The sequence below is a fragment of the Ornithorhynchus anatinus genome, chromosome 5, assembly GCF_004115215.2.
Source record: "Ornithorhynchus anatinus isolate Pmale09 chromosome 5, mOrnAna1.pri.v4, whole genome shotgun sequence".
In the NCBI taxonomy this organism is placed as follows: Eukaryota; Metazoa; Chordata; class Mammalia; order Monotremata; family Ornithorhynchidae; genus Ornithorhynchus; species Ornithorhynchus anatinus.
Genome location: NC_041732.1, coordinates 59,641,665 through 59,921,286, shown reverse-complemented (window position 1 = coordinate 59,921,286; position 279,622 = coordinate 59,641,665). Strand labels below are relative to the sequence as shown.

The following is a 279,622-nucleotide window of genomic DNA, read 5'->3' as shown; positions in this document are numbered from 1 at the left end:
CCCCTTCATATATGACAGAACTCTACTCTCCCCAACTTTAAAGCCATATTAAAATTATATCTCCAAGAAGCCTTCCCTGACAAAACCCTCATTTTCCCTACTCCCTCTCCCTTTCTGCATCACTCTTGCCTTTGGATCTGTACCCTTTTTTCACCCCACCCTCAGCCCCACAGCACTTATATACATAGGTGTAATTTATTTTACTGTCTTTCTTCCCCTCTAGACTGTGAGCTCCTTGTGGGCAGGGAACATGCCTACCAACTCTACTGTACTATGCTCTGCACACAGTAAATAATTGATTGACAGGGTATTTTCTCTCCTGCACTCTTCCCTTTGTCCTTGACTTCGGGTATCCTTTATCAACCCTCTTGAGAATCACCATGGGCTACTGGAAAGAGTACGGGCCCGGGAGTCAGAGGACCTGGGTTCTAATTTCATCTCCTCTACTTGTCTGTTATGTGACCTTGGGCAAGTCTCTTAATTTCTCTGTGCCTCAGTTCCCTCATCCGTAAAATGAGGATTAAGACTGTGAGCTCTATGTGGAACAGGGATGGAGTCCAAACTAACTAGCTTGAATCTACCTAGGGCTTAGTACAATGCCTGGCATCTAGTAAGCGCTTGACAAATACCATAAAAAAGCCCCTTCCTTAAATAGAAGGCTGGTCCTATGTTTTCCTTCAGGAAAAAAAAAGCCCTCTGATTCTATATAACCCTAGGCAGCCTAAGTTATTGAAATAGTTAGGACTATGGTGTTTTTCCGTGTTATTTCCACTCAAGGTTGTCTGCTTCTTGAGGACAGGGACTTTTTGACCTAAATTCCACAGTGCCTCCTGTCACCTTTTTCTTGTCTTCTCTTTGACATCTTCTTTCTTGGGTGCTCTCTCTCTCTGAGAGACAAGGAAGAGGGCAATTAATCAATCAATCAATCAATTATCCATATTTATTGAGCACCTATCGAGTTCTAGACACTGTAATAAACTCTTAACAGTGTACAACATTTGTAAGACTCACAGGCCTTACTCTCAAGCGGTTTACGATCTAAAGGAGGGGACAGGCACAAATGACTTACAGAGAGTGAAAAGAGGAGGAAGAACAAGAACAAAGAGAGAAGTAGTGCAAATTTATCTGGAAACCCAATGCTAAACATATAATGGGCTGTACAGATAAATATTGTTGTTCTTGTTGTTGTCTTATGCTGTAGAGTCGTGTCTGACCCATAGCGACGCCATGGACACATCTCTCCCGGAACGTCCCACTTCCATCTGCAATCATTCTGGCAGTGTATCCATAGAGTTCTCTTGGCAAAAATCTGGGAGTGTTTTACCACTGCCTCCTTCCGCGCAGTAAACGAGTCTCGGCCCTCGACTCTCTCCCATGTCGCTGCTGCCCAGCACAGGGGAGTTTTGACTTGTAGCAGATGGCCTTCCACTCGCTAGCCACTGTCCAAGCTAGGAATGGAATGCGTAGGCCTCTGCTAGATCTCCCTCCTGTAGTCAGGACTGGTAGAGTACTGGAAACTCTCCAGGTGTGACCCTGAGAGGGCCAGATAAATATTCTATATCTAAATCTACCTATCTATATGTAGGTACACAATTCACAATATACAAATATATACAATATTACAAATATACACACACGAGCTTTAAGGTACGGAGTAAAGAACACAAGGATTAAGGGTGATTGTTTGGCTGACACTAGTAGTTGGCCAGACCCAACTACTTTTCTTCTACTAGACTGTAAGCTTCTCTGCTACAGATCCTTCAGGGCAGGGATTCTGTCTAGCTAAGCTATCATATTCTCCCAACCGTTTAGCAGAACGATCTGCACCCAGAAAGCACTCAGTAAATTCCTGTGATTGATTTTACGTCAGTTTCCTCAACTGCCCAGTAAGAAGGCTGGTATCTGAAGAATGAGGAGTTGAGCCGACTTTCTCGGAAATACCCAAAGCCTTTCCTTTTCAAGGGAGTCACTCTGTTGCAAGGCGCCAAACTGTCGTGCACCTGTATTTGGTATGAATAATGCTTAAAAAATTGTATGGAAAATTAGATCCAGTGACTAATCAGGAGGAAGGGGGTGTCCCTCGTTCCCTCCCACACCCAAAGCCACCGTCTTACGGCTGTTTCTCCAATCTCAGTGCTGATATTTGGCAAAGTGGAGGAGGAAGATTGGTCTGTCCCCATGTGACAGCTCACACTCCTCTCGGGGTCCATTCTAGGAACTCTGCTACCTGCAGGAAAGGGTCGGTGCCCGTGATAACCATTATGAATGATCCTTTTATCCTTTCTAGTTGTTCGCTCAGGAGGAAATGCAGTCGGTCAGCAATGACAGAGGAGCAATCCCACTTTTCAGGGCACTTTTTCTGAGAACTAATGAGATATTAGCCACGGTGCCTTTAGAGTATGAGTTTACTGAGGACAGAGGCTGGGTCTTTTTCATACTATTCCCTTGTTTTTATGGTATTCGTTAAGCGTTTAGCATGTGCCAGACACTGTACTCAGCTCTGGAGTAGATAGAAGCTAATCAGGTTGGACACAGCCCCTGGTCCACATGGGGCTCACAGTCTTAATCCCCACTTTACAGATGAGGTAACTGAGGCACCGAGGAATTAAGTTACTTGGCCAAGGTCACATAGATAAGTGACAGAGCTGGATTTGCATCCTGGTCCTTTGGATTCTCCATCCGGTGCTCTATCCCCTAGACCATGCTGGACCTACTATTTCAATGCCCCTGTAGAGTAGGAGCTTAATAAATGTTGAATGACTCAATCTGTCAATTCCATAGTTTCCCACACAGGCTGAGGAAAGGTTGTGGAGACTCCAATTGCTGATCTCAAAGGAACTGCTACAGGATCAGAGTGAATCGGGCCCCTCCATTACCAAGGCACCCTCACCCAGCCTCCACCCCCACCTCTACCTCATAAACTTTAAGAACTGATGGCCAGCTGAGAGGATGACTCCAAGAAACTTGTTTGGTGATGGTGCTACCCACAAAGAGACCAAAATCCCTAGCCAGGCCTAGGTGAGCCCAAAGAGAGCCTCAGAAGTGCAGACCCAGTGTCCAGCTCCAGTACCCGGACTTGTCTTTCAGCAATAATAATAATTGTAGCATTTGTTAAGTGCTTACAATGTACCAAGTACTGTTCTAAACGCAGGGGTAGTTACGAGGTTGGACACCATCCCTGTCCCACATGGAGCCTTAATCCCCATTTTATAGATGAGAAAACGGAGGCACGGAGAAGTGAAGCGATATGCCCAAGGCCATGCAGCAGACAAGATTAGATTAGAACCCAGAGCTTTCTCACTCCCAGGCTCATCCTTTACTAAGCCATACTGCCTCTCCAGCAGGGGACGGGTCTTGCCCACCTAGGGTGGCACGTGTGGATGATTTTCCCCTTGTGCTGCAAGGGCAGGACACTAACTGCCATGCTCACTGGAAGTCACTACCCCTTGGCTGAAGGTAGCCTGCCCGGGGAGTTGGGAGCCTCCATGGAGTGCCAGGTTGCTGAACTAAGCAGGCTGGGAAGTCAGGACCAGCCAAGCCCAAGGGAGATCCTGGAATTCTGGCCCTCACCCTGAACCGGGCCCCTTTTGGGCTCACCAGTAAGCTGACCTGCAGGATTTTATTTTATCTTTTTTTGTGGGGCAGGGAGAAGAGGGAAGGGGGAGCCAGGTGTGATGAGGGGCTCAGGGTGGTTCCCTACAAAACTTTAAGTACCTTGAGGGCAGGAATCATCCCCACCAACTCTATTGTAGCGTGCTCTCCCAAGCCTTTAGTACAGTGCTCTGCACTGAGTAAGCGCTCAGTAAATACCAGTGGTTGACTGATTGGGTGGCAGGAACCTCGGAGAGGCCACGGGACGAAACTTCTGGAGGGCCACAACTCTGGAAAATGGTTCCTGGCTCAGTAAACTACACCGTGACTTAGCCCAGGCCATTATTTAGAAAATGGCGCTGGTTCCCCTAACCCAACTTGTTTCTCTTTTTGAACCCAGGTCCTACCGCTCCAGCCGAGGGAGCACCTGGCCAAGTGACTCCAAGTGGGACACAGTTTCCTAGGACTGAGGGCCCACCTGACTGGAGCCCGGCCCAGGCTGAAGGCGCTTGAGGAGGAGCCGGGGAACCAGTGGGAACATGGTAGTCCGGGCAAGAACGTGCATGTCTGAGAACAGAGCCAGGGGGTGAGCTCATCCCTGACTCAGCCTCCCAAACACGAAGGGTGGAGCTGAGGAGGGGCGGGGTGGGAAGGTGTGTGTTGGGGAGGATGGAGGGGTGGGGGAAACTCCTCCCAGAGAGAGGCGGCTCTTGCTTCTTTACGAGCCACCTTACCAGGCAAGGTGCGTGCTGCGGGCGAGAAAGGGAGGCGGGTGAGTCAGTCGCAGGGAGACGCCTTTCCCTTAAAAGGGGAATAGCTTCGCTTTTTCCACAGTCCCCTGCCGATCCCATCACCCAGCTAAAAAAAAAACAAAAAACCACAGGCCAAAAGCCCACAGTTGGCACTTTTACTGAGGTAATTATTGCTGATAATTTGGAAAGAACAAATGACAGCACCCTCCTGGTGTTCCAGCGATGTAAGCAAAGGAACGGCAGCCCCAGGTGTGTCCAGGGCGGAGAGAACAGAGTCCTTTCTTCCAGAAAGGATTGTTTTTCCCAAGTTGCTGATCCCACCCTCTGCCATCTCTCTCTGTCTTCCAGCTCACTACCACCCCGCGGTCCCACCAACACACACACCCATAACACACCACCCCCAACTACGTTCCGTTGCAATCATTTCTGTCCCGGGAAATAGATCTCCTTCAAGGCTGAGGAAGATATGAAAAAGTCATCCCTGAGCCACCACCTTTGGCTCTGTGGGGCTGCACAGGACTCAGCCAAAGTAGCCTCTTCCCTGACTTCTCTGCTTCCTAAATCTAGGCCTCCAGGTGGACCAGCAGGATGGTTTGGACAACATAGATTGATCCATTCCTCCTGCAGGTCCAGGGGGATCTCTGTGGGAACGGGGATGTCACCGCTTTCAACACCAACCGTATCCCCTCATTGAGCTGCCATCGAGCTCATGATTTGGGGTCTCTCGCTAAGCCTTTACCGTTCCCTTGAGCTGTGCTTCAAGACCAAGAGAACTAATTGAGCACTTGCTGGGAGATGAATCATATTTGGGACACTTGGGGAAGAGAGCTTCTCCCCCCACTCCTCTGATTCCTGAGTCGAGGCTTCAGGGTGGACCAGCAGGACGGTTTGGACACCGCAGCCTGATCCATTTCTCTCACAGGTCCAGAGGGATCCTTGTGGGAACGGGAATGTCATTGCTTTCAACACTAACTGTGTCCATCTGTTGACTGCACAGGGACCTGCCAACGAGCTCATGATCTGGGGTCACTCCATACCAGAATTGTAGGGTCCAGATCTTTACTGTACCCTTGGCCCGCTCTTCAAGATCAAGAACATTTATTGAGCACCTGCTGGGAGCGAAGCACAGTCATTTGGGACACTTAGCAAAGAAGTAAAGGGACTGAGCCCTGCTTTCAAGGAGCATTCAATCTCACAGAGAGGCAGTACCCACAAATTGACCAATATACTACAGATAGAGTGAGGGAAATGATATGGATGATAAAACCAAGAGAATAAATCAATAATGAATAATTAAATTGGAGTGCTGATCTCTGCCCTCAAGGACCATTCAATCTCACCGGGGAGGTGGTAATCTCAAATCGACCGACATACTATAGTTGGCGTGAGGGAACAGATATGAATGATAAACACAAGGGAATAAATCAATCACAAAAAATTAAATGCGTGTGCTGAGGTGGAGCATTGAACAGAGAGGACTTCTGGGAGGAGGGAACTCTTTAGAAAGGCTTTGAAGGAAGAGAGAGAGTTCATTGGCAGAGCAGAATACCATCCCTAGTGGGACAGTGATGGGCGGGGGTGGAAGGAAGCAAGGAAGGAAGGAAGAAGGAAATGTCTGGAACTGAGCACCTGGTAAAATGGCGAGTGCTAGATTATCCATTAATAATAGTGATTAATAATCTCTAGACTGTAAGGTCATTATGGGCAGGGAAGATGTCTGCTAATTCCACTGTATTGTACTCTCCCAAGTACTTAGTACATAGTAAGTGCTCAATAAATACCATTAGTTGTTGTTAATAATAATAATAATGATATTTTATTATGATTGTAACTGTTTTTCAGCACCAAACCTCCTAGACCAGAGTCCCCACAGTGGTGCAGGGGGTGGGCTACCCCTCACCCACACCTCCTCTCCTCTTCTCCCATTCCCTTCTGCCATCATCTTGACTTGCTCCCTTGATTCATCTCCTCTTCCAGCCCCACAGCACTTATGTACATATCTGTCATTTTATTTATTTATAATAATGTCCATCTGACCCTCTAGACAGTAAGCTTACCGTGGGCAGGGAGTGTGTCTGTTATATTGTTACATTGTACTCTCCCAATCGCTTAGTACAGTGCTCTGCACACTGTAAGTGCTCGATAAATACAATGGACTGACAGGTACGGAGGAACAAACTTAGCCATGGCTCCTAGCAGGTCCCGGGGCAGCCCTTGAGGGATGGAGACCGGAGGCCCTCGGCCCGCACTCCTGCTGTTCCTAGTCTTTGGGCTAAAGGATGTGGACTCTGCCCAGGTCCCGGCCCAGAGACCTGGGGGCCTCCTGTCCTCCTCCAGCGGCCAGTAGCTGAGCCGGAGTCTCGCCGCCACCTCCGCTGCAGGTTGAAATGCCTCGTTTCACCCCTTCCTGCCCCCCACCATGCTGCCCAATGCCCAGTCCTGTGGAAACAGTGGGGCATTTTTCAAACTGACTCGGCACCACCCCCCGTTCCATCATGAATTGAGGTTTTGGGGGTTTTTAATGGCATTGGTTAAGCACTTATTGTATGCCAAGCACTGTTCTAATAATAATAATAATGATGGCATTTGTTAAGCACTTACTATGTGCAGAGCACTGTTCTAAACGCTGGGGGGATGCAAGGTCATCAGGTTGTCCCACGTGGGGCTCACAGTCTTCAGCCCCATTTTACAGATGAGGTAACTGAGGCACAGAGAAGTTAAGTGACTTGCCCAAAGTCACACAGCTGTCAAGCAGCGGAGCCGGGATTTGCATCGGTCAGTCAGTCAGTCGTATTTATTGAGTGCTTACTGTATGGAGAACACTGTACCAAGTCCTTGGGAGAGTACGATATATCAATAAACAGACACATTCCTTGCCCACAGTGAGCTTACAGTCTAAAGGGGTAGATACAGTGCTTGGCACATAGTAAGCGCTTAATAAGAACCACAGTAATTAGTAGTATTGTATACAAAGTAATTAGTTTGGACACAGTCCAAGTCCCACCTGAGGTTCATGGTAGTAATCCCCATTTTAAATGAAATAACTGAGGCACAGAGAAGTGAGGTGAGTTGCCCAAGGTCATACTGCAGACAAGTGGCGGAGCCAGGATTAGAACCCAGATCCTTCTGACTCCCAGGCTCATGCTCTATCCACTAGGCCACGCTGCTTCTCCACTTTCACCCCTGAGGGCGGAGAGTTGAGATAGGTGGACAGCACTGTCTCTCTAGAGACCAGCCCCTTGCTCAGGAGAAATGAGTCAAGAGACAGAGAGGTTAAGGCCCTAGAAAGGAGTCAGAATGCCTGGATTATATTGCCACCTCGGGATACTCAGCACTTAGAACAGTGCTTGACACGTAGTAAGCGCTTAACAAATACGATCATTATTATTACTATTATTATACGCAGTGGTGGACAGGGGTAGCATGGATTATTGAAATCCATAGATAATCCAGCCAATTACTTCTCTCCGCCAGACCTTGATCACGGCTTCTCACAAGTAGCATAATGGACCTCCTCGTCTCCAGTTGTACATTTCAAGCACTTAGTACAGTGCTCTGTACGTAGTAAGTGCTCAATAAAAACAACTGAATGCTTTCATTTTCCTCTTTCCTTCTCCCTCCTCGGCTCCCCCACTCCTCACCTTCCCAGTCCAGTGCCGGTGCTGAAAAGCAGTGGTCAAGAGGTAGACAGCAGAAGGCAGAAGAGGAGAGATGGAGGGAGCCTGAATAATCCACTAACTGGACAAATAGCCCCCGAAGAGTTGAGCGTTAGCTGCATTTCCGCCATTCCTCAGTTTCCACGCCTGTAAAACCAGGTGGATATTCCCCATGTCTCCCCCGCCTCTTCTACCTCTAGAAGAGTGAATGAACGAGGGATGAGGCAAGGAAGCACTGGGAGAGAAACGAACTACCGCATGTAAACCCGAATTACCATTAATATTATTAGAGCACAAATTGTGAATGTCATTAAGGTTATCCTTGGCCAGACGGTCACCAGATGACTTTCGCTTGCGCAGTAGCCCGGCTCTGGTGAGATCCAAGGATTGGGCACGGCCGACGCCAGATCAGCCAGTCCCCCACGGCCCGGCGGTGGAGGCTGCCTCCTGCCACGTCCTCCCCAGATTTTCCCGCCGATCTCAGCAACCGGGCCTTCCACGGAGGCTCCCAGCCCCCGGGCGGTCTCCCTACCATTCCACGTGTGCGATGCTGTAATCGGGCTGGTATCTGGTACATTTTTACAAGGTTGACAGAACAGCTTGAACCTGCAGAGCATGAGCAGGAAAATAATAACAGTAATGGTTGTGGCATTTGTTAAGTGCTTACTCGGTGCCAAGCATTGTATTAAGCACTGGGGTAAATACAAGATAATCAGCTTGGACACAGTCGCTGTCCCACATGGGGCAAAGAGTCTAAGGCAGAGGGGGAAAAGGTATTGAATTTCCATTTTACAGCTGAGGAAACGGAGCCACAGAGAATTCAAGTGACTTTGCCCTGTCACACAGCAGGCAAATAGTGGAGCCGGGATTAGGACCCAAGTCCTCTGACCAGCAGGCCTGTGCTCTTTCCATGAGGCCCCATGGAGAAGCAGCGTGGCTCAGTGGAAAGAGCCCGGGCTTGGGTCATGGGTTCGACTCCCGGCTCCGCCACTTGTCAGCTGTGTGACTGTGGGCAGGTCACTTAACTTCTCGGTGCCTCGGTTCCCTCATCTGTAAAATGGGGATTAACTGTGAGCCTCACGTGGGGCAACCTGATTACCCTGTATCTACCCCAGCGCTTAGAACAGTGCTCTGCACATGGTAAACCTTAAATACCAACATTATTATTATTATTAATATTATTCTCTGGATCCTCCCTGGATTCTTTTAAGGGTGACAATGATCCCGCAACCTCCAGATAAGCCACTCTTGAGTAACCCTTCCCACTTACATCTAGCTCCTTTTTAAACATTTGCGTATTTCTGCTTTTCTACTATTCATTCAGATGTGTCTCACCTTTGCCGTATCCGTCTTATCTGGGATGGATGTGATTTGGCCTAGTAGCAAGAGCACAGGCTTGGGAATCAGAGGAGGAGGTTCTAACCCTGGCTCTGCCACTTGTCTGCTGTGTGACCTTGGACAAGTCACTATGCCTGTTACCTCATGTGGAAAATGGGGATTAAGACTGTGAGTCCCATGTGGGATAGGGACTGTGTCCAACCTGACTGGCATGCATCTACCCCAGTTCCTAGAACAGTGCTTGGCGCATAGTAAGCTCTTAAGAAGTACCATAATTTTCATTATTATTTTGCGGGATAGGCACGGTGTCCAACCCGATCACCTTGTATCTACTCCAGCACTTAGAACAGTGTTCGGCACATTGTAAGCGCTTAACAAATACCGTAATTATTATATTATTACCCATTCTGACTGCCTACCCCACTTCAAAAGTGGCTGCAACTTGGTATGGGGTATGACCTCCTGGCATTATGGCATCACGCACTCGGAACGGAATAAAACTCGCCCTCGGCTCCCTGTGGCCGCCACCTTTAAAGATGGTTTTAGCCGGGATCGGGGGTCCTGCCGGGAAGTACCGCTGCCCTGGGCTTGGGGGGATCCCGCCACCTGCTCCTGCCATGGCTGCCTTGCTCCCCGGGTCGTGGGCCAGCACTGCCCCTCGGCGGGAGCTCCACCTAAGCCGGACTAGTTGGCATGGGCAAAAGGGCAGTGGTCCTGGGCTGGCATCATGGGGAGATGGGGAGGTTCGGTGCTGTGACCTCAGTCAGTGGGAGAACCTCATGGTGGGCAGGGAATGAGTCTGTTATATTGTTGCCTTGTACTCTCTCAAGCGCTTAGTACAGAACCCCGTCACCCCTACTCCATTCCTCGGCTCTACCCCCTTCCCTGCCCCACAGCACTTGTGTATATCTGTACATATTATTCTATTTTATTCATGTGTATATCTATAATTCTATTTATCTATTTGGACGCTTATTGATGCCTGTCTCCTTGTTTTGTTTTGTTGTCTGTCTCCCCCTTCTAGACTATGAGCCCGTTGTTGGGTAGGGATTGTCTCTATCTGTTGCCCAGTTGTTCTTTCCAAGTGCTTAGTACAGTGCTCTGCAGACAGTAAGCGCTCAATAAATACGACTGAATGAATGAATGAAAGTTCTGCACACAGTAAGCGCTCAATAAATACCACTGACTGACCTACTGACTGATTGACTGAAATCGGGCTCCTGTGACCCTAATCTGCTCCCATTATACTAGGAGCTTCTCAAAACCGGGTACTTATCTTCTCCTATTCTTTGTAACCCCCATACTGTGGAATCCTCACCGTTATCATCAATTTATTTAGCACCCGCTAGGTGCTAAGCCCTGTGTTAAGCCCTGGGGCGGACACAAGATGATTCATACAGATGCGGTTCTCATCTCACACAGCGTCCCCCATCAAAGAGGAGGGGAAAGCAGCCATTTTATCCTCATTTTACAGGACTGTAAGCGTCCCCCTCTAGGTTGTAAACTGCTTGTGGGCAGAGAACGCGTTTACCAACTCTGTTATATTGGACTCTCCCAAATGCTTAGTCCAGTGCTCTGCACACAGGAAGTGCCCAATAAACACCAGAGGAGAGTTTAAGTGACTTGTCCAGGGTCTCACGGCGGGCCAGTGGCAGAATTGGGATCAGAATCCCATTCCCCTGAGGTCCACTCCCATTCTCCAGCCCCTCGGCTTCACTGCCTAGCTTGGGCCTTGGCCAGCAGCAGGCGCTCAGTAAGTACCGTTGACCGATGGGAGGATGAGGACTGTAAGCGCTTAGTACAGTGCTTTGCCCACAGTAAGTGCTCAATAGATACGATCGAATGAATTGAATGAATGAATGACTGTAAGCTCATTATGGGTAGGGAGCTTATCTGCTAATTCTGTTGCATCCTACTCTCCCAAGTGCTTAGTACAGTGCTCTCCACATAGTAAGCGCTCAGTAAAGGCCACTGATTGATTGACAGCGGCTTCAGAGAGAGCTACGGGAAAAAATGGGCCCAATAAGGGTCGCCCATCTCAAACTGGTTCTGGAGAGGAAGGGTCCCTCTCCCATAGGGTCCCAAGGGAAGAATTTGGCATTCAGGATGGGTAGAGGGAGGAAGACCATCCCTGACTGGAATGTGGGGGAGGGACAGAGCAGCCAGGCTCGGCTACCGTGTCACTGGCTTCTGCTCCTCCGTCACACCCTGCTTCCTCCTCCATCCAGGAGGCAGAGACTCATTTCCTCCTCGTTTGCATGAGGAACGCTGACTCAGAACCCTGGTATTTCTCCCCCCTGCTCCATCACTCAGCAGTGGATAGAGGTGGCTGCTAAAACATTTGAAATGGAGAAAGAAAAAAAGAAAAACCACCCATGGGTTCTTGGAGCCAGCTTTCCCCAGAGAGTCACAGCTTCTGGCAGACGCTGAGGTGGTCATCCGCGCTTCTCTCACTGAGGGAGATGCTCTCGGGGAGCGACTACTTCTGGGACCAAGTTAAATGCAGTCGATGTTTCTCTCACCTCTGGGGCAAGGCATGATGAGATGACCCCAGTCTCAGTGCTCTGAGGTGTCCCAACAAGCCCGAGAAGACTAGGAACAGAAAAGCCTGGGGTGACTCCTCCCTTTCCATGAAAGATAGTGATAATAATAATAATAACTGTGGTATCTGTTAAGCACTTACTAGGTGCCAGGCACTGCACTAAGGGCTGGAGGGGAATACAAGCAAATCAGGTTGGACACAGTCGCTGTGCCACATGGGACTCACAGCCTTAATATCCATTTTACAGGTGAGGTAAGTGAGGCCCAGAGAAGCCAAGTGACTCGCTCAAGGTCACACAGCAGACAAGTGGCAGAGCTAGGATTAGATCCCATGACCTTCTGACTCCCAAGCCTGCGCTCTATCCATTAGGCCATGCTGTGGTGAGCCTTCTGAGAGACGGTTGAGATGGGGCAGAGATCACCCAGGGGCATTGGAATCCTACCCCGTTGGGTCATCTCTTGGAGTCTCGGTTTCTCCAGGTCTCACGACCATGGAAACACAAACCGGAGATCCTCTCGCAATTTCTGAGAGCGCTCGTTGGCCCTAGACTCTGCACAGAACATCCTGCCCTGACCCCCAGTTCCACCTCTCCCCTCTAAGAGTTTCTCCTGGCATACATCACGGCACACACGTCCCAGTCAACACCCTACGTATAAATGAACCAACATTGTAAAAATATAAATAGATCACTTATTACGGTTACCTTTATATCTTAGTTTCTGTTTCCCCTTTGGGATACTTGGGATGAAAGCAGTTTGAATTTGATGGATTTGAGGAGGGGACCTTGACAAAGAGTGACTGCTAGAGATATAAGGAAATCATCCCTCTTTTTTTACTCTCCGTGGATAATTGTTAAGCTCTTACTATAAATCGAGCATTGTGCCAGACACTAGGGGAGATACAGACTTTCAGGCCAGACGTATCCTGTCCCACATGAGGCTCACAAGTCAAATTACTTGTTCCAGGTCACACTGCAGGAAAGCAGTGTGGTCTGATGCATAGAGCATGGGCCTGGGAGTCAGAAGGAGCTGGGTTCTAATCCCCACACTGCCTCTTGTCTATTGTGTGACCTTGGGCAAGTCACTTAACTTCTCTGTGCCTCAGTTACCTCATCTGAAAAATGGGGATTAAGACTATGAGCCCCATGTGGGAAGGGGACTGTGTCCAACCTGATTAGCTTGTATCCAGCACCGAACTTAGTACAGTGCCTAGCACATAGTAAACACTTAACAAATGCCATTATCATCATCATCATTATTATTATTATTATTATGTGGAAGAGGCAGAATTAGAATCCAGATGTCCTGACTCCCATGCCTGTGCACTTTCGACTAGGCCACATTGCTTCTCGTCGCCTCGGAACCTGGGGAGTCCTAGCATTTTTTAGAGTCTTGTCAAGAGCTCCTTTTTTTTCCTTCCCCTCAGTCAGTGAGCGACATTTATTAAGTGCTTCTTGATCATGAAGCAGAGTACTAAGTGCTGGGGAGAATAATGCACAACATAATCAAGACCGATCTTCTCTGCCTGCAAGGAGCAGGGAAGCAGCGGGGGTCTAGTGGATAGAACCCGGGCCTGGGCGTTCTAATTCTGGCTCCGCCACTTGTCTGATGTGTGACCTTGGCCAAGTCGCTTCACTTCTTCATGCCTCAATTACAACATCTGTATAATGGGAACAAGGACAAGGAGTCCCATGTGGGACGTGGACTGTGTCCAACCTGATTAGTTGCTTTCTACTACAGTGCCTGACACATTCCCGCCGGTAACCCCTTGATCCCTCAACAAGACAGGTTGGTCCCAAGAGCCAGCCGGTGCTTCACCTGCCTTCCAGTTGAGCCTTTTTCTGGTCCAGGCCCAGACTCAGTTTCTGGATCATTCATCCAGGAAGTGTTCTTCCCTGTAGGCCTCTCCAACCTGGCACTTGAACAGGTCCTGACCTACCCTGAAGTGGTTTCATTAGAGTAGGGATGCAGTAAGCCAGTGGAAAGAGAGCAGGACTGGTGGGAGTCAGGGGGCTTGGGTTCTAACCCTGGCTCCATCACTTGTCTGCTGAATGCCCTTGGGAAAATCACTTAACTTCTCTGTTTCCTCATCTGTACAATGGGGATTCAATACGTGTTCTCTCTCCCCTGTAAACTGTGCAGTTCACATGGGACGGAGACTATGTCTGACCCGATTGGATTGTATCTAGCACAGTGCCTTGACACTGTAAGCTTGATAAAAATAATAATAATGTTGGTACTTGTTAAGCTCTTCCTATGTGCAGAGCACTGTTCTAAGCGCTGGGAGGAGATACAGGGTAATCAGGTTGTCCTACTTGAGGCTCACAATCTTAATCTCCATTTTAATAATAATAATAATAATGTTGGTATTTGTTAAGTGCTTACTGTGTGCCGAGCACTGTTCTAAGCGCTGGGGTAGACACAGGGGAATCAGGTTGTCCCACATGGGGCTCACAGTCTTCATCCCCATTTTACAGATGAGGTAACTGAGGCACAGAGAAGTTAAGTGACTTGCCCACAGTCACACAGCTGACAAGTGGGAGAGGCGGGATTCGAACCCATGACCTCTGACTCCCAAGCCCGGGCTCTTTCCCACTGAGCCACGCTGATGTGGGCAGGGGTTGTGTCTACCAACTCTGTTCTATTGTGCTCTCTCAAGTGTTTATTAGAGTGCTCCACGCAGAGTAAGCACTCAATAAATGCCATTGATGATGATTGACTGATGATCCTTGACACAGAATAAGCAATTAACAAACACCCCCTTAAAAAAAAAATCACAGACCACTAAGCTACGTCTCCAGGCTACCTTTGACGTAAGCTTTTAGTTGTTGGGGCCTTAGTTCCAGAATCAGGAACGACCTCTAGATTCCATTTAAGAAATAAAAGAGCAAATCTTACAGTAATTAGATTTTAGATAAAATATTTATCCACGATGTCGTCTTCTATCAGTCGATCCTCGGTCCCTCAAGACCAAGAGCACGCGTGCTGAAATCGATGACCATTCCGACGGTTTCGCGGAGCTACCGTTTCCCCGAGTTGTGTTCCCGCTGGGTCGGGGTATAACCAGCGAGTAGGCAGCCAGGCGTGCAGCACAGGGCAGAGCACCCCCGAAAGGTTTTTCCCTTCAGATTCCCGTCCGTAGTCAAAGTGACAACAGCCGGTGGTGGTTCTGGGCCAGGATAACCCAGCAGCGCCCTACCCCATTGGGTGGCTTATCTATCAGTAACAGTGAATTCACCAGAAAATGCCTGGTGCTAATGGAGCAGAGCTCCACAAGCTCCTTTATGGTCAGGTCCTCAATCGCACCCGCGTTTCTAGAAATGCCCCAGCTCTGTCTTGAAAAGAAAATCGAGATGTCAGACCTCGCTCTTCCTCAGATACGAGGGAAGCCTGCCATTCTCACTGAGTGAACACTGGCTGGGAGACCGGGAACTTGGCTCCTGTCGTGGCTTCTCCATTGGCTCACCCCTCTGCGGCCTTGAGCCGGTAACTCCCCCCTCGCTTACCTCAGTTTTTCCCCTTTCAGATGGGAAGAAAGAGCTCAGCCTCCTCCCTGTCTCCCAGGCACACTGGGTGGGACGCAGGCCACAGATCGGTGATAAGGAACCTTTTTTTTTTTTTGGCATCTGTTAAGCGCTCACTATGTGCCACGCACTGTACTAAGAGCTGGTAAATACAGACAGTCAGGTTGGACACGGTCCCAGTTCCACAGAGGGCTCACAGTCTTAATCCCCATTTTAGAGATTAAGTAACTGAGGCAAAGAGGAAGTGAAGTAACTTGCCCAGGTCACACAGCAGACAAGTAGCAGAGCCGGGATTAGAACTCAGGTCCTTCTGACTCCAAGGTCCGTGCTCTATCCACTAGGCTATGCTCCCACACTACTTCTCCTATCGTTTTGCTGCTAGGAGCCCAGAAGAAGACAAGGATTCATATCCCATCAGTACGAATCTCCCTTGGAGAACTCTTACGGGGAGGAGACAGAGGTGCCTGTTTCTCCCTCTGAGAGAGCCCAGTTGGCATCCATTACAGAGTTTCCCAGAGTCCCCGGCCCCGATCAGTTGACCGAGGTTCGGAACTATGGGACGTCGACAAGGATCTGTCCAAGGTCAGAGCAGGAGGAAATACATTTCAAGGTGCAGCATGAGGGATTTAGGTTAGTAATGAAGCAGAATTACCTGATCATCAGGGCTGTTAAGCTTAAGAGTGGATAGCCATTAGAGGCTTTGGGGAATCCCCTGGGAGATCTTTGAAAATGGGAAATAATCCATCAGGAATGCTTTAAGTATAATCCGGCCCAGGGGCAGGAGGATGGACCAGATAACCACCCCAGGGCCCACCCTACCCTCTGATTCTTTTATTAAAATGGTATTCGTTAAGCGCTTGCTATGTTCCGGGCACTGTGCTAAGTACTGGGGTAGATACGATGTAATCCGGTTGGACACAGTCCTTGTCCCACATGGGGCTCACGATCTTAAGTTCCATTTTTTACAGATGAGGGAACCGAGGCCCGGAGAAGTGAAGCAAAGTGACTTGCAAGCCGGTGGCCGAGCTGGGACTAGAACCCAAGTCCTTCTGCCTCTCGGGTCCATGCATGGGCTTCGGTTCTAGTCCATTAACCACACTGCCTCTCGAAAGGTATGCCATAAGAGGCAGCATGGCCTAGTGGATTGAGCATGGACCTGGGAGTCAAAAGGACCTGGGTTCCAATAATAATAATAATAATGATATTGGTATTTGTTAAGCGCTTCCAATCCCAGCTCCACCACTTCTCTGCCTTGTGACCTTGGTCAAGTCACTTAACTCTAAATTACCTCATCTGTTAAATGGGGATTAAAACTGTGAGTCCCATATGGGAACTAGACTGTGTCCAATCTGATTAGCTTCTAACAATAATAATAATAATGTTGGTATTTGTTAAGCACTTACTATGTGCAGAGCACTGTTCTAAGCACTGGGGAAGATACAGGGTAATCAGGTTGTCCCACGTGAGGCTCACAGTCTTCATCCCCATTTTACAGATGAGGTCACTGAGGCACAGAGAAGTGAAGTGACTTGCCCCGCAGTCACACAGCTGACAAGTGGCAGAGTGGGATTCGAACCCATGACTTCTGACTTCCAAGCACGGGTTCTTTCCACTGAGCCATGCTCCTTCTCTGCAGTGCTTAATACAGTGCCCGGCTTATAGTAAATGTTTAACAAATACCATAAACCAAAAAGCCAGGGTGTCCAGGCTCAAAGATCCTGGCCCCAACCCCTAAATTAAAACCCCTGGAATAATACCTATCCCAGAGCTCTTTGCCATGATTCACTTCTCACCAACCAATAAGCAGGGCTGGCATTGGCTATTTGACCAGCTTGAGGCAGGAAAAAATATCCCAGCCACCGTTCCGTATGATGTCATCATGTCACACTCCATGCACACGCAACATTCCCTGTGATGTCACACTTTGGGGCATGTACATATCTTTAAATTATATATTATAAATTACCTATTTATTCACATAAATATCCGTCTCCCCCTCTAATAAGCTTATTAGGGGCGGGGAACGTGTCTGCTGATTCTGTTGTCCTCTCCCAAGTGCTTAGTACTCTGCACATAGTATGCGCTCGGTAAATACCACTGACTGATGTTGTATGGAAGACCAATCGAACTCTAGAACCAAGAGTGTTTTCCCGGGGGGGGAGCACTGAGCAGCTTCCCCTTGCTCTAGCGTCATGGGTCTTCCCACTCTCCCCTCAGCTCCCTCTGATTGATGTCACGTGGAAAACCATTCCAGCTCCTGAACCGAGAGTGTTTCTCCAAGGGGTTGAGGTGGAGGAGAAATGACTCCTAAGCAGCTTTCCCTTGCTCTAGAGTCATTGTTCTCCCCACTCCTTTTCATTCTTCTAGACTGTAAGTTCTTCATCTAGACTGTAACCTGATTGTGGGCAGGGAATGTGTCTATCTATCGTTATATTGTACTCTCCCAACCTTCTGCACAGAGTACGGGGTCAATAAATACAACTGAATGAATGAAAGGTCCCTGGGAAGGCAGGAGTTGCTTCCAGCTGGGGCTGGGTAGTTGCCATCCTTCCCTCCCACCCCCTCTGAGGTGGCAATTCAGGAGATCGCCTAGGCCTGCTCACCCACTGAATCCCGCCCTGCCATTAAGCCTCTCTGCTGGACCCCACTCACAGAAAATAAAGTGGGAGAAAAAAAAGGTCGGGTTAACTAGCCCAACGAGAGGATCAATCTATCAGTGGTACTTACTGAGCACTTTCTGGGTGCAGAGCACTGTACTAAGCACTTGAAAGAGTACAGTATAATAGAGTCGGTAGACACGTTCCCTGCCCTGCCCACAACGAATTTCTAGTCTAGAGAGAAACTATTAAACACCAGCTCTTCACCTCACACAGATCAGCTAACGTGGGCTAAGAGAAGGTGGATGTGGAAAGGAGGTAAGTAAACAGCTAACGTCATCGACAATGTCTGGCGGAGCCGAGCTGATGTGGGGTGACAGGCCATAGTTTGTATAGGCCCCGTGCCACGACGAATCTGATATTTCCCTGTACCGCATATATCTATTTCCACACACCTACAGCGCTAATCCGCAACCCCAGCTGTGGGAAAGTGATAACCATCAGCTCTGTGGTTTTTGACTCCACGGGACAGAGCCTTCCGATTGTTTACGCCGTCCTCGTCCTCGGGAGGAAGGCAGGCGTTTCTCCCTCCGCGGTGGCAGGCTCCCAGGACGCTTTCGCAGCTGGGCGCGGGAGCCGTGGGCAGACAGGACGAGAAGGTGTCGCCGCGTGAAATCGTCTTCCGAGCAGCGGCCCGCCCTGGGATCCAGCCAGGAGGGAGTCCGTTGAGAACCAGGCTTTCACAGCCCGGTCAGGGTGGCCCGGCCACTTTCCCTGGGCTACCCATCACCTTGGGCTGATGGTTTTGCGGGGGAGTCCAGGCCCAAAGCCAAACCAAAGGGGCAAACCAAAGAGAAGCATTGTGGCCTACTGCTTAGAACACGGGCCTGGGAGTCAGAAGGTCTTGGGTTCTAATCCCAGCTCCGCCGCTTGTCTGCTGTGACCTGAGCACTTCTCTGGGTGTCAGTTACCTTATTTGTAAAATGAGGATTAAAACTGTGAGCCTCATGTGGGACGTGGACTGTATCTACCAGAGAAGCAGCGTGGCTCAGTGGCAAGAGCCAGGGCTTGGGAGTCAGAGGTCATGGGTTTGAATCCCGGCTCCGCACTTGTCAGCTGTGTGACTGTGGGCAAGTCACTTGACTTCTCTGGGCCTCAGTTCCCTCATCTGTAAAATGGGGATGAAGACCGTGAGCCTCACGTGGGACAAGCTGATGACCCTGTATCTCCCCCAGCGCTTAGAACAGTGCTCTGCACATAGTAAGCGCTTAACAAATACCAACATTATTATCTATCCCAGTGTTTAGTACAGTGCCTGGTAAGTAAGCTTTAGTAAGAGCTTAAAAAATACCATAAAAAAAAATCCATGCCTGAGTGCTGGTCATTAATGATGACTGTCTGCCTCAATTTCCTCTGCCCCAAGCAGGGGACTCCTTAACATCCTCCTCTTCCTCCTTGACCCCCTCTACAGTTTCCTTCATTCTCTCCAGGTCCCCCTTCACCCCCACCCCTGCTACATCAATTCCGTCCACATCTTGAAAATCTGTTGCTTTTCCCTACCTGAACTTTATTTTAGGTTCTATCCCCTCCACTAGATTGTAAGTTTCTTGAGACCAGGGATCACGTCTACTTCATCTATTATAGTCTTCCAAGCACTCTGCTCTGCAGAGTAAGCACTCAGCAAATGGTTTTGAGTAATCTATCAGTTGGTTGGCCCTCTCAGAAGTTTGCCTCATTCTCTTCCTCACCCTCCACCCTGTCACTGCCCCCACTCACCCGCCAGCCCCCGTGCCTTGTCTTATGCCGTCGAGTCGTTTCCGACCCATAGCGACACCACGGACACATCTGTCCCAGAACGCCCCGCTCTCCGTCTGCAATCGTTCCGGTAGTGGATCCATAGAGTTTTCTTGGTAAAAATCCAGAAGTGGTTTACCGCTGCCTCCTTCCATGCAGTCAACTTGAGTCTCCGCCCTCGACTCTCTCCCGTGCCGCCGCTGCCCGGCACGGGTGAGTTTTGACTTGTAGCAGATTGCCTTCCATTCGCTAGCCACTGGCCAAGCTAGGAACGGAACGGGTAGGCCTCTGCTTGACTCTCTTTTCCGTAGCCGAGACTGGTTGAGTACTGCAAACTTTCCAGGTGTGACCCAGGAGCCCTTAGGTACATAACTTTAAACTCCACTTCCTCCCCCTGCCTGTAATTCATTTTAATGCCTGTCTCTCCTACTAGAATCCAAGTTCCTCGAGGGCAAGGATCTCCCGACCATTCCAGATTACTCTCCTGACCATTTAGTGCAGTCCTCTGCCCAGCATAAGCCCTCAATAAATACTATTAATGGATCGATTCATTCTCTCTCCCCGCCCCTCCATCTCCGCAGAGGCTTCCGGTGGCCCTCACCTGCAAACTAGAGCTTTAAAGTTTCCTTCCAGTTTCCCAGCAGTGCAGAATCATCTGCACAGAGTCAGAGGTTGTTGAAGATGTGGGTCGGGAGTGTTTGGAGCAGGGGAACGGAGCAGATGGCTGTTTAAAGTCTCCTCCAGCCTGAGGGTTTTATATTCCTTGATCCAGGGAGCGACAGCGGAGGAGCCGAGGTTAAACGGAAAGAAACTGATTTGCAGTCCCTGACCACTGGACATCCTGGTCTCTAAATTTCACTGTAGTGGGTATCTCCAGCGTCTCTCTGCCCTTTCTCCGGCCCACACAGGTTTCTGGTGGAACAGGTCGTGCACAGGTGCTTCTTCTGGGCTTCCTAGAGGGGGATCTAGTTGATATTTAACTCCCACCCTGAGAGAGTTTGAAAGGATAAAGGGATGAGGAAGGCAGCTCTGGAATTACTCAAACTCAGGGAAGGACAAGGAAAACATCAGAGAAAGGTACACTCATTGGAAAATTTCTGAAAGCAACAAGTTTATACTGTACCTGTCCCAGGCAACGTGGTTGATCCTGTTCAGAGACACACAGCCTTCACCAGTCTCTTAGTTTATTTACATATCTGTAAATCATATCTTAAAAATTATCCGCGTTATTGTCTGTCTCCCCCTCTCTCCCCCTCTGGACTGTAAGCTTGTTGTGGGCGGGGAATGTGTCTACCAACTCTGTTGTACTGTACCCTCCCAAGGACTTAGTACAGTGTTCTGCACGCAGTAGCATTCGATAAATACCATTGATTGATCAGTCATTTGTATTAATGTCTGTCTCCCCCTTTTGAAAGGTTGTTATGAGCAGGGAACATATCTACCAACTTTGTCATATTTTCTTCTCCCAAGGGCTTAGTACAGTGCTCTGCCCACAGGAAATGCTCAGTAAACCCCACTGATTGATTGATTATCCAATAGCTAATAGCTCCAGGGGGTTGTAGTCTAGTGACTGATGACACAGTGATTTCTAGGTCCCAACGTGGTCACGGGCTTCTAGGGTGTTCTGGGCAGCCATTCCTCCACTCTGGGCCTCAATTTCTCCTTCTGCGAAAAGGAACAAATCCTGCTCCACCGTGCTGGGAAGTGGGGCACCCAGGAATAACTTTAGTAATGAAAAACCTTGGTGTCAGTAATAGCAATAGTGGTATTTATTAAATGCCTACCTCTGAGTGATGGATTAGATATGAGGAAATCTGATGGACATACACAGGGTTCATAGTCTAAGAGAAGAGGAGAACGGGTATCGTATCCCCATCTGACAGAAGAGAAAACTGAGAAACAAGATAATAAGGGGCTTGCGGTCACCCAGCAGGAAGGTGGCGGAGCCGGGTCTAGAATGCAGGCCTCCCGCCTGCCCATCACGCAGCTCTTTAAAAGCCTCTTCCCATCGTGTACACCTTTTTCTAGCCTACGTGTCCGCTTTCCCGGCTGGAGGTTGGAACACCTCCAAGTACATTTCACCTCCCCTGAGACGAGAGCCGGCGGTGCTCCTAACCTTCCCATGGATGAGAAGCAGTGTGGCCCAGTGAGTAGAGCACGGGCCTGGGTTCTAATCCTGGCTCTGCCGCTTCTCTGCTGTGCGACCTTGGGAAAGTCACTTAACTTTTCTGGACTTCAGTTACCTCATCTGTAAAATGGGAATTAAGAATGTGAGCCCCATGTGGGACGGGGACTGGGTCCGATCTGATTAGCCTGTGATATTAACATTAATAATAATAATTGTGGTATTTGTTAAGCGTTTACTGTGCGCCAGGCACTGTACTAAGTGTTGTGGTGGAGACAAGCAAATCGGGTTGGACACAGTCCCTGTCCCACAGGGGACTCACATTCTCAATCCTCAATTTACAAATGACAATTTACAATTACAATTTACAAATTAAACAAATACCAACATTAAATGAAGTAACTGAGGCACGGAGAAGTCAAGTGACTTGCCCAAGGTCACACCAGCAGATGCGTGGTGGAGCCGGTATTAGAACCCACGGCCTTCTGACTCCTAGGCCCGTGTTCTATCCACCGTGCCATTGTTATCTACCCCAGTGCTAAGGACAGTGCTTGACACATAGTAAGCACTTAACGAATTGACGGGAAGCAGCGTGGCTCAGTGGAAAGAGCCCGGGCTTTGGAGCCAGAGGTCATGGATCCGAATCCCGGCTCCGCCACTTGTCAGCTGTGTGACCGTGGGCAAGTCACTTCACTTCTCTGTGCCTCAGTTCCCTCATCTGTAAAATGGGGATTAAGACTGTGAGCCCCAAGAGGGACAACCTGATTCCCTTGTTTCTACCCCAGCGCTTAGAACAGTGCTCTGCACATAGTAAGCGCTTAACAAATACCAACATTAACAAATTCCATTATTAATCATTATTAAGATGAGCCAGGATGAGAATCCAGCACATGGGTTCCCGCCCTCCGGAGGAAACCGACGTATCCAGGCGGGCGCTGGAAAGAGTGAGCCGCGCTGGGTTCCCTCCAGCCCCGAGAAAGGTTTTGTTCTGCCCAAACCGGATCTGCCCCGATCAGGATCGGGCCTGCTCAGGTGCCCCTGAGCCCGTGGGTGAGTAGGCTGCCAAGCCACCTCGGGGGAGGTCCCGGGGGAGGTCCAGACAGGACCTGGGTCCGCTGTCTTCCCCGCTCCAAGAACCTGGGGAGGCCAGGTGGATTCCAAACCTGTAAGCCCGTCAAAGGCCAGGGACTGTCTCTATCTGTTGCCGATTTGTACATTCCAAGCGCTTAGTACGGTGCTCTGCACATAGTAAGCGCTCAATGAATACTATTGAATGAATTAATGAAGCCCTTCTGCTGCTCCCTGAAAGGCCCCCACAAAACTCTGGGGTCAGGAGTCGGAACTGTCGTGGGGCCCTGGGAGCCACGGGAAAGGGAAGGGCTTCCCGGGGTGCTGCCAGTGGGCGTGCCTTCCTCCTCACCCCCCGCGGGTGAGCCTGACCCTAAAACCCCATGGGTCCCAGTGGGATTGGACCAACACTGGGACTGGGCAGTCGCTCACAACCAGACCTCTCTGCTGCCTCTGATCTTTCTCAGATGATCCAGTCCTCCCTGGGGGTGGAGGGCATGTGGCCTTATGTCCTCTAGACTGTAAGCTCGTCGTGGGCAGGGACTGTGTCTGTTATATTGTACTCTCCCGACTCTTAGTACCGTGATCTGCACACAGTGAGCGCTCAGTGAATACGATTGACTGACTCTATGAGCTTGTCTACGCTGATGTCACCTGATGGTGTCATTTTGGGGTGTCATCCCCATTAGACTGCAAGCTCCTGGAGGTCAGGGAAAAGGCACCTAGCTTACGCCATCCTCTCCTAGATACTTCGTACAGTGCGCCGTACTTCTGGAGTTGAGCGATGAATTCCAGTGAATGATCGGAGAGCTCTTCGGACTGGGAGGGGCAAGAGAACAGGGGTGGTGACTGAGCCATCGGCTCGTGACTGGACCACCAGCCCAGAGCCCGGGGACCACTACTCGGGAACATTTGAGGTTCAGTCCCCCCGACCCCCAAGTGGGCCGATGTGGGCCGGGCAGACCAACAGTCGGCCAAGAAACCTTCTCTCCCTGGAAACCACAGGGCAGCAACAGCAGCAACATGCCAGGGTGATGAAAGAGGCACAAATTACCGAGAGGGCGGGATGCTTAAAATGCTGCATTGTTCTCAGGGAAGCTGCTAATTGCCCTGACGACTGTCTGCCCGTCCAACCGTCCTGCCGTCTGGCACGCAGGCCGGGAGAAGGATGAGCCTGTGGTGGCATTCCTGCTCTGGCCACTCTCCCGGCCCTTCTTGGGCTCCGACTCCGGCTTAGGCTTCGGCTTCAGCAAGCCCGGGCCTCTGGGAAACCAATAAAAGCCTAAATTAAAGGGTTTCCACTTATTCTGCCTATTGGCTGGAGGTGAAGTATTTTTTGCTGAGTTTTTTTGTGTTTTTTAATGATATTTGTTAAGTGTTTAATAATAATGATAATTGTGGTATTTGTTAAGCACTTACTATATGCCAAGCACTGTACTAGGTGCAGGGGGGCGGGGGGAATACAAGCAAATCGGGATGGACACAGTTCCTGTCCCATGTGGGGCTCACACTCTCAAACCCCATTATACCGATGAGGTAACTGAGGCCCAGAGAAGTGAAGTGACTTGCTGAAGGACACACAGCAGACAAGTGGCAGAGCTGGGATTAGAACCCATGACTTTCTGACTCCCAGGACCGTGCTCTGTCCACCAGGTCACGCAGCTTCTCCAGCGCTTACTCCGTGCCGGGCACCGTACTTGAGCGCTGGTGTAAATACAAGCTAATCGAGCTGATAAATCCATGTCCCACAGGTAGACTCACAATCTTAATCCCCATTTTATAGAAGAGGTAGCCGAGGCACAGGGAAGTTAAGTGACTTGCCCAAGGTCACACAGCAATCAAGGGGCAGACCTGGGATGAGAACCAAGGTTCTTCTGACTCCCAGGTCCAAGCTCTAACCACTAGGTCACGCTGCTTCTCCAGCAGTTCACCTAACAGTACGTTTGTGGCTGAAAAGCCCCAAACAGGATCCACAGTCCCGGCCACCTTGAACAAAATGAAAAAAAGTTCATCCCTTGTTGTGTTGTAGTGCTTAATGTTTGCAGCGCCTGGAGCTGCTTTCTCTTTTCCCTCCTTGTCTCCTTCCAAGCGAAGCTTTTGCGCAAAGAAAGCCACTCCCTACTTAACGGCAGAGGGCCATGCGGGTCTGCCCTCAGCCGCTGACTCCCAGTTTGCGGCTGGGATGATAATAATAATAATGGCATTTGTTAAGCGCTTACTATGTGCCGAGCACTGTTCTGCACAAGGGATGCATAAGGGATGCAGCATGTCTGAGGTTTTGCTTTACCAGGCTCTTCCAACGCTTCCTCTGCCCTCCTCGATTTCAGTGTTCAGTTGCTTCATCTGTAAAGTAAAGATTAAGACTGAGAGCCCCATGCTGGACAGGGATTTGTCCATTCCGCAGCTTAGTACAGTGCCTGGCACACAGTAAGTGCTTAACAAATACCACAATTATCATCATTATTACAACAAACTACAGATCTGGACGTAAGTGGTGTGGGGCCGAGGGCGGGGTGACTATCTAGTGCTTAAAGGGTCCAGATCCCAGGGCATAGGCGACAGAAGGGAGAAGGAGTAGGGTAGATGAGAGCTTAGTTGGGGAAACCTTCTTGGAGATGTGATTTAAGACTTTGAAAGTGGAAAGAGCGGCGGTCTGTCTCACTTAAAGGGGGAGGGCACTCTAGACCAGAGGTGGGACGTGGACCGGGGGTGAGCGGTGAGATAGATGAGATCGAGATACAGTGAGTAGGTTGATGGTAGAGGAGCAAAGCGTGTGGGCTGGGTCGTAGTAGGAAATCAGTGAGGTCAAGTGGGAGGGGGCATGGTGATGGAGTGCTTTAAAGCCGACGGGGAGGAGTTTCTTTTTGATGTGAAGGTGGATGGAGGTTCTTGAGGAGTGGGGAAACATGGATTGAAGAAAAATGATCCGAGCAGCAGAGCGAAATATGGACTGGAGTGGGGAAAGACTGGAGACGGGGAGGTCGGCAGGGAGGCCGACGCAGTAGTCAAGGCTTAGATCAGCACGGCAGCAGTTGGGATGGAAAGGAAAGGGTGGCGTTTAGCAATATCGTGAAGGTAGAACTGACAGGATTTGGTGACAGATTGACTGTGTGGGTTGAACGAGAGAGATGAGTTGAGGAAAATACCAAGATTATGGGCTGGTGCGTCAGGGACACAGTAAGTACTCAATAAATGCCATTGATTGATAACTAAAGGGCACAGAGCCCTGTTATGTGTCTCAGTGCTGACGAAGCCCACATGGTCAGATGGTGCTTGGAGAGGCTCCCCAAGGTGGGGGGCTACGGCAGGCTCAGGGGTCCAGCGGGCTAGGGTCGGAGGGGTCTGCAGGGTCAGCGACAGGATGGCTTCTAGGTAGGGGTCTTCCGCTAAGTCTGAGCCGAGCCCAGGGCTACGCAGCTTTCCGGGCCCTCCAGGGGACACTGGTGTGTGAAGAACTCTGTTCACGCAGTGCTGCCCAAACCCTTCTTTTTATGGTATCTGTTAAGTGCTTACTATGGGTCCAACACTGTTCTAAGCACTGGGGTAGACACAGTACCTGTCTCACATGGAGAAGCAGCATGGTGAAGTGGACAGAACACAGGCCTGGGATTCAGGACATGGGTTTTAACGCTGGCTCTGTCACCTGTCTGCTGTGTGACCACGGGCAAGTCACTTCACTTCTCTATTCTTCAGTGACTCCATCTGTAAAATGGGGGTTGAGACTGTGAGCCCCACCTAGGCCGGAGACTGTGTCTAGCCCGATTTGCTTGTATCCACCCCAGTGCTTAGGACAGCGCTTGGCTCCTAGTAAACACTTAACAAATACCACAATTATCATGGGACTCAGAGTTCAAGTGGAAGGGAGAACGGGCATTTAATCCCCATTTTACAGCTGAGGAAACTGAGGCGCTGAGAATAATAATAGTAATAATAATTATAGCATTTGTTAAGTGCTTACTATGTGCCAAGCACTGTTCTAAGAACAAGGTAATCAGCGTGCCCCACCTGGGGCTCACAGTCTTAATCCCCATTTTACAGATGAGGTAACTGAAGTGCAGGGAAGGGAAGTGACTTGACCAAGGTCACACAGCAGCCCGCAATTGGCAAAGCCAGAATGAAAACCTAGGTCCTCTGACTCCCAGGCCCATGCTCTTTCCATTAGGTCACACTGCTTCCCTCTGGTTGGGTGGAAGGTCCCGGTGCCTGGAATGTATCTCCCAAGGTTGCTCCTGCCTGACCCCCGGGATGATCCCAGCTGACAAAGTGGCGGTAGGATCTCCTGGCGGATAATAATAATAATGTTGGCATCTGTTAAGCGCTTACTATGTGCAGAGCACTGTTCTAAGCGCTGGGGGAGATACAGGGTCATCAATTTGTCCCACGTGAGGCTCCCAGTCTTAATCCCCATTTTACAGATGACGGAACTGAGGCACAGAGAAGTGAAGTGACTTGCCCACAGTCACACAGCTGACAGGTGGCAGAGCCGGGATTCAAACCCATGACCTCTGGCTCCCAAGCCCGGGAAACTCCGGCTGTAACGTAGATTGGACAATGAGCAACAGGCTGCCGACCGCCCAACGCCTCCCATCCTTCAGTCGGTCCCACCTCCAAACCAGGTCCTGGACTACATTCAGCGGATGGAGAACGGAAGCCACGAGAGCAAGGCATAGGGACAGGGGCCATTCGAGTAGGGGGGTGGGTAAGGAAGGGAAGGCATGAGAGGCAATCGATCAGTGGTATTTATTAAGCACCTACTGTATGCAGGGTAATAATAATAATCATAATAATGTTGGTATTTGTTAAGCGCTTACTATGAGCAGAGCACTGTTCTAAGCGCTGGGGGAGATACAAGGTAATCAGATTGTCCCACGTGAGGCTCACGGTCTTAATCCCCATTTTTCAGATGAGGGAATTGAGGCACAGAGAAGTGAAGTGACTTGCCCACAGTCACACCGCTGACAAGTGGCAGAGCCGGGATTTGAACCCATGACCTCTGACTCCAAAGCCCGGGCTCTTTCCACTGAGCTGTACTGTACTAGTACTTGGGAGAGTACCATAGAACAGAATAACCAGGCAGTGCGGCGGAGCCAGGAGTTGACAGTTGGAGGTCCCTGAGGGGAGCATCTAACTTCTCTGTGCCTCAGTTCCCTCATCTGTAAAATGGGGATTAAGACTGTGAGCCCCACGTGGGACAACCTGATTCCCCTATGTCTACCCCAGCGCTTAGAACAGTGCTCGGCACATAGTAAGCGCTTAACAGATACCAACATTATTATTCTCACTCTTCCCTCCGCAAACCTCATCCCCCCACCCACACTGGCAAAACCCCCCCTCCCACACTAATCCACCACACCACCGCTGTCCTGTCTTCGAAGCTCTCCTGCAATCCCACTTTCTCCAACAAGCCCTCCCCAATTAGTTCCCAACGTGACATACCCACCACACAGCCTCTTTGAGAATCTCCAGATTTATTTAAACTCTACCTCAACGCCTGTGCACCTACAGGTAAATCTAGATAATCAATGGTACAGTTAATTATTAATTCTGATTACAATAGCAATACTATTTATTAAGCGCTATGTGCCAAGCACCACACTAAGCACTGGGGTAGATACAAGATTATCAGGTTGGACCCAATCCGAGAGGAGGACAACTCTGTTTGTGAATATTTTTAGTCTGTCTTCTCTACTAGAGGGTAATTTCCCCGCACGTGGGGTACCGTGCTTCTGTCGTACTTCCGAAGAGCACAGCATAATGATGTCACCCATTGGACAGTCAATAAAAATGACTGCTCCTACTATCACCCCAGTCGGACGCACTTCCCTCCTCCTCACTCACAGTTCCCCAGGAGTATCCAGGAGGGCATGTTCTGAGGAGTCACCTCACAGCTGAGCTAAAGGGGACAAGCAGGGCACGGCCAAGAGCCCGTGTGGCTTAGCGGAAAGAGCCCAGGAGATCGGGAGTCAAGAGACCTGGATTCTAATCCAGCCTCTGCTTGCTGAGTGACCTCGGGGAAGTCACTTCACTTCTCTGGGCCTCAGTTTCCTCACTTGTCAAATGGGGATTAAATGACTGTTCTCCTTCTCCCTTAGAACTCCGACCGGGGCAAGGACTGTGTCGGAGCGGCTTATGTTGTAATTACCCTGATGTTCAGCACAGAGTAAACACTTAACATTATTATTATCACTTATCATCACTGGCTAGGACTTGAACCTCTTCCTCCTCCATCAATCCCACAAGCCACCTTCTCTCAAAGCAGCAGCGGTAACCTTGGGGTGCTGCAGCCAGTTCTATAAGCTCTCTCCGAGAGGGTATCACTGCCTAGTGCTACATGCATCCCGCCTTTGGCTGGGCCTTTCCGTAAGCGCTTTCTACGTGCCAGGCACTGTTCTAAGCGCTTGAGTGGATACCGGCTAATCAGGTCCCGGTCACAGCTCACAGTCTTCACCCCCATTTTATAGACGAGGTAACCTGGGCCCAGAGTTGATAAGCGACTTGCTCTAGGTCACGCAGCAGGCAAGTGGTGGAGCTGGGATTAGAAGTCAGGTCCTTCTGACTCCCGGGCCTGCGCTCTAGCCATTTGGCCACGCTGCTTCTCTAGGCCTTGTCCAATCTGTGCTCCCAAGAGGCTGCCCGTCGGATCTAGAAGATGGGGCCGGCCGGATGGTTTGGGGGGCCTCTCTGCCCTTTTCCTGGGGGGTGGGAGGGAGCCGGTCTGGCTCTGCTGCCCCGCTGACCGGACACCGACGCTGGGCCCCACGCCTGGAGAGGCGATCGCGTCTTTCTGCCTGCTGAGGTGGCACCCAGGGCCCCGGCCTGGGGCGAGCAAGAGGCCAGCAAATGGCTCAACTCAGTCCCGCCGGTCTGGGAGGCTGCTTCCCAACCCCGGCTTGTTTCTCAGCTCCGGCGTCGCTAGGCGGAGGGCGACCCCGCCCACGCTCCCGAGCCGGGCAGCCGACGGGCTGGGCGGCCCCGGTGGGCAGCCAGCTCTGCGCTGGGGGTTGGAACTAACCCCGGGGCGGCCAGGACGGGGGGCCCAGGACCCCGCTGGGCATTCTCCCCTGGACCCCAAGAAGATAAGAGCAACAACAAAATTAATAAAATAATACTATTTGTTAAGTGCTTGCTATGGGCAAGAACTGTGCAAGGTACAAGATAATCCTTAATGCGCTATTTGTTAAGCATTGACTATGTGCCAGGCACTGTTCTAAGCACTGGGGTAGATACAAGGTAATCCGGTTGGACACAGTACCTGTCCCACAAGGTGTTTGCAGTTTTAATTCCTATTTTACAGATGAGGGAGCTTTCTGGCCCAAGGTCACGCAGCAGACAAGTGGTGGAGCCAGGATTAGAACCCAGATCTTTCTGACTCCCTGGGCCGTGTTCTGTCCACTAGGCTAGGCTATTTCCATCTCAGATGAAACGAGTCCCTTTCCAAAATGAGGTTGGGGAAGCAGGCCTAGCCGGAAGAGTCTGGGCCACTCCGCCACTTGCCTGCTTTGTAGCCTTGGGCAAGTCATTTTGACCTGACTTGCCTTGACTTAGACTGTGAGCCCCATGTGGGAAAGGGGGCGCTGGATTAAGGCTCCAATCTTTTCGGGGCCGTGAGTTTGAATCCTACCACCGCCAATAGAGTTTGCCACCGTAAGCTCCTTGTGGGCAGAGAATGTGTCGGTTACACTGCTATATTGTCTTCTCCCAACTGTTTGATAAAGCGCTCTGCTCACAGTAAGTGCTCAATAACCACGATTGGCTGACTGACTTCTATCCCAGTGCCTAGTACGGTGCTTGGCACACAATAAGTACTTAACAAAACCCAGTTATTATCTGTGCCTCAGTTTCCTCATCTGTAAAAGGAAACTGTTCTCCTTCCCATTTGCTCTTCCGTGAAATGGGGATTAAATTCCTCTGCTCCCTCCCTCTTAGACTGTGAGTCCCATGAAGGGCAGCGAGGTTGTACGATCTGACTGACCCTATTGTACTTAACCCACCACTTTGACAGGGTATTTCTACACACTCTGGCAAGAGAGGGGCCCACTAGGCCTGGCTCCACTTGCCCTGGCCCCAGCTGTCGCCCAGCTCTAGGCCACACTGTCCAAACCCAGGCCAGATCTGAACCGGGTTTGGGGAAGTGGATATTTAAGGAGCCAGAGCCAGTTTGCGGGGGGAGGGTGGCTGAAGGAACCAGGGCTGGGTTTTCTGATCTGGTCACGGCTGCCTGCAAAGCTAATGGCCCTCACCTGGAAAGGCAGCGTGATACAGGGGCCGGAGCTCCAGGACTGGGTGTCAGGAGACCTGGGTTCATCCATTCAATCATCCGATCGTATTTATTGAGCGCGTACTGTGTGCAAAGCTCCACCATCTGCCATTTGGGTGACATTGGCAAAGTCGCTCAAGTTCTTTGGGCCTCCGTTTTCTCTTCTGTAAAACAGGGATGAAATATTTGTTCTCCCTCTTAGGCTGCTAGCCCCATATGGAATAGGGACTGTGTCTGATCTAGAATAGTAATAATAACGACAACTGTGGTATTTGTTAAGCTCTTACTATGTACCAGGCACAGTACTGAGATGTGGGGTGATTACACACGCATCGGATCGGACATAGTCCTTGTCCCACATGGGGCTCACGGTCTTAATCCCCTTTTTACAGACGAGGGAACTGAGGCACAGAGAAGTGTTGTGATTTGCCCAAGGTCACACGGCAGACAAGTGGTGGAACCGGCATCTGAACCCAGGTTCTCTGACTCCCAGGCCCATGCTCTTTCCACTGGGCTATGCTGCTTCCATGTTCAAAATCACTCTGAAGAGAAGGCGGCTTTGGGAAGAGAAATTCCTCCCCCTGGCAAGAAGCTTGGTGTCCCTGAGTTCAAACCCACCTTAGGGGCACTGGAAAGGAGAGGGGTCCTGGTCCCTCTGCCTCTCCCTTCCCCCCCGCCCGCCTCTGATGATGCCCAGTGCTCCCGGATGGCCGGCACGGTCCATGGGCCGGGCCAACAGGGGACTGCGTGTGGGAGCGGTTTGGGGAAATCTTGGGTGATATCTGTAACACCCACGACGGTGTCCTGCCCACGAGGGAGCCGCTGCCGGGGACGGGGAGAGGGAGCAAAGGGGAACTATTGAGCCGGGGACAGGGCCCAGCTCTAAGGCAGGCGAGGCCTGGGCTGTGCTGGAGAAGCCCCAGACAGCACAACCCTACCCTCCTACAGCATCGCCTCCAGCCCTTCCCCGCTCCCCGACACCCACCCCCGGGTGGTGCAGACCCTTGCCTTGGAGGGGAATCCCCCACCTCCCTCCCGGAGCCACACCTGGATCTCTGCATTGCACTCCTTTCCCCACGCCCCTCTATATTCATCCATTCATTCATTCAATAGTATTTATTGAATGCTTACTATGTGCAGAGCGCCGTACTAAGCGCTTGGAATGGACAATTCAGCAACAGATAGAGACAATCCCTGCCCAGTGACGGGCTCACAGTCTAATCGGGGGAGACGGACAGCAGAGCAAAACAGAATGAAACAAAAACAACATTATCACGATAAATAGAATCAAGGGGATGTACACCTGATTGACAAAATAAATAGGGTAATAAATAATATATACAAATGAGCACAGTGCTGAGGGGAGGGGGAGGAGCAGAAGGTGGGGTGGGGAGGGGGAGCAGAGGGAAAGGGGGCTCAGCTGGGGGGAGGGGAAGGGGGAAGGGGGAGGAGCAGAGGGAAAAGGGAGGACCTCAGTCTGGGAAGGCCTCTTGGAGGAAGTGAGCTCTCAGTAGGGCTTTATATTCCCTCCCCAGCGGGCCGTTGTAAGGTCTGGTCCCGCCACCGTGAAGCGAGGCTGGGTGCTTCCAGAGACGTCCTTCGGGAATACCCATTCCAGCTCTCGCTTGTGATCAGATCCCCATGCCAGCGGGTGCCATCCACTCCCACACTGGTCAGACTGCCACACAATGGCCAGAGCCCCGCATGCTCTCGGGGCTCTCCTCAGCTCCCCCCCAAGCAAGCGGCACTTCGCGCTTCCCGGCCCCGGTGCTTCCTCCCCACCCCGCCGGGTCTCCGCTCCAGGGCCCTCCTTGCAGGCGGGGAGGCTGCAAGATGGAGGCAGCCAGAGGCAAACCCAACTTCCTCAAGTTGAGGGAAAAGCAAATGAACGCTGAGCTACCGGACACTCCCCCGGCCCTCCAGGGGAGGGTGCGCGGGCCCAGCCGGAAGCAGAGAGGAGCCCTTCGGGGTGGGTGGCTGGGACCTCTCGGGTAATACTGTATTTGGATTTCATCCCCTTTATTCACCCCACCCTCAGCCCCTCAGCACTTGCCTCCAGATCCATGATTTATTTTAACACCTTCTCCCTCCTCTAGATTGTAAACTCCTTGGGGGCAGGGAACCTACTTTACAGATGAGGACACTGAGGCACCGAGAAATTAGGTGACGGTCCCAAGATCACACAGCAGGCAGCGGAAGAGCCGGGATTAGAACCCTCCAGTCTACCGGGGTCGGGACTTTTCCCACTAGGCCCCGGCAGCCCTAGGCAGTCTGCAGGGTTCCAGGCCTGGTCCATCCCAGCCAGTGCTGCTGCCCCGCTCCCCAGGGGGCTTCGGGCTCATCCATTCCGTTCCGAATTCCATCCTATCCGTTACCGAGACCTGCCGGTTTCACCTCTACAATATCGCCAAGATCCGCCCTTTCCTCTCCACCCAAACGGCTACCTTACTATTACGGGCTCTCGTTATATCCCGGCTAGACTACCGTGTCGGCCTTCTCTCCGACCTCCCTTCCTCCTCTCTCGCCCCGCTCCGGTCTATCCTTCACTCCGCCGCCCGGCTCATCTTCCCGCAGAAACGATCTGGGCACGTCACTCCCCTTCTTAAACAACTCCAGTGGTTGCCTGTCGACCTCCGCTCCAAACAAAAACTCCTCACTCTAGGCTTCGAGGCTCTCCATCACCTCGCCCCTTCCTACCTCTCCTCCCTTCTCTCTTTCTACCGCCCACCCCGCACGCTCCGCTCCTCCGCCGCCCGCCTCCTCGCCGTCCCTCGGTCTCGCCCGTCCCGCCGTCGACCCCCGGGTCGCGTCCTCCCGCGGTCCCGGAACGCCCTCCCTCCTCACCTCCGCCAAACTGATCCTCTTTCCCTCTTCAAAACCTTACTTAAAAATCACCTCCTCCAAGAGGCGTTCCCAGACTGAGCTCCTCTTCCCCCTCTACTCCCTCCGCCATCCCCCCTTTACCTCTCCGCAGCTAAAGCCTCATTTTCCCCTTTTCCCTCCGCTCCTCCACCTCTCCCTTCCCATCCCCACGGCACCGTACTCGTCCGCTCGACTGTCTATATTTTCGTTACCCTATTTATTTTGTTAATGAATTGTACGTCGCCTCGATTCTATTTAGTCGCCATCGGTTTTTACGAGATGTTCTTCCCCTCGACGCTGTTTAGTGCCATCGTTCTCGTCTGTCCGTCTCCCCCGATCAGACCGTAAGCCCGTCAGACGGCAGGGACCGTCTCTATCTGTTGCCGACTTGTTCATCCCAAGCGCTTAGTACAGTGCTCTGCACATAGTAAGCGCTCAATAAATACTATTGAATGAATGAATGAATGAATGGAGCGGAGGGCCGGCCTTGGTCAAGGCCCCCCCCCCCCCCCCCCCCCCCCCCCCCCGTCTACACCGAGGGAAGGGCTCATCAAGGCCCCAGAGACAGCAAATGGACGGCCGCTGCTGCCTCAGCAGAGAGGACTATTATCATCAAAGCCTCCCGGCCTCCTCAGATGAAAGGAGCTGTATCATTAGGCCAACAATGAGGACAGGGAAAGGCTCCAGGAGAAACACCTCAATGACTGCCCCAGCAAATCCCTGGCTCGCTCCAGGGCGGTTCGGGGAAGAGGGTTATGTCACGGTGCTCAGAGCCTGTTTCCTCCTGCCCCCGCCTGCTAAGCCTTCCTTCCCCAGCCCCTGAGCTCCTGTTGGCCCCAGACTCCCCAGAGCTGCTTCCGGGCGGCTGGAAGGCTCCGGCCTAGTGGAGACGGCCCGCCGGGCACCGCGGAGCAACATCCGCGTGAGAAGCGACGTGGTCTCGTGGAAAGAGCAGGGGGCTGGGAGTCAGAGGACCTCGTTTCAAACCCCGGCTCCATCGCTCGCCTTCCTCGTGGCCTTCGGCAACTCACTTGCCTTCATAGGGCCTCGGTTTCCTCATCCGTAAAAGGGGGATAATGTGCCTTTCTCCCTCCCCTTTAAACTGTGAGCCCTTGAAGGGACGGAGATGGCGTCTCAACCCACGATCTCAAACACCCGATGCTTAGCACAGTGCCCAACACCTAGTAAGCGCTTAACAGAAATCATTATCACCCGGGTCACCTTCCAGCTTCACCCATCAATCCATGTTACTTATGGGGCCCTTACTGTGTGCGGGGCACTGTACTAAGCACTCGGGAGAGTACCACGCGAGAGTCAGTAGATACAAATCTTCCTGCTGCCGAGGATCTCCGATGGGGAGCCCTGCTGAAGGCTCGGTCTAGGAGCTACGCTGTTGTGGCAGGAGGCTGGCACGGAGATGTGTGGAGGCGAGGGAGCGGCGAGAGATTCAAACGGGAGGTGAACGGTTCTCCCGGGGGTCCGGCAGGCCGACCGACCTGGAGGGCGCAGCCGACGTCACGTGACTGCCCGAGCCCGGCCTGGGGGCGTTAAGAGGCCCAGCCGCCAACCGCAGCTCCCCCGGCTAACAAGCCTGAGTGAGCGAGGCGACCCCGGGGGCTCAGCGTGGGAGGGACTGCCAGCCAGCCTCCCATTACCCTTTCCAACCTCCCCACGTGCAAGCAAGGCTGCCGATCCCCGTCGGCAAGGTCCTCCGAGGACAGAGTCGCATCCTCAGCCCCGTGATTGAGAGGCAAGGGGGTGGAAGGAACACAGGCCTGGGAGTCAGGAGACCTGAGTTCCCAGCTCTGTCACTCGTCCGCTACGTGACCTTGGGCAAATCGATTCACTTCTCGGTGCCTCGGTTTCCTCAACTGTAAGCTTGCTGTGGGCAGGGAATGTGTCTACCGATTCTATTACCGTGTATTCATTCATTCATTCAATCGCATCTATTGAGCGCTTACTGCGTGCAGAGCACCATACTGTGTGCTTGGAAAGCACAGTTCAGCAACAAAAAGAGACAAACCCTGCCGGGGCAGAGAAGTTATTCTGGCAGATATCCCCTTTTCCCCCTTTTTCCTTCCTGCCTGGAGCTTACTACAGCGTTCTGCACACAGTAAGCACGAGCAGCGTGGCTTACAGAAGCAGCGTGGCTTAGTGGAAGGAGCCCGGGCTTGGGAGTCAGAGGTCATGAATTCTAATCCCGATTCTGCCACTTGTCAGCCGTCTGACTTTGGGCAAGTCACTTAACTTCTCTGTGCCTCGGTTATCTCAACTGTAAAATGGGGATTAAGACTGTGTGACCCAGGTGGGACAACCTGATTACCTCGAATTTATCCCAGCGCTTAAAACGGAGCTTGGCACGTAGTAAGCGCTTAACAAATACCATCATTATTAGTATTACTAGTATTATTATTACCACCGACCCTCCCCTTTTCTTCTCTTCTCTCTGGCCCGCACCACCCCAGGGGACCCAATTCCTGGTTCCCATTTGCTTTACTAAGGCTGCAAACCAATCCTGGAGACGGGAATAAACTGACCAGGCCCAAGGGCAGCAGAAAAAGATCTGGGGTTCCCAGAGAACCCCAAGATAACAGTGTAGTATTGGAGAAGAGGAGGAGGAGGAGAAAGAGAAGGAAAAAGAAGAGACGGCGGAGGAGGACAGGCTCCTGGGTCTTGCGGGGAGGGAGGCAGGACACTTGAGTCCGTCAGTCAGTCATTCAGTCAGTCGCGTTTATTGAGCGCTGTGTGCAGAGCACTGTAGTAAGAGCTTGGGAGAGTATAATACGACGGGCATGTTCCCCTCCCACAACAAGTTTACAGTCTAGAGGGCTCTGCTTCGCTGGCTTTATCTCCATCACTCCCTTGGCCCTCTCTCCTCCTTCCAAGCCGACTGTTTGGCTGCCTGCTTCAACCTGCTCCGAGCCCAAGACTCCAATGCCTCCCTCTGCTGCGACTTGAGAAGCAGTGTGGCCTAGCGGATAGAGCACGGGCCTGGGATTTGTCCGTTGTCTGTCCTTGACCGAGTCATCTCACTCCTCTGTGCCTCAGTTCCCTCATTTGTAAAATGGGGGTTAAGACCATGAGCTCCATATGGGACAGGGACTGCGTCCAACCTGATGTTTGTATCCACCCCACAGCTTAGTACAGCACCTGGCATGTAGTTGAGAAGCAGCGTGGCTCAGTGGAAAGAGCCTGGGTTTGGGAGTCAGAGGTCATGGGTTCGAATCCCAGCTCTGCCACTTGTCAGCTGTGTGACTGTGGGCAATTCATTTCACTTCTCTGGGCCTCAGTTACCTCAAATGTAAAATGGGGATTAAGACTGTGAGCCTCAGGTGGGACAACCTGATGACCCTGTATCTCCCCCAGCGCTTAGAACAGTGCTCTGCACATAGTAAGCGCTTAACAAATACCAACATTATTATTATTATTATTATTATTATTGGTTGATGCTTAACGGATACCTTAGAAGAACAAAAGAAAACAAGACAAAAGAACGCCTAAATCGGACAAGACCAGGGCGGAGCCACAACCGTCCAAACCCCATCCCGGCCGGCTGGACACCTGAACCAAGGCCCGTGAGGACGGCTAATGGACGGAAAGAGTTCGGATAAGCCAAAGAGAATCGGGTCCGGGTTCAAAATTTGGAGAGCAGAACCAAACTGGGTCTGGCTACCGGCAACAGCCAGAACCCCAGCCAGCTCGGGTGCCAGTGGCTGTGCCGCTGAGTTGGTTCATCGCGGGCACCGGGGCATCGTTCTCGGGGCTGCTCTGCCAACACCATCAGCTTGATTACTGCTATTATCTTTATCATTGCTCTCATCATCCATCATCGCTCTACGCTACGGATGCCCGGTCTCACGGACCGTAAGCGGCTGGCGGGCAGGCCCCCAGTTTACCTTGCTCAGTGCCCGGTAGGGTTCGGGCCTGACTTCTTCCAGACTCCGACTGGGTCTCTCCCTGCCTCCGTGTCCTTCGGGGAGGCTGGGGTGGGGTGGGGGCGGCGGCGGCGGCCGTCTGATCGTAGACAAAAGATGCCCCGGAGCCCGAGCGTCCCAGGCTCCGTAAACACGGCTGAGGGCGCTTTCTCCGCCTAGGATGCCCCTCACCGCAGCCCGTGGGCAGGACCGTGCCCGGGAGGGCCCTCTCCGACTGGAGCGGAGCCGTGACCTCCGCCGCCGAGGCGGCCGTCTCTGGCTCCCTAACCGCTAGACTCACCCGACCCGTTCTGGGCCGCTGAGTAACAGGGGAGGGGGCCAGGGTGAGCCGGGGCCAGACCGGAGGAAGGCTCCTCCATGCCCCCTGGCTCCGTGGCTTCTTCTGCCCACGGCTCTGGGGGTGCCGATGGGCGACCGCTTCCCCCTGCACGTGCCCATAACATCCTTGCTCCTTTTCGACGTCCGGTGGTGTGGCTGGCGTGGGCCTGGCCCCAGCTTCTGCTCTCAAGCTCTCCCCTCACCCCCAGCCCATCTGGCAGAGAAGCGGGGGGCTCAGCTGCACAGGAAAGTGGTGAGGGGGGAGGTGCTCCTTCAGCACCCCAGCAGGTGCCCGCCCCCCTCGCCCACAAGCCAGGCGCGTGTGGCATCACCCACTCCGTCATCCCGCTTCGGGACCGGACGATGACATCACACGGCTGCCCGCTGTCCAGAGTCCACCCGATTCAGCCAGGATCGGTCTAAAACTAGAGCATTTCTCTGGGGGCCCCTGCCTGCCCCCCACATTATGCTCAGAACCTCTGTGTGCGTTTCTCCCTCCCCCCACCCCGCCCCTGCCTTCCCCATGGTCCAAGTGAACTCGATCTCCGCTTCTGAGCCGTGGTGCTCGGTGGCCGAAACTGGAGCAGAGAGAGGCTGGGGTGGAAAGTAAGAGAGATGGGGACAGGCTAGAGGAATGGCAGACTGGCAGTGTAAAAGTGGACCAGTGGGCATCGCCTTTCCCGGGGTCTTTCTCCTTTTCTAAAGCCGGGCCCAAGCTGTGGCCCCCAACTTCCAAGGGAGCCCATGGAGGCAGGAATGGACGAGCTCTTGGCAGCCACAGAAGGCAGCAGCGAAGCTGTTCGGCCCCAGATCAATTTTAGAGGCAGGTCGAGTCCAGAGGTAGCGAGAAAGTTTTCTGTTTCAAAGCCAGTGAAGAATGGAAACCGGTCAGCTCCACTGGGGACTTCCTGAGAAGGAACAGAAAGCTTCCTCGTCCCACCGATTCCTCAGTCGGCCCTCGGCTGGGACGCGGCTCTGCCCTAGGGAATGCACACCGGCTCCCGCCCGGGAACCAAGCGCTTGACATTGGGATGGGGCCCTCGTACCTCGGGTTAGTCTCTGCCTAGTCTTGGCCTGGAGCCTGAGCCCAGGACACGCGTCCCCCCCGACCAATCCCACAGTTTTCGAATTCTGTGTTTTCACTAGCAGCGGGGCTGTCCTCTCTATCTTTCCATTGCCCGCCCCGGAGCGGTTTCCCAGCTCCTTTCATCTCGCTCGATGGCATTTGGGAGCCTAAACCGTTTTCCAAACCACAGGGCAGGTTGGCTGCGCCCAGGCCGGCGTGGGGGGACCCTCCCGGCAGGCTGGCGGGTTACCCCAGGCCGCAGTCGCCACACCCTGCTGGTGCAGAGCCAGCCCGCGGCGGGGAGGAGATGCTCGTTTTGGCTGGAAGCAGAGACGCCTGGGCCGAACGCGGGCCGCGGGAAGGCCCGCCGAGAGGGGCCGGCCCGTCGGCCCGTCCACCCACCCCCGACGATCGCTCCGTCGCAGCTGCTGGGGGCAAGGGGAAACCGTGTTATGAAGAGCCTCCTCGACCCCTGCCACCAGCCCCCGAGTCTGGGCCAGGGTGGCTGGCCAGACGCTAGCTCCAATTCCATCTGCTCTGTTCAGATCCAGCACTGGACACCTTCACGTTAGCCTCATAGGGCAACCAGCCTCCAGGCTGCAGTTACAACCACCAAGTTCCAAGACCTGGTTCAGAGGCAGCTGGAAGGGAAAGGTGGGAGTTCTGGAGCAAGCGGGGAGGTGGATTTTAAGGGTCCCTGGAGAAACGGTCTAGGTTCAGCCCGAATTGGCCGTCCTTCCACAAAATGGTGCCCGCGCGACATCGTCACACTCCGCCACCAGCTGCCTCCCCATATGCGATGCCACGTCGGCCTCGGGGACCGGTCGAGGGTCATCGCAGCCACCCTCCACGGGACTCTGGCCGTTCTTTTCAGATCCTCTCATGGCCAAATTCTATTGTTCTCTCCCAAGCGCTCAGTACAGGGTTCTGCACAGAGGAGGCACTTGAAAAGCACTAGAAAAGCAGAGGGGCCTAGTTGGCGGAGCAAGGGTCTGGGAATCGGGAGCTGGGTTCCACTCCGGGCTCTGCTACTTGTCTGCAGTATGGCCTTGGGCAAGTCACCTTCGCTTCTCTGTGCCTCAGTTCCCTCATCTGGGGATTAAGACTGTGACCCCCAGGTGGGACATGGACCGGCTCGAACCTCAGTAGCTTGTATCTACCGCAGTACTTTACACGCTGCCTATTACGCAGTAAGCACTTAACAGATGCCATTAAAAAAAAAGATAAATATTATCAATTGATTGACTGGTCGGTACTCTCCCGCTCCCGTCACCACCCTCGTGGGTTCCATCCCTTTGCCTCCATGGACTCTGGCCCCCACTGATTTATACATCAACACTCATTCCTTCCTGCTGCCCAAGCAGCTCATTTCCTCCTTCTCTCCCCAAAACTGGTCTCTCTTCAAGATCTGAGCGAGGGGTGGCTTGAATAAGAAATTGACAGGAGCCAGGAAGAGCCCCGAAAGAGCGACCTCTGCCTCCTCTCTGTTGGCCAAACTTGCAAATATGAGCAGAACAGGTCGATGGCCTACCGTGGGCAGTGAGCCTGCTGGTTGGAGAGGACACCGCCCTCCAGGAGCTTATGGTCCGATGGGGAGCCGGGCCAGCCCGAAGGACTGGGGAGGCGGCTGGAAGTCCTGGCCCAGGCAGGGTGTTGAGGCCGCCCCAGGATCGGAAAGGAAAGCACTAGGGTGGCGGGCAGGGGTCGGAGCGGTGTAGAGAGCCCAGGGGAGGAGGTAGCTCCCTGCCACCACAAGCTTTCGGCTTCCCACCGAAGCCACTGTCATCCGGTCCGGGCGAAGGGCTTTGGAGAATGCTGAACTGAAAGAGATGTTAATTAAAGCAGTTCACTTTTTCGCTAGGAATCGATTTCTGAAAATGATGCCGACCGTCTAGTAAGCCAAACGGCGTCCTTCCTTACAAACGTTCTGCATTCGCCGCGAATCCCCTGGTTCGCCGCTGAGAGGCGACGAGGGATGGCCCGGTCCCCGGACGGACGGGCCAGGAAATCCGTTCTGTTCCTGGGGCCACCCGCGGGCCCTGTCTGGTCCCGGGAGTGCCAGACCCCTAAATGTTCACCCCCCCACTCCGTACGCTCTGATTTGCGGGTACCGGGCGAGTGTGGTGGCATTCACGCAAGGGGCTCAAATGTGTTTTGCCCTCTGGTACAGCGGTTTGGCAAGGACCTGCCCGCTGGCAGAGACAAGTCAATGCAAACAGGCAACGTGCAATCAGACCCAGAGAGTCAGAGCTATAAAACTCAAGAGGATAGCAGCGTAGCCTAAGGGAAAGAGCACAGGCCTGGGAGTCAGAGGGCCTGGTTTCTAACCCCCGTTCAGTCACTTGCCATCTGCGTGAACTTGGGAAAGTCACTTGGTCTCTCTGTGCCTCAATCACCTCATCTGTAAAATGGGGGATAAGTCTGTGAGCCCTACGCGGGACACCGACTGCGTCCAACCTGATTAGCTTGTATCTGCCGCAGAGATCAGTACAGGCACGTAAGTGCTCAAGAAATACGTTTTTAAAAAAAGAGGATTAAGAACAGAAATCACCACAAGAGCAGAGGCCATGCTGGGCTGGAGACTCCAGCCGTTTAAAAGTCCTGAGCCCTAGCTCGGGTCAGCAGCGCTCACGGCCATGAGCCCCTTTGGGCTCTTCAGGGGTTGCTCCCTGGCTTTCCCTCTCCAGACTTTGCCACTGAGGAAGGAAGCCCAAGCTTTCCCACTCCCTCCGTTGATATGAACTCTTAAACAGCCCAGCAATCAATCAATCAGTGGCATTTACTGATTGAGAAGTATTTACATAGAGAAGCAGCGTGGCTCAGTGGAAAGAGCCCGGGCTTGGGAGTCAGAGGTCATGGGGTCCAATCCCGGCTCCGCCACTTGTCAGCTGTGTGACTGTGGGCACGTCACTTCACTTCTCTGGGCCTCCGTGACCTCATCTGTAAAATGGGGATTAACTGTGAGCCTCACGTGGGACAACCTGATTACCCTGTACCTACCCCAGGGCTTAGAACAGTGCTGTGCACATTTTAAGTGCTTAACAAATACCAACATCATGATTATTATTATTATTACTGAGCACGTAATGTCTAAGTGAGGAGGTGGGGAGGGGGAGAGAGGGAGAGAGGAAAAGAGAGAGATAGGGGAAAGAGAAAGAGGGGGAGAGAGGGAGGGGAGAAAGAGAGGGGAAGAGGGAGGGAAGATGGGTGGGGGGAGAGAGGGAGAGTGGGGATGAGTCGGCTTCCTCACAGCTTGGGCCTCAGTCTCCCCCTCAGTAAAACGTGGCTACCAGAGCCCAACCCCTTCGACGAACGCCGCCACGCAGGCGCACCGTTCCCGCCGGTCGGAGCTGTGTAGAATGGCCTAAGTGCTCAATAAATACTAATGTACCCAGCTCTAGGGAGAGTCGATCCCTGCCCACAAGGAGCTTACAGTTTAGAGGAGCGGGGGGCCAGTCCTCATGTGAGCCACAGACGACCAAAGCAGAGGAGAGCCTGCTTTCGGGAAGTTGATGCGGCAAGCCAGGGTGGTTTAGCAGATTGACTGTCGCATCTCACACGAGGGAGGGGTTTCTGGGTGAGACCAAGCCTTTCCGCTCAGGTCTGGGTTTCGCATTCAAGAGTTCTGTGCACCTGCCATTCCTAGAGACAGCGCGGCAAGCAGAGATACGGTCCTGGCCTGAGAATCAGAACACCTGGGTTCTAATCCCAGCTAGTAGGATTTGGGGGAATAATAATGTAATAACGTTGGTATCTGTTAAGCGCTTACTATGTGCAGCGCGTTGTTCTAAGTGCCGGGGGAGATACAGGGTAATCAGGTTGTCCCACGTGAGGCTCACAGTCTTAATCCCCATTTTACCGATGAGGTAACTGAGGCCCAGAGAAGTGAAGTGACTTGCCCACAGTCACACAGTTGACAAGTGGCGGAGCCGGGATTCGAACCCATGACCACCGACTCCCAAGCCCGGGCTCTTTCCACTGAGCCACGCTGCTTCTCGTAGCTATTCCAGGTCACCCAATTGGGCATAAAATCCCGATCCTCTTCCTAGAGGGCCGCTCGGTGCCTCAGCTCCTCATCTGTAAAATAAGGATGATGCCGCCCTCCTCCCTCTTAGACCGTGAGCCCCGAGTGGTACAGCACCTGTGTCTGACCTGATTACCTTGGATCTCTCCCAGTGCTTGGCACACAGTAAGCACTTGAGGCCAGAATTGTTATCGTCTCGGCTCCTGGAGTCGGGACCTGTTTGGATTTTGTCGAACCCAGTCCGCAGACCAGCACTGCGGGAGGCCCCAGAGGGCAGGCCGCTTCTTTCGCTTCCCAATGCAGCAGAGAAAGCGGTCCCTGAGAGAACCCGGGTTCGAAACCTCACGTTTCATCGATCTTGGCCGACACCCGGACACACACAGGAGCTGGAGGCGGGGATTCACCAGCTCCAACTCGGGAGTTGGGCAGTTCATGGGAAATTGGAATTGTTTCAGAAGGAAGGTGAGGAGGTGGGGAGGGGGAGAGAGGAAGAGAGAGATAGGGGAAAGAGAAAGAGGGGGAGAGAGGGAGGGGAGAAAGAGAGGGGAGAGGGAGGGAGCGGGGAGAGAGGGAGAGTGGGGATGAGTCGGCTTCCTCACAGCCTGGGCCTCAGTCTCCCCCTCAGTAAAACGTGGCTACCAGAGACCAACCCCTATCGAGCGGGGGCCTCGGGCGACGAGCTCTCTCAAGCAGGTGCCGGACAGCGGGACGGCCGCGAGGCCGAGGGCGCGCCAGTGCCTGGCCCTCGCTTCGGCAGCACCGGTCCCCATGAGCTCACTGGGGCTCGGGGCAGGAAGAAGAGAGCCCCCACCCCTGGGGGGGTGGTGTCCTGCAGGCTCTAATGCGGGGGAGGGTCAGGGGAGAGCCGCACGGGACTGCGCGCTCCTGGAAACGCCAGGAGCTGGGGGCTCGGGGACTTCGCAGACCGGTCCTGGGATCAGGAAGCTTTCCGAGGCCTCGGCGGGGCACCCCCCTGCCCCGCGCCCATTTGGCAAGGAACCTCTCCACCGGTCTGAGAGGTGTTCTATTCCCGCGTCATCACCAGGAGCAGGGCTCGGGACGGGGTTCGTTCACGGGCGGGGCAGCAGAGAAGCTGTTGCTACATCCAGGATACGAAGGGCCCCTGGCAGCCCTCGTGATTTCTCTCCTTTTCCTCCAGGCCAGCCCCGCTAACAAACCTGACGATTCTGTAGGGAAGCTCCTTACTGGTTGAGGCCATTCGAGTCTAGTTGCTCCTTCTGAGTAGGAGCTGGTGATCATCTCTGGGCATTTTGATATCTGCCCCACCCTCAACCCCACAGCACTTCTGTACACACCTTTAAGCGATGTATTATAAATTACATTCATGTCTGCCTCCCCTTCTAGCTCACATGTCAGAGAACATGACTAAGTAGAAGCCACATGGCCTAGTAGATAGAGCACGGACTGGAGAGTCAGGACCTGGGTTCTAATCCCGGCTCAGCCACTTGTCTGCTGTGTGACCTTGGGCAAATGGCTTCACTTCTTTATGCCTCAATGCCCTCATGGGGATTAAAACTTTGAGTCCCATGTGGGGCAAGGACTCTGTCCAATGTGATTATTTTGTATCTAAGCCAGCACGTAGTGCCCGTAACATAGTGAGCGCTTAATACCACAAAAAATTCTGTTGTATTCTCCCAAGTGCTTAGTCCAGTGCTCTGCACATAGTAAGCATTCAGTCGCTTGATTCATTCATTCAGTCGTATTTACTGAGTGCTCATCATTCACTCAATCGTATTTACTGAGTGCTTACTATGTGCGAAGCACTGGACTAAGCACTAGGGAGAGTACACTACAACAGACACATTCCCTGCCCACACTGATCTCACACTCTAGAGGTGGGGTGGGGTGGGGGGGGGGGGCAGACCTTAGTACTCATAAATAAATAAATTACAATATAAACATTTGTGCTGTGGGGATGGGAGGGCAGATAAATGAAGGAAGCAAGTTGGGGTGACGCAGAAGGGAGTGGGAAAAGAGGAGAGGAGGGCTAAGTCAGGGAAGACTTCTTGGAGGAGATGTGCCTTCAATAAGGTTTTGAAGTGGGGGAGTGCAATTATCTGTCCGATTGACTGCCCAGCCCCACAGGCAGACTGGACTTGGAAGCCAGTGGACAGGTTTGAACACAGACAAGAATGACGATGAGCCCAGAGGGACTTGGCGGGCAAAGGGGAACCAGCAAATCGAGGCTACCGGGAGGCCGGTGCCAGGGCCATCGGGAAAGACCTTGCCCAGTGGACAACCGGCAATTATGGCAGAGAACGAGCAAGGTGGAAGGAGGTGGCTGGACTTCCTCCCGGATCTTTGAGGAAGATGGGGGGGGGGGGGACGGGGAGGGGGAGTGAGAGAAGAAAATTGGAGGATGGGGTTTCGGTTACTTCTGAGGACGGACAAGTTAGTGAGAAACTAAAGGACCAGGGCTAGAGAGAGCAGAGGGAGATGATCTTAACTAACGATCATCCAAGTCCGGCCCCTGTCAAGTTCCTGGAGCCTGAAGCTGATGCCGGTGGGACAGAAGGGGGATCTAGAGAGAGACAGATAAGTTGGGGTTGGGACTCCGACAGCAATCTCCTGATGTGTTGTTCTTCCTCACATTCATTCCCAACTGGGAAAATGAGCTGAGGGGCTCTTCGGGGAGAAGCGACACCCTTCAATGTTGAGGACTTAAAGAACTATTTCCTAGAGGGGGCTGCTATGTGGGCCAGGACCCTAAAACGGGTCTGGGCCTAATTTTGGCCCCTTTTTTTGCCCCCACCATTCCTGTCCATCCCATGGAGCTTTGTTCCCACTGAAGGAAGGACAACCTAGGCCAATCCAAGTGAACTGATTCCCACTCTCTCCTTAAAATGACACCCCCCGCTCCATCTCCAGCAGAGACCCTCAGGCCCACCCCTCTCCCCCCAAGGCCAGGTCTAGTGGAGCAGATTCGTCCATGCAGCCAATCATCCCAAATCCTTTGGTGGGCAATTGGCCCAGCCGACACCCACGTGAGACTGAGGGGAAAAGGGAGGGCCTTCCCCCGGCCCCGCCTTCCAGGACAAAAAGCCGGTCCTCTCCCGGGAATACGGGTTCTCACCGGGCTACCGGGAGCAGGATTGATTTTTGTCTTCGCCTTTTCCAAAGCTATTTGCACACAGACTGCTTGGAAAGGAGCCTCACTCTGGCCTGCAGACTACGGTGGGTTTAGGCCACGGCTTGTCCGCTTTGCTGGTTAGTTCTTCCTGAAGGGGAACTAGGTCACACCGCTCTTTCGGCCGGGGGCCCGTCTCCCGGTGCCGGGCGCGCGCCCAACCCGAAAGAACTCGGTGAGGCACCGGGAGCTGGGAGCTTGCGAAGAGAAAGAAAATTCTAGAGACTCCTGGTCACGTAACTGGACGGACCCCCTTTCTGCTCTGCTGCTCGGACCCCAAGGATGTCAGAATTCACAAGCTTCCGGGCCCATCTTGCCCTAGGGTGGGGGCTGGGGTGAAATATGTCTGACTACAGCCGACACACACTATATCTACTCCATAGCTGGCCCGGGCTCCCAGCTTGGCTTTGGAATCCAAAGGCCAAGTCCGAGGAAGCTTGACCATCAGGGGAGTCCCCGCATCTCGGGGAGGAGACCCGCCACCCTGAAAAACACAGGCAGCAGCTCGGTGGCTTTGGGAAGGCGCAGCTCGGGAGACAGGAGGGGTTGGGGGAGGAGAGCTGTGTTGGGATATGAGACTCTGGTCATTTATTTATATCTATGTCTGTCTCCCCCTCTAGCTCCTTGTGACTGGGTCTGTTATATTGAACTCTCTCAAGCACATAGTACGGTGCTCTGCACACAGTAAGCACTCAATACATGATTGACTGACTGACTGACCTCCCTGGGCCCGGGGGAACGGCAGAACTCAAGATGGGAAGAGTTTTCCCTAGGCGTGAAAAGGCAGGCATAAGTGAGCCAGGGAAAGAACTTCAGAGACCTCAGCGGAAACAGTTAACACTCTGGGGTTGGGCTACGGTGGCAAAAAGAAAGGTACTGGAGAAAACTCTTTGGTCGGGTCCTTTCTGACAAAAACAACCATGGAATTCTTTCACAGGGTCTAGCGATCTTGGGGATAACTGAACTCACTTTCAAGGCACAGCTCAATCCAGAAACTGCCCCCTCCAGCAAGACCCCCAAAATCTGTCCCTCTGACTTCGCTATGAACACATTTTCACTGTCAGTGGGCTTTAGGAGATAATGGCAGGTTAAAGTCAAAGCAGCAGCACCATGGACTAATGGTCTGCTCTGTGACCTTGGGCAAATAATAATGTTGGTATTTGTTAAGTGCTTACTTTGTGCAGAGCACCGTTCTAAGCGCTGGGGTAGATACAGGGTCATCAGGTTGTCCCACGTGAGGCTCACAGTCTTCATCTCCATTTTACAGATGAGGCAACCGAGGCACAGAGCAATGAAGTGACTTGCCCACAGTCACACAGCTGACAAGTGGCAGGGCCGGGATTCGAAGCCATGACCTCTGACTCCCAAGCCCGGGCTCTTTCCACCGAGCCACGCTGCTTCCTAATCACTTCACTTCTCTGTTCCTCAGGTCCCTCACCTGAAAAATGGGGACTAAGACTGTGAGCCCCATGTGGAGGACAGGGACTGTGTCCAACCTGACTACCACGTATCTACCCCAGCACTTAGTACAATGCCGGGCACAAGGTAAGGCACTTAACAAATACCATTTAGAAAAATAAATAGAGGGGCTTGGGTCTGGTAGAGGCCTGGGTTCTAATGCTGCCTCTGCCATTTGTCTGCTGTGTGACTACTGGGCAAGTCATTTCACTTCTCTGGACCTCGGTTTCTCTACCTACCTGTAAAATGGGGGTTAAATTCCACTCCCTCCCACCTAAACTGCGAACACTGTCTGGGATAGGGACTCTGTCCGACCTGATAACCTTCTACCTACCTCAGCGTTTAGAAGAGTGCTTTGGCACATAATAATCACTTAATTACCATAATTACTAAGGAGACTAACCTAGAACCGTCCATCCAGAACTGAAGGCCGCTCAGTGCCAGAATGCTATTGGCAGTAAAAGGCAGTATGGCCTAGCGGGAAAAGCACGAGACTCGGAGTCCAGAGACTCGGGTTCTACTCCCAGCTCCGCTTTTTTGCCTGTTTGAACTTGGGCAAGTCAGCTAACTTCTCTGTGCCTCGGGTTTTCTCATTTGCAAAATGGGGATCAAATACCTGCCTTTCCCTCTTAGATTAGAAGCCTGTGTGCGACCAAAGACAATGTCTGACCCGATTATCTTGTACTTACTCCAGTGCTTAGCACACGGCAAGCTTAGTACAGTGCTCTGCACACAGTAAGCGCTCAATAAACACGATTGAATGAATGAATGACTATTTTTATTACTATGGCAGCCGAAGTGGACACGTCTCCACTTCAGGCACTAAGGAGAGGAGCGCCAAAGCACTTTACCTTCCGGGGCATGGTGGAGCTGAACAAGTGAGGCCCACTAAGGCTTAATGTGTCCTGGCAGCCTCCTTCGAGCCCTCTTGTCCCCTGACCGGTTGGAAGCTTCGTTGTTGGGTCTTTCTAACCGGACTTAGTCGGGAGCAGGGCTGCGGTTGCCGAGGAAGCCCTCCACTTAGGCTGGGAGCCCCAGCTGGGACCGCGTCTGACCCGATTAACTTGTATCCACCCCAACCCTGACGACGGGGCTAGACAGTAAGTGCTGAACCAATACGATGATAACTATCCAAACCAGTCTGGATATGGGAGCCGGAGACTCCCACCCTAGGGGAGCTTTCTGCTGGGCAAGAAGGGGATGGGAAAACACCGATTAACTGACGGCAAGGCTCTGGTAGGGTCTGGGATCCGCTGCCGTCAAGAGACCTGTCCGGAAGAGGGATTATTGCTCCCCTCCAGCTCCTGCTCCAGCTGGCAGGAGTGCCTTTAATCCCGCACTGTCAACCGTCTCAAACTCGCAAGGCCACACAGGGTCAGCAGTTTGGGGAGGGCGAGGCGGCGGCGGGACCTCCGCTTAGACACCCAGCAGTAGAAGGAAGGTGCACACCCGGAAAGAAAACCAAAGAGAAGCAAATGTCAGGACAGTGGGCTCTGTCCAGTGGGTCCTGGAAGCCTAAAGAAGAAAAAAGGAAAGGGAAAAAGGTAAGGCTTCCCCCCACTCCTGGCCACAGGCTGCGTCGGTGACTTGGGTGCTGCTGACAGACAAGAGACGAGGCCTCTTCTGACGTGCGAGGTCAAAGCTGCCGCCTTGAGAAGGCAACCGCAAGAGCCCTCGATGGACCGCTGAGATTCGTGAAAAGCTCAGACTTAAAACTAATTAAGAGCTTATGACTCTGCTTATCCTGGTAGCGATCCCTCTCGAAACGCCGCTGAACCCCGGGAAGCCGCTCAAAGGGGTGACTTCTTCACCTTCTATTGGGCCAAAACGCTACATACAAGGGACCCCAGGATTGGCGGCGCCTTGAGGTCAGGACCGTCGCAGCCTGACGCACTGAAGTGAAAGGCTGGGGTGCCGGCCGGGAGGAGGAGAACCGATCGGCTCTCGATGCTGAGAAACACCGGCATAGTCGGGGCCGAGGTCCTGCAGGACAAGTCCTGAATAACCAGCCATTTGGACTGTATTCATTCATTCAATCGTATTTACTGAGCGCCTACGGTACGCAGAGACTGTCCTACACGCTTAGGAGAGGGCGATATCACAATGGACACATTCCCCGCCCACAACGAGAGCAGCTTGAGGGCAGGGAACGTGCACCTTGCCACTGCTGTACTCTCCTAGGCACTTATTAAGTGCTCCACATCATCCTCACCATCATCAGTGGTATTTGCTGAGCACTTACTATGTGCAAGGCACTGTACTAAGCGCTTGGAAGAGAACAACAGAATCGGTAGACACGTTTCCTGCCCGCAACGGCCTTACAGTCTAGAGGGGGGAGGCAGTCCTTAACATAAATACAATTATCATTTCTTGACTGATGGGCTTGAGGTCTCATCAAAACGTAGGGGGCAGTCACGGTTGAGAGGGAGGGACGTGGGCCTAGGTAAGAGGGCCAACTCGGGGGAAACTGAGGATGCGGAGCCAAAAAGGCTCGCCTGGGCTGACACACTTCCCCAGCTCCTCTGCCGCTCCTTGGACGGGCGACTCTGGGAGCGGCGGACTGCCTGCTCAGAAGCCGCCGACACTCGCGAAAGAGTTTCTGATAACCACCAGCCTGGCCGTGCTAAAACCACCTGATTTTTTAAACCCACTATACCCCCGTCCGTTGAGAAGTTTTAGTGTCCTCCTACTAAAAGGAAGCAGAGCCTAGGTGCTCAGAGAACGGGAACCCAGAAGCCACCAATCCCGCAATAGCCAAGAGTCGATTCTTAAACTTTGTTTGGGTGCCGCCACCCCAGAGCCAAACGATCAACACGACCAAGCCTCCCTGCTGTGCCCGGCCCCTGGCCTCATCTCACAAGCTTCTTTTGTTCTCCCTGGTGGCCTGAACTCCAGACAGTAGCTCTGGGCAGGTGGAGAAGGAAGTGGTCTCTCTTGGGAAATGGCAAAAAAGTTTTTGCTTTTTCCTGGAGGCACCCTACGTGTCTCAGGAAACCATTGTAAAAGCTCCTGCCTCCAGTCAGTGGTGTCTCCAGCCTTGAGGATTTCGGGTCGGCCAACTGCCTCAAACAGGACACCGGCCCCTCTGAGCTCTTGGGGGACCTCCAGCGAACCCCGTAACCTGGAGAAAATGATCACCGCCCATCCCCCACGGACCGGTCTCGAGTGGTTCCTGGAATGACTGTAGCACACATACAAAGTACACTGATCTCTGTTACCCACCGGGTCTCCCCCAAGGCACACTAACCTCCCTGAGGGTAGAGATTAAGGCTGTTCTTCTAAAATACTCTCCCTCTAACACCCGTGGGCGGCAGGAAATTCTCCACGGTGGTCCGTTGGGGCCGAACGGGAGACCCCCTAGGATTTCAGGGGTGCTCCGATTAGACCACTTCTCCGGCCTGTCCTCCCTCCTTTCCCACAAGGCCACTTGGCTCATCGTGTTAACCGGGGATACTGAGTCACCATCTGCTCTGGGCCTCTCGGCTCCTAGAGGAAAGAGCACGAGGCCGGGAGTCGGAGGACCTGGGTTCTGAGACCGGCCCCGCCGCCTGTCTGCGGTGGGACCTCGGGCAAAACACTTCACTTCTCTGGGCCTCGGATTCCTCATCTGCAAAAACGGGGAGTAAGACTGTGAGCTCTATGCGGGACAGGGTCCGTGTCCAACCCCATTACCTTATATCCACGCCGGTGTTGAGTACAGTCCCTGGCGCATACTAAGAGCCTAACAAATACCACAATTAGAACAATTATTATTCCCCTCAGCCTCTCCCACTGAAGGAGGCTGATCGCCCGGTTTGGTTCAACCTACTGAGAAGCGTCCCCCTGACACCTGGCTGAAGAGCCCCTCATTGATCTCGGCCTGCCCACTCGGCCGCTAAAGCCGGTGTCGCAGGACAGCCGACGAACCCCGTGCACGCGCACGACCGTCCCGTCCGAAACCCGGGCCGTACGAGAACCGAGTGAACGTGGACGTCCGAGGAAGGCGCCGTGGACGGTGAAGCTCTCGGACGGCCCGAGACCTTGGGCTACACTTGCTTATTTTCCTGACTTCCACTCTGTTCCGCGGGTCACGGGGTCTCCTGCTGCCGGGGCCCCCGACACCCTCGGGAATCTCGGCCTCCTCGCTCCAGACGGTGAACGACCGGACGGTCGCTCCCAGACCCGAGGCGGCGCCTCCCCGTTCCCTCCGCTGCGGGCCGGAGAGGCTCTGGCTCTTTCGCTGACGTCTGAGCCCGCTGGCTTCACCTGAGGAAGGGGATTCTGGCGCCGAAACCGCCGAGAGGTTTAAACACGCCAAGCCTTCCTTTCCCGTTTGCATTTAATTCGTTTTATTTTCAAGATGGGCATACCCAAACACTCGGTTTCATCGGGCTGAGTCGTGGCTCCTCGGGACGAGTAAGTTCCTTCGATCTCTTGGGTTACATACAACTTCATAGCTATAGCACTGCACACACAAGATAAAACGAGAAGCCTAAAACCCCCGGACCAGTCCTAGAAAAACTGATCGGCGGGGAGTTGGGGGAGGGAGACGGGGGCGGGGGCCAGAGCCGCAGCACACCTGGAAGAGACGGTGCAGGAGGAGAGGAGGAACACAGAGGAGGGGAGGGAGGGAAGGCAAGCCAATCTCGGCCTCGGCAGGTCGCTTTTTCCCCACGCCCGACGCTCAGGGGATGGAGTTCAAAAGGTCGTTCAGGAAGCTGTCGGGATCGTTGATTTCTGATAAAAGTCCTGGAAGGCAACGGGGGCACAGTCAGTCACACAAGCACGGCTTCACGGGCCCCCCGAGGCACGGCCGCCTTTTCCGACAGACCCTTCCGGCCCACGAGCTCCCGCACGCTGGCCCGCCTCCCCGAGAACAGCAGCCCGGAACAGAGTCACAAAGCACATCCCGGGAGTTCCGGAGCCTCACTGTGGCATTAATGTGAAGGTGCGCCAGTCCCTCGCTCTGGGTGGAGGCCACGAGGGTCGGTCAGCTTCCAAGCGCTTTCCTCTCAGGCTCGGGGCACGAGAAGCTTTGGGGCCGCGCACTGGACCGCCGGCGGCCAGTCGGCCGGGCAAAGCGGTACCCGGACCACAGGCCGGAGAAACGGACTGAAGCGGTGCAACTCCCGGTATGTCAGATCTAAGGCTGAGTCCCCAGGGGGTGAAACTGAGATCCTGTAGGCGCCTTTCGGGTGCCAGTGAGGGTGGAAGGTTGAGGGGCAGGACGGGGGAGGAAGCCAATCGTCCAACGCTGCCCTAGAAATCTCTTCTCTCCGGTTTCCAGGGCACAGAGGAAACAGGCCTACCCACCGGATCGACTGACCGGTGTGTCCGGGATAGCGATCCGTGCTTGTCGAGGGCAAGGAGATGAAGAGGCACGGCGCCGACGGTTTTAAGGTGAAGTGGCTCTTTCGCTTCCCCTTACCTGATCGGGAGGTGAGTGGGAGGAGAAATCTGGTTCCTCAAACTAAAGGGAACCGAAGTTACTTGGGTTAACGGGACGTCGGATCCCCGAACCCAATTCGGTCTGGCGCTCTCGGGCAGGAGGACACCCAGTTTGGTCCTTCTCGGGCTGGATTTTTTCGAAGGGGGTTCGGGGAGGGGGGAAAAGTCGCTGTTTCGGAAAGCTGACGACCGGATATGGAGCTGTCTACATTCCTTATGGGTCTTGCCAGTTGCGCTACCGAGAAGCCCCTTCATTCTGCTTCCCTCCTCCTGCCTGCTCGGCAAAGGGGGGCAATCCCACTACCCTGCCTCTCTGCCCCCCGGCCACGCTCTCCCTCTTCAGGACCCCGCCACCCGGCCCGATGCCGATACCGCCCTCGAGTCCGAGGCGAAGGGAGAGGGTGCGGAGGTCTGCCCCCGGTCCCGGATGACCCGGGCAAGGGCACGCAGACGCAGCGTGGCCTAGTGGAAAGAGCACGGGCCCCGGGAGTCGGAGGACGTGGGTTCTCGTCCTGGCTCTGCCAACTGCTTGCTGTGTGACTTTGGGCAAGTCACTCCACTTCTCTGGGCCTCGGTTTCCTCGACTGCAAAATGGGGATTAAATACCTAGAGAAGCAGCGTGGCTCAGTGGGAAAGAGCCCGGGCTTGGGAGTCAGAGGTCACGGGTTCGAATCCCGGCTCTGCCACCTGTCAGCTGTGTGACTGTGGGCAAGTCACTTCACTTCTCTGTGCCTCAGTGACCTCAGCTGTAAAATGGGGCTTAAGACCGTGAGCCCCACGTGGGACAACCGGATTGCCCCGTATCTACCCCAGCGCTTAGAACAGCGCTCTGCACATAGTAAGCGCTTACCAATTACCAACATTATTGTTATTATTATTACTACTTAAGACTGAGAGCCCCATGTGGGAAACAGATAGTGTCCGACCTAATTAATGTGTACCTACACCGGTGCAAAGAACAGGTTTTGACACATAACAAAGGGCTTAAATATCATAAAAAGTAAAAAGGGACAGAATACGTCAGTGAGCTCTCCCGGGCTTCCGGCTGGGGGGGGGGGGGGGGGGGGGGCTGCGGTTTTCCTGCCGCCCCTGCCCTGCTTGCCGGCACCAAGGGTTTGGGGATGTGGAGCTGGAAGCTGCTGGCGGAGACTGGCCCTCGACGGCGCACGACTCAACAGGGGGGAGCAACGGAAGATACACGGCCAACCCCACTCACCTTATGTTGTTGTACTGTACTCTCCCAAGCGCCTAGTACAGTGCTCTGCACACAGTAAGCGTTCAACAAATACGACCGACTGACCTGCCACATCCAGGAACTCCGAGAAGGTCTCCACGGGCATGAACTCCTCCTGGAACGTCTTCAAGGCCTTGTCCGCCGCTTCGTAGATAGGCATGTCGTTGTGGCGGATGAATTCAGCGAGAGAGCAGGACCAGCCTCCCTCCGTGTTGCTGGTAGGCACCTTCTGCAAGAACCGGGCGGGCAGCCGGGGTCAGGCCCGAGGCGGCCGCCGTGGCTCGTGAGACGCGGGACCCGGGGCGTCCAACGTCAAAGGCCTGGCTTGGGGATCTTTCCTGCTTCTAGGCAAGGCCCAGCCCCGTACATTTTGTACGCCGCCCCGTCGCTACGCATCGTTCGCACGGGGGGGAACAGACAAGCCGCTACAAGCAACTGCACTCCTCGCTCTCTAGCCCCTTTCGCTTTCACTCTCCCAGGGAGAAACGAAGCGGAAGCTGCCGACGGATCTCAAACTGCCCTGTTTCCCGGGGACCTCGCTCCTGTGACCCTCCGTTCCTCAAGCCCGGGAATGCAGCCGGCCGGGGATGGAAGTGGAAGTGGGCTCGGAATTCCGCCCCGCTGTCCCGGGCTCAGGAGACTGCCCGGGCCTGGCGTCTACGGAAAGATCTGAGGAGGCGGAGCCCTCCAAGAGGCAAACTACGGCAACGCTGGAGAATACGGCCCTCTGGCCCGGCACAGGGGGCAGGGATTTGGGCACAGAGGCAGAGAAGGAGGCCGGCAGAAGGTAGTCCATTAGAGTGACCGGCTGCCCTACAAGTGATCCCGCAGCCGCCCCACGCGTGGATTCCTTACCTTAAACATGGTGTAAATGAGATCGACTAGGGCCCAAAACAGAAGACTAGAGCGGTAGACTGAATAATCCTTCACAGCTTTATCCGTCAGCCTGGAAACAAAAATCAAAGCCTCCGTGAACGCTCCCAACCAAGTACCGACCAACCCGAGGGCAGCCCCGAGCAGACTTCGAACCAACTCCTACCAAAGGACGAGGGGACGTCGGTTGTCTCCTCTCCCTGCGGGGCAGGCGGGGATGGTCAGGGAGCTCGGAGGCCGGGGACACCCACCTGCCCCTTTACAGGAAGACCTTCTGAGCTGTCTGAGGTTCCTTTCAAAGAAAAAAAATCCTTTTCCTACCGGAGTTTCCAATCGGGTCTCTCCTGTGAGGATATTTCTTTTCTGAGGGAAACGCGACGTGCAAAGCAACCAAAAAGGCAACGACCTAGGGAAATGCTGGCCACGTGCTGAATGTAGGCAAGTAGGTTCTGGGGTTCGGGAGAGCCCTTAGGCTTGGAGTGAGATTGCTTCAACCCCGTGGCTCTGAACAGAACAGGGCCTTGGCTCCTTACTTGCTGCTCTGGCCCGTGGCTCAGTTTGGGCCCGAAGCCAGCCAGTTCCTGAACGCTCCGACCTCCATCCTTGGATAGCCTTGAATCCCCACCGATCTGTAGGAGCATCTGGGGGTGGGGAGGGTTTAGATTCCCGAGGCTCAAGGACCCTGCTAAATCTATTTGCTTGCTCAAAACTTTCTAGGAACGGGGCAGGATGGGGATGAATATATTTAGCGGTCTCAAGGTCCGCTAGATTGTAAAGTCCTTGTGAAGCAGCCAGGTCTTGTGGATAGAGCATGGGTGTGGGAGTCAGGAGGCCCTGGGTTCTAATTCCGGCTCCACCACTTGTCTGCTGTGTGACCATGGGTGAGTCACTTAACTTCTCCGGGCCTCATTTACCTCATCTATAAAATGGGGATTAAGACTGTGAGTCCACATGGGACATGGGCGGTGTCCAATCTGATGATTTGGTATCTACCCCAACGCTCAGTAGGGTGCCTGGAACGTAGTAAGTGCTTAATAAATGCCATTAAAAAAAGGGCAGGGATTCTCTTTAAAATAATAATAAGATCAACAACAATAAGAAGAAGAAGAATAATAGTATTTGTTAAGCGCTTACTATGTACCAAGCAGTGTTTTAACACTGGGGTAGATAAAGGTTAATCAGGTTTCTACAGCACTTAGAAGAATGATCGGCATACAGTAAGTGCTTAACAAATACCGGTATTAGTAGCTTGGTTTAGGATTAGAGCACAGGCCTGGGAGTCAGAGGGCCCTGGGTTCCACCGCTTGTCTGCTTTGTGACCTTGGGCGAGTCACTTTACTTCTCTGTGCCTCAGTTTCCTCATCCATGAAATGGGGATTAAGACTGTGAGCCCCATGTGGGACAGCGATTATATCCGACCTGATTAGCATGTATCTACTCCAGCACTTAGTTTAGTGCCTAGCACACCGTAAATGCTTAACAGATACCACAGTTGTTATTACTATTACTATTATCATCAAGTTGGACCCAGTCCCCGTCCCTCAGGGGGCTCTCAGTCTAAGCGGGAAGGAGAACAGATATGAAATCCCCATTTTCTAGATGAGGAAAACCGAGGCCCTGAGAAGTGAAATGACTTGCCAAAGATCACACAGCAGCCAAGTGACAAAGCTGGGATTGGAATCGCAGTTCTCTGACTCCCAGGCCTGTGCTCCGTTAGGCCACGCTACTTCTTGCGTCTACCTATTCTGTCACGCCAGGCACAGTAAGCGTTCGACAAATGCCACAGATGGATGAATCGACTGTGCTACAGACTCCCGCTCGCCCCAGCGAAGTAACTCTTTTCCGCAAATTTTGCACAGGTAAGGAAGGGAGAAATTCTTGCTGCACAGTTCGAAGACGGAGCTCCCGTCACAGACAGCTCGTTCTGATGTGGGCCGAGATTTTGCTGATCTGAGCGTTGTACTCGTCGCAGGGCCTGCCTGCCCATAAAAATGCTTTCAGAAACTACATGGGCCTGGCACACGAGAAACTCCCCCTGCAGATGAGGCTGTCGGGGGAACAACTGCAAAAAGGCTTCGGGTGGAGAGAGCAGGTTTTTCTCCCAAAACGTCGGAGGTGGAGCTTCCTCCTCTGAAACGTTAAGGACCGCAGCAGTTCCGTTTCCCAAACACCACCAGCTGCTGCCTCTTTTTCCCCACATGTGGAGGAATGTGAGCGTTTTTTATGGTGTTTGTTATTGTTCTAAGCATTGGGGGGGGCACAAGTCGGTTGGGTCAGACACAGCCCCTGTCCCTCACGGGGCTCGGAGTCTGAGGAGGAAGGAGAACAGGTATTTAACCCCCATTTTACAGCTGAGGATACTGAGCCACAGAGAAGTGATTTGCCCAAGGTCACACAGCAGAGTACTTGGTAGAACTCGGGTCCTCTGACTCCCAAGCCCGTGCTCTTTCCACTAGGCCACTCCGCCTGCACAGGGATCGTGTCTACCAACTCCACGATAATTTACTTTCCCAACACTCACTACAGTGCTCTACGCACGGTAAACGCTCAATAAACACCACGGGCGGATAATCCAGACAGACCAGGGTGACGCTCTGGAGAGAGAAGACGACACCCTCTACCGATCCCCCTCGGCGGCGGTGCCCGGGCCGCCTGGTTTGGGGAGGATTCCAGGTCAGAGGCTTATTACGCTCTCTCTTTCGCTGCCCTGGTTTGGTGAGCAGGATTCTCGGGTGCTCCTGTCAAACTTAATTATTTCAAACCAGTTAGAAAAGTTGACTAAACTGCTCAAGAGGGATGGCACGGCAGGGTGCAGCTAAGGGTGCATTCCCTAACTGGTTGCCGACCAAACTCTCTCGTGTGAAACTGGTCGGGTGGCAGTGGATGGACTCCAGGCCTTTCATTGAAAAGGAAAAGGCCCTTGTGGGTTAGGGTTGCAGAGACTCTGGCCGGAGCCAAGACCCAAAACACAGCGACTATTTTCCACGGATGCCAGCCTAATCGAGCTTATCAGTAACCCATTATCCTTCCTCAGTCTCATGCAAGGTCTCCAAGATCAAGGGGGCCAGAATTGGGGGCAGGGAATTCAGGGCACGAGATTCCCTTTCCGCAGTACCAGCCGGCTTCGGCTACCGAGACCCTGGATTCGGTTACCCGACGAGGCAGCCGGGGCTCAATGGGCGGGAGGGAAGGGGAGTGCTAAGAATCTAGTGCCCTCGGGCTCTTCGATCAATCTTGAAGGACGAAATTAACACCGGATAAATCAATCCAGAAAAACGAGGCGGCTGCTTCTGTTCTGGTTTGGTACGGGCCAAGCGGCCCGGCTTTTCTGTCCTCATCCACAGGGGCCAATATGGCACGAGTGGTGATCGTTTCCCCCCCACCCCCTACCCGTGCTATGGAAATCCACTTTCCAGAGGTGACAGGAATAGACCTCCCAGAAGGGAACCAGAGGCCAAATCAATAACCTCATCTGTTGCTCCCAACAAGGGCAAGGATACAGCTTTGACACCATCACTACACCTGGCTCAAGTGCTTAATACAGTGCCTTGGCACACCGTAAGCGCTCATTAAACACGACTGATTGATTGGCCAGACCAAAGTGGCTATCCTTTGTGAAGCCATATCAGTGTGAACGCACGGATTTTTTTTGTGGTGTTTTGTTTTCTTACTGTGGGCCAGGAACTGTACTATGTGCTGGGGTTGACACAAGTCCTGTCCCACATGGGGCTCACAGTCTTTATCCCCAGTGTACAGATGAGCTAACTGCGTCACTGAGAAGTTCGGTGACCTGCCCGAGTTCACACAGCAGACAAGTGGAGGAGCTGGGATTAGAACCCAGTTCCTTCTGACACCCAGGCCCCTGCTCTGGTTTGTCTCCACCAGGCCTATCCCAAACAGCTTTGATTGATTGATTTCCTTCAGTTTAAGAGAAACAGCGTGGCCTAGTAGAAAGACCACTGCACTAAGAGTCAGAGGACCTGGGTCCTAATCCCAGCTCCACCACTTGCCTGCTGGGTGATCGTGGGCAAGTTATTTCATTTTTCTGGGCCTCAGTTTCCTCATCTGCAAAATGGGGATTCAAAACCCGTTCTCTCTCCTACTGAGCCTGTGAACCCCATGTGGGACACAGGGACTGTGTCTGACCTGATTATCTTGACTCTATTCCCGGGCTTAGTATACTGCTTGGCACATATTATTATTATTATTGTTATTCTTAGAATGGCAGCTTGAAAGCAAAAGCCCATTTCCTTTCTGAAATCATCTTCCCCTACTCTGGAGGACCGCGATGCAGCTGGACAGCCAAGTCAAAGCCGAGCATTCTTTTTCTGTTCAGAGGAGGGGAGAGAAGGGGGCGGAATCTGGGGTCAGATGAGACAGTAACAAACTGGGATCCACAAAAGGAGGGCGGATGAGTCATCCTTCTTTAGAACAGAAGAAAGTTCCCGGTCCCGTCCTGTCCTGTCCTGCCTTTCCTGATTTATCTGTTCCGCCCGACTAGTCCTCCGAAATCCATCCTGATCCAAACTCTTGATTCTTGGCTGATGAATGTCACTTCCTCCCCCCCGCCGTGGCATTTTGAAATTTTCTGCCCACTTCGGGGAGGGTACGTCCGGCTTCGGGCACGCTACGTGTCGCGGTGAGGGGTTAAGGTGTGCCGTTCATCCAAATCAACATCCCTTCGCCTCTCGGGGCGGGCACGCTCCCGCGGACGCACAACGCACACACAAAAACGTGTTGCTACGCAACTCAAAAAAAGGGAGGATACTCCGGTGAGTCCACGGGGCAGTTACTTAATGAGGAAACACGAGGGCAAGGCGGGCGGCCGCGGGACTACTAACCTGCTGGCTCCCCCTGGCGACACCACGCGGGCCTGGGAGATGACCAAAAGCCGCCGCAGAATCTCCACGCGGGTGGCTTTCCACTTCTCTGGGGGCAGGATGTGAAGGGCCAGGACCGTGTAGTAGTGAGGCCCGTCCACCTCGAAGGCACTCTCCACCCATTTCTCCTTGGGCTGCTCCAGAAAGCTCTGGAGGTTCTTCTCTTCTCTAGAGGTTGCTCGAGTTCTGGAAAGGAAAGCACAGTGAACCACGGCTGGGGAGGTAAGCGGAGGGAGCTGATGGCGGCCGGGCACGCCCGTTCCCGACCTCTGGAAAGGTGAAGCGGGTCTGGGCCCCGTCCTTTCTGCGGGAGAACGGTCAGAATCTTTCTGCCTTGAAGGAGCCGGCAGCGGCGAGGCCGGCTGGGCCCCTAGGGTTGGTGCTTAGGGGTAAACGGAGAAGTGAGGCCCGGAAAAGACGCCGCCCTCTCCCGCTCTCCCCCCCCGGCAGCCGGAGTGCGAGGAAAGGGGTATCCGTTACCACCAGCTCTACTTTCCCGCTCTGCCGAGACTCGAAGACTTGCATTGGCACTGGGGCTCGTACTGGCTCTAGGTCTCCGAGTTCATCGTCTGTCCCGGCGGCTAATCAGGTCGCCCTGTGGGGTGTCAGTTCTCTTCCACCTCAGGGGGAGCCAAAGAATCTCCAACAGAGGAGCTGTCCTAAGGCGATGTCCAGGAGGGAAGAGATCTGAGGCTCCCAGGTCCAATCCCCGCCGGCCCACACTGACTCACTCTGTCACTTCACCTCTCTCTGGGTTTCAGTTTCTCCACCCGTAAGCCGGAGATCAACCGTTGGGGGCCCCTCACCGTGCCAGGGCTCTCTCTGGCGAGGAAAGAAAGAGGCAGAGGCCTCGGCGGAAATCAAGGTCTCCATAAAGGTTTGGGAGAACGACATTACATCCTCAACCCTGGCCGGGTGCTTGAAGGGGCAGCGCCTTCGGGTGTTACGGTGGCTGCTGTCAGGGAGGCCGGGTGTTGCCGGTGACACGCACTAAAGGTTTTCTCAGGTGAGGTAATGCATTCTCATAGGGACCGGCCCAGGCCGTTTGGTAAGCGCCCAGCGAGGTGACCGGACCAGTCTTTTATCTCACCCGAGGAAAAGGAGGAAATAACACACCGCCTACAAGAGATCTGGCAACCACGGGAGACGTCCTGTCCTGTGGCCTGAACTGAACCCCGACGACCCGGTCTGGGGCTGCCCGCGGATCTTCCGCAGGCGGCCGCCGGGCCGCCCTGAGAGACTCTTCCGAGCGGGGCTGGAAAGGGCACCCCGCAAGGTCAGGCCCGACTGTGAGCAGGGGATCAGGAGTTTGTCGGCGCAAATCCCTCTGGCCTTTGGGAGGAGCCGAAGCCAAGCCCCAGGCTTCCTTATTTGCCTAAGTGCTTTTTTGTTGCACTTCAAAGTACCAACCTAACTGTCCCTTGGAGAGGGGAGGGGGGAAAAAAGTGATTTTTCCCTTTCTTGGTTCTCTTCCCACTGCGTCACGTGGGTCATCTCCATTACCCGTCTGCCGAGGGAAAAATAACACAGATATTCGGCAGAGGGAAACGTGGACGATAAACCAGGCTGCATGTCTTGAACAACTCGGCTCTCGGTCCTGCCGTCTCCCTGAAGCTCCCGCGTTAAGTGAAATCGTCACTTGTACCGACTTGAGGACTGGGGATGACTTTCCGTTTCTCTAAAATCCTACCATGTCGACCTTCCCGCCCCGCTTGCTTCCCTTCCAAGCCAGGTAATCCCCATGGCAGAGAAGTCAATTCCGGCGCAGGGCCTCTACTTGCGCGCCCGCCCGCCTCGAGGTGACGTCGCGGCCAAAGAACGCGGCCCACCCCCCACCGGTCCCACGGGGAGAGACTCTGGGGGGGGGGATGGATGGGTTTTCCCGACCAAAGCCAAGATGTGAGGGGGAACACTGACGTGTTGAGAACGTAGAGCACGGTGTGGACGATGTACGGAATGAGGTGGATGTTGCTCTCGCGGCCTCCCCCTCCGGTGTCGACGCTGAACGACTGCTCCATGGCGAAGCGCAGAAAGAGCAGCTTGATGTCGTGGACGTTGAGCTGGTAGGTGGGCTCCCGCTGGCCTGTGCATTCCTGGAGGTAAGTGTTGTGCCTGGAAGAGCCCGACGGAAATGTTAAACGGGAGACGGGGGCGAAGGGGGGCCGGCTTGCTCCTCAGCGTCACCCAAGTGTGGACTCCACCAAAGGAGCCTTTCCGGGATGGGTCCGTCCTGCCTGTAGGTCACCACCTCCACGTAAATGGATTTGGAAAATCTAGTTAATCTAGGATTAACGACGAGCGAGAGGGAGGCCTTGATTCTATTTAGTCGCCATTGTTTTGACGAGATGTTCTTCCCCTCGACTCTATTTATCGCCATCGTTCTCGGCTGTCCGTCTCCCCCGATTAGACCGTAAGCCCGTCAAACGGCAGGGACTGCCTCTATCTGTTGCCGACTTGTTCATTCCAAGCGCTTAGCACAGTGCTCTGCACATAGTAAGCGCTCAATAAATACTATTGAATGAATGAATGAATGAATGAAAGGCCTTGTGTTTCGAGGGGACCCAGACTGGTGGCAGTCGATGAGTCGAGTGCAATTCGTTTTTTCCCGATGGGGGGAGAAGGGGGCGTGTCCCCAGGTCAGCCATCCGGGCGCAAGAAGGCCAGGAAGGAGAGAGGGATTCCTCCACCTGAGCTCGCTCATCTCTGCCCCTCAGAGTGCTCGCTCCAAATCCGGACTCATGGAATCTCCGAAATCTCTTCTTGCTCCCAAACACACCCAAGGGCCGGCTTGCACTCTCCCAACTCCACCTTGCCTGCAGTCCCCTCCCGCTGGATTTTTCAAAGGATGGCACATCATTACCCAGAACATCCCGGGAAGGCTCGGGCCAGCATTATTGGCCATAGATAAGACAACACAGTGGTGCTCGGTTTTTCAACTAGTTAGAGTCACAGAGTTGAAACCTCAGAGCAACTGGATAAGAACTTGGTCCCCTGGGCGGCTGTGAAGCAGACCTCGGGAAAACTGGCTCTTGAGGGCCGAGATGGTTGTTTTCTTTTTTTCCTCTCTCTCTTTCTCTCTCTCCTCCCCCCCTCCCCCTCAGGGCAGAGAGACTCCAGAGACCGCAGTCCCTCGATGGCCTGCAGACAGTGTGGCTCAGTGGAAAGATTACCAGTCTGGGAGTCAGGAGCCCCGGGTTCTTATCCCAGCTGCATCACTAGCCTGCTGTATTCCCTCGGATGCCTCAGATTCCTCAGCTGTAAAAGAGGGATAAGATCCCCGCTCTCCTTCCCTTTGGGACTGTGACCGACCTGATGATCTTGTATCCGGCCCGGTGGCCTGCACTGTGTTTAGCACCTTGTAAGCGTTTAATAAATACCACGATCGTCAAGGTGGGCAAATGAGGGTGGCTTGGTCCTGACACCGGTGACAAATAACGGCCCCCAAATCTGGGCCCAGACAAGTCCGCCTTCACACTGACCACCGGGTCCCCCCTTGTCTCCCAGAAGGCCAACCGGTTCCAAAAGGCTCAAGACTCACCTCGCCAAGCAAGTGGCAAAAGCCGACTCGGGGACGTGGGGCCCCCAGACGGGGAGAAGCCCGTTGCACTTTGTGTTGGCGTTCTGGAGGGCCGCGCTCTCCCACTCCTCACGCCCTCGGGCCAGCCTGGACAGGGGAAGGGAGGAAGAGGGAAGGGGAGAAGACGACCTTGGCATCAGCCAATCTGGGACTGGCAGTTTCCTCATTACTGGCCGAGGGGCAGCATTCTGCGACGGAGAGAGCCCCATCTGGCTCTCCGCATTGGTCCCACTTCCCCGGAGGAGGCGGGACCACCGGAAGACAAAAATCTGGGGCAGCTGGGTGGCTCCCCGGAGGGCGCTAAGAGGGACCGGGACTCCGCGGCAGCACGGCAGGCTGGAATGGGGATGGGGTTCCTCCCCAGAGCGAGTGTCTGCTGCTTGAGTACTCCGGAGAAAGGGCGGGTGGGCCCGGAACCCATCCCAGGCCGAAAGCAGGCGGGAAGGCCGCTACCCTGACCGAGAGCTCATTGACGGTCAGGGAACACGTCGGCCGACTCTGTCGTGCCGCACTCTCCCGAGCGCTTTGTACGGGGCTCTGTGCACGGTAAGGGCTCGATAAATACCGACGTATTTTACGTATTGATGACTGAACCAAGATGGCGGCTCAGCAGGGGCAAAACCAAAGCTCGAAACTTGCAGGACTTCGGTGAAGATCTCTGACCCCTCTCTATCATCCCGAGGTTCGGGGGGGGAGGAGGGGAAGGTCCCAGGGTCGGCTGTGGCCAAGGCCGCTGCCCCGGCCCTACCTGACGGCTGCCAGGTGACAGTCGTAGTGTACGATGTTGAAGTGAGACACGGTGCTGTAGCCCTGCTGCTTCCTGGGCTTGTTCTCCAGCTCTTCCAGGGCCACCCGCTTGGTGAAGGTGTAAATCCCCAGGACCTTGGTGGGCTGCAAAACAACGGCAATGCAGTGGACGAGGGTCGGGGTTTAGTGGTGCGGTGGCGGGCAGGAAGAGGAAGGGAGGAGAGTTGCCTTCAGCCATGGCTAGGCCGGGGGACGGTCTTCGCCCATGCTAAGCTGGGGGGCGAGGGAGCAGAGGGGACCGGGTGAGGGCCACGGGGGTGGCTACTCCATCGGCACGGGGGAACGGCAGGACCGGTCACCGGATCAGCATTTTGGGCACAGGCTCCTCAGAAGAGCTCGACGGGCCCCGAAGGCAGAAATTCTCCACTTTCGGCCCAGTTGTTCCGAGCTGGTTTAGAGCCAGAAAGTGATCTCAGCACGGCGTAGCCAATAGAGCACGGGCCTGGGAGTAAGAAGGTTGTGGGCTCCAATCCCGGCTCTGCCACCTGTCTAACCTTGGGCAAGTCACTTGACCTCTCTGGGCCTCGGTTTCCTCATCTGTAAAATGGGGATCGAGACCGCGAGCCCCACGGGGGGCATACTCCCGGAGAGCCCGCGGGATGGTGGGCACTGGTCACGCAGGGGGCCTGACCTCTCAGTGGAAAGAGCCCGGGCTTGGGAGTCAGGGGTCATGGGTTCGAATTCCGGCTCTGCCACTTGTCAGCTCTGTGACTGTGGGCAAGTCACTTCACTTCTCGGTGCCTCAGTTACCTCATCTGAAAATGGGGATTAACTGTGAGCCTCACGTGGGACGACCCGATTCCCCTGTGTCCACCCCAGCGCTTAGAACAGTGGTCCGCACACAGTAAGCGCTTAACAGATACCAACGTTATTAAGTCGAACCAGAGAGGAGAGGCCCGTGTGCCCACACTCCAAAAGCTCCTGTTGCACGGTGTGGGGCAGACGGGAGTTGAGCCTGATCTGGGGAGGGGTGGGAGGACAGATCTGGGATAGTCAAACCTTGGGATTGGCCTCGCCCCACTCTCCTATCCCCCTCAAATGTGAGTTGCCCCTTGTAACGATGACAAGACTCCCAACTCTGGCGGGAGTCGCGTTCACCATACGGGCTCTGACTCCTGGAAGGACCCGAGAAAATGGCGGCCTAAGCAGGGTTATCTGGCAGCTGCTGCCAACGTCAATGCCACTCCCTTGCGAGAACAGCTCCTCGGGAACCAGAAAGTCCACCCCAGAGCCCACTAGATGCGGCCCGTCCCAGCGACCCTCGGCCCTGAGCCCCGGGGCGGTGCCGCCCGTACCTGGAACTTGTAGCCCTCTCGGCAGATGCAGCAGGTGAGTCCCGGCTCCTCGATCAGCTCTTCCATCTGTTTCAGCAGGGCCGTCTTGGTAACCACCTGGCCCTTCTCATTCGTCTGTAGGAGGAACCCCAGCGGAAAATGGGCCCGGCAGGCCTCGGAGCGGCTCGGGGGTGGGAACGATCCCTACGCCGGCACTGCCGGAGCTTCCCTCGGCCCAGGCGTGAACGGAGGCTAAACCCACCCGCTCCCCGCCACTGAACCTTCCCGGAAACTCAATCGGAGGGTGGCTTCCGCCGGTATTGTGCCCTACCCACAGAAGGCACCGCGGCAGAGAGCCTGCCCCTCCGCAAACAGAGAGGGCTCCACCTCTGCGCCGGCAGGCCCGAGGATTTCACAGCCTCGGGACCTTGCTCGTGATCTCTCTACCGCTGCTCTGGTGGGTGGCCTCCAAAGAGGCCGGCGTGAGAGATCGACGTATCCTCCGTCCCGGAGCCCGGCAGCATCTTCACGCCCCCTCCTCACCCTAGCCAGCCCCGACTCTTGCCTGGCTCCCAATCCCGACCCAGTCCGGCCTCCGCTTTGCCCAACCCCAACTCCCGGGCTCCGCAGTGGGAAGGGCCTTATCCCTGAGCCAGACGGGAAGCCCCGCCTTGTGGGGCCTTGGGGAGGAGGGGTGAGAACGGCGGCGTTACCGTCATGCCGAGGGTGCCCAGGGCCTTCTGCCTCATTGCCATGGCCATGCGCTTCTTCTCCGCTCGGGTCTCCTTCCTGGCGGCGTCGATCTTCTTGTTCACCTCCGGGTGCTCCCTCAGCGCTTCCAGTAGGTTCTCGGCTAGGGTGCCGATGCCCTCGTCGCTCGACACCTGCTCCAGTTTGTGTAGGTTCGTGATGGAGTCCGTCCCGATCAGCATCTGCCAGGGCGTCAGGTTATTTTATTTACTTACGTTACCGTCGGTCTCCCCCTCCGGACTGTAAGCTCGTTGTGAGCAGGGAACGTGTCGACCAACTCCGTTGCGTCGTACTCTCCCAGGTGGTTAGTACGGTGCTCGGCGCGCGGTAAGGGCTCTATAAATAGGATGGATTGATCGATAGGCCAGGGTGACTGACTCCGGCGACCCGGGGCCGTGCGGAGAAGCCCACGGGAAAACAGGGCCGCAGACGGCAAACTTAGGATCCAACCCCGGAGGGGTGTGGAGGTCCGGAAGGGGGCAGTGAAAATGAAGAGCAGCATGGTCTAGTGGAAAGAGAAGGACCTGGGTTCTAATCCTGGCTCCATCACTTGTCTGCTGTGTGATCCTGGGCAAGTCACTTCACTTCTCTGGGCTCATCTGTACAATGGGGATTAAAACTGTGAGCCCCACGTGAGACAGGGACCACGTCCAACCTGACTAGCCTGTATGTAACCCAACGCTTAGTACGGCACCTGGCGCCATAGTAAGTGCTTGACAAATATCATTTAAAAGGGGAGAAGCCAGACAACCAGGGCCTCTGGGAATTACAATTATTAGGCGTGGAGTAGGGAAACCTGGAGGGAGCGGCTGAACCCTGGATGTCGAGGAGGCTTGTTGTAAAAGAGAAAAGCGGCATAGCTAAGTTTCTGATCCTAATTCCGCCACTGACAATGAGAAGTAGGGATTCTACCCCTCTGGGGATCTGGCATTTATTTGTTAGTATTTGTCAAGCGCTTACTACGTGCAGAGCACTGTTCTAAGCGCTGGGGGAGATACAGGGTGATCAGGTTGTCCCACGCGAGGCTCATAGTTAATCCCCATTTTACAGATGAGGGAACTGAGGCACAGAGAAGTGAAGTGACTTGCCCACGGTCACACAGCTGACGAGTGGCAGAGCCGGAATTCGAACCCAAGCCCGGGCTCTTTCCACTGAGCCACGCTGCTTCTCCACATGCTTCTGCCGGCATGTGATCTGTGTGACCTCTCTGGGGCAAAGACGGTCTACTGCCTCCTCTGCTGGGCAGGAAATACAGGAAACAAGTTGAAATGCAGCGGCAGAGATCAGTGGAGACCCCAGGAAGAACCTTCAGACATCGCGGATCCAGGTGAGTGACTAAAACAGGTTCCCAAAGGAGGTTATTCTTTGTAGATCCTTATTCGGCGGATGCCAGCCCTATCTTAGAAGAGAAAGGCTGGACGGCCCAAACTTGGAATTGGCCTCTTGCCCGGGGCCTATAATGACTTACGTAGAGCCAAAAGAAGGATGCTTCCGTGACTTTTCTGCCTGCAGAGGACTACATACGTTCAGTGGTGCTACTAACACTAACTACTCTGGCATTTAAGTGCTTACCATATGGCAGGCACCGTACTGAGCACCGAGGGAGATCCAAGGTAACTGCGTTAGACAGAGTCCCTGTCCCACGTAGGACTCGCGGTCTTAATCCCCATTTAATAGATGAGGGAACTGAGGCACAGAAAAGTGACTTGCCCAAGGTCACATAGCAGGCAAGTGGCAGAGCTGGGATTAGCACCCACGGCCTTCTGACTCCCAGACCCGTGCTCTATGCACTAAGCTACTGTGCTTACTGTGCGCAGAGCACTGTACTAAGCACTGGGGAGAGTCCAATACAACAGAGTCGGTAGACACGTTCCCGGTCCACAACAAGCTTACAGTCTAGAGGGGAAGACTAAATTGAAAGACCTTCTGGGCCCAGAGATTGGCTTAGAGATGGATCCTTGGCTCCCTTGCGGCTTTTTCATTTCCTCAATCACCAGCTGGGGAAGCACGGGGGCCCAAATCAATCAGCAGCTGCTTAGCGGCTTTACAGGCCAGTGGGACTGGAGATACCGACGTTGGGAACGATCCCAATCACCGCCACTTTACTCCCTACCATCCCGGGCCGCCCTGAGAGCAGAGGGCCAGCCGAGGAGAGCCCAGCCTTCCTTTCCGGCCAGAGGCAGAGGATTCGAACACGGGCGGGTAGGTAGCCCGGATGCCCTTTCCTGTGGCAGCCGAGTCGAACTGACCCACCTCAGGTCAGCACGTGTGACAGAGCCGAGATGAAAGCCCGGGTCCTCACGGTCCAGATCCCCAGGCCCCTCCGGGCTGCCTCTTTGGAACTCAACCCATCGGTCGTAATCTACTGAACGCTCACTGTGTGCAGGGCCCTCTATTAAGCACCCGTGAGAGTACAATATGACGGAACTGGTTGTCACGCTATCCGCCTAAAACGATCTTACATTCCAGAAAGGCAGGGCAGGCGCTAATTTAGATAAATTACAGATATGGACATACGGGCTGTGCGGCCGAGAGCGGGGGGGGGGGGGGGGGGTAACAGGTGTGCGAATCTAAGCGCACGGGTGACAGAAGGGAACGGGAGAAGGGGAAATGAGGGGTTGGTCGGGGAAGAAGACGTGCTCCGAATAAGGTTTTGAAGGTGGGGAGACTGATCGTCTGTCGGGCGCGAAGGGGGACGTGGGTGAGGGGTCGGCGGTGAGAGAGACGAGATACAGGTATAGCGAGTGTCAGAGCAAACTCTGGGTCCTTACCTGGGTGGCTGGGTGCTGAATGGCCAGCCCTCGAAGGAGCCTTAGGATGAAGGGGAGGGCGGGGCGAGACAGGAACTTCTTCCAGACGTCAGCATCCAAACTTCAAAGGAAGAAATGCGTGAGACTCCTCAGACTCGAGGACACCTCCACCCGCCCGCCCTCGGCGACGGGCTGCCTTCAGGCTAAACACTGGGTTGGGATTCGGCTCCCTGTGTCCGCTCACGCAAAGTTAGGGATTCTCGACGCGGAAACCGGTTCCCGGGCCTAACGCTCCCAAACCCACATCAGAGCTGTCTTCAGCTCCGTCCCGCTGGAACCTGGAAGAGGGGGTCGGTTGGCCAGAGCCGGCTGGGAGTGCGGTGCGAGTTCTGCTTTTATCAGAGTGAGAAATGATGATGTTGACGATAAGGATAATAATTATAATGGAATGTGTTAAGTGCTTGCTATATGCCAAGCACTGTCCTAAGAGCTCGGTACATGCAACGTAGTCAGATCCCACAAGGAGCCCGAGGACTGAGTAGTAGGAATCCCCACTTTGTAGCTGAGGGAACCTAGAAAAGTGACTGGCCCATGGGCACACAGAAGTAAACAGGGGAGGCGGGATTAGAACTCAGATGCTGATTCCCAGGTCCGGGCTCTTTCCTCCAGGCCACGCTGCTTCCCCTGGTGGACCGGGGCAGGAGACACCCGGGCTTTTGGGAAGGCCGGGGCTTACTTCTTGGCACTGGGTATGTGCTTCTTCATGTAGTCGAGCGCGTTCTGGGTGATTCCCTTCTGGAGGATCAGGTCTTTCAGCTGGTGCCCGTTGCTGTTGTTTTTGATGCCCGCTGCGATTTTACAGAAGCAGTCCAGGAAGACTTTATCATCACCGCTGTGCTCCTCGTCGTACCTGGGAGGAGGTAAAGCACGTGAGGGCCCGGAACTCGGTCACAACGGCTTCCACCTCACCTCCCTCCTCTGGCCGCTCGGCCGCCTGAAAATGCCACAGATCGACAGAGAACCACATAAGGGCTCTTACCAAGCCGGGCCCTAGACTGGTAATTGAGGTATTCGTTCAGCCCTTATTACGTGCCAAGCACTGTACTAAGCGCTGGGACAGACGCAAGACCATCAGGTCCCACATGAGGCTCACAGTCGAAGCAGGAGGGGGAACAGGTATTTTATAACCATTTTTACAGACGGGGGGACCGAAGCCCAGAGAAGTGAGGCGACTGGCCAAGGTCACAGAGAGGACGAGTGGCGGAGCCAGGGTTAGCACCCACGTCCCGATTCCCAGACCCGGGCTCCTTCCGCTAGGCCACGCCCTCTCCCGCAAGTCCCAAGGAACGCACTTGTCGAAGCTGCAGTACGGCTTGAAGCGATCCACCAGGATCCGCATTTTCTCCATTTCGCCGAAGGACAGGTAGGGGATGATCCGCAGCAGGCCCTGCAGGACGCTGGGGTTGGAGCGCACGAAGGTGCTATTGATCTGGTCCAGGAGCATCACCAGCTGATCCTTGTCACCAGTCAGCAGGAGGTTCCCCTGCAAAAGCCAACCAGGGCCGGGAAGGGAGCGGGCGCCGTCGTGAGCGGCCCGACGTCCGCCGCAAGGAGAGCGCCTCTGCTCCCCTACCCTCAGCTACAGCCCAGATGGCTTTCGGAAGCAGCCCCATCCTTCCCTCCTGCCCATCGGCAGCTCTTAGGGATATCGCCCTTTAGCTGTCTCAGAGGTCTCCTAGAACAGTGTGGATTCAATCAGCTGGGACCGTTCTTGACTTCCTGCTGGGGATCCTTATATGTCCTCAGGGGGTCAGAAGATCATTCATGGTACTAACTAATTCATGTGAACTCCTTATGCGCTTAGGAAAAGGAAAGGAAAGGAAGGGGAAGGAAAAGGGAAGGGGAGACCTGGCTGCTTTGGTGCGAAAATCACATCTGGTGTCTTCTCCCCCATCTCAGTGGGACAGCCTTAAACTCGTGTGGTTTTCCGATCCTTCGCAATGACCCTGGGGGGGGGTCTGACTGGATAGCCTCGGGGGGCTGGGACGGGAGGGAGGGTTTAGGCGTTCGGCCAGGCCACGCCTGAGATGTCGTGTCCCCCTGCCACCTGAGTGGCGGAGATGGTGGAGCTGACCCTGGGCCCGGGGTCACGTACGCCACCGTGCCCTTGCTCACCTTGTCTTCGCTCAAGGGCTCAGCGTTGGACTCGTCCAGGATGATTTCCATGATGCTGAGCACTTGTTCCGCCACAGCCGCCCCTCCACTGTCCTTGCTTTCCTGCTCGGCCACCAGGGCCTGAGGGGGAGACCGGGGAACAAATTAAGGGGGAAGCACACACCTCGGCTGACCGGTTAGAACTGACTGACCTGAGAGTCTGGGATGGGGTGGCTAGAAAGTAAAAAACCAACTTTCTCCCAGGAGTCAGAGCCATCTCTGGATGGGGCTCCTGGGGACAGGACGGTATCTTTTTCTCTTTTTAAATGCAATTATGAAGTGCTTACTGTGTGCCGAGATAGATATAAGTTAATCGGGTGGGACGTAGTCCCTCTCCCACATGACTGTGAGCTCGCTGTGGGAAGGGACTGTCTCTCTTTATTGCTGTATTGTACTTTCCCAAGCGGTTACTACAGTGCTCTGCACACAGTAACCGCTCAGTGACTACAACTGAATGAACACGAGGCTCTCAGTCTAAGCAGGAGGGAGAACAGGGATTGAATCCCCATTGTGCAGGTGAGGACTCTGAGGCCCAGAGAAGTGAATTGACTTGCCCGAGGTCACACAGCTGGTAAAGTGGTGGAGCTGGGATCAGAACCGAGGTCCTCTGACTCCCTGGTCCACGCTCCTTCCACTAGGCCACGCTGCTTCTTAAGCGTTTACCGTGGGCAGAGCACTGTACCAGACTCGTGGGAGAGCACGACCCACTAGAGTCGCTAATTCTCTTGGGGACGGAGAGGGTCCTCTCCGGGGGGTGAGCCCGCCAGGCTGGCGAGTCCCTCGGGAGAGCCGTCCCCCCCGGATGACAATAATCACATTAATGGCATTTGTTAAGCGCTTACTATGTGCCAGGCACTGTACCGAGCGCTGGGGTGGACACGAGCACATCAGGTTGGACACAGTCCCTGTCCCATGCTGGGCTGACAATCTCAATCCCCTCTTTACAGATGAGGTAACTGAGGCAGAGAGAAGTGAAGGGTCACTCAGCAGCGGCGGAGCCGGTTCTAGAACCCGTGACCTTCTGACTCCCAGGCCTGTGCTCTACCCACTACGTCATGCCGCTTCTCTGATAGACTGCCCTTCCGCCTTCGGCCTGCCGCGTCCCTCCGGGCGAAGGAAAGCTGGGCCCGGGCCCGGGGCCGGCCCCTGAAGCCCCCCTTCCCACGACCCAGAGATCAGTTCTCTCCCTCCACCTTCCCCGGGGTCCCGCCTCCTTACCAAGTTGAGAGTTCCCAGCATGACATTCAGAGTGTTCATCTCGGGGTTGACCAGCTGCTGCCGATTCACTTTCACCTTTACACAGTAGCTGAACAGTTTGAGCAGCACCTGCCGAGGGACGAGCAGTCAAGCTCTGCAAGAGCGGTGCCGATCTCGGGGGGCCACATCCCCGCCGGGCTCCCGCCGGGAGGGCGGGCTCCCTGATCCTCCATCGTTGGGAACCCCCGCGCCCTCACAGAACCAGCCCCGGAGGCTTGGAGGCAGCCCCGCAATCTTCCGACCAGCCGGGGAGACTCCCGAATGCTTGGGACTTGGACCGGACCCAGAGGGACTACGCAGAACGGGCCTTCTTTGAAAAATGAACTCTTAAGGCCACGTAGGACTTTCTGAACCAAGGAGCTTTGGAAATTCTACTCGGCCTCATGAATCAGTAGGTCAGTCGAGCGCTGGGGAGAGTACAATAACAATCACGATGGTAATTGGTAAGCGCTTACCTTGTGGCGAGTACTGTTTTAAACAGTGGGGTAGATACAAGCTAATCAAGTTGGACACAGTTCCTGTCCCACATGAGGCTCACGGTCTTAATCCCCATTTGACAGATGAGGTGACTGAGGCACAGAGAAATTAAATGACTTGCCCGAGGTCACAAAGAACACAAGTGGTGGAGCCAGAATTGAAGCCCAAGTCCTTCTGAGTCCCAGGCCCATGCTCTATCCACTAGGTCACGGTATAACGGACATATTTCTTGCCCACAACCAGCTTACAATCTAGAGGGTCCGTGGTCTCACAGGGTGTAGGGGTCGCCCGAGGCGTGAGCCAGCTCCACTTCTGGAGCGGACTATCTCATCGAGACACGCGCTGGACACTAGCTTTGGGGCGACCCAGAAGAAAACCAGCATCCAACTGAGTCAGGGGGCGAGGCTGGCCCGAGAGGCCCCTGGGGGAAGCCAGGGAGCGGCATATCTGTGCCGTCCCCTCCAGGTCTGGAGGTTTGGACGAGCCTGGCCACAGAAGGCCCGTGCTGGCCGGAGGAAGTCGGAGACGGCGACCATTCTGCTGCCCCCCGGAGCCGAGCCCCCACTGGGCCCGGAGCGGCCCCCTTCCCTTGCTCACCGTCAGGAGGTGGCGGCCCTGCTTGAAGTCCTTGATACCCGCGAGCCTGTTGAGCATACAGTCCAGGCCTCCACACTGTGCCATCACCCCAGCCATCTTATACACCTCTTCCTCATCCTCTTCTTCATCTGCGAGAGACACGGCGGGGCCGGGGGTCGGGCAGTGCAGAGAGGCAGCGCCCCTCTACTTCTGGCAGCTGCCCGGCCCCTCGCGAAACCAGGCAATCGAAGGAAGCCGAAACAGCAGCTGCGTCAGGGGCAGTCGGCGGCCAAAGATTGGGAAAATGATAACCCGCCTTTAGATGCCGACCAAGTCCAAACAGGACTTGAACTCGGGCCACAGGCAAAGGTACCGTTACTAACAATCTCAGGTGAGGACGGGCGTTCCGGTGCCCTCCGATTTCAATTTCGTCGGTCTAACCAACTGAGAATCTCCTGCCAGCTGGAGAAAGTAAGGCCCTCAACTTTCTGGCAGAGTTACAAAAGGCAGAGGGAAGTTGTGAGGTGCGGAGAAGCTGGATCCTGGCAGCCCCCTTGGACGATACCAGTGGGATGGCGAGGGAAGCGGTGTCCTTACCCGTGGTGGAGTCAAGAGATTCAATAAATTCCTCAGTGGCATCTCCCAGCAGCCCCCGCATCCGGTAAATGATCCTCATAGGCTCTCCCTGGCGGGGGGAGGGAGGGAGAAAGAGTGAGAGAGTTGGGAAACGTTACTCCTGCAAAGACCAATGCGGCAGTTCCCCTTTTTACCTAGGAATTCCTCACCCCCGGCCGTTGGCCTCTCAAGCCCTCGTCAGCCCAGAGATGATGCTCACTCTCTGAGTCAGGTCCTTCGGCTTCCCTAACCAGTCAGTCGGTAGATCTTATTTATTGAGTGCTTACTGTGTGCAGAGCACTGCGCTAAATGCTTGGGAGTGTAAAATGAAACAATTGATCAGTGCGGCCAAGTGGAAAAAGCAGGGGCCTGGGCCTCAAAGGACCTGCATTCCCTTATCTAATCCTTTATCCATCAAGTCCATCACTTGTCTGCTGTGTGACCTAGGGCACAGCTGCCTTATCTGTAAACAGGGGATTGAGACTGTGAGCCCTATGTGGGACAGAGACTGCTTCCAACCTGATTTGCCTGTATCCATTCCAACGCTTAACAAATACCAAAATTATTATTACTTAAGACCGTCAACCCCACAAGGGACAGGGACTGCATCTGACCCGATTAACTTGTGTCTACCTCAACGCTTAGAACAGTGCTTGACGCAGCCAATGCTTATAGAATACAATAATAACAATCATCAAATCTGGGGAACCTGTTACCATGTTACCCCTTGCCACCTGAGAGGGCCGGTTATAAGCCGTAATCACCCAGTAGCATCGACTGCTCTTTGCCCAAGGCACTGTATCGGGGTGTTAAGCGTCATGGAAGAAGGAAGGGTTAGGAGCAGAGCGGTATCCTCAATTTCCCCTTTGGGCAAATTCCTCCCGTCTTGCCGGGGAAAGGGTATGGATCACGAGGGAGAAATCGGGTAGGATATTCTGACACTCCACCTCCTGCTGTAACTCATTCCTTCCAGTGAGGCCACATGCCCTGGAGCGCTAGTGGAAACTACCCAAGGAATCAGGCAAGAGGGAGGCTAATTAGAAGAGCTTTTAATTAAAGACCCGCGTGTCTTGGTAATCAGAGTCTGGAAAGGAGAGGGAGAAGTCGACTGCCCTAGGCGGCTTCGGATTCTGTTAGTGGCTTCACAGCAGGGAGAGGGTTAACGCTAGCCTGTTGGAACTTCGCCAAACCCATCTCCCACATGACTCTTTCTTTCAAAGCATTTTATTCTAACGAGGCGAAGCGATTCTGAGGACAGAGCGGAAGCAGCCCAGCTGGGCTCTGGGAGTGGGGAAGCCGGAGAGAGAAAACCTGTCGGAAAGCTTGGCTAAGCCTAATATGGAGTCCGCAGCGCTTCATGTCCCCACAGATACAGCAGAATAAGGGAAGCCCTTAGGGGAGGTCTGCTCAAAGACTCCGCTAGAGACCACCAATTAACCCGGCGGCGGGAGCCCTAGTGAAATGGCAGATCACCACAAAAAGCCAGAGAAGAAAAGGAGGGGAACAAAAGCTGATTTGAGGCAACTGGCTTATGAGCTAGTCCATTTCCTAGAGTCCCAGAAGGGTAACGAACAAAGGCAGGGAGAGAGAGGAGAGAGATGAAAGCCACCCGGCCTCGGTCGGCCCTGCTTCCATGCTCCGAACTGGGAAGCGTGGAGGAGGGCTTGCCCTGGAGCTTGGTCCTGGCCAGCCAGCTCAAGGGATCGGCGAAAAGTCCAGCCAAGTTTTCCGTGGACTTTAGGAGAGCAGCAGCATTTAGGAAAAGATTCTTCACTCACTGCTCTTTGCCTCCACCATCTTTCAGCTCCCCCATCTCTACTCTCTTGGGCTCAGCACTGCTGACCTGCCAGTTCCATTAGGTCCTTTCTCCTGGCTTCATTCAAACTTCACCCAGATCCTTCAGGAACCCCCTGGTTTCCTGCTTTCCTCCACCCGTTCTAAATATTTTCAGCAGGACATTTATTTGCCCAGACTGAACAGTAGGGTGGGAGGCAACTCTGAAGTCAGCCCAGCACAAAGTGAATGCATATTTATTCATTCATATTCTCATTCTCTCTCTCTCCCGCACACATCCCCCCCGCCCCCTCCCCCTGCCACGCCCTGGCACAGAGAGACCGCTCTCTCAATCCCCCACCCCCCAACCTCAAACACACTAGAACACATAAACACCCAGGTTTGCATTTGCCTGCCTTGCCTCTAGAATGCCAGCTCCTTAATGGCCGACAGGGCTTTTAAAGTTCCTTTTTGGGGTAGAGAGGTTACCCTGTTAGTGGCCTTCCCAAAGAATCTCACTGATAATGACAGTTTCCAACGGTACGCGAAAACAGAGAAGTAACTGGGTAAACAGTGCCATGGTGAAGAACTCTGTGGGCTAAGAACAGGAGGACAGTGTGCTGTCGTTTTCTTGTTTCGCTACAAAAGGGCTGCGGAGTCACGGATTAGTCACCGTGTTGCCTGGATGTCAATTTCCTCGGCTAGAAAACGAAGCCCCCCGGTTCCAGTTCCACTTCGGGCTGTCCTCTGGAATCTGCGGAGCTCTAGGGCTCCAGGGTCCCTCACTGCAGGCAACTAGTCAGTCCTTCAAGTCCTTACAGCCTCTTTAACCTCGACAGATTTACAAGAAATCTCCTCTCAGGTGGACCGGGTTTCCTCGGGTCAGAAGAGACTTTCACAGATGTGAGAAACTGCCTCCCCTTCAGTTTTGCTATCCTTCCTCAGCTCTGATAAGCAGGGCCCTCCTTCCTTTTAAAGTCCATTTTCAAAGTCTCCCGCTCCGGGAAGCATCCCGGATCAATCCCATCATCGTGTCTCCGTCAAGCCACCTCCACGGCCGTTTCGGGATGCTCCATTTTTCCACTTGGGTCTACTATTTACGTCTATCTCCTCCTACGGTGTGCGCGTTCGCTTACGTCTTCGCTCCTCTTGGGCAGGGATCGGCTCTTTCCCTTCTGCTGTATGGCCCCCAAGGAGCACAATGCAGCTCTCTGCCCACCATAGGGACTCAATAAATAGGACTGACCGGACACTCCAGAGCTCCCGACTCTCGGCGGATGAATACGAGGAGGGCCAACGCCCCGAGCACGTACCTCGTTTGTTGGGCACCAGACCTTCTTGTAAACTTCGGCCACGGGAAGGTCCAAGCTGATGATCTTATTGTTGACTAACAGCTGGAGGAAGAAGTTGAAAAAAGAGTGAACTCCACACTCTGGAAAACCGTGCTCTTCCCAATAACCCCCAAATGAGAGTTGTATTGTACTCTCCCAAGCACTTAGTACCGCGCTCTGCACATAGTAGGCACTCAATAAATGCCACTGATCGGTTGACTGATCGATGAGAGTTAACTCTATTAATGATACTGAGGGTCTGTCATGGATTCAAAGTTCTCCCGCTCCTGACCCGTAACCGACTTTGGGACAAGTATCTGATGGCTCTCCAATCTTCTCACCTTCCTACTTGGAGCGAAAAAAGGACGGTGAAATATTCCTAAAAGTCAAACTTGCCCAAGTATAGAATAGGCATGCCCAAGAGAGCCGATATTACTAGCCAGGTGATGTGGTCTTTTTTTAAAAAAATGGAATTTGTTAAGCGCTTACTACGTGCCAGGCATAGCACTAACTACTGGGGTAGAAACACGGTTCTCGGGTTGGACACAGTCCATGTCCCACGAGGGCTCCGTCTTCGTCCCCATTTGACAGATGAGGCAATTGAGGCACAGAGAAGGTAAGCGACTTGCCCAAGTGGTGCAGCTGGGATTAGAATCCAGGCCCTTCCTTGAGACTGTGAGCCCCATGTGGGATAGGGACTGTGTCCAATCTGTTTGGTATCCGTCCCAGGGCTTAGTACATAGGAGGCTCTTATCAAATACTACTGTCGTCTTCTGACTCCCAGGCCCACGCTCTATCTTCTAGGCCACGCTGCTTCCCTCTTGCTGACTTCTTGCTACTCTGCCACTTTGGATGCCACCCACCCGCCGCTCCCCACTTCCGCCACCGGCCCGCGCCCCCGCCGGCTTCGGCACCCGCGCCCGCCCGTCACCTCCATTCCACTGTCGTCTCCAGGAGGGCCACGAGGTCGCAGTCCTTGGCAGATCTTGTTCTTTGATGTCCCTCATTAGGGGGCCGATGCCCGGCTCGTTGCTGCTGTAGGGGTTGCCGGGCATTCTGCCCTGCAAAAAGTCTTCCTGCTGGGGATCCTTCTCCAGGGTCACAAAGAACTCCGTCACCTCGTTCTCCTCCTATGGACAGAGACGGGCAAGGCGAGGGACGATCCGACACATTACTCGATCCTCTGGGCGAGTGGGGGCTTACTGCGTGCAGAGCACTGGACTACGCTCTTATCCGCAAGATGCGGTTTCGTTTTTTGTTGTTTCTTTTAAAGGCCTTTATTTAGCTCTCCCTAGGGACCAGGCACTGTACTAAGCGCTGGGGTAGAAACAAGCTAGTCAGGTTGGACACGGTCCAAGTCCCACACGGGGTTCACCGTCTTAATCCTCGTTTCACAGACGAGGTAACTGGGGCACATAAAAGTTAAGTGACTTGACCAAGGTCACACGGCCGTTTTTCAGCAGTGGCCACAGAGAAGTCAGAGGAAACTAGGATCGGACAGGGTAGGAGTGGCTGAAGTCTACGTAGTTTTAAAAGACAATAAAATAAATCCTGATAGTATTCGATCACTGAGGCAAATGTTGGCGCTGCGAGGAGGAATGGATCCAGCAGTGGAATTTTTTGAGTGCTTCTGTGTGTCAAGTGCTCAATTACACACTAATGGAGAGATACGGAGAGAGACGAGGACAAAATGGCAGGCCCCGGTGTTCCTTATACCACGCTCCGATCGGACAGGGAATACCATGATTGACATCGGTCCCTTCGTGAGCGCACTAAGTAGGCCTTTCTCTGTCGTGTGCAGCAGCCACGCTGCCGCCGTCCCTGAGGCTGGAAATTCCGGTCTGCCGCTCTCTTGGCTAGAGGGAGGGGATCTTTTGGGTCATAGCCCCCAAACCCTTCTTACTCCATGGCAGGGAAACATACGCAGGAAGGTGAAGGAGGAGAAAGAGATCCTCGGTTCATGCCACCCACCTCAAGACCCAATTCCTATTCTCTAACAGCTGAACCAAGGTAGCAACGGAATGCCATTAGAAAGAAATGGTGTCCAGGAGGACTTCCCGAACTAAGCTCCCCTTTTCCTCTGCGAGGAGCCCCCACTCGCTCCCTCCGCTCCACCCCTCCCCGCCCCACAGCGCTTGGGTGTGTTCTGTTTATTTTATTAATGATGTGCACATATCTACCTAATTCTATTTATTTATACTGATGCCTCTTTACTCGTTTTGATGTATGTCTGCCTCCCCCCTTCTAGAACCTGAGTCCGTCGCGGGCAGGGATCGTCTCTATTTGTTGCTGAATTGTTCTTCCCAAGGGCTCAGTATATGCTCTGTACACAGTAAGTGCTCATTAAGTACCATCAAATGAATGACTGGCCCTGATTATTCATTCATTCATTCAACAGTATTGATTGAGCACTTACTACGTGCAGGGCACTGTACTAAGCGCTTGGAATGGACAATTCGGCAACGGATAGAGACAATCCCTGCCCACTGACGGGCTTACAGGCTAATCGACTGTACTCGATCTGTAATTTAATCAGTCTAATCTAGTTGAACTGATTAAACTGTAGCCCCAAGGCAGTGCTTAGGGGTTCTCGCTGAGAGCACAAAGAAAACCATGAGACTGCTGCAGTTAGGTGTCACTTCAGATGACGACTAAATGGCATCGAAGATGATGATTATCATCATCGTCGTCATTAATATTATCATCTCCATGATGCTGGCATTTGTCAAGCCCTTCGTCTGTGTCAAGCGCTGTTCTAAGCCCCGGGGTAGATTCGAGATAATCGGGTCGGACCCAGTCCCCGTCCCACCTGGGACTCACAGTCTTAAGTAGGAGGGAGAACGGCCTCTGAATGCCCATTTTGAAGATGAGGAGACTGAGGCGCCGAGAAGGGAAGTGACTCACCCAAGGTCAAAGAGCTGACAAGCGGCGGCACTGGGATTCCCCAAAGCCACACCCCATCATTGAGGGGCTAGGCTCTGGGGGCCGGAGGGCGGCCGCTGCCTGCGGTGTCACCGTGAGGCGTGTCTCGAGTGCGGGAGACAGAGCCGTCACGGAAAGACGAGGCACTGAAAGGGGTGTGGCCGGGAAGGCCGAGATCGGCAAAGAGCTGCCGGAGGGGACGGGGCCGACGGAGGGAGTGGGGGTGGGTTAACAGTCCTCCCGCGGGCCCTTGCTCACTTACAGGGTAGATGATGCTGCAAAGCCTCTCGAAGATGAAGACGGGTGTCCTGTAGTCGTCTAAGCTGTAGCGCTTGGCCGTTTCGATACACACAGCCATGAAAGCCTTCGTTTCGGATTCTGTACCTGCCGGGAGCAAGAGGAACGGATGGGTCTGGGGGAGGACTCCAACTGGTTCACTCAGCTGTATTTATTGAGTGCTTACTGCGTGCAAATGCTGCCACCGAAATTCTTCCGCTTCAGGAGACTCTTGAAAAAATACACTACCTGCCGGGCACTCTCGATTAAATGAGTTGCCAGGCTTGGGCTCCAAGCAGGGGGACTAGCTACTCATTTGGAGCACTGGGGGCAAAACGGGATTTCAGGAGGAATGAGACACGAGATGGGACAGACTTCAGAGAGCCTCCATTTTGGGGGACGAACAAATCTGGGCACGGCGCCCCGAAAGCCACGAGGGCAGTCACCCCCACGGAGGGGGTCGCCGAGGCCCCCAGCCCCCGGCCGCCCCAGGGCTACTGTAGTCATGTCTCAGGCATCTCCAACAGCATGTCCTGGGTCTCATCGATCAGTTTGGTCCTCTGGACCACCAGCTTGCGCAAGCACAGGTAGCCGTTGAGCACGGTGCCCACCAGGCGGCTTTTGAAGTGTCGTTTGATGGACTCCACCTCAACGAAGGAGGAGAGGAGACCTGTGGGGGACGTGAAACACAGTTAACCGGGTCGTCGGGCCGTGGGACGTCGCAGGTCCCAAGGAACGTGATGGCAGGGGAGAAGTTCCCAGACAAAGAGGGGAAAACAAGGCTTCAGGGTGGAAGGTGAGGATGGAGAACCGACAATGGAATCCTCTGGCCTTGAGAAGCTTCAGTTCAATCATTCCTCCCGTTAATCCAGGTGTTTAATGAGCGTTTACTGTGTGCGCAGCACTAAGTCTTTGGGAAGCAGCATGGCTCAGTGGCAAGAGCCCGGGCTTGGGACTCAGAGGGTGTGGGTTCTAACCCCGCCTCTGCCACTTGTCTGCTGTGACCCTTGGGCAAGCCACTTCACTTCTTTGTGCCTCAGTCACCTCGTCTGTAAAATAGGGATTAAGACTGTGAGCCCCACGTGGGACAACCTGATTACCTTGCATCTACCCCACCACCTAGAAGGGTGCTTGGCCTTGTCAAATACCATTATTACTATTTTTGTTGCTATTGGGAGAGTACAATGAGGTAGGTAGACACGATCCCTGACTAAAAGGAGTTTTACAGACTAAAAGGGGAGACGGACATTCAAAGAAGTTTCAGATGGATATATATATATATATCCATTATAAATACGCACTCCTAATTGCTGAGGGGCAAATTTCAAAGTGCTGAAGGGGAATAATAATAATATTAATGATGGTACTCGTTAAGCGCTTATGTGCCAAGCACTGTTCTAAGCGCTGGGGTAGATGGAAGGTAAATCAGGTTGTCCCACACAGGGCTTACGGTCTTAATCCCCCTTTTACAGATGAGGGAACTGAGGCGCAGAGAAGTGAAGTGACTTGCCCAAAGTCACACAGCTGACGATCGATAGAGTTGGGATTAGAACCCACGACCCCTGACTCCCGAGCCCGGGCTCTTTCCACTGAGCCGTGCCGCTTCTCTGGAAACAGACTCAAGTGAATAGGTGACTCGGAAGAGAGATCGAAGAGGGAAAGCGACGCTTTACTCGGGGAAGACCTCTTGGAGGACATGATTTTGGTGGGGATTGAAGATGGTGACGGCAGTCGTGTAAAGGATATAGAGACGGGGTTTCAGAGGGGGTGGGGTGGAGGAGGGTGAGCATGGCCATCAGATTGGCAGTGAGATGGGCAAGATCGAGGTACAGTAAGTTAGGTGGGTGCTAGGGGAGTGAAGTGTGCAGTCTGGATTTAGGAGATCTGTGAGGTGAGAGGGGGAGAGCTGACTGAAAAAGCCACAATTTTGGAGTGAAAATACCTCAATTATTATTAAAGTCGATAGAGAGGTAAGGAGTTTCTGTTGGATGAGAAGATGGATAGACGATCATTGAAACGCAGGGAGACAGGGATTGAGTGATATTTTTAGAAAAATGATCTGAGCACCAGAGTGAAGCATGGACTGGAGAAGGAAGAGATGGGAGGGAGGGAGGACAGCTGATACAATACTCGAGGAGGGACACAAGTGCTTGGAAAGCAGTTTGGATGGAGAGGAAGGGGTGAATTCTGGAGATGTTGTAAAGGCAGAACTAATGGGATTTGGTGACAGACCGAATATGTGAGGTGAATGAGAGATGAGTCAAGAATAATGCCAGGGTTACAGGCTCGTGAGACCGGGAGGATGGTGGTGCCATCTACAGTGATGGGAAAGCCAGGAGAAGGACGGGTTTGGGTGCGAAGATGGGGAGTTCGGTTTTCGACACGTTAAGTTTGAGTTGTCATGGGGACGGCCAAGTAGAGAGGTCTTGAGGGCAGGAGGAAATGTGAGACTGCAGAGGAGGAGAGAGGTCAGGGCTGGAGAGGTAGATTTGGGAATCATCCGTGTAGAGATGGTAATAAATAAAGCCATGGTGGTGAATGAGGTCTCCGAGGGAGTGAGTGTAGATATAGAATATAAGGGGATCTGTAGCCTTCGGGTACTCGGTATTGGCCCCCCCCCCCCCCCCGCATTCCCAGCCACGGCATTTATGTACATATATTGATATTTACAATATTTCCATTAAGGCTCCGTGACCTCTGGACAGTTAATATTCGCCCCACCCCCAACCCCACAGCCCTTACGTACATATCTTTAATTTATTATAAATTAGTTATTCATACTAATGTCTGGCTCACCCTTTAGACTGTAATATCATGGGCAGGGAATGTGTCTGCTATTTCTGTTGTTTTTTTAACTCTCCCAAGCACTTAGAACAGTGCTCTGCGCTGGAGTAGATACAAGCTAACCAGGTTGGACACAGTCCCTGTCCCACACGGAGCTCCCAGTCTTAATCCCCTTTTTACAGATGAGGTGACAAGGCACAGAGAAATGAGGTGACTTGCCCAAGATCACCCAGCCCACAAGCGGTGTTGCAGGGATTAGGCCTCTAACTCCCAGGCCCTCACGTCATCCACTAAGCCACGCTACTTCTCTGTGGGCAAGGAACGTGTCTACCAACTCTGTTGTACTGTACTCTCCCAAGCGGTTAGTACAGTGCTCTGCACACAGTAAGCACTCAACAGATACTATTGATTGGATGATGGGGAGCTTCAACTGCATCTTGAGGGATTCCCACGGTTAGAGGGCGGGAGAAAGAGAAGGAACCAGCCAAAGAGACGGAGAAGGAGCAGTCACAGAGTTAGGTGCAGAGCCGGGGGGGGGGGGGGGGGGGGGGGGGGGGGGGGGCCAATATCAGTGAAGCTAGACTGTGTTTCCAGGAGAAGGGGTGGCCCACAGTCTCCGAGGCAGCTGGAAGGCGGAGGAGGTTCAGGATGGAGTGGAAGCCGCCGGATCTGGCGAGGAGGAGGTCGTTGGTGACCTTGGAGAGGGCAACTGTCCATGGAGTGAAGGGGACTGAAGCAGGATTACAGGGGGGCAAGGAGAAAACTGGAGGAGAGAAGTGGAGGCGGCAGGTGTAGACAATTTCTCCTCGAGGAGTTCGGAGAGGAATGGTAGGAAGGAGATGGGGTGGATCACCGGAGGGAGTCGTGGGGTCAAGGGAGGATTTTTTTTTTTGTACGATAGGGGATGCATAAGCGTGTTTAAAGGCACTGAAGATGAAGGCACTGCAGAGCGAACAGTTGAAGATGGCAGTCAGGGAGGGGCAAGGGTTTTAATAAGATACAAAAGGATGGGATCGGCGGTGCGAATGGAGGGGGTGGACCAAGAGGAGGCGGGGAGGTCTTCTCTTGAGATACCGCTGGAAAGGATGGGCGATCCGGAGAGGGGGCAGAAGGAGGGTGGGGTGGGAGAAGCGCAGGGGAGATTTTAGGGAGATCACGCCTGACGGTTTCAACGGTCCCACTGGCACGTGACTAAGGGAGCGGGAGAAGAACCTCGATACGGGGCTTGGGCTGTTGTACCTGTGAGGCTCTTGAGGGCGTAGCCCTGCTGCAGGTCGGTGCTCAGGGTGGCTTCTTCCAGGGCCAGCAAACGGGCTATTTCCTGGAAGGACACAAAAAACCGTCAGGGTAACAGGGACTAATACCGAGCTCAACGATCACCACCCGAAGCTGAAAGGAACAGGGTGACAGTAGGCTTAACCTGCCCGTACAGTTCTTACACCGGAGACTCACTTTGACACCTCTAGTCGGTTTTACTCACCCTCTCTTTCTTTTCTGCTCATTATGGGCAGGGAACGTGTTGTCTGCTAAATTCTGCTGTATTGTACTCTCCCAAGGGCTTAGTAAAGCGCTCTGCACATGCTAAGTACTCAAATACGACGGACTGATTGATTCTGAGGGCTTATGGACATTTACTAGCCACTTGAAATGGTCGCCACGTCAAAGGAATGGCCAGAGAGAGCCGGCACCATTCCGTCTCTTTCACCACCCCGGGAAAATCTGGTCAGATGACCAGACCAAGCTCTTAATTTAACGCACATCAAAGATGGCCATATACGGAACTTTCCTTCCAAAGGTTCCAGTCAAGATGTCTGAACCGTGACATCAGAGAAATTTCCATCCTATTCTTCGCCGGGGCCGGACACTCAACGGAGCTTCTCCCAAACCACGGACACCTGGCGGTTCTGGGCCCAGATGCCTTAGTGGCAGAGAGGCGCAGGAGACACGCTTCCTCCCCCGGAGCTGGCGATATGCAAGCTACTGCCTCAGCCCAGCCACGTGGGTTCCTACAACGAGAAGTGCTCTGAAAACAGCTAGAGGGTTACAGGAAGGTGGTGGTTATAACTGTGGAATCTGTTAAGGATTTACGACGCGCCGGGCACTGTGCTAGGGTGATGGGCTGGATACCAGCAAATTGAGTTGGAGACAGTCCCCGCCCATATGGGGCTCACGATCTTAATCCCCATTTTACGGATGAGGTTGATGAGGCACAGAGAAGTGAAGTGATTTGCCCAAGGTCACGTCCCCGGACCCAGGTCCCACCTCTGGCCTGAAACGCCCTCCCTCCTCAATTCCGCCAATTACTCTCCCCCTCTTCAAAGCCTTTCTGAAGGCCCATCTCCTCCAAGAGGCCTTCCCAGACTAAGCCCCACTTTTTCTCATCTCCCACTCCCTTCTGCGTCGCCGTGACCTGCTCCCTTTGCTCTTACCCGCTCTCCCCACCCCACAGCACTTATGTATACGCCTGTAATTTTATTTCTTTATTTTGATGCCCGTCTTGCAGCCTCTAGACTGTGAGCTCATCGTGCGCAGGGACCGTCTCTCTTTACTGCCGTACTGTGCTTTCCCAAGCACTCAGTACACTGCTCTGCACACAGTAAGTGCTCCATAAATATGATTGGATGAGGTGGCGGAGCCGGGATTAGAACAGGTCCTTCTGACTCCCAGGACCGTGCTCAAACCACTAGGCTGTCCTGCCCCAAGCTTTCGGGGGTAGCGGGGCAAGGGATACCTTTGTGATGAGGTTGCCGACATAGGGCAGGACTCCCCTGGCTGCCAGGTACACCTTCCAGTGTGCAGGCTTGATGAGCTTCTGATACAGACCCAGGTACTCGGCTGCACATTCCCCCGCGATGCTCAGCTCGTCCAGGTAACTGGTCAGTGAGAAAGAGTCGGGGGTGAGGGGAGGGAAGGTAAGACTCAGTAAGAAGCCTAGGAGACCAAGGAGCACTTTGGAGCTCACAGATCCCGGAGGGAAACTCAGAACAGACAAAAGATGAGACCCTCGCTTCCCGACTCCACGAGGGAATTGACCGGAGCAGGAAGGTGCGGGGGACGGGAGGCCTGAGAGTGGGAGGGTGCTTCTGGGGGGGGGGTGGTTCCGAAGACCATTAAAGAAACCCAGAGTTTGGGAGTTCAAATCCCAGAACCAGCCTACAGGGAATAAACAGCACTAGGGGCAAGCCACTATCACTCACGGGGGCCTCAGTTTTTCCGTGAGAAAAACGGGAATACGCAGCCAAAGCTTCCTCTCAGGGCTGTCGCCAGGGAAGACCGTAAGCCTTCTAACAAAATCGAGTGAGAAGACTGGGTGACCCTCCCACACGTCACAGCCCTTAAGTTGCCCTGGGGCAATGAATTTCCCAACACCCCCAAATCAACGCTGGTTTGGGTCTTTCAAATAACAACCGCTCCGGGGCCCAGGAGCACCCGCAGCCCGTCCCGCTAGCTCGGCTCCCTAAAACCTCCACAAGCCGAAGGGGGAGTGGTGTGGTGTCGGGGGGTGGGGAAGGGGGAAGACGGCTGTGCTCCCAGGCCCGTACCTGGTGAGGAGGTCCAGGACCTGTTGCTTGCGGCTAGGGATGGTCGCCAGAGCTTCCACGATGGTGCAGGCCGCCTGGCGCGCCGCCTGGGTAGCGGGGGTGAACAGAACCTGGGGTGCCCAAGGAGGAGAAAAACGCCACGGGGCTCAGTCTGCCGTCCATCACCGCCCTTCCCCTCATCACCCGGGTCTCACGCTGATCCGAAGAAAAGATCAGAGATCATCAGCTGGCCCCCGATAGCCCCCAGTCCCGGAAAGAGTCTCCCAGGGTACGCAATCGTGTGGCAGCCGTTACTGTTGGTCGGCGCTTACTCTGTGTGGAGCACTGGCCTAAGTGCTGAGGTGGATGCGAATTAACGGGGTCAGGCCCAGTCCAAATGGGGGCTCACAGGCTAAGGGCCCGAGTGGAAAGGCCGTGCCCTTCCAGCGACCCGAGACCCGGAGCCAGCAGAAGCAGAGCGGAGGAAGGAAGGGAACCCGGAGGCGCCGGCGGGCAGAGGCCGGGTTTACCCGGGGCCGGCTCCACCGGGGGGAAGGGGGAGGAAGGGGGTGGACGCGGCAGGCGACCCGACAAGGAGCCAGGCTCGGGCGGGTGCAGGGGACGGGGCGAGTCGGGGAGCCGGAGCGGAGGTTCCCCATCTCCCCGGAGGAGCGGGGAGCGGCGGGACGGCGGCCCCACCTGCCGCAGCCAGTTGTTGTGTCCCAGCTTGAGGTCCAGCGGGGAGGTCCTCTTCCCCCGCCTGCTCATGAACTGCTTCCATCTCCACGTGTATTTCTCCGACAGGTACAACTGGCGAAGCTCCGCTCTGCTGGGCGGTTTCCCGTTGGCGTCCACCCCTACGACGTGGAGAAAGGTCAGGGAGAGACCTCCGCCCAGGAGGTCGGCGGGGTGGGCGGCTGGAGAGGGAGCGGGGGAGAGGGGGGCCGGAGGGGGGGGCTCCGGGGTGGGGGTGGGGGGCCGGGACGGAGCCATCTTAAGGAGAAAGGCGCACCTCTGGCTGGCAGGCACTTCTTCCACGTCTCGTACGAGGCTTTGGGATCTCTTTTGAGCCACGGCTGAGCCTGGGCGTGGATCTCGTTGCAGTAGGGCTTGACCGTGGTCAGAGCCTCCACGGGGACGTCCTGCGGTCAGGAAGGCAAAGGGGACGACGGTTTCAAAACGAGCGCGGAGCGGGGATGAAAACTCAGGCCCTCCGACTCCCAGGCCTGCGCTCTTTCCATAGGGCCACACCGCTTCCCAAGTGAATACGTGTCAATCAGGTCCCGACTGGGGCTCACGGTCTAAGTTGGAGGGGGAACAAGTATCGAATCCTAACTTTACAGGAGGGGACTGAGGGCCAGAGAAGTGAAGTGACTTGTCCGAGGTCACGCGGTAGACAAGCGGCGGAGCCGGGATTAGAACCCGGGCCCGGGCTCTTTCCACTAGGCGTTACCTAAACAGCTCCAATTCTCTGCCACAGAGGGAGAAATGGGATCTACCAGACCACAGGCAACTAGATCTGAAACACCGGGCACCGATATGCTTGTTTCCTCACAACCTCGGGGGAGGGAAGAATTACTTCGGGCTCTCCGTGGCCGGTCACCGATCTACCAACCACAGAAGCTCCGGTTAGACTTCATCTGAAAACCACGGGCCTAGGAGTCAGAGGGCCCGGGTTCTAATCCCAGCTCCACCACCTGCCTGCTGTGTGACCACGGGCAAGGCACGTCACTTCTCCGGGCCTCAGTTTCCTCAAATGGAAAACGGGGATTCACTTTCTGTTCTCCCTCCAAGCAGCGTGGCTCAACAGGAAGCAGCGTGGCTCGGTGGAAAGAGCCCGGGCTTGGGAGTCAGAGGTCATGGGTTCGACTCCCGGTCCTGCCGCCTGTCAGCTGTGTGACTGCTGGCGAGTCACTTCACTTCTCTGTGCCTCAGTTACCTCATCTGTAAAATGGGGATTCACTGTGAGCCTCCCGTGGGACGACCCGATTCCCCTGTATCTCCCCCAGCGCTTAGCACAGTGCGCTGCACATAGTAAGCGCTTAACAAATACCAACATTATTGTCATTATTATTGTTATTAGACCGTGAGTCCATGTGGGACAGGGACCGTGTCCTACCTGGTTAATGTGGATCTACCCCAGCATTTAGAACAGTGCTTTTTTGATAGCATTTGTTAAGGTTTTACACTGTGCCAGGACCTAGGCGCTGGAGCAGATACAGGCTAACTGGGTTGGACACAGGCCACATCCCAAACGGGGCCCACAGTCTTAACCCCCAGTTTACAGATGGGGCGACTGAAGATAGGTGACTTGGCCAAGGTCACACAGCAGGCCTTGGCTCGTGCGCTAATGATAATAATGTTGGTATTTGTTACGCGCTTACTATGTGCCGAGCACTGTTCCAAGCGCTGGGGTGGACATAGGGGAACCAAGTTGTCCCACATGGGGCTCACAGTCTTAATCCCCATTTTACAGATGAGGGAACTGAGGCCCAGAGAAGTGAAGTGACTCGCCCACAGTCACACAGCTGACGAGTGGCAGAGCCGGGATTCGAACTCATGACCTCTGACTCCAAAGCCCGGGCTCTCTCCACTGAGCCACGCTGCTTCTCTATCCTCTATCCTCTGTCCACTAGCCCGTGTTACTTCTCTAGACAAGCAGCGTGGCTCAGCGGAAAGAGCCCTGGCTTGGGAGTCAGAGGTCATGGGTTTCAATCCCGGTCCTGCCGCTTGTCAGCCGTGTGACTGCTGGCGAGTCACTTAACTTCTCTGTGCCTCAGTTACCCCATCTGTAAAATGGGGATTCACCGTGAGCCTCGCGTGGGACGGCCTGATTACCCTGTATCTCCCTCCCCCTGCGCTTAGAACACTGCTCTGCACATAGTAAGCCCTTAACAAATACCAACATTACTAGAGAAGCAGCGTGGCTCAGTGGCAAGAGCCCGGGCCTGGGAGTCGGAGGTCGTGGGTTCGAATCCCGGCTCTGCCGCCTGTCAGCCGCGTGTCTGTGGACAAGTCACTTCACTTCTCTGTGCCTCAATTACCTCATCTGTCAAATGGGGACTGAGACTGTGCGCCTCAGGTGGGACCACCTGATTACCCTGTGTCTACCCCCAGAGCTTAGAACAGTGCTCTGCACGTAGTAAGCGCTTGACGGATACCAACATTATTATTAGTAAGTGCTTAACAGATAATAAAAAAACCCCCCAAACCCCACGGGGCAGATCGGCCCGAGTCTTCGGAAGCTCAGTGCAAACCGGGCTGAACGGCTGCAGTCAATTCCTGAAAATGTTCTTTTACCACACCGCTGGGGAGAGTGATGCCGAGGCAAGAGCGCAAAAATTAAAAGAAGGACGGGGGCGGGACAGAGAGAGAGAGAGAGAGAGAATCGGTGAGAGCCAAGAGGCGGGAGCACGGGTTAGCCCTGATCATCCCAGCCAGTTCTCGGAGGACGCGCTCTGCACCTTGTTTCTCTTGCTGGTGGGCGAAGGCGGCTTGATCAGCTTCTGTAGAATTCGCAGGCACATGAGGGTGATGTTCTCAACAACCACAGGAGTTTTTATGTTCACGGCCATTAGGAAAAGGCTGAGGGCTGGTGGGGAGGAGGAGAGAGAGAAAGACCGGGATTAATAGGGTACAGAGAGTTTCCGAGCTAACGGTGGTCCCCCGAGGTGCCCGAGAGTCTGACAGTCGGCCTCCTCTTCCGGGCCCGGAGTTCCTCCCCTACCGGGAGCCCAGCCCGGTCCCGCCCCAGAACTCACCGCAACGCAGCCTCAGTTCCCAGCAGCTGTCCTCCTTGGAGATGGAGTCGGTCAGGAGCAGCATCTCGTACTGGAGGCTGCTGGCCTGGAACATCAACGGGAGACCCGGGCTGGAGTCGGAGGCCACGGGGAGGAGGGGTGGCTCCTCTCGCCTCTCAATCTCCGCGCGGCTTTGCGGGGAAAAGATCTGGCCTCCAGTCCCCAGGCAGTCGATGGTATTTATTGAGCGCTTGCTGTGTGCGGAGTGTTGTACTAAGCGCCTGGGAGAGTACACTGTAACTATAGAGCAGACACATTCTCTGCCCACGGTGAGCTTATAGCCAGAGGACTGTAGTCCAAGCCAAGTCCAGGCCTCCGCCATGCCAGAGCGGCCCCGAATCGCCTGGGTTGCAGCCTCCGGGTTAAAAGGAGGCTCCGGCGGGGCCGGGGTACGTGGCCGAGGTTTGCGCCCCCCGGTGCGTACCAGCCGCTACGGGCCTCCTCCTCCCCGGCACCTGAGACACCGACACACGGACGCCGGAGAGTGGGGAAGGAGTAAGCCGGGCCCGGCCGGAGGTGAGGCCGCAGGGAATGGGGAGAGCCCTGGTTGGGAAGAGGAGAGGAAAACGGGGAGAACACGCGGCTGCTCACCAAATCGGGGTTCGCCCAGTGGCCCTTCAGAGCCGCGGAGACCTTGCCGATGATCAGGTCGTTCATTTTCTGGGTGGCTTCAGGATTGTCCCTGAAACCGGATGGAATCAGAGAGGCGTCACGCCCACCGGGTCCTTCCGCCAACCCGTCTCAACCGACTCAAACCCCAGAAGCCCCCGTCTTGAGACGCTTCGCCGCCGCGGACCGAGTCTCCGGTCGGAGAGGCCTCGGTCCCGCGGCTTAAGGATCGAGGACCCGGCCGGACTCCGGCGCCGGGTGCCGTGGCCGTTCGCGCTCTCTCGGGCCTGCCGGTCGTATTCCCCCTGGGGCGATGAGTGCGAGCGCCGCGGTACTCCCGGTCTGGGAAGGGATCCCACCCGGAAGCTTCTCGCCACCACCTCGCTGGTTTGGGCAGGGGTCGCAGCCAGCCACCTGGCCTGGTGAGAATCGGTTGCTCCGGAGTTCCCAAGGGCACTCGGCCACGTAAGGGAAGGTGGTGGCCCTGGACGGGGCCTTCCTTACACAGACAGCGCTTGATCACATCACCGACTAGGTTCTCACCGACGTCACGCTGCCGACTCCACTAAGAGCAGGTGGAGCGCGCTCCCCCGTCTCCAGTCTACCCCTGGCTTTAGTTCTCTCGCTCCTCATCTTCCCCTCTAGACCGCAGGTTCACTGTGGGCGGGGAATACGTTGTCTTCCACCTCTGCCGTACTGTACTCTCGCAAGTGCTCCGCACCCAAGTGCCGAATAAATAGGATTAATCGATTCCCCTCAAATTCTCCTCCTCACCCTCTTGGCCCTTCCACTCCAGCCAGCTACACCCTCTGTTCGACCCCCGACTGATTCGTCATCCATCTTCTTCCTACCTTCTGCGCCTCTCTCAAGACCTACGTCTCTTGGGAGGCTTCCTTGGGATCATCTCAGCAGAAGTCAGAGAGGGAACGGGCACCGGGACAACGAATGAGACCGCTGGGTTTTGATCCATTCTCCCTGAGGTCTCCCACCTCTCACTTCAATCGGTGGCATTTCTGTACTAAGCGCTTGGGAGAGTGCAACTCAGAGTCGGTGGACACGCTCCCCGCCCACGCCGAGCGTATTTCTATCCTTCCCCTTACCTGAGCCCCGCCCATCCATCCGCTCTAGCTTAAATCTGCCGGGAATACAGGCTAAAATGTGTGCTTTCCCTGGCGCCCGGGACAAGGCGATCCCCTTCTCCACAATCCCCAAACCCGGCAGCAGCCAAACGCCCGGCACCCACTGGGAAGCAGCCTGGTCTAGTGGACAGAGCACGGGCCTGGGAGTCGGAAGGCCCTGGGTTCAAATCCCGGCTCTGCCACTTATCAGCTGTGTGACTTCGGCCGAGTCACTTCACTTCTTTGGGCTTCAGTTCCCTCCTCTGTAAAACGGCGATTAGGACCGTGAGCCCGAAGTGGGACAGGGACCGTGTCCTACCTGATTAGCCTGTGTCTACCCCACCGCTTAGAGCAGTGCCTGTCACGCAGAAAGCACTTAAAACACCATCATCATCAGCGTCGTCATTGTCATCGTTATCATTATTACGATCACGTCCTGACCTGGTGAGAAGGCACATGAGTTGGCGGACCTCCTCCCTCATGGCGGCCGCCCCCCGGCGCAGGTTGTAGTCGAAGAGCTCCCGGATGAGCCCCTGGGAGACGAGGATGTGCCGCAGGGCCGGGTTGGTGGCCAGGGCCCGGAGCAGGGTGATGCAGTGCTCCGTGACGGCCGAGGCGCAGCCGTAGCACTTGGTGGAGGAGGTGTGGCCGCAGCCCAGGACGGACAGGGCCCGGTACTGGCTCGCCGTGAAGGTGGGCTGCACCGTGGTCCGCGACGACTTGGTAGCTGCCTCTCTCTGCTGGAGGTCATACTCCAACAGTTCCTTCCGGGAGGCAAACACTTTCTACCGCCCGCAGGGAACGGGCCGGGGGGAGGGAGAAAGGGAGGAGAGGAGGAGAAGCGGAGTCAAGAGGTGCGAAACCAGCAACAGGGGTATCCTCTTGTCAGCCGATCCACTTGCAACAGAGGAGAGGTCCTCCACCATATTTAATGCTCTCCAGTCTTCTCCCCTCCAAAACCTCAAGGCGCTTTAAGGAATACTCAACGCCCATTTTACAGACCAGTTCCCCGGCGTCGCGCCACCTCTATCGACCGAAAAGACCAGTTCCCCACTCTCGCCGAACCCCACGGGAGGGGCAGGCCCTCCGACCCCGGGCAGGTGACGGGCAGCATCGCAGACATCTATGGCAAAGCATTTCCTTGGACTCTACGGGCCTGCGCTCGCCGATGAGGGCGCCTGGGCGGTCTGCCAGGAGGCCCCACTCTCTGCTTAAATGGATGTCACTCCAAGACGCCCAAATCCCTGCTCCCCAAGAGAAGCTCTCCCCCTGCCCACACCTGGATGATCTTCGACAGCTCGTCGAAAGAGTTCTTGCAGTCGCCACAGTACTCCTGGGCCAGCTGGAGGATGTAGCGGTTCACGCTGGCTGAGGTGGAGCTGATGCCCCCGGCATTTCCAGCGTCATCCTGAAACACAGATGGTCGGAGCGGGGCGGGGAGAGAGAAGAGTGGGGAGGGGGAGAGAGAAGGATCTCCACTGAGGCCTCACGGACCCTCAGTCGGCCACTTTAGCGCTCGGCTCCATTCCCAGTGTGAACGGGCAAAGACGGGACAGGTTTTCGGGCTCCCACGCGCCCCCAGGAGCGGCAGAGCTTGACGCCGGCAGGCGGCCGCCCTGGGGAAGGCCGTGCCCGCTCATTGCAGGCAGGCTAGGCAGGAGGGGAAGGGTGAGCCCACCCTCTAACGGGGTACGGCTCTTGCGGCAGGAGAGGAGGGACCAAAGGGAAGGAAACAGTCGACCGTCACACGGGGTTTCGGGGAACGTGCTTCCCTGGGGCTCGACGGGAGCTGCCCGGGCAAGACCGTGAGTAAACGGGGACGCGCGGTCTGGAAAGAGCCCAGGTTTAATCTCCGCGCTAAGCCAAATGCAGAGGCAGAAATCCTTCCAGGCTCAGGTCTGTGCCTAGATACGGTCTGAACCCGCCCCTCCCCCCCCCCCCCCTCCCTCTCCCGCTCCCCAGCGTTACCTGGGGCTTTTCGGGAGCGGCCTCGTTCACTTTGCACAGCAGGTTCTCCAGCTGGGGCCGGTGTCCCATCAGCTGATGATACACTCGGTCGGCCTTGTCCAGCAGCGTGTTGATGTTAGTCACGGCCTAAATCAAGGAGGCGGCCCGGGAGGTTACGTTAGAGGCGGCGCCCCGCTCTCTGCGGGGGGGGGGGGGGGGGGCGGGGGGGGGCGGGGGGGCCGACTGAAAGAAGCCTGGCTTGAGAATCGAGACGCCTACGTTTGAATCCCAGCTCTCCCACCGGCCCACCGTGTGACTCTGGCCCAGTCCCATGAACCCCTCCGGGCTTCAATTCCCTCACCTATAAAAATGGGGGCAGGGGCTGGGCCGAAGCGAGGGTGACGATGGCATCTGTTAGGCGATTACTAGGTGTAAAGCACTGATCTTAGCGCTGGGGAAGATACGAGGTAATCAGGTTGTCCCACGTGGGGCTCCGGGTCTTACTCCCCATTTTACAAGATGAGGGAACCGAGGCACAGAGAAGCTAAGTGGCTTGCCCAAAGTCACAGAGCAGACAGGTGGCGGAGCCGGGATCAGAACCCATGTCCTCTGACTCCCAAGCCTGTGCTCTTTCCACTCTTTCCGCTGAGCCACGCTGCTTCTCTAAAGCACACCATCTGGTATCTACTCTAGTGCTCTGCACGGAGCAAGCGCTCAATAAATGCCCCAGTTAGGGCTAGGCACTGCCTTTTGATTCCAGTAGGCACCGAATCATTAGCTACCTCCATATATATAGATTTCATCTCCCTTACCTGGGCAGTGCATTAGGTGAGGGTCTCTGGGGCTCTACATTCCAGGCCAAAGTTGGCCACCGATCGGCGGGGAGACCAAGACCCAGCCAATTCCCCACCCCTCCCCGTCCCGGCCACACACCGCAGAGGGTGCTCCTTAGCGGACAGATGCGGGACGGTACCGGATCTCGACCTTTTCAAATCTAGGGTTATAAGCCCGCGGAGACGTTCCAGCCACGTCGCTGAAGCGACCCCCGGGAACCTCGGGGGGGCCGTTCCCCTGACTTATTTCTTTCCTCCCAAGTTTAGTCAGGGCAACTGCTCCCCGGCACTGGTCCTAGCCGCTGAGTGCCGACTGGCGGGGGAAACCCCCGGCAAACAGCGAGACTCTCTCCCCGTCCCAACCAGGGGAAAGGGCCCGCGGTGACCGAAGCTCGGGTGAAGGGAGCCGGGCCTCACCTTCTTCCGATCCTCTTCGTTCTCGATGGGATCCACGGCACAACAGGGCTTGGCGTACAGCATGAAGTCAAAGCGGGCGTATTTACAGAAGCCACAGGCGTTGCACAGGAATGGATCCTTTTCGTCGTAGTTGATCGACCTGGTGTGAGCAAGGGGTCATTGGGTGAGATAAAAACCATAGGGGAAGGGACCAGATCCGACTTAAATCAGCCTCCCGGCACCCAGGGGACACCTGTGAAAGAAGAACACTCGGGTGGCCAGGAAGGAAGGTCATAAACAGGCCAATCCCAGACACACAACTAGGCGAAATGAACCTCTTTCATTTTAGCTCCGCCCCACGGCCCTAACCGTACGTACGGGCCACGGTCTGAGTGGGGCCTTTAGAGTGGTGCCATCCGGCAGAAAGGAACGAGCTCTGCTTCCTCTGGATCCCCACAAATCCCACCCCGACTAGCTTGGGCGCCGCCTGGATTCCTCCGCACCTCGGCTTTCTGACCCCAGCCCGCCGGGTTGCCGAACCGAGCAGCGGCTGCTCTTGCTTCGTTTCACCGAAGGGCCGTCAGCCTGCGGAACCGTGGGTCACGGGGACGGCAGCGGGAACCACCTCGGTCTCTCCCTCCCGCCTTTCACGACGCGCTATCCCCGGCTGATCACGGACTCGCTTCTGACCCCCTGCCGGGTTGCAAATTTAGGTTTCCGGGTCTAGCACGAGCTTACTTCGACGTCTGATGCACGGAGCTGGCAAAACCAACCACCGCTCTCCCCTCCCGTCTCCCCACCTCTTCCTCAGTCATTCATATGAGCGGGAACCTGCAGGGTCAAAGCTGGCTTCTTTTGCGGGTAAGAACGGAGCTATTTTCAATTCTAAACTGAAAGGATCCAGGGTCAATTTACGGAGCTTTGGCTAAGACCGTGTATTGGGTCCCAGACACAGCACCTTCATCTGCCCTCACGGGAGTCTCCTCCCCGGCACTACACCTCCATCGGAAGGTATTTCGGTGAGGGTCCTCTGGGGTTCCCGATGCGAGATCGAGAGCCGGCCTGGAGAAGCGGGGGACGGGGTCCTTCCGACACGAGGGGCCGTGAAACCGGGGTCCTCCCCGGGGCCGGGCCGCTCACCTGCACTTGTGGCACTGGTAGACATTCTCCCCACAGTTGCCGCACACGCCGGGGTTGGCGGGCACGGAGGCACTGCAGCGCGGGCACTGCAGGGTCTCTGTGGAGGCTTGGTAATTTTCATAGAAGTCGGCAAATTCAATCATGAGGTTGGAGGCCACGATAGGCAGGGGTAAGTCTATCTTCACTTCCGTCTGGCCGGGGGTCAGCTGCACCTTCTTGGCTTTGTGCCAGCGGGCGGGCCTGAGGAAGCCAAAAGCGCGGTTACCCGGAGCGGTTCTTTTCCATCCCAGCTGAAGTAACCCTCCAAATAATAATGATGGCATTTGTTAAGCGCTTACTATGTGCCAGGCACTGTTCTAAGCGCTGGGGGGGATACAAGGTGATCAGGTTGTCCCAGTTGGAGCTCACAGTCTTAATCCCTATTTGACAGATTTGACAGATGAGGTAACTGAGGCCCAGAGAAGTAGAGTGACTTGCCCAAAATCACACAGCCGACAAGCGGCAGAGCTGGGATTAGAACCCATGACCTCTGACTCCCAAGCCCGGGCTCCTTCCACTGAGCCACGCCGAAGTCTCCTTGGTCTGCCCGTTAATTTCCATCTGACTCCGTGTGGTTTAACAAGTTTTGATCTGGAGTCCAACTCAACCGCACCGACCAAGCTTTGTGAGTTTGGGCAAGCCACCCACTGCACCTCAGGTAACCCTACTGGGTCTCGACCTTTTTTTTTTTTTTTTTTCAGACGGTCTCTGTTAAGCGCTTACTATGTGACGGGCACTGTACTAAACACTGGGGTGGATACAAGGAAATCAGATTGGACACAGTCCACTTCCCTCATGGGGCTTACAACGGTCTTGACCCCCCCATTTTACAGATGAGGTAACTGAGGCACACAGAAGTTTAACGATCTGCCCAAGATCCCACAGCAGGCAGGTGGCGGAGCCTAGATTGGAACTCAGGTCTCCGACACCCAAGCCCGCGCTCTTTCCATTAGGCCACGCTCCTTCTTTTTTAACCCGTGAAAGACTTGGGGAAAGTAAAGGTACAACACGAAGTCTAGGGAGCATTAAGCTTCAACCTCTAACACCCAGAACACCGTGCGGACCCAGTAAAGATTTCCGCAGCGAGGCCCCGATTTTCCCGAGGTTCTCTCGTGACCCCCCCCCCCCCCCCGAGGGTCGTATAGCAGAGTTGTTAGACACAGTACTTGCCCACAAGGACCTTACAGTCGACCCACCTCTAGACGGTAAGCTCACCGCGGGCAAGGAACGGGTCTGCTAATTCTGTTGCTCTCCCAAGCCCCTCGTGCAGTGGTCTGCACGTGGTAAGTACTCAATAAATGCGACCGACTAAAGGGAACCTCAAGAAGATTCAGCTTCCGAGAACTCTGTTCCCAGGAACTGCCCCTGGCTGGCAGATGAGGCACGTATTTTGTTCAGACGGGCCGAGCGCCATCAATACTCCCAAGCTTAAAATAAATAAAAATAAACTGTGGTATTTGTTACGCGCTTTACTAGGTGCAAAGCACTGTTCTAAGCGCTGGGGGATACGAGGTGATCAGGTTGTCCCACGTGGGGCTCACGGTTTTAATCCCCATTTGACAGATGAGGTAACGGGCACAGAGAAGTGAAGCGACTCGCCCAAGGTCACACAACTGACCAGCGGCGGAGCCGGGACTAGAACCCGCGCCCTGTGACTCCCAAGCCCGCGCTCTTTCCACCGAGCCACGCTGCTTCTCTGGCTTCCAAGTTTAACCATGGCTCCCACTCCCACACCCCCCCCGCATCGCCCTTCCAACTTGAATTTGTACCCTGCATTCCGGCCTCCCCCAGCACTTAGGCACTTTTCCCTAATTTACCTACTTATAAGCTAGGGCAGGGAATGTGTCTGTTTTATACTGTACTCACCCAAGCGCTTAGTACAGTGCTCTGCACCCAGTAAGCGCTCAATGAATACGACTGACCGATGGGCTCTTCAAGCCGAACGCGATGGCAGGTCCCATTCTAAAAGACGCGTTCAGCTCGTCGCGGTTCATACTGTACAACCCACGATCTGGGGGCCGGGCTAGGACGGGGAGGGGAGAGAGGAGGAGGGGGCAGCGGTTACATCTATTCAACGCAGCGGCTGCCGACGACGTCAGTGAGCGAGAGGGGAGTATCCGTGTGGCCGGGGGAGGGATTCCTGGCGGAGAAACTACCATGAGGATGTTTCCTGCTACGGGGGAGTTGGGAATCTGCACGGGTGACGATGAAGCAAGCTGTCAGGTCGCATCCAGTCTCCTCCATAGTCTATCGGCGGGGTCTCGCCCTGCCCCTCCCTAAGCCCGACCCGGATAGTCCGGTTACCGTCGGAATAAAGAAATTCAAAACCCGGCCAGGAACGTGGCTGGCTGGTTCTTCTTGCGGGACTGGGAATTCCTGGAAAATTGGGCCTCCCCAAAGTCAGCACGAGGATCCTGCAGCTTCCAGACTCTGGGGAAGGTGACTTTCTGAAGGGGAAGGGCATTTCCATTTCCAGGACTACGGCAACAAAGGTGAAGCAGCGTGGACTAATGGCCAGAGCACGGACCTGGGAGTCGGAAGGACCTGGGTTCTAGTCCTGACTCCGCCCCTTGTCTGCTGTGTAACCTTGGGGGAGTCCCTTCGCTTCTCCGGACCCGTAAGATGGGGATTAAGAACGAGAGCCCCGTGTGGGACAGGGACCGTGTCCTATGAGTACCACGTGCCCGGCAGAGACCGAGTCCTTAACCATTAAAAAAGAGACGAGAAAATGGTCCGAGGAGGTACGAGTGTTTGGGGGAAAGCAGTTCTTCCCCACTCAGGGAATCGCAGCGGGTACCGCGACCCGGGCCTTAAGACCGCCATTTCCCTCGCCCAGTGTAAGAGCCCGTACTTGTTCTTCAGCTCCACGATGGCTTGCACGGTCCGATTGTTGTAGTAGAGGTTGACGGTCCGCACCATCTTGGTCCGTTTCAGGTCTCCGATCTTCACGGTCACTTTGCTGACGGTGTGACTCCCGATCAGCTTCACTACCTGCTGGGTGGTGGTGTAGCGGGTGTCCACCTTGATGGAAGACAACTTGATGTACTGGAAAATAATAAATACGAAACCAGCATGAGGATAATAATGTGGTATCTGTTCGCTTACCTGTAAAATGGGAATTAAATGCGCGAGCCCCACGGGGGACGGGGACGCAGTCCACCCTGGTCTGCTGGCGTCTACTCCAGCGTTTAGAACAGCGCTTAACCCGCTTAACTTGTATCTACTCCATGCCTCGCACAAAAGAGCAGCAGCAGCAGCTCCAGCGGTTAGTACAGTGCCTGGCATACAGTAGGTGCTTAACGAATATCACGATCATCATCATATTATTAGTTAATTCTTAATAATAAGCTCGTAGCCTCCATCAGAACCCTGTGACTTACACAGAACGGCACTTCTGGGTTGTTGCAGACCAAGCAGGGGTCGCTCTCCAGGTAATAGCCATCAAACTCCACCAGGCCAGACAGGGTGCTGGGGGGGGGGGGGGGGGGAAAAATACATATCAGGTCGTAATAGGTGAAGAAATCTGCTTTTTTCGAGCCACGGGAAAGCTTCCTGCAAGTTGTCACCACGGCTTAAAACCGTATCTCCTCCAAGAGGCCTTCAAATCAGTTAACAGCATTTATTAATAATTATAATTGTGGTATCTGTTCGGCACTTACTATGTGCCGAGCACCGTTCTAAGCCCTGAGGTAAATACAAGGTAATCAGGTCGTCCCACGTGGGGCTCGCGGTCTCGATCCCCGTTTTATGGACGAGGTAACCGAGGCACAGGGGAGGTGAAGTGACTTGCCCAAGGCCACACAGCGTCAAGTGGTGGAGCTGGGATTAGAAGCCAGGCCCTCTGAGACCCAGGTCTGTGCTCTTTCCACTAGGCCACACTGCTTCTCTGTTATTTATTATTTGTATTGCTTGAGCACTTACTGGGGGCAGAGGACTATTAAGCGCTTGGGGGGGGTGTAATATAACAAACTTGGTAGACATTCCCCGCTCAAAATGGGCTCACAGTCTAGAGGGGGAGCAAGCCTTCCCTGATTAAGCCTTCGTTTCTTTACTCGTCTCCCCTTCTGTGTCGCCTAACCACTCGGGTGGAAGCAGCGTGGCGCAGTGGAAAGGGCCCGGGTTTGGGAGCCGGAGGTCATGGGTTCGAATCCCGCGCTGCCACTTGTCAGCTGTGTGACTGTGGGCGACTCACTTCACTGCTCCGTGCCTCAGTGACCTCATCTGTAAAATGGGGATGGAGACTGTGAGCCTCACATGGGACAACCTCCTGTCTCTGTCGCCGATCTGTACATTCCAAGCGCCTAGTACAGTGCTCTGCACATAGTAACTGCTCAATAAATACTATTGAATGAATGAATGACAACCTGATTGCCCTATATCTACCCCAGCGCTTAGAACAGTGCTCTGCACATAGTAAGTGCTGAACAAATACCAACATTATCATTATTACCCCTTACTTTGACACTCACCCGATCCCCAGCGCTTACAATAATAATAATGGTATTTGCTAAGCGCCTCTAATAATAATAATGGTATTTGTTAAGCGCTTACTATGTGCAAACCAACTGCTCTAAGCGCTATGGGATACAAGGTGATCAGGTTGCCCCAGGGGCTCACAGTCTCAGCCCCCATTTTACAGAAGAGGTAACTGAGGCCCAGAGAAGTGAAGTGACTTGCCCGAAGTCACACAAAAGCTGACAAGTGGCGGAGCCGGGATTAGAACCCACGACCTCTGACTCCCGAGCCCGGGCTCTTTCCCATGAGCCACGCTGCTTCTCTTATGTCCACATCCTAGTACTCTGCTTCCTGTAATTCACTTTAACGCCTGTCACCCCTCTGGACTGTAAGCTCCTTGCGGGCTGGGATCAAACCTATCAGCTCTATGTGTTGTATTCTCCCCGGTGCTCACTACAGTGCTCTGCTTATGGTAAGCGCTCAATCAGTCAGTCAACTGATGAACTGACCGACTGCCTAGTTCATCAATCGCCCATCCTTATCCCCACCCCAACCTCGGGCACAAAGGGGTTGGAAGAAGGGAGTTGTCCTTAGATGGCAGTGAAGTCCCAGGAAAGAACTCACAGATCCATCATCAGAATTCAACAACTGAAGGACAAAAGCCACTGAGAAAGAAGGAGGGAGGTACGTGGAATCTCCTCTTCTCTCCCACATCACACATCAGAGCCCTATTTCCTTCCAGACATGGCTGCACAAGCACACGCTTTTTTACTGCTTACCAGCCCTCCTCACCTATATAATATCATAATATTATAATACATACAGTATTACGACGGCGGTATGAAATCCATCTGGGAATCGTACGCTGACGGACGGAGAGCCACACAGGGTGTCTCTCGCAGACCTCCTCAAATTCCCACTTTGACCCACGACCACCTCCAGATTAGACCACAAGCTCCTTGAGGGCAGAGACCATACTTTCTGTTGCCGACTTGTATATTCCAAGCGCTCAGTACAGTGCTCTGCACATAGTAAGTGCTCAATAAATACTGCTGAATGAATGAATACTTTCTCCAACCAGTTTCCCAATTCCGTGAGAACCGCCCCAGGAACAGGGTTGTCTGGAGGCATTCAAATGCTCGACTGAATGGAGCCAGGCTTTTCTGAAGATGAGGAAGGAGGCAGGGAAAAAAACTTACTTGTAAATGTTGGAATTGGGATGGTTGGTGAGGATGTGGTTTTGGGTTCGGAGAATCTCCACTGCCTTCTGGGAATATTCCTTTAACTGGAATGAAAATAACTGAAGGTTAAAAAAAAAAAAAAAAAAAAAAAGACCGAGAGGCCAAATGACCATTTCTGCCTCCCATTTTAAGACCGGGGTGTTGGTTTCCCAAGGGACTTCCAATTCACTGAGTCTTCCGATCCTGTCGCCCCAACTTATCCCACTGATTCCATCCACTTAAAAGCTCCCAAGGTTTGGGGGAAAGATATACTCGACAGCTACGGAGACATTTTCAGATTTGGGGCAATAAAGCAATTCCGGCTCAGGTCAGGAAGCCAGAGAACGGATATCTTTATCCGCCTCCTCACTCTTAAAGACGGTATATTCGTTAGTTACGTCTACAGTCTTCCCTAACAGAATGTACGCTCCTTAAGGGAGGGAATCACATCTTTTATTCCTTTTGCCGGTTCCCCCAAAGGCCTTTTGCAATATTTCCAGCCTGGGAGGACCTCAGTGAATCCTTCCGTTATCGTGTCCACAAGCTCTACCGATGACCGCGCCGTATACACCCTGTGGGAGTTTAGTAAACCTTCACCAAGAAACCCAAGGTCTCTTTCAGAGTTAGCCACAACCTACTTAACTGAGGAAGGGAAATATACGGAGAAAATAGGAGGGTGGCCGGTGAACCTTCCCCACCTTCTCCACAAAGTTACCTTCTTCTCCGTCTGGGGGGTTTTCAGGGAGAAGTAACCCAGGAGATCCACAAACTGCGCAGCCTTCCGGCCGTAAGCTGGGAGTTCCGGCCAGATGGACCACATCAGGTCCAACAGGAGCTCCTGTTGAGACTTGTTGGAGTTCCTGCAGGCAAATGACAGCACGGGTTACTGGGGTGCAGGAGGGACTGAGGCCCTTTCGCTGTAAACAGCTCCGCGGCAAGCTAGGTAGAACCACGGGTGAGCTGGGAGCGGTCTCCATTTGTTCAGACCTCTTAGCGATTGATCCCCAAAGAGATAAATCATGGGGTCTTCTCCCGACCTGCGAAACCTTAGCAAGAATTCCCACGTGCCGGGAAGCCTGCCGCTCTTCCCAAACGGCAGCCTGTTCCCGTCAGCCAGTAACGAAAACATCCACGTGTGCTCTTGGTACTCGAAGATGACACCACTGATGGGGAAGTTCACCTCTGGGTTATTAGAGGGCCCCAAAAGCCAACAGAGGACCCGGGACCCACCCGGATTATCCCCTGTTATACTGTCACGGTCGTCGTTTACAATGTCTACCAAAGTGAATTAAAATGAAGATGGGGTCAAAGTTGTAACAACTGTGTCCACAGAGTCTAGGGTGTCGCTCGGTGACCAGGTCTGGCCTGTACCTCCCTAGAGAACCGAGACTCAAAATTACACGTCCCTTTGGAAGGAAGAGCCAAGGAGCAGTCTTCTGCCTCCGTAATATCTGGTCGGGGCTCAGAAGGAAAGACATCCAGGGTAGAGACCACACCTCAACCAACGTTTTCGGAGCCCCAGGCCCACCGAAGGTCCAGCCCGAACTGGGCAGGGGTCGGGGTCAGAACCGGCACTGTTGTCCATATGACCCGCACGTGCTCCTGTACGGATGCCCCACGGGCTTCTAGAACGTAAAAGACACGGGCGGCCTAGTGGCGAGCACCGCCTATACGCAGATGCTCTCGGACACCAAAGCGGGGCAGCACAGAGAATATGGAATTTGAATTAGACGGGGCTGGGTCAACTTCCACTACAGCTGAAACCCAATCAGTTCCGGAGCCTCTGTGGCCTCCCTTCAGCACTCCCGGGCTAGGGTATGTCAGGGCCAGGGGGACGTCCTCAGGCGCTAATACTCCAGAAACAAACCCAATGCCACGCAGAAAGTTGCCCAGGCCTCGCTAGTGGCGAGTGAGTGGAGGAGGAAAGATAGGAGCTCACCTAATTATTGGTTACGGGACTCGCTAAGGACTTAACTATGCGACAAGCCCAGCTCTAAGCGCTGGGATAGATACGAGTGAATTTATCATTATGGTATTAAGTGCTTACTATACGCCGGAGGTAAGCACAAGATAATCAGGTCGGATACTCTATCCCACACCCGGGGCCCGCTGTCTAAGTAGGAGGTAGAACGGGTACTGCATCCCCAACTGACGGATGAGGAGACGGAGGCACAGAGGTTAAGTGACTTGCCCGAAATCACACGGCAATCAAGTACCAGAGTCGGGATCAGAACCCAGGTCGGCTGACTTCCAGGCCCGGGATCTTCCCTCGAAGCTCCAGTGCTTCTCGGCGCTTTGGTATTAACTCACGGACTCCCCTCATCCTACCAGCCCTCACGTGCTTATCTAACAACCCTCGCTTCCCTGTGCTCGTAATTCATCTCCGTGCCTGAATCCCCTACTAGACTGGGTAACCTCCTCGAGGGCGTGGCTCCTGGCTACTATTTTCTACTGCATTTAGCACAGTGCTCTGCACAGAGGAAGAATAAATATCACCGACTGACCGACACGCTTGCACCTTAGTGGTTTCATACGTGTGACCGTCCACGGGTGAGCACTCGTGTACAACAGCCCCACAGCCTTTACACCCATTTGTAATTTTATTTATTTATATACCGTCTCCCCTCTAGACCGTAAGCTCCTTCTGGGCAGGGAGTGCGTCTGCTATACTGTTGCGGTGTACGCTCTCAAGCGCTTCGCACAGTGCTCGGCACACGGTAAGTGCTCAATAAATACAACCGACGGACTGACGTGAGGGAGGCCTAGGGCCCTTCAGGTTTGGCCCGGACTCATTTCTGATCGTAGACCAGACTCGGGCCTCCCGAGCCAAGGGGCTGCTTGAGTTGGGTCCAGGGAGGGCCGGGTCCAATCAGCCCAGAGGTTTTGAGCTGCCTCATCCATGTGCCGGTAGTAATTTTAATTTTTAAGAGCTTACCGGGGGGGGGGGGGGGCAGAATACTCTACTATGTCCCGGGAGATAATCCACAGGTGGGAATTAAACCTGATCCCTGACATTCCGGGGGCTCACAGTCTAACCGGTCCCCCTCTGACAGATGAGAAAACTGAGGCCCCGAGAGGTCAGGACACTCACGAGAAGCAGCGTGGCTCAGCGGCGAGAGCGCGGGCCTGGGAGTCAGGGGTCATGGGTTCGAATTAATAAAAATGTCGGTACCCGTTAAGCGCTCACTCTGTGCCGAGCACTGTTCTAAGCGCTGGGGTAGACGCAGGGGAATCAGGTCGTCCCCCGTGGGGCTCACAGTCTTCATCCCCATTTTACAGATGAGGGAACTGAGGCACCGAGAAGTGAAGTGACTTGCCCAAAGTCCCACAGCTGACAGGCGGCCGGGGCCGAGATTCGAACCCATGACCCCTGACCCCAAAGCCCGTGCTCTTTCCGCTGAGCCACGCTTCGAATTCCGGCTCCGCCACTTGTCAGCTGTGTGACCGTGGGCGAGTCACTTCACTTCTCTGGGCCTCAGTTCCCTCACGCTGTCAAATGGGGATGAAGACTGCGAGCCTCACGTGGGACAACCCCGACGACCCCGTATCTCCCCCAGCGCCTAGAACGGCGCTCTGCACGCAGTAAGCGCTTAACAGATACCGACATTATCATCATCATCCAAGGTCGCCCGGCAACCTGGAACCAGAAGCCGCGTCTCCTGACTCCCGGGTCTGTATTCTAGGCCGGGCTGCCTCCCGCTCAAAGCCGGACGCGATCTGGGTGACAGGGTGGCCGGCTGGATTAGATCAGAAAGCCCCCGTTGTTTCGGGCCGGGGGGGGCGGGGGGGGAATCTAACTATTTGCACGAGCGGTGCCGGAAGCCCCAACACTGACGAGTACGGGGTCTGACAACCGCGAAGGACGGCGGGCGCTCGGCGCAGCCGGGAGCCAAGTCGGGGGGAGGGTCGCTCAGAGCTGTTATCGTCCACCCCTCGGGGGGACCGTCCGAGCGACACGGAGCTGTCATCATCCACCCCACCCCCCCCCCCCCCCCCCCCCCCCCGGAGACTGCAGCCAGCCCCACCTGTAGATGTGCAGGGCTAAGCAGTGGGCTTGCCAGCGGACAGAAGAGGAGTTGGACTCCAGAAGGAAGCAGCGCAGGAACTGGATGAGAGTCTCCTTGTCGGCAAATTTGTTCAGCTGATTCACCAGGGCCGTGCACAGCTGGTCCTCCTGACTCCCGGAGCTCTCGCCTAAAGAGCGGCAGTTCGGGAAGGTTAGGAAAAGAGAGGCCGGGGGGGGGGGGGGGGGAGGGCGGCGGCCGCGTCCCTCTACGGAATTTCGGGATCAAATTCCACTGCAGCCTCTCGCTTTCAAGGGACCCTACGCCTCTTCGGCAGCTCGGCCAGAGGTCTCGCGGCACTTGGATCTGTACCCGCCCTCGGCCCCACCGCATTTATCACGGGCGCATCCGTTCGGTCCTGCTTACTGAGCGCTCACTGTGCGCAGAGCGCCGTACTGAGCGCTCGGAATGGACGATTGGGCAAACAGATGGAGACGCTCCCTGCCCAACGACGGACTCCCGGTCTAAACGGGGGGAGACAGACATCAAAACGTCAGGCAATCTGTAACTCCTTTTCCGTTTCCGTCTCCCCTTCTGTGCCGTAAGCTTCTTGTGGGCGGGGCTCCTCGGCGCATTGCGCTCTCCCAGGCGCTCAGTACGGTGCTCTGCCCACAGTGGGCGCTCAGGAGATACCACCGATTGGGGGACAGTGGGCCGGCCAGGGGAACCCAGCAGACGGCACGTGAGCGGGGTTTCCCAAGTCGCCACGTCGTTAACAGTTCAAGTGTGAACCTCGGGGGCGGCGGGGAGGGGGCCTGGTGAGGAAATCCTACGTCATCCGAGGGTCACCTCCGGGATCCAAAGGGCGACGCGGCGAGCTGCCGAAATAGCGGGGGGGAGGAGGGGGATGTTGGCAGCGTAGGTGACGCCCCCAGAACAGCACGAGGCAGAGAGACCTCGGGTGACCAGGACCGGAGGTCCTGACGTTGGGCTTGACGCCGCCCTCCCCCATCGCCCCCCCCCAACCTCTGAACAACGGGGCGAACGGGAGCTCACTCTCTTTCTCTTTTTCCTTCTCTTCCTTTTTGCTCTTCTTGGTGGACGACTTGCTCTGCGCTGCCGGCTGTCCCGAGCCGGAGGCCCCCGGGCCGGAGGAGGAAGAGGAGCCGGACGGGCCGGAGGAGGAGGCCGCGGAGAGCACTTTGCTGCCGCACAGGGCACAGGACAGCAGTTGCAGCAGCACGGGGGACACCCCCTCATCCACCAGAAAGCTGACTTGGAGGAGGAAATACAGGACTGCTGCGGAGGGGAGAGAAGGCGGGTTCGCGTCTGGGTCGAATGCCGCAACCTAACTAGCGTCCGGGCAGCAGTGTGCCGCAGCTCCGGACTGGGCACCTAAAATAGTCACGAGCGCTTTGAACGGAAAACCAGGCAAACCCTAAAAATAATGATGTTGGTATCTGTTAAGCGCCTACCATGTGCCGAGCACTGTTCCGAGCGCTGGGGTAGACACGGGGGAATCGGGCTGGCCCACGTGGGGCTCCCGGTCTTAATCCCCATTTTACAGATGAGCTGTCTGAGGCACGGAGAAGCGAAGAGACTCGCCCACAGTCACACAGCCGACGAGTGGCAGAGCTGGGATTCGAACTCATGACCTCTGACTCCAGAGCCCGTGCTCTTTCCACCGAGCCACGCCGCTTCGGAAATCCCAGTGTGGGAACGACTATTTAGCGGACCTAGAGCTGTTTCGAGTCCCGGCGCGGGAATTTTATTTTTATGAAATGTCTATTCTAAATGTTAATTGTTTTCTGAAAATTGGCACCCCGCCCCCCACCCCCCCCACCCCCAGCCTTTAGACTGTAAGCTCTTCAAGAAACGAGCGGCAACTATTTTAGACCGTATACAAAAGAAAAACCCCGTAAATGACAATGATGATATTTCTTGGGAGTTTACTACCTGCCAAGTACCACACTAAGTGGCTCAGTGGAAAGAGCACGGGCTTTGGAGTCAGGGCTCACGAGTTCGAATCCCAGCTCTGCCACTCGTCGGCTGTGTGACTGTGGGCGAGTCACTTAACTTCTCGGTGCCTCAGTTCCCTCAACTGTAAAATGGGGATTAAGACCGTGAGCCCCACGGGGGACGACCTGATTCCCCTGTGTCTACCCCAGCGCTTAGAACGGTGCTCGGCACATAGTAAGCGCTTAACAAATACCAACATTATTATTATTATTATTATTACTAAGCACTGGGACTGAAATAAGTCATTCAGGTTGGACACAGTTCCTTTCCCACAAGGGGCTCAATCTAAGCAGAGGAGTAGGATTCAATCCCCATTTTATAAGGTGAGGGAACTAAGGCACAGAGAAGTGACTTTCCCAGGGTCACAGAGTAGCCTGTGGGGAAGTGGCGGAGCCGGGATTAGAACCCGGGTCCTCTGACTCCCAGGCCTGTGCTCTTTCCCGCTAGGCCACGCTGCTTGCTAACGGTGACGCTGGTAACAAAAGCTGTGGGAACGACCTTGGCCAGCTCCCGCAGTGTCAGGGTCTGCCAGGGCCCCAGACCTCCCCTCTGTCCTCCAGCCGCATCACCGGCAATCGGAGCTGTACCCTTGGGGTCCTTAGTATAATAACGATAATAATTACGGTACCCGTCAAGCGCCTGCTACATGCCAAGCGCCGTTCTAAACACTGGGGTGGATACCAGTCAATCAGGTTGGGCACCGCCCCTGTCCCATATGGGGCTCACAGTCTCAATCCCCATTTCACAGATGGGGTAACCGAAGCCCAGAGAATAATAATAATTAGGGTACATGTTAAGCGCTTACCACGTGCCGGGCACCGTACTAAGCTCTGGGATGGATACAGCAGATCTGGTCGGACACAGTCCCTGGCCCATGTGGAGCTCACAGTCTCAATCCCCGTTTCATAGATGAGGTAACCGAGGCCCGGAGAAGTGAAGCGACCGGCCCAAGGGGACACGGCAGACATGTGGCGGAGCTGGGATTGGAACCCAGGACCTTCTGACTCCAGGGCTTGTGCCCTATCCTCTAAGCCACCCCAAACTCAGCCCGACAGCCCTTCCGGACATCTTCGTAACTGACCCTGTGTCCATCTCCTCCTCCGGACCGTAAACCCTAGAGCCGGGAACGCGTCCGCCGACGCTATTCAATCGTACTCTCCCAAGCGCTTAACACAACGCTCGGCCCACGGTGAGCACTCAATAAATCACGTGATCGACTGACCGACCTCGGCTGGTCTCCGCCACCAGAAATCAACCCTCCCTGGAGTCGGTCCAGAGGAATTCAATACCGTACAGACGGCAACCCCGCCCTCGCGACCTCCCCCTTGTACTTCCGGTGAGCCGGACCCCTCAGGCCGGGGGGTGGAGAGACTACTTACAATCATCCTTGATGCAGAACTTTTGCCAGTTGATGGTGCGCTGGGTGGCGATCTCCGCACAGGCCTTCAGGTGCTCCATCTAAAGCACGAAACAGGGAGTCGGCCAAGCCACCCGAAGTCCAGACCCTGACCGCTCGAGAAGAGAGAGCGGAAGCCCCCTGGGGACGGGGTCTGTATCCCAGACGACCTCACCGATACGGCAATTTACACCACACGAAGGGAACCCGAAGTCGGCGACGGAGAGTCTCCCGCGAGAGGCCGGGATTAAGCTCTTATCCCTTCCCGTATTCACGGCCCATCCTGACCCCTCTCCAAGCTATATTAGGCGCAGTCGCACATTTCATCTTACTGAACCGCTGCTCGGCCCACCTTCTCTCCTCTCCTCAATAGCCCCCGCTGGCTTCCCGGGCTTCTCCGTAACAAGACAAAAAACCTCCGGACAGACAAAAAAAGGCTCCGAGGCTCCCCGCCGTCCGGCCCCGCCTTTCCTTCCTGCTCTCTTCACCCGCTGCCGTCTTCACTTCTCGCAGGGCAATCTTCTAGCCGGATCTCTCCATTCTCCGGTCTCCGACCTTCCGCTCACACTGTTCTCCCCGGTCTTGAACTCCCTCCCCCGTCAGAGGGGCCACGGCCCTCTCGGCGGCCAAAGCCCTCCCAAAACCCCATCTCCCCCTCTAGACTGTAAGCTCGTTGCGGGCGGGAAACTCGGAAACCGACTCTGCTGTAGGGTACGCCCGCAGGCGCTCGGCACACAGTGGAGCGCTCAGTGAAGACCCCCGGGTCGACGCATCGAGCCGGCTCCTCTTACCAGGCTGATGAGCGTGTCGTACTGCAAGGCGGACCCCGAGCTGGCGGTCACCACGCTGGCCCGCAGGAAGATGCCCTGCTCCTCCAGCAGCTTTTTGATCCCGCGCACGTGGGAGTCCAAGGTGTGGAGATCGCGGAGCTGGCGGTACTTCTCCTTGGAGCCGCAGATGAAGAGCAGGAGTTTGCGGACTTGGCGGCGAACGAACGGAGTCTGCTGAATCATTAGATACTGGAGAAAGAGAGGCCGGTCGGCAGGGGAGATGCGGATCGCGGCCCCCGAGTCGAAGCCACAGCATCCCCGGCGCCATCGGGGGCTTTCCCATTTCCACTCGCTGGCCTCCCAATCCTCAACGTATTAGCCTTCCCGAGCTCAGGTGGGAACCAGGGGAGAGGTACCTGCAGCCCCACTCATGTCCCTTGCTTCCTAGTGACCCCGGGGGACTGAACCGGCGGGAAGAATCTTGGGGGAAGAGAGACACGAGAATAACTGCCTCGACGACAGAGCCGGGGAGAGAGCTCCCCCACACTTGATCGCCGAAGCCAGCCTAGCAACGCCACTGAAAACGGCCACTTCTGGCTGGGGAAGTACTTCCTTTCTCGGGTTATTCTGTCCAGGAAGCACCTCGACTGGTTCCGCGAAAAGAGCGTTAAAGGAAACAAAGTCCCGGGGCCCAAAGGAAATAATGCAAAACGGCTGATGCTTTCCCGTGGTCCAAAGAAATGGACGAAAGACAATACACTGAACACGGTACGAAACGGGGTGGGGACATAATACACGGACATGATCCGTAAGCCACGTTTAAGTACGTCCTGGATAATACGACTCTGAATGTGGGTACCTGTTAAGCGCTTACTATGTGCCGAGCACCGTTCTAAGCGCTGAGGGAGACGGGGGGGGGGGATCAGGCTGTCCCACGTGGGGCTCACAGTCTTAATCCCCATTTTACAGATGAGGTAACTGAGGCACCGAGAAGTGAAGTGACTCGCCCAAAGTCACACAGCTGACAAGTGGCCGATCCGGGATTCGAACCCATGACCTCCGACTCCAAAGCCCGTGCTCTTCCCACCGAGCCACGCTGCTTACGATACTTTCAGAGTGTTGTCTTCTGCGACCCATTCGGCCAAAAGGCACCTCCCGCGGATACACCGAAGATCCCTCTTTAGCTAACGCTAGCGTGAAGTGGTCTCAAATTATCCGGTTCAAGTCAGCCAGGACCTTCGGGGGGGCTGAGGAACGACTGTAATCTTTTTTTCTTTCTTTTTTAAACGGCAGTCGTTAAGTGCTCACTCCGCGCCAGGCACCGCGCCGGGGGCGACTCAACCTGATGAGATCGGACACGGTCCGTACCCCACGTGGGCTTCCCAGTCGATCCCCATTTTACAGATGAGGGAACTGAGGCCCAAAGAAATAACTTGCCCAAGGTCACCCGGCAGACAAGTGGCGGAGCCGGGATCGGAACCCGGGTCCTCCGACTCCCAGGCCCGTGCCCTGCCCACTCGGCCCCGCCGCTTCCCTCGTAAATGTCAGGCAGTAAATGCCAGAAGTCACCTAGAAGTGAGGGACCACTGTAAGCCCCGGCACTCAAATAGACCGAGGCGGGAGGGTGTGCGTGTGGGGGAGGTAGGTGGCTTTAGTCGATCTGAATCTTGCCGGCTACGAATCCCAACGGGAAGGTTCGAAACGGCGAGTCCGTCCGCTGGCGAAGGTTCACCTGTATTCCCTTAGGGACTCTGGAGAGCCAGAGCCAACCCTGGCCAGGACCGGCGGGAGCAACAGGTCCCCCGAGACGGTCCGACAGAACGAGGCCCCTCGCCGCTCCCGCTTACCTCTGACAGGAAGTAGAACCAAGAGTGGTCGAAGACGGGGGGCGGGATTCGAGAGTTGGTGTCGGCGATCTTCTTGATTTGGTAGGGAAGGCGCAACACCATCTCCGTCAGGAGCTGAGTGTAGGCTTCGAACACGTCGGCAGCGTGGCCCTGAAAGGAGAGAACGTGCACGGGAGACAGGTGGGACCCCGATTCCGTGGTCCGCAGCGACTGGAGAGGACGCCGGCTCAGTGTTTGCTAGGCAAGCTCATGCTAAACACGAAGCCATCCCAAGCCGGGACCAATCGCTCCGTCTGAGGGCCGACGGAGCCTCCGAGCCCCTGAGGGGATTCTAATCACATGCAACGGTTACGGTACAGACCGGTCTCCTCGCTCGTAAGAACGAACATCTTATCCTGCTGCTCATGGCGTTGGGCTGATTGCGCCGATGTGGACAGCAGAGCCGTGAAGCCAAAAGAATTTGAAAAGAAAGCAGCGACTGAGGATTTAAGCTCGTAAATCCCCTCTTGGAGCCAGCCCTGAGTGGGCATCCCGCCCCGGGGAGCGGTACCTTTCTTTGCCAACCGGGAGTATCCCGTCACCTAAAGAAGCTTCCTGAAGGAGAGATTACATTGTAAACCTAGAAGCCATGACCACTGCTCCTTTCTCCCCCACCGCTCCACCTGGGAGTAGATCACAGGAGCGGGCGAAAGGATCGGACGACGAGAAGGGCCCCGAAGGCCGAGCGGGGAGGGGGGCGGGGGCGGGTGAGAGTGGCAGGGAGAGAAACAGAGCAGAGCCTCACCGGGGAAGACTAGAGTTTCGGTGAACACGGAAAGTGCCAGGCCCCGAAACTCCGGAGACTCTCTGTTCCCCGGATCTTCACGCTACCGAACGGGGCAAGCCAGGGGACAGCGGGGGGCCAGTCAGTCTCAGGCTAGAACCGCAATGCAGCGGAGGGAAAGGCGGCGTCCGAGAGGAGGGCCGTCCGGGGGCGGGGGGGGGGGGGGTGAGTCGGGGTGGACCTGCCACAGAGACTCCGGGCCCGGGGCGACCGCCCTATCTACCCTGCCAGCCAAGCGGCTCCGTCTGCCCCGTGTCGGCTGTGCGACTGTGGGCAGGTCGCTTCACTCCTCTGGGCCTCGGTTCCCTCATCCGTCAAATGGGGATGACGACCGTGAGCCCCACGTGGGACGACCTGATGACCCCGGATCTCCCCCGGCGCTTAGAACAGGGCTCTGCACATGGTAAGCGCTTAGCAAATACCACCACTATCATCATTAGGGCACTTTCCGGTTAACGGGCCAGCGTCCGCCCGACGCTGAGGACCGTGGATGCTCCCGCTGCATGAAGCGGGAGTGGCAAAATAGACCGTAGTCAGGGAGCGATCTGCACCTTTACTCCTCGCGACCCGAGAGGGCTGAACTTTCAGTCCCTTTAAGACGCGGTGAGGGGGAAAAAGACATTTAAAAGTATTCAACGCTTACTACAAGCACCGCGCCACGATTCGAGATAATGATCCACGTGGACAGAGCCCCATCGGACAGAAAGCAGAATGGCTTCGTGGAAGGAGCGCGGGCCCAGCAGTCAGAGGACCCTGGGTTCTAATCCCGGCTCATCCGCTTGCCTGCTCTGTGACCTCAGGCGAGTCACTTCGCTTCTCAGCGCCCCAGTTACCTCATCCGTAAAATGGGCGTCACCGAGACTGCGAGCCCCATTCTGGACAGAGACGGTGTCTAACCCGGTTACCCTGTACCCTCCCCGGCGCTTAACACAGCGCCTAGCACACAGCAAGCGCTTGGCAAGGACCGCGGAAACAGAGAGACCAAGGCAGCGGGGATCCAAATACCCATTTCACAGATGAGTAGAGCAGGGCACGGGAAGCGGCCGTTGGTTCCAGAGGGCAGCGGCCCGGGAGGGACTCACCTTCACGTACTGGCGGAGGAAGAAGGGGCTCATGTCCGGAGGAGACGTGGTGGTGTGAGGCTTCAGCAGCTGGCTGGCGGCGGCCGGCTCCTCGTCGTTCTGTTGGCCCTTCCAGTAGTCCAGCAGGGACTTGAGCACATGCAGGCAGTAGTCCACGGCCCCGGAGCTCAGCAGGGCCGCTGCCGTGGCGCTGGAGATGAGGGAGGACGACTGAAAGGGAAAGGGGGAAAGAGGCAAGGAGGCTCAGGAGAGGGCGGCGCCGGCCCCCGGGGACCTCGGGATTCCGATCGGCTGTCAGCGGGATCGGGGGGAGATCATCGTGGGCAGGGAACGTGTCGACCGACCCCGTGGTATTACACTCTCCCAAACACCCGACGGATACCACTGACGGTGATGAGAACTTCGGCTGGGGGGGGGGGGGGGGCGGGGGGAGGAGGGCCGGACCAGAGCCGTTCGAACATCTCCCCTCGGATATCGGCTGGGAATTCTTTCGAACCGCTGCACGGAGCGGGAAAACAGAGCCACATCTCCTCTTTAAGTCTAATCTTCCCAGAACACATGTGCTAGGGGCCCAGGAGTGGGGGGCGGGGGCGGGATCGACCGCGGATTAGTCGGTCGGGGATTCTCCCGTGCGTTAAGGCGGGCGCCGTTTCCGTTTCAAGAGCCGCCAGGCCGAGCCTTAGGAGAGAGGACGTCTAACAGTCCGGGGATCACCTGCAAGGCTACCCTCACTCTAAGGGCCCCTCCACCCGGCCGGCTTCGGAAGGAGACGAGGAGGAGACGCTCGAGGGAACGCCGGCGTGGGGGAGAGAGCCGCGGCAAGGAAAACCATTAGGGGCGCTCTACGGATCCCAACCACCCCCACGGCTCCTGAGCTCATTAAAACGGGATGGCGTTTAGTCTCAAATTCTAACCTCCCCGCTTTGAGTTAATCTCCTTTCCGCCACCCACGGGCTCTGCTTTCTCTTGGCCCGATTACCGCGCCACGGGAGCAACGAACAGCACAGGAATCCTCTTAGCGACCGGATGCCCGGCAGGCCAAACTGCGGCTTCTCCGTAATGGAGACGCCGATCCCCTTCGGCCCCCGCGTGGAAGGTGTCGTTCGAAAGAGCCGGGGCCCGGAGAGGCACTTGAGAGTGACAGGACAGGCGATGAAGCCCGGGACCTAACTCGAGGCACAGCTGCTTCTGCGGATTTTTCCTTCCGCGTCACTCTCGCAAGACCCGGTCCTGGCCACGGATACCCTTTCCCGGGAGACGACCCTTGGCCCTGGGAAACGCACGAACGTTATCTACGTACGTACCTTTAAAATTATATATTAACGGTGACCGTGTATTAACGTCTCCTCCCTCTCTGGACGGTAAGCTCATCTCGGGCGGGGAAGGTGTCCGCTTATTCTGTCGTATCGTACTCTCCCGCGCCTCGGGGCAGTGCTCGGCACGTAGTAAGTGCTCGATAAATACCACCGCTGACTGATTGATTGGAAACGGCCTCCAGTGATCTGAAGGCTGCTGGGCACACCGGCCCTCCCCCAGTCGGATGCCTCGGCTCAACTCAGCCCCGGGGCCCGGGCCCGGGCCTACCTCACAGATGGAGGACTTGGATCCCGATTTGGTCCTGGACATGAAGACGCTCAACAGCCTCATCACGACCAAATGCACTTCATTCAGGGCGCAGCGCTCATTCTTCTTAGACACGTCCTACGGATGGGGACGGCGCGGTCAGTAGCACAGAGGAGCCCGGAACCCAGACCGCACCCGAGCCCCCAACCCGAAGCTCCCGGGCCTCCATTTCTTCGGCCGGAAGCCAATCACCGGCACTACGTGTTCCGCCACCTTAGTGCAACGGGGACAGGACGGGCCCACGTGACCTCGGGCTACGGGCGCCCTTATCCTTAGCCTCGATACCACGGACGGCCGATCATTTGGAGACAAATGACTGGCCGGATGGAGTCATCTCCCCGACACCAACCGGAAGCCAGGCTGACCCCTCCGGGGCAGATGGGAGACTCAAGGTGACCCTCCGGCCTGCCCGGCCGGACTCTCGGGTTTACCTTCTTATCCATGCCCAGTTCCGCGATCAGTTGGGAGAGCAGATTGTCCAGGGCTCCCTTGTCCTTCTCATCTTCCCCATCCAGGTCGGTGGTAAGCATCAGAATGACCTGAAAGGCAGCGGACGGGCCATGGACGGGACCCCGGGTTGCCACCCCGGAGCTCTCCAAGAGACCTGGCAAAATTCCACCAACCTCGGCTCGCCCATCCTAACCGATTACCACTTTCACAGGGAGGGCTGTGCTCCTTCGGCCGTCCGAAGCCCAAGCGGCCAGGGTCGGGGGGGCCCCATCTTGCAAGAGGCGGCGGTTCCTAACACCGCCCCGCCACCGGACGCTTCCCCGGCGGGGTCTCCCCAAGGAGCTTGAGATTCGGCACAGAGGTTCTCCACTAATCCGCCCCGCATCCCCGAGGGGTTGGCCGGGGAGGGGCGAGGGATTATTGCAAAACCGCGGCGGCCGAGGCGGAGGGTTTAAGACAACAAAGCGATTGTTCCAGCGAGCGGCCCCCCCTCCCTGGCCACCCCGGCCCCGCAAACCCCTCCCGGGAGAAAGGAACACCGGGCGGGTGAGTGCCGCGGCTCGGTGAATGCCGACGACCCCTCCCGAGCCCCCGGGGTGACACTTCCGATCGGTACCTGCATGTAAGGAATGGCCCGGACCCCGCCCACACCGCGCAGCTGCGGCAAGGTCTGGAGCAGTCTCTCCAACAGCATCAGGCGGACCATATGCAGCCTGGGAAACGGAGAACGGGGCAAACGTCAGAGGCGCGCCGCTCGCACCCCAGATCCAGCACACACGGGTCTCCCTAAGTTAGGCGCGAGGGACCGGATCGCCCGGATCCCTCCTCCTAACCACCTGGTCCCAGGGACAAACCTATTCGGGGTAATTCAGGATAATTCAGGAACGCACCCGGGGAGGCCTCGTTTCAGCCCCAAGTCGGAGGGAAACGGGCTCCGCCAAGGCTGCCGGGGACATACTGGGAAAGAACCGGCTGGGGGAAAATGGAAGCAGGCAGGGACACGGGACGGCGAGGAAAGGGATGGGAGAAGCAGTCAGAGTCGAGGGACCCAGAGCTTTCCGAAACACCGACTTAAGGTGACAGTTTGGTCGGAAGCCTACTTGGACCGTATTAACGACTCAGAAAGTTCTGCAAATCTACGAGACTTTCCTAAGAGAAACAGGTTAAAGGCACCGGGGTCACAGAGAAGAGAGTCTCCCGTGGGGCTTTTGCAAGACGACAGTCCCTTGAGGACAGGACTGAAGGGAAAAGCCTCGAGGCTATCAAGCCGCCCTCCCCGGTTCCGACCCCTGCAGAGACCGTCACCCTTCCGATCCTGAACTCCCAGGACTGCTATCACTTGGCCTCCGCCCTACCTGCAGGACCTAATCTCAGAATTGAGGAGGATGGTGCCGATGAAGAAGCTTGAGAGTCTGAAGGCGGAAGAAGCAGTTACGCCCTGGGACGGTATGTCGAAAGGGGTTTAAGAAAACACCCACCCCAGAGGATCTCTGAGAACAGGACTCATCTGGAAGTGACCCGTGGGTCTACCCGAACCCGGAAATAGGCTCCAAGGCCTCCGGAGAGCCGGTCCGGATTTATGACGTCACTGAGGTTCTCTATGCCTGTTTTCTTCGAACGGAGGCCCCCTCTGCCTCTCGCCAAAGACCGCGCTCTCCTGGCCCCGGGGAATCTTTGAGAAACGGGAGCCACCGTCCCCCCGACCTGTTACTGGTGTGGACATCTCCTTCGGCTTCTCCTTCCCCCTCCGAGCCATCGCCTTCCTGCTGCCCCGTGGTGGTGCTGATGGCCCCGGTGCTTGAGCTGACGCTGCCCGGCCCGGCCGGGTGTCCCTCGGCGGTGGCATCTCCGTAGGCGCTGCTGCGGCCCGAAACTGCGGGGAAACGGGCGACGCGGGTCTGTCCGCGACGCTCCGGGAGAGACCTCCCCCGGCCCCCCGAAAACCCCCTCGCCTTTGGGCAGGGACTCTTTCGGAAGACAGGCTGGGTGGCGGGGCAGGCTACCTCAAATGCCCACTGAAGCCCTCTAGACTATAAGCTCGTTATGGGCAGGGAACATGTCTAATTCTGTTGTAATGTAGTAATAATAATAATAATAATAATGTTGGCATCTGTTAAGCGCTTACTATGTGCCGAGCACTGTTCTGAGCGCCGGGGTGGATACGGGGGAATCGGGTTGCCCCACGTGAGGCTCCCAGTCTTCATCCCCATTTTACGGATGAGGGAACCGAGGCCCAGAGGAAGTGAAGTGACTTGCCCACAGTCACACGGAGCGCCCGGATTCGAACCCATGACCTGTGACCCCCAAGCCCGGGCCCTTCCCACTGAGCCACGCTGCTTCTCTAGTACGGTGCTCTGCGCCGACAAATACCACGGATCGATTATTCGACTGAATCTACGGGGACCATTCTTTAAATCCAGGCAACCGAATGAGGTCCCTCAAACGAGCAGGCTGCCTCTAGCCTGTAACCGCGGTGAGAAGGAATGTGTCGTCACGGCCCGGCTGTGACGCACTCTCCCAGGCGCCTAGTACAGTGCTCGGCACCCAGCAAGCGCTCAATAAATACCGTTGATTGAACTATATGCCATCTACTCAGCCACCCAACTCAAGCGCCACCACGACACCCGCTCCGGGAGGGACACGGCCGAAACCCGGCCCCCGAGACAAGCCAGGCCTCCCGGGCTCCAGCGGGGTGGCTAAGTCGACCTTCCAGGTGAAATCCCATACGTATCTGCCAGCTCTGTTACATTACGCTCTCCCGAGCGTCCAGGACAGTGCTCTGCCCACGTAAGCGCTCGATAACACAACCGCCTGAGAAGCCGCGCGGCTTCGTGGGAAGAGCCTGGGCGTCAGAGGTCACGGGTTCTAATCCCGGCTCCACCACTGCCCGCTGGGTGACTGTGGACAAGTCTCTCAACCTCCCTGCGCCTCGGCTACCTCATCTGTAAGATGGGGATTAAGACCGCGAGCCCCACGTGGGACAACCTGATCGCCTCGTATCCACCCCGGCGCTTACAACGGTGCTTGGCGCGTATTAAGCGCTTACCAAATACCACGATGATGATGATGATGACTTGCTGAAGAGGGAAACCGGGTCCCAGAAGCCTGGGCCCGGGGCCCGGAGAGCCACCCCATCCCCAGAGGCTGGGCCCGCCCGAACGTCTCATTACCGCTGTGCTCGCCGGCCACCGAGTCCACGGCGCTCCCTCCGCTCTCCGAGCCCACGCTGCCGCCGTGGTCGGCGGGGGAGGTCCGCAGGGTGGAGCCATCGGTCGCCGCGGTGCTGCCTTCGTCGTCCGACGCTGGAGCTGAGGGAGGAACGAGAGCTGTCAGGGATAAAAAGCGCTGCCTCGGAGCCACGGCGCTAGACCACGAAGCACAGGGGGGCACAGACAGCTTGCAACCAGCTGGAGGGGGGAAAAAAAGAGAGAAAGAGAGAGAGAGAGAGAGACGAGCCTTCCTTTGCCGACCGGTCTCCGAGAAGATTGGACGACATCACGACAGACGACGACGACGGAAGCAATAATACCACCTCGGATTTTTAGAATGCTTTATTTTTAGAAGATTACTTTCACCTCAGTCGCCGCCTCGGATTCTCACACCATCCCCCGGGGTGAGGGATGTCTGCTGCGCTCGCTCCGTGGGAGGGGAGAGAGAAAACCGAATGACCCGGGCACGTTACGCCGTCATTCCATTTCGCTCCCAGCCGAAGTGGGTTTCAAGGAGATCGGGTTCTCCCGAGCTTGCGTTTCTTCCCCCCCCCCCCCCCCCCCCCCCCGTTAGGATCCTGAACGGTCACGACCGCCAAGCTACGGGCGGCCCCCGCCCAGCTGTTCCGGGGCTACCACGTCGCTCACCTCGGGCGCGCTCGTTCGAAGCACTCGGCTCTGCCCAACGAGGCGAGGCCCGGTCAGGTTTAGTTTTCCGTGAGTTCCGGGCACGCCCGCGGTCCGACGCTAATACGCCGCGAGCCCTTCGACAAGCCCGCCTGTTTCTAATCGGAGCCGGAAGGGGCTCGCTCGAAAGGGTCAAGACTACGATCGACGCTCTTCTCCCCGGGAAGAGCAAAGCAGAGGAATTCCCCAAGCGCAGCCACGACCCCAGGCTCAGAGCTAAGCCCCATGCAGGAAGGACGAGCCGAGAGGCTCCACGAAGAGAGGAAGGGGGGAGAGGAAAGCCAAGGGAGCCACGGAGCAATGCGCTGTCCAGAACCCAGCTTGCTAACGAGACAACAGGAACCCCAAAGCGCTAAAATGGCATCGATGGGAGCCTCACAGATTCACAAGAGGCCACGAGTGGCGGGGGGAGAGCAGCGAGTTGGTCTCCAATCTGCCCCACAGGGAGAATCTCCAAAGAGGAGGGAACCGATCGGGGGCCACGTTCAAATACCGGGCCTGAGAAACTTCAGCCGACCGTTTTTTTTTGGGGGGGGGGGGGGGGGCGCGGAGGGAGGCCTGCGGGGCGGAGGGGGCTGATTTTCCAGCGGGTGGACTAGCTCGGCCCCCTGCTTCTGCTTTCCTCCTTGGGCCCGTGTTCCGGCCACTTCTTAACTCATCAGCACCTTTGCCAAAGGGAAGTCAAGGAAAGGAAAAGGAAGTCAACTCCTTTCTGCAGAAGGTTACCTGATGCCGTAGTGTCAGACAGGGTTCCTGCATCAAGTGAGGAAGAGCTGGGTGCCTGGCCAGACAGCCCCAGACTCTGCAGTCCAAGGGCACTGCTACTGCTCCCTGGAATACAAGGGAACAATGAGCACTAAACCCCTTCCGAGCCACTGTCGTGTCCCTGGATCCGGCACCTCTTAAGAGCCTCCTGACATCTGGCCTGGAAGGGGGAGGTGGGAGTGGGGGAGCGGGGAGAGGACGGGGAGCCTGGCTACCCTCGGCCACCGAGCGGCATCTGCCGGCCGCCCATCGGGCTCGGACGGTACGACGCGGAGAAGAGAATCCCTCGGCTCGGCGGGGGGCGCTCGACGGAGGAGACTACCAGATTCAGGAAGAGATCAGACAAGGAAGAGATGACAGAGGCTCTGAGACGGGACGTTCCGGTCGAACGGCTCCCCGGCGCGGACCCGCGCGCTCCGCCTCCGGGCCTAGGAGCCGCCGCGCCACCTCCCCGAACCGAGGCCAAACCGAGTCGGTCCGGGGGCCGGCGGGCCGCCGCCCTCCTGGGTCCCGGGGGGGGGGGGGGGGCGTTTACCTTGCTGGTCCTGCTGCAGGCTCAGGGCGATGGCCAGTTCCACCATGGTCTCGTCGTCGGCGTCGGGGGGAATGTCCAACATAGGGGGGAAGCCCTCGGCGCCCGCCAGCAGGGCCTCCAGGGGAGAGGGGTTTCCGTTGTTGGTGCTCTCGGCCGTTTCCAACACCATGGACTCGGACTGTGGGGAGAAAGTTCCTTAAGCGCCTCCTCCCGGAAGCCCGGGGGGGGGGGGGGGGACGGGGACGACGGGGGGAGACAGCGAGCGCCCTCGCTCGGCTCCGCGCGCCCACAGCCTCACCCTGCCTAGGGCGTCACCCTCCGACGGGACGCTGGCAAACTGGGGAAAGGGCGACCCCGGACCCGAAGAGGCGCCGTGGGACGGCAAAGGCGTGGGAGCCGGGAACCCGCTCCCGGGACTCTCTGCCCCAGAACTTCCGGAAGCTCTTTAACCTCCCGCCCACCCCGAAGCCTGGAGAATCCGAGCTCCTCCCGTATCCCTGTCTCCGAACCCCGACACCCTGCCCAGCCAAGGGACTCACCACCATCTCGAAGTCTCCGTGATCCACCTCGCTCTGCTCCTGGCTCTCTTGGCGGACGTGCCCGCCATTGGGGATCCCGGAAGACTGCATTTTCTCATCCGCGTCGTCGTCGTCGTCGTCGTCCTTGTCTCCTGGCCCACAGAAATCCCGTTCGCCGAGGGCCCGGGCCTCCTCCCTTCCCGGGGAATGACGGACCCAGGAGCCTACGCTCCACGTGGGGAGGGGGCCCGTCTACCGACTCCGTTGTACCGTACCCTCCCAGGCACTCAGTACATTCGTTCGACAGTGTTTACTGAGCGCTCACTACGTGCGGAGCGCCGTACCAAGCGCTTGGAACGTACGATTCGGCAACAGAGAGCGACAATCCCTGCCCGCCGACGGGCTTACGGTCTAACAGTCTAATCTAACGGTACGGCGCTCTGCACAGGATAAGCGCTCAACAGATGCCAGTGATCGCTTGAGGGTGCACCTCTCCCTGGCTGGGAGTTCGGTCTACCCGCCTACCCAGCGCGCTCACTGGCCCTAGGCCTAGGTTCGTCCTCTAGGCACGGCGGGACCCGAGGGTGCCCTTGGGCCGCTGAGGGGAAGACTCCCGGACCGATGAAAGGAAAAAAGATCGGGGGGGGGGGGGGGCGGGGAGGAGGAGGAGAAGCGGGCCGGCTACCACCCGTCGGGACCCGAGGCCAGGCCGCTCGCGCCTACGCGCTCACGGGCCGGTGAGCGGGGAGAAGAGCGGCTCAGAACGTTAACTCGCTGATCTTCGGTTTTACACGACGAGACGGGCCGTGAACAATCCAGATGGGAAGTCACGGGTGGGATCCTCCGCCCTGAGTGCCACCTCACGGGCACCGCCGCCCCGCTGGTGTTCCCCGAAAGCCGGACTGCGGGTTAATTACCCATGGGAGTGTTGCTGCGAGGGGAGGAGGGCAGGGTGACGTGTCTCCGTTTGTTCCTGGGTCTCAGCACTCGGATCAAAGCTTGTTTGCAGGAGAAACTCACGGCGGGGTCCTGAGGGGGCAGAGAGATGCCGTCATTCGAGACACCAGTCCCCTCCTCCCCAGCCAACGGGCACTCGTGGCGCATTTCCTCCCATCGTGGTCTCCTTCCCACAAGATTTCCTGCCCGGAGCTACGGTCTTCATCCTCTATCACCTTTTTCTGCGAACACCTAGGCACACGTAGAAGAGGGTTCGCCTAATTCTCCCTCATTTGTCTCTCCGCTTTCTTTTAAATGGTATTTGTTAATCACTTACCACGCGCCAGGCATTACACCGGGCAGACACAAGCCCATCAGGGACACAGTCCACACACGGGGCTCACGGTTCTGACCCCCGTTTTACAGATGAGGAAAGTGAGGCACAGGGAAATTCAGTGACTTGCCAAGGTCACAGAGCAGATAAGTGGCAGAGCCGGCACTGGAACCCAGGGTCCTCGGGCTCCCGGGGCCGGGAGACTCCTGAGAAATCCAGCCCCTGACTGTGCACCAAGAGCGCTCATCTCCCCGAACGGCCGCCGCACGGCAGAGAAGGTCCGAAACAGCGAAACCCCGGGTGCGGTCTTCGCGTCTGGGCTAAAATGACGAGTGCTCCCCGAGTCACTGGGAAAAAGAAGCCCCGTTGTGGCAGGCGGCCCGATGCCTTCTCCCTCTCTCGATGAAACGAAACCCCGTCCTCGCCGAGGGTTCTCAGCTTCTCTCCACAACCCTTATCATCCCGCTTCATCAACCTTCCGGGACACGAACGGTCGTGCGGGTTAATTAAGGGAGGGGAGTCGGGGCGCTGGAGGAAGGCGGATTCCCCACAGGCGGTGCTCGGCTACCGGCCTCTTTTCCCGAGCGTCTCGCCGAGTGTCACCTCTGAGCGTGGGCCCGGGAGTCCGAGGGATTGGATTCTAAATCCCAGATCTGCCGCCCGTGTGCTGTGTGACCTCGGACGAGTCACTTCACTTCTCTTCGCCTCGGTTACCTCATCTGTCAAACGGGGATCGAGAGCATGGACCCCTGGTGGGAGAGGACTGTGTCCAATCCAGTGCTCGGCACAGTGCCTCGTACTTAGGATGTGCTTAACAGATACCACAATTTGACTATGTAGAGGGGAGAGCAGGTATTTAAGGGTCGAATCCCCATTCTGCAAATGAGGTAACTGAGGCCCAGAGAAGTTAAAGTGACGTGGCCAAGGTCAGCCAACAGGCAAGCGGCAGATCTGGGATTTAGAATCCGATCCTCCTGACTCCCAGAGGCTCTATCCCACCCCGACCCGGAGGCTCCCCGGCACCCCGACGGACACGTACGGGGCACAGCAGCATCTGCATGTAGATCTTGGAAGCCGTGTTGATGCAGTCCAGCTCGCAGGTGCAGTAGCCATGGATGATGTCCACCAGGGCATTGACGGTGGCTTCAACGTGAGTCAGGCCTAGAGAGGCAACGGAGGATGAGCGTGGGGGGCAGGAAACGAGGACTCTCAGAGGGCAGAAGAAACACCCATCCAGGCAAGTAACTCTCCCCAACAGAGAAAATAATGATAATAATAATAATAATAATGGACTCTGTTAAGCACTTACTACGTGCCAAACACCGTGCTTTACTTGTTTTGAAGTCTGTCTCCCCGCTTCTAGACCGTGAGCCCGTTGCTGGGGAGCGACTGTCTCTCTCTGTTGCCGAACTGTACTTTCCAAGCACTTAGTACAGTGCTCTGCACGCAGTAAGCGCTCAATAAATACGATCGAATGAATGAGAAGCGTTGGAAAAATAAGATAGATCAGGTGCTACTCCCTCTAGACTGTAAGCTCGCTGTGGGCAAGGAATGTCTGTTATACCGTACTCTCCCCAGCACTTAGTACGGTGCTCTGCACACAGTACGCGCTCAGTAAATACGACTGACCCACTGACGTGGAGCTCACGTGGGGCTCACATTTTAAGGAGGAGGGGGGACAGGTATTGAATCCTCCCTTTGCAGGCGGGGGAACTGAGGCACAGAGGAGTTAAGTGACTTGCCCCAAGTCTCCTAGCAGGTTAAGCGGTGGAGCCAGGATATGAACCCTGGCCCTCTGACTTCCGGGCCCATGCTCTCTACACTGGCCACGCTGTTTCCCTAAAGGAACCAGAGGAACCTCACGCTGCCGGAGCCGGCAGGAACCGAAGAAATGAAAACAGGGACCGGGGCTGTTTCATTTAGGCGCCGAGAACAACCCTTTACCCTCCCAAATGCTGGAAACGAACGTTGTAAGTGGAAAGGAACAGCTACGCGCTCGCCCCGGGGGTTTAAAACTCGGCGAGTGGTCCTCACCTGCTCGGCCAGGTGGATAGGGCAGATACGGGGTGTACCTGACCGGTGACTGAACAGCCACCATTCACTCAACAGAAACTGCCCAGGGGTTACCGGGGACGGTCTCTCTGAGCTGACCTCGCACAGTCCCCGCAGTTTACCGACCGACGGCTATTCCGGTACCCTGCTCTAGCCCAGAGAAGCCTCCCAGGTGAAGAATCCGGCCCACGACATTCCCGAGTCAAGGACAGAGTGTAGATCATCTGGAGATTAAGGTGCCTTTCCCAAACTCCAGTTTAACCCGCTGCCTTGGAATTTTACTGCAGTCTTTGCAAATATCTTGAAAGAGGCATTCCCGTAAACCATGTGAAACCCCAAAACAGAACCCCTCTAAGCCCCCCGCCTCCCCAACCCATACCCGATTAGCGGAGGCCAAAAAGATCCCACCCCTCTTGACCGACGAGCAGTAACTCCGCCGGGAGAATACACGGTTCTCACAGACTGGTCTTTCCCGGTGATCGGTAACACGATCGAGAAACGGAAGGTGATAGTCTAAGGCTTAGAAACTATCCCTTCTCACTCTGCTCCTCTCCCGCCTCTGTCCTCTCGCCCACCCTGTATCCCCAGCCTGCGACTCCCTCCCTCCGCAAATCCAGTAGACCCCACCTCCTCCCAAGAACCTCTCCGGATTGGTTCTCAGCACCCCGCCTCATACAAATCCCCCAGCGATCCCCAGCCCACACAATTCATACGGATCCGGGGCACTCATATCTACGCTGTCCATTGTACGTTCCATTATTTCCTTCAATTATTCGTACATATTTTCATCTCTCGCTCTCTCTCTCTCTCTCCCGTTGGAGGGTAAGCTCCTCGAGGGGAGGGAACCTGTCACTTGCTTCTTCTGTTCTCCCCCAAGCACTCGGTGCCCTGAACCCAGGGAACATCGACTACTACTACTACTACTACTATTGACGACGGTATTTGTTAGGTGCTTACTGTACGAAGCCTCGGGGTGGATACAGGCGAATCAAGTTGGACACGGTCCCCGTCCCAGGTGGGGCTCACAGTCTTAACCCCCCCGTTACAGATGAGATAACCGAGGCCCAGAGACGAGAAGCGACTCGCCCGAGGTCACGCCGCAGACAAATGGCAGAGCTGGGATTAGAACCCAGGCCCGGGCTCCGTCTACCCTGCCACTCCCGGCTCTGCCGCTTGTCAGCTGGGTGACCGTGGGCGAGTCGCTTAACGTCTCTGTGCCTCGGTTAACTCATCTGTAAAACGGGGATTAACCGGGAGCCTCACGTGGGACGACCCGATTCCCCCGTGTCTACCCCGGCGCTCGGAACAGTACTCTGCACATAGTAAGCGCTTAACAGATGCCAACATTATTATGCCAAGCAGCTGCTTCTCTACCACCATTCATTCATTCAGTGGTATTTACTGAGCGCTTACTACGTGCACAGCACCGTACCAAGCGCTTGGAACGGACAGTTCGGCAACAGACAGAGACGATCCCTGCCCACTGAAGGGCTCGTAGTCTAAACGGGGGAGACAGACAGCAGAGCGGAAATCAGAAAAAAACGAAACAAAGACAACCTCGTCGAGATAAACGGAATCAAGGAGATGGATACCTCGTTGACAAAACGAATAGGGTACTAAATAATCAATACAAATGAGCACAGCGCTGAGGGGAAGGGGGAAGAGCAGAGGGTGGGAGGTGGGGAGGGCGGGGGAGCAGAGGGAAAGGGGGGGCGGGGGGGGGGGGGCTCAGTCGGGGAAGGCCTCCCAGATTCTACTATTACCACCTACTATTTACCACCCGCAGTTGAAATCCGAATCAAATTCCCCCTTCGGGACCCCAGGCTTCATTTCAGAACAGGCAGCAGCGAGTGGCGATCCATCACCGCACGATACCTGGCAGGCAAGCAGGAGCCAGGAAGGCATTCTTGGGTTTCGACGCATGGAGTTTCCAGAAGTGGTTGACCAGGTGGGTGATGAAACTGCAGCCCTCTCCTTCAGCGTGTTTCTGAGGCTCCTTCCCCTCGTCCACTCCTTCTAAGCAGATGAAAGAGAACGACTAGCAACGCGGGTCGTCTGGGAAGGGACCTGACCTTGGATCAGTGGACGCGGGGAAGGGACGTGGGGGCCCTCCACCCAAATGCCGACTGCCCCCGGTCTCCGGTGCGCATGCCACGGAAGGGACGGCGATTGGAACCGTCAGAGGGATTTATTAGGCTGTTGGGATTAGGGAGGAGAGAAGTCTGCGGGTAATAATGATAATGGCGGTGTCTGTTAAGCGCTTACTACGGGCGAAGCACCGTTCTAAGCACTGGGGGGGGATACAAGGTGATCAGGCTGCCCCACGTGGGGCTCCCAGTCTTAATCCCCATTTTACAGATGAGGTCACTGAGGCCCAGAGAAGTTAAGCGACTTGCCCAAAAGTCACACAGCCGGCAAGCGGCGGATCAGGGATTAGAACCCACGGCCTCCGACTCCCAAGCCCGGGCTCTTTCCACCGAGCCACGGCGGGTAGCGACGGTAATAACAACCGCGGTGTTCGTTCAGCGCTTACTCTGTGCCAGGCACCGTACTAAGCTCTGAGGTCCAAAAGGGGTGCGTTATGATTTTTCGTTTTTCCGAAGGAGTCGGAGCCCGGCCTGGACCGGTGGGGAGACGGAATGGACGACGGCAAGTGAGGAATAACGAAATGACGGAAATCACCAGGGAACACATTCATCCCTCTATCGAACGTGAGGCTGGGGGGAAAGGGGAAATCAAACCACGACTCGTCGCTGTGGAACCGGGAACCCGCCACCGAGTCCCAGTTTGAGTCTTGTACCGTGGAGCCTGTCCGGTCAGGGGAAAGAACCACGGCTACGGGGCGGCGGAGGTGGAGGCGAACCGCGCGGATAGAACTTGGACCGGGCTCTGCCGAGCTGCCAAGTCCAGTGCTCTGCACGCGGTGAGACTCGGTAAATTCCACTGATCGACAGGTCGAGAGGGAAGGTGATACGATCTCCAAGCGAAAAACGCCGGGGATGCAGAGCTGGGATCCAGGCCGGAAGCCCCCGTTTCCACGCCACCGTCTCCGGGGATACACAACAGGGACTCGAGCCCCACGGGGTACCCCTCCCACTGCCCCAGCGACGCCTCCTGGGGCTTAAACCCGGGAGAGGCAGCGTGGCTCACTGGAAAGAGCACGGGCTTTGGAGTCAGAGGTCATGGGTTCGAACCCCGGCTCTGCCACTCGCCAGCTGTGTGACTTTGGGCAAGTCACTTAACTTCTCGGTGCCTCAGTTCCCTCATCCGTCAAATGGGGATTAAGACTGTGAGCCCCACGTGGGACGACCCGATTCCCCTGTGTCTACCCCAGCGCTTAGAACGGTGCTCGGCACATAGTAAGCGCTTAACAGATACCGACATTATTAACCCCCCACCCCCCCCCCCCCCCGCCGGAGGAGCGTCGGATCGAGAGCGCGGTTCCGCTGACCTGACTCTGCCTGTGGCAGCTTGGCCTCGGTGAAATGGACCAGGTTGCTGGGGCGCATGATGGCAATGGAACGAGCGGTGATCACCAAGCGCTGGAACACCTCGGGGTCCAGCTCTTTTCCGTCCTTGGTGGAGGAGTTGAGGCACTGCACGGCTTTGCTCAACAACGCCTGGTCCTGCGAGGAAAATGACTCAGAAAACCGACCGGGGCCAGGAAGCGGCGTGGTCTAGGGGGAGAGGCACGGGCCTGGGAGTCGGAGGGCCCGGGTTCTCATTCTGGCCCTGCTGCGTGACCCTGGGCAAGTCACTTCACTGGGCCTCGGTCTCCTCGACTGCGCGATCAGATCCGACTCCCCCCTCGTACTCAGTCCCGGTCCCGCGTGGGGCTCACGGTGTGGGGCCAACCTGAATATCTTGTATCCGATCTACCCCGGGGCTCGCAACGGTGCTCGGCATACAGAAAGCTCTTAGCAAACGCCATGGATCATCATGATTAGGAGCGAGCGGGGTAGCCGCGGTGGGCAAGAATCAGCGGCTTTCCAACAGAGCAGGCCGACGGCCTCGACCCCTCCCGGGAAAACGACCACCGGGAGAAACGGCCGTCGGAAGCCAGAGGCAGCACCGACGGCGGTGCGGGCCGAGGAAGAACGGCTCTCCGAATTTCTTGCTACCGCCTTCCGTCGAGGTCCCTCGCGGCCTGTCTCCGGACGGCCCCGGCTCACAGCAGATCACGCTCACCCATCGATCAGGCTGTGATCTCTGCTGAGCGCCGGGTGCAGGACGCAAAACTAAGCGCTTGGGAGAGTCCCACACCACGAAGCAGGCAGGGGCCCGAAAGGGGCGCGCGGTCCACAGGGAGCGACGGACATTCAAATCGACTACCCACTGGGGAAGCGTGAGAGTGTAAGGATGTGGACGTCGGTGTCGTGAGGCCGGGGTGGGTATCGCGTGCTTGAGGCGGTCACACCGCGGGGGACGGCACACGGGAGGAAAGAAGGCCTCGTCGCGGAAGACCCCTCGGAGGGTCTTCGACGGAGAGGAGAGCGGCGGGTATGAAGGGGGAGGGAGTCCCCCAGGCTCGAGGCCGGTCACGGGCGAGGGGCTGGCGGGACAGAGGAGACCGAGGCCCCGACAGCAGGTTGGAACCACGAAGTAAGTTAGGAAGGAGAGAGCTGACCGGGCGATGCCTTCTCCCGAGGCCCTCAAGAGCACTCCGCCCACACGCTCCCTCACGTCTCCCTAGCAGGAGGGGAGGCGAAAGGGACCGGTTCCCCCCGATTTGCAGCCGGGGAAGCCGAGATCAAAGAAGAAAGAAGGGACTCGGCCACGGCCCGGGAAGACCATCGGGACCCATCGGGGACTCCCCACTCTCCCGAGGCCGGGGTCCAAACTGCCATCCGACCGCGCAGAAGAGACAAACCCCGCAGCCATCTTTCGGAACGGAACCCAGCGGCCGAAGCGACCCGAGGCCGAGGGGAACGTGGGGCCGGGGCACCGAGCTGGCGGGCCCCGGGGACCCGAACAGCCGCCCGAGCGACTCACCTTGTGGTTGTGATAGGCCGAGCGGCTGGTGTGCAGGCTGGCCAGCAGGCTCTTGGTCTGCTGCTGGACGCTGGAGGGGGCCGGCATCGACAGCAGCGCCGTGGCCAGCTCCTGAGCCGCTGTTTTGCTCTTCTCCTGATCCCGGAGCGGAGGGAGGGCGTCGGGGAGACAGAACGGAGGGGTCGGCACCGTTCCGGCCCAACGGGGTCAGATCGAATCACCCGCCCGCTCCCCGCTTCTCAAGCCCCTCCCCGCCGCCGCTTCCGCCGCCGAAGGGACTGGTCGGCTCGCGCCGTCACACCCCTGGGCCGTTTCTCCGCCGAAGGCCGCGCCCACGGCCGTCACCTTCGGAGCTCCTTCCTCCCAAGCGGGCGCGGGGCAGCGGGCCGCCGGGCACGACGGGGATGGCCCTCTCCGGCCGCCCCCTCCCGGAAAACGCCTGACCGCTCGGAAAGAGTCGCTCACCTTCTCGTTGACTGGGCCCACGGCAAAGCAGCTTTCCAAGGCTTCCAAGGAACTCACAACCAGCCTGGAGGGGAGACGGACGAGCCGGCTTCAGTACGGTCGCCCACCTCCCCCGGCCTGCCGTCCGTCCCGCGCAGGCTACAGCCGCGGAGAGCTCGGGGGCGGCCGACCGACGCCGACTACGAATTCACGCCACGATGAGACCCGCCACAGGCGCCGTGCACCCGGGAACCCGGCTCCCGCTCCAACCCGGGGACCCCGTCCGGAATCCGCAGTTCCGAGCCCGGGCTCTCCTTCCTCCCCAAGAGGACGAAACGGTTCCCCGGGCTGCTTTCGGCGGGGACGGCGGGGTCGGGTTTGACGCTCCCACGGCCCAGAGGCCCGGCGTCGTAGGGGAGGAGAGGTCTGACCCGCCCGTGCCAACAGGCAGAGAGGCCGCGTGGCGCGGCCCGTCGTTCTGGTCGACACCCGCCCCCGTAAAGGGGGGGGGGGGGGGGGGTCTCGCGAGCGGGGCCCCGGCCGTGGAAGCCGCTCCGAGCGCGGGTCGGAGAAGAGGCTCGGCCGCGGCGAACCCCGGCGCCCTCGAGGTGGCCCGGGGCACCCCCCCACCCCCCCCACCCCATCGGCCACCGGGCAGGCTTCCGAAGCCTTCCGGTCCCCACCCAGAAAGCGAGGGAGATGAAAAGCGAGGCCGTATCGTTCCTGGGCTCTGTCCCCACGCGGGAAACCCGGCTCCGCGTCTAACGGCGAGAGAGCCCGCACCCTACCCCTGATCCTCTGGCCCGCCAGAAGAAGGGAGAGTACGGGTGGAGGTGGAAGGAGAGAGGGGGGCGGAGGAGGAGAGGAAGGCGGCGGAGAACGAGGAAGGGAGGAACAAGGCGCCCGGAAACAATCGGGATCCGACAGGCTCTCTGGCTGCTCTTCCGAGGACTGAGTAGCTCATCGCCTTTTTACTTCCCTTGCCCAAGAAGGGAAGGGCAGAGTGGAACGGAAAGCGTAAGAGTGAGCTACAGGTCAGCAGTTCATTCGGGCGACAGCTATCCCGGCGGGGGCGCATTCTCGGTCCACCTCATCTTTCCATCGGGAGAAATCCGCAGCCATGCAATGACCAGAATGTCAAGAAGCAGAATGGCTCTTCAAACGGAAGCAGAGTCAAGGCAAAGCCACACCGTCGGTCATGTCGCTCTCTGACACACACTCACTCGTGCAGAGGAAACGGAGGAGGACATACTAACCGGTCCAGCTTGGTTAGGGACTCAGTTTCAGAACTTGGGGGGGGGAAGCAAAGAAAAATAGGAGAAAAAAAAATACATATATATATATATATATAATAATGATAATCTGGTATTTGTTAAGCGCTTACTATGTGCCAAGCACGGTTCTAAGCGCCGGGTAGGCGCAAGGTCATCAGGCTGTCCAACACGAGGCTCACAGTCTTCACCCCCATTTTACAGACGAGGGAACTGAGGCCCAGAGAAGTGAAGTGACTCGCCCGGAGTCACACAGCTGACAAGTGGCGGAGCCGGGATTAGAACCCACGACCTCTGGCTCCCAAGCCCGGGCTCTTTCCGCTGAGCCACGCTGCTCCCTGTGTGTGTGCGTGCGCGCGCGTGTGTGTGTGTGTGTGAAGCTCAGAGAGAACCGGAAACATATCCCAAGCCCAACGTAAATTAATACGGCACCGGGGGGGGGGGGGGGGGGGGGGGGAATAAACCCGGCTGTCGAGAGGCTGTCTTCTAAGCACGGTTCTACTCGAGTCAATGCCCTCTAAGGAAATGGAAATGCAGCAGTTCCCCGGCCCAGAGAAACCAAGAGCGGCGCTCAACGGGGTCGCTCGCGGGGAGATTTAAGAACACCCGCGTCGCTTCGGGGAAAGCAGACGGCTGCCTCCCGTCAGCCGGGCCGCCGCCTCGCAAAGAGCTAACTGCGGAGAGAGAAGAGGGGACGGTCTTTCCCCTTGGCCCGCCCGAACGGCACGCCCGGCTGACCCTCTCTCTCCACGGCTGCCCCGAAGGGTCCAGGATCGAGACGGGGAGACCGTGTCGGGAGCTCTCAGAAGGGACCGCTACGCTCGGGGGACTCGGAAGGGGACGGCAAATCCCCGCCACCCTCGCTTCCGCCGGGGAGTCGGCGGAGATAGAGAGGCGCGAGACACCGAGGGAGCCGGGAGCTCAGCGCTGGGCGAACACCGCAGCGGGGCCGCCAGTTTGGTGACGTACGGGAAGCCCGAGGGAGGCGAGGAGAGATTCCGCCCGGGCCTCCCGGGGGTCGGACGGCTCGGACGGGGCTGGCTACCTCTCCAAGACGGTCCCGCTGGCGGCGGCGGGGGCGGCCGGGTCGCTCTCTCCGGCGCCGTTGCTCTGGGTCAGGTTCGGGGGACAGACGTTGCCGACGGAAGCCGAGGGGAAGTCCTCCGGGGGCTCGTCGGGCCAGCCGAACTGCTCTTTGGTCTTGCCGTAAATCTTGACGCCGTCCATCATCGTGACGCCCGCGGGGTCCACCGAGGCCCCAACTGCAACGAACCGCCGGAGGCTCCGGTGGTCAGGCCCCCCGCCGGGCTACGGCGTGACCCCCTCCGAAGGCGAGCGCCCGCCCGCGCGGCCTCTCCCCGAAACCCGACGCCTCGGCACGGGCCGGCCGGGCCGGCTCCCCTGCCTCCCGAGGCTGCGGCTCTCCTCCCGCCCGAGGGATCTCCGCGTCCGTCCCGACAGCTTCGGCGAAGGGAGCGGGGCCGATCTCGGAGACTCCCCCCCGCATCACCCGTTCCCCGCGGCTGCCCCCGTCCCCCTCCCCCAGGGAAGTGAAGAGGACCCACAGTCCCCACTGATGATGATAACGTCGGTATCCGTTAAGCGCTCACTACGTGCAGAGCGCTGCTCTGAGCGCTGGGGGAGATACGGGGTAATCAGGTTGCCCCACGTGAGGAGCCCAGTCTTCATCCCCATTTTACAGACGAGGGAACCGAGGCCCAGAGAAGCCAAGTGACTTGCCCACAGTCCCACAGCTGACAAGCGGCAGAGCGGGGATTCGAACCCACGACCTCTGGCTCCCAAGCCCGGGCTCTTTCCACTGAGCCTCGTTTCCGGGCCGGGGACCGCTCAGAGCCCGGATCCGGGCTTTTTCCCGCCCCCGCGCTCCGCGGTCACCCTTCCCGCTCCGCACCACGCCGCCTCTCTCCTCCCTCTTGCCATTTCCCCCGCCTCATCTGGCTTTTCGCCCTCGGGAACGCCCCCCCCCACCCCCCGCCAACCCCAACCCCATCCTCCTGCCGGTGCCGAGTTCTCTGTATCCGTTCCGCCCGAGGTGAGGGAGGAGCCCCCCCGACGGCATCGGCCGGTCTCCGTCGGGGAAGCCAACGGCGCCCGGCTCGCCGGGGGCCCCCCCCCCTCCCCCCGACACGGAGGCCCGACCGAAGGCCCCGGCCCGGGGCGGGGACCGCGCGGGGCCCGCGGGGACGACTCACTGAAGATGGTCAGCTTCTTGTCGGCTTGCAGGGCCTCCTCTCGGGTGAAGGGGAAGTCAAACCAGCGGGCCCGGGTCATGTTAAGCTGCATGGTGCGGCCAAAGATCTCAATGTAGGAGGGGGCTCTCTCGATCGCCTGGGTCCCGATCTGAATGCGCATGCCCGTCATCACCATGGTGCTATTATTGTTACCGACCTCGATGGTGAAGCCGCCGGGCTACGAGAAAAACGGCACGGTTCGCCGCGCCACGCAGTGATGAGAAACCCGTCCTACTTCCGACGTCCCCTCGCTGCCCGGGGAGGCCTCGTAAAACGGGAGGAGACGCGGACCCGCCCAGCTCCGGCAGGGGCGAGGACTGGGGAACGGGCCAACGGGTCCCCAGCCGGCTACCCCGTCCCGAGTCCGCAGACCGCCCCTCCCCGACCACCCCAGTCGAACGGTCCCTGACCCTTCTCTGGGCTTCCCAAGCTCGGCGAGCCACCGGTCGTCCCCGGCGACGGACCCGAGGGACAGGCGCCCCTCTACCCCCCGCCCCAGCGGCGCCGGCGCGCGGATCACGTGACTGCCGGCGCCTCCCGCCCGAGTCCTCGACGGGTTCTACCCCTCGGGCCGACCGCCGGGCGTAAAACCGGGCTCGCCAGCTTGACCCGGTGGAGGGTCCTCCGGCCGAAGACTCCGGGGGGACCTCGGACGGGGCGGCGAGCCAGCCCGTTCCCAGACCCAAGTCCGCTCCCCTTCCAAAACGTCGACGAATCCCTCAAGGCGGGATACCCTAGGTATGCGCGCCGGGCCCGGCTAGGGCCACTTCAGCCGGGTCAACTGGGGCGGTGGGAAGGGCAGGGGGAGAAGGCGCTACCGGCTCAGAGCCGGGGACCCTCGGTGGCGGCGGCCGGTGGATGACGGGGCCACCGTCCGGGCTCCGGACCGCAGAGGCGTTCGGTCCGTACCTTCGTGTTGGCCACATACATGCCGGTGGAGTTGAGCCGGTGCTTTATCTGCTGGGCGTTGTAGACCTGCAGCAGGTCGTTGCCGCCGAACTCGACGTCGGTCAGCTGCTGGTTGTGCTCGAAGAAGTCGATGGGGAAGGTCACCTGACCGGAGGCGCGCGTTGCTTCGGGGAGAGGACCGAGGAGTCAGACGGGCCACCCCGCGCCCGGCCGAGTCGGCTCCGGTCCCCATCTCCGCGACGGCACGTCCCCTTCCCCGCCGGGCCGCACCCGCGCGCCCGCCGGCCAGAGGTGGTCACATCGAGACCGTCGCGCCCTGCCTGATTTTTCTCTTCCCCCATCTCTAACGACGGCGGAGCCTCTCGGGGAAAACGATTCCGGCGACGGCCGCGGAGCTCACGGTGACGGGATCCGACCGCACCGGCTCTCCTCTTTGGAAAGCGGGGGCTGAGCCGGGCCAACGCCCCGCGCCCAAGGGACCACCGGATTCGGACCGCGCTCCCTGCTGGAAGAGCTGCGGTTCCGATTGGCTCTTCCCGAAACTCACTCCTCCCTTCCCGGGGACCTCCGGTCACTTCAGAGGGACGACGCCCCCCCCCCCCCCGCCCGATCTGACCGTCCCCATTTCCACGGTCGTCGGCTAAACCTACCGGGGATTCGTCTTCCTTCCCCCCCCCCCCCCCCCCCCCCCCGCCCGAACGCTACTCTGGCGCCCGTCTCCCCGGCTAGACGGGAAGCCCTCCTCGAGGGCAAAGAGCGGGCCGTAACTCTAACGGACCCCCTCGGGGGCCCCGGGCCATCCTCCGGACGCCAGGGGTGCCCCGGAAATGCCGGGGGCTATTTATTAAGCGCCCCCTACGGGCCGAGGCAACCGCGAGCTCCCCCCCCCGTCCCGCCTTCTCCCGCCCGCCGAGCGGGGGGCGGCCTTACCGACGGCCGTCGCCTTGCGCTTCCTCACGGGCTTCATGATGCTGATGACGCCGCTCGGCTGAAGGGAGGGCTGGAGCCAGTACGAGGTGTTCTCCACGTTTGCCATGTAGATGCGCAGGCTGCCGTCTTCGCACAGCAGGATCATGGTGGTCCTCTGCTGCTCGTTGCAGGCCGTGTGTCGGATCGCCACCATGTCCTGGATCTGAGACGAGGGGCCCCGGGCGGTGAGGTCATCAGCCATCCGAGGCCGACCTCACTCAGACCCGTTCATTCGCCCGACGGCATTCACCGAGCGCTTACGATGCGCACAGCGCCGTACTGAGCGCTTGGAATGGGCGATTCGGCCGCAGACAGAGACAATCCCTGCCCAGCGACGGGCTCACAGTCTAATCGGGGGAGAGGGACGGACAGAAACGAGACGCCGCGATCACGACGAACGGAATCGAGGGGGTGGACATCTCATCGACAAACTGAATGGGGTAATATGTGCAAACGAGCACAGTGCCGAGGGGAGGGGAAAGGGGAAGAGCAGGGGGAAAGGGCGCTCGGTCGAGGGGAGGCGAAAGGGGGAAAGGGGAGGGAGCAGAGGGAGAAGGGGTAGCTCAGGCGGGGAAGGCCCGGGGGCGGAGGGAGGGAGGAAGCCTCGGCCGGAGGGCGGCGAGGCCGCGGCTCCGGGCCGCGGCAGGGGCGGGGACGGCCCACGTGAACTTGGCGAGGGGGGCGGGGGTCGAGTGGGGAGCGCCGGGGTCAGCACCCACCTTCGCTTTGGCGGGCAAGGTCTTGATCTCTTGGATGAGGAAGGTGTCCGGCTTGACCATGACCACCAGCGGCACGCCGGTGGTCTGCTGGACGCAGCACACCAAGCCAGGGTGATTCATAACCTCGGACCACTGACAGAGGGCGGGGGTGGTCTTACTGCCTCCGTTGGAACTGCCGAGGTCAAAGATCAGATCTCAGAAGGGCGACGACCCGCCGGGAGGGGCGGGAGGCGGGCACCGGCGATTCCGCAGGCGCGGTCCCGTCCGGAGGGGGCGGGATCTCGGGCCCTCCGGGGGCGGGGGGCGGGGAGCCGCCCGCTGCGGCAGGCGCTCCGGCTGGCGGGGACGCCCCGCGGCCGACGCCCGGGTGCCGTGAGATTCCCACTGTTTTATCCCGACCTGGGGGAGCCCGAGAGTTGGGGCGGAGCGCCGGCCCTCGCGAGGCGGCTGGGGGCGGGCTCTATTCCTCCATCCGCCCCGACGGCCCTCCCTTCGCCCACGGGGAGACCCCGGTCTCGACGGGCCGCCCCTCGCGGCGGGGAGGCGAAGACGAAATACAAGGGGCAGGGGCGGACAAGGGCACGTTCCTCGGGGCGCAACGGCTCTCCGACAGCTCCGGAGAGAAAGGGGGAGCGATACGAGCGGACCGCCCCCGGTCCCGAGAACGCCAACGGGCTCCCCCCCCCCCCACCGGCCGCCGGGGACAGTCGGCCCTCGGGGAGGCCCGGGAGACGGAGAACGTGCCCGAGGGGGAGGCCCCGGCAGGGTTTCCCGTGGATCACTGGCCTCCGCGGGCCGGGACCACCGAGCCCGCTCCCACCTCTTGACGTTGACGGGGAAGAGCCGCTGCACCTCCAGAGAGGCCCTGCTGATGGTGGCCGCGAAGGATCTGCCTTGACAGTAGCTGAAGAAGAGCATCTGCAGCACGTGGGAGTAGTACACCGACACGCCACCGCCGGCCACCTGACTGTTACTATCCTGCCGGGGCGGAGGCGAAACACGGGAGCTGGGTCACGCGTCCGTGGAACTCCGGGGAGGTGGGACGCGTTCCCCGCCCGCTGGGCGTCCCGTAGGCCGGGGAGGTTCTCCAAGGCGGGGATCAGGTCTACCGACCCTATTCCACCGCACCGTCCCAAGCGCCCGCTCAGTACGGTGCTCGGCGCACGGCGGGCCCTCAGTCGAAGCCACCGACCGGGTCGAGCGCTCTGCCGCTGCCGTCGCGAGCTCCGCGCCACCGCGGAGGGCCCTTCGATTCGACGGAAAACACCTCATCCGTCGCAAGCGTCGGAAGGCGGTGCCGTCGACTGGGACGTGACAGTTTCGTGGGGAGGGGACTCGAGAGGGAAGACGGATTCCACCTACATCTCTTGAGCGCTTGCTATTCCCCCTCCCCCCCCCTCCCCCCCCCCCGGCTCCTCGGCGCTCATACGCATATCCGCATACCCGGCCATTTCCCCTGTTTTTAATTTATTTCAGCGTCTGTCTGCCTGCCTGCCTCTCTAGACTAAAAACCCCTTCTTGGGCAGGGAGCCGCCAACCCTGTCGCGTCGTATCCTTCCGAGCACTCGGGAGACCGCTCTCCACCACTGAGCGCTCAGTAAGTACCACCGACTGATCTTCCCCCGCAGCACTTTCGGACTCGTGTTCCTTCCTTTATATTCCCTACTCCCTGTAATTTAGTGCCCGTATCCCCCGCTCGGTTGTAAGCTCCTTGCCAGCTGGTGGGCGGAACCTCTAACCCAATCCCGGGAATTGTGATTTAAAGGCGAGGTGAAGGGACCCGGAAGCCGAACTGACTTCACCCTTGAGCGCCGGAAGCTCTTCCGTTGGAGCGCAATGGCGGAAATCGGCGCGGTCCCACCTGAAGACCCCGCTAGGATCGCTACGGAGCGAGCCGGGAGATTAAATCCGCTGACCTTCAGATCCTCGTGGTTGACTTCCAGCACGTTGGTGACATAAAAGGGTCCGTGCTGGGCGCTACTGGCCTCCTCCATGAGCTGAGTGTATATGTACCCCGCCGAGGACATGATGACGATGATATTCTTCCCCTCTTCGTTGAAGAGGAAAGTCACGTCCCGGATCTTGGAGCTCGGCAGGAGGAAGTAGAAGGTGGGGCTCAGGGCATCGACGGACAGGTCGTAAATCTGCCGGGAAGGAGAGGCGGGAGGAGGGAGAGGGAGGGTTGGGCGCGGGGCGTCGTTTGGAAACTCCCCCCCCTCGGCGCCCCGCAAGGGGAGCCTCGTGGAGAGAACACGGGCCTGGGAGTCAGAGGATCTGGGTTCTAAACCCGGCTCCTCCCCTCGTCCGCCGTGGGGAATAGAGATGAGATTCCCGTTCTCCTTTCTACTTCCTCTGTGAGCCCCATGTGGGACAGAGATTGGTCTTGAAGGTCCCCTGGCACTTAATACAGTCCTTGGCACACACCGAACGCTCCAATTTTTTTTTTTTTTTTTTTTTTTACATTACTGTTGCTGTTAATAATAAAGACAGCGGGGAACGACAACGGCAATAATGATCACCGCAGGATCAAAAGAGACACTTTCTCTGAGGAAACGATCCCGCTGATGGGGAGGTGAGAAAAAATGAAGAATCCGGCTCGGCTCGGCCAGAAACGTCTGGCAGACGCAGAAAGAGGCAGGAACAATTCATAAGTCGCCGGGGAGGCTCCTACAAAAGACAGCATTCGCGAGGGCTCCATCCCCCTCCTCCGGAGCGCCAAGGGGAAGGACCGAGTCGGCCGCCGAGGTCCGCCTCGCCAAGACCTGGCAGGGAACCCTACCTTGACAAAGTCGGCGGTGACGACGGCCAGTTCCGTCTGCGAGCCGGGCAACCACACGGCTTTGATGATGAAATTGCCCGTGGCCAGCTGGGGGTGTAGCACCAGGTGATCGGACACGGAGCCGGAGCTGCCGAAGGTCAGCACGTGACAGTCCTGGGGTCCAGAAGAAAGGATAACAAGCGCACGCAGACGTTTACGTTTCAGCCTGGACCAGTCCTTCAGGAGGACCGGGCCGATGGATTTAAAACTGTACCGCTCCTCTTCCCTCCCCTTCTCCTCCCAAAGGATTTCACAAGTCAGAAACAGAAGGGCGGGTTTGGGGATGCAGAGTTTTTTTTACAGGTGTTTTTTTTTTTTTGTGTGTGTGGGTGGGTGGGTGGGTGGGGGGGGGGTCCTTTGGCATAAGAAACTGTGACCCAAACGATAAAATCCACTTAAGCTGCTTTTGGCCTCACTTCGAAGGGGCATTCACGTTTCAGGGGGCCATCGGAGAAGAATTAAACGGGCAGGGAACGTGTCCACCAATTCTGCTCCGTGATCATCCCGTACTCACCGAAGCGCTCGGTACGCTGTGCCGCGCACAGTAAGCCCTCAGTAAATAGGACCGATCGACTGATCGGAGTGAAGAGAACTCAAATGCAAGAACCACCTGGGTTCTTTTATTAAAAACGAAAGGAAATTAAGCCAAGGAGAAGGGAGTCGGTCTGCTCTTGGGCAGGAGATGCTCAAACTTTTCATCTCATCATCAGGCAAGGGCGGAGAAGTGAGAATCAATCAGTCAGGAGCAAGCGAGACTCAATCGATCGGTAGCGTCTGCCGAGCAGCGGAAGGCGGTTCCCGGCTCCAGGTTCCCGCACCCCCCGGCCCGGGATGCCCACCTTCAGGCCGCAGACGGCGAGGTAGTCCTCCTTGCAGGGGTTTCCGGTGAGGCTCAGCACCGTGAAGGGGACCGGGGCAGACGCCAGCCGGGTCAGAGTTAGCTTCCTCTTGCTGGAATCCGCCTGCTTGAGCAGGGCAGAGAGCTGCAGGACCGTGATCTGCAAGGCAACGAGACGGCCTCCCTGATTCGGTGCTCCGGGGGGAGCGCGAGGGCTTGAGTCGCAGAGAGGACACTCGATGATCCACATCCGGCTCGCCACGGGTCACGCGGGACGACGAGGCCGGGGCCCCGTCTGGAGTCGGGGCCCTGGGGAGGACGGGGAGGAAGGGCGAGAGAGAGAGAGAGAGAGAGACCGGCGGCCGGAAGACGCTCACCTTGCCTTTCTCGTGGCTAACGGCCAGGTGCTGGCGGCGCCCGTGAGGGGAAGACAGCACACACATGGCCACGCGCCTCAGCACGTGGGCGCTGATCAGCTGCCGGATGGTCTGGCCCTGGTCTCCGCTGTAGTTCATCCGCACGTTCTCGAAGGCTCCTTCCTGGGAACCGAGCGTGGGGACCTGGAAGCGGTGGGACGGGAAGGCGGTCCGCCTAATGACGACAACTTAAAAACGGAACCCCGGGCCACCTCCTGCCCCGCGGGGCGGCGGGGAAGAGACGTACACTTGACGTGTCGGGCTGGGATTTACGGCCGCATCTCCTCCAAGAGGCTCTCCCCGATTAAGTCTTCTCTTCCTCGACTCTCTCCCCCTTCTGCGTCGTCTACAAATTTGCATCTGTATCCTCGGGGGACTTGGGGTTCACCCCACCCTCGGCTCCACTGCCCTCGGGTCCATATCCGTAATCCGTTTATAGCCATGTCTGCCTCCCCCTCTAGACCGTAAGCTCCGCCCGGGCAGGGAACGCGTCTACCGACTCTGCCGCCCTGCGCTCTCCCAAGCTCTCCGCCCGGAGCTCGGCGTACGGCAGGCGCTCAGTCGATACCACCGATGGATTTCACAGTCGGTGTTCTACCCCGGGTTTGGGCTGGGCCCGCCGTGCTCCCTCGGAAAGGAAACTCCCAGATAGCGGGCACCGCCCCTCTGAAATTCCGTGGCGTCCCAGAGGCCCGTCGTCCGTCGCCGGCCGGGACTCACCATCAGCTGGTCCGTCATTTCCACCGTCTTGTCCAAGGTGTGCAGCTCATCGAGAGCCTGCTGGGCCCGGCTGCTGCTGCCCATGGCGGAAGCCTGCTGGAAGTTGATCTGGATGGAATCCGTGAGGAAACTCAGCATGTCCAGCACCAGGGGGGCAAAGGAAAAGTTAGCCTGGAAGAAACCCGAAGTCACAGGGAGAGGAGAGAGAGTCAGCGGAGGAGGCTCGGCCCAGGAGCCCAATCCAATCCCCTCAACTCTTGACCCGTCGGGTCTACGTCATTCGACCAGGGCTGGAGAGGAATCGCACCTTACCATACCCTCCTCCGACTGAAGGGTGGCCTGCGGGCTTCGCCACAGCGGGCGTCACACACCAACACTGCCATTCTTAATAATGACGACATCTGTCACGCGCTTACTATACGCCAGGCCCGGTACGACGATTCCGAAATGAGCCTGGCCCCCGCCATCACTCCTGAGACGAGGTCCCCTTCTGAAATCCCATCTCCTCCGGGTGGTCTCCCCTGCTTCACCTCTCACCTTCCCCGCCCTCCCACCCACTCACCCGGGCCCCCAGCTGTCACTTCAACACTCCCACATCATCCGAGGATCTCTCTAGGGCTTCTGAACACAGCCCCGGTACTTCCTGCTACCCGTGATTTATTGCGGCGTCTGCCTCCCCGGCTACATCGGCAGCTCTTTCGGGGCAGGGATCCCATCTGCCAACGCCACCGCCCTCTCCCAGGCGCCGAGTACGATGCTCGGCACAGAGTAAGCGCTCAGAAAACGTTACCGTCTCGTGTGCCACCCCGGGAGCTTGGGGTTGGGTTAAAGCCTGCTTCCTTCGGATAATGATAACGATGGCATTTGTGAAGCGCCGACTAGGTGCATAGCACTGTTCTAAGCACCGGGGAGGATACCCGGTCATCAGGTTCCACTGAGCCACGCTGGAGAAGCAGCGTGGCTCAGGGGAAAGAGCCCGGGCTTGGGAGTGGGAGGTCACGGGTTCGAATCCCCGCTCTGCCACTTGTCAGCTGTGTGACCGTGGGCAAGTCACTTCACTTCTCTGCGCCTCAGTTCCCTCATCTGTAAAATGGGGACGAAGACTGGGAGCCCCACGTGGGACAACCCGACTACCCTGTATTTACCCCAGTGCTCAGAACAGTGCTCCGCACACAGTAAGCGCTCAACAAATGCCAACATCATTATTGTTAGGTTGTCCCGCGTGGGGCTCACGGTCTTAATCCCCATCTTATAGACGGGGTAACTGAAGCCCAGAGAAGTTAAGTGCCTCGCCCAGAGTCACACAGCTGACGAGGGGCGGAGCCGGGATCTGAACCCATGGCCTCCGACTCCCAGGCCCCGGTTCTCTCCACTGAGCCCCGCTGCTTCTCTCTGCTGATGATGCTTTGCAATTACCAGAGGCGCTAAGTTCGGTTTCCAGCGTATTAGTGCAGTTCTTCTAAGACGAAGGAGAAAGAACCCCCACCCACCCAAAGCCCTCCTCCCGCCTTAAACTTTTTCTCCGTGCAGCACCGAAGCGCCGGGGCAACGGGCGATCCGAGCCTCGAGACGGATCATCTCCTTCGCCCCCGGGCCCTACCTGGGAGCGGAGTTCTTCCCGGCAGCCCTCCACGTTGCGGCACAGGCTGCTCTTCTTCGGCTTCTCCTCGTCGGCAGCCTTTCCGTCGTTGATGGTCACTTTGGCCTTGTCGGCGGGAGAGGCGCCGGCAGGTCGGACCACGCTCTCGGCTACCCGGGGCTCGCTCTGGAACGCCGACTCCTTCAGGGTGGAGCTCATGCCACTGCTGGGCGTCCTCTTCACCAAAGCCTGGGAACCCGCCCGACGAAAGGAGCGGGAAAGTCAGAAAGGCCGAGTCCGGGGAAGGGATCCAGACCGAACACACGACGACCGATATACGGATCCGGGGCCCCGACGCGTACTACCTGCCCACCCCGTGCCTTCCGGCACTTCGGAACTTGGATCGGGACAACTTTTAAGGTCCCGTTTAGATTGTGAGCGCCCCTGAGGGGCAGGGACCGCATCTAGTTGCCATTTGGGCATTCTCTCCCAGCACCCGGCGGTGGCCCGCACACCGTAAGCCCTCGATACTATTACTACGCGGGCAGGGATCAGGTCCAACGCTCTTGCGTCGTACTCTCCGTTTCTACTACGGGAAGCAGCGCGGCCTGGTGGATAGAGCATAGGCCCGGGAGTCAGAATAATAATGTTGCTATCTGTTAAGCGCTCACTACGTGCGGAGCACTGTTCTAAGCGCCGGGGGCGGTACGGGGGAATGAGGCTGTCCCACGTGAGGCTCACGGTCTTCGTCCCCATCTTGCAGATGAGGGAACTGAGGCCCGGAGAAGTGAAGTGACTTGCCCACGGTCACACAGCTGACGAGGGGCAGAGTCGCGATTCGAACCTATGACCTCTGACTCCCAAGCCCGGGCTCTTCCCACCGAGCCACGCTGCTTCTCTGAGGCCCCGGGTTCTGATCCTGGCTCGGCTGAGGGACCTTGGGCAAGTCGCTTCTCCGGGCCTCGGTTCCCTCATGTGCAAAATGGGGGTGAAGACCGTGAGCCCTACGTGGGACGGGGACTGTGTCCAACCTGATTATCTTCCCCTATCTACCTCGGCGCTTAGAACGGTGCCCGGCACGAGGTAAGCGATGCACAGATGTCACAGTTATTATCTACTCCTCCCCCGATTCAATGCTGCGCGCACGCTGAGCGCTCAATAGAGACAACCGACTGATAATAAATACCACTGACTGGATGGATTCGTGTGGCTTCGGGAGACAGGGTAAGAAGGGAACAATAATAACGCCGGTATCCGTTAAGCGCCTACTACGCGCAGAGCACTGTTCTAAGCGCTGGGGGAGATACAGGGTCACCAGGTGGTCCCGTCGCGTCAGTACGCCCCCCGCAAAACTCAACCTGGCCATTAGGAGCTGGCTCTGAGGGAGCGTGGAGGGACCACGTACCGAAACATCCCCTACGTCGGGCTTCCCCGCCTTTAGTCTAGCCCGGGCTTTCCCTAGCCAGCCGCCGCCAACCCGATCTGCTCTCAGAATCCCTCACCAGGCAGCTGCCGTCCTCTTTGGCTCCGCAGTCGCAGAAAAACGATCCATACTTGGCGTAGGAGATCTCGTGGTCCTTGTGACACACCTTGGCACACACCGTGCACACCCCAACCCCGTCGACCATCTTGCAGGTGTGACAGTGGTACCTGTGGGGGAGAAGGGCCGCGGCCAGATGGAGCGTCCCGGCTCCCGAGGCCCAGCGACAGCCAGACTCTACGAAGGGAGGGCTGTTCTTACCAGTGCTGGTTCATGAATTCTTTCTGAGTGATGGTGAAGGTGCAGAGTTTGTTGCAGAGGGAGTCTTCATCCTGAAACACACCCAGAGCCGTGAAGCAGGAGCCCGCGCTCACCCAAAACCTCCCTCGCCCTCCTGAAGGATTCTCCAGGTCACCGCCGATCACCGCCGGCCGGGCCACGGCGCCACAGTTCGCGGGTTTGAAAATGTGCCCGTGACGCCGGCCGCTCGAGTCGGGGAAAGCGAACGTCGGGTCCGTTCAGGCTCGGGCCCCGGCAAGCGGGCGGCGGGGGGGGGAGGCGGGGAGAGGAGACCGGAGAGGACAGCAGCCTGAAGGTAAGCGGGGAAGACCAGAGACGAAACTAACCGAATCCTCGGCCTGAGAGTCCTCCTCTTCCACCGCCAGCTCCTCCACCCAGTCCGAGTCCACCTCGATGGCCCGCTCCTCTCCGTCCACCGAGACGTGACTGGGGCCCTGCCCGCTGCTCTGGCTCAGGGCGTTGGTGACGTCCGCCAGGTAAGACACGATGTGGCAGGTACACTCCAGAATGGTCACATGCTGCGAGACAGAATCTAGCGCTGAGCATCTGGGGACTCTAGAGGCCCGAGAATTTCCACTTTCTTCCAGTGACGCGCAGTACGCGAGCTTGCAGGTACGATCGCTTCCGAGTCTCTCACTCTCCCTCCCCAACACACACACACAGACACACCCACACACGCTCGGGGCCTTTTCACGACATTTTCATAATTCTCTCTCAAGCACGAATTAGCCCCAACGTGTCTCATCTTTAAAGTTGTCCTTCTCTCATCATTTTACCTCTACTTCTGCCCAGCCTCCCAAGCCCATGCCCCCTATTTCCCCCTTGGTAGTCGGTGTTCTTGAGCTCCATTTTACTCCCCACGGGGAGGGCGATTTACTTTAGTTGGTGGGCACTCCTCTGCCTGCGGGCGACAGGCCGGGAGGCTCGATTCGGACCGCGGTCAGCGGCTGTAGGGCATTCAGGATCCGAAGGGAAACGTCCTTCGAACCTTCCCGTTGGCTTTTCCTTCTCAACTACGCACCGGAAGGAAGCCTAGAACCCACGGAGAGTTCTACTCCACGGATCTTGTTAACCGAGACACTGGAGTAGGGAAGGCAAGATGGCAGCCCCGCTGGGATTCGAAGGCTCCCAGCAGGGCGACGTCATCGGCTCTCTCTCCCACGCCAGGCTCCGCAATTTGGCAGGGATGGAAAGGTTCTTCTACGTTTCAGACCGGCAATCTCAGTACAGCCAAGAGGCACCTTGCGGAGGATGACCAGTCCAGGAAAATTCGCCGATTCGACCTTTCGTCTTTTCATCTCCCCACTTTCTATCTCCCAGCTACCACTTCAGGATGATAATGAAAGAATAATAATGACGGCATTCGTTAAGCACTTACTACGTGCAAAGCACTGTTCTAAGCGCTGGGGGGGGGGGGGATACAAGGTGATCAGGTTGTCCCACGTGGGGCTCACGGCCTTAAATCCCAATTTTCCAGATGAGGGAACTGAGGCCCAAAGAAGTGAAGTGACTTGCCCCAAATCACACAGCTGGCGAGCGGCGGAACGGGGATTAGAACCCATGACCTCTGACTCGCAAGCCCGGGCTCTTTCCACTGAGCCACGCTGCTTCTCTGCACCTCTCCATCACTTCCAGGCACCTTAAGCTCCTGGACACTCGCACCGTACACATCTTTCTAGTCCGTTACTTCCCACCCGTCATTTATTTGAGGATCTGCCTCCTCTGCTAGACTGGAGATTCCTTCAGGAGCGGGGACCAGGCTGACTAATTTTCCTCTTCTCTTCCCAATCACTTAGTAGAGTGCTCTGCACCAACAGGCACTCAATAAACGCTTCTGATGGCTGATTGGTTTTGCGGGCCCAAGCAGGAAAGTCTACACTCCCAGTGTGCCGGACCCCCCCCCCCCCCCCTCCCCCCGAGCCTCCCTCCCCTCGCCAAGGGAACTGTGGATAGCTGGTCTGTGCGCAAAATCACTGATGCCCCATAATCTGGAAACTGGAGTCCACACACCGGTTGACTTACAGCGTAGATACAAATAAAGCATCCGGAAGCTCCCGAGTGGCAGGCGGAGCTAAGTCAAAAGCAAGCGAAGAGGTATGGCCTAGTGGATAGAGACTGGGCTACCCCCTTCTCCCTCTGCTCCCCCTCTACCCTCTGCTCCTCCTCCTTCCCTCAGCGGAGCCCCCTTTCCCTCTGCTCTCCCTCCCCTTCAGCACTGTGCTCATTTGTATATATTATTTATCACCGTATTTATTTTGTGAATGAGGTGTACGTTCCCTTGATTCTACTGCCGGTGATAACGTCGTCTCGTTTCTGTTTCGTTCTGTTCCGCTCTGCCATCCGTCACCCCCGATTCGACTGTGAGCCCGTCACTGGGCGGGGACCGTCTCTGTCCGCTGCCGACTTGAACGTTCCAAGTGCTCAGTACAGTGCTCTGCACATAGCAAGCGCTCAATAAACACTGAATGAACGAATGGGAGCGGGAAGAAGCCGGGTTCTAATCCCAGAACCGACACGTGTCCGCTGGGTGACCTCGGGAGAGTCACTTCGGTCCAAGGAGAGCCCTACAACCCGGCCCGGGATCCCACTGCAGTGTACATTGTGGGAAGCGCCTTTCCAAACCACGGGAAGACTGAAAAACCGGGAGATGAGACGGAAGGAGGGAGGGAGGAAACGGGGGAGAAGGGGAAGGGATGAGCAACTACATCTTGAGCCAGTTACCTAAAATCTATCTCCTCCATGCCACCCGGAAGAGACTTGCAATTCACAGTTACAAGCTCCCGTGCTTTTGAGCAAAACCCACGGCTGCTACAAGGCAGACGGGAAGCAACCAACATTCGGAAGCGGCAGTTCTCACCGGGCGCTTCCGAGTCGGAGAAGAGAACCGCCATCCTCCCCGAGCCCGGGTCACACCTCAGGTTTCGCTTACCTTCCCGTGCATGACATTGGCATTCATTTTCTCCACCACATTCTTCTGAGACAAATATTTCTTGCTGTGGAAAAAACAAAAACTGCTGAGGAGTCTGGTGCTGGGGAAGACCAATTCCCCCGCCTGCACTGCTTTAGGAAGTCTTTCTTTCCAAACCCCTCTTCTGGGAACAGGGCAATGTAACAGAAGTGCATATTCCAGGGCACCGAAAGGCACGTTCTAGTGGCAGGCTGAGAGGGAGAGGCTCAGGATCCCCCACTGATCCTTTGGACGATCTTCTTAACAAATCATTTTCTCCCCTTGGCCTCTCCCCTTCAGAAAGTAGTTTATTCCGGCTACTCCCCGGGAGGTTGTGAGGATCGAAAGAACTTCGGCCCACAGTGTGGGAGATTCTGAGCTGGAGGCCGGGAGATAGGGGTTCCGGTCTCAAATCTATCACAGTGGGATCTTGAGCAAGTTTTCCGGCTGCGCGGGGGGGTCAGTTTACCCTTTAATAAAAAGGGGGTCATAATACTTATTCCCTCCCTAACTCCGAGGAGTGTCTCAGAGCGGACATACATGAATGGACTGGAAGATCTTTAGGGTAAACACTTCAAGTATAGAAGAATTACTGATTTCGAAGCATTCCTTCGCTCTTTGACCTGGACTACCTCTGGACCCCCTAAGCGGACAGAGAGCTGAATGCCGACTTACCAACCCGGCAACGGGGCCAACCCACTCATCACCCCCTACATCCCCCCTTCCTGACCCACTCCTCACCATCTGCTCAGCCAATCCACGGCAGCACCGTGCAGCTGAAGGTGCCCGGCTCCTTGCCCGGCGCCGGCCAATGTTGCCATCACCACCATGAGCTCGGGGAAGCCCGACCCGTCGCCGTTGGCCAGCATCTCCGTCGCCATGGGGATCAGCGTGCTCAGCAGCACAGTGCACACGCCTTCTCCAACTTGGCTGGCGGAAAAAGAAGACCAAAGGGGGTGAGTCAGGAGCTGGACTCGGATTCTAGCTGCTGGCCCGGGGGAGGCACCGGGGGACAAGACGGAGGACAGAGTGAGACGCTTCTCGACTCCGAGAACCCCTTAAAAGAGACACGTCAGATGCACGCTATCAGGCGGGAAACGCAGTAATTTACGCCACGTAACCGAACGTGCCGCGGAACGAACGTGTATACCTAAGTGCCGGGAATGGCCGACGGGTTTCTGTGACTCAGGGCGTCGGGGCCTGATCGGGGAAGGCTCATCGGAGGAGCCGGGATTTTAGGAGGGCTTTAAATACGGGGAGAATTGCTGCTCTGGTGAATCCGGGGAGGGAGCACTCTGTCGTACTCTTCCAGCCACTCACCACAGCGCTCTGCACACAGTAAGCATCCAGTTCATACCGATGACTGACTGCTAGATAGAAAACAGAGTGACGGTGCAGAAAAAGCCCGGCTCCGGCAGTCACCAGGATCTGGGTTCTAATCCCAGCTCAACCACTTGTCTGTTGTGTGACCTCGGGCACCCAAAGAGCACTCCAGACCGCAAGCTCCTTTGCGCAGGGAACTCGTTCATCAACTCCGCTGAACCGGACTCAGCCGAGCGCTCAGCAGGGAGCCCTACCCACGGTAAGCGCTTAATAAACACCACCGATCGACTGAACGGAGACAGCGGGGAGAGTGGGGGCTTCTGAGAGACGGGAAAACCAAGAGAAGGAGCGGGTAGAGGAGGCCGCAGGGGTCAGGGGCTAGGCCTCACCTGTTTTCTCGGACAATGTACGTCGTCAGCAGCTGAAGCAGCTGTCGGTTCTCCTGAATCACGTCCAGCTGATCGGAATCCTTAGGGGGCGAGGTGGTCATGCGGGTCAGCCAGGCCTGGAGACGCACGGGTTCCACACAAGCCAGCTGGGCCAGGGAACCACAGAGATGCAACAGGCTCGGGTTAGGGCTCTTCTCGGCTGAGGGCAGACCAAAGAGTCCATCAGTGTACTGGGGGAGCGAGGGGAGGGAAGGGGAAATCGGCAACGGGGAGAAACCGCAGTTCGGTTTTCAGGCTCCCTCCCGGACTTTCCGGGATTCTCTCCACTTGCGAGCCTTCGCACGCTGCTGTTCGACTCGGGCGGGAGGGAGCACGGTATTAGCCGGACATCGAAGTTCCCGTAAGGAGGTTATCAAGAGCTGTCACTCACTCAGCTGGAAGAGTTTGGTGAAGAATTTCAGAACGCGGTTACAGAATTTAGCAGAGAGGTTCTCATTGGCTGTCGCCATCATGATTTGGACCAGTTCGCCACTGGCGGTAGGAGAGAAAGGAGAAAAGAAGCGCGTTAAGCCTCACACAGAAGGCGTCCGTTTCCATTTGCGCACGATCGCTTTTCCCCCGGTGGAACTACTCCCTTACGGGACCCAGGCTATTTAGGGGTTTGGGGGCTGCCGTGAGCAGAGGAAATAAATCCCCGGCAGGTGACCTCGGAGAGCAGCAGATTCAAGCTGACTCCTTCTCCAGGTGCATCCACCTCCTCAAGACTTCCCAGATCCAGACTTCCTGGAAGGGGGAAATCCAAGTTCACCTCTCAGAGAAAAATTCCTCCATGGCTTTGCGGGCCTGGCTGCTTTCCAGCTGCTTCTCCAGGTGCTGCAGACACTCCTCCAGGATGGATTCATCCAGCCCGCTGAGGACCCAAGCGGACAGCCGGTGGAAACCGTCGAGACAGGTCACCGAGAAATCAATCATTCCGTCAGCCCAGGGGAGAACAGAGAGAGAAAGAGCCTTTGTAAGTGCCGGTTTCCCCAAGTTTGAATTAACCCCGACAGGCCCCTCCGGACCTGTAAGCTCGTTGTGGGCAGGGATCGTCTCTCTCTATTACTGTGTTGTACTTTCCCAGGCGCTTAGTACGGTGCTCTGCACACAGCGAGCGCTCACCAATTCGACTGAATGAATCCAGTCAAAGCCAAGAGCTCGGAGGTGACGTACGAACAGAGAATCTCGCAGAAACGTTTCCAATCTCTCAGACGGGAACCTATCCAGATGACTGCCTGCAGCCACTTGGGCTACTAGTGTGGCGAGCAATCTTGGCGTTCAGCTACTGAGGGGGGGGAGGGTGAGAGATGCTCATATAACCCAACCAAGCATTTGGGAGCCGGGAAAGAGCAAACCTGACCCGTGCCCCCGAGGCACGTGCAGTCACCGCTTTGGGCGGAAGAGCACTACGGTTGATGCGTCGGGGACCAGTCAGTCAAAAGGGAGAACCCGGGAATGAACAACCTGCGCTTCTGATGCAAAAACCCCACCGACGTGGCCCCGCTGCCGCTATCCGAGCCAATGGACTTCGGCTCCTGTTCCGCGATACCAGATCGGCTTTAAGCTAACAGGGGATCCTTCACGGTCAGAGATGGCTAGCGTCTTCACGAAAATGCGAACATCGGCTCTCGTTAACCCCCGCCGCCCCCCATGATCCGCAGGAGGCGCGCCCTCCAATAACAGACCACACGACCCGTCCGGACGGACGGTCCCGAGCCACGTTTCGACTCCACATTTCAGAGGCGTACGACGCCGGCATGCCCGCGCAGTCCCGACTCCTCCCCCGGCTTCAAGTCGGGGGGGCTCGGACATCTCTCCGCGGGATGCCGAGGCCACCCAAGAGCCCGGCCCCCGTCCGGGAAGATATCCCCCCCCCCCCCCCCCCCCCCCGGCTCTTCTACTCGGTTCGGATAAAAGGTCTGACCCACCGCGGCAGCAGGCGGCCGCGAGTCTGACCTCCCTAATGGTGCCGTGGTGGGACGGTTCGACCGGGAGAACGTGGGGACCCCGCAGGGCTCACCTGTTGGGGTCGGGGTGATTGGCCAGAATGTTGTAACACCCGGTGATCAGCTTCTCATAAACACGAGCCAAGAACTCGTCGGACTCCGCGGGGCCCAGGATCCTTTCCAGGGAGTTGCTGCTGATCTCGGCAACGCTCTCTGTGCTCGTCTCCAAGAGAAGAGGCAGCAGCGTCCGAATCACCTGGGGTGGGTTCATCTCATCGGACCAACTGGAAGGGGGGAGAGAAAGGGAACGGGGTTGACCGCTGGCCTCGGAGAAGCCGACGGAAGGGAATCATCGGGGTTCTTCCCGAAAGGGCTCCTCCTTGATTTGACGGGAACTCCCACGGACCTTCATTCTCCTCACGCCCTATGAGATATTCTACGGGAACACAAAGGAAAAAACCCCAGCCGCAAAGAAGTGCCCGACTCATTCAGTCGTATTTACTGAGCCCTTACGGTGTGCGGAACGCCGTACCAGGCGCTTGGAAAGTACAATTCGGCAACGGAGAGAGACAATCCCCGGCCACGACGGGGCTCACGGTCACCTCCGGGGGTCCGGACCGCTTTTCCGAGAGAACGGTCCTCTAGAAACTAAGCTCCCCGTGGACGGGGAGCGAGTCCACCGAAACCGCTCCACTGTACTCTCCCAAACACTTAGTACGGTGCTCAGCACACAGTAAGCACTCAATAAACACCACCGACTGACGGATGGTTTGACGGAACAAGAACCAATCTACCCTTCCCTCTCCCGACAAGCTGGGTTCTACTGTTCGGGGCTGTAACGTGAGCTGTCCGCGGGGAACCTCCTCAGTCACCACCCTGACAGACTCTCACTCCGAACACTTCCTTCGAACGCCAACCGTTTTCCAGCACGACGGTCGCGTTCTTGCAGCTAAGGCAAACTCACGCCGTAGCGTTCAAATACCACATCCCCTCTAGACCGTAAGCTCACTGTGGGCAGGGAACGTGTCGTCGTATCGTACTCTCCCCGGCATTTAGTACGGTGCTCTACGCACGCTGAGCTCCCCACGCGATTGGCTGACTCTGTGCACGGGAGCCCAACGGTTTCTCCCGACGCCGCACCGTGCTGCATCCACACGGGCAAATCAGTCAACCGATCAATCGAGAGTATCTACTGGACACTTACCGTGTGCAGGGCACTGGACTCAGTGTCTGGGAGAGTACGATGAAACAGAGTCGGCAGTCACGTTCCGTGCTCACGACAGGTTTACATTGTACGGAATTTATGAGATTCACAAGAGACGGTTCCCTAATTTTTCGCCGTCGTATTTTTATTTGTGGAAAGGAGAGCACGCATTCGGGCACAACTGAGTTCCCTCGTTTATTTATTATTTATTTGCTGAGCACTTACCGTGTACAAAGCACTGTCCCCAGCGCTTGGGAGAGTACAATATAACAACTGACGTATTCCCTTCCCACAGCGAGCTCACAGACTAGACGGGGAGACGGGCATTAACGTACATAAATAAATCAATCAATTTCAGGTATTCTCAGATACGACGTACCTATGTGCTGTGGGGATGGGAGGGGGGAAGAACGAAGGGAGCACGTCAGGGTGCGCAGAAGGGAGCGGGAGAAGAGGAGGGCTTAGTCAGGGAGGGCTTCTCGGAGGAGATGGGCCTTCGATGAGGCTCCGAAGTGGGGGAGAGCGACTATCTGTCTGATATAAACGCCTGGCTGAGATTATCCGACCGTATGCCTTGATTCGCCAGCTTCTACAAACTCAAAACCAAACGCCTAAGCGTCCCCCTCGCCCGCTCTGACCTAACCTCGCTGCTCTCCTCCTACGGCCCTGCCCGCACGCTTCACTCCTCCACAGCGCCTGGCACAAAGCAAGTGCTTAAGAAACACCATCATTCAAGTGCAATATGGAAAAGTAGTGCTCACTTAGACCGGGAGCCCCACGTGGGACAGGGACTGTGTCCTGACTACCTTGTATCTACTCCAGGGCTCGGTACGGTGTTCGGCCCAATGACATAAGATTTCCAGGCCGCTTACTCTGTGCCGGGCACCGTTCTAAACCCCGGGGGGAGATACGAGGTCATCGATCGGGCCGTCCCACCTGGGGCTCCCAGTCTTCATCCCCATTTTCCAGATGAGGTCACTGAGGCGCAGAGAAGTGAAGCCACTTGCCCGAGGTCCCACAGCTGACACGCGGCGGAGCCGGGATTAGAACCCACCACGACTTCGGGCTCCCAGGCCCGGGCTCTTTCCGCTAAGCCACGCTGCTCTAATGCCAACCTACTCGCAGTACCTGCGTCTCGCCTATCTCTGCTGCTGATCTTTCACCCCCATCCTGTAGTAATAACGACGACGACGACGTCGGTATCTGTTAAGCGCCCGCTCTGTGCCGAGCGCCCTTCTAGGCGCCGGGGGAGAGACGAGGTCATCGGGTTGTCCCACCTGGGGCTCCCAGTCTTCATCCCCATTTTCCAGATGAGGTCACTGAGGCGCAGAGAAGTGAAGCGACTGGCCCGAGGTCACACAGCTGACACGTGGCGGAGCCGGGATTAGAACCCACGACTTCGGGCCCTTCCCCCTAAGCCACGCTGCTCTAACCTCAACCTACTCCCAGTACCCCCACCTCATCTATCTCGCTGCTGCTCTTTCACCCCCGTCCCGTCTCTGGCCTAGGCCACTCTCCCCCGCTTCATATCCAACAGTGACTCCCTCCACCCGCAAAGCCTTACCGAAGGCACAACTCCTCCAAGAAGCCTTCCCTGACTAAGCCCTCAACTCCTCTCTTCCCACTCCCGTCCGCGCTGCCCTGAGCTGCTCCCTTTATTCACCTCTCCCTCAGGCCACGGGTACTCAGGTACGTATCCGTAATTCATTTACATTAACGTCCGCCTCCCCTTTCCGGACCGTGAGCTCACCGTACGGAGAGGACGGGTCCACCAACTCTTGTTGTAATAACAACAACGTCGGTACCGCTAAGCGCCTGCTGTGTGCGGAGCACTGTTCTGAGCGCCGGGGTAGACACAGGCCGTCGGGTCGTCCCCCGTGAGGCTCCCGGTCGATCCCCATTTTACAGATGAGGTAACCGAGGCACCGAGAAGCGAAGTGACTTGCCCACAGTCACCCGGCTGACGGGTGGCAGGGCCGGGATTCGAACCCCTGACCTCCGACTCCCGAGGCCGGGAGTCCCTCTCCACCGAGCCACGCCGCCTCTCGAAGTTACAGTACGCTCTCTCGAGAGCTCAGAGAGCGCTCCGCACCCAGTGAGCACTCGTCACAGACGACCGACTGAGGGATTGAAGACCACCCTCTTCGGCGTTCTCGGGTCGGAGAGGGAGGAGAGAATTTCCGCGTTAACGGATCCCCTTCGGGTCCCTCCGTCGTAGAAGCTCTCCCGCACTTGAGGGTCGACCCACCACCTTAGCCCCAGGCGGCCAGGCTTCCCGGCCTGCGTCGGAAACCTCGGTCGTCTCCGACGCGCACGCGTCAAGCCACCGTCCCGTCCCGCTCCGCGGTTTTCGGGACACGGCGGTCCGGGTGAAGAAACGCGAAAGGGAGAGAGACGGGGGAGGAGTTGGACCGCGCACTCACACGACGAGGTCCCCGGTCAAGCGGACCAGGGAGAGGAGGGTGTGCTTCAGGGACGCCGCCAAGGGCAGGCTCTGGCTGCAGAGGGTCCCCAGGTGGGCGGCCTGCACGGCGCTGATGTAGCTCTCCGCTGGGATGGTGTCGTTGGCGAAGGCGTTGCGCTAAGGGGAGACAGAGGAGCCCAGGTCCACGGGACGGATGGCCCGGGGCGGGGCGCGCGTCGGAAATCAACGGGGGCGGGCGGATCGGCTGTTTTGACGTGGACGCCGCCGCCCGCTCGGAAACCCGACTTGCAAAAATCGCCACCGGCCAGCGACGGCTCCGCACGGCCCCCGGAGGCCCTCGCCCTGAACGGATCGACGGCACGGGGCGCCGAGAGGCCGTGACGTCCGACCTTAGGATCGGCCTGGGGGACCCGAGCCCCCGAGGCCAACGCCAAGAGGCCTCCGTGAGGTGGGGGCGGGGACGGGTCCATCAACCCCCCCGGCCTTCCGGCCGGCCGCCTCTCTTAGCGCCCGACCGACCGTGCCCCCGTCCGGGCGGCCCGGCCGGGTCTGTCACCCGGCTTCGTAAATACCGTCGACGAGTCCTTGAAGTCAGAGCTCCGGGCAAAGACCCGGGACGTAGGCTCGACTTCTGTTACCGCTCTGACGGCGGCTCCGGACTCACCCAAGACCCGATGTTGGGGAACTCGTTGGTGTGAATGTTGTTCCACGACTCGCACAGGGTCTGCACTGCCGACGGTAAGTTCTGGACGAGGCTGGGACCTGAGGCCGAGAGACGGGGCGAGACGCTTACCACGAGAAGGCAAGCGGCGCGGCTCGGTGGAAAGGGCCTGGCCTTGGGGGTCGGGGGTCATGGGTTCGAATCCCGGCTCTGCCACCCGTCAGCTGTGGGACTGTGGGCAAGTCACTTACCTTCTCTGTGCCTCAGTCACCTCGTCCGTAAAACGGGGATGAAGACCGTGAGCCTCACATGGGACAACCCGATGACCCCCGGCATCTCCCCCGGCGCTTAGAACAGTGCTCTGCGCGTAGTAAGCGCTTAACAGATACCGACGTTATTATCGAGAAGGGGAAGGAGAGACAGGCCCCCGTGGTTCACTACCGAATCTGAGCTCTAACACTCGGCGATACGTCGCTACGCGAGTCCAAGAGAAGACTTTCGACAACTTGTTAAGCGCTTAAATAACAGAGAGGATTCCCGTCGGGATCACTCGTATTTGTCAAGTGCTTCCTTTGGGTCGAGGACTATTCTGAGCGCCGGCTCGGGTCGGACCCGGTCCCCGTCCCACACGGGGCTCGCCGTCTTGATCCCCGTTTTCCAGCCGAGGTAACTGGGGCACAGAAGTGAAATGACTTGCCCACGCTCCCCCGGCAGACAAGTGGCAGCACCGGGATTAGAACCCAGGTCCCTCTGACTCCCAGGCCCGTGCTCCGTTCGCTAGGCCACGCTGCTTCCCCTCCGATCCTTCCAGGAAAACGGGCACGGGGACGAGACGGCCGGAAGGAAACGGGCTTGCTCCCACGGGGTGCCGGCCAAACGGAAATCACCACCGGAGCATCCCTTTCCCCTGACGTGCCCGTCTCTCCTTTCCGGCGGGGGGGGTCACCTTTCGGGATGCCGGTCCAGCACTCGGCCCAGGCTGGACACGCCTATCCGCAGTCGGATCATCGGGAGCCCTTAACCCGACGGTCACTTGGGCGCGTAATCACCGAAAACCTTAGAAGATCTAAAGATCCCACCGCAAGAGATTCCAGACTTCCGAAACGGCAAGATCTAGCTCCAGGCCGCTCCGCGGCTGCCTTCACGACACGGCGCCCGTCCGTTCGCCACCCGGGGGCGGGGGGGGGGGGGGCGGGGGGGGCTTCCGAAACAAGAGGAGCTGCCCGCTGTCGCGCGCCGAAGTTCAGATCCAGGTCTCGTCACAAAAGGGAGCTCCAACTTGGGAAGGCGAGAACCCGGCCACCCGGGGGACCTTACCCAACGTATTCGACCTGCAGCGGCTCGAGCCGATAGCCAAGACGGCGGAGTATCCCCGGAGCTTCTCCTCGGCGGGTCTGTTCTCGGCGGACCCCTCCTCGGAGAGGCTCTGCAGCAGGTAAGACCTACAGCCGGAGCGGGAAAGGATTTTTTCCATGAGCAGAGAGGTTGAGAGGGGGGAGAGGCCCGGAGGTCAAGAAGACCTGCGCGCTACAGCTAGCTTCACCTCCCCGGGGAAACGCAGCGCCGACTCGGGACTAGTCCCTCGACCTGCCGGCTCTCTGCTTACCGTACCGTAGAGTTTTCCCACTTGGTCTTTTCCCAGACTTCTGACATTCCGTCAGAAGCAGCGAGGCCTAGCGGAAGGAGCACGGGCCCGGGAGTGGGAGGGACATGGGTCCCGCTCCTGGTCCCGCCGATGGCTTGCCGGGCGACACCGGGCGAGTCACGTCACTTCTCCGGGCCTCAGCTTCCTCTCCTCTCCCGACTGAGGTTCAGTGCCCGTTCTCCCTCCCCGCTGAGACTACGAGCCACGTATGGGCCGGGGCCGGCGCCCGATCTTCTTATCCTCTGTCTACCCCGGCACTTGGCTCAGTAACTGGCCCAGAGTGAGCGCTTAACAAAAATATCACAGTGATTATCATCACCCGCACGGAGACAGGCAATCGTTCGGTGCTTGCGAGCAGACAGGAAGCCCGCGGCGACGGTTTCATCCCATCGGCAAAATGATAAAGCCAAGACCGGCGGCCCTCCGAGCCACTCCCGCCCAGCAGGGGTGGTCCTGGGAACCGTTAACCGGCCCCCCAGAATGGGACGGTACGGCTTGGTGGGTCTGTGGGCTGACTTCACCTTCCACAAGCGATGCAGGTCGTGTGTTCGTAAAAATGAAGCCCGGGTATTTATTCCTCAAAATGACAATAATAATTCCACAGCAATTCAAGTCTAACTCAGGTATCCGTAAACATTAAGCCCACGTATTTATCCCTCAACATCATCACGATAATCACGGTATCTGTTAAGCACTTCCTCCGTACCGGGCACCGGCCTAAGCGCCGGGGTGGACGCAGAGAAAATCGGGCCGGACACGGGCCCTGTCTCCCGGGGGACTCACGGTCTCGATCCCCATTTTACAGGTGAGGTGAGTGAGGCCCAGAGAAGAGAAGTGACTTGCCCGGGGTCACGCCGCAGACAAGTGGGGGAGCCGGGATTTAGAAGCCATGACCTTCCGCCTCCCGGGCCCGTGCTCCATCCGCCGCGCCACGCCGCTTCCCTTCGAGACAAACCGAGGCTCGGCGCTAAGGGGAAGGCACGTCGGAACGAGGAGAAGACTTCTCACGCGAGCAGAGGAATTGGAAGCTGGGAGGCCTCAAGGAAGGTTTAATAATTTGAGAAGCAGCGTGGCTCAGTGGAAAGAACGCGGTCTTGGGAGTCAGAGGTCACAGGTCCTGATCCCGGCTCTGCCGCTAGTCAGCTGTGTGACCCTGGGCAAGTCACTTCACTTCTCTGTGCCTCGGTTCCCTCATCTGTAAAATGGGGATTAAAACTGTGAGCCCCACGTGGGACAACCTGATCACCTTGTATCCCCCAGCGCTTAGAGCCGTGCTTTGCACACAGTAAGCGCTTAACAAATACCACAATCATCGTCGTCATCATCACAATAACAATAACGATGTTGGTATTTGTTAAGCGCTTACTATGCGGCAAGGACTGTTCTAAGCGCCGGGGTAGATACAGGGTAATCAGGTTGTCCCGCGTGAGGCCCCCAGTCTTCATCCCCATTTTACAGACGAGGTAACTGAGGCACAGAGAAGTGACTCGCCCACGGTCCCACGGCTGCCGAGGGGCGGAGCCGGGATCCGAACCCGTGAGCTCCGACTCCCAAGCCCGGGCTCTTTCCACCGAGTCACGCCGTCTAAGCCATTCGCACAAAGGGGACGATTCCGGGCACGCAACCTCACGGCCGGATTAAACGGAAAGAGGAGCGGTTTCGATCCCCCCGCCCAGGCGAAGGGGCGAACCCCGGAGACCGGACCCCTCCCCGACACCCCGCCGCTCCGAGGCCCGGGCCGCACCTGGTAAAGGACGCGTAGGTGTCAATGAGCTGCAGTGTGGCCGGCAGCAGGTTCTTGGTAATCTCGGACGACCCGTGAGGGTCCGTCTCGGCCGCCAGCTTGGAGAAATGCTCGTCCAGAGAGACCTGGACCTTGGAGATGGCGGCGTCGAGGGTGTAGATGGACTGCAGGCTGGGGATCTCGTGCAGCTGGAGGATGGTGGTGCAGTCGACGCCGCAGAAGGAGGAGATCTTCGACAAGACACCAGAAACGCAGGCAACCGGCGATGAGCATCCCCGTGCCGCGCACTACTGAGCGGAGACGCGGCGCGGCTCGGTGGGGAGAGCCCGGGCTCGGGAGGTGGGGGTCACGGGTTCGAATCCCGGCTCCGCCGCTCGCCAGCCGCGTGACCGAGGGCGAGTCACCTCGCTTCTCCGCGCCTCGGTGACCTCGTCTTTAAAACGGCGACGGAGACCGCGAGCCCCACGTGGGACAGCCCCATCACCTTGCCCAGCACTCAGGACAGTGCTCTGCACACAGTAAGAGCTTAACAGATGCCACCATTATTATTATTACTATAACAATGATACTCACTCCACCCCTACCGCATCTACGTACGTATCTTTACGCCCCATCACTGCCCCTAGCCAAAATCCAACGTCTTCTTTCCCCCGTAGTACGTAAGCTCCTTAGGGGCAGGGGTCACGTCGACCACCTCCGTCGGATCGTATCTTCCCAAGGGCTTAGCAGAGCGCTCGGCGCACGGCAAGCGCTCGGTCGATAGCGCCGATCGACTGGCGGCCAGGCGGACGTCACCGGCGGGGGGGGGGGGCGGGGGGGAGGGGGGCCGCCTCGCGGGCCTCCGTACCTGTCGGGCGAAATACTCTTCGGCTATTTCCACGTCATATTTCACCGAGCTGCACCTGGCGGAGGCCAGTTCCATGAGCGAGCCGGCGTGTTCCGCTTTCATGCCTTGTTTGATCAGGTGCTCCTGTTGGGACGACGGGGGGGGAAGGGTCTCCCTCCGGCACCTCGCCCGGCCGCCCTCGGGGCGTCCCGTCCGCTCGGGACCGGATCTCCCGGACCGGAGTCCGAAGGCCCTCCCCGGAAACCGTCGCCGCCCCGCCCCGCGGCCCCCCGGCCGGTACCTCGATCCAGCTGACGTAGGAGCCGACGCGGAGGCGCGAAGACCAGCGCAAGGTGTGTAGAATGTCACATTCGCTCATCTCGGGGGTGTTCGTAGCCAGCTGGTTCACGTAGTTCTTGGACGGCGGCAGGATCCCTAAGATCCTCCACAGCACTAAGAAATAATACTGCAGGGCGCAAGCCTCCTGGAAGAATCAGAGGGAACGACAGGCACGGAAATGACATTCCGCTGACGACGACGACGACGCCGGTATCCGTTGAGCGCTTACTATGGGCAGAGCACCGTTCCAAGGGTCCGGGTGGATACGGGGTCATCGGCTCGTCCCACGTGAGGCTCGCGGTCTCAATCCCCATTTTACAGACGAGGTCACTGAGGCACGGAGGAGCGACCCGCCCACGGTCACACGGCTGGGATTCGACCCCACGACCTCCGACTCCCAAGCCCGGGCACGTTCCACTGAGCCACGCCGCTTCTCCGATCCAACCCAGCTCCTCGTTATCCGAAAGGCCGTCCCCGCTGGCACCGTCCGGACGAGCTGAATTCGCCCGGAACCGGGTGGAGCGCCGCCCCCCGCCCCCCCGAGAGAGAATCTGAGACGGATCCGGTCTACACGGGCAGATCAGCGACGTCTCGGCTACGGTACGGGCCGACACGATCGGCGTCCTCCGGTTCCAGACGGAGAGAACCGCGAGTCGTTCGGCGAGGAACAGGACAGGAAGGAGGACGAGGGGTCCGAGGAGACGTGAGCGGAGCGGAGTTGGAGTAAGGGGCTGAAGGCGGCGGCCCCCCTAGCCTGCGAGCTCCTCGTGGGCAGGGATTCCTACTACGCTGAACTCTCCGAGTGCTTAGCCCGGTGCTCCGCGCACAGCAAGCACTCAATAAATAAACAGCGGCGTGGCAGAGTGGGTAGAACCCGGGCCCGGGAGCCAGAAGGACCTGGGTTCTAATCCCAGCTCCGCCACGCCACCGCCGTGACCCTGGACAAGTCACTTCACCGGTCTGCGCCTCAGTTCCCTCACCTGTAAAACGGGGGACTAAGACTGCGAGCCCCAAGTGGGACACGGACCGCGGCGTGGCGTAGCGGAAAGAGCCCGGGCTTGGGAGTCAGAGGTCGCAGGTTCTAATCCCGGCTCCACAACCGGTCAGCTGGGTGACTCTGGGCAAGTCGCTTGACTTCTCTGTGCCTCAGTTACCTCACCCGCAAAACGGGGATGAAGACCGTGAGCCCCTCGTGGGACGACCTGATTACCGTGTATCTTTCCCGGCGCTCAGAACGGCGCACGGCACATAGCGAGCGCTTAACAGATGCCATTATTAACCTCATTATAGCTTGTATACACCTTCGTTCCGGGCAAGGAACGGGTCGGCTAATTCTGTTGTATTGTCCTCTCCCAAAGACTTGGTACAGTGCTCTGCACACGGTAAGCGCTCAATAAATACGACTGGCTGATCTCCCCCAAGGCTTAGGACCTCGCCCCCTCCCACCTCTCCTCCCTTCTCTCTTTCCACCGCCCACCCCGCAGGCTCCGCTCCTCCGCCGCCCGCCTCCTCGCCGGCCCCCGGTCTCGCCCGTCCCGCCGTCGACCCCCGGGCCGCGTCCTCCCGCGGTCCCGGAACGCCCTCCCTCCTCGCCTCCGCCAAACTGATTCTCTTCCCCTCTTCGAAACCCAACTTGGAGCTCACCTCCTCCGAGGGGCCTTCCCAGACTGAGCTCCCCCCCTTTCTCCCTCTGCTCCCTCTACCCCCCCTTCACCTCTCCGCAGCTCAACCCTCTTCTCCCCCCTTTCCCTCCGCTCCTCCCCCTCTCTCTTGCCATCCCCTCGGCACCGTACTCGTCCGCTCGACTGTATATCTCTTCAATACCCTATTCATTTCGTTAATGAGACGTGCATCGCCTCGATTCTATTTATTTGCTATTGTTTTAATGAGATGTTCATCCCCTCGATTCTATCTATCGCCATCGTTCTTGCCCGTCCGTCTCCCCCGATCAGACCGTGAGCCCGGCAGAGGGCGGGGACCGTCTCTACCTGTTACCGATTTGTCCATTCCAGGCGCTTAGTACGGTGCTCTGCACATAGTAAGCGCTCAATAAATACTACTGAAGGAACGAATGACAGCGCCGGGTGCCGAGCGAGGGCTTAACAGATACCATTAAAAAGATAAATACCAGAGAATAACAGATCAGAACAAGCCAGAGGAGACCCACCCAGGGTCACCAAGACGGCGGCGAGATCGACCGTCGCCAGGCGTCTGCTCTTCACTTTTCACTTCTCGCCCTTTTCGGGCAGCGGAATGGGAGAATAAAATAACAAAAGCCGAACTCCTAGAGAGAGCTGACACCGACCTGGCCGTTACAAATCGTCCACCTGATCCCGGGTACGGGTCTGCTGTGATGACCACCTCCCCGATGGCGACGCCGGCACGAGCCCGTCCTCTCGGGGAGGTCTGGGCTGGCGGGGCCCAGCCCGGCGGCCCCCCGGAAGTCTTACCAGCGCCGTTACGTTCTTGCTCTCCTTCCTCCTGACCGTATCGAACTGTGACCCGGCGGCAACCAGAGAGGTCAGTGCAGCGTAAAGCTCGTCGTACTTCACGGCTCGGGAGAAGAGGACGTCGCAGACCTAGGGCCGAGACAAGGCGCTTTTACTTACGTTATCCCCCCCCCCCCCGCCCGACGCTCCTCCCTTCGCTCCCAGCTGGTCATCCCTGCGTCATGAGACGGGCTTCACTGGCGTGTTGACACCGCTCCTTCCCATTCGAGAAACAGTCGCTTCGCGGCCTTAGGTCAGATTCAAGTAGGACTGTTCCCGACGATCAGTCATCTCCGAAGGTGACAGGACCAACGGGCTTAAAGTCAGCAAGGCCCAGTGGGAAGAGCCCGGGCCTGGGGGCCGGAGGACCGGGGTTCTAATCCCAGCTCGGCCAACGGCTTGCCGGGTGACCCTGGACAAGTCACACCTTGGTGCCTCAGTTTCCTCAACTGCAAAATGAGGACTAAACGCCTGTTTTCCCTCCTACTTAGACCGGGAGCCCCATGCGGGACGGGGGTTGGGTCCGGCCTAATTACCTCGTATCCACCCCGGAGCTTAGGACGGGGTTTGACACGCGGTAAGCACTTAAATACCACGAAGAGGCCCAGATGGAACTCGAGCCAACAGCACAATTCTTGAAATATTAAGAATTATCGGTCCCTCCGAAGAGTCTGTCTCAGAGTCGACGCTGGCCAATAAATACATCAGCAAAAACCATCCGTCCCGCAAAGCTTGGAAAACTCGCCATTCCCACCCTCCGACGAGCTACGGGGAGGCCGCGACCGAGAGAGTCGAGCCCAGGGTCAAACCTTATCCCCGATTAAAACGATATTTGAGCGTCTCCGGTACCATATTATCAAGGCGGTTCAGATCGTCCTCCGAGGCTTCCGGCGACAGGATGCAATAGAATCTGGGCTGTGGGGCCGCATCTGGGATTTAATGCACAGGTTTACAAATAAGCCGTCTGACCCTCAAACCTAGTTGGCTGCTGGGGCACAAAAACGTCACCAAAAATCGATCGGTCAATCAGCGGTACCGATTCAGTCTTTAGTGCGTGCGGACCGCTTGGGAGAGTATAATACAGAGTCGGTAGACACATTCCCTGCCCACAAGGAGTTTACGGTCTCGGCTACTGAAGCATGCGGCTTCCAAAAGGTACGAGGGTCAATGCACTGACGACTCGGGGGACCAGACGTTCACGATCGCTTTCTCCGAAGCGCGTGGCAATCTTACCCTCCCCAGCCGGGTAGATCGCCGAGAGACAGAAAGCAACTCAGACCTTCCCATCCACTCCGGTGACACGCGGGTTCACGCTCGATAAACACGACCGACTGACCTGATCGTGAGTTAACGCCGTGGGAGAAACGTTTAACACCCTGGGAGAAACGTTTAACTCGGCCTGACACGCAGACAGGAGACCCGGAGTCCTAGGACTGCCTTCAAGCGCGGAGAGGACAAGTGCCGGCCAAAACGGCGCCACGGCCTTCTAGAGGGGCAAGATCTGGAGCGACGGAGCAGAGCCCGGCTCCCCCTGCAAGGTTCTCCCCTTGGGCCGGGCTACCGAGGGAGGCGGCGGGCTACCCGCCCCGTCTGTCGATGGCCGGCCTGCGGGTGCCTCTCGAGGTCCTTCCCCGATCTCTGATCCTAAGCTATTGCCCCTCGTCTCTGCTCTGCTACTCTGTCACGGCATTTACTTAACTTCCTTCCTTCCTCCCTTCCTTAACTTCTATTTTTAACCACTCAATCTCCAATGGCTCCTTCCCCGCTGCCTTCAAACACGCCCACGTCTCCCCCATCCTAAAAAAACCCGCTCTCGACCCCACTTCCCCCTCCAGTTATCGCCCCATCTCCCTACTACCCTTCCTTTCCAAAATCCTAGAACGAGTCGTCTACGATCGATGCTTAGAATTCCTCAACTCCCATTCTCTCCCAGACCCCCTCCGATCTGGCTTCCGTCCCCTCCGCCCTACCGAGACCGCTCTCTCTGAGGTCACCCGTGACCTCCTTCTTGCCAGATCCGATGGCTCCTACTCCATTCTGATCCTCCTCGACCTCTCTGCTGCCTTCGACACTGTCGACCGTCCCCTCCTCCTCCATACCTCATCTCGCCTCGGCTTCACGGACTCCGTCCTCTCCCGGTTCTCCTCTCACCTCTCCGGCCGGTCATTCTCGGTCTCCTTCGCCGGCGCCTCCTCCCCCTCCCATCTTTAACTGTCGGAGTTCCTCAAGGGTCAGTTCTCGGCCCTCTTCCGTTCTCCATTTACACTCACTCCCTCGGTGAACTCGTCCGCTCTCACGGCTTCGACTACCATCTCTACGCAGATGACCCGCGGATCTACATCTCCGCCCCCGTCCTCTCCCCCTCCCTTCGGGCTCGCGTCTCCTCCCGCCTCCGGGACGTCTCCACCCGGATGTCGGCCCGCCGCCTAAAACTCAACGTGAGCGAGACCGAGCTCCTCATCTTCCCTCCCGAACCCGGTCCTCTCCCAGACTTCTCTATCACCGTGGATGGCACGACCGTCCTTCCCGTCTCTCGGGCCCGCGATCTCGGTGTCGTCCTCGACTCGTCCCTCTCGTTCACCCCACGCGTCCTATCCGTTATCGAGACCTGCCGGTTTCACCTCTACGATATCGCCGAGATCCGCCCTTTCCTCTCCACCCAGACGGCTACCTTACCGTTACGGGCTCTCGTTATATCCCGGCTAGACTACCGTGTCGGCCTTCCTTCCTCCTCTCTCGCCCCGCTCCGGTCTATCCTTCACTCCGCCGCCCGGCTCATCTTCCCGCAGAAACGATCCGGGCACGTCACTCCCCTTCTTAAACAACTCCAGTGGTTGCCCGTCGACCTCCGCTCCAAACAAAAACTCCTCACTCTAGGCTTCGAGGCTCTACGTCACCTCGCCCCTTCCTACCTCTCCTCCCTTCTCTCTTTCCACCGCCCACCCCGCACGCTCCGCTCCTCCGCCGCCCGCCTCCTCGCCGTCCCTCGGTCTCGCCCGTCCCGCCGTCGACCCCCGGGCCGCGTCCTCCCGCGGTCCCGGAACGCCGTCCCTCCTCGCCTCCGCCAAACTCATTCTCTTCCCCTCTTCGAAACCCTACTTAAAACTCACCTCCTCCGAGAGGCGTTCCCAGACTGAGCTCCTCTTCCCCCTCTACTCCCTCCGCCATCCCCCCTTTACCTCTCCGCAGCTAAAGCCTCATTTTCCCCTTTTCCCTCCGCTCCTCCACCTCTCCCTTCCCATCCCCACGGCACCGTACTCGTCCGCTCGACTGTATATATTTTCGTTACCCTATTTATTTTGTTAATGAATTGTACGTCGCCTCGATTCTATTTAGTCGCCATCGGTTTTTACGAGATGTTCTTCCCCTCGACTCTCTTTATCGCCATCGTTCTCGTCTGTCCGTCTCCCCCGATCAGACCGTAAGCCCGTCAGACGGCAGGGACCGTCTCTATCTGTTGCCGACTTGTTCATCCCAAGCGCTTAGTTCAGTGCTCTGCACATAGTAAGCGCTCAATAAATACTATTGAATGAATGAATGAATTTACTCTGCGCTCACGGACGTGTCAGAGCTCTGTGCAGAGGGTCACATTTTCTCTCACCTGACGAACAGTGCTTGGTCCAGTTTTCTTCGACCTCTCTGAACCCATGATAGAGGGGCGTCGTGGTACGGCGGTTGCTGTCCTGGGAGCCGCTTGCCCAGCCGAAAGGAGGGCTCAGCAGGTTATACTGCACCTGTTTAAACACACGGATGCGCAGGTTAGGGGGGAGAGAGAGAGAGAGAGACAGAGGGAGGGAGGGAGAGAGACAGAGGGAGGGAGGGAGGGAGAAAGGAAAGGAAAGGAAAGGAAAGGAAAGGAAAGGAAAGGAAAGGAAAGGAAAGGAAAGGAAAGGAAAGGAAAGGAAAGGAAAGGAAAGGAAAGGAAAGGAAGGAAAGGAAGGAAAGAAAGGAAAGAAAGGAAAGGAAAGGAGAAGGAAAGGGAAAGGGAAAGGAAAGAAGAAGGAAGGAAAGGAAGGAAAGAAAGGAAAGAAAGGAAGGAGAGAAAGAAAAAAAGAAGAGAGAGAGAAAGAAAGCGAGAGAGAGAGAAAGCAAGAGAGAGAGAGAAAGCAAGAGAGAGAGAAAGAAAGCGAGAGAGAAAGCGAGAGAGAGAAAGAAAGCGAGAGAGAAAGAAAGCGAGAGAGAGAAAGAAAGCGAGAGAGAGAAAGAAAGCGAGAGAGAGAGAGAAAGAAAGCGAGAGAGAGAGAGAAAGAAAGCGAGAGAGAGAGAGAAAGAAAGCGAGAGAGAGAGAAGGAAAGCGAACGAGAGAGAAGGAAAACGAGAGAGAAGGAAAGCGAGAGAGAAAGGGAGGAAGGGAGGAAGGGAGGAAGAAAGGAGAGGGCGGTGGCAAGTTCTCATTCTGAGCGAAGTTAAAGGCAGAAAACTGAGGCAGATCCTCTATTACTTCAGAGCCTGGGGAATGAGAGTCAGCATCAAGTCAGAGCCGGTATAAAGCAAACCCCACGTTAACGTGCAGCGGGACCACTGTCAGGAGATCCATCAGAGGCCGAATTCAAAGCACTAAATCAAGCACGCTGAGGCCAGAAGGTCAAGGAACTGGATTTAATTTGCAACATGAGAAATTCAGGCCACAAACAGAGGACTGACTGAAGACAGCTGCACAATCTCTTTTCTCAAAGGCCTCAGAGGCTACATTTTCCTCCAAACTGGAATGGTTATGGACCAGTCCCGGACTAAGATGAGGAATGGATTCTGTGACCTACCCCGACCCTTCGATTCCATAATCCTAAAACCAAAAAGTTGGCCAACCCACAGGTAGGTGTTAGTCGGCCTGCCCGCCCCTTAAGCAGCAGGGCCCTGGAAACAAACGAAAAATCACTGGCCCAACAAAAACCGGGCACTTGGCTGCCCGTGAGGACGTGTTAAAGAAACATTCATCGGCGTTAATTCCGAGAACAAGGGAGAACGTCTTCTGGGCTAGCTGTGAGGCCTGTTTTTAACAGAAAACACTTGAAAATGATAACGACGACGGCATCTGTTAAGCGCTTACCATGTGCAGAGCACCGTTCTAAGCACTGGGGGGGATACAAGGTGATCAGGTTGTTCCACGTGGGGCTCACAGTCTTACTCCCCGTTTTACAGAAGAGGTAAGTGAGGCCCAGAGAAGTTAAGTGACTTGGCCAAAGTCACACAGCTGACGAGCCGTGGAGCCGGGATCAGAATCCATGCCTTCCGACTACCAAGCCCGGGCCCTTCCCACCGAGCCACGCTGCTTCTCACTTCTCACGCTGCCCAACTTCTAACTCCAAACCGTTCCGGCCCCCGACAAATGACTCAGCGGGGCGGTCGCTGCGTCGCCCAGCGCGGCGCGAGTTCGAGAACGGGTCGGTTCCGAAAGCGGAGGACCGGGGGACCCGGCCGGCCGTACCTGCTCGAAGAGGTACGTGGGGACTTTGGAATACTGATGGAGGAGGTAGTCGAAGACCAGGAGGAGGCGGGCCAGAAGGAGAGGCACGGAGCGCAGCTGGGAATCCATGTTGGCCGTGAGTTCCAAGACGGTCTGGATGCAGAGGGCCAAAACGGAGCGGCGGCCCTTCTCGGAAAAGTTGTGGAAGATCAGCAGCAGCAGCTGCAGATGCTCGACGTTCAAGTCTTCCGTGTCATTAGGAAGCGTCCCCTGGAGGGCGTTCTGTTTCAGCGTGGCTACGAACCTGCCCGCGAGAAGGAAGACGCGTCAGTCTGGCGGGAAGGTATACATTTCTCATCTGTGATCATCCGTATTCGTGTCGGTCTCCCCCTCGGGACCGCGGGTTCACCGCGGGCAGAGAATGTGTCCGTTTACCGCTACGCTGTGGTCACCCGAGGGCTCAGCACAGTGCTCTGCACGCAGTGAGTGCCCGATAAATACGACTGACTGATGGGGAAGACCACCTATATCTCACCTGGGGTCTAACTCTTAAGGTCCCGAAGAGAAATTTCTTCAATATGGTATTTAAGTTAAACCCCCCGGGAAGAGAAAAAAATCACAACGGAAGAGGGGAGGAAGTTGCACGGCGGGTTTGGTGAAAAGGGCCCAGCTTTTCAATCTATAAGGTGAATAGGTTTTTTTGTTTGCTTGTTCGTATTTTTAGTTTTTAATTCCCTCCTCCTTCCCCCCTTCAGCTAAGCCCCCTTTCCCTCTGCTCCCCCTCCTCTCCCCTCTCCACCCTCTGCCCCTCCTCCCCCAGCACTGTGCTCATCTGTATATGTTTTTATCATCCTCTTTATTTTGTTAATGAGGCGCACATCCCCTCGATTCTATTTATCGTGATTACGCTGTCTCGTTTCTGTCCGTCCGTCTCCCCCGATTAGACTGTGAGCCCGTCCCCGGGCGGGGACCGTCTCTATCTGTCGCCCGACTGTCCATCCCAAGAGCTTAGTACAGTGCTCTGCACACAGTGAGCGCTCAACCGATACTACTGAATGAATGAATGAATGAATGATGGTATTTGTTAAGCGCCGATTATACGACCAGGCATTACGCTAAGCAATGGGGAGGACACAAGCTGATCGTGTGGGACGGAGGCGGCGCCGCCCCACGTGAGACTCACAGTCTTAATTCCCGTTTCGGAGATTAAGTAAATGAGGCACAGAGAGGTTAAGTGACTTCCCCAGGGTCACGCACCAGGCAAGCGGCGGAGATGGGATCAGCGAAGCAGAGCGGCCTAGGGGACAGAGCCCGGGCCTGGGAGTCAGGAGGACCTGGGTTCTAATCCCGGCCCTGCCACCTGTCTGCCGCGTGACCTCGGGCATATCGCCTCACTTCTCTGGGCCTCAGTCACCTCATCCGTTAAATGGAGATTAAGACTGAGCCCCACGTGGGACGGGGACTACGTCCAACCCGATTAGCTTGTTTCTATCCCAGTGCTTAGTGCAGTTCCTGGCACGTAAGAAGTGTTTAACAGATACCTTAAAAAAAAAAAAAAAACCAACCCAGCCAGATCCTCTGACTCCCAGGCCCATGCTCTTTCCACTCGTAATAATGATAACTGTGGTATTTCTTAAGTGCTTATCTTGTGCCAAGCACTGGGGTAGATTCAAGACAATCAGGTCCCACATGGGACTCACATTCTAAGCAGGAGGGAGAACGGGTACGTGCAGTTGAGGGAACTGAGGGCCGGAGAAGCGAACCGACTCGCCCCGGGTCACGCCGCAGACAAGCGGCGGAGCTGGGATTAGAACCCGGGTCCTCCGAACGGCCGGGCCCCGGGCTCTACCCACCGGGCCACCCTGCTTTTCTAGCTTCTCCGCTTTCTCCTTTGAAAAAGAATGGTAACCTCAGCAACCTCAGTTATGCTCGCCTGTGGTTCCGCCTGCCAGTCGCGTCCACATTCCCGCCGACCTGAAGGGAAAACCCTCCTAAGCCTCCAGCGGATCCCCTCTCTTCCTCTTCCTCCCCCGGCGGAAAGCCCAGCTTCAGGGACCCACCGGGACAGCCGGATCGACCGCTCCCAACGTCCGGAGCCCGGAGGCAGTCTCGCGCGCGACGGAAGGGTCACGGAGAGGGGACGGGTTTCCCTGGGGTTTCCTTACCTCTCCCACACCTTCAGGCACTCGGGGACGTCAGGGTCCCCCTGGGCGTTGGCTTTGTGTTGCCAGATGAGGAGGAGGCGAGAGAGCACGGAGAGGCTCTGGGGGTGAATGTACAGGGGCCAGGGGCCCTCCGAGAAAGGAGCGACTCCCAGCTGCTGCAACAAGGCGTTCTGGGGACAGAGACAGAGAGGAGGTGGTTAGGAACCAGAGAACCCGTCATCTCCGCCTCGCCGGAGCTGGGGTCGGAAGGACGACGAGGCGGCGCCGGAAAGCCAGGGTGTTGTACTGTATTCTCCCCGGGTGCTCGGCACAGCGCTCCACACCCGGTGAGCGCTCAAACGAGGACCGTTTCATTCATTCGACGCTATTTATCGAGCCCTTACTATGTGCAGCGCGCCGGACTGAGCGCTTGGAACGTACAAGTCGGCAACGGAGAGAGACGGTCCCCGCCCTCTGACGGGCTCACGGTCTCATCGGGGGAGACGGGCGGACGAGGACGATGGCCACAGAGGCGAGGGGAAGAACATCTCGTCAAAACGACGGCAAATAAATAGAATCGGGGTGACGTACGTCGCGTTAAACAAAATAAATAGGGTGACGATGATACAGGCCGTCGAGCGGACGAGTACAGTGCCGAGGGGGTGGGACGGGAGAGGGAAAGGGGGGAGAAGAGGGTTGAGCTGCGGAGAGGTGAAGGGGGGGGGGGGCGGGTAGAGGGAGCAGAGGGAAAAAGGGGGGAGCTCAGCCCGGGAAGGCCTCTCGGAGGAGGTGAGGCAAAACCTAACGTCCCTCTGGCTGTCCGATCTCTAGCTAAGAGACGGCAGACAGAAGGTCCCTCCGGGCGCAGGTCGGGGTCTGGCCGGCGGAACTGCTTTCGACGAGCGGGACGGGCGAAGCTGAGAGGTCTGGGAGGAGAGAGAGAGCTCCGACAGAAGCTCAAGGCGCTGGGGGTGTTAAAACGCTCTTTTGAAAGCACGGATATTATAGAAGAAGGGTGACTGCAAGCTAAAGGCGTCACCAGATCGTCGGTCGCGGGCTGTAAGGAGTGAACAGTAAAGCTAGCAGAGATTTCTTTGAAAGAACGTTACGTTTAGGAACACAGAGAAGCGGCGTGGCTCGGTGGAAAGAGCACGGGCTTCGGAGTCAGAGGTCATGGGTTCGAATCCCAGCTCAGCCACCCGTCGGCTGTGTGAGTTCGGGCAAGTCACCTGACTTCTCGGCGCCTCAGTTACCTCATCTGTAAAATGGGGAGTAAGACCGTGAGCCCCACGTGGGACAACCTGATTCCCCTGTGTCCCCGTCCCCCCCCCAGCGCTCAGAACGGTGTTCGGCACATAGTGAGCGCTTAACAAATACCAACGTTATTATTATTAGGTTTACGGGCTTAAAAGTCATCAGTGTGTTTGAGTTATCAGGCGAAGCCCCACGCAAGGAGCTCTGTAACCGGGCAGCCTTTAGTTAGGGTCCGTAGAGCCGATGTGCTTCCGAGTTCTGTTCCGTCACTTCACCTGACCTGCGATTTTGTTTTTTAATGGTGTGTAGTAAGCGCTTACTATGTGCCGGGCACTGTCCTAAGCACTAGGACAGACACAAGCTACTCGGACTGGATAAAGCCCACGTCCCACACGGGGCTCACGGAGGCCCGGAGGAGTTAAGAAACCTGCCCAGGATCACGGAGCAGACGAGGGCTTCGTTCGGCGTACCCTCCTCTTCCTCCACACCTCACAAGGCTACAGACGGGCCCGAGGCTCCTGCCTCGGACAATCGGTCGTATTTACTGAGCGCCTGCCGCATGCAGGGCACCGGACAAGCGTCCGGGAGAGTATGGGAAGCAGCGGGGCCACGTGGACGGAGCCCGGGCCCGACAGTCAGAAGGACGGGGGTTCTAATCCCGGCTCTGCCACTCGCCCGCCGTGTGACCTCGGGCCAGTGGCTTCGCTGGGCCTCGATACCCTCATAAAATGAGGACTGAGACTATAAGCCCCACATGGGACGGGTTTCTGTACAACCCGATTTGCTTATATCCTCCCCGGTCCTCAGTCCAGTGCCTGGCACGGAGTCAGCGCTTAACGAATGCCAGAGTTATTATTACAACCCAACAACAGACACAGTCCCTGCTCACCAGCCCGCAGTCTAGAGGAGGAGACGGACATTACTGGGAATAAATAAATTACAGATATGTACAATTGGTCTCCTACAACACACATCGAGCAGGATGTCTGTGGGAGGCCTGAACGGGCCGAAAATACGGGCATTACCAGAGCTGACGTCCGGTTTGGTCGCTACCTGGCCTGACCCTTGCAGTCCCCGGAGCCCCTGGGCACAACCGTACGTAAGTAAAAAGGAACTACAGCTGCCCGGCAGCGACAGTAGCTGTATTCTTCCCCTTCCCCGTTTCTCACGGCACCTGTCACGCATCTAACACGTGCCGAGCACCCTTCTAAGCTTTCGGGTAGGTAGAAGCCAATTCGGCCGGACGGAGGGCTCACAGGCTGAGGGGGAGAGTTACTGAATCCCCATTTTACAGTAGAAGGAAACCGAGACACAGAGAAGGAGAGGGACTTGCCCACAGTCACACAGCAGGGAGGTGCTGGAGCCGGGACTAGAACCCAGGTCCTCCGACTCCCAGGCCACGCCGCCTCCCTCGTACGGCGTGGCGGACAGAGCGCGGGCCCGGGAGTCAGAAGGTCACCGGTTCTGATGCCGGCTCCGCCACTCTACGCTGTGTGACCTCCGGGCAGGTGGCTTCACTTACCTGAGCCTCAGTTACCTCGTCTGGAAAATGGGGATTGAGACTGTGAGCCCCCTGTGGGACAGGGACTGGGTCCAGCCCGATTTTGCTTGTATCCGTCCGGTTCTTCGGACAGCGCCTGGCACGTGGGAAGCGCTTAACCAACAGCGGAATTACTACCCCCCACCCGGTCTAGGATTCCAAAAATGGACGGCGGGATCCGACCCAACCTCCCCCCGGGGAGCTCGGGGCTCTGGGGACCATCTCAGCCCAAGGAGAGCTGAACTGTCAGGCACAGAGGGGCCGTAGAATCGGCATCGACTCAGTTCTTCCAAGGACCTGACTGGCAACGAGCAGTAGACTAACGGGGCTTTCCCTATTATCGTCCGGACAAGCACACCCTTGAAAAGGCCCAGACTTCGGGGGCTTCCGGGAGCAATCTCCGATCCGCGTTAAGAGCCGAAAACCCCGGCAGGACTCTCTGTCCCAACGGGGTCAGAGAAAACAATTGCTCTGGGTTTGCAGGCTGGATCCTCAATGGGGCATTCTTCCTCTTCTAAATATAGGCCAACATCTACGCATTACTTCCCACCCTAGGTAACTTCCCCATTGGACTCAAAAGAAAGGGAGTTTCACTTTAACACCGGGGTAGAAATGGGACATGGTGAATGCTTGAGAGAGAGGTTAGAAACCACCAGAAATTTTTCCCGTATCAAATTTTCTACACTTCCCAAGCACCTAGTGCAGTGCATTACACCCACCGGGCGCTCAGCAGAAGCTATTATTACTTCCAGTACAGGTACTAGAGTAGATCAGTCGTCATTCACACCACTGTCTTCGGCAGTTGGTTCGGACATTTAACTCCCGCCTCGAATCCCTTGTCCTCCTACCTCCCTCCATCTCTTGCCCCAGAGGCGGGCCACGTAATTTACTGAGAAAATCGAAACCGTCAGGAGTGATCTCCCTAAAACCTCCCCCGCTCCTCTTCGGTCGCTCCCTCCTCGCGCCCCTTCTTCCGACTCTTCCATCCCTCCCATCGGTGTCTCGAGAGACCTCCCGCCTCCGCTCAAAATCCACCGGCTCCACCTGACCCCATCCCTGTGCACCTTTTCAAAACCTCTCCCCTTCTTCCCTCCCCGATCGCCATCGTCAGCCGTTCCCCCTCCAACGGCTTCTTCCCTACTGTTTTCAAACTCGCTCATGTCTCTCCTACCCTAAAAAGACGCGCGCTCTCTCGATCCCAGAGCTCCCTCTAATTATCACTCCATCTCCCTCCTGCTATCCCTCTCTAAATTCCTTGGGCGAGTTGTCTGTCCCCCCCCCCCCCCCCCCGTCTTCATTTCTTCTCCAAATCCCTCCTTGATCCCCTCCGGTCTGACTTCTGTCCCCTCCACTCCGCCGCAACTGCCTCCTCAAAGGTCAGCGATGATCTCCTTCTCGCCGAATGCAACGGCCTCTATTCCATCCTATTCCTCCTTGACCGCTCAGCTGACGACGACACCGTGGACCACCTCCTCCTGGAAACATTACCCGACCTTGGGTTCGCTGACCCCTACAGCGGGAGTCCTTCAGAGGCTCGGTTCTGGGTTCCCTTCTACTCTCCGTCTATCCCCATTCCCTCGGAGAACTCGTTCGCTCCTTTAAGCTTCAACTACCGACTCCGCCCAGACGATTCCCGAATCTACATCTCCAGCCCCGATCTTCCTTCGCTGCAGTCTCCGACTTCCTCCTGCCTTCGGGACATCTCAACTTGAACGTCAATCGGTCGATCGTATTTACTGAGCGCTTGCTGCGTTCGGGCACTGTACTGAGCACTCGGGAGAGTACGGTATAACAATGTCAGTCCACACCTCAAACTTGACATGTCCACGACAGGACCACCCATTTCCCCAGCCAAACCCCGTCCTTCCCCCCCCGACTTTCCCATCACCGAAGACAGCACCACCCCCCTCCCCGTCTCATTAGCCTGTAAATCTGGCCTTACCTTAGACTCAGCTCTCTCAATCAACCCACATATACAATCCATCACCAAGTCTGGTTATTCCACCTTGGCAACTTTGCTAAAATCCGCCTTTCCCTCTCCAGCCAAACTGCTGACACGTTAATCCGGGCACTTATCCTACCCCACTCTGATTACTGCGTCGACCTCCTTGGTGACCTCCCTGCCCTGTTTTGTCTCTTCCTACTTCAGTCCACACTTCACTCCGCTGGCCAGGTCATTTGACCGAACTACGCAGTCCGTGTTTCCCCACTCCTCCGGAACCTCCAGGGGCTGCCCATCCAACTCCACATTAAACAGAAACTCCTTACATTGGTTTCGGAGCACTCAATCACTTGGCCCCCTCCTACCTCTCCTCCCTGATTTCCTCGTACAACCCCCCCCCCCCGCCCCGCACGCTTCCCTCGTCTGATGCCACCGTATTCGCTGTGCCTCGATCTCGTGTGTCTCATCACCAACCCCTCGCCCGCTTCCTTACTCTGGCCTGGAAGCCCCTCCCTCTTCATACCATACAGACGATCACTCTCCCCCTCTTCAAACCCTAATTAAAAGCACATTTCCTCCAGGAGGCCTGACGTGACTAAACCCTTACTTCCTCTTCTCCCTTGGGCGTCACCCTCGCGCTTGAATCTGCAACCTATTTATTCACCTCTCCCTCAGCCCCACAGCATGACTGTACAATTTATTTACGTCCGTCCTCCCTCTAGATTGTAAGCTGGTTGTGGGCAGAGAACGCGTCTACCGACTCTGTCGCGCTACACTCTTCCAAGCCCTTAATACACCATTCTGCGCACTGTAAGTGCTCAATAAATAAGACTGATCGATTGATCAATTCAAAGTCTTGGACCCATTTTAAACGTCTTGATCCTGACTCCTGAGTGTTGTTTTGGGTTTGTTTTGTTTTTTTATGGTATTGGTTCAGCGCTTATTACTATGTGCCGGGCACTGTTTCAAGCGCTGGGGTAGATACAAGGAAATCGGGCTGGACACAGTCCCCGATCCACGTGGGGATTACGACTGTGAGCCTTTTTATTAGGACTTTTTATTGAAGAGGGAACTGAGGCAGGGAAGTGAAGTGACTTGCTCAAAGTCACGCAGCAGACAAGTGGCAGAGCCAGGATTAGAACCTAGGTCCTTCTGACGCCCAGGCCCGCGCTCTATCCGCCAGGCCACGCTAGGAGTGTTCTCTGAGAGTTTTGCCTCTCTGGGGGCGATCAGCTGTTCAAGCGATCGCTCAGGAAGCACGAAAGTTTAGCATCTGGCTCATCTTACAGAAAGTTGACACCACCCCGGGAAAGGAGTCAGCAGAAAGCAAAAAGTTTAGGGAACCATCGGTTTCACAAGCTGCTTTTCACTTTTTCAGGATTTTTCCTCTCTCCACATGGCTCACAGTCGGCGCTCCTTAGGAAGCTTTTTCAATAAACCAAACGGGGGCGTTCGGAGTATAGTACAGACGGTCCATCTTTTTTCGTCGTCGTTTAAGTCCTGGACAGACTAACCTGCAGTGTAGGGGATTGGAGGTCAGAGGTAACTAGGGAATGGTTAAAATGGTAAAGGGCTGCAGCAAACTCCTCATCGGATGAACCTGGAAGGTAAAGGAGAAGAATCACTCCAGCTGGCCGAGCCACCATTCCACCTCCCCCAATCCAGGCAAATACTCCTAAGTTCCGCCAAGTCCCAAGGGTCGAGCCTACTCACCCTTGAGTCCCTCTTTGTCCACCTCTTTGATGATGCTGGCCAAAGTGGCCATGTGCTGCTCGGAGAGAGACACGCTCAGATAGTTGCGGATGAAGTTGTTGCGGGAGTTCAGCATGGAGGAGGTGATGAAGTTCAAGATGTTGGAAGCCAGACCCAAGAACTGAAAGAAACAAAGACTGTCTTCTGACACATTCCAAAATCGCGGGGCAACCAGAAAATGGCGATTAAGAAAAATACCGTTCGGGCGCGGCCCGCACTGAAATGCACCGCACTGTGTTCCGTGATTAAATCCACCGCGCTGAGGATCGGAGCCCGCTTGCCGACTGTGCAGCCCTAACGTTCGGTCCAACAGCTGATTTTAACGTGCTGGACACCCATCTGTTGTACTCTACCCCAGAGCTGCTAATTCTCCTTAAAATGTTGTCTGAGTTCTTCTTTGTCCTTCCCTCTTTTTTTTTTTTTTTTTACAACGGTATTTGTGTCAAGTACCGTACAAGATACAAGTTAATCAGGCCAGATTATGGTCCCTGTCCCACCTGGGGTTCACAGCCTAAGTAACGGGGAGAACAGATATGGCATCCCCAATTTACAGATGAGGATACTGAAGCGCTGAGAAGCGATCTGCCCGAGGTCACGCAGCAGGCAAACGGCAGAGCTCTGAAGAGGGGGAGCGTGAGCGTCTGTAGGATACGAAGAGGGAGGGAGTTCCAGGCCAGATAAAGGATGCGGGCGAGGGGTTGGTGATAAGAAGCCAGGTTCTCTGGGTCCTGGGCCCATGTTGCATCCACTAGGCCACGCTGCTTCCCTCAAAACAATTTCCCTCTCTCCTGGGAATGTGCTGCCAGTGTTTGATTCCCAACACCCTCTACTTCTTCACTAGCAGCCCGGCCTAGGAGTCAGCACGGGCCCGGGAGTCAGAGAACCCGCCTGCCGTCCCTCCCCACTTCGGCCCGTACCTCACTCTACAGAAACGTTCGGGCCACGTTCCCCCGCTCCTCAGAAACCTCCGGCGGTTGCCCACCTTCCTCCGCGTCCAACAGAAAATCCTTAACATAGCCTTCGGAGCACTCAGTCGCCTCGTCCACGCCGACCTCGCCTCGCTCCTCTCCTGCTACAACCTAGCTCGCGCACTTCACTCCTCGAACGCCAACCTTCTCACCGTACCTCCATCTCCTCAATCTCGCCACCGAGCCCTCGCCCACATCCCGCCTCCGGCCTGCAACGCCCTCCCTCTTCACACCTGACAGACGATCGCTCACCCCAGCTTCAGAGCCCCGTTGAAGGCACGTCTTCTCCAAGAGGCCTTCCCCGACTAAGCCCTCATTTCCCCTTCTCCCACTCCCTTCTGCATCGCCTTGACTCGATCCCTTTATTCCTCCTCCCCTCCCGGCCCCACGGCACTTACGTAGGTAGCCGGGATTTCGTTCATTTATATTAACGTCTGTCTTCCCCTCTAGACCGACAAGCTCGTTGTGGTCAGGGTCTCGCACTGTCGTGCCGTACTCTCCCGAGCGCTTACAACAGTGCTCCGCATACGGTAATCGCTCTAGAAATACGACCGACTCGCTAATCCCGGCTCCCCCCGCTGTCTGCCGAGTGACCTCGGGTGAGTCGCTCGACTTCTCCGTGCCTCACTCACCTCATCTGCAGAACGGTTACCGAGACTGTGAATTCCATCTGGGTCGCGGACTGTCCCCGACCACATATTCTGTATCTATGCCGGGGATTAATAAAGTGCCTGGCTCACAGTTATCAAACGCCATTTAAAAAACCCCAACGACCCACGGGCTACCCGGTGAACGATCGACACGCCGGCAGAACCTTTAAACCTTCAGAGGTCGACCTACCGGCTTTCGGGCCTTTAAGGGCCGTGGCCGGTCCCTGCTCCTTCCCCCAACAAATGCACCCCGGGACCCGGGGCTTACCAATTCAGGATCCTTGCGGCTGGCCAGGATGTTGCCGTTTTCGCCTGCGGCCTGTTTGTTGGGGCTTTTCACGCGGGGAGAGCTCTCCAGTGGCGGTGGAGGCGGAGGAGGAGGTGGTGCCACTTTCTCTTTGCTTGGGGAGATGGTCTCCTCAAACCACTGGCCCAGGATGGGCTCGCTGTCATCATCTGGGCAGGGGACAGGGACGGCAGGTGAGATGAGTGTCTTAAGCGAAGGCTCTGTCGAAGCCTCGTGACGAAAGGGAATCCAAGAGGAAAGGAAGAGCAAGAGGAAACACTGGCCTTATTTTTGCCAGTGGAGACGACATATTCCACCCAACTGAGATCACGTTCCGCCTTTGGGCTGCAGGCTGTGAAGCCGCTAAGTCTCGCCGTTGTGAGGAGCGAATCAGTAGATATTGTGCCTTTTGCAATTATAGCTGTTATGAAAACATAATCCTCCCTCCACTTTTTCCTGAAAACCTTTCACTTCCTTTCCCTAAACAGAGTTTTATCATCTCTCGGACCCTGCGTGGGACTTGGGTGCAAAAAATATTGAGAGACCGTGCCCTAAATCCCCTAGATAAATCCCCAAAGAGGCAACTGCGCTCATACAGATTCTACCCACTGTCTTTAGGCTCTCCGAAAAACGACGACGATAACTTAGAACCTGGACCCGACGGGAACGGACGTGGAACAGCTGTTCGTCCGGACAGCCCGGGGGGAAAATGGGGGGAACTCATTCATTCAATAGCATTTATCGAGCGCTTACTACGTGCAGAGCACTGTACCGGGCGCTTGGAACGGACAGGTCGGTAACAGATAGAGACGGTCCCTGCCCCTTCGACGGGTTTACAGTCTAATCTAGGCTACCCTGCCCGCAGCACTTGTTTCTGGGACTCCCGCCTACAGCGAGAAGCACCGTGGCTTAGCGGACAGAGCCCGGGCTTGGGAGTCAGAGGACCTGGGTTCTAATCCCGACTCCACCACTCGTCCGCTGTGTGACCTCGGGCGGGCCACTTCCCTTCTCTGTGCCTCCGTCACCTCATCCGTAAAATGGGGATTAACACGGTGAGCCCCACGTGGGGCAACCCGATTACACTGCATCTACCCCGGCGCCTAGAACAGTGCGTGGTATATAGTAAGCGCTTAACGAGTACCGTTATTATAGAGAAGCAGCACGGCCTCGTGGATGGAGCACGGGCCTGGGAGTCAGAAGGTCTTGGGTTCTAACCCTGGCCTTGCCACCTATCCGCTCTCCGACCGTGGGCAAGTCACTTCACTTCTCTGGGCCTCAGTTTCCTCGTCGGCCCAAAGGGGATTGAGACGGGGAGCCCCACATGGGACGGGGACTACGTCCGACCCGATTCGCTCGTATCCACCCCAGGGCTTAGTACGGGGCCTGGCACATAGCAAGCGCTTAACAAATACCATCGCTATTATTGTGAGAGAGCACACTGTAAAGAAACCCAAGAGCGAATTTATTTGGGGGAGCAGAGAAGGGAGAGCGGAGGGCTGGAGAGATTTCAGCACCCCAGATTAGAGTGAAAAGCGGTAGACTGTCCGGGAGTCGGGAAGCTCGGTATCTACTGGAAAGGGCACGAATCGGCCCATCCTCCAGAACTGAAGTCTATTTAGAGTCACGGTCCGTGTGATTACTGAAAGGGCAAAACGCAACTGGACTCGGGGCCTCCGGGAGCTCCCCCTCGGCAAGATCCAGCCCCGTCATCCGTCTCTCCGGGCAGGATACGACTCTCCTCTTCCCCTTCTCTGCCCTCCGCAGACCTCACTCCACTCACTCAAGAGTGAATCCTCACTCTCGCCCCCGCAGAAGAGTCCGAGGCTCCCTAAAACTCCCTTAGGATCCAGCTGGGGACGAAGCACGGGTTGATTCCCCGCGAGGTGGAGGGGAAGCCCTGTCGGTTCCAGGGGCCGTGAGCATCGGACGAGCGGGTCCCGCACGCCCCGCCCCGAACTCCACGGGAGGGACGACCAACCCGGACGGCCGTCGGAACCCTCCCGAGAGATGCCCGTGGCCACCGGTCCGAGGATTTTAACGCCCCGTTCATCCAACGGTTCACCGGGAGCAGCCGAGCGGGGGCCGTGACCTGACCGGGTTCCCAAGCCCCGGGTAAAAATCCGCTCCGCCGAACCGCGAGCGAGCCCTATCTCCTTGGGTGCGGGCAGGACGGTGATCGTGTGGTTTGCGACACAATCGGTCATCGACACCGACGGGGACAAGGAGCGCCCGGGCGGGCTGAGAAGAGGAGGAGGCGGAAAGGCTGGATGAAAAGGAAAGGGGCTTGCGGGGCGCCGGGCGGAGTGCCGCGAGCCAGTCGCCCGTCTCTGCGGGGGGAGGAGGAGGAGGAGGACGGGGTCCGCCCGGGGCCTGACCTTGGCTGCTGTCCTCCTCCGTACTGCTGAAGTCATCCTCGTAGTAGGTGTTGGAGTCGGTGGAGGCACTGGCGTCGCTGCTCACGGAGCCCTTCCTCTGGCGCTGCAGAACGCAAGCCTGAGGGAACAGCGGAGGTACTGAGCACCGACCTCACGCCACAACCCGTCTCCTCCGCTACGCTGTCGGCTCGCCGTGGGCAGGGAGCATGTCTACCCACTCTGTTGTACTCTCCCCCAAGCGCACACAGTGAAGGCCCCATAAATACCACTGATGACGATGACGACGACGATGATGACGGTATCCGTTAAGCCTTTGCCGAGCACAGTCCTAAGCCCCGGGGTAGATACAAGGTCATCGGGGCTTCATCCCCATTTTAGAGATGAGGGAACTGAGGGACAGAGAAGTTAAGTGACTGGCCCAAGGTCGCACGGCTGACGAGTGGAAGGAGGGGGATAAGAACCCCATGACCTCGGGCTCCCAAGCCCAGGCTCTTCCCACTAAGCCACCAGGGCACCAGGCACCGGGGCTACCCGAGGACAGAGAGATCTCCACTTGCTTTTTTCCAGTTGCTCCGGGAGTAAACGCCCGGATCTCTTCTGCTTCCATTCTCTTTACCACAGCGGATAATTCATTTCTCCTAATTTTTAGTCCGCTCGGGCGGGGCTCCCGTGACTCTTCCCTCTAGACCGGAAGGTCGCTGCGGGCAGGGAACGTACCCGCTGACTCTGTTGCTCTGCACTCTCCCAAGCACTTAGTATGTGCTCGATAAGTACCACCGCTTAACTGACCGATTCCACGCAAAGACACCCACCCACCCATCCCGGTCACAAGCCACGAAAAAGATCCTTTCCCATCTCCCGTTCGGCACGTCGTACCGGACCGAGGGAAAGAGCTGTCCGGGAAAACTCTCAGTGGAAAGAGCCCGGGTTTGGGAGTCAAAAGGCCCTGGGTTCTAATCCCAGTTCCACCACGGGTCTGCCGTGTGTCCTCGAATGAGTCACTTGAATGTGTGCCTCATCTACCTCCTCTGGAAAAAGGGGATTAAGACTGTGAGCCCCATGTGGGGGAAGGTCTGCGCCCCACCTGATTATTCTGTATCTACCCCGGTGCTCGGTACAGTAGCTGGCACACAGTAAGCGCTTAACAAATACCACTTCGAGAACAGCCGGAGACCAGAATCGCCACGGAGACACGGCTAACCATCGCCTAAAGTCTCTCGCTACGCTCCGTGTCCCAGCCGGAATGTGACAGGCAGAGAGCGTAGGAGGCACCACGCAGGACCGCTTGATCTTTAATCAATTTCTCCGTGCAGGGTCTCGCTTCTGAGATCATCCGTCGGTCCCGCGTGGGTGTTTTCTGGGGGGGGGGGGGGGGTCGGGGCGGACTCCAACGCAAACCAGGGCCGGAGATCGGTAAAGCAACCGCTCGACCGGGCCGCGCACCGCCCGATCTCCTAAGATGCCGTCTCGCTCTCCCGACTAGAACTTAGTTTCTCGACCAGAACGGTCCCCGTGCTCGACAAAGCACCTCACTTTGCCCTCCCAGCTTTCCCCGATTCCAAGAACTGGAGAAACCCGGAGGCGGGCTCTTTCCCGCACCTTTCTGTAGGAAGTGGAGAGCAAGGTCAGCAGCAGATTCGTGAGGGGAACCGAATCGATCAGGCGCTGAATCCTCTGTATGGAGGTGCTCTGGGCCATGACGCTGAGGGCCGCGGGAGGGCCGTCCGTCTCCCAGCCCTAGAGGAGAACGGCGAGAGAGAATTAACCCGGCCGAGCGGCCGAGACCCGCTGAACAAGAAGCCCGCTCGTTTTAGCCCCGCGGGCACCCCGGGGGCAAGATGCTTCTGGCTCCCCGACCTACCACCACCTCACCTTGTGGAGCGCTTCCACCTGCAGGTCTTGGAAGAGGGAGGTCAGGAGCTTGATGGCGTGATTTGCCAGCACCACCGACAGGACCCCAAATCCTTGATGTCTAGCGAGAAGAGGCGAACGGGGGAATCTTCCAAACGACCGTCTCCGGGACAGCGCGCTTTGGAGGAGATCCCTCCGACGGCACGACGGGCCGGTTCCGTTACACGTCGGAGGGGCCGGCCTTCAAGTCGGCCAGTCGCGCGGCGAACGGCAGAGCTGCCTACGATCGGCTCCAGTGGGCCCGACGCCCCGGTGGGACCCCAGGGGATTTTTAAAGCCACACGATCCAATCCGCTGGGGAGGGTAATTGAACTCCGGGAGGAAAAAGCCAACGACTTACGGGACCAAACTGGATCATCAACCTTTCAGAGGGAGGTCGGATGCGGGTTTAGAAACAAAGGCCTTCGTTCAGAGGAACAGGTGACCTGACACTTTCCCTTAACCCCAACCCCCACCTTCCCCGAGTCGACCGGGACCAAGCCATCGTGGCCAAACGACCTAGTCCCTGACCGGGGAAGGTGGAAGAGTGAGCGAGGACTCAACGGCACGGAGCCAGATCTCCGAAACCACACCTCCTCCCCGACATCTACCTGCTTCCTAACCAGACGCCACCGAATTCCTAACGGGCGATCGACGAGGGCGCCAATGCCAGGGAGGGAGCTGACTCACAGATCGAATGCCAGCTAAGGAAAAGACCTGGACCTAGCTGGGATTAGCGCAATCTCCCTGCTCTAAAAAAGAGGGCGGAAACGAAAGGGGAGTCTCTCTACAAAAACGACGCCCTCCTTCCCCGCTCCGCGACCTCCCGCTTCCGCCGGAACGGACGCTTTCCAGGTGCCGATGGGGAACCCGGAAGGGCGGGCACTCACCCCTTCCCGGGTCCCAGCTTGGGAGAGCCCACTCCCTCTTTGGTGCGAGCGATGATGTCTCTGACCCGGAGGGCGGCCAAAGGGTCTTTCTCTTTCCCCTTATCGGCCAGGGCGGTCGGGCTGAGATTCAAGATGAGGAAGAGGCTGTTCAGCAGACACCAGGCTCCCAGTAGCTGAAAATTCTGATAGTGCTGTCGAGGCAAGGACGGAAGAGGCATTGAGTCCAGAGGGTCAAACCTCCATCGACAAGAGGGATGGGTTTTAGTCGAGGGATCCTCTGCCTACCTCGCCTCCGGCCCGGCGGGAACTGCTGATCGCCTGCCCGATCATCTCGTAGATCTCCAGCTGTCGGGACACAGAACGGCCACGCCGGGTAAGTCACGCACGTCGCAATCCGCCACAGATATCCTGCACGCCCCGTAAGACGGAGGACACGGGGCCTCCCGGCTCACCTGCCGTTTGCGCAATGCCAACTCTCAACAGCTGCCGCTGTTAGCCTGAATGCGGGGTAGGGACAGGCAGGCAAACTGGGGGTTCATCAAGGGGAAGCATCCGGCGGTGCCAAGAGCTCACCGCCCACCCAGCGTTCCTACCGATCAGGGTCCGACTCCTGGCTTCGCTCCCCTCCGTCCATCAGACCGGCACCAGCCCCCCGGGGCCCCTGTGACGTGCCCACCGCCCGCGCCCCCAGCCCCCGGACCCTCGGCTTACGCATTTCTGGACGATAGTAGCAGCGTCGTTTTCGTAGTCTTCTTCTTTAGAACTTGTGGATCCTGTCCGCACCTGCTGGGTGCTGCCCACGTGAAGGATGGCCATGCAGGTTGCCACGCTCACCCCTGGCCCAGGAGACAGGGTAATCCACCACTGACCGCGCGTCCCTACAACCGGCTTCCACGACGTGTCCCAGAGCTAGACCCCCAGGAACCAGGCCGCTTTCTCTGGCCGCCCTCCGAAAATGAAACTCACTCTCCACTCCGCCGTGACCCTCGCTCGGATCCCAACCCAATCTACAGACTGATTAGAACTCGAACTCACGAGTCAGGGTCTGGGGTCTCCCGCTTCCAAATGCACTTGGCCATGGGAGCTATTGTCCAAATGACTCTCCCTGAAAATCCACCGCCCCCGCTCAGCAAAGAAGAAAAGCACCGGGGCCTGGAGCAGCTGAGCAACACAACGGAACCAACCTCACGCTGGGAAAGGCAATCAACTCTCGGGTAGCTAAAGGTCAGGTTTCCGGGGCTTCCTGCCCGAGCAAAGCACCTCTGGGGCCGGGCAATCGCTCGGAGGCAGCACACCTGGTGGCTTACACCGGATGGACTTGAAACCGGGGATTAGCGGTTTCCTTGGGTCACCGTAACCTTGGTTTCGGGGGGCGAAAGAAAGAGTCCAACTCATTCCCGAGCCGGAAGGAGCCAGGGCGGCAGCGGGAGAATGAGAAAAGGAAAGGCTCGGCAACAACCAAGAATAGCAATTTCAATTAAGAGCCCTCGTCCATCTGCCGCTCGGCCCGACTCCGGGCGAGGAAGGTGCCGTCGGTCTCTCCGAGAGGCCCGTCGGGAGCCACTTGAAGGTTTCGGGCAGGGGGACGACTGAGGAGACGCTCGGGAGCTCCGGGATGGGCGTGGGCCATTAAGAAAGCCAGCAAAACTTGGAGCCGATTCCCCGGAGAACTCACCCGCATAGAGGCAGCTGAGGGACAGCACGGTCACATCTTGCAAACGGGCGGGATTAAGGGGTTCCAAGACGGGGAGAGAAAGCGTGTCCAAAGCCATAGTCACATCGATCACCAGGGAATGGAACCTACGGGACCGGGGAAGGCTGGGTTAGCCCGGGGGGGGGGGGGGGGGGGAATCCCTCCAGGAAAAGCGGGACGGAGACAGTTTCTCGTGCTACGACTGAGCAATCAATAGTATTTACTGGCATCTGCCGCTTCCACGGCCCCGCACTAAGCACTCGGGAGAGTGCAAAGGAATGGACAGTGGTGACAACCGTGGTATCTGATAAGCGATTACTATGCGCGGGGCATTATTCTACGCGCTGCCCCAGACCCAAGCAGACCCGGCCTCCGTCCCGCCCGGGCCTCGACAGTCTCAGAGGGAGGGAGAACGGGCACGTCATCCCCATTTACAGAGGCGACCCGGAGAGGCAGAGTGACTCGCCCGAGGTCACAGAGACGACGAGCGGTGGAGCCGGGAGCAGAACGCGGATCCCCGGACTTCCACGGCGGGCTCTGCCCGCGAGGCCACCCTGCTTCTCATCCCCGCCCACGAGGAGCAGCAAGTCTAGCGGCGGGGAACGGGGAATGAAATACATTAGAGACGGGAGAAGGGGCGTAGGATCACGTCTCCGTAAGCGCAAGCGGAGGAGTCCGTGTGGACCCGCGTCCTCGGGCCAAGTGGCAGCTGCCGGGGCGGGGAGCGGCGAGACGAGGACGACGCGGCAGACGGGATGAGAAACCAACCGGCCCACGCCGCGTCCTGGAACCGGCCGATGTACCTCGGGAAGGCTCGGGCACGCTCGCAGGATAAGCGCTCCGTACTGGAGACCTTATATTTTAAGCCCGACCGCCAAACTCTAATCACAGCCAGAATGGCTAAAAGGAAATGTTCTTGGTATCTCCCTGTCCTCCTTCCTACTCCGACGGGAGGCCCCATGTGGGACGGGGACCGTGTCCAACCTGATTATCTTGTATCTCCTCCAGATCTCATGACAGCGCTTGGCACATAATAAGCGCTTAAACACCGTCGTCACCAAATTCCGTCGTCGAATTAACTGGGGGAGGCTTCGCCCGATCGGGCGACGGTATTTACGGAGTGCTCACTTTGCGCGGAACATCGTACTGAGCATCTGGGAGGGGACGCTACAAACCAGTAAGAGTCGGTAGACAAACCCTGCCCACAAGAAGCGCGGCCCAGTGGACGGGGCGCCGGCGGCCCGGGAGTCAGAAGGACCTGGGTTCTAATCCCGGATCCACCGCTCGGCTGCCGCGCGACCACGGGCCGGGCGCTTCGCTTCTCTGGGCCTCAGTTCCCTGATCTGTAAAACACGGATCGAGACCGCGAGCCCCGTGTGGGATGTGGACTGCGTCCAACCTGATTTGCTTCTATCGGGCCCAGTTCCGAGGACAGAGCCCGGCACGTAGTGAACGATTAAGTGCCATAAATACAAACGCTCCCGGTCCCAAAGGGGGAGAGAGACACCGGAGTCCATTTCGGATAGGGGAAAGGGCAGATTGTAAGGACGGGTACCTAAGCGCTGTGGGGCGGGGGGAGGGTGGACGAGTAGCGAGTGTTGAAGGGGTACATCTCCTGGAGGAGATGCGATGCCATCAGGGCTCTGAAGAGCGAGAAGTTCCCGGATGCGAAAGGGCAGGAAGTTCCCCGCGGGTGGGAGCGTGCGAGTCAGAGGGCGGCGCAGCGGCAGCCGGCGAGACAGGAACGGGGCCCGGGAAGCAGGACGCTTTAACTCCTCACCCGTTCCTGACAGCAGTGGCATCTGCCACCGTGGCTGGCATGATGAAAAAGGAATTGGCCAACACCGCATCCTGGAACCGATTGATGTAGCGCAGGAAGTACGGCAGGTTCAGGCACACTCGCAGCAGCTTCTCCGAGCCTCCTACGGCGAGGGGAAGGCCGACGTTACCGGCGGACTCGGCCCCGAGGGACCGGGCACCCGGGCGGCGACGGGGTCCGGGCCACCGGGCAGTCCCGTCGGGCGAGGCCTTACCGAGCTCTTGCAGACTGGCCACGTTCTGAGCTATGAACACGTTCTTGGTCCTGATGGCAGACGCCTGCTCTGCGGACGACTGATCATCTGCCTCCCCTTCCATCTGGCGGGAAACACGAGACAACCGGGACGCGTGTGGCCGTTCACGGCCTGACCGCTCTCTCCCTGGAGGATTACGAGCTGGACCGAAGCCCCCAACCGGCACCGTGAAGACGCGACGGCCCCCGGGACACCGACGCCCCACCCTCGGCTGGCTCCCACGGCCCTAATCGGCGGTGCGATCCGGCGAGCCCGTCCCTACAGCGGGACCCCCGACGCCGCGACCCCCCCGGGCGACGGAGGGCGAACTTCCGGTTGGGCCCGAAGCCACTCACCTTCGCCTGAGGCGCGAGGGGTGGCGTTGCGGCCGCTCTAGGGTTGAAGACGGACGTCAGCTGGTTGAGAAAGTTCATCTGCACCTCCTTCTGCCGTAGCTCGGGGCTCACCGGGACGGCCAGCTCCTTCTGATCCTCCACTGGGAGAAACACAGCGGAATGGAGGGGAGGGAGGCCCCGCTGGCTTGCGGGGAAGGCGGCGGCTCAGCGGCCAGGGCACGAACGGAGGGCAAGCCGGCCGGGGCGGGACCTACCATCCGAGAGGGTTTTCACCGTCTGGGGCAGCTTGGCGGACTTCATCATCGCCGTGAAGGTGATGATTTCGGTCCTGTCCAGCCGGCTGCAACCGGTACACAGGCCCTTGATCAGGAGAATCAGGTGTTTCTGCAGAGGAAGGAAGGAGAGAAGAGAAAGCGGGACGTTCAGACGCAGCGCCCGGCCGGTCGAGAGCGCTCCTCCGGCCCCCACCTCCGGGGCCAAAACTGAAGGGAAAAGAGCTGGGGGCCGGGCTGGCCCGCCAGCCCCGGCCCCTCCCCCAGTTCGGCCCCCCGGGCCCTGAGCGCGAAGACGCGTCCGGCAGGCTCACCTGGGATACGGCGCAGGCCTCATCCGGGTTCTCCAGCCGCAGGAGGGAGAACTCGATCAGGACCTTGCAGGCGGCCGCCACCGACTGGAGCTGGTTCCGGGGAACTGGAACGGGAGAGACCCTTTACTCGCCCCTACCCTTTACTCGCCACAGCCCCTCTCTCTGACCTCGCGGGAGCGGACCGATTCAGGGGATCTTCACCCCAGGTCTCTGCTCAACTGAGCCCGGCGCCCAGAGAGGCGGGTCGAAGCCTCTCCGTCGGAGGAACCGGCCTTTTGCCGCGGCCACTTCCCGCCGAGCTCGCTCGGCGTGACGACGAGAGGGTAGAGGAGACCTACTGTTTCCAGGCCCTCTTTTCCTTCAGGTTCTTCCCCACTCTTATCCAACAGCCTTGACCGGCTCGGAGGTTTGGGTTTTCATCGGGGGCGGGGGAGAACAAATGAAGGAAAACCGTTTCCAAAGTCCAAAGACCCTCTCGCTTGCTCTACACCCAAGTTTTCAACCAGGGGTTTGGCTGTGCAAATCTCAGAGCCTTGGGCCCACTGCCAGCAGCAAGAGCACCAGGGGCTACTGCTCCTGTCCCTCTAGACTGTACTCGCCCCAGGCTCAGTACGGTGCTCTGCAGGCACAGAGCGCTCAATAAATACGACCGACTGAGCCGCGTCTCGCTGGGCCCCTCGCCGGGGAGCCCGGCCAGAGGCAGGGTGGGAACCGACGGAGAAGAGATACCGCTCCCGCGGTTAGCTACCGCCGCCGGTTCCCCGGAGTTCACGGCTCCGTCGGGAGCGAGACGAGCGCCGACGCGCAACCCAAGAAGGCCGAGGCCTGGGAAGCCAGCGGGGGCAGGAATTCTGCTGGGCTGACAACCCCGGGGAGTCGATCGACCGCAGCAGGATCTCACCAGCTCGTTCTCTTCACAGATCGCTAATCCGGCAAACAAACCTGGCCTCGACCGTTTCAGCACCTTTAGCGAGGAATAAAACCAGGCTCACCGGATCCTTCGCCCACATTTGAGAGTAAAAAAACGCAACAGATCGAGGCATCTGTCGTTGGCTAGGTTGAAAGGTCCGGTGCTGAGGGCCAGAAGGGGAAGTAGCCACTCCCTCCCGCCCACCCCCCCCCCCCCCCCCCCCCCCCCGGAAGGCAACGGGGAAAAAATTCCTTTGGGGATCCGGGCTACGCCGGGGAGCAAATCCACATCACTCACGGTCCCTAGAGTCAAGCCCCGAGGGCAGAACTCCCAGCGGTCGTGGGCCGGGGGAAATACGGTTGCTGGGAAATTAATACTCTGGCAGGAGAGGTCACGGGCGGCCCCCGGCGGGACACACGTGCGAGGGAGCGAGAATTCGGCGGCCCGGCTGCCGGGAGGCCGCCGCTCAAACTCAAAAGGTAGTTTCCGCCCGCTCACTCTCCCGGCCTGGGTTACGCCTACAGCCCTCTAGGATCTTCCATCTTAGAGACGAACCCTCCTCCACTCCGCCGTAAGCTCCTCCGGGGCAAGGATCGCGTCTACCAACCCTACTGAGCCGTGCTCCCCCGAGGGCTTAGTGCTCTGCACGCAGTAGGCGCTCGAAAGATTCCGTCGATACAGGTCACCGCTACCTCTCATCTCCGGAGCCAATCCGAGGCGGGCGGAGACCTCATTAACTCCTCGTTCCGGCAACCTACCGACGGTCCTATTCACAAATCAGCAGCAGGGAGCACCAGCAGCTAGCTACTTACTGAGGCCGCAGACCGTTGTAATATAATGGGTGGAAAGTGCGACGAAGGATGAGTAGAAGGGCTCGTACTGCTTGTCGTGGTGCAGGATTTCTGACTCGCTGCGGAGAAAACACACACCCGGTTTGCAATCCGGCGACCGGGTACAATACCCGAGTCCCCGCCGTGAGAACTCGGCCCTGGGAAGCGCAACTTAAGAGCCACGGGATCCTCCGCTTATCCTCCCCGGGGACCGGCCCCCAAGGTCAAGGTCACCCAAGAGATCGGCGGCCCAGCCGGGACCGGAACCCAGGTCTCCCGGCTCTTCCCGGGGGGCCGACCCGCCTCCCCGACTCGCTCCGCCGAGCGTTCATTCGCTCGGGGCGCTCCGCCCCCTCCACCTGACGGCCTCCTCGGGGACCGGACGTTCGAGGCGTTCGGCTCGAGTCAGACAGGCGGCGGCGGGTTGCGCTCTCGGTTGCTTCCCCTTATACCTGGCAAGAGAAGCCGCCCCATCCCCGGGCCCCCGGGGTTCCCGCAGCCCTCGCTCCGGCCCGGGAAGGACTCGGACACTGGGAGGAGGCGGGGAAGGCCTCCCCTGTGGCTGCGTCGGAGACTCCTGCGACCGTGGGGCCGATCCCTGAGGAGCTGGAATTCCCGCCGCTCCCGCCGTCTCCCTGGGCCTTTTTGAATTTTGGTTTCATCTCTCCCTCTGGGTCCGTCAACCGGCCCCCTCATCTCCTTAGTCTTAGACGGGGAGCTCCTCGGGGGGAAGGGGAGCTCATCCGCGATCTCCCTTCCCGGCATGTGATACTTAATCGACATTCCCATCCCCGCCGCCGCTGAATTATTACGACTATAAGCCAGAAGGCTTCCCGCCCTATCGGTTGAAAACGATAAACGAGACCAATCCTGGGCTTGCCTCCTCTTCGTAAAGGGAGATAAAGGACGTGCCCGGGGGAAAGAACGAGCCAGCGTGGATGGCACTGAGATCACCCCGCAGATCGCCTGGAGCCCAGAACATAATAACAACAGTAAAAATGACGGCGTTGGCTAAGGGCTTACTACGGGCTGGGCACTGTACCGATCGCTGGGACCGCTACGAGCCGATCAGACCGGACACGGTCCCTGTTCCACGTGGGGCTCACGGTCTCAATCCCCATCCGACAGATGAGGTGACCGAGGCACAGAGACGTGATGAGATGGGAGTCGGGATCAGAACCCAGGTCCTTCTGACTCCCGGGCCCTTTGCTGCTTCTCGAACCCGAGAGCGCCCGTATTTTCAGATTCTACGATGGAAACCCCTCTCGGGGTCACACCTGGAGGGTTTCCAGGACTCTTCCAGTCTCGACTAAGGGAGGGAGAGTCAAGCAGAGGCCCGTCCGTTCCACCTTTCGCTTCCGTGGACCGTGGCTAGCGAGGGGAAGGCGATCCGCTACGAATCCAGACCCCCCCCGTGCCGGGCAGCAGCGGCACGGGAGAGAGTCGAGGGCGGAGACTCGAGTTCGTTGCGCGGACGGAGGCCGCGGTAAACCGTCTCTGCATTTTTACCGAGGCAACTCTACGGATCCACTACCAGAACGACCGCAGAAGGAGGCGGGGCGTTCTGGGAGAGAGGCGTCCAGGGCGTCGCTCCGGGTCGGAGCCGACTCGACAGCCTAAGACGAGACAGACGACGGAAAGGCTTTCCAAAGCTGCTTTCTAGGAAGCAGCCTAGTCTAGTGGCTAGAGAACGGGCCTGGGAGTAAGGAGGATCTGGGTTCTAATCCCGGCTCTGCGGCTGCCTGCCGTGTGACCTCGGCCAAGTCACTTCTCTGCGCCTCATTTCCCTCATCTGTAAAATGGGGACTCATTCATTCAATCCTATTTCCTGAGCGCTTACTGCGTGCAGAGCACCGGACGAAGCGCTTGGAGAGTACAATTCAGCAATAGAGAGAGGCGATCCCTGCCCACGCCGGGCTTGCAGTCGAGAACGGGGGAGACAGACAGCGAAACAAGTAAACGGGCATCGATGTAAATAGATAAAACTATAGATGTGTGCACATCAAGACAAGTAAACAGGCATCAACCGAAATAAATAGAAATACAGATATATACATATATAGACAAGTGTTTGAATCCCGGGTTGGAATCCCGGCTCCGCCACTTGTCAGCTGTGTGACCGTGGGCAAGTCACAACTTCTCTGGGCCTCGGTTTCCTCATCTGTAAAATGGGGAAGAAGACTGTGAGCCTCACGTGGGACAACCTGATTATCCTGTATCTCCCCCAGCGCTTAGAACAGTGCTCTGCGTACAGTAAGCGTTTAATAAATACCGACATTTTTGTGAAGCAGCGTGGCTCAGTGGAAAGAGCCCGGGCTTGGGAGTCAGAGGTCGGGGGCTCTAATCCCACTTGTCGGCTGCGTGACTTTGGGCCGGTCACTTCACTTCTCTGGGCCTCAGTTCCCTCGTCTGTAAAATGGGGAAGGAGACTGCGAGCCTCACGTGGGACAACCTGATGACCCTGTATCTACCCCAGCGCTTAGAACGGTGCTCTGCACACGGTAAGCGCTTAACAAATACCAACATTATTATAAGTGCTGTGGGGCGGGGAGCAAAGGGAGCCAGTCGAGGTGACGCGGAGCCCCACGTGGGACAGGGACTCTCTCCAACCCAAGCGGCTTGTATCTACCCCACGGCTTACAGACGTGCCCGGTAGAGAGTAAGCACTTAAATACCACAATTATTATTATTATTATTCGAAGGCCGATCCCTTTTTCTACACGGACGTTTCACCTCGGCCTGTGGGAACAGAGAGGGAGCTGGAACACCGGGACCTTTCAACCACGGGGAGGGCGGGGCGGGGGGGGGGGGGGAGTAGGATTTGGGCCCATCAGAGGAGCCCCTCTCCGTGTTCCGTTTCCTCAGCCCTTCCCCTGTCATCACTCAGCTGCTCCTCCGGTACCTTTCCTTTGTTTCTCACTATGTCTTCATGGTCGTCGGCAGCGTTTTTCAGCCCCACCTGGTAGAGCGCGCTGACGCGGGAACCTGGGAAGTACAGAACTCCCAAGGTGACCCGTTCCCTGCCCGGAGAGCTCCCGTTCTAACTCAGCTTTTCCTCTTCTCTGTCGGTCCGGGGTTGGAGAGGATTTCCGCCGGGAGACGGCTAACCAAGGCCGGCAAGAACCGAAAGCGGCGAGCTCTTTGACCGGGGGCGGGTTCCTCCCGACTCCCTCACGTTCACCCCGTCAGAGAACCTCCCAAATGCCGATCGAGGGCAGAGGGAAAAAATAAGTCATCGGGCCCGGGCCAAAACCACCCCGGCTCAAACCGACGCAGGTCTCGTCGAGGTTTAACGGGTACGGAAATGTGGCGGCCGGACAGAGCCGGACCACGGTCCTTTCCCGGCGGGCCCGAACCGGGAAACCGGAGAGCTGAAATACGAGCCTGGGAAAGGACGGGAATGCCCCGGGGGAGAGACGAGTGCCGGTTTGGACTACGGGTCAGGAGAGGGCGGAGGCTTCAAGTGACCGGCTATCGTTTCCAGGGCTCCTCGGGTGGCTCGGGTTGGGCCTCTGGGAGGTTCACCGGGAAAGACGATCTGAAGAAAGGAGGGAAGGTGACGGAACCGAGGGCCGAAGGTCGCTCCGGGTGCCAGAGGTAGTGTGGGGGAAGGCAAATAAAAGCCATGAATGGGAGGAAGAGGGACAAAAGGGTGCCTGATGTAGAGGAGTTGAAAAAGCGAGGCCTACCCAGAATGACGGAGCCCTCAGGGAGGAACGTGAACCTTCTGGGGCAAAACGCCTTCCCGCTCTGACTAAAACCGCCCCCACGCCTTCGCGGACTCTCGCAACGAGATTGAGCACCACCTAAATCCCCACCGACTAGAAAACGGAAAGGCCGGGTTCTTTCCCCCGTAAGGGATTTACGCCTGAATCACACCTGGATTACGAGTCCCGGTTCCCCACTAAGCCGACGTCGACAATTAAATGATTTCTCTTCCAGGGCTGTAAGGTGCTTCACCGTCAGCTATTCCAGGGGAAGACTCCTCCGAAATATAAATCAGGTGGAACCCGGATTCCTCGGCTTTCCCAACGGGTGACGGAAGCCGACACCCAGGCCCCTAAGAGGGCACTCCTCTGGAGCCACGGTCCGACAGTTAAGAGAAAGGGGGAAGCGACGTGCAACTCGGCGGCCCCAGAGCAGCGTATTCCTTTCGTGACCTGTTAACTCCCACCCCGGCTCCCGAAATCCTACCGGGTCGGGTGTTTCCCTGATCGGACGCCCGATGGCCTCGGTTCGGCCACCTACAAAATAATCAAGCAAAACGAACGGTCCGCTGAAGGGCAAATCCAGCCTTCTTAATTGTATTCAATCTTCATGCAATTTAGAACCATTATCAGCCTCTCTGGAAAAGGTGGGCACAGTTCAACGGCCTTAGGAGGAGCTACTGGCCTGGGCGGCCATTTTATTAATAGTCGTAATGACATTTTTGCCAAAGAAGCCAGCTGACCCGTTCGGGAAGTGCCACCGAGCAAGCAGAGTCAAAAAGAGGAATCGTCATCTTGACACCCGATCAGCGGGATTAAAGACGGTTCTTCCCGAAAAGAGCTTTGTTAGCAATGAGTAGGGAAGGGCGATCAATGTTCCCTTACTCTCGGAAGGGACTCGATCTGGTTTTGAGAAAACATCAGCCCTTCTTGGGCGGGATCTCAATTCGATTACATAAGTGAAGGAAAAAATGCAGCACCCAAGTGACACGACTTGCCCAAGGTCACGCCCGGATCTCCGACTCTGGCAGACCACATCTCCGCCCAGGAGCGGTGGTGGATTATTTCACCGGGCAAAATTCCGGGGCCCAAAACTGGCTCGACCCCATTTCTCTTTTGGCCAGGCCCGACCTGACTTCTGATGATGATAATGGCGTTTGTTGAGCGCTTACTGGGTGCGAGCACTGTTCTAAGCGCGGGGGGGGGGGGGGGGGGGGGACCGAGGAACTCCGGTTGTCCCACGTGGGGCTCACGGTCTTCATCCCCATTTTACAGATGGGGTCGCTGCGGCACAGAGAAGTGAAGTGACTCGCCCAGAGTCACATGGCTGACAAGCGGTGGAGCCAGGATTAGAACCCACGGACCTCCGGATCCCAAGCCCGGGCTTTCTCCACTGAGCCACGCTGCTTCCCTGTCTGGCCGGGGAAGTCAGGCACCCGTGTCAGTGCTCCCAGGACAGGCCGAATCTGGCTCGGGCGAGGCTCTAAACGGTGGATGAATCCAGTTCTCTGACAGTTAAATGCCTCAGGCCCCACGGCGAGTAATCTCCGAGGGTCCCGGTCTCAAAATAGCCATTTCCTATTAGAGAAGCAGCGTAGCTCAGTGGAAAGAGCCCGGGCTTGGGAGTCAGGGGTCACGGGTTCGAATCCCGGCTCTGCCACCTGTCCGCTGGGAGACCGTGGGCAAGTCACTTCACTTCTCTGGGCCTCAGTTACCTCATCTGGAAAATGGGGAGCCCCACGTGGGACGACCTGATTCCCCTGCGTCTACCCCAGCGCTGAGAACAGTGCTCTGCACAGAGTAAGCGCTTAACGGATACCAACGTTACTATCATCATCACTATTATTATTTCCTTTGGGTCCGCTCACCGGACGGACCCTCCCCGTTTAGCCCTTATCTACCCCGGCACCGAGCACGCAGCAGGCACCGAACAGATACCGTCGCCGTACGAAATAATCAGAGGGGGCACCTTCGCCGCCCGCCCTGCGAGGCCCCACTGAGTTTTGGGAGAGCGGGGACCTCATCTCAGGAAACCGGGTCGGAGAGGGGAAGGGACTTGGCCGGGTCCCCCGGCGAGTCCGGTGACGGAACCGGGCCGCGGCCCTAGCTCCCCGACCCTCTGTCCCCCGTACCTCGGGGCCCGCTGGGCTGCCTCTCCATTTTAGGAAGCAGATCTGCAAAAACTGAGCGCTGGAATTGCTGGGTTCCCTCCTGGCCTTGCAGATCCTCTGGGTCTTAGGATCTGTAAGATGGCGAATGAGACTGTGAGCCCCACGTGGGACAGGGGCCGGGTGGCTTGTATCTCCCCCAGGGTTCGGTCCAGCGGCCTGGCACATAGCGCGCTCTTCCCCTCTTCAGAGCCTTACTGAGAGCTCACCTCCTCCGGGAGGCCTTCCCTGACCGAGCCCTCCCTTTCCCTCCGCCCCTCCTCTCCCCAGTCCTCCTACGCCCTCCCTCTGCTCTACCCCCTTTCATTCAATAGCATTTCTCGAGCGCTTACTACGTGCAGAGCACCGGACTAAGCGCTTGGAACGGACGATTCGGCAACGGATAGAGACCGACCCTGCCCAATGACGGGCTCACAGGCTAATCGGGGGCGGCAGACGGCAGAGCGAGACAGGACGAAACAAATTCCCCTCCCCGCGGCACTTACGTATACCGGAACGTGTTATTTATTACTCTATCTTATTGGCGACGCGTATACATCCCTGTGATTCCCTTTATCTCTTTTTACGGTATCGATGTCTGACTACCGCTCCGTCTTGCTGTCTGTCTCCCCCGCTCAGACCGCGAGCGGCGGGCAGGGACCGTCTCCATCTGTTGCCGAACCGTACATTCCACACGCTTAGTACGGTGCTCCGCACCACGGTGAGCGCTCAATAAATGAACGGAGGAGCGCTTAACAGGCACCATCGTCACCATTATCACTATGACAAGGACGACGACAATAAGAACGATTACAAGGGAGGTATCCGTCGAGGGCCTACTATACGCCAGGCGCTGCGCAAAGAGCCGGGGCAGATAGGAGACACTTGGGCCGGACACGGTCTCGGGCCCACGCAGGGCTCACGGTCTAAATCCCCGTTTCACAGAGGAGGTCACCGGGGCACAGAAGAGACCGGCCCAAGGTCACACAGCGGACACAGGGTGGAGCCAGGATCAGAACCCAGGTCTGTCTGACTTCCAGGCCCGCACCGTACCCGCTGGGCCGCGCCGCTTCTCCGGATGAGAAGAGACTTCTCCGGGTGGGGGGGGGGGGGGCACCCGAAGGGCCGGAAGGGCCCCGGAAAAGATGGGAAGGCTGGCTCGAGGGAAAGGTGGAAAATTCGAAGTGCGCACGTGAAAAGCTAATTGATGACTTCTATTAATAACGATCACACTCCCGATTAGACCGGGAGCCCGTCATCGGGCAGGGAGTGTCTCTATCTGCTGCCGAACTGTCCGTTCCAAGCGCTCAGACCGGCGCTCTGCACACGGCGAGCGCTCGATAAATACTACTGAATGAATGACAGGGGGTTTCTCGCAGCGGCGCGAAGAAAGGAATTCTCCTTTTGACGTCACCTAAAGAGAAAAGCCGTCTCCCCCCCCCTCCGCCGCAGCTACGGAAACGAATGTCACCCAAGCCACGTGCCAGGTCAGACTGTCGCGTGTTCTTTTCCTGGCGTCGGCTAACCCCCGAAGCTTAGCTGGCACCGCCTCGCCGGCCTTTAGGCTTTAACGGCACGCTGGGGACGCCCGCTCCCGATTTCCTTTCCCTTCGGCGGGGACCTAGGTACGGCGTTGGACCGGACAGAGCCCTCGGTCGACCGAGTCAGGTGATCGTTCGCTTAGCCTCTCTGGGGAAAGGAGAAAAGTCCGGGGAGAGGGAACGAGCGGAGCCAAAAAAGGGCACCACGGTTACAATTCTAGAAGAGCTCCCACCGCATGTGTCCTCAACCCTAAGAGCCACGAGAGACTGAGTCCCGGGGGGGGGGGGGGGGGCGGGCAGGCGGGCGGGCGGCGGGGGCGACGGAAGCTCCTTGGGGAGGACGGAGCTGGCACCCGCCGAAGGGACGCAGAGAAAAGTCAGCCAGCGGAGGAACGGAAGGGCGTCGGGGACGCGGGGACTACGAAGCCGCAGAAGAAGGGGGTGACCCTCGGCCTCTCGCGGGCCGTGCGAGTCCACCTTCCTCAACGCCACCTCTGCGGCGAAGGGAGCGCTTTCTCGCTTCACCCGCTCGAGCGGGCCTGACCCAACCCCTGAGGGAGACGTACAGACAGACACTCCTGTCCGAGTCCTTCGAGATTCGGGAAATCCCAAGCCCGTTGATCACCAGGGGCCCATTCTCGTCGCTTTTACGTGGCGCGTTCCCTTGTCTCGCGCCGTTCTTCCCCCTCCCCGGTTTGACGCTGAGACTCCGAGCCCCTCGAGGGCCAGGGACGGGGGAATTCTCGGCGGGGTGTTTCTCCTGAGCCCTTGGCCCGGCGCTTGGCACAGAATCGAGGCGACAACCTGATTACCCTGGATCCCCACCAGCGCTTAGAACAGTGCTCTGCGCATAGTAAGCGTTTAACAAATACCAACATTATTATTATCATTATTATTATTAAATCCCACAGTTATCATCACCGTTACGCAGGTTCTCGATCCCGCCGTCTCGGGACCGGTATCCGTCCGATCGGCCGTAGCGCACGGGAGACTCGTCCACCCATCCGTCCGTCCGGCCACTTCGTCGATCCCTCGCGGATTGAAGTAAAGAGCGGCCGAGAAGGGCAAAGCCTAAAAAGAGGCTGCCGCCCAACTTATAAAAAATCAAAACCCGGCTTGGCTCCCGTTAACCCATACCTACCCAATACGAGTGACCGAAAACACCACAGAAGTCTCAAAAGCAAAATGCGAAGGCAAAGGGCACGGGAGGGATTTCTTTCGGAGGCCCCCCCCCTCTTCAGAACGCTCAGATTTTTCAACCGCATCGCCAGATCGAGGATCCGCCCCGGTCGCCGCGACGGCCCCAAGCGGCCTTTTATCACGGCTAAAAACTCCCGACCGAGCCCAAGGCCAGTTCGCCCCGCCGTACGGGTTTCACTCGAGCGTCGGCTGCTCGTTCCTCTTCGGAGAACACATCCCTCCGTGCCTACCGTTCCTAAAGAACCACCAACCACCTCCTGAGCGATTGCGGGGCGTTACATAAACAAAGGTTCGGGTTGGGAAAATGTCGCAACGGTGTCGCTCGTAAAGTACGCCGCAGCCCGTCTGCTGGAGGTCCCATTACGGAGAGTCGGGGGGAATGTTTCCCGTTGCCAAACGGCGGCGACCTTTCACGCTCGGCGACACGCTGTGGCTTTTCCTACCAGTTTTCGGGGCGGGGGGCGGGGGGGGGGGGGCAGGGGACGTGGGTTCCAATCCCGGCTCCGCCGCTTGTCAGCCGTGTGACTCCGGGCGAGTCGCCTCGCTTCTCTGAGCCTCGGTCCCCTCATTTGTAAAATGGGGATGAAGACCGGGAGCCCCACGCGGGACAACCTGATTCTCCTCTATCTCCCCCGGCCTCGGCGCACAGTAAGCGCTTCACACCCAGCGACGGTATTATCGTTGTTATTCTCTGGGCCTCGGTCCCCTCATCTGTAAAATGGGGATGAAGAGCGGGAGCCCCACGTGGGCCAACCCGATCAGCCGGGATCCAGCCCAGCGCTTAGAACGGTACTTGGCCCATGGTGAGCGCGCAAAAAATAAAAAGATACCGTCATTATGACCAGCGCTTCCCACAGAGTGAGCACTTAAATGCCATTACTATCAGCCCTTGACAGGCGCCATTATTTTTATCATCGTGGAACAGGCCAGAATGCGATCGATTTCATTTGAAGGCTGAAGCCACCGAGGCACCGCAGGCCACGACGGTTTACAAAGGTGGTTTAAGGAACGATTCTGAAAGACGGGGCGGGTGGGTCCTCCCCAAACTGCCCCCCAAAAAGCTGACCCTCCCCCCCAACCCGCCCCTCCTTCGTCAACTGCCCCCCAAAAGAACTGTCCCTCCTCCCCCGACCGCCCCCCAAACTGCCCCTCCACCCCAAAGCGTCCCCCCACAGAAACGGCCCCTCCACCCAAAGCTGCCCCGCCTCCCAGAGCTGCCCCTCCCCCCTAACTGATCTCCCCAAAATAACCGTCCCCAAAACTGTCCCTGTCCCCCAACTGCCCCTCCCCCCCCAAACCGAGCTCCCAAATTCCCCCCGCCAAACTGGCCCTCCACCCCAAAGCGATCCTCCGAGACTGCGCCCCCGAGCGGCGGGTACCTGTCGATGACGGCGGCCACGAGCTGCGGCAGCTCCTTCATGTCGAAGGCGGAGTAGGAGGCGCTGAGCAGCGGCCGCACGGCCACCTCCCAGCCCGGGGCCGGGGCCGGGGCCGGCGCCGGGGCCGCCAGCGGGAGCGGGAGCGGGAGGGGGAGCGGCTGCTCCGCCACCACCACCACCGCCGCCGCCGCCGCCGCCGCCGCCCCGTCGGGGTCCGGGCCGCCGCCGCCGCCGCCGCTGGCCGCCATCTTCCCTCCTTCGCCCGCCGGCCCGGCGCCGCCTCCCCCCCCTCCCCCCACGGGCCGGAAGTGACGCCGACGCGGCCGTTGGAGCGACGCTCTAGCCGGGCCCCGCTTCTCGCCTGCTCGCGCCGCGGGAGGGGGAGGAGGGAGGGAGGGAGGGAGGGCGGGGCCGCGGCCTCCATTTGCCCAGTGCGCCTGCGCGGACCGCCCCCGCCCCCCCGCCCGGCCTTCCGCCGCAGTGCGCCTGCGCCGCCTGCCACCCTCCCCTCCCCTCCCCTCCCCCGCTGCTGCCCCGCGGCCGGACTCGGACGGGGGTGGGAGCCTCATTCATTCATTCAGCCACCCATTCATTCATTCAGCCACCCATTCATACATTCATCCACTCATTCATCCACCCATTCAGTCATTCGTTCACTCATGCATTCATCCACCCATTCATTCATTCACCCGTGCATTCCTCCACCCATTCATTCATTCATCCACCCATTCATTCATCCACCCATTCAGTCCCCCACCCATTCATTCATTCACGCATTCATTCCCTCACTCATAATAATAATGTTGGTCTTTGTTGAGCACTTACTAGGTGCCGAGGACCGTTCTAAGCACTGGGGGGATACGAGGTGACTAGGTTGTGCCACGTGGGGCTCACGGTCTTCATCCCCGTTGTGATAATGGCATGTATTAAGGCCTTACTTGGTGCCGAGCACCGTTCTAAGCACTGCAGGAGATACGAGGTTTTTAGGTTGTGCCACGTGGGGCTCACGGTCTTCATCCCCGTTGTAATCGTGGCATTTCTTTAGGCCCTACTAGGTGCCGAGCGCCGTTCTAAGAGCGGCAGGAGATACGAGGTTATTAGGTTGTCCCCCGTGGGGCTCACGGTCTTCATCTCCATAATAATAATAGTCACGGCATTTGTTAAGCGCTTACTAGGTTCCAAGCCCCCGGTCCCTCCCACGTAGGGCTCACAGTCTGAATCTCCAGGCCACAGAGGAGGGACTGGGGCACAGAGCAGCAGAGAGACCTGCCCGGGGTCACAGAGCGGACAAGTGGCAGGGCTGGGATCAGACCCCGGGCCCTTCTGACTCCCAGGCCCGGGCTCCAGCCGCGAGGAAACGCGGCTTCTTAATGCGGCCGCGGTCTCTTTTCTGCACGCAGGGGGCTGACCCGCAGAAGAACAGACGCTACGGCCGTTCGATCCATCGTTTTTATTCGGATCCACCCGACGCATCACTTCCACCAACGGAGCTGAGACAGACACCCCCTACCCAATCTCAGGCCGCACACCCGCCTCTCCTTGGGGAGGAAAAAAACCAAAATAAAAGAACTAGACCAAGCCCCTCTCTCTCTGGAGCTAGGAAGCAGCGGAGAGGAGTTCTTCTCTCGCCAGCCCCGCAGGCTGCCCGAGGAGACGACTCGACGGGGGGAGCCGAGAGGATCGGCGAAGCTGGTTTGGGATTTAAAGACCCGGTCGCAGGGACGCGGGCAACCTCGACCCAGAAAATCAACTTCAGGGTCCCCGGAATGATCCTCTCCACCACGGAGGGACCGGATTCTCTACCGACGGATTCTTCTCCAAAACGTTTCGGGCGAGGGAGCGGCCGGCGAGGTTCCGCCGAGGAGTCCTCTCTCGGCCTGCTGGGGAGTAAGCTCCGCGGGATAGATCTGTGAGTCTGACATTTGAGTAGGGAAAGATGAAAAAAATGGATGGGCTGACCGCAATAAATAAAAAATGATGGAAAGAAACTTTAGGCCCCGATAAGTAAACGGCGTAAAATCAACGCGCTTGCCTTCCTCCCGATTCCCCGGCGGGGAGAGAGAAATCGGAGGGTGGGGTCAATGCCTCTTTTTGAGCGGATCAATTTTTTCCCATTCCCATCCCCACCGGGCGGTAGCTAATGCACTTACTATGAGGGTTTCTGAACAAGCGGGGGTTCCGATTCGAGGACTTCCTCCCTACCGAGGATTCTCGGGGAAGAGGAGTAGGGAACATCCGGGAGGGCGAGGGAGTGAGCCGCCGGGGAAGGGGAGAGGGCCGGGATCTGCCCGGCCTCCCTTCTCCGCCCGGCCCCCCCCCCCCGTGGAATAACTGAAGAGGAGTGAAAAGAGAGGGACGCGGCCGGGGAGAGAGTGCAAGGGGGAAGACCGGGAGCTGAGAGGGGTGGGGAAAAAATCCACAGGTCTAACGGGACAGCAGAGGTCTGCGATCGATCTCCGTCCACGGGGAACCCCGGGGTGGGTCTTCTCGCCGACGAGCGCGTCCTCTCTTCCGAGCCGGCCGGGGCTCCCACAGACCCCACCGGAGATGAGCTCCGCGGTCGTCCCGATCCGTCAACTCCCGGCGATCCCAACGGCGGCTCCCCACTGGGGACGGACGGGGTCGCCCTCGGACTTCCTTCTTCCCCGCCCGCGGCGTCGCGCTCCTCACCGCCAGGCCCGGTTGAGCAGCTTCACCTGGGCCAGCCTCTTGGTGATCATAGTGGCGAAGATCAGGCCGAAGAGGACGCTGCTGATCAGCACGTAGTCGTAGTCGTCCTTCAACACGTCGAACTGCTTGGACGGATAGACTCGCGTCTGGTAGATGTCCAACCCGTAGGCCACGACCTGGGGAAGTCGGAGGAATACGATCGGCCTTCGGAGCTGCCCGGGGAGGGCCCCGGCCGCAGAGCCCATTCATTCATTCATTCATTCATTCAATAGTATCTACTGAGCGCTTACTACGTGCAGAGCACCGTACGAAGCGCTTGGAACGAACACGTCGGCAGCAGACAGAGACGGTCCCTGCCGTCTGACGGGCTTACGGTCTAATCGGGGGATTCTCGGCCGACGGGACGCCCGCCCGCCGGTAGGCCGACCCCGGGGGGGGGGGGGCCTCGGGGGACGCGTGCGTGGCCGGAGGAGCCCGGACGCGACTCACCAGGCAGGTGGACTCCAAGCCCGAGGGAGCGGTGTAGATGCCCCTCATGCGGGAGATGGTCTGGTTGTAATTGATGAACCTCTCCGCGTGGATCTGCACGTCCGGGGAATACGGGATCAGGTTCTCCTCTCTGCGAAGCACCAGGATCAGAGGAAGAGCCACTGAAAGCCCCCGCCACGCCCGGCGAGGCGGCGCTCGGGGGGGGGCTTTCCCGACCCCCTCCCCGAGAGCCGGCCGGTCCGTGAAACGAGGCTGAAACCTACGGTTCCCGAATTCTTTTAGTCCTCCTCTCTTCCCCCCAACACCACCTCTCCCCCACCCCCCCGACTCATTCCTCTTCCCCGAAAACCACAGCGTCTTCCATTCGCACGCTTCTCTTGTCACAGGCCGAGTCGTTCCCGACCCACGGCGACGCCACGGACACATCTCTCCCGCCCCGCCCCGCCCCCCTCCGCTGTCGTTCCGGTAGCGGATCCGTAGAGCCTTCTCGACTCCCTCCCGCGCCGCCGCAGCCCGGCGCGGGCGAGTCCGGGCTCGTAGCCCATCGCCTGCCGCTCGCTGGCCGCTGCCCGAGCTAAGGAGGGAGGTTTCCAAGCCTCCGCTCGACTCTCCCTCCCACGGCCGAGGCTGGTAGAGGCTTGGAAACCCCACAGGTGCCAGCCTGAGACGACAGTCCCCACTTTAGAGATGAGGAAACCGAGAGCCCGGAGCCTCGGCGGTTTTTCCGGGGCCAGCCCGGAGGGCTCCATCCAAAGAAGACCGGGAGCCCATCACACGGGGCAGGGACTGTCTCCACCTTTTGCCAAACTGTACGTTCCGAGCGCCTAGTACGGTGCTCTGCACGTGGTGAGCGCTCAAATGAATACTACCGGATGAAGGTTCTTACCCCACTGAGTGATTCCTACCCCCTAATTTCAACCTCTAGAAGTCCTGTCATCACCAACGCCCATGCGGCTCGGTGTTTTGACCCCCGAGGGCATCCTACTGTCAGTCGGTCGCATTTACTGAGCACTTACCGTGTGCAGAGCACTCTACTAAGCGCTTGGGAGAGTACGCTATAGTGATATAACCACCGCACTTTTAGTTATCTTCATCTATAACACTGCCGGAGTGCCTCCCCTCTGCGAAGAACCGAACGAGGCCCCTGGGAACATTCCCGGAAAATACAAGCTCCTCGAGGAGCGGGCCGGCCGCGGGAGAGACGAGAGACACCTAGATTTCCGAATTTTAAAAAGGTGCGCAAGGGTAAGAGCCTAAATGCAAGCGACGTAAACAGGGGCGGCGTGGCCTAGTGGATAGAGCCCGGGCCTGGGAGTCAGGAGGCCCCGGGTTCTAATCCCGAGGAACTCGGGCAAGTCACTCCACTTCTCTGTGCCTCGGTTCCCTCATCTGTCCGATGGGGTTTTGATACCTGTTCTCCCTCGGACCGTGAGCCCCAGGTGGGGCCTAATTTTCACGTATCTCCCCCGGCACTTAGTACAGAGCTCGGCATACAGTAAGCACTCGGATACTATTACCGTTACTCTCCCTTTATCCCCTCCGCTCTCAACGCAGCCCCTCGCTCCCCTAGGTGTCCACACCCCAGCAGGTGACTGGAACGCACTTAGCACCCAGATGACCGACAGGGTCTCGAAGATCCCGGATGAGACCCGCTACGTGCCTTTGTAGAATAAGCCCAGTACAAAGTACACTTTCCAGCGCCTTGGTGGATACCCCAGGCTCACCTGCTCTGCTCCGTGGGGATCTCGGGTCGGCGAGGATCCAGCAGGGCCTTTGGGAGGGAGAGAATCGCCCCAGAGGGCAGTCCGACTGCGCAGAAAAAGAACACCTCGGGTGAGTGGGGGATCGGGCTAGATCCGAAGCTCCCCGAGGGCAGAGAACGTGTCTGCCGACGCGTTTCCCAGGCGCCTCGCACGGTTCTCTGTACACGGGAACCGCGCCTATTGACAGATGACTGACCGACTCATCGGGAGCTTGAGGTTTTCCGGAGAATTACTCCGAGGGACGGGCGGATCCCAAGGAAACACAAAACGAGGAACCAGGTCCCAGTTAGGCGGTGTCCCCTATTCGTCGGAGGAACAAGGAGGGCCACCTGGCTTCCTCCCTCCCTAAAAAGGGACCAGCCACGCTCATTCACTCGGCACCCGTCGTCGTCTCCGCCGTCTCCCAGGGTCCCCCTCCACCCCCGGAACCCTATCTCTGCCGCTCTGCCACTTGTCAGCCGTGTGACTGTGGGCAAGTCGCTTCACTCCTCTGGGCCTCGGTTCCCTCATCTGTAAAACGGGGATTAACCGTGAGCCTCACGTGGGACGACCCGATGACCCTGTATCTACCCCGGCGCTTAGAACGGTGCTCCGCGCGGAGTAAGCGCTCGACAGATACGACATTATTATTATTATCTCATTCGCTGCACGCGGCTGGCTCAGAGAAGCCTTACGAGCCCCATTTCTTAACGCCTCCGCCTCAAGGGCCGCCCGACGGTGAGAATCTCGGTTCTTCCGATACCGCGGACGCCAGCGCGTTCATCCCACACGGAAGACGAACAGCGGTACGGCCTCCTTACTGCCGGACCGAAGGCCCCTAAAGTAAACCAACGGTCCCCACGGCAAGCCCTGGGGAGAAGCCAGTGAGGAGAAATGCCGTCGGTGGGGGAACACGGGTTAGCCCAGGCGGTCGGTGTGGTAAAAAATTAAAAAGGAAAAGAAGGGAGTGTCAGCTTTTACAGCCGGGAAAGGCGAAGCCGGGGGCATTTCCCCGCAAGGAAGGCCGCTTTCCCCGCCAACCTTCCCACTCTGCCTTTCCACGCCCAGTTCGACGGGCGGCAGGCTCCCCCGGGGCACTCACTGAGCAGATGGCGGCTGGTGATGCCACGCTCGGTGATGGTGGCCTCCATGGCGCTGATGGACGAGGGGAAGATGTACGACTGCTGGAGAACCTGAGGCAGCTGAGGGCGGTCCAGGGAGCTGAAGGCCGTGGCGTTGTACTGTTCTGTGCCCTCGTACAGCTCCAGCACCGTGAATTCATTGCGCCGAGCCTTCGTATTCCAGTACTGGTACTGCGCGGGCCGGGGGGGGAGGAAGAGGAGAAGGAAGAGGGGAAGGAAGAAGAGGAGGAGGAGGAGGAGGAAATGACAACAACGGCGCTTACTACGTGCCGGCCACTACGCTAAGCGCTCGGGTGGACGCGAGCAAATCGGATTGGACACGGTCCCCGTCCCACGTGGGGCTCACGGTCTCGATCCCCGTTTTGCCGATGAGGTAGCCGAGGCCCAGAGAAGTGAAGGTCACACGGCAGACGAGTGGCGGAGCCGGGATTAGAACCCACGACCTCTGACGCCAAGCCCCGGACTTCATCCACCACGCCGTGGTATCGCTCGAAGGGGCGAGGAGGAGGAGGAAAAAGAGGACCGGGGGGGGGGGGGGGGGGCGGGGCAATCTGACTCCCGGTCACGGGGAGACGTGAGCCCTGCTCTCTCCCGCTCTTCAGGAGCTGCCGGTTCCGATCTGACCGGTGACGGGAGCCGACGCGGGGTTGGCCTCGGCGGTCCGGCCCAGGAAAATGACCCATCGCCCCATCCCCCACGGTTTCCTTCTCTCGGGCTACAGAGGGAATCGAGTGACGACGAGTGGGGTCCCGGGCCCTTAACCCAATCCACCCGTTGCTCCTCGTACGCTCGGTTAAGTGAATCTCCTTAAAGGTCTCCGAGGCAGAAGCCAGGCGAGGGTTTTTGAGGAGTCAGGGACCACCACAGAGCACGGGAGCAGTACGGCCCAGCGGAGAGGGCTGGGGGGCAGGGGACCTGGGTTCTGCGGGGGGGGTTTGCGGTAGCTGTTACAGGCTTACTGTGTGTCGAGCGCTGTTCTACGAGCCGGGGTGGACACGAGGTGATGGGGTGGGACGCGGTCCCCGTCCCACCCAGGCCTCGCGATCTAAACCGGAGGGAGGAGGATTTAATCCTCGTTTAACAAGACGAGGTGACCGAGGCTCGGGGAGGTTAAATGACTGACCCGAGGCCGGGCAGGCGGCGGGTCCAGGATGAGAACCCAGATCCTCCGACTCCCAGCCCCGTGGTTCTTTCCACTAGCCCACGCTGCTTCTCTGATCCCGACTCCGCTGTTAATCTCGGGAGTGGCATTTCACTTCTCCGTGTCTCAGTCGCCTCGTCTGTAAAACGGGGATGAAATACCCGCTCTCCCTCCAATTTAGACTGCTAGCCTCAAGTGGGACAGAGACTCTGCCCGACCTAAGACTATCTTAGTGCTCAGTGGCGTCCTTGGCCCATAGTAACGGTCGAACGAATACCATTATGACTATCACTGGCGTTATCACCGTCGTCATTACAAGACGCGGTACGGTCCAGCGACTCGAGCACGGGCCCGGACGTCGGCGGGACACGGGTCCTGATCCCGGCTCCGCCGCTTGTCCGCCGCGCAACCTCGGGCAGGTCGCAACTTCTGGATGCCTCGGTTCCCTCGTCTGTAAAACGGGGACTAGAACGGCGGGACGGGGACCGTGTCCAAGCTTATTTGCTCGTATCCACCCCGGCGCTTAGTACGGTACCCGACCCCACGATTATCCGCAGTCATCGTCGTCATCCTTATGGTCAGCCAGATGCTTCGGGGCAGCCCTCGAAGAGGATGACTGGAGGAGGAGTCGGGGGAACGGGAGGCCCGCCCTACCCGACCGCGGAGCCGGGATCCGCGCCCGGGCTCCCGCCTCCCTCCCCGGGGCCGCGGGCCGGCGCGCTGGCGGCCGCTCACCACCACCCAGTTCTCCGAGTGCACGATGCGGACGGGGCCCTTGGCTTTCTTCTGCACCGAGGAGTGGACGATGCGGCCGGTGACGCCGTCGATCAGGTAGATGCCGACGAAGGTGCGCTCGTGGTGCAGGTCCGCGCTCTCCGTCACCACGGCCAGCAGATTGGGGTTCAGGCTCTGGGAGGCGGGGGGCGGGGGGGGGGGCCCGGAGAGGGAATCAGAGGGGGGAGGCCCGGCCGCGCGGTGCGAAGAGGTCATCGGCGGCCGCCCCGGACGGCGCCGAGGCCGGTCGCCGCCGCCGCTGGCGAGGGCATCTGTTAAGGGCCTACTATGTGCCGGGCGCCGTATCGACGATAATCGGGTCCCACATGGGGCTCGCAGTCTAAGTAGGAGGAGGAACGGATGTCGGATCCCCTTTCCGCGGATGATACGGAGGCACAGAGAAGCGAAGTGACTTGCCAAGGTCACGCAACAGAGCGGCGGCGGAGGCCGGGATCAGGACCCAGGTCCTCTGACTCCCGGGTCCGTGCTCCTCTAGGGGAAGCAGCGTGGCTGAGCGGAAAGAGCACGGGCTTGGGAGCCAGAGGTCACGGGTTCTGATCCCGGCTCTGTCACCTGTCTGACGCTGGGCAGGTCCGCCGCCCTCCCCTTCCTGGGCGGGTCCGCGGGCCCCCCCCCCCGCGCCCCGCCGCCCCGGGCCCCCCCCCCCCCGGGGGTACCTTGTAGAGCACACTGCGGTCCCCCATCACGCGGCCCTGGGAGTGCACGTGCTCGCCGGAGCGCTTCCCCTTCACCGTCACGATCCGCTGCACCTCCGGCGGGATGGTCAGCTCCCAGCTCGGCTCCGTCGTCAGATCCTGGGAGCGGAGAGAGGGGGAGAGAGCCACGGTTCGACCCGGCCCCCCCGGAGAATCCGGAGTCGCCGTCGTCATCGACTCTCGCGACCTTCGACGGTGACGACTGAGAGTTTACTGGGTGCAGAGCGCTTGCGAGAGTAATATCAACGCACAAAAATCGGGGCATTCGAGCGCTTACCGTGCGCCAGGCACCGTGCTGAACGCCGGGGTGGATACGGACAAATCGGGCCGGACACAGTCCCCATCCCACGTGGGGCTCACGGTCTCGATCGATACCACAGAACTGGCACAGACATTCCCTTCCCACAGCGAGCTTCCAGTCTACAGTCTAGGTCCTACCCGAGAAACCAGGAAACCACCCCCTTATTCTGTTAAGCTCTCTCTCCCTTTCGCAGAGAGCCTGACCACCTTTAAAATTATGAATAGTAAGAATAATAACGATGATAACGTCGGTATTTGTTAAGCGCTTAGTACGCGCAGAGCACTGTTCTCAGCGCCGGGGTAGATGCAGGGTAATCAAGTTGTCCCTCGTGAGGTTCACGGTCTTCATCCCCATTTTACAGGTGAGGGAACTGAGGCCCAGAGAAGTGAAGCGACTCGCCCACAGTGACCCAGCCGACAGGCGACGGAGCCGGGATTCGAACCCAGGACCGCTGACGCCCGAGCCCGGGCTCTTTCCACTGAGCCACGCTGCTTCGATAGCATCTGTTAAGCACTTACAACGCGCCAGACGCTGTATGAAGCGCCGGGGTAGAGAGAAGCTGATTAGGTTGGAAACGATCCCTGTCCCATTTTACAGATGAGGGAACCGAGGCCCGTAGAAGCCAAGTGACTTGCCCAAGGTCACAATGGAGACGAGGAGCAGAGCCGGGACTGGGACCCACGTCCTTCAGACTCATTCATTCACTCGACAGTCTTTACCGAGCGCTTACTACGTGCAGAGCACCGTACTAAGCGCTTGGAATGGACAATCAGGCAAGAGACAGAGACGGTCTCTGCCTACCGACGGGCTCACGGTCGAATCGGGGGAGACGGACGGACAAAAACGAGACAACTCGTTCACGACAAATAGGATCGAGGGGATGTACGCCTCGTTAACAAAATAAATAGGGTAATCAAAATCTATACAAATGAGCGCAGTGCTGAAGGGAGGGGGAGGAGCAGAGGGAAAGGGGGGGAAAGGGGGCTTAGCGGAGGGGAGGGGGGGGGGGCAGAGAGGGAGCAGAGGGCTTAGAACAGTGCTCCAGCGCTTAGAACGGTGCTCGGCACATAGTAAGCGCTTAACGGATACCAACGTTATTCAAAGGGGAAGCTCGGTCTGGGAAGGCCTCTTGGAGGAGGTGAGCTAATAATAATAATGTGGGTATCTATCTGTTAAGCGCTTACTATGTGCAGAGCACCGTTCTAAGCGCTGGGGGAGACACGGGGGAATCGGGCCGTCCCGCGTGGGGCTCACGGTCTTCATCCTCATCTTACAGATGAGGTAACTGAGGCGCAGAGAAGCGAAGTGACTTGCCCACGGTCACACAGCTGACAGGGGAGCTCTCAGTAGGGTCCACGTTCTATCTACCAGGCCACGGCGCTCCTTCCCCTCACACTGCCATACCACGCTGTTTCTTTTCGGCTCTGGAGAGGGAGGATTTTTTTTTTCCCCCGTGCGACCCAGGAGAGGAAAAGGGGCTCCGAAGCCCCTGCCGACTGTCGGGAGCAGCCGTCCGGCTTCCAGGAACTCAGGAGGACCCTGGGGAGGGGTCGCTTCCGCTTCCCCGCAGAACCGCCCCTCTACGGAGGGAAGAGTCTCTTTCCCCACCACGGGGAAGGAGTCACCGAGGAGAGCGAATCCTAACGCGGATAATACTAACTGGGGCAGTCTACACCGACGGACCGACTGGCCGCAGAGCGCTTACTACGTGCCCAGCGTCGCTACCGAGCGCTGGAGCCGACGCGAGTTGATCAGGCCCGGGCCCGGTCCCGCAAGGGACTCCTGTTCTGAGCGAGAGGGAGGGCGGTTGCCGAATCCCCGCTTGACAGGTGAGGGAAAGGAAGCGCGGAGAAGTGACTCGCCCGAGGTCGCCCCGCGGGCTGGGGGGGGGGGCCGGGATCAGAACCCCGGTTCCCGGACCCACGCTCCGCCCACCGGACCACGGGCCTTCTAGCACCGAGGCGGCCCGCAAACCCGCCGAGCGGCTTCTCGGTCGCTTCGGCCGCCGCCCCCGCCGGCAAACGGGGCGCGCCGGCCCCTCTCCCCCCGGCCCCAGAGCTCCTCGCCTACCCTCCGCAGCCTAAATCCGGACAGCTTCCCTCGCTCCGCATCCACCAAGTAGAAGAAGATGGAAGGAGCGAGGTCTCGTAACTGGCGCAGGACGTTTCTGGTGGCTGGGAAGGCCGTCACCTGCGGGGCGGATGTGAGAGACATCTATACGGTAGCATTTGCTAAGCGCTCGCTGCGTGCCAGGTACCGCGCCGAGCGGGAACGAGCAAATCGGGTCGGACACGGTCCCCGTCCCACGTGGGGCTCACGGGTCTCGATCCCCGTCTTACTGACGGGGCAACCGAGGCCCAGAGAAGCGACTCGTCCGAGGCCGGACGGCGGACGGGCGGCGGAGCCGGGAACGGAACCCGTGACCTTCCGCCTCCCAGGCCCGGGCTCCACCCGGGAAGCCGGGGACCGCCGCGTCGCCGACGGCCTGGGCTTCCATTTTCCCTCCGCGGGAGGCCCCGAGTGTCCGGATGCGTGCCGGGATTAACGCCCCAAGACGCGCGCTATCGCCGCCGGTTGGCCGCCCCCCTCGGCTCCCGGGCCGGCTCACCTTGTACTCGCTGTCGATCAGCAGCAGTACTTTGGCGTAGTCTTGGTCCATGATGGGCAGCAGTAAAGACTGCAAGATGGGGCGCTTCAGAACCGGGGGCGCCACCTGACTCCACTTCCCAAAGATGGGGTTGAAGACGTACAGGGAGCTGAGGCCAGACTCCTGAGGCGGGCAACGGAACCCGTCAGGATCGGTCATCCTCCCTCCCGCCCGCGTTTTACTTCCGCGCCCGTCCCCCTCCCGCCCCCTAGCCGGGCCGTAAACTCCCCGAAGGCGGGGATCGAGCCGTCCGTACTCGTCCCGCCTCTGCCACCTGTCAGCTGTGCGACCGTGGGCAAGTCACTTCGCTCCTCGGTGCCTCGGCGACCTCATCTGTAAAATGGGGATTAACCGCGAGCCTCACGTGGGACGACCCGATTCCCCCGGGTCCACCCCAGCGCTCAGAACGGTGCTCTGCACGCAGTGGGCGCTTAACAGATACCAACGTCACCACTATCGCGCGCTCACCGCGTGCAGGGCACTGTACCAGACCCTCGGGAACGTACGGAACGACAAGAGTCGGCTGACGCCTCCTTGCATTTCCTCCGGCCCTCGGGTCGTCGCTACTCGGATACCCCGACGGCACCTCCGACTCCACGTCTCCCCATCTAAACCCCGTCCTCCCCGCGCCTCTCCCGGGGGCGCAGACGGCACCACCGTCCTCCCTGCCTCGCACACCCCCGACCCCGGCGTTCTCCTCGACCCGTTCAACCCGTCGCCGCAGCCTGCACGTCTGACCGTCGGAACGCCGCTGAGACCCGCCCTTTCCTCTCCGTCCAATCTGCTACAGCTTTAACCCAAGCATTCATCCCACTCCGCCCCGACCGCTTCGTCAGCCTCCCCGCCTCCCGTCCCTCCCCACCCCGGTTCCTCTTTCGCTCCGCTGCCCGGATCGGTTTTCCACCAAGCCGTCCGGTCCACGCTTCCCCTCGGGGAGCCTCCGCCGGTTGCCCGTCCGCCTCCGCGTCGGACGGGAACTCCGCACCGCTGGCCTGAAAGCACTCGGTCGCCCCGCCCGCCCGGTCCTACCGCGCCTCCCTGATCTGCTACTAGAACCCAACCCGCGTCCTTCGCTCCTCACGCCAACCTGCCCGCCGCACCTCGATCTCATCTACATCTCACCTCCGACCTCTCATCCGCGTCCCGCCTCCGGCCCGGGACGCCCTCCCTCTTCGTATCCCACGGACGACCGCCCTCGGCACCTTCAGAGCCTCGCCGGAGGCCCTCCTCCTCCGAGAGGCCTTCCCCGACTAGGCCCTCGTCGCCCCCGCATCAGGATCCGCACTCTCCGTTCGCCCCTCCCTCGCCCCGCGACCCACAGAACCGTAGTTAGTCGATCCACATAACCGTCCGTCTCCCCTCCTGGGCCGTAAGCTCACTGTGGGCAGGGGACGTGTCTTGCGACCCTGCCGTACCGTACGCTTCCGAGCGCTCGGGAGAGCGCTCCGCGCGCAGCGAGCCCTCGACGGATACGACCGACCGATCGATCGATAGACGCGTTCGCCGCCCACGAGGAGCTTAGGGTCTAGGGGAGGGATCGCGCCCATTAAATCCACCGCAGTCTCCCACGCACCGAGCGCGGTCGGCCCCCAATAGATACTGCCGGCCGACTGGAGGACCCAAAATGCGGAGGCAGCCTCCGAAACCGGACACCTGGGATCGACTGCGCCCGAGAACTGGATGGTTCTCGGCCTCGGCTCTCCCCTGCAAAGCCCGGATCCCCGGCTCCCGTGAGAAGATGCTCAACTTCACCCCTTCCGCCGATCACCCTGCTTTTATCCTGAGAGCGACGGGCCACGAGAGCCCCGACCGTCCCCCCGCCCCTCTGCGCAGAAAGTCCGCGAGCTCGTCGCGGGCGGGGAACGAGCCCACCGGCTCTGTTATATCGTACTCCGCCGAGCGTTCGGTTCAGCGCTCCGCCCGCGGTCGGTGCTCGGTAAATACGACTGGCTAATAGGGATAATAATGATAACGACGGCATTTAAGTGCTCACTACGAGCAGAGGACTGTTCTGAGCGCTGGGGAGGATACAAGGTGATCAGGTTGCCCCACTTGGGGCCCGCAGTCTTCATCCCCATCTCACGGATGAGGCCCGGAGAAGTGAAGCGACCCGCCCAAAGTCACGCAGCAGGCGAGCGGCTGAACCGGGATTTGAACCCGTGACCCCCGACCCCCCAGCCCGGGCCCCCTCCACCGAGCCACGCCGCTTTTCGATTACGAAACGAGGCGGCAAGGCGGGCGAGAAGCGGACGCCGCCACCCGTCGCCCACGGGACCCGGCCGGGAAGCGGAAGGAAGGGTTCGCTTCCTCGGCCCCCGGCCGCTCCGCTCCGCCTCGCAGAGAGGTCCCGGACGGGGGGGCGCGGGTCTCCGACCCGAGGCAGCCCGGGGGATCCCGGAGGGGGCGGGAGGACGCGGGGCTTGCGGGACCCGCCCCGCGCCCCTCGATCTCCGGACCGCCCCACGGGCCCGACGAGTGAAGGCGGCGAGAGGGATGGTCCCCCGCGGCGCCCCCGGCGCGGGGAGGGGCCTCGCCTTGTCCTTGACCAGGAGGGTGCACTGGGGCGGGTGGGGGAAGTGAGCCGTGGTCCTCTGGACGACCAGCTTGAAGGAGGCCCCCGGCCTCACGTCAGGCAGGTACTGCTTCCAGAGGATGGTGCCGGAGCCGCTCTCGATGCCGAAGAGCTGAGGAAGAGAGGTGAGGGGAGCCCCCGCCGCCGGCCGCCGGCCCCCGGGCGCGACCCTCCCACCTGCCCGCCCTCCTCACCTTGCCCGAGGCGGTGACCAACACCATCATCTTCTGGAGGTTGAACTCGTCTCTGGCCAGGTTGTCGACGTTGATCTCGTTCTTGATCTGACTGCGGGGCTTCCGGGCGTCGTAAAACATCTTCCAGAGGTGGGCGGTCCAGGCCTGCAGCAGGATGAGCTGGGAGGACAGGCGCTTCAGGAACATCCCCAGCAGGCCGTCTGCCGACGAGGAGAGCGGAGCGGAGCTGGGCCCGGCCCCGGGGCCGCGGCGCCCGGTCCGGGGAGCCTCCCCACCCTCCTCCGGGAAGCCGGGGCCGCGCTCGCCCCGAGCCGACCTCCTGACCCGCGGCCCCGGCCGCGCCGAAGCCACGCGGGGACCTCCGGAACCCGGCCGGCCACCTCCGCGTGGATTCGCCCGCCCGGGGCCGGCGGGGGGGGAGCCGGGGGGGCCGGGAGGACGGCCGGGCGGGATCGCGGTCGCGCCGCGGCCGCCCGGCGGCGCCCGGGCCCGGGCCGTCGTCCGCGGCCGGTTAAAAGCGGCGCCCCGCCTTCCTCGCTCTCGCCGCCCACCCCCCCCCGGCTTTCGGGAGTCACCTCGGAAGCCTCGGTCTTCCCCGGCTCGGATGCCGCTACTCGGCCGCCTCTGCCGCTCCCTCGCCCGGGGAGCGTTCCGCTACCCGACCCGAACAGAGCCGCGTCTCTTTCCGCCTCCGACTCCCCGCCGGTCCCCCCCGCCGCCCCCCGACGGCCTGGGCCGCACCGTCGGGCGGAGGCGGGTCCGCTCATCTCACTCCTCCGCTCTCGGCCCAGAGAAAACACGTGGGTGACCGCCGCCGCGGGGTGCGAGCGGGACGGGCGGCGAGTGTCGTCCCAAGCCACCGCGCGGGGCGAGAGCCGCGCCCGACCGGTGGAAAGCGCTCGGGGAGGGGGGCGGCCAGGAAGGCTAACGTGGCGGGGCGGGCAAACGGCGGCACGGGACGGCGAGGTGGCTTTTACCTTGAACGGCTGGATCCGGGCAGCGGAAATAGACGGTAAAGGCGGATTAATCTTCGGGTTCGGACAATCCCACAAGGGAGCGGGCGCGGAGCCGGGGCGGGCTGGGAGAGCCACAGGGGAGACTCCGGGGAGAGAGAAGCGCGCGCTCGGGGGCGCGTTTCGGGGGCAGCGGAAGGAGGGCGCGTGTGAAACCGGAGCCTGTTTTAGCCGCCGCCCGCGAAGGGGAGGGAGAGAGGCACGAGGCCGCACGACCGGACCCGACCCAGGCGCGGCAACCGACCGGGGAGGCGGGTGTCGACGTCACCCGCCGACCGGCCCAAGACCCGGGGTCTCTCCTTTCCCCCCGGCTCAATCCCGGGAATCGGTCGGGGGGGAGGCACGCAAAAGGAAAGGTCGACCTCTCGTCCTCCTCCCAGCCTACTCGGCTCGGGGGAGAGAGACGGCGAGAGGCCGAGGAGGCGGCCAGAGTCCCACGGGGGAGCCGGGAGCCCAGCCGGGCCCGGAACGCGGGCGACGGGACGCTCGGTGGGAAATTCGACCCGCCGCCTCTTCCCGCCCAGGAAATCGGGGAAAGGGGGTGAACGGCAAACGCGGTCGGCCTCTGGTGCCGGGGGGGGGGGGCCGGGATCGCTTTCTCTCCGGGGAACGCGAGCTCCCGGTCTGGAAAAGTCTCGCCGCCCCACCCCGAGGAGCCCCGCCTGCCGGCTCCTCCGCTCCGCGGCCGGCTCGGATCTCACCTGCCTTCTTGCCAAATTCTCCCTCCAGCTCAGCCTGGGCCCCAGTCAAAGGCAGGTCCACCATCTCCAGGCACACCACCTCGGCCAGCGACTCCTCACGGCTCCACAGCTGCACTCTCCCCGCTACGGAAAGCCCGGAGGAGACGACGCCTGAGAGGGAACGCCGCCTCCAAGGGCACCGGGGAGGGATGGCCCAGTAGGGGAGCGGAGGGAGAACCGGGAGCCGGAGCTTCGGCGCGGCGCGGCGCGGGGGTCCCGAAACCAAAGGCGGAGACCAAACGTCGAGGGCAGGAGACGTGTGACGGGGCGGGAGGGACGGGGGCTCCGGGGGGACCGAGTTCCCATTCATTCATTCATTCATTCATTCAACAGTATCTATTGAGCGCTTACTAGGCGCAGAGCACCGTACCAAGCGCTGGGAACGGACAAGTCGGCAACGGATAGAGACGGTCCCCGCCCTCTGACGGGCTCACGGTCTCATCGGGGGAGACGGACGGACGAGGACGATGGCGAGAAACAGAGTCGAGGGGAAGAACATCTCGTAAAAACAATGGCAACTAAATAGAATCGGGGCGATGTACATCGCATTAGACAAAATAGATAGGGTGATGAAGATATAGACAGTCGAGCGGGCGAGTACAGTGCCGAGGGGGTGGGACGGGAGAGGGGGAGGAGGAGAGGGAGAGGGGGGAGAAGAGGGTTGAGCTGCGGAGAGGTGAAGGTGGGGTAGAGGGAGCAGAGGGAAAAAGGGGGGGAGCTCAGTCTGGGAAGGCCCCTCGGAGGAGGTGAACTCCAAGTAGGGTTTCGGAGAGGGGAAGAGAGTCAGTTTGGCGGAGGCGAGGAGGGAGGGCGTTCCGGGACCGCGGGAGGACGCGGCCCGGGGGTCGACGGCGGGACGGGCGAGACCGGGGGCCGGCGAGGAGGCGGGCGGCGGAGGAGCGGAGCGTGCGGGGTGGGCGGTGGAAAGAGAGAAGGGAGGAGAGGTGGGAGGGGGCGAGGTGACGGACAGCCTCCAAGCCTAGAGTGAGGAGTTTTTGTTTGGCGCGGAGGCCGACGGGCAACCACTGGAGGCGTTTGAGAAGGGGAGTGACGGGCCCAGAGCGTTTCTGCGGGAAGGTGAGCCGGGCGGCGGAGTGAAGAGTAGACCGGAGCGGGGCGAGAGAGGAGGAAGGGAGATCACAGAGAAGGCTGACGGCAGTCCAGCCGGGATATCACGACCCCCTCCCGGAAGCCCGTCCCTCCCTCAGCCCCGAAGAGTAACGGCAGCGGCACCCCCGAGGAGGAGAGCTCGTTGCGGGCAGGGACCGTCACTGTTTATCGTTGTACTGCTCTTTCCCGAGCGCCGAGTAGAGCGCTCTGCACGCGGCGAGCGCTTAATAAATACGACCGGACGGCTGAGCGAACGAAGCGTGGGGGCGGAGGGCGAACCGGGAGGCGGAGCCCGGGCTCAGAGCCGTCCGGGGGCACCGAAACCAAAGGCAGAGAGCGGACGTCAAGGGCGGGCGGCATTCCGGGGAGGGGGAGGCCCCGGGAGGGGAACGCCGGGGGACCGGCCGGGTCCCCGGCAAGCGCCCCCCCCGTTCCCGTCCCTCGGCCGAGCCGCAGGAGCGGGAGCCCCGGGCCCCCGGAGGAAGCGACCCAGCGGGGTCGGCTCACCCAGCTGCTGCAGGAACAGCAGGACGTGGTCTTCCGTCTGCACCAGGGCCCGGTAGCCCACCGAGTCGTCCTTCTTCAGGAACACCTGGATGTACAGCTGGGAGCGGGGGCGGGGACGAGTCGTCGGGGCGGCCGCGAGCCTCCCCGCCCCCATTTTATCGGCTTTCTAAACTGTACCCGTCGAGCGCTTACCGTTCCCCGCCGGCGGTTTTTGAGCGCTCTGCCGGGCGCGGAGCGCCGAACGTGCCGAGCGCTCGGGGGAGCCCGACACGACAGAGTCGGCAGACGCGTTCCCTACCCACGATGGGCTTACGGTCTCGGGGGGGAGGCCGTAACCGCTAAGCCCCGGGGTGGCTCCAAAACGATCAGGTCGGCCACAGTTCCCGTCCCACGTGCGGCTCACGGTCTAAGTACGGGGGAGTGGGATTTAATCCCCATTTGACAGAGGAGGTTGCCGAGGCACAGAGAGGTGAAGTGACTTGCCCGAGGTCACCCAGCCGAGGGGTGGGGGAGCCGGGCTTAGACGCCAGGTCCTCTCTCGGCGATACGAGCGCCCGGCAAGAGGCTGCTTCCACATCGAGACAACGGGGATGGGTTTTGAGCATTAAGCTCATCGCACGGGCAGGGAACGCGTCTACCAACTCCGCCGTGCTGAACTCCTCCGGGCATTCAGTACGGCGTTCCGCACTCGGCGAGTGCCCGATAAACGACGACGGGCCACGGAGGCAAGTGCGGGTTCAGCAATAATAATAATAATAACGTCGGTATTTGTTAAGCGCTTACTATGTGCAGAGCACCGTTCTAAGCGCTGGGGTAGACACGGGTTAGTATCCTGAACCGGCCCGGCATCTTTCTGCCACAGATCTTGAAGCTGTTATTTTATTTATTAAGCACTTTCTACGTTCCGGGCACCGTTCTAAGCGCTGGGGTAGACTCGGGGTAATCAGGTTGGGCACGGTCCACGTCCCACATGGGGCTCATGGTTTTAATCCCCATTTTACAGGCGGTGTAACCGAGGCCCAGAGAAGTGAAGTGACTTGCCCCAGGTCACCCGGCGGACACGTGGCGGAGTCCGGGGTCCGTTCCCAGGTCCCTGTGGCCCCCGGGCCCGGGCTCTATCTATCAGGCGGCGCCGTTCCCCTTGGCACTCGCCTCAGCCCTTCCTCCCAAGCAGTCCCATTTTACAGAAGAGACCGGGGAGGCCCAGCGAGAGGAAGCGGCTCCCTCGGGTCCCCGGAGCGAACCAGCGGGAGAGTACGGCCCGCTGGCTTCCGAACCGGCGCTCTCTCTCCACCAGCCCACGCCGCCTCAGACCCCCTCGCCCCACGCTTTCCCGGAGAAGCCGGGTCGGGCGTCCCCGCCGACCCCCAGGCCCCGGGGCCGGCCTCCGCCCGGGAATCCCAACCGGGGCGGGACGGGGGGCGGTGGCTCACTCGCTCCGGCCGGGCTCGGTTCCGCTCCAGGCCGAAGGCGATGGTCGTGTCCAGCAGCCGGCGGCCCGTCTCCACCAGGTACAGGTTGATGCTGTAGGTCCGGTTGGGACAGGCCGGAGAGTCCTGAAAGGAGACGGCAGGCCGAGGGGAGATTCGGGGCACGGATGCCGGGGTGCCCGGGCCAGGCGGGACCCAACTCTCGGTCCATCGACGGCACCGAGTCCCGACTCCACGCAGAACGCCGCGCTGAGCGCTTGGGAGGGGACAGAACACACGGAATCGGTCAACGGGATCGCAGAGAACCGAGAGTCTCCTGGGGGAGACGGGCTGGAAAAGAAATCCCAGCTAGAGGAAACGGGACAGTATAGGGACATCAACCGGCGCTACCTGCCGAGTGTTTAATGGGGGCACGAAACCGTACTGAGCACCCGGGAGAGGATGGGGATATCAACCAGTGGTATTTGTCGAGTGTTTAATGGGGGCCAACAGAACCGTACTAAACACTTGGGAGAGGACGACGCCAAAGAGTTGACAGACAGGTTTCCCGCCCACAATGAGCTGACAGTCTAGGGGGGGGAGACGGACACGAATAAAAATCAATGAATCACCGACAGGCATTTAACTGCTGCGGCGACCGAGGGTAGGGTGGACGCCAGATGCCCCGAAGGACCCCGATCCCCGCGCACGGACGACGCGTACGAGCGCCGGCCTCTCCGGACGCTGAGAGGACAACGGGCGGCGCGGAGATAAGATGACCGGGGGGGGGGGGGGGGGGGAGTGCGGACGGACGCTGAGCCGGCTGTGCTTTGGGAGCCTGAGAAACCGGCAGCTCCCCGAGAACCCGGGAGGCTCCTGGAGACGACACTTCCCCACACCCCGGCCGAGACAACCGCCGGCTGACCCCGAGGGCTGCGGGTGGCCGGCGGGGTCGAGGAGTCCTCCGCACCCAACCGGCGACTCGACGCCGGCCGGGCTCCGTTTCGTAGACGGGGGAGACCGAGACCCCGTCGAGGAAGCGACCGGGGAGTAGAGCCCGGGAAGGTCCCATTTTCCGGTCTCTCCTTCTTCCCGGGACCCACCGGGTCTCCCTTAACTGAACGGCTTCCGGTCCGGTGGGGCGAGAACCCCGGGGTCCCCCGGGGCCGCCCGAGACGCGGCTTCCTTCGCCCTGTCCCCCGGCCCCCCGTTTACCTGGGCGCTCTGCAGGTCCGGAGCACTGTCCGCCAGTCCGTCCTCGGCACTGCCGGCCTTCTGCTGAAAGGGGGGGGGGGGGAGGGGGCGGGCAGAGAAATCGGCAAGCCGATCGCGTCCGTGACACCGGCCGTTTAAACCCAGGACTCTCCAAAGGGGAGCTGGGGTGGGCAGAGGAGTGTCTCCGACCCAGGGAGGGTCCGGATTATTACATCCGCACGTCACTACGACGCTCCGCGCCCGGTAAGCGCTCGATAAATACGACCGAATGAATCATCATCGGCACGACGCCGTGACATCTACTAAGTGCCGGGGTCGGTGCGAGATAGGTTCGACACAGTTCCGGCCCTACACGGGTTTGACAGTCTAAGGGGGAAAGGGAACGGGTACCGAATCCCCTTTTCGCGGACGCGGACGCCGAGTCCCGGAGAAGTCAAGCGACTCGCCCGAGGTCACCCAGAGGGCGGGGGCAGGGCCGGGACTAGAACCCAGATCCCCTGACTCCCGGCCCCGAGTCTTTCCACCGAGCCCGACGGGGAGGCTTCTATCTTCCTGGCTCCGAGCGTACGGCCGGGGCCGGGGCTCGGGACCCCGGGGTTCCCCCGCAGAAAAACGTTTGGTCCTCGGGGCTGAGGGCACGCTGGGAGGGAAATCTCTCCAGGAGGAAAATCCCCGGCGCTTCCCACGACGCGCTCACCGTTTCGCCGCGGCAGGTCACGACGGCGGCTACGGTCTTCTCTCCGGTGGTGGCGAAGCTCACCAGGGCAGCCTGAGAAACGAGAGGAGACTGTCGGGACGCAGCAGCCCCCCGGTAGTAGAAGAGTATTTACTGGACCCTCCCGGGTGCGACGCACCGTATTAGGCTCTTGGAAAGTCAAGGGAAGCACGGGACCCACCCCCTGCCCACGGAGAGGGCGGACGGGGGAAGCGGAGAGAAAAACGTTTACAGAGAGAGTCATCGGACTCGGCAGGCGGGGGGTTAGTCGGGGAAGGTTCGCTAGAGGGGTCGGGACTTCACGAGGGCCCCGAGCCGCGCTCTGACGGATAAAAGGCGTGGGAGGGCGTCGGGGAGGGGGCGGAGGCGGCGGAGGTGAGAGCGAGCCTTGGGAAGCAGGGTGGTGGAGCACGGGCCTGGGAGTCGAAACGACCCGGGTTCTAATCCCGGCTCCACCACTCGTCTGCCGTGTGGCCTCGGGCACGCCATTTCACTTCTCTGTCCCTCAGTTCCCTCACCTGTAATACGGGGATTAAGACGGTGAGCCCCACGCGGGACAACCTGATTAGCTTGTATCTACCCCAGCGTTTAGAACGGTGCCTGACACACGGTAAGCACTCAACAAATGCCATCGTTATCATCGTTATCCCCTCGGGCCTGGCGATTCAGGGGCGTTTTCCAGTTGGGAGGGCAGACTTGCCAAAACGGCCACCGACAAGGAGAGGCCCAGACTTCTACCATGCCCGAGGGCCCTCTGGCCCCTGGAAACCCAAACCCACGGTGCTTGATGCATAGTAAAGCGCTTAGCAGACGCTACCGTCGTCATTATTACCGTTCTCATTATCATCCCCTCGGGCCTGGCGAACCGAGGGCGTTTTCCGGTTGGGAGGGCGGCCTTGCCAAAGTGGCCGTCGACAAGGAGAGGCCCAGACTCCAACCAAACCGAGAGCCCGTTGGCCCTCGGAAACCCCAAACCCCCCGGTGCCTGACACGTAGGGAGCGCTCAGCAGATGCCGTTATTATTTTATCATCACCACCCCCTCGGGCCTGGCGAACCGGGGGCGTTTTCCGGTTGGGAGGGCGGCCTCGTCAAAACGGCCGTCGACAAGGAGGGGCGCGGGGTCCACCCGTGCCCGCGAGCCCCCCGGCCCTCGGAAACCCCAAGCCCCCCCGGGCTGCCCCGGGGGGCAGGGTGGCGCCTCCGGTTCCAAGAGACGGGGCCGGCTCCCCGGCAGCGGTCCCTCGACCCACCCGAGCCTCGGGCGAGCGCCCGGGCAGGAGCGGGCTGGCCCCGGGACCCCCACGCCTTACCTGCGGGAAGTCGCGGAGCAGGCTCAGGCCCCCGAGGCGGTACTGGAGGAGGGCGAACCGGCTCGGGGACAGCTGGACGAAGAACTGGGCCCGGGAGGCGGCTGCCAGGTTGGGCTGGGTGGCCACGATCCGGGGTTGGAAACCATCCCGGAGGTCCAGCTCGAGGGTCTGGGGGGAGAAGCGGAAGGGTGGCCGGATCCAAGCGGGAGGACCCCCAACAGACCCGCTACGTTCCCCCCTTACCCACGTGCGGCCGACTCCCATTTCACTCGACCGTACTTACTGAGCGCTTACTATGTGCAGGACGCTCTACCAAGCGCCTGGGAGAGTCCGACCTAACGATGTCACAGACACGTCCCCCGCCCACGATGAGCTTACGGTCTAGAACTGTAGAAATCTCTACCTATCCGTACTCGACGACGTGGGTATCCGTTAAGCGCTTCCTACGTGCCGAGCACCGTTCCGAGCGCGGGGGTAGACACGGGGTAATCGGGTTGTCCCACGTGAGGCTCGCGGTCTCCATCCCCATTTGACAGATGAGGTAACTGGGGCGCCGAGAGGTGACTCCGACAGGCGGCGGAGCCGGGATCGGAACCCGTGACCTGTGACTCCTAAGCCCGTGCTCTTTCCACTGAGCCCGCTGCTTCTCGATGGAATCACTCGTTGATTGAGTGTATTTATCTGTTCATTTATATTAACGTGTCTCCCCCGCTAGACCGTGAGCTCGCTGTGGGCAGGGACGTATCCGTCGTCGTACCGTACCCCCCCGGGCGTTTGGGACGGTGATCTGCACACAGTAAGCGCTCAGTAAATACGACCGAATAAACGAACGCACTCCACGTCGAGTCCGGATCTCTCAGTTCGTCCCCAGAGCTCAGGGAGGGACCCGATCGCCATTCCCAAAGGAGGCGAGATGGCCGCCCCGGGAACCTGGGCAGACCTCCTCCTCGGCGACGGTATCTCTCGCGCGCTTACCGTGCGCTATATACTAAGCGCTTGGGAGAGTGCGCTGCAACAGAGTGGGCAGGCGCGTTTCCCCGCCCACGCCGAGTTTAGAGGCCGGAGGCTCTGGGTCCCCCCCCCACCCCCAAGACAACATCTTCCCGCCCCGGAGGCGGTTCATCCGTCACCTTCAGCGGGACTTGCTTCGTCTCCGTCTCCGTCTCCAAGGCCGAGGTGTAGAGGGAGCGGGTTCCGGGGTCGGCGCACACCAGCACGGCTTCGTCCACCACGCCACACGCCCCCTTCAGCCCCCTTAGCCACGGGGTCACCACCTGGACCTGGGAGGTGACACGGCGCGATGGGAGGCCCGAGAGACCGGGCACTTCCTCCGGGCACCGCCCCACCCGCCGCTCCCGTCCCTCGCTGCCGTGACCCCGAGGGCCCGCGGCGCCCCTACGCCCGCGGGTCCGTCGGTCCCGGGGAGTCCCGCCTCCCTCCCGGCCCCTCGGCCGGAGGGCTTCGCCGTCCACTCTCCGGCCAGAGGCGGAGCCGGCGCGGATGACGAGCGCCGCACCCGAACCGGCCGACGTCCCCCGAGGCCACCGCGCGTCTTCCCGACCCCCCGGGGCCGCGCGTCCCGTCGCCCGACCCCACCGGCTCCCCGGACGGGACTCCCGGTCAGACCTGCCGAATGACCTCTCCGTCTTCCACGCTGAAGGTCAAGATGTTCACGTGGCTCTGGGGGACGGCTCCCAGGACCTGCACCGCCCCGGTGCCACGTGAATACACCAGCTGGTACCGGACCGAGTCGCTGCGGGAGGGGAGGAAGGGCCGTCGATCGTATTTCCGAAGTGCTTATCGCGTGCAGGGGAATTGCGAGAGCTTAGGAAGCACTAAGCACTCGGGAGAGCACAGCAGAGCAATAAAAAGACACGTTCCCTGCCCACGACGGGCTTCCGGCCTAGAGGGGGGAGGCGGATGATAATATAAAGGAACAAACAAATAAATAACGGAGCGGAAAGGGGCACCGTTACCCTCAAGCCAGGAGGCCGCCCCCGGAGCGGAGAGCTTCCTCGAAACGGCCGGCGAGATCCGGCCCGTCCTGGGCCGCGCCACGGATGGAGCAGAGGTGTCGGATGATGATAACGATGGTATCTGTTAAGTGCCTACTCTGCGCCAAGCACCCAGATCACTGTCAGAGCACCCCCGGCGCTGGGGCTTCCCTTGTATTTTTACGGCATTTATTCACCGCTCGCTACGTGTCGAGCACTTTCGGAAGCCCGGGGGGAGATACGAGTTCATCGGTTCGGACAGAGTCCCTGTCCCGCATGGGACTCGCGGTCTGAGTAGGAGGGAGAACGGGCACTCCAACCCCCATCTGACAGAGGGCGAGACTGAGGCCCGGAGAAGCTAAGCGGCTCGCCCAAGGGGAGCGGCGGGGCCGCTTTTAGAAGCCGGGTCCTCGGACTCCCAAGCCCGTGCTCCTTCCGCTGGGCCAGGCTGCTTCTCTCGGCCTTAAACAGAAGCGGCACGGCCTAGTCGAGGAACGGAGACCTCGGGTTTGGGAGCCAGAGGACCCGAGTTCCAATCCCAGGTCCGCCACCTGCCTGCCGTGTGATCTCGGGCAAGTCACGTCACTTCCCTGGGCCTCACCTTCTCATCTGTAAAACGCAGAAGACATAACTACTCTCCCTCCCCCTCAGATCGTCGGCCCCACGCGGAAGAAAGAGTGCGCTTGACCCGCTTACCTTGTACCTGCCCCAGATCTTAACGCGGTGCTCGGCACAGAGTGAGCGTTTAACGGGTACGACGGTCACCGTCGTTAAAAAGAATAATCCCAAAAGGAATAAACACACCACACGGCTAAGGCTTCGGCGAACTCTGTTCCCTCCACCACCCCCGCCCCGCCAAGGCCTACCGGTGCAGCTCTAGATCAGGACGGGTGCAAACCTCCAGCTCAGTCGGGGCACCGAACTGGAACCCCACGGCTCCCTTTGGGCCAGGATCGGTCCTCCGGGCCAGAATTAGTCCCCCAGGGCTGGGGGGCGGGGGTTTAGCTGTTTCCGGTTAAATATTGGGTACTCTGAGGGCGCTGGCCTCAGTTTCCCAATCCGCAAGATGGCGTCCCTCACCTGCGGTGTGGAGTTGCGGGAGAGCCAAGGTGGACGAGTACCGTAAGCCAGCCTGGCTCCTTGCTACGGAGACTGGGGAAGCCACCCCCCGACCCCGACGTCGCCCTGAACTACGGACCCGGGGAGAGCCGGCGGGGGTCGGGGAGAGACCAAACGCCGCTCGGGAGAGGAAGGGGTCGCACGGCCCTGGGGGCGGGAGAGAGGAGCGGCCGTCAGCCGGGCAGCCGCAGGCCCCTACCTCTCCGGAAGGTGCTCCACCCACTTCTGGTGCCCGTGGGAGAGGTGATAGAGGGCCAGCGAGGTCTTCTTCAGCACCGCGACGTACTTCACGGCATCCTGCGGGCCCACGAGGTTGGCCATCTGGAAACTGAGCACGGGGCGGCTGAGGGGACGACTCGGCCGGCCGACCGACCCTCGGATTCGCGCCGCCGACCGAATGACCGACCGAGCCCCTCCGGAGGGCAGCCTTAAGACGGACAGGCGCCCGCCCGGCGGGGCCGGCACGGGGCCGCGACCCGAGCGGCGGGGCCGTCCGGGGGTGAGGACACCGAGGCGGCCGCCTCCCAAGACCCCTGGAGTTCGTTCCCGGTCACGGGGGGGTAAAAATAAACAAAGGGTGGTATTTGCTAAGCGCTTATTACGTGCAGAGCACCGTTCTAAGCGCCGGTACTGCCGGGTGCCGCTCGGGACACGCAGACCACTGCTCTCGGCCCTCAGCAACTTCCACACGATCGATCCGATTTAGGGAGCGCTTACTCCATGCGGAACGCTGTACCGAGTGCTTGGGAGACTACGAAGGAGTCGGTGACCACGTCCCTTGCCCACGACAAGCTTCTCCCTCTCTCTCGCACACAAAGTCAATCATATTTATTGAGCACTTACTGTATGCAGAGCACCGCGCTAAGCGCTTGGGAGGGCATAAGAGCCTCTCACCCCCCCCGCCCCTTGGCGGCCCCTCGAAACGGTCCTTCCGCATAAGAGGACGTTTCCTTTCCCCCTTGCGACAGGGGCTCACGTCAAGCGCTCCCTTCCTCCTGGTCGCAGGGCTCCGGGCAGACCTTACGGTCCCCGGTCTCCTGGGGCGCGAAGGTCTCGCGACGGTGGTGATAATAACGTTGGTGTTTGTTAAGCGCTTACTATGCGCGGAGCACTGTTCTAAGTGCTGCGGGAGATACGAGGTCATCGGGTTGTCCCAGTGGGGGCTCACAGTCTCAATCCCCTTTTTACAGACGAGGTAACTGAGGCCCAGAGAAGTGAAGTGACTCGCCCACCGTCACCCGGCTGCCAGGTGGCGGAGCCGGCATTCGAACCCATGACCTCTGACTCCCAAGCCCGGGCTCTTTCCACTGAGCCGCGCCGCTTCTCTGCTGGGACGGGGGCGGTTGGGAGGAAGTGGCGCAGCCTCAGAGCCCTGGCCTGCCTCCCCCCGACTGAGGGTCTCGGTTTCCTCGCGCGTGAAGAAATGAAGCGAAACAGTCCGTGGTTTGACAGGTTTTCACTCGGCATCCGCTCCCTTCGCTCGGAAGAGTCCGTCTCCTCCGACGTTCCAGCTGGAACCCCGACGACGATGCTCACGGACCCCAACGCGACGCGGCCGGGACCGGAAACGCGGCCCCGGGACCCCGGGCTCCGGGGCCGTGATGCGGCGACGCGTCCGGGATCCCGTTGGCGCGGCAGCGTTCCCCCGTATTTAAGGGTCTACTCCAAATTACACCCGCCCGCCTGTCCGTCCGTCTCCCCCGATTAGACCGTAAGCCCGTCAGAGGGCAGGGACCGTCTCTATCTGTTGCCGACCTGCACGTTCCACGCGCTCGGTACAGTGCTCTGCACGTAGTAAGCGCTCAATAAATACTGTCGAATGAACGAATATCGACCCAGATAAGGGAGAAGCCCTATCTTCCTCCTGTCGTTCCACCACGGACGAAGACGCCCTCCGCCTACCTGCCGGACTCCAGCGTCGTCTCCCAGTTCAAGCCTCCGATGTTGGTCTCCCAGGAACGGAGGATCCGGCCTCCGTTGGACACGGTGATCGCATCTGGAGAGGAGCGGGCCGAAACCTCATTCGATGCACGGAATTCCACAGCCGTAGCTTATCGATTTAGAGTGACGTCTGTCTCCCGCTCTAGACCGTAAGCCCCTCGCGGGCAGGGAAGGTATCTATCATCTCCGTCGTACCGCACTCTTCCGACCGCTTAGTGCGGCGCTCCGCGCCCGGGAAGCGCTCAGTAAGTACGACCGATCGATTAAAGCAGCATGGTGGAGCGGACAGAGCCCGGGCCTGGGGGTCAGAAGGTCCCGGGTTCCGCTCCCGGCTCCGCCGCTTGTCTGCTGTGTGATCTCGGGCGAGTCGCTTCACCCCTCTGGGCCTCAGTTACCTCGTCCGCAGAACGGGGATCGAGCCCGAGGGCCCCACGTGGCACCGGGACCGGGTCCGACCCGATCCGCCTGTATCCGCCCAGCGCTCGGTACAGTGCCCGGCACAGAGTGAGCGCTTAACAGATACCACTGTTATCACTATTCCCCAAAGACCACGGGATGGCCTCCACTCCCCGAGCAGCAACCGGTAAAGGCCTCCAGGCCTCCTGACCCTCAGCTCCGTTCAAGACCCCGGGGCGCCCCAGCAGCGTGGCTCGGTGGCGAGAGCCCGGGCTCGGGAGTCAGAGGTCATGGGTTCGAATCCCGGCTCCGCCACCTGGCAGCTGTGCGACTGCGGGCAAGTCACTTCCCTTCTCTGGGCCTCAGGTCCCTCATCTGGCAAATGGGGATGAAGGCCGTGAGCCTCGCGCGGGACAACCCGATGCCCCTGGACCTCCCCCAGCGCTCAGAACAGTGCTCTGCACACAGTAAGCGCTTAACGGATAGCAGTACCGTTAAACCCGGCCCCCAGGGAAAGGGAAGCGAGCGGGGAGCGAGCCCCTAGTAGGAGGCGATGAACAACTCTGCCCACCTTGCCCTTGCAGCAGCATGGCGTCGATCGTCCCTTCCGCGCTGCCCTTGTCCACCTGGCGCCACACTGAGAAGCACAAGAGTCAAAGGTCGCTAAGAGGGAGGGAGGAAGAGAATGGAAATGGACAGCGGGAAGGGAGCCCCCGTCTGGGGATAAAGAAGGAAGAGCGTGGCCTAGCTGGAAGAGCCTGCGAGTCAGAGGCCCTGGGTTCTAATCCCGGCTCTGCCACTTGCCTGCTGGGTGACCCTGGGCAAGTCACTTCGGTTCCCTCATCTGTAAAATGGGGATTAAGACTGCGAACGCTGCGTGGGACAGGGACGTCAGCTTCTATCTACCCGGCAGCGTGGCTCAGCGGCAAGAGCCCGGGCTTGGGAGTCGGAGGCCGGGGGTTCGACTCCCGGCTCTGCCACTCGTCGGCTGTGTGACCGAGGGCGAGTCACTTCACTCCTCTGGGCCTCAGTTACCTCCTCTGGAAAATGGGGATTAACCGTGAGCCTCACGTGGGACGACCCGATGACCCTGCATCTACCCCAGCGCTTAGAACAGTGCTCTGCACGTAGTAAGCGCTTAACGGATACCAACATTATTACTAGTACAGTGCCTGGCACATTGTAAGCGCTTAAATACCATTAAAATAATTTTTTTTTAAAAAGCCACACAGATCGAACTCCCAGATGAGTGTAAGGCCGCGGATTTAAGCCGCCGGGCCCCGGGGTTTATTCCCTGGGAATAAACCATGGGACTCCTGGGATGACTTGCAGTTAAGCAACGTACTTGGGTAAGACCACCTCAAGGCCCCCTTCTCCATCGGTAAAATGAAGAAACTGCTGTCGGCAAAAGGCAAAAGGGTTCAGGAGGGAAAATGGAGCCACTGTAATAGATCACTTTGCCAGACACGAGCCAGGGAAGCCCGGTGCTTACCGACGTCAAGGAGCATAGAGACGTTGGCGGAGGGGGGAAAAGGCAAGAGAGCTCCTCTCCAGAGCTTTCAACGGTCTCAATTTGGGGGTCTCACGTACTGCAGAGAAGAAAATGGCAAAATCCGGCCACGCGATCCCCTCATTTACTCCGGCCCGTGGCACTTGAAAGGAAGCAGGGTGGCCGAGCGGACGGAGCTCGAGACTGGGGGTCAGGAGACACTGGACCAGATCCCAGCCCCTCCTCCGACCTACCGCACAACCTCGGGCAGGTCGGCGCACCGCTCTGGGCCTCAGTTTCCTCATCCACAACACTGGGAGAAGCCGAACTGCGAGCCCCAAACGGGACGAGGACTGTGTCCGAACTCGGTATCTACCCCCAAAGCTTAGCGCCCAATGAGTGCTTAATAAATGTCATCGCTCTCGTTCGTGGGGGGAAAAGCCTTCTAAGACGAAGCACGGAGAAGGGGCTTCTGTCATCGCTATTGTTATTCGCGAAAGATCTTCTAAAATGAAGCACAGAAAAGGGACTCGACCATCAGGATGATTTTCTCTCCCCCCCGGGATTTAGGAATTCCGGCTCCTCTGGGGCCAGGCTACCCGTTCTGCTGGATATTTCCAGCTCTGCCCTGGGCCTATGTTTTCTCAAGGCCACCCCGTTTTCCACTCACAGATCTCCCCCGTGCGGGAATTCAAAGCCGCCATCACGTTCTTCTCCGTGGCCACCACCAGCTTCTTGGCTCCCGGGGCAAATTCCAAGGAGGCGAACTTGAGTTTCCCCACATACTGCTGTCTCCTACGGTCCAGCGAGGGAGAGAGAGAGAGAGGGCAGGAGGCCAAGATTATCGTTAACAGAGTAGCCATCGGCAGTTCTAATCCCAGCTCCACCTCGTGGCTGCCGTGTGACCCTGGGCAAGTCACTTGACTACTCTGGGCCTCAGTTCCCACGCCTGTAAAATGGGGATGAAGACTGTGAGCCCCATGTGGGGCAAGGACGGGCCAACCTGACTATCCTGTATCTACCCCAGCGTTGAGGACCCGCCGCACAGTAAGCGCTTAACAGATACAGTTCCAAAAAAGAAAGAAACGCTCCAGCTATTCGGCCACGGACCAAAGCGCCACAAGGGGAGGTAGGGCCTTAACGGAGGCTTCCACCAAATTTTCCATCCGCTCCTACGGCAAAATTATACTGTGACCACTAAAGCCAAAGACAGTGTGAAACCAAACCAAATTTCCCATTCCAAAATGGTGTCGGAACAAACCCTGGGGCCTCCTAATAGCTTCTGTGATTTTCCCCAAGCCTAAAAGCGGCTCAGTGGAAAGAGCCCGGGCTGGGGAGTCGGAGGTCATGGGTTCAAATCCCCGCTCTGCCGCTTGGCGGCTGGGTGACTGTGGGCAAGTCACTTCACTTCTCTGGGCCTCAGTGACCTCATCTGTCAAATGGGGATGAAGCCGTGAGCCCCATGTGGGACAACCTGATGACCCTGTATCTCCTCCAGCGCTTAGAACAGTGCCCTGCACACAGTGAGCGCTTAAATACCAACATTATTAAAAGTGGGGCTTGGCGGATAGACCATGGGGCCTGGGGGGTCAAAAGGACCTGGGTTCCAATCGCGGCATTTAAGCGCTTACGATGCGCAAAGCACTATTCTAAACGCTGGGGGGGGGATACGAGGTGATCGGGTTGTCCCGCGTGGGGCTCAGTCTTAATCCCCTTTTTTACAGATGAGGTAAATGAGGCCCAGAGAAGTGAAGTGACTCGGCCAAAGTCACACAGCTGACAGGTGGCGGAGCCGGGATTCAAACCCATGACCTCTGACTCCCAAGCCCGGGCCCTTTCCACTGAGCCACGCCGCTTCTCTGAACGGCGCTTCGCACCTAGTAAGTGCTTAACAGATGCTATCGTTATTATTATTATTTGCCCCAGTGCTTAGAACAGTGCTTGGCACCTAGTGAGCCCTTAGGAAATGACATCGCTGTTATCTACCCCGGCGCTTAGGACAGCGCTCTGCAGAGTAAGCGCTTAACAAATACCGACATTATGACTTTTATTATTATGCCAGCGCTTAGAACAGCGCTCTGCACGGACTAAGCGCTTAACGAATACCAACCTTAGGACGATGATTCCGCCAGCGCTTAGAACAGCGCGCTGCAGAGAGGAAGCGCTTAACAACTTAACAACTATCCACCTTATGAGGCCTATTAGCGGCGGAGGCGGGATTCGAACCCACGACCTCTGACTCCCCAGCCCGGGCTCTTGCCACCCAGCCGCGCCGCTTCTCGTCTCCCACAGCGCTCGGCACCTAATGAGCGCTTAGGAAATGCCCTCGTTATGACTGTTATGGATCCCGGCGCTTGGCAGCAGGTGAGCGCTCCACAAACCGTTTCGGGGGGGGCGGCCGCCGTGACCTCTGACCCCTGACCTCTGACACCCCCCCCCTCCCGGGACCGGACGGGAGAAAGCCCCGCAGGGCGGGCGAACCCCCGACGCACCAGTCAAACTTGCCCACTTGGTCCTCGTAGACGGCGGCGGCCGGAGCCGGGGCGAGGAGCGCGGCCCACAGGCACAGCCAGGCCCCGGCGCGGCCCGCGACCGCCGCCATGACGGCCAGAGAGCGGTCCCGACAGGCACCGGGCGCACGCCTCCGCGCCTGCGCGCTACGCCCATCTCGCGGGCGAGGCCGAGCGCCAGCCCTCCTCCCATTCCCCGCCCCCTAGGCCCCCCCCGCGCCTGCGCGCTACGCCCATCTCATGGGTGAGGCCGAGCGCCAGCCCCCCTCCCGCCCCGCCCCCCGGGCCCCGCGCATGCGCACTGCGCCCGACTCGTGAGCGAGACCCAGCGTGAACCCTCAGCCTCCCCCCGCTCTCCGCCCCCAGGCCCCCCGCGCCTGCGCGTTGCCCCACCGACTCGCGGGCGAGGCCGAGCGCGACCCCGAGGCCTCCCCGCCCCAAGGCCCCTCGCGCGTGCGCGCCGCCGCCCGAGTCACGCCTCCCCCCCCACCAAGGCGGCCTCCTCCCACCCCGCCCCCAGGCCCCCGCGCATGCGCGCCGCCGCCCAACTGGCGAGGGAGGCCGAGGGTGAGCCCTCAGCCCCCCCCCGCCCTCCGCCCCCAGGCCGCCCGCGCATGCGCGTTGCCCCACCGCCTCCTGGGTGAGGCCGAGCGCGACCCCGAGGCCCCCTCCCCCGGGCCCCAAGGCCTCCCGCGCATGCGCGCCTCCGCCCGACTCGCGGGGGAGGCCGAGCGGGAGCCCTCGGCCTCCCCCCACCCCAAAAGCCCGGCCCCTCCGCGCATGCGCGCCGCCGATCGCGGGTGAGGCCGGGCTCGAGCCCTCAGCTTCCCCCCCCGCCCGTCCCCCGCATCGCGGTCCCCCGCGCATGCGCGCCGCCGGCCGCCTCGTGGGTGAGGCCGAGCGCGAGGCCGAGCGCGAGCCCCCAGCGACCCCGGCCATCCCCAGAGCCGCGCGGACGCCCGCGAACCGGAGCCCGATCGGATCGGAAAGAATCGGGCCGGATCGGAGCGGCTCGGGCCGGATCGGAGAGGATCGGAGAGGATCGGAGGGGCTCGGAGCGGCCGGGGCCCCTGACCCAGAAGGCCGCGCGCCATGCCCAAGTCCAAGCGGGACAAGAAGGGTGAGAAGGCCGGGGCACGAACCCCTCGCGCTAGAATCACTACAATCAAATAATAATGATAATAATAGAGCAACGCGGCGTGGTGGGAAGAGCCCGGGCTCGGGGGTCCGAGGTCATGGGTTCGAATCCCGGATCTTCCACTTGTCAGCTGGGTGACTGTGGGCAAGTCACTTCTCTGGGCCTCAGTTCCCTCCTCTGGAAAATGGGGATGAAGCCTGGGAGCCCCACGGGGGGACGCAGATTGTGTCCAATCTAATGATAACAACGCTATGTAAGTGCTCAAAATGTGTCAAGCCCTGTTCCAAGCGCTGGGGTAGATACAAGGTGATCGGGGGCGTCCCCCGTGGGACTCCCAGTCGTCATCCCCATTTTCCGGAGGAGGGAACTGAGGCCCAGAGAAGTTAAGTGAAGCGTGGCGCAGTGGAAAGAGCCCGGGCTTGGGAGTCAAAGGTCATGGGTTCGACTCCCTGCTCTGCCACTTGTCAGCTGGGCGACTGGGGGCAAGTCACTTCACTTCTCTGGGCCTCAGTTCCCTCCTCTGGAAAATGGGGATTAACTGTGAGATTCACGTAGGACAACCTGATGACCCTGTCTCTCCCCCAGCGCTTAGAACAGTGCTCTGCACATAGTGAGGGCTTAACAAATACCACCGTTCTTATTATTACCAAGTGACTTGCCCACAGTCACACAGCTGACAAGGGGCAGAGCTGGGATTCGAACCCATGAACTCTGACTCCCAAGCCCGGGCTCTTTCCACTGAGCCACGCTGCTTCTCTACGTGACCAATGGAAGTAATTGGAGTTCCTTTTTCGGGATGTGATGGGAAGTGGACGGAATGCCTCCTCCTCCTCGGGAGTACTCTCCATTAAAAAAAAAAGTTGAAAAAACAGTAGCCTGGGCTACTGGGAACTGCGCATTCAGTCCCAGTCGCGGCTCCCCAAAGGCCCTGCCCGCCTCGAAACATCCGTCGGTTTCCACCAGGCCGTTCCGTAGCCAGCGACGTTTCCGCGAACGTCCCTTATTTGGGTGATTTGTTGGCGAGGTGAGATTGAGGCTTCTGTTGATGGGCTCGTCTCTTTGCTTCTTTTCAGTCTCCTTAACCAAAACCGCCAAGAAAGGCTTAGAAGTTAAACAGAACCTGATAGGCGAGGTGAGTACGCCACTTGCCCTCGATTGAGCCTCAGTGGGCGGTTTTAAAAATTAGCTGCCCCATGCCGTTCTTTCCCTTTCAGAAAGGGGAAGAGGGGCGAGGAGAAGAACGAATCACCCAGGCGGCGTGTCCGGGGCTGATGCTCTCGGGGTTAAGAGATATACGTGCCAGGCTTTTTCCTCCTAAATAATGATTATTATCATTATGGTATGTGCTAAGAGATATACGTGCCAGGCTTTTTGCTCCTAAATAACGATTGTTATCATTATATGTGGAAAGAGCCCGGGCTTTGGAGTCAGAGGTCATGGGTTCGAATCCCGGCCCTGCCACTTGTCAGCTGTGTGACCGTGGGCAAGTCACTTCACTTCTCTGGGCCTCAGTTCCCTCCTCTGTAAAATGGGGATTAAGACTGCGAGCCCCGCGTGGGACAACGTGATTCCCCTGCATCTACCCCAGCGCTTAGAACGGTGCTCTGCACAGAATAAGCGCTTAACAGATACCATCGTTATTATTATCATCATCTAAGAGATCCAACCGGATTAGCCCGTATCTACCCCGGCGCTGAGCACGGTGCCTAGCACATAATAAGCACCTAAGGAATACCGTAGCAAAAAACAAGACGCCCCCCCCCCACACACAGTTGGTCGTCATTCCCCCTCCCCGGCCCCTCTCTGGAAGCCGGGCACGGCCCAGCCCATCCTTGACTCCGGTGAATTCTCCCCCCAGCTGCGGAAATGCGTGGACACGTACAAGTACCTTTACATCTTCTCGGTGGCAAACATGAGGAACAGCAAGCTGAAAGACATCCGCAGCGCCTGGAAGCACAGCCGGTGAGCAGCCCTTGAGGGGAGGGGCGGGGAAAGCCCCGGGGGCCGGTGGGGTGATTTCAAAGGGTCCCTGTTATTTTGCCGGATTACTACAAGTGGGAAGGTTCTGCCCCCGTTCTATTTATCGCCATCGTTCTTGTCCGTCTCCCCCGATTAGACCGTAAGCCCGTCAGAGGGCGGGGACCGTCTCTATCTGTTACCGATTTGTCCATTCCAAGCGCTTAGTCCAGTGCTCTGCACATAGTAAGCGCTCAATAAATACTGTTGAATGAATGAAGCCCTACGAGAGCAGGGGGGTCCAGTGGAAACCGCGTGGGTCCAGGAGTCAGAGGACCCGGGTTTTCATCCTGCCTCCGCCCCTCGACTGCTGCGTGGTCTTGGGCAAGGCGCTTAACCTCTCTGCGCCTCAGTGCCCGGGCTGGGGCGTCAGAGGTCACGGGTCCTACTCCCGGCTCCGCCGCGCGTCAGCTGTGTGACTTTGGGCAAGTCACTTCTCTGGGCCGCAGTGACCTCCTCTGGAAAATGGGGATGAAGACGGTGGGACACCCTGGTCACCTTGTAATCGCCCTCCCGGCGCGTAGAACAGCGCATCGCACGTAGTAAGCGCTTAACAGATGCCATCATCGTTACTGTTATTCCCTCATCTGCCAAATGGGGATCGAATACCTGTTCTTCCTCATCTTTAGACTCTCCACCCCATGTGGGACCTGATTATCTTGCATCTGCCTCAACGCCTACTCCGGTGCTTGGCATTTTGTAAGCGCTCAACAAATACCACGGTTATTATTAATTATTAACAGTACGGCAGAACCCCATCGGGGGCAGGAACCCACGGGGCAATTCAGCACCTCGGGGGCCCAGTTGGACGTACCTGACTTCTAGGAAAGGAGGGTGGTTGAGATGCAGTGGAACCCAGGGGCTACTGGAACTCGTGATCCCCGGGTTAAGGATACACCCGGACTCTCCCTGGAGCGAAGGTCGTCCCTCACCACGGTCCGGCCCTGAACGACTTGCAGATTTTGAGGCCCCACCATAAAAAATAGAAGGACACGAGGTGACCGTGAGCCGAGAAGTGAAATGTTGTTTAAATATTTTGTATTTAAGAAAAGCTTTTCTGGCTTTTCTCTTCCTGTGCAAATATTCACCAGGTTATTCTAGAATTCTTACAAGCCGCTTCTCGGGGGGGTCACTCGCGTTGTCATACCGGGTGGGCGGCACTGTACGTATTCATTCGGCCGGATCTGTTGAGCTCTTCCTGGCTAGCAGACAGACGCCCTGCTGCCCTCAACGAGCTCAGAGTCTAGAGGGGGAGACGGACATTAATAGAAATAGATAATCGATTAATTAGAGAGAAATGCAGGTATAAAGACCCAGGCCCGAGCTTGGAAACCCGACCCCTCACGGCAGCCTCCGCGCGTGTGGTGTCCACGCGCGTCGGCGGAAAAACGCTTCCCGATCGTGCAGTTGCATCGTATCCAAAGCCCAGAGTGCGAACGAGTTACAGCTAGGCTGAGGGCGTTAACTGTTGAGGAGGATGAGCGCTGAGCCTGCCCTGGGGTCCAGTCCGTTCCCTCCCTCCCCCCGCCCGACCGCCTCCTCCGGCCCCACGATGGACCCGGCGTGTGACGGCCGGGCGGAGAGCCCGCGGCCGTGCAAGGTGGAGGCGGCCGTGCCGCCTGGCGGGACCCCAGCTCGGGTCCTTCTGCAACTCCGGGTTCCCCGAGGGGCCGGCCTCGTTGATAACCCCCTAATCCAGTCTCTTCTGAGCGGCCCTACCCCCTTCCCGGCGCGAGTGAAACGGCCTTTGCCGGCGGATACGCGGCAGCACGTCTGGGAAGGGCCGCCTCGAGGAAGCGATCCACCCCCGCTTCCCTTTCTCTTCAGGATTTTCTTCGGCAAAAACAAGGTCATGATGGTGGCGTTGGGGCGAGGCCCGGCCGAGGAGTACAAAGACAACCTCTACCAGGTGGGTTGCCGCCACCCGGCCCCTCCGTGCCCATCCGTCCCTCGCCCCCCCAGGCGCTCGGAGGTGTCGCTCTGCTCCCCGGGGCCGGCGAGGTCGGGCCGGCCGTCGCCTCTCTCGGGGGCCCCCGACCTAAAGGTCTCTCCGGGACCAGTTTGGATCCGTGGGTCGTCCCGCCGAGGACCGGCGGCTGCGGTTAAGCCCGCGGGGTCCAAAACGGTCGCCTTGTCTGCACCCGACTCGGGCGCCCGGGTTTCGGGACGTAGCTGAGGTCGCTCTGCCCTCCTCTTCCAGGTCAGCAAACGGCTAAAAGGAGAGGTCGGACTCTTATTCACCAACCGCACCAAGGCAGAAGTGAATGAGTAAGTGTGGCTCGAGTTGGGGTTGGGCGGGGGGCCCGGTCCAGGCCGGCGGGAAGCCGGACGCACGAGGGATCGCCGCTCTGGGAAGCCGCCTGGCCTAGTCGGAGGAGCGTGGGCCTGGGAGTCAGGGAACCCGGAATCTGACCTCTGCTTGCCCGCTGTCGCGTGGGGCACTGAATAATAATGTTGGTATCTGTTAAGCGCTTACTACGTGCAGAGCACTGTTTAAGCCCTGGGGGAGATACAGGGTCATCAGGTCGTCCCACGTGAGGCTCGCGGTTAATCCCCATTTTACAGACGAGGTAACTGAGGCCCAGAGAAGTGAAGTGACTCGCCCACGGTCACCCAGCTGACAGGTGGCAGACCTGGGATTCGAACCCAGGACCTCTGGCTCCCATGCCCGGGCTCTTTCCCCTGAGCCACGCCGCTTCTCCGTGCCTCGGTTATCTCATTTGAAAAACGAGGTCGGAGGTTCCTGTTGTCCCTCGGACCGTGAGCCCCACGTGGGATAGAGGCAGGGTAGGATCTTCTTTTATTGCGCCTACCCCAGTGCTCAGGACAGCGTCGGGGACGTAGCAGGTGCTGAAAAATGCCCCGAGTATTACTCTTGGCTGCGAATTCCCTGGGCACGTGCCCCTTTCGCCTCGGGAACGGTCGCCTTTGGCCCGTAGCCCTCGCTCCCACTCAGCCTCCACCGAGGCTTGACGCCGAGGGAGAAGGGTTCCCCCCGGCCTAAACGGGGCTCCCCGGGGCGAGGGGCCCGACTCGGCCGACCGAATCCGGAACTCCTCGTTCCTCCCCCGCCCCCCCAAGGTGGTTCAGGCGGTACTCGAAGACGGACTACGCTCGAGCCGGCAACAGGGCCGCCTTCACCGTCCGCCTGGACGTGGGGCCGCTGGACCAGTTCCCCCACTCCATGGAGCCTCAGCTGCGGCAGCTGGGCCTGCCCACCGCGCTCAAGAAAGGTGCCGGGGGAGGGAGAGGATCGATTCGGGAGGTGGGGCCCGAAGGTCGGGTGCCGGGCTCCTCCGCCCCGCCGGCGCGTCTGCCCCCCCCCGTCTCCCGGAGACCGGCCGGCGCTTGACCTCCTCCTCCCCCTTCTCCTCTCAGGCGTGGTCACTCTGCTCTCGGATTACGAGGTCTGTAAGGAGGGCGACGTGCTGAACCCCGAACAGGCCCGGGTCCTGGTGAGTCGGCGGGGGGGATCGAAAAGCCGGGTAAACTCTCCCTCGCGCCCCGCGACCCCTCCTCGGCCGTCCAGCCTCCTGGTCTGTCCCGGAGCCCCGGCCTCGGTCACCTCCGCCCCCGAGACCGGCCGCTCGCCCTTTTCACCGCCCCATCTCCTCCCCCGGTCGATCCGGTAGGATTTATTGGGCGCTCGCTAGGCGCGGGGTACCGAGCGCAGTGAGTGAAATACAGTAGACTTGGTAGGCGCAGTCGCTGCCCTCGTGGAGTTCGGGGTCTAGACGGGGAGCCGGACGTCGAGATAAATTGCAGGTGGGGAGACGGCGGGGTCCGAGCGCCGCGGGTGGGGGTCCCCAAGTGCTTAAGGGATACGGGCCCGAGCGGTGGGGCAGCGGGGAAGGGAGCCGGCCCACCGGGCCTCCCCGTTCTCCAGCTTGACCCCCCCCCCCCCCCTTGCAGAAGCTGCTGGGCTTTGAGATGGCCGAGTTCCGAGTGACCATCAAGTCCGTGTGGCATGCCGAGACGGGAACCTTTGAGCACCTGGGGACGGAGGCCGAGGGCAACACCCTGGAGGAGGAGGAGGAAGATGATGAAGATGATGAAGATGATGAAGATGATGAGGATGAAGAGTAACTGGAGGTCAAGGCGGACTGGAGGATGCCCCCTCAATCCGGGAGGGCTCTCTCGCCGACCTTGGCCCCTTAGAAGGCTTCTGGTCTGCCCTGAGGCTGAGGGGCAAATATTTATTTTTCCATAAACTGTCAGGGAGGCAGCCGAGCCCTCTGGCCCGGGTGGGGATGGGGGCTGTGGGGGAGGGAAGTGACTTCTCTTATGTTTTTTTTTAATTAAAGGCCGCGTACTTCAACATCCGGGTCCTCCCTGAGGGGAAGGCGGGTGGGGGGGGATGGGTAAAGTTCACTGCCGCCCAGGGAAAGGTCGCTCACAGACGGCAGAGCCGTACGCCATTTCAGGTGTTCGATGGGACTTATCGAGCGCTTCCCGTACTAAGCGCTGGGGAGAGCACAGTGCGGCGCCGTTGGTAGGCCCGTTCCCTGCCCACGAGGAGCTTACAGCCTCGCCGCCCCCGGCGCCGCGTGCCCCCTCAGAGCTCCGTGAGGGCCCGAAACCGGCCTGATCCACCAAGCCACCCCCCCCCCCGTGCCCTTCCTTGAAGTTAGGAGGCTGGCTGGGGGTCACCGGTCGCCGCGCTCGTACCCTTCCTCGCGAAAGCGAACGCGACGGTCCAGGTGCTCCTCCAGCTACAGTGCCACCTTCCAGCTGTAGTGGAGTGCGGTGAGAGATGGAGCCGACTTGTCGTTGAGGAAGCGGGACGCGGGAAGCCCCAGGTGTGAAGGTGGAAGAGTTTATTTCCGAATAGCGTGGAGGGAAGGGGAACGGGGACAGAGGAGGTACGGAAACGGGTGGATCTCGGTGCGGATCCTGGCTGCCGGCGGGGGAGCTCCTTCCCCGCCCCCCGCCCCCCGGGCCGGGCCCTAGCGGAAATAGTCGGGACAGTCGTGTGCCACCATCCGCCAGGCGCAGTCGAAGGCCTCCACCACGGGCGGCTCCAGCGGGCTCTCCTCGGCGGCCGTCAGATTCTGCTGCAGCTGCGCCACGCTGGACATGCCCAAGACGACGGCGTCGCCGCGGGGACCCTGCCGCGCCGCAGAGGGGGAGTCGGAGGGTCGGCCGTCACCGGCACCCAGGGGGCCCGGGCTGGGTCTCCGCCGTCCACCCCCCCCCCGGCCGTAGGGAGCGGGGGAGATCCAACAGAGGGGCGGATGGACTTCGGATCACACTATCGTGACCCTGGTGCTTTAAAGCAGATGTGGGAGAGGGGTATTTAGGGCCAGTCCCCTCACCCGGGCTAGATTCCCCCTACCCCGGGCAGAGGATCTGGTGGCGTCAGGCTTCCTGCTTTCCTAGCGCCTCTATCTCCCCCAGTCCCCGTCATCTGATGAAGCAGCGAAGAAACACAAAGACCACCTAACGAGGGAGCAAACGAGCTGGAGATTTAGCCCTGCCGGGTGGCATCCAAAGGGAAGCAAGAGCGAGCGGGCCGGGGGGGGGGGGGGGGCCGCCGGGGGTTACCTGGAGCCGAGAATGGTGGTACAACCAGCGAAGAGCGGCAGAAGTCATGCCGGGGGCGTCGGCCCCGTAGGTCGCCTTCAGGGCTCTCTCCACTAGAGCGATGGCTTCGAAGTGATGCTCCTTCCAGAAGCTGAGCGGGTTCAGCGGGGAGAGCAAATGGACTCGGGGGGTCAGTCCTCCCCCGCCCCCAAAACCGCCCACCCGCCTCAGCCGCCATCTGGTTCCTCCTAAGGTGGTACTTCGCCCAGCAGGGGCAGGAGAATGATAATAATGGCGTTGGTGTTTGTTGAGCGCCGGGGTAGACCCAGGGGAATCAGGTTGTCCCACGTGGGGCTCCCAGTCTTCATCCCCATTTTCCAGATGGGGGAACCGAGGCCCAGGGAAGTGAAGTGACTTGCCCACGGTCACACAGCTGACGAGTGGCCGGGCGGGGATCCGAACCCGTGACGTCTGACTCCAGAGCCCAGGCTCTTCCCGCTGAGCCACGCGGGTGGCAGAGCGGGGATCCGAACCCGTGACCTCCGACTCCAAAGCCCGGGGTCCGGCCCCCGGGGGGCCCGCCTCCTCCCAGCCACGGCAGGCGACCGACCCTCACCGCTTCCTGTAGATCTCGGCCCAGCTATTTCCAAAGAAGCGTCCGGGGGGCTGGCTGACGTCCTTGTCTTCGTACTTGTACTTGCCGGTCAGCAGGCCCCCTGCGGCGAGGGCACGGGGAAAATAAAAAGCCAGCTTAACCGCAGGCGCCCCGCCCCCCGACGCGGATCAATCCCCCTCCCTCGCCGACCTCGGGTCGGTGAGAAGCACCGGGGCCCGGCGGGAAGTCTGTGGGCCCGGGAGTCGGGGGGGGGGGGGGATCCGCCGCGTACATCATCTACCCGCTCTGACCTCGGTTTCTTTATCCGTAGGACGGGGGTTAGATATCCGTCCTCCCGCAGAGGCCGAGAGGCCCGGGTGGGACGAGGTTGGCGTCCAACCCGATCGTTCTGTATTTACCCCAGAGCTCAGCGTGCGGCTTGGGACACGGGAAGCGCTTAAACGCCTCGACCGGCGTGACCCGCGGGCAGAACGCCACCCCGGGGGGGGGGGGGGGGGGGATCGGGTCGGGGGGCGACCCGGATGGTCGGCGGACCGGCCCGTCCTCCCCGCCGCCCCGTACCGGCCAGCGGGTTGTAAGCATAGAACCGCAATCCAAAGCGCCTCAGACAGGGGAGCAGTTCGGTCTCCACTTGCCGGGTGGTAGCGTTGTACATGCCCTGTGGGGAGAGGGACGGGTCGGACGGCCGGCGGCCGCGGTCCGGCCCCGGGGGTGGGGGGAAGGACGGAAAGCTGGGCGGGGGGGTGGGGGGTTTCCCTTCTCTCCCCAGATCGGCCCCGCTACTTCAAAGTCACTTCTGCGTGCCCGGCGGCCCCCCGTGACTTTACCCCGATTCGCGCCCACCTCCCCGCCCGGCACTCAATACGGTGCCCGTAGGAAGCGCTTAACGGATACCTTACGGAACACAGACTCACGCTCCTCGGGCGGCCCCCCCCTCCCGCCGGGCCCCTCACCTGGTACACCGTGGGCACGACCCAGCTGTTGCCCTGGCAGAGGGCGCAGATCTCGGCCACCTCCCAGGATGCGTAGTTGGACAGACCGAGCTCCACAAACTTGCCCTGCGGGGAGAAACGTCCCCAGCGGCCCGGCTCCCGCTGCCTCCCGCCCCCCGGTCGGCCGAGAGGCCGGGAGCGGACGGGGCGCGGAGCCGAGCCGGCCCGTCCTCGGCTCCGCCCGCCGCCCTGGAAGGTCCCCCGGTTTCCCGACCTCCCTCCCGGGAGGCGAGGGGCGACGGAGGAGGAGCCCCCACCTCCTGATGCAGCTGGTGGCAGGCCCGCAGCGTCTCTTCCACGGGCGTGTCGTGGTCGGGGGCGTGCAGGTAGAAGAGGTCCACCCGCTCCCTCCGCAGCCGCTTCAGGGACGTCTCTAGCTGGGAGCGGAGGCTCTCGGCCTTCAGGGATTTCCCCTCCCAAGGGTTGGCCTTCGTTGCGATTTTCACTTTTAGGGGAAAAGGGACGGGGGGGGGGGGGGCAGAGTCAAGGTCACGGCCCGGACCGGAGCCTCCCCCTTCTCCGCTCCGTCCTCTCTGGGTGACGCCGGGGAGGAGCGGGAAGGACGGGACGGCCGGGACCGGCGGCACGGTCCCGCGGGGCCCGGGAGTCGGAGGATCCGGGTTCTAACCCCCCCCGGTCACGGGCCCGCCGCGGGACCTCAGGCGAGTCACTTCTCCGCGCCTCAAATTCACCATCTGTAAAATGGGGGTCCGGTGCCCGTTCTCCCTCCCTGAGAGACCGTGAGCTCCCGGGGGACAGGGACTCTTGATTCTCTTGTACCCAGTGCTTGGCACGGAGTAAGACCGTAACAGATACTGATGACAATGTCGGTATCTGTTAAGCGCTTACTATGTGCCGGGCACCGTTCTAAGCGCCGGGGTAGACACAGGGGAATCAGGTCGTCCCACGTGGGGCTCACAGTCTTCATCCCCGTTTTACAGACGAGGGAACTGAGGCACCGAGAAGGGAAGTGACTTGCCCCAAGTCACCCAGCCGACAAGTGGCGGAGCCGGCATTCGAACCCATGACCTCCGGCTCCGAAGCCCGGGCTCTTTCCACTGAGCCGCGCTACTATCGTTATTAATGACCCCGGGGCCCTTCCAAACTGCTTCTCGTGGCAAGCGATTAACAAATACCATCATCGTCAACATCATCGTTACAGTAAGTACTTAACAGATACTACAATTATTATTGTTGTCCAAGGTCACCCAGCAGGCAAGTGAAGCGGCGTGTTTCAGTGGAAAGAGCCCCGGCTTGGGAGTCGGGGGTCGTGGGTTCGAATCCCGGCTCTGCCGCTTGTCGGCTGTGTGGCTGTGGGCAAGTCACTTCTCTGTGCCTCAGTTCCCTCATCTGCAAAATGGGGATGAAGACCGTGAACCTCATGTGGAACAACCCGATGACCCCGCATCTCCCCCAGCGCTTAGAACAGTGCTGTGCACATAGGAAGCGCTTGACGAATATCAACATTATTATTTTTATTACTAAGTGGCGGGGCCGGGATCAGAACCCAGGTCCTCCGTCTCCCAGGCCTGCGGTCTATCCTTTAGGTCGCCGCTCCTTCTTCCCCCGGCTTCTGCCGGGGGTCAGTCCGGCCGGCCGGGAGAGGGGCCGGGCCCGATCCAAGATCGGCCCGGCCGACGGACCGAGCGGGACGCTGCGGCCGAACTTTGTCCCCAGCAAAAGCCTGAGGGCCGTGACCCGGCCCGCGTATCGGCCCGGGGTCAGGGTCCACCTCGGAGCCGGCCCCGGGGCTGAGTTCCTTTCTTCCCTGGCGGAGGAATCGAGCTTTCTGCCCCGCGCGAAGTAGGGCCCAAAAAATAATAATGATGATAATCGTGATATTGGTTAAGCGCTTACTGAGTGCCAGGCACCGTTCTAAGCACTGGGGTGGTTACAAGCAAATCGGGTGGCACCCAGTCCTCGTCCCACTCGGGGTCGCGGACTTAATCCCCGTTTTACAAATGAGGGAGCCGAGGCCCAGAAGTCCAGCGACTTGCCCAAGGTCACGCAGCAGACAGGTGGCGGGGCCGCGATTAGAACCCAGGTCCTCCGACTCCCAGGCCCCTGCTCTCGCCACTACATCACGCTATGGCGGCATTTGTTCTAAGCGCTGCGCTGGATGAGAAGCAGCGTGGCTCGGTGGAAAGAGCCCGGGCCTGGGAGTCAGAGGTCGTGGGTTCGAATCCCGGCTCCGCCACTTGTCAGCTGGGTGACTTTGGGCCGGTCACTTCACTTCTCTGTGCCTCAGTGACCTCATCTGTCAAATGGGGATGAAGACTGTGAGCCTCACGTGGGACAACCTGATGGCCCTGTAGCTAACCCAGCGCTCAGAACAGTGCTCTGCACATAGTAAGCGCTTGACAGATACCAACATTATTACAAGCAAAGGGGATGGGACAAAGCCCCTGACCCACCCGGGGCTCACGGTCTCAATCCCCATTTTTTCCAGATGAGGTAACTGAGGCCCCGGGGAAGTGAAGTGACCTGCTCAAGGTCACACGGCAGACGAGCGGTGGAGGCGGGATTGGAACGCAGAAGACGACGACGGTATTTGTTAAAAGCGCCTCCTACGTGCCGAGCACTGTCCTAAGCGCTGGGGTAGATACAAGGTCATCGGGTTGTCCCGGGTGGGGCTCACGGCCTTAATCCCCATTTTCCCGATGAGGGCAGTGAGGCTCAGTGAAGTGAAGTCAAGTGAATCCCCTTGATTCATCAGGTCGTCCCCACGTGAGGCTCACAGTCTGAATCCCCATTTCACAGAGGTGGGAACTGAGGCCCAGAGAAGTGAAGTCAAGTGAATCCCCTCGATTCTATTTACTGCTACGGTTTTTGTCCACCTGTCTCCCCTGATTCGACCGTGAGCCCGTCAATGGGCAGGGATTGTCCCTTTCTGTTGCCGAACTGTCCATTCCAAGCGCTTAGTGCAGTGCTCTGCACATAGTAAGCGCTCAATCGATACGATTGGAGGAATGAATGAGAAGCAGCGTGGCTCGGTGGAAAGAGGCCGGGCTTGGGAGTCAGAGGTCATGGGTTCGAATCCCGGCTCTGCCACTTGTCAGCAGTGTGACTTTAGGCAAGTCACTTCACTTCTCTGTGCCTCAGTGACCTCATCTGTCAATGTCAAGCTGTCTGCAGATGACCCTGCATCTCCCCCAGCGCTTAGAGCAGCGCTCTGCACATAGCGAACGCTTACCAAATACCACCCTTTTTTCTCTGGGCCTCAGTTCTCTCCTCCGTCAAATGGGGATGAAGCCTGTGAGCCTCACGTGGGACAACCTGATGACCCTGGATCTCCCCTCGTGCTCAGAACAGCGCTCTGCACATTGTAAGCGCTTAACAGATACCAACATTATTATTATTCCCTGGGGCCTCAGTTCCCTCCTCTGTCCCATGGGGATGAAGATGGTGAGCTTCACGTGGGGCCACCTGATGACCCTGTGTCTACCCCAGCGCTCAGAACAGTGCTCTGCGCATAGTAAGTGCCTTACAAATACCAACATTATCATTAGTATTATGAATGGATGAAGTGGGTCGGGGGCGGGGCGGCGAGAAGCAGCATGGCTTGGTGGAAAGAGCCTGGGCTGGGGAGTCCGAGGTCGTGGGTTCGAATCCCGCCTCTGCCCCTTGTCAGCTATGTGACGGTGGGCAAGTCACTTCTCTGGGCCTCAGTGACCTCATCTGTCCAATGGGGATGCAGACTGTCTCCACCCCAGCGCTTGGCGCTTAACAAATACCGACATCATCATTATTATTATTTTCTGGGCCTCAGTTCCCTCCTCTGTCCCATGGGGATGAAGAGGGTGAGCCTCACGTGGGACCCCCCGATGCCCCCGTATCTCCCCCAGCGCTCAGAACAGCGCTCTGCACGGAGTAAGCGCTTAACAAAGACCAGCCTTTTTCGTCTCTGGGCCTCAGTGGCCTCCTCTGTCCAATGGGGATGCAGACGCTGAGGCTGGCGCGGGCCCCCCCGCCCCCCCCCCCCCCCCCCCCCCCCCGGTGACCCCGGTCGGCCCCGGCGCTCAGAAGAGCGCCGCGCACGTAGTCAGCGCCCGGGAACTACCAGAGCGTCACCTTGCGGGTCGAGCCCCAGGCCGCCCACGATGTCCTCGGCCCGGCCGTCGGCGTACATGAAGGCGGTGTCCAGCTCCCCGTGGCCCCTTCGCAGGAAGGCCCGCACGGCCTGGGCGCTGGCCGGCCCGTCCAGACGCCGCCCCATCTCCATGGTGCCCAGCACCGAGGCGGGAAGCGACCGCGACGCCGCCATGGCCACACAGGCCGCCCGCCGCATGAGCCCAACGCCCGCGACGCCGCCTCTGCGCCTGCGCCGCCCGGGGGCCGCGGCCCCGCCTCCTCATCCACCTCGCGCGCCCACCCTCACTGCTGCGCCTGCGCGGGAGGCCGGGGAGGGGGGAGCCAGAGGGGAGGGGCGAGTGCTTCCCCCCCCCCGCCATCGACCTCACGCGCCCGGCGTCCCTTCTGCGCCTGCGCGGGGAGGCCAAAGAGCGGGGCCTCAGGGAGGGGAGGGGCGAGTGCTTTCCCCCCCATCGACCTCACGCGCCCGGCGTCCCTTCTGCGCCTGCGCGGGAGGACACGCCCCCCCCAGCCGGGGGCGGGGCCTCGGGGAGAGCCAGAGGAGAGGGGCGAATGCTTCCCCCCCATCGACCTCACGTGCCCGGCGTCCCTTCTGCGCCTGCGCGGGGAGGCCAAAGAGTGGGGCCTCAGGGAGGGGAGGAACGAGTGCTTCCCCCCCCATCGACCTCACGCGCCCGGCGTCCCTTCTGCGCCTGCGCCGGAGGCCACGCCCCCCCATCCGGGCGCGGGGCCACGGGGGGAGCCAGAGGAGAGGGGCGAGTGCTTCCCCCCCCCCCATCGACCTCACGTGCCCGGCGTCACTTCTGCGCCGGCGCGGGAGGCCACGCCCCCCATGCGGGGGCGGGGCCTCGGGGGGAGCCAGAGGAGAGGGGCGAATGCTTTTCCCCCCCACCGACCTCACGCGCCCGGCGTCCCTTCTGCGCCTGCGCGGGAGGACGCGCCCCCCCCCAGCCGGGGGCGGGGCCTCGGGTAGAGCCAGAGGAGAGGGGCGAATGCTTCCCCCCCCATCGACCTCACGCGCCCGGCGTCCCTTCTGCGCCTGCGCGGGAGGACACGCCCCCCCATCCGGGCGCGGGGCCACGGGGGGAGCTAGAGAGGGGCGAATGCTTTCCCCCCCCATCGACCTCACGCGCCCGGCGTCACTTCTGCGCCTGCGCGAGGAGGCCAAAGGGCGGGGCCTCAGGGAGGGGTGGGGACGGGGGGGGGGAGCGAGCGGGGAGGGGCGAATGCTTCCCCCACAACGACCTCGCGCGCCCAGCCTCACTGCTGCGCCTGCGCCGGAGGCCGCGCCCCCTCCCCATCCGGGAGCGGGGCCTCACGAGGTGGCGGGGCCTCAGGGGGGGGGGATAGAGCGGGGCGGGGCGAATGCTTCCCCTCATCGACCCCCACTCGCCTAGCGTCACTTCTGCGCCTGCGCGGGGAGGCCAGGGGAGCGGGGGCCTCCCCCCCATCAACCTCACGTGCCCGGCGTCCCTTCTGCGTCTGCGCGGGGAGGCCAGCGGGCGGGGCCTCATGAAGGGGCGGGGTCTAGGGGGGGGAGCGAGCGGGGTGGGGCGAATGCTTTCCCCCCCCATCGACCTCACGTGCCCGGCTTCCCTTCTGCGCCTGCGCCGGAGGCCACGCCCCCAGGTCGGAGCGGGGGGCGGGGCCTCGCGGGGGGGGGGGGGTAACCCGGCCGCGTCTGCGCATGCGCGGTGGAGGGAGGGGGGGCGGGGAGCGTCCTGCAGGGACCGGCCCGGGACACCGGACGGGGGACACCTGGGCGGCCGCTCGGTGAGTCCTGGGGGGACCCCGCCACCCCATCCTCGAGCCTCCCTGTCGCCTCCCCGTATTAATAATAATAGTCAGGTTGCTATGGGTTAAGCGCTTCCTAGTGCCGAGCACTGCTCGAAGCGCTGGGGGACACAGGGGGCCATCGGGAGGCCCCCCCCCTCCCCCCCGGAGTCAGGGCTGGGGGGTCAGGGGTCGTGGGTTCGAATCCCCACTCTGCCACTTGTCAGCCGCGGGACTGCGGGCAAGTCACTGCTCTGGGCCTCAGTTTCCTCCTCTGTCAAATGGGGATGGCGACTGTGATTTCCCTGTATCTCCCCCAGCGCTTAGCCCCGTGCTCCGCACATAGTAAGCGCTTAATACATGCCCACATGATTAAGCCCCGTCTTCCAGAGGAGGTCACTGAGGCGCAGAGAGGTGACTCGCCCACAGTCACACCGGGGGCAAGTGGCGGAGCCGGGATTGGAACCCATGACCTCGGACTCCCGAGGGCTCTTGGCACTGAGCCCCGCTGGACTTGGCCGGGAGCGGGCGGGGGCGCCTTTTGAGGTCACCCTAATAGCAACACTCTGTGCTAAGCGCTTATTACGTACCAACCACTGGACTGAGAGCTGGTGGGCACAGCCCCCGTACCCTCTGTGTGACTTTGGGTAAGTCACTTCACTTCTCTGGGCCTCAGTGACCTCATCTGGAAAATGGGGGTGAAGACTGGGAGCCTCACGTGGGACAACCCCATTCCCCTGTATCTACCCCAGCGCTTATTTATTACCCTATTTATTTCGTTAATGAGATGTTCATCCCCTCGATTCTGTTTATTGCCATTGTTCTTGTCTGCCTGTCTCCCCTGATTAGACCGTAAGCCCGTCAAAGGGCAGGGACCGTCTCTCTCTGTTGCTGAATTGTCCATTCCAAGCGCTTAGTACAGTGCTCTGCACATAGTAAGCGCCCAGTAAATACTACTGAATGAATGAGTGAATGCTCTGCACATAGTAAGCGGTCAATAAATACTAATGAATGGATGAACAGTGCTTGGCACATAGGAAGCACTTGAATACCATCATTATTATGAGACAAGTGGCGGGGCCGGGATTAGAACCCACGACCTCTGACTCCCAGGCCCGAGCTGTAGCCACCAGGCCGAACTGGTGGGGTGGGGGAAGCCGGCTCCGGTCCTGGAGGAGGTAATGATAATGTTGGTGTTTGTTAAACGCTTACTAGGTGCAGAGCACTGTTCTAAGCACTGGGGTAGATACAGGGTAACCGGGTTGTCCCACGTGAGGCTCACAGTTAAGCCCCATTTTCCAGATGCGGTCACTGAGGCCCCGAGAAGTGAAGTGACTCGCCCACGGTCACACAGCCGACAAGGGGCAGAGCCGGGATTCGAACCTATGACCTCTGACCCCCAAGCCCGGTAATAAACGTGTTGGGATTTGTTAAGCGCCTCCTATGTGCCGAGCACTGTCCTAAGCGCTGGGGATGGGCCACACCAAGCAAACCCGGCCCGGATCCCGGTCGCTTCCGCAGCCCATCCTGCAGCTTTCCTCCTGCTGCGGCTTTCTCCACCCTGCCCAGGAGTCCGAGCCCCCCGGCCCGAGAACGAGGCCTCCCCCGCCCCAAGGGGCTGTAATAACAGTACTAATAATAATGATGATGGTCTTCGTTAAGCCCTTACTATGTGCAAAGAACGGTGCCAAGCGCTGGGGGGGATACGAGGTGATGGGGTTGTCCCACGGGGGGGCTCCCAGCCCTAGTCCCCTTTTTACAGATGAGGTCACTGAGGCCCAGAGAAGTCGAAGTGACCTGCCCAAAGTCACCCAGCTGACAGGCGGCGGACCCGGGATCAGAACCCGTGACCTCTGACTTCCACCTCGTGGGGATGCCTCGTAAACGGGGACGGAGGGACAACCCAAGCCCGGCCCTCGAGGTGTATAAGCGGAGTGCCCGGTGATTCAGCCTGGCTTTGAGCGGGGAAGAGAGGAATCGGGTTTTGTTTTTTTTAATGGCGTTCGGGAGGCGCTTACTATGTGCCAGGCACCGTACTAAACGCTGGGGTAGATGCCAGCTAATAATAATGTTGGTATTTGTTAAGCGCTTACTATGTGCCGAGCACTGTTCTAAGCGCTGGGGTAGACACAGGGGAATCAGGTTGTCCCACGTGGGGTTCACAGTCTTAATCCCCATTTTACAGATGAGGGAACTGAGGCACAGAGAAGTTAAGCTAATCGGGTCGGACACAGGCCGCGCCCCATATGGGCCTCCCAGCTTTAATCCCCGTTTTACGGATGAGGGAACTGAAGCACAAGGGATTAGATTTACAACTATTCATTCATTCGGTCGTATTTATTGAGCGCTTGCGGTGCGCAGAGCACTGTACTAAACGCTTGGAAAGTATAATTCGGCAACGGAGGCGATTCCCGCCCACCACGAGCACACGGTTTAGAAAGGGGGGGGGAGATCGACCTCCAAACAAGTAGACAGGCATCAATGTCGTCCCCGTTTATTGTTTCCCAAGCGCCCAGTGCAGTGCTCTGCACACAGTAAGCGCTCAATAAGTACGACTGAATGAATGAGTGAATGAAGGGACTCTCCCCAGCTAACCCAGAAGTCAAGTGGCGGACGCGGGGTTAGGCTAGGTCTTGACCTAGGCGTCTCTTACGAGGAGTCGCGGCATCAGCTGTTTCATAAAACGGTCCCGTGACCGGCCCTTCCCGTTCATAAACAAGGACTGGTCTTGACTAATAGGCCCACGGGACGCCGTGTCCGGACGGGATCCTGCCCCGCGAGGTGAGCTTTGTCCCTCGTCTCAAAGACGTCTCCCCTGAGCGCTCTCGTCCCAGCGACCCGGTCGTCGGAGTTCAGAGCCAGGGCCCCTAACCGCCCTGCCCAAATCGAAAGATTTCCGAAGTTTGCAGGCCCCGAGGCCCCCCATCCTCCTCCCATCTACCCCCCACCACCCTTGTAGATGTGCTAGTCCATCATCAGTCCGTCAGTGGTGTTTCTCGAGCTCCTGGTTAGAGCCATTCATTCATTCAATCGTATTTACTGAGCGCTTACTGTGTGCAGAGCACTGTACTAAGCGCTTGGACTGGACAAATCGGTAACAGATAGAGACGGTCCCTGCCCTTTGACGGGCTCACGGTCTAATCGGGGGAGACGGACGGACAAGAACAAGAGCCAGGAGGTTGAGTTTGAGTTTGAAATAATAATGTTGGCATCTGTTAAGCGCTCACTATGTGCAGGGCGCTGTTCTAAGCGCTGGGGGAGATACAGGGTCATCAGGTGGTCCCACGTGAGGCTCGCAGTCTTCATCCCCATTTGGCAGATGAGGTCACTGAGGCACAGAGAAGTTAAGGGACCTGCCCACGGTCACCCAGCTGCCAAGCGGCCGAGCCGGGATTCGGACCCATGACCTCTGAGTCCCAAGCCACGGGCTCTTTCCACCGAGCCACGCTGCCTCTCTCTGAAACGCGACGAGCGGTGGCCGGCACTGCCGGCAGGAAGCCTGGAGACCCGGCTCCTGGGCGCAGGGATGCCGAGGGGCCTGAGAGTCTGGGATTGACCAGAAACTGCTGACCCTCTGAGAGAGAGAGCGGTTTCCTTCTTTCATTCAATTTCCTGAGCGCTTACTATGTGCAGAGCGCTCTACTGAGCGCTTGGAATGGACAGTTCGGCAACAGATAGAGACAATCCCTGCCCGATGACGGGCTCGCGGTCTAATCGCTTTGCCGGAGGGAAGCGCCGGACTCCCTCTTCCCTCTCTTTTCGGTCATGAGCAGCGTAAAAAAAAAAAGAGGAAACTAAAAAAACTTGATCCGTGGGAATCGGAGAGCCGAGCTGTGGGCAGAGATAGCCGGGAAGGGGAGGAGAAATGGAACAGCGAGGGCCCGGACTGCAGAGGCCTCCGGGAGGAGGGGGATTCAGGTCTGAGTGAGCGGTGTGGCCTAATGGATGGAACACGGGCCTGGGAGGCGGGGGACCTGGGTTCCAATCCCGGTTCCGGCACTTGACTGTCGCGGGATTTCGGGCAAGTCACGGCGCTTCTCTGCACCTCGGTTCCCTCGTCGGCAAAATGGGGGTTAAGACCGAGCCCCATGTGGGACGTGGACAATGTCCAACCTGATTAGCCTGTGTCTACCCCAGCACTTAGTGTGGTGCCTGACTGGTAGTCAGAACTTAACAGACAGTGTCAACACCTTCTTCTCTTCTCATTGTAGCGGGGTTATCGCCTGGCTGTTCTCCAGCCCCTCCTTAGCGTCCCCTTCTCAGCTATTTAAGTTCTTCATCAATTAATCAACTAATGGCTTCTACCGAGGGCCTGTCGATCGCAAAACGCTGTATATTTGGGAGAGTGCCACAGAAGCGGAAGTTTACAGTCTAATGGCGCTAGTCTAAACATTTCTTCCCCCTTCATCCTCCTCTCATTTTTTTTTCCCCATCTGTTTGGCTGCCACTTCTGTCTTTATCCGTGTTTTTCGAGTGGGTAAGGCCGGGATCTCCTCGAGGCAAACCAGGCCGTCCTATGTGTTTTTTCCAAAAGTCACTCGAGCACCCTGTCCAGGGCTCTTCGTCCAACGAGCCTTAGAACCAAACAGTGCTCTCGACGTCAAATCCCGTGCAGGCGGGAATCGTGTCTACCAGCTCCATTATAGTAAAGTCTCCCAACCGCTCGGGACGGCGTTCTGCCAACGGTAAGCGCTCGCTAAATGCCATCGATTGACAAAGGCCGATCTTTTTTTTTCTTTCAGATAGATGCGATCAGATGCCCTGGGCTGTGGGAGGGGGAGAGTATCTCCGTAGCTACAAACCCGAGTGATTCCATTTCCCAGATTCTGTTCAGGATCAAAGTGGTTTGAGTCCCTCAGGTCCTCGATCAAGATGATGTTATCTTCGGCTTTATTTAGCTCTGAAGAGGAGTCCCGGCCCCGGATGTCCCCAGGCAGAGAGCTCGGTCGAACCCTCCCTCGTCCTGCTTGCTCCTAGGGCCGGAGAGCGGCGGCGGCGACCCATCGTCCGTCCCTCGGTCGTCGTCCCCGCCCCGGGAGGCTCCGCCATGATCTGGAAGCCCCTCGGCTCCGCGCTGCCGGCCGGGAACTTCTCCGACTGCCCCAACGGGTCCCGCTGGGTGTGGGATGTGTTCGGGGAGTGTGCCCAGGATGGCCGGGACATCGCCAGCGTGGCCCTGGGCCTGGCTTCCATCGTCTGCTTTGCCGCCGCCTCCTTTCCGTGAGTAGAGCTCGCTCCGCGGTACCTGCCGGGGCATTTCGCGGGGAGGTTTTTTTGGTCTGTGGCATCTGTTCAGCGCCTGCTATTTGTCAAACGCTGTTCTTAGCTCTGGGGTGACTTAGGTTGGTCCTGCATGTCACTCACAGTCTAAGTAGGCGGGAGAACAGGGAACTGAGGCACAGAAATGTTAAGTGACTTAACCCGGTTCCTTCTGACTCCCAAGCCTGTGCTTTTTCCACCGGGCCAGGTGACCGCGGGAGGTTCGGGCCTGGCTTTGTCCGGTTCGGCTCTTTGTGAGCAGCCCTGGGGTGGGGCCTTGACCTTCCCAACCCTCCCCCTCCCTTAATCCCTTCAAGACAATAAGAAGGGGTCACATAATAATGGTGGTATCTGTTAAGCGCTTACTATGTGCCAAGCACTGTTCTAAGCGCCGGGGGATACAAGGTGATCCGGTTGTGGGGCTCACAGCCTTCATCCCCCTTTTCCAGACGAGGGAACTGAGGCCCAGAGAAGTGAAGTGACTTGCCCACAGTCGCACCGCTGCCGAGCGGCGGAGCCGGGATTAGAACCCGTGACCTCGGACTCCCAAGCCCGGGCTTTCTCCACTGAGCTACGCCGCTTCTGCTTCCCGAAAGATCTTTCACCACTTCCTGGCCCAAAGTGTCGTCCTGTCCTCTGAAGGGCCTGCCCTAGAAGTGGCGGCAGGTCAAGGGCGGGGAGGAGACGGGCTGCGTAACCCCTCCAGTGTGAGGGCCAAGGGGTCAGAGGGTCCCAACTGCTACCTTGGTGATTTCAGAGCCTCTTGCTTCCTGCCCCGGCCTCCGCAGCCCTCAGTTTCCTCCCAGAGCTGGAGGGCCAGAGCGAAGGGTGGCAAAGCCCTTTCGGTGCTCTGGGAGCGGGTTACGCCGGCGGAGGTGAGTCACAGCCCAGAAGGAGAAGCAGTGTGGTCTAGTGATGAGATCACGGGCTTGGGAGTCAGAGGCGCTCTGCCCCTGGCCTGCTGGGAGACCTTAGGCAAGTCACTTCCCTTCTCTGGACTTCAGTTTCCTCAACTGTAAAATGGCGATTCAATATCCGACCTCTCTCCTTCTTAGACTGTGACCCCCACCTGCGAAAGGTGCCCAGAGAAGTGAAGTGATTTGCCCACAGTCACCCAGCTGCCAAGCGGCAGAGCGGGGATTCGAACCCATGACCTGCTAGAATTCCTTAACTCCCATTCTCTCCTAGACCCCCTCCGATCTGGCTTCCGTCCCCTCCACTCTACCGAGACCGCTCTCTCTGAGGTCACCCGTGACCTCCTTCTTGCCAGATCCGATGGCTCCTACTCCATTCTGATCCTCCTCGACCTCTCTGCTGCCTTCGACACTGTCGACCATCCCCTCCTCCTCCATACCTCATCTCACCTCGGCTTCACGGACTCCGTCCTCTCCCGGTTCTCCTCTCACCTCTCTGGCCGGTCATTCTCGGTCTCCTTCGCTGGAGCCTCCTCCCCCTCCCATCCTTTAACTGTGGGAGTTCCTCAAGGGTCCCATGTGGGGCAACCTGATCACCTTGTATCCTCTCCGGCACTTAGAACAGTGCTTTGCACATAGTAAGCGCTTAACAAATGCCATCGTTATTATTACTATTCATTCGGTCGAATTTATTGAGCGCTTAGCGTGTGCAGAGCGCTATATAACAGAAAATGGACACATTCCCCGCCCAAAATGAGCTTACAGTCTAGAGAGGGAGACAGACATCAATATAACTGAGTAAATAAACTATATAAGTGCTGTGGGGCCGGGAAGCGGTGGGGGGGGGCGGTGAATAAAGGGAGCAAGTCAGGGCGACGCAGAATGGAGCGGAGGAAGAGGAAAGGAAGTTTTCACCCGGTAAGGCTTTGAAGGAGGGGAGAGTAATCATCTGTGGGATTTGAGAAGGGAGGGTATTCAGGCCAGAGGCAGGACGTGGGCGAGAGGTCGGCGGTGAGACGCACGAGACGGAGGTCGAGATCTTGTCTGAGGACTCCTCAGACAAGATCTGAAGCCGTGGGGAGTGTCAAGCATCTCTTCTTCCGGCATCCTCTGGTTACCCCCAAAACCAGCACACCCCAGCTTCTCACTTACCTGCCCTGTAGTTCCCTGACTTGACTAACCTCCTTAATCAATCAACCCATCAATCGATCACATTTATTGAGCACTTACTGTATGCAGAGCCCTGCCCACAGTCAGCGCTCGGTAAATGAGTGCCTTGGGAGAGTACAGTACACCTTAGTTGTGAGCAGAGATCGGATCTACCGACTACGTTATATTGTATTTTCAGGCTGATCCTGCGCAGTGGCCTCAGGTTATGTCCTCCCTCCCTTCGCTGGGCTACTGAGTCTCCCTTATCTCAGGGCCCCAGAGAATATTATTATCGTTTCCGATTCATAGCGACTCTGTGGATCTATTTTCTCCAGAACGTCCTCCCTTCTTCCATAACCCGTAGCCTTGCAAACGGTTCTTCCGGTATCGTTCTTATGGTTTCTATCCACCTAGCTGTTGGTCTGCCTCTTCCACGTTTTCCCTGGTGGACTTTTCTTAGCATTAGCATCTCCTCCAGAGAATGAGCCCTCCTGACGATGTGTCCAAAATACGCTATTCTTAAATCGAGTCGTTTGGCCTTCCAGAGACCACACTGGCTTAATTTGCTCCAGAACTCATTTTTTGGTTTTCCGGGCCGTCCGTGGTATGCTCCAAAGCCTTCTCCTAAACCACTTTTCAAAACGATGGATGCTCTTTCTGTCCTGTTTTTTCACCTTCCAGCTTTCGGAGCTATACGTTGTCACTGGAAACACCGGAGAATTGATTATTTGTATTTTTGTGGCAATTGTCACCTCAGCACATTTCATGACTTTTTCCCGGACTTATCACAGCAACCTTCCTCACGTTAATCTTCGATATTTTTCTAGACCGCTGGTTCTTTTATTATTGATCAGCGATCCCAGGAGAGAAAAGTTATCAACTATTCCAGTCTTCTCTCCATCTGCCATAAATACCTTAAAGCTTCCAGTTGTCATGAGCTTTGTTCTTTTGACATTCAAGTGCAGGCCCATCTTTTAGCTCTGCTCCTTAACTTTTAATAATAAGCCCTTCGAATCTTCTTCGCTTGCCGCTAGTAGGGTATTATCATCAGCGTAAGGAAGCTCGTTTATCTTCCTTCCTCCGATCTTTACTCCCCATTCTTCTTCATCCAGAGAGTGGCTCCTAAATGACTGGAGAGCTCCATTGTAAGCATTAAATAAAACCTCCGGACAAAGATAAGGAGGCCTAGAGTCCTTCATCAGTCCCCTTTGGAATGAGTTCCTGGAGGCCCGGGGCCCTTGTCTCCGGGACTTGCCCTATTCTTCATGAGCCTCCAGCCTGGTGAAGGAATGTAACAGCTCCATCCATCGGTGCTTATCGAGTGCTTATCCTGTGCAGAGCACTGCCCTAAGTGCCCGGGGAGTACAGTGCAATAGAGTCAGTAGACACGATCCCTGCCCACAAGGAGTTTACAGCCTAGTAGGTAGGGAGGAAGGGGTCAACTACAACTCTCCCTCCTTCCTTCTTTCCATCCTTCCCATCCTTCCCTCTTTCCCTCTTCCCCTTTCTCTTTCCCTCTTCCCCTTTCTCTCTCCCCCCCCCTTCCTCTCTCTACTTCTTCTCCTCCCTCTCTCCCTCTCCCTTCCTGTCCTCCCGCCCTCTCTCAGTTTGTCCATTTGGATCACACTGAGCCACTCTCCCATCCCCGAGAGGAGGAAGGGAGGGCCGGGCCGGCTGCATCGGTGGATGCTGGGCAGCCACCTCGAGCGCCTCCAAGGCAGGATCAAGAGGGGTCGCTCACGCGGGGCCCAAGGGACCGAAAGTCCTCGAAGCTTGATGACTCGGGGAGGGAAGGGAATGGCTCCTGATTCGGAGGCCGAGTCTCGGCCTCCTGGCCTTGGGGTTAACGGTCCCTCTCGTCTTCCAGCCAGTACTTCCAGGCCTGCAAGACGGGCAACATGGACCAGGCCCTGTCCGTGTGGTTCCTCGTGGGCTGGCTGGGCGGAGACTCCTGCAATCTCATTGGCTCCTTCCTCGCCGATCAGCTGCCACTGCAGGTGTGAGCGTCGCCTGAGCCGGGCGTGGGGTGGGAGTCTCCCGAGGGCAAGGGGAGAGGGTGACACTGGGATGGAGCTGCCCTCTCTGAGCTGACTCCTTGGGGCCACCGCGCCTCAGGAAGGGCGGAGGAGAAAGAGCGGCGGGCCTCCCGGCTGCCGGGGCTCTTGGAATGACAGCGTCCCAGCTGGAGACCTGGGCCCTGCTGGCGGGTGGACGGGGGTGGGGGCCGAGGGTCCCAGCGGGCGGGACCGCTTGCCTTAAGGTGCCTGCGGAAAGCCGAGGCCTCCCCCGCCGTCCCTCACCCGACGGGTCGTGGCTCGACGTGGGCGAGGCCCCAGCGGGCGCCTCACGGCCCGACCCTCTGCTCTCGCAGACCTACACCGCCGTGTACTACGTGCTGGCCGACCTGCTCATGATGTCCCTCTACTTCTATTACAAGTGCAAGAACCGGGGCTTCTCACGTGAGTGCAGTCGGTTGCTTCGTCTCCGTGGGACGCGGTGGGGTCGGGTCTTCGGCCGGCGCCGGGCCGGGGGGCTGCAGGGGCCGGGGGGCACTCAGAGCGGGAGGTGGGACCCGGGAAGAAAGCTCTCAGCTCGAGGTCACGGGGCACCCGACGAGATGTGTGGGAGGGAAAGGTCTTGCCGTCAGAAGCCCGTTGGCCTCCAACTTCCTCTTAGGCCTCCCTGTCGCCTGAAGGGACCCGGAAGTCCAGAGACCCCCCCGCCCCCCCCCGAGTCCTCTCTGGGCTCCCCCAGCACCGCAGAGGGGGCCCGGGAGGGCCGTCGGGGCAAGCTGGCCCCGGGTGGTCTAGCTTCCTACCCTTAGTAGCTAGAGCACCGGTCTAGAAGTGAGGAGCTTGGGGTCTAATAATAATAATAATGGTGGTTATTAGTAATAATAATGAAGCACTGTTGTAAGCACTGAGGTAGATACAAGTTAATCAGGTTGGACACGGCCTCTGTCCCACGTTGGGCTTAATCCCCATCTTACAGATGAGGTAACTGAGGCCCAGAAGGGAAGTGACTTCCCTAAGGTCACAAAGCAGACACGTGGCAGAGCCGGGATTAGAACCCAGGTGCTTGTGACTCCCAGGCCCGTGCTCTATCCATTAAAAAACCACGCTGCTTCTCCAAACGGGACCGCTCCCTACCGTCCACCATCCCCGGTTATCAAGGCTGAACCGTCCTGGGACCGGCCCCCAAGTTGGAGTTGAAAACCAAAATACGTGACTTTTTTTTTTTTTTAAGAGAATCCTCCTGGAGTTAGGGGAGAAGGAAACCTCAAGAAATTCTCTTCCCTGGCCCAGAGGAGGGGATAACTGGGCAGGAAAGGATCTCAAAGCCAGGCGGTCGCGGGCCCAGAGCCGGTGACGGCCGGTGGGTTCCCGCCAAGCCACAGGAGCCCGACAGATGCCTATCTTCAGGGTCCCTGAATGATAAAGTTCACAACTACTTCCTCTGGGCAGCAAGGCCTTATCTGGAGGCCTGCCCCTTAATCTTCAAAAATAGGGACGCTCCGAAAGCAAGTGAGCAATGATGAAAGGGAATCACCCCGATTTCCTTCCTCTGGTCACCATCTGGGGCTCCACCCTCGAGCCCTCCTTCCTGGGGGTCTCCGGTCGCCCCGACAGCAAAACGCTTCAGGAGCTGGTCGGGGGCCCCACCCGGCCGGGTCTCCCAGGCGTGGGGGGCTGGGTGCGGGGGTCTCTCACCACCCCCTTCGCCCCTTCTCTCCGCGGCCAGGGTCGGCGCCCATCAACACCGCCTTCCTGTTCATCTTCTTGGGGAGCGTGTCAGCCACCCCATTCCTGGGGACCTCCAGTCCTCCGGCCCCGGCAGACACCCCCTTCAGGGGTCGGACGCTCCTGGCCCTCGGGTCTGAGCCGAGCGATAAGGTCAGTACCTCGGGGGCGGGGAGGAGCGGGGACGGGGATGGGGGAGGGACTCGAACCAGTGCCAGGGAGAAGAACAGTCGTGGTGAGCTGGACAGAGGGGTGGGAACCGCGGGGGAGAGCCGTGGGGGCGGTGGAGGGGTCGGGGGCCGGGACCGCACGGGGGGGGGGGGGGGGGGCCGAGGAAGGAGGGCTGCAGGGAGGAGGCGGGACATCGGGGCCTGCGGGAAGGGGCGACCTCGGCTACATCAGCGTTCGACCCGCCCGTCCTGCAGCCCTTCACCCGGAGGGAGATCATCGGCTTCGCCGTCGGCTCCATCTCCAGCATGCTCTACCTGCTGTCCCGCCTGCCGCAGATCTACACCAACGTAAGCGGGAGGGCGGCCCCGTCCGGGCCCAGGGGGAACCTTTCCCCAACCACACCTCCTCCCGTAGAAGGCGCTCGGCTCAGGCCTCGGCTCTGCCCTTTTCCATCCCGCAGCTCGGGAACGGCTGGGACGAGAGGGCGGGGGGCCGTCGCCCCTAGAGCCGGGCGGCCGGGGATCCCCGGGAGAGAGCCCTTATAGAGGGTCGGTCAGTCCACTTTTCACACCCTTGGGGAAGAACTTAAGGGAGAAGAAACTGACCCCAGAACGGAGGGCTCGGGAGGCTAAATTCCAGGGGCCCCGTTGGACTTCCGCTTGGCACGAGTCTCTCGTGACACAGTAGCCAAGCTGCCGTTGCCCTTCAGGGGCCAGCAAAAGTTGGGGTAGACCAGGAGAACACCCCTGCTCCCCCAGTGGGGATAAAGGGGCCTTCCGTCCCCGTCTGCCCCTCTCTGACACCCTCTCGTCCTCTCTGACCCTCTCTTGTACCCCTCCAGTTCCAGAGGAGATCGACCCAGGGCATCTCCTACTCGCTCTTCGCCCTGGTGATGCTGGGGAACACCCTCTACGGGCTGAGCGTGCTGCTCAAGAACCCCGAGCCTGGGCAGGCCGAGGGTAACTACATCCTCCACCACCTGCCCTGGCTGATCGGCAGCCTGGGCGTGCTGCTGCTGGACACCATCGTATCCTTCCCTCACTGCGGCCTCCGGGCCGGGACCCAATAAGGGCCATGTGGAAGGCCCCTCTGGGGCCGCGTTCTGCCCGAGGCCGGCTAGGCCGGGTTCTCCCTCGTCCCCTCTCCCCCTCGGCCGGAAGGTGACCGCTGCCCCCCGCAGCCCTCGCTCTCCTTTCCGGAACGAGTTAGCCGACGGCCCCGGGGACGACTGGGAGCCGGGGAGGGCCCCTGCATCCGGGACCGCGGGCCGGCCGGAAGCTGGGCCGAGACCGAGCTCCGGCTCTTTCTCCCCCAGCCCGCGCACGGAACATCCTCACGAGCTCTACCCAGCCCTGGCCTCACGCTGGGATCGGCTCCCTGCCGGGTCGTGACCCCTTTTCCCAGTGCGACCCCCTTCTAGCGTGACTCCCCAACCCCTGGGAGGGGGGGGTGCCTGTGTGTTTACCTCCTTTACGTGGGAGGTTTTATATACCTCTGGGTGTCTACTTCCTCGGGGCTCCCTGGGTCCGGGCTTCATGGTGTCCTCAGGCTGCTTCTTCTGGCATTTCTCTGCCACCATCAAGCAGGGGAGCCAACTTTGCTTTTCAAGAGAGGGAGCAGCTTTGGGGTGGAGTCGGCAGGAGGGAAGTGGAGGGCAAGGGAGGAAGACAAAAGGAGATACAGGGAAAGGAAGATAAGTGATATGTATCGAGCACTGTCCTAAGCGCTTGGGAGAGGACAGTGCAACAGAGTCGGTGGATACGATCCCTGCCCTCAAGGAGCTTTACGGTCTAGAGAGAGAGACATTGAAATGCATCACAGAGAGAGGTGGGCAGTGGAGGTGGGGCTTCCTTCGCCCCCACCGCCCCCCGGGGCACGACCCAGGGCGCTCACCTCCATCCCAGAGCTGGCCACCCGCTGGCCTCAGCCACCACCCGATCGGGCCCCACGGCAGCCTCGACTCCATAGCTCCGACCCCCGCCGCCCGCACCCGGCTGGTGTCCCAGGACTCCACATCTCGCTCGTGCCCCAGACCCCGTTTGCGTCCCGAAGATCCCCGACTCCAGCACCCCCGCCCACTCCCAGCTCCCGCGGGGCCTCCAACCCCGGCCGGAAGGGGCCCAGAGAAGGCAGTCGGGACTCATTTTTTGACCTCTCCTGCCCACGGAACTGGGGATAGAGTTAATGGTACTGCCCCAACGGGCACTCAAAACGAAAGGCACCCCACTCCCTGTCCTCTAGGAGTTTCCAGCTTAAGCCAGAAACTGGCTCTGTATAAAAGCCCCCTTTCCTTCCCAACCCCAAGACAGCCTGTGCGGGCTACACCCTGAGGTCAAAAACTTCCAACCTCTAACTGCCAAAAATCACTCAGCCAGCGGAGAGGGGATGAAGAGGAAGCTGGGATTCCTTTAAGAATTGGGAATGTTCTGCCGGGAATAGAGCTGGAGTGTGAACAGCAGAAGGCCCCCCGCCCCGCAGCTTGGGGGCACCTTCCTGCCTCTCTAGAAAAGGACATCCTTTGAAGTCCTACGCTGCAGGGAGGGACCACGGTCTCCCCAGGTGAGGGAAAGGGCCGAGGTGGCCCTGCGGGATGTTGGGAAAGTCGGCACATTTCCGGGTTTGCATTCCTCCTTAACGAGCACCCCTCCAGATCTCAATGCAGTTCTTCGCGTACCGGCAGGGCCGGTTGGAGCAGCATGAGAGAGAACCCCTCCTGGGCAAGGACGCAAGCTGACCGGGAGCCCGGGCTGAGCCCTGGACGACAAGGGAACAGAGATGGAGAAGGGAAGGCCGGGGGCAGGGAAGGGATCAGGGCACCCCCGACCCCCTGGCTGGTCCCGTCTTGGTGCCGAGAGTCCCGAGACTCTTCCCCATCCTCCCGGCTCCGTACCGCATCTGTGAACGCGCCGCTCCCCGGAGGGAGCCGGGACTGAACCCCCAGAGCCGCTCTCTGACCGTCGGGCCGAAGGCAGCATCGCGGCCCCTGGATGAAGCCTCACACCGGGGCTGGTCTCCCTGGGCCACGGCTTCCCTCAGAGCCAGGTCACGCTCACGGGAGAGCAAGCCGGGCCTCGGGCCGGGCCGGAATGGCCGGTCACCTCAGCCCTCTCCCTAACCCGACTCCTCCGCGACTGGCTCCCGGCGGGCAGAGCCCCTGCACGACCAACCGACTTATTATTTTATCTGCTGCCCAGCCCAGTAAACTCTACTTCCTTGTTAGTGCCTCCTGGTGATATCTTCCCCCAGCGGTGGTGGGGACTCCCGGCGTTGTCCTGAAAACCTAAAGGCCCAGGGCCGCAGGAGGGAAAGGGGAGACCGAGAGCCGGCCCAGTGGCTTAGGAGGAGGGTCAATCAATCGACAGTATTTACTGAGAGCTTACTTTGTGCAGAACATTGTACTAAGGGCTTGGGAGAATATAACATGGTTGGTAGATACTTTCCCTGCCCTGGGGAATTCCACCCAGCTCCCATCTGAAGCAGTGCAAGCTTGTAAGCTAGGTCGTGGGCAGGGAATGTTCCTGTTTATTGTTGTGTTGTACTTTCCCAAACGCTTAGTCTAGTGCTCTGCACTCAGTAGGCGTTCAATAAATAAATTGAATGAACGAACTAGGCTTCAGGAGAGATGAAGCTGAGCTCAGCTCGAGAGTATCGTCAGAGTTGCACCGGGGCGGGAGCCAGACCCGCAGCACTTATGTCCACATCCGTAATTTATTTATATTAATGTTTGCCTCCTCCTCTAGACTTGGAAGCTCCTTGGGGGCAGGGAACGTGTCTACCGACTCTGTTGAATTGCACTCTCTCAAGCGCTAAGTAGAGGGCCGAACACCCAGTGAGCGCTCAGTGAGTAGGATGGATTGATTGGAGACGGAGGAAGCGCCTGGTCCAAGTGAGGAAGAGGAGGAGCAAGAGGATGAGGAGGATGAGAAGGAAAGAGGACGAGACCAGCCCTGCTGACTACTGCTCTTCCTCTCTACCTCATGCCCTAACCCAGGGCAGTCAAAGCAGAGCATCAATCAGTCCTATTTATTGAGCGCTTACCGTGTGCTGTCCTCGTGCAGAAAGCTGGAATTCCTTAAGAGTTGGGAATGTCGTGCCACGACAGCAGAGGACCCCTGGGGCTTGCGGGGGAACGGACCTTTTTTCTCCCCTCCCCAAGAAAGGACATCCATGAGAAGCAAAATTCAGGGCAGAGCTGAGGGGCTAAGCCCGTTTCTGTGTTGCCTCTGCCAAAGTAGTCACAGCTATAAGGATAATCTCATCTTGCCCACGTTTCTAGAAAGCAAAAAAACCTTTTCCATTTTGTAAAGACTTCTCGGTCAAAGGTGGTTATTGAGCACTTATTGAGTACAGTGCTCTGTACTAAACACCTGCGAGAGTCCAGTAGAGTTAGTAGATGTGTCAACACTTAGGTACATACCCATAATTTATTTTGATTTCTGCCTCCCCCCACTATCCTTGAGGGCAGAGAAGGTGTCTGCCGGCTCCGCTCTATTGTGCTTAGCACAGTGCTGTGCACACGGTAAATTCCACTGATCGATTGTCTCCCTGTCCTCAAGGATCTTGCAATCTAGCAGGAGATAGACACTAAAATACATTACCAGCTGGAAGAAGGGATAGGTGTGTATGTGGAGATGGGGAGAGGAGTACCCCAAAGCTCAAGAAAGCGCAAGCAGGGGAATATAAATGGGACATTAAAAATGGATCAGGGAAGGCCTCCTGGAGGAGGTGTGATTTCAGGAGGAATTTTAAGATGGAGAGAGCTGCGGTCTGCCAGATGCGAAGTGGGAAGAGAGTTTGCAAGAGGTCAGGGTGGGACAAAGGATTCAAACTGAGGTGTAGCGAAAGAAGAGAGTGGAAGAGAGATGATGGAGTGCCTTAAAGGGGATGGGTCAACAATTTCTGTCAGCTGTGTGACTGTGGGCAAGTCACTTCACTTCTCCGGGCCTCAGTTCCCTCATCTGTAAAATGGAGATTAAGCTAAGCCTGTGAGCCTCACGTGGGACAACCTGATTACCCTCTATCTACCCCAGCGCTTAGAACGTAGTAAGTGCTTCAATCTGCTTAATGCAGAGAGGAATAGGCAGCGCTTAGAACAGTGCCTGGCACATAGCAAGCGTTCAATACCATAAAAAAAAAACCCTGGGTCTTTTTGACGATGTGTGAGGAACACCATTTTAGAAAGATGATTAAGGCCACAGAACAAACTATGGACTGAAGAGGGGAGAGACTGGAGGAAGAGTAGCAGCGTGGCTTAGTGGCAAGAGCCCGGGCTTGGGAGTCAGAAGTTGTGGGTTCTAATCGCGGATCCGCCACTTGTCAGCTGTGTGACTTTGGACGAGTCACTTCGCTGTGCCTCAGTTCCCTCCTCTGTAAAAAGAGGACTGAGACCGTGAGCCCCACGTGGGACAACCTACTTACCGTATGTGTGCCGCAAGCTCCCCGTTCGTACCAACCAGGACCTTCCTCGCTGCCACGTAACCACAAACCACACCTCTGATCACCAAGGTTAATGTCGCGGCTCAGTGGGAAGAGCCCGGGCTTGGGTGTCGGAGGTCGTGGGTTCTAATCCCAGTTCCGCCGCTTGTCAGCGGTGTGACGATGGACGAGTCACTTCACTTTGCCTCGGTTACCTCATCTGTAAAATCTGTAAGACTGGCACGTGGGACAACCTGATTACCTCCTATCTACCTCAGTGCTTAGAACAGTGCTTGGCACGTAGTAAGCGCTTAACAAATACCATCATTATTATTAACGTGAAAAGTTTTTTTAATTCATTTTACCAATGTGCGAGGGATTGACACATACACACACTCAATCCACCAAGGTCCCGATACCAGTCTGGGGTCAAAGGAGCCCGTTCCAAATATCATCATTATTAACGGGAAAAGTTTTTTTACTTTCGTTTTACCAACGTGCGAGGGAGTGACACATACACATACTCAATCCACCAAGGGCCCGATACCAGTCTGGGATCAAAGGAGCCCATTCCAAATACCATCATTATTATTAATGTGAAAAGTTTTTTTACTTCATTTTACCAACGTGCGAGGCAGTGACACATACACTCAGTCCACCAAGGGCCCGATACCAATCTGGGGTCAAAGGAGCCCGTTCCAAATGCCATCATTATTATTAATATGAAAAGATGTTTTACTTAGTTTTACCAGCGTGCAAGGCAGTGACACATACACACACTCAGTCCACCAAGGGCCCGATACTAGTCTGAGGTCAAAGGAGCCAGTTCAGCCATTATTTCCGCTTCCAAGTGCTGCTCTCCCGCTGTTGGTATTTTCCTCTGTGGCTGCAAGAGTCTAAACGAGCACCTTTTATCTGCCTTAGGCGTCACAGCTGGGCCTCTAATTGACAGACATTAATTGGCCCAGGCCTGTTACCCGGTAGAACAGGGAGAGAAGACCCCCCCCCACCTCCCTCCGTGCTCCACCTCCACAGGCCAGCGATCACCTGTCTCAGGTAGAGCCCCATCAGGGGCTTCGCCAAGTCTCTTCCTTGTTGTTCACGGCATCATCAACAGCCATTAATAAGGCAGCTTGTTGTGGGGTCCCCACCGTATCTACCCCAGCGCTTAAAACAGTGCTTGGCACATAGTGATTAAGTATTATTATTTTTAATTATTATCAGGGAGGAGACTGACGCAGTAATCAACCCAGGATACGACAAAGGCCTGGACCAGTGAAGTAGCCCTTTGAATACACAGTCCTCTAGATTATAAGCTCATTATTCATTCACTGTCGTATTCATGGAGCGCTTACTATGTGCAGAGCACTGTACCGAGCGCTCGGAATGTACAATTCGGCAACAGATAGAGACAATCCCTGCCCAATGACGGGCTCGTTATGGGCAGAGAACGTCTAATTGTGTTGTACTCTCCCAAGTGCTTAGTACAGTGCTCTGCATATAGTAAGTGCTCAATAAATACCACCGATTGATTGGGGCAAGGGGTGGATTCTGGGGATAATAATATTTATTAAGCAGTTACTATGGGTCAGACACTGTTCTGAGCGCTGAGGTAGATGCAAGTTAATCAGGTTGGACCCAGTCCCCATCCCACGTGGGACTCACAGTCTAAGTGGGAGGGAGAACAGGAATTTCATCCCCATTTTACAGTTGAGGAAACTGAAGTCAGAGAAGTTAAGTGACATGTCCAAGGTCACAGAGAAGGCAAGTGGCAGAGCCGGAATTAGAAACCAGATCCTCAATGCCCTTTCCTCTAGGCCACTCTGCTTTCAGATGCGGTAGTGGGAAGCAGCGTGGCTCAGTGGAAAGAGCACGGGCTTTGGAGTCAGGGCTCATGAGTTCGAATCCCAGCTCTGCCACTTGTCGGCTGTGTGACTGTGGGCGAGTCACTTCACTTCTCTGGGCCTCAGTTCCCTCATCTGTAAAATGGGGATGAAGACTGGGAGCCCCACGCGGGACAACCTGACTCCCCTGTGTCCACCCCAGCGCTTACAACAGTGCTCTGCACATAGTAAGCGCTTAACAAATGCCAACATTATTATTATTAGTGGGAACACCGGCCGGATTTGATGCCAGACAGTTCCACAGACCTGTTCCTTCCCCTGGCTGGCCTATTCCAGCGCCTGATCCCTCGGGTCTCCCCGCTCCCATCCATTCCCCAGCAGCGGCCAAGGGTAAGGGAGGAAAAGGGGGCCTGGAGACCGGCCGTCGGGTCAGGCTGGGCCTCCGTCAGCTCCCATTTTCATCATCTGCAGCGTCAACGGGCGGTTGTGGCTCCCAGCCAACTTTCTCTTTCATTCATTCATTCAATAGTATTTATGGAGCGCTTACTATGTGCAAAGCGCTGTACTAAGCGCTCGGAATGTACAAATCGGCAACAGATAGACAATCCCTGCCCACTGAGGGGTTCACAGTCTAACCGGGGGAGACAGACAAAAACAATAGCAATAAATAGAATCGAGGGGATGGACATCTCATTAACAAAATAAATAGGGTAATGGAAATATATACAGTTGAGCGGAGGAGTACAGTGCTGAGGAGAGGGGAAGGGAGAGGGGGAGGAAGAGAGAGGGAAAGGGGGGGAAAGGGGGCTGAGCTGAGGGGAGGTGAAGGTGATCAGATTTCTCATCCAAGCCCCCCGGCTTTCCTCAGGGAGTCCTGTCCACATCGGACCTCTGACCGGTGTGGAAGCAACAAGGAGACTTTGCTGGCCAGGCCGCCAGCGGAGGACGGGCTAGCTCAGCTGAACAGCACTCGGCCCCAGCTGGGGCCACGGACGGACACCTCTATTGGCTCCGTCGGAGGGGAGGCAGCCTCTCCGGCCCTGCTGCCTGGTCAGGCAGGAGGCAGGAAGGAGCGGACATCGCGGAGCGAAAAGGATTGTATTGCCTCTCCCCGCTCCAGTCCATACCTCACCCCGCTTCCCGCGTGACTTTTCTCCAAAACCGTTCTGTCCACATCTCCCCACTCCTCAGGAACCTTCGGGGTCTGTCCCTCCACTTCCGCATCAGAAACACCTCACCATCAGCTTTAAAGCACTCAGTCGTCTTGCCCCCTCCTACCTCATCTTAATGCTTTCCTACTACGGCCCAGCCCGCACACTTCGCTCCTCTAATGCCAACCTGCTTACCGTACCCTGATCTCATCTATCTCGCCACCATCCCCTCACCCACGTCCTGCCTCTGGCCTGGAACGCCCCCTCTCTTCATATCTGACAGAAAATTACTCATCCCACCGTCAAAGCCATATTGAAGGCACATCTCCAAGAAGCCTTCCCTGACTAAACCCTCATCGCCTCTTTTCCCACTCCCGTGTCGCCCTTGACCTTGGATTTGCACTCTTTATTCAACCCTCTCTCAGCCCCACAGCACTTATGTTCTTCCCCTTGACTCTATTTATCGCCATCGTTCTCGTCTGTCCATCTCCCCCGATTAGACCGTAAGCCCGTCATACGGCAGGGACCGTCTCTATCTGTTGCCGACTAGTTCGTTCCAAGCGCTTAGTACAGCGCTCTGCACATAGTAAGCGCTCAATAAATACAATTGAAGGAATTGAATGAATGAATGAATGTCTGTGATTTATTTTTATTTATATTAATGTCTTTCTTTCCCACTAAACTGTAAACTCACTGCGGGCAGGGAATGTGTCTAGCAACTCTGTTACATTGTTATACTGTATACAGTACTGTATACTGTTATACTGTAGTCTCCCAAAGGCTTACTACAGTGCTCTGCCCACATAAATATGCAATTGATCGCTTGGTAAGTAATCATTAATAACAACAATAATTGTGGTATTTCTTAAGCGCTTACTATATGCCAGGCACTGTACTAAGCACTGGGGTGGATACAAGCAAATCAGGTGGGAGAGAGTTCCCGACCCATTTGGGACTCACGGTCTGAATCCCCATTTTACAGACGAGGCCCAGAGAAGTGAAGCAATCTGCCCAAGGTCCCACAGCAGACAAGCGGCGGAGCTGGGATTAAAACCCATCACCTTCTGACTCCCAGGCCTGGGCTCTAATACGCCAGGCCTCTAGACTGTAAGCCCATTATGAGTAGGGAGCGTGTCCACTAATTTTGTTGTACTGTACTCTCCCAAGCGTTCAGTACAGTGCTTTGCACATAGTAAGCGCTCAATAAATATCATTGATTGATTGATTGAAGGCACGGACACTAAATTACTCTGACTAATCCCAGCTGAAGTCGAGAGGATGGGCCAGTGGGCTACCCAGGCTCCTCACCCTCGTTCTCTCTGCAGAGGGAAAGTGGAGCAGCCCCCTGCAGCTCCATTTCTGTTGATGCCCCTGAGGCAATCCATCACCTTTACAGAGCCCTTAATAATAATCATAATAATAATTATGGTATTTGTTAAGTGCTTACTACGTGCAGGGCACTGTTCTAAGCGCTGGGGTAGATACAGGGTAATCAGATTGTCCCACGTGGGGCTCACATTTTTTAAGCCCCATTTTTACAGATGAGGTAACTGAGGTCCAGAGAAGTTAAGTGACTTGCCCGAGGTCACACAGCAGAAAAGTGGCAAAGTTGGGATTAGAACCCAAGACCTCTGACTCCCAAGCCCGGGCTCTTTCCACTAAGCCACGCTGCTTCTCTTAATTTGGGTAGAACACTGTACCAGGTAAAATACAGTGGTAGACACAAACCCTGCTTTCGAGGAGCTTAACAGTAATAATAATAACCATAAAAACGATACTTGTTAAGCACTTTGTAATATTTACTGAAAGCTTAGTATGTGTCGAGCATCGTACTAAGCACTGGGGTAGATACGAGATAATCAGGCCGGACGTAGTCTCTGTCCCACATGGGATTTCCAGTCGAAGTAGGAAGGAGAACAGGTTTTGAATCCCCACTTTACAGATGAGGAGACAGAGGTATGGAGAAGTGAAGGGACTTGCCCAAGGTCGCCGAGCAGATAAGTGGCAGAGTAGGATTAGAACCCAGGTCCACTGACTCCCAGGCCTGTGCTCTTTCCCCTTAGGCCTTGCTGCCTCTATGGGGGAGGCAGGCATTAAAATAAATTACAGGTGAGGGAAGTAGCTGGACATTCAGCGCTGTGAGGGTGGGGCAAGTACATAAATACTTGGGGGTGGCATTGAGTGCATGGGTGAGGCAGTGAGGAGGGAAAATAGGTTGGGAGGATGAGAGTCAAAGTCTGAGAAGGCTTCCTGGAGGAGATAAGCAGCAAATATTGAACCCTTATTGAGCCCTGGATCTTTCAGGCGAGAAGAGGCTGAGCAATCCCGAGGTTCGTTTCACCTCACGCATCTGGGGACACGTCTCGGTTCCCGGCTTCCCCTCGAGAGGGACGGAATTCCCTTGGTTGGCTCTAGGTTTATGGACTTTCCCCGATTTAGAGTCGGGACCAATATTTCCATCCCAGGTCAGTCCGGGCTGGGAGATTGCCAGGATTTAGGGTCATTTCAGGATCACTCTAGGGCAGACCCAAGGGACGGGTTTGGTCCGGGTGGGACCCTGAACGTCCCAGGGGCAGGTCTCCCTTGTCTACGTCAGACCAAGCCCCCGACCCGAGCTAGGCCTCTGCGAGGCAGAATGAGGCTGGGGTGCTTCCCCACGGGGCACTGCCCCTCTGACAATAGTTTTTTGTCCCTACTCCCTCTTTTACGGCATTTGTTAAGCACGTGCCGTCATGGGTTCGAATCCCGGCTCTGCCACTTGTCAGCTGTGTGACTGTGGGCAAGTCACTTCACTTCTCTGTGCCTCAGTTCCCTCATCTGTAAAATGGGGATTAACCGTGAGCCTCACGTGGGACAACCTGATTATCCTGTATCTACCCCAGCGCTTAGAACAGTGCTCTGCACCTAGTAAGCCCTTAACAAATAACAACATTATTATTATTATTACTAAGCGCTGGGATTAGATGCAAGATAATCGGGTTGGACCCAATCCAGATCTCACCCGGGGCTCACGGTCTCAATCTCCGTTTTACAGGTGAAGTTCAATAACTCGCCCAAGGTCACACGACAGACAAGTGACTGAGATGGGATTAGAACCCATGGGTTTTTGACTCCCCGGCATGTGCTCTATCCACTACTCCATGCTGCTTCTCTTGTATCTGCCCCAGCGCTTAGAACAGTGCCTGGCACATAGTAAGTGTTTAAAAAATCCCATTCAAAAAATAAAAGCACTTGGGAGAGTACAATAGAATTAGCAGACACGTTCCCTGCTCACAACGAGCTTACAGTCTAGAGGACGAACTTAGAATGTAGAGAGACGCTTCCTCAGCTTCTCCCTCCAAAAGATAATAATAATAATGTTGGTATTTGTTAAGCGCTTACTAGGTGCCGAGCGCTGGGGGAGATACAGGGGGTAATCAGGTTGTCCCACGTGGGGCTCACACACTTTTAATCCCCATTTGACAGATGAGGGAACTGAGGCACAGAGAAGTGAAGTGACTTGCCCACAGTCACACAGCTGACAAGTGGCAGAGCCGGGAGTCGAACTCATGACCCCTGACTCCGAAGCCCAGGCTCTTTCCACTGAGCCACACTGCTTCTCCAAAAAGATGGGGATCGGGGGTGGTAAAGTGGGGAAAAGGAGGCCGGCGGGTCTAGGGATTCTGGGGCTGCAGTTGTGCTGCTGGGGATGGGAAGATAATAATACTTGTTAAGCGCTATGGGCAGGGAATGTTTACTGTTACACTGTACTCTCCCAAGGTCTGGACACTGTGCTCTGGACATAGTAAGCGCTCAATCGATACGACTGACTGACTGACACTGTACTAAGCGCCGGGGTAGATATGACGCCACCAGGTTCCACCTCGGTCTCACCCGTCTAAGGAGGAGTACAGGTCACTGAATCTCCATTTTACAGATGAGGGACCCGAGGCCCAGGGAAGTGAAGTGACCAGCTCAAGGTCTCACGGCAGATAAGTGGCAGAGCCGGGATTAAAACCCGAGTCCCCTGACTCGCAGGTCCATGCTGTCACCGTTAGGCCACGCTGCTTCTCACAGCGTTCCACAGAATCCGGCTCAATCACTTCCTTGGAAACTTCTCAGCAGAGGGAGTTGCCTTGGGGCTCTCCAGAGAACCTTAAATTTTTCCCTTGGTCCTCCAGAGGCTCCTCTCCCCAGAACAGTCCAAGTCTCCTTTTCTCAGTCAATCATATTTATTTAGCCCTTACTGTGCACACAGCACTGTACTAAGCCGTTGGGAGATTATAACAATATAACAAACGCATTCCCTGACCACAGTGAGCTTACAGTCAAAAGGGGCTTGCTCCCTAGCGAAAAATGTCATGACTCCTTTTTTATTACCAGATCCGTTCTAATAGCTCAGCGTATTTTAGTTGCCGTGGAAATAGGTGCTGTAAAAACAGGTTAGCTGCTCATTTCACAAGTGACAGGGCACCTTTGAGGGACACAGCTCTGTGTGCAGGAGTGGTGTGTGACAGTAAGCAGGAGGGGGAAAGGGCACTTGGATTCACAATTTTTTTAGCCACCGAAGGGACCTAAATGGAGGCATTAAAGCACTTGGAAAAATAAGTGCTTCAGCCTCACCCGCTTGTCTCCACCTCACTCCTCCAGCTTGTGGATTCGTCCCCATTTTCAGATAGGAAAACTGAGGCAGAGAGAAGAGGACCAGCAAGGGGGGGCCTGGGAGTTAGGAGACCTGGGTTCCAGTCCCACCTCCTCCAATTGTCTATATGATCTTGGGCAAGTCATCTCTCTATGCCTTAGTCTCTGCCAATCAATCACTGGTATTTATTGAGCACTCACTATGTGCAGAGCACTATATGAAGCGCTTGGGAGAGCCTAGTACAACAGAATCAGCAGACACTTTCCCTTCCTACAATGAGTTTACAGTCTCGAGGACAGCGAGAGGCCTCCTATCAAGCTGCATTTGTTTTCTTCAAATACTCAGCTGACATCTAATACCCTGGATTAGGAATATACTAACAAAGCCAGGTAAATTAAACTCAGAACATTCAATGGAATAATATATTCTACAAGTTGGATTATTATTAGTAGTAGTAGTACTACAGCTCTGCCACTTGTCTGCTGTGTGACCTTCAGCAAGTCACTTCACTTCTCTGTGCCTCAGTTACCTCATCTGTAAAATGGGGATTGAGCCTGTGAGCCCCACGTACTATAGGGGCTGCGTCCAACCTGATTTGCTTGTATCCACCCCCGTGCTTACTACAGTGTCTGGGACATAGTAAGCACTTGACAAATATCATGCTAGTACTAATAATAATTGTGGTTAAGTGCTTACTGTGGGCTAGGGGATCTCATCTGAGGATTAAATACCAGTTTCCTCCTCTGTAAAATGGGGACTCGTTCTCCTTCTCCCCAAGACCATGAGCCCCAGGTGGGACAGGACAGGGTCCGATCTGTTTATATCATATCTGCCCCAGCATTTAGCACAGTGCTTGGTGCATTAAGCGCTTCTCAGATTCCACAATTATTGTTATCCTTAAGGGGATCGTCCTCACAAAGCATGGTACGGCGGATAGAGACCGGGCCAAGGAGTCAGAAGGTCATGGGTTCTAATCCAGCTACACCGCTTGTCTGCTGTGGGACCTTCACTTCTCCGGGCTTGTTACCTTATCCATAAAATGGAGACCGAGACCGTGAGCCCCACGTGGGACAGGGTCCAACCCGATTTGCTTCTATCCACCCAGCGCTTAGTACAGTGCCTGGCACACAGTAAGCACTTAGCAAGAGCCACGATTATTATTATTAAGGAGCCCACGACTGGAGCCCCTTGGTTTCGATGGGGTTTTTTTTGGTCTCTCTCACAGCCTGGTCCCTCCCCACGCAGGCTCAGGGCTAGGCCTAGAGCCGGGAACTGGATCTCCTCCAGAACCAGGAATCGTGAGGACGAGGAACTCATCTGCTTTTTCTTAAAGCCCGGGGCTCTGAGCCCAGAGTGGCGGGTGGCAGAAGAGGGGATTCGGAACAGAACCCAAGACGCCCACACGCGAGCCTGGCGCGTTTCCCAGCGGCCGCCGCATCCTCCGTTAGCGGCCCGCTGAGCCGTCGCCGTCGGTCCGGGGCCTCGGCCAACCCGGAAGGAGAGGAACGTAGAACGGAGTTGGTTATTTTGGATCTTGAGAAACTAAGGCAATCCCCAAAACCCAGTAAAATAGCCTGAAAATGACGAGTGGGCTGCCGGGTTTCCGTTGCTCATGAGGAGGTTAAAATATGCCAGTGAGACTCTACCCTTTCTAATGGCGCCTGCTACTCCGTCTCCGATTTACACGATCACTCTTATTTCCTGTCTCCTCTGAATGGCACTCAGCGGCAGGCTTATTTTCAGTAATAATAATAATCACAATAATTACAATAATGATAACCGCGGTATTCATTAAGCACTTTCTATAGCACCGTACTTCTATCTACTAGGGCAGACACAAGGGAATTCGATCCCACGTGGGAACATTCAAATCAATCCATAACATTTATTGAGCGCTTACCGTGTGCAGAGCACACACCCTTCAAACCCATCCAGTGGTTCAAGGGATCGGGGGACTCATTCCAAGACCCTAGATAGGTTCCAACATGACTTACGTACATAGCTGTGATTAATTAATTTATATTAAATTATTTGATATTAATTCATATTTCTGTCTGTCTCCCCCTCTAGGCTGTGAGCTCGTTATGGGCAGGAAATGTTGTTGTATTATAATTGTTGTATTGTTACTCTCCCAAGCACCTAGTGATCATAATAATGATGGTATTTGTTAAGTGCTTACTATGTGCCAGGCACTGTTCTAAGCACTGGGGTAGATACAGGGTCATCAGGCTGTCTCATGTGGGGCTCACAGTCTTAATCCCCATTTTACGGATGAGATAACTGAGGCACAGAGAAGAAGTGACTTGCCCAAAGTCACACAGCTGACAAGCGGAGGAACCGGAATTGGAACCCACTACCTCTGACTCCCAAACCCGGGCTCTTTCCACTAAGCCACACTTCCCCCCTTCAAAACCCTACCGAAGGTCCACCTCCTCCAGGAGGCATTCCCAGACTAAGACCCCCATCACCCTGACTGGCTCCCTGGGCTCAAGCGCCCCCCTAACCCCTGCACAGAGCTTGTGTGTATTCATTCATTCAATCGTGCTTATTGAGCGCTTACTGTGTGCAGAGCACTGTACTAAGTGCTTGGAAAGTACAGTTCGGCAACAGAGAGAGACAATCCCTACCCAACGACGGGCTCACAGTCTAGAAGCGGGGGAGACGGACAACAGAAACAAAACAAGTGGACGGGCGTCAAGAGCATCAATATAAATAAGTAGAATTATAGATATAGATGCATCATTAATAAAATAAATAGAATAATAAAAGGTACATTTATACACAAGTGCCGTGGGGCGGGGAGGGGGTAGAGCAGAGGGAGGGAGTCGGGGCGATGGGGAGGGGAGGAGGAGCAGAGGAAAAGAGAGGGCTCGGTCTGGGAAGGCCTCCTGGAGGAGGTGAGCTTTATACTTCTATTTATATTAATGCTGTGTATATATATATATATCATTCTAATTATTGATATTGATGCTATTGATCCCTGTTGACTTGTTTTGATGTCTGTCTTCCCCCTTCTAGACTGTGAGCCTGCCAAGGGCAGGGATTATCTCTATTTGTTGCTGAACTGTACTTTCCAAGCGCTTAGTGCAGTGCTCTGCACACAGTAAGTACTCAATAAATACGATTTAATGAATGAATGAATAAGCCACGTTGCTTCTCTAGCGCGGTGCTCTGCACACAGTGAGCACTCAATCAATCCGGCTGACTGAATGACCAAGCAAAGTGGGTCAGTGGAAAGAGCCCGGGCTTGGGCGTCAGAGATCATGGGTTCTGATCCTCACTCCGCCACTTGTCAGCTGTGTGACTTTGGGAAAGTCATCTCACTTCTCTGTGTCTCAGTTGCCTCATCTGAAAATAAGGATTAAGACTGTGGGCCAAACCTGCGGGTAACACATCCGCCAAACTAACTCTCTTCCCCCCTCAAAGCCCTACTGAGAGCTCACCTCCTCCAGGAGGCCTTCCCACACTGAGCCCCCCTTTCCCTTTGCCCCTCCTCCCCTTCCCATTCCCCCCTTCTCCTGCCCTCTGCTCTTCCCTCATCCCCTCCCCACAGCGCTTGGATATATAGGTACATATTTATTATTCTATTCATTCTATCAATAATGTGCATATATCCATAATTCTATTTATTCCGGCATATATATAATATATTGTACATAATAATTTTATAAGTACATTATATAATATATTATATATACTATTATATAATAGAGCACAGAGCAGATAATAATAATTGTGGTGTTTGTTAAGTGTGTACTATGTGCCAAGCACTTACAAATTGCTGGGGAAGATGAAAGAATTAGATTGAACTCAGTCCCTGTCCTACACGGGGCTCACAGCTTAAGTGAGAGAACAGGTATTCATTCATTCATTCATTCAATTATTCATTCATATTTATTGAGCACTTACTATGTGCAGAGCACTGTACTAAGTGCTTGGAATGTACAATTTGGCAACAGAGACAATCCCTGCCCAATGACGGGCTCATATATATATATATATATAGTAGTTATATATAATATATTATACATTATATTATATATCCATTTATTTATATATAGGCAGGCTGCTGATACCTGTCTACTTGTTTTGTTGCCTGTCTCCCCCTTCTAGAGTGTGAGCCCGTTGTTGGGAAGGGATCGTCTCTATTTTGTTGCCTAATTGTACTCTCCAAGCTCTTAGTACAGTGCTCTGCACACAGTAAGCGCTCAATAAATACGCTTGAATGAATGAAAGTGGGTTCCTCCCGAGTGGGAAGTGCAGGGGGTGGGAGCCAGCCGCCTCCCCACGCGCAAACCAAACCTAAGTGGATTCCTCCCGGGTGGGACCTGGGAGTTTTGGAGCCATGGGATGGGGGAGTGTCCCAATCCGCTAAATGCTCCGCCACGGGTGGGGAACGCCTACGTGAGAGGAAACAACGTGGCTAAGCGGAAAGAGCCCGGGCCTGGGAGTCAGAGGTGGCGGGTTCTAATCCCATCGCCGCCACTTATCAGCTGTGTGACTTTGGCCAAGTCACTTCACTTCTCTGGGCCTCAGTGACCTCACCTGTAAAATGGGGATGAAGACTGTGAGCCTCACGTGGGACAACCTGATCACCTTGTATCTCCCCAGCGCTTAGAACAGTGCTCGGCATATAGTAAGTGTTTAACAGATGCCATCATTATTATCAAGTGGATTCCTCCCCAGTGGGAAGTGCTCGTGGATGGGAGCTAGGCGCCTCACCGCGTGTGATCTAAGCGTAAGTGAATGTCTCCTGGGTGGGACCTGGGGGTTTTGCCACGCACCAGTAACACACAAGTATATTCCTCCCGATAAGGAAATTCTGATATCATCAATCGTATTCCTCCCGAAAGGGGGTTCAATTCACCGTGTCGAAAATAATCAATTCGCTACATCCAAAAATAATCAGATCATTCAATTCTCCTCGCAGAATAAGTTGTGTGTAAAACTCAGCCTTTCTGTCCCTGATCTTTCTCTCTTTTCCTCTCTGCCTTCCCTCTTCCCCGCAAAGAAGAACCCATCCCCGGGTGACGGGGCCGACAGACGTTGATATAAATAAATCAGGGATATGGACGTAAGTGCTGTGGGGGGATAAAGGGAGGAAGGGTGAAGGTTGCCCTCACTCCAGGCTGACGGGAGCTGGTTCAGGTTTACTTTAATGCCTCTGTCTCCCCCAGACTTTAAGGTCCTTGTGGGCAGAGAACTCTGTTATGCTGTATTCTCCCAAGTGCTTAGTACAGCGCTCCGCACGCAACGGATGCCACTGAGTGAATGAATGAGAAGCAGCGTTGCCTGGCGTATAGAGCATGGCCCTAATATACCCCTCACCCACGTCCTGCCTCTGGCCTGAAACGCCCTCCCTCCTCAAATCCAATTATTGTCTCCCCTCTTCAAAGCCTCATTGAAGGCCCATCTCCTCCAAGAGGCCTTCCCTGACTAAGCCCCCCTTTCCTCTTCTCCCACTCCCTTCTGCATCCCCCTGCCTTGCTCCCTTCATTCATCTCCCCTCCCAGCCCCACAAGCACTCACGTCCATAACCAGAATTTATTTATTTCTATTCACGTCTGTCTCCCCCTCTAAAATGGAAGCTCGTTGCGGCTGGGGGATGTGTCCGCTCATTCTTATTTTGCACTCTCCCAAGCGCTTAGTACAAGTGCTCTGCATACAGTGAGGGCTCAGTAAATACGAGAAGCAGAGTGGCTTAGTGGAAAGAGCGCAGGCTCGGGAGTCTGAGGTCATGGGTTTTGATCCCGGCTCTGACGCCGTCAGCTGTGTAACCTTGGACAAGTCACTTAACTTCTCTGTGCCTCAGTTACCTCATCTGTAAAACGGGGATGAAGACTGTGAGTCCTATGTTGGACAACCCGATTACCCTGTATATACCTTAGCGCTTAGAACAGTGCTTAGCACAGAGTAAGCGCCTAACAAATGCCAACATTATCGTTATTATTACGACTGAATAATCGAATATCTACACCAGCATTCAGTACAGTGCCCGGAACATGGAAACAGCGTGGCATAGAGGATAAAGCACGGTCCCAGGAGTCAGGCCACGGGTTCTAATCCCGGCTCCGCTGCTTGTCTGCTGTGACCGTGGGCAAGTCACTTCACTTCCCTGGGTCTCAGTTTAGCTCATCTGAAAAATAGGGATTGAGACTGTGAGCTCCATGTGGGACAGGGATTGTGTCCAACC

General features: G+C 57.8%; 5 protein-coding genes and 1 non-coding gene across 16 annotated transcripts; 2 read left to right on the top strand and 4 right to left on the bottom strand.

The window, feature by feature from the left end:
* Positions 1-1,406: 1,406 nt before the first annotated feature.
* On the bottom strand, positions 1,407-1,543 carry LOC114812325. The gene has a single exon (XR_003759981.1). It is a non-coding gene; the product is annotated as a small nucleolar RNA SNORA7 (small nucleolar RNA).
* A 50,815-nt stretch (positions 1,544-52,358) lies between these two features.
* On the bottom strand, positions 52,359-201,301 carry UBR4 (ubiquitin protein ligase E3 component n-recognin 4; the record flags this gene model as incomplete). Its single annotated transcript, XM_029064851.2, is given in 108 exon segments — positions 52,359-52,782; positions 54,782-54,944; positions 55,571-55,661; positions 60,430-60,654; positions 62,386-62,580; positions 64,007-64,132; positions 64,794-64,936; positions 66,148-66,261; positions 66,840-67,058; positions 69,648-69,747; positions 70,363-70,536; positions 70,979-71,169; positions 71,802-71,921; positions 73,059-73,166; positions 74,172-74,299; positions 74,748-74,835; positions 77,852-77,932; positions 78,801-78,820; positions 78,823-78,859; positions 78,862-78,999; positions 81,054-81,186; positions 81,575-81,737; positions 85,091-85,172; positions 86,583-86,724; positions 87,394-87,503; positions 88,072-88,229; positions 88,385-88,514; positions 90,837-90,964; positions 91,134-91,218; positions 91,764-91,854; positions 93,341-93,684; positions 94,179-94,307; positions 94,868-94,993; positions 96,097-96,235; positions 97,216-97,455; positions 100,106-100,299; positions 100,635-100,722; positions 102,909-102,994; positions 103,645-103,789; positions 106,955-107,123; positions 107,990-108,232; positions 110,332-110,410; positions 111,140-111,367; positions 112,966-113,115; positions 114,871-115,080; positions 116,455-116,571; positions 116,925-117,032; positions 117,560-117,656; positions 118,648-118,816; positions 120,114-120,251; positions 121,566-121,670; positions 122,140-122,317; positions 122,679-122,809; positions 123,575-123,686; positions 124,967-125,088; positions 127,855-127,995; positions 129,431-129,605; positions 130,972-131,106; positions 131,437-131,500; positions 133,732-133,948; positions 134,900-135,116; positions 135,848-136,011; positions 136,778-136,979; positions 137,536-137,707; positions 138,356-138,513; positions 139,452-139,679; positions 140,315-140,467; positions 141,193-141,351; positions 141,569-141,751; positions 142,328-142,498; positions 143,928-144,155; positions 145,409-145,556; positions 145,648-145,718; positions 146,013-146,204; positions 148,616-148,679; positions 149,375-149,563; positions 150,346-150,544; positions 150,776-150,876; positions 151,154-151,255; positions 152,405-152,614; positions 155,958-156,115; positions 156,624-156,721; positions 157,938-158,062; positions 160,010-160,239; positions 160,857-160,979; positions 161,137-161,319; positions 163,625-163,753; positions 164,513-164,592; positions 167,265-167,397; positions 169,089-169,371; positions 171,233-171,402; positions 177,462-177,547; positions 177,661-177,820; positions 179,586-179,773; positions 181,979-182,096; positions 183,578-183,715; positions 183,851-183,950; positions 184,759-184,949; positions 185,044-185,103; positions 185,470-185,594; positions 186,434-186,558; positions 188,232-188,373; positions 188,485-188,587; positions 188,859-188,998; positions 189,113-189,242; positions 189,445-189,548; positions 191,167-191,264; positions 201,159-201,301. Coding segments are annotated over 108 exon segments (15,501 nt in total), but the record flags the coding sequence as incomplete, so codon positions are not given.
* Positions 201,302-202,589: 1,288 nt separating this feature from the next.
* Positions 202,590-233,126, bottom strand: EMC1 (ER membrane protein complex subunit 1). 7 transcript variants are annotated; one of them, XM_029064926.2, is made up of 24 exons: positions 232,998-233,125; positions 231,176-231,300; positions 229,588-229,653; positions 228,582-228,675; positions 226,879-227,007; positions 225,193-225,319; positions 224,697-224,846; positions 223,567-223,734; positions 222,238-222,309; positions 221,541-221,603; positions 220,350-220,472; positions 218,917-219,013; positions 217,261-217,383; positions 216,524-216,532; positions 215,547-215,746; positions 215,315-215,464; positions 212,742-212,903; positions 212,204-212,323; positions 209,794-209,931; positions 209,078-209,251; positions 207,162-207,372; positions 206,042-206,126; positions 204,318-204,447; positions 202,590-204,004 (listed from the first exon to the last, which is right to left on the bottom strand). In XM_029064926.2, the coding sequence occupies exons 1-24, from the start codon at positions 233,105-233,107 to the stop codon at positions 203,825-203,827; spliced, it is 3,006 nt and encodes a 1,001-aa protein (XP_028920759.1). In that variant the 5' UTR covers positions 233,108-233,125; the 3' UTR covers positions 202,590-203,824. The 7 variants fall into 7 exon arrangements, with proteins under 7 accessions (XP_028920759.1, XP_028920760.1, XP_028920763.1 ...); XM_029064927.2 differs by having other exon boundaries at positions 221,541-221,600; positions 232,998-233,124; XM_029064930.2 differs by lacking the exon at positions 226,879-227,007.
* Positions 233,127-233,886: 760 nt separating this feature from the next.
* MRTO4 (MRT4 homolog, ribosome maturation factor) lies at positions 233,887-240,487 on the top strand. Its single transcript, XM_029066042.2, has 8 exons — positions 233,887-234,135; positions 235,227-235,285; positions 236,012-236,115; positions 237,997-238,078; positions 238,370-238,437; positions 239,251-239,402; positions 239,548-239,624; positions 240,082-240,487. The coding sequence occupies exons 1-8, from the start codon at positions 234,108-234,110 to the stop codon at positions 240,253-240,255; spliced, it is 744 nt and encodes a 247-aa protein (XP_028921875.1). The 5' UTR covers positions 233,887-234,107; the 3' UTR covers positions 240,256-240,487.
* Positions 240,488-240,969: 482 nt separating this feature from the next.
* Positions 240,970-247,621, bottom strand: AKR7A2 (aldo-keto reductase family 7 member A2). Of its 2 annotated transcripts, XR_003759845.1 has the most exons (8): positions 247,372-247,621; positions 243,558-243,745; positions 243,262-243,366; positions 242,870-242,966; positions 242,309-242,408; positions 241,714-241,843; positions 241,505-241,608; positions 241,186-241,277 (listed from the first exon to the last, which is right to left on the bottom strand). XR_003759845.1 is itself a non-coding variant. In XM_029066040.1 (7 exons), exons 1-7 carry the CDS (start codon positions 247,586-247,588, stop codon positions 241,116-241,118), a joined length of 999 nt encoding a protein of 332 aa, XP_028921873.1. In that variant the 5' UTR covers positions 247,589-247,621; the 3' UTR covers positions 240,970-241,115. The 2 variants fall into 2 exon arrangements, 1 of the variants encoding a protein (XP_028921873.1); XM_029066040.1 differs by lacking the exon at positions 241,505-241,608 and having other exon boundaries at positions 240,970-241,277.
* A 1,480-nt stretch (positions 247,622-249,101) lies between these two features.
* Positions 249,102-263,617, top strand: SLC66A1 (solute carrier family 66 member 1). 4 transcript variants are annotated; one of them, XM_029066052.1, is made up of 8 exons: positions 249,102-249,165; positions 254,143-254,385; positions 258,355-258,484; positions 258,859-258,946; positions 260,229-260,380; positions 260,653-260,745; positions 261,240-261,425; positions 263,049-263,617. In XM_029066052.1, the coding sequence occupies exons 2-8, from the start codon at positions 254,213-254,215 to the stop codon at positions 263,130-263,132; spliced, it is 906 nt and encodes a 301-aa protein (XP_028921885.1). In that variant the 5' UTR covers positions 249,102-249,165; positions 254,143-254,212; the 3' UTR covers positions 263,133-263,617. The 4 variants fall into 4 exon arrangements, with proteins under 4 accessions (XP_028921885.1, XP_028921884.1, XP_028921883.1 ...); XM_029066051.1 differs by having other exon boundaries at positions 254,064-254,385; XM_029066050.2 differs by having other exon boundaries at positions 249,113-249,165; positions 253,908-254,385.
* Positions 263,618-279,622: the final 16,005 nt, after the last annotated feature.

Bases quoted from the DNA above. Each gene is read 5' to 3' on its own strand.
- EMC1 (XM_029064926.2), bottom strand. From the start codon at position 233,107: ATGGCGGCGGTCGCGGGCCGCGCCGGGGCCTGGCTGTGCCTGTGGGCC. The intron at 224,847-225,192 runs GTCTGACCGGGA...GTCACCTCCCAG, and splicing joins ACGGAGAGGTCATTCGGCAG to GTCCAGGTGGTGACCCCGTG. The intron at 207,373-209,077 runs GTGAGCGGCCGC...CGGCCCGCGCAG, and splicing joins ACTCGGAGAACTGGGTGGTG to TACCAGTACTGGAATACGAA.
- MRTO4 (XM_029066042.2), top strand. From the start codon at position 234,108: ATGCCCAAGTCCAAGCGGGACAAGAAGG. The intron at 238,438-239,250 runs GTAAGTGTGGCT...CGCCCCCCCAAG, and splicing joins ACCAAGGCAGAAGTGAATGA to GTGGTTCAGGCGGTACTCGA. The intron at 239,403-239,547 runs GTGCCGGGGGAG...TTCTCCTCTCAG, and splicing joins GCCCACCGCGCTCAAGAAAG to GCGTGGTCACTCTGCTCTCG.
- AKR7A2 (XM_029066040.1), bottom strand. From the start codon at position 247,588: ATGCGGCGGGCGGCCTGTGTGGCCATGGCGGCGTCGCGGTCGCTTCCC. The intron at 243,746-247,371 runs GTGACGCTCTGG...TTCCCCTAAAAG, and splicing joins CCTGGGGCTCGACCCGCAAG to TGAAAATCGCAACGAAGGCC. The intron at 241,844-242,308 runs GTGAGGGTCGGT...GAACCCGCTCAG, and splicing joins GCCGAGATCTACAGGAAGCG to CTTCTGGAAGGAGCATCACT.
- SLC66A1 (XM_029066052.1), top strand. From the start codon at position 254,213: ATGATCTGGAAGCCCCTCGGCTCCGCGCTGCCGGCCGGGAACTTCTCC. The intron at 254,386-258,354 runs GTGAGTAGAGCT...CTCGTCTTCCAG, and splicing joins TTTGCCGCCGCCTCCTTTCC to CCAGTACTTCCAGGCCTGCA. The intron at 260,746-261,239 runs GTAAGCGGGAGG...GTACCCCTCCAG, and splicing joins TGCCGCAGATCTACACCAAC to TTCCAGAGGAGATCGACCCA.